The sequence below is a fragment of the Perca flavescens genome, chromosome 1, assembly GCF_004354835.1.
Source record: "Perca flavescens isolate YP-PL-M2 chromosome 1, PFLA_1.0, whole genome shotgun sequence".
Taxonomy (NCBI): Eukaryota; Metazoa; Chordata; class Actinopteri; order Perciformes; family Percidae; genus Perca; species Perca flavescens.
The window spans coordinates 19894983-20118539 of record NC_041331.1 but is presented as its reverse complement, the minus strand read 5'-3'; the positions used below and the strand labels follow the sequence as shown (position 1 = coordinate 20118539).

The window sequence follows — 223557 nt, the reverse complement described above, 5'->3', positions numbered from 1 at the left end:
AGCTGTAGGTACGGTGACACAGACAATGATAGACTATGTCTAGGAAGATACATCTCCAATGTTGCCATGACAGAAACCATTCTTTCTTTTAGATTATGTGGATCCAATCCCCACTGCCACTAAATTGTGTACCTCAACTCCATTTTTGTTGCTGTCATCTTTGTTTTTTGTTAGTTACTGTAGGAGAGGTGTCTTCTTCAACACCAGAGACCCAGTACTGCAGCAACTACCCTAAATGTGCTGCGTAGGCTACATAAGAAAAAAAAACTATGCCATACGTCTGTACTATGCTTTGTTAGTGAAACATCCTTCTTTAAAAACTTACATTTTGCACACTGCTATTCATAACTGCTGTTTTTGGCCCATTTTCAATCATGCAAAAGCTATTTTTGCGCTCTGTCACCTGTAAAGGCTCGGTCGCACCAGCACTTATGACGAGGAGAAATTTTGCAGTAAAGTTTATTATGTTTAATAAAATCTCCCGAAACACTCACTCCATCATAATTGTCACTGAACATATGCAGCCTCAGTGGGCCCCCTCTCCTTTAAATACATTCATTGTCACACCTGTAGAAATAACTGAATCAGCAAGTAAACACATGCATGTGCTATATTTCCCCTGGCTCCTACACTGAGAAAATGTTACTGTATTACTTTATTTCAACCAAATAAGGCTTAACAGTAATAAAAGAATACCAAAACACAGAAGTAGATGAATGAAATTCATTTATTATTACTTTCATGACTTTACTTCCTTTTTAAAAGAGTATTAAAAGAACAAAAAAAGCCAAAGAAACAACTCTGTTGAAAATAGTTTGGTGTTGAGCTATTAACCTTACAAATAGTGCTTTTGTACTAAAAAACAGGTTGAACGAGCAACAGACTAAACCTACTATTCAATTCAATTCAATTTTATTTATAGTGTCAAATCGTAACAACAGTTATCTCAGGACACTTTACAGATAGAGTAGGTCTAGACCACCCTTTATAATTTACAAACCCAAAAATTCCAGTGATTCCCCCAAGAGCATGCGTAAATGCGTAAGTGCGACAGTGGCAAGGAAAAACTCCCTTTTAGGAAGAAACCTCGGACAGACCCAAGCTCTTGGTAGGCGGTGTCTGACGGTGCCGGTTGGGGGTGTGATGAACAATGGCAATAATAGTCACAATAAAGATAATGACTAGAAGTAGTAGTTGTAACAGTTCATGGTGTCGCAGGGCACAGCAGGGCACAGCAGGGCATAACAGGGCGTGGCAGGACGTTGGCTGGACGTAGCAAGTCGTAGTTGGGCATTGCAGAGCACAGCAGGGCGTAGAGCAGGACCATGGCAACAGCTGCCACCATGATTTAGGTGCCATGCTGATCCAAGGAAACATGCTGGGCGAAAAAAAACATAAGGACTCTGGGGAATAAGCTCCCCGGAGCTAGGTTAGTAACAAGCATTTCTGGGACATGGATACACACAGATGGAAAAAAAGAGGAGAGAGAAGCTCAGTGTGTCAAAGGAGGTACCCCGGTAGTCTAGAACTATAACCACATAACTAAGAGCTGCAGACTCCTTACTCCCTAAGTATACGTAAGCTTTCTATTGGGAGAAACTGAGATAGGGTGGGGGTGCGCCATGACTGTGGCTACACACCCACCCCCGCCGGTCTAGGCGAACACTGCAACTCCTCGTACCCTAAATATGTGTACGTTTTATATGAAGAGAAGCTTTCTATGGGGAGAAGCAGAGATAGGGAGAAGGTGCGCCATGACGGTGGTTACACACGCTCCCTGCCGGTATAGTTGAACGCTGCAACTCCTCACTCCCTAACTATAGGCTTTATCGAAGAGGAGAGTTTTAAGTTTACTCTTAAAAGTGGTGATGGTGTCTGCCCCCCCAAACCACGCCGGGAGACGGCCGCAAAACAATGGGGAAAGGATGCCTCACACGCCAGGAAACTGCCGCAGGGGAGGACACCTCACACGCCGGGACACGGCCGCGGGGAAAGGACACCTCACAGGCAGGGAGACGGCCTCAGGGAACACGCAACAATAACGGGGCAATTAACGGGGAAACAAAACGCCACACGTGGGACGCGGTAAGGAAAAAAACAACGGGGAAAGGACGCCTCACACACCGGGAGACGGCCGCAGGGAACACACGACAATAACTGGACGGTTAACAGGGAAACAAAACGCCACACGCGGGACACGATCCCCAGCCTCCTGGGTGAAAGTCCGGAATTGTTTGACCCATCCACCACCCCAACCATTCTCCTTACACGGATTTTCGGCATTTAATACTACTCGCTACCGTAGACCTGCTGTGACCACAACATATGCTTCCCATTTAAATACATTAATTTACATTTTTGTCCTGGCCACCACGAAACAAACGACAAAAACTTCCCCGTGAACACATATCAATAGATTAAAATAACGTGACCATTACACGTACTGCCATGAGACTGGGTTACAACCACAAGTTACTCTGCATTCTGGGAGCACAGTGCTCTAGTGGGACAATAAGGTACTATGAGCTCTTCAAGATATGATGGTGCTTGACCATTTAGAGCTTTGTAGGTCAGAAGAAGGATTTTAAATTCAATCCTGGATTTTACAGGAAGCCAATGCAGAGAAGCTAATACAGGATAAATATGATCTCTTTTCTTAGTTCTTGTCAGAACACGCGCTGCAGCATTCTGTATCAGCTGAATTGTCTTAAGGGTTTTATTTGAGCATCCTGATAATAAGGAATTACAGTAGTCCAGCCTGGAAGTAACAAATGCATGGACTAGTTTTTCAGCATCGTTTTGAGACAGGATGTTCCTAATTTTGGCAATGTTACAAAGGTGAAAAAAGGCTGTTCTAGAGGTTTGTTTTAAGTGTGCGTTAAAGGATATATCCTGATCAAAAATAACTCCTACATTTCTGACAGTAGTGCTGGAGGTCATTGCAATGCCATCCAGAGTAATTATATCTTTGGATAATGAGGTTAGGAGGTGTTTAGGGCCCAGCACAAGAACTTCAGTTTTGTTTGAGTTTAACATCAGAAAATTGTAGTTCATCCATGATTTTATATCTTTAATGCATACTTGAAGTTCAGCTAACTGACTGGTTTTGTCTGGCTTGATTGATAAATATAATTGGGTGTCATCCGTATAACAGTGAAAGTTAATTGAGTGTTTCCTAATAATATTGCCTAGAGGAAGCATATATAAGGAGAATAGAATTGGTCCAAGCACTGAGCCTTGTGGAACGTCATAGCTAACTTTAGCGTACCTGGAGGATTTATTGTTAACATTAACAAATTGAGATCGGTCAGAAAAACTTAAAGGACTTAAACCACCTTAGTGCGATTCCTTTAATGCCCATGCAATGCCGAATGCAGCACTAAGATCTAATAAGACATGTACGGAGGCACTACTGAACTAAAGACTGAATAAGAGCCAAACCTAACTGCCTAATGATTTAAATCAGCATTTGTTACCTAATTCTAGCACCACCTGCATCACCAGGATGTGTGGGTGCCACTTTCTAGTGTGACCTGGGCTTTTTCACTTCTCCTTTGCCATAGACCAAACTAATAGCTCCTTGTAATGATTTTATTTTTATGTACATTTTAATTTGTGTGATTTTGTTGCTGCAGGTGACGAGGGCAGTAGTTCTGGCAGTGGCAGCGGCTGCTCTGACGGCTGCACAACAGAGTTTGTTTTTGTTGGAACAGAGGCTCCTGTGATCGGAGCCGACAGGAGCAATGAACGTGCAGCAGCAGCAGCCGCCGGCAAGTCATTTTCCCGCGGACCCTCCCTACTGCTGGTGGTGACCGCCCTCGCACTCCCACTCTGGGCAATGCAGATTCAATGGAGATAATACACGAGTGTGGCCTGATCACTGACTTTTATACTGTTACGTACAGTACAGTATGTGTAACAGCAAGTTCTACTGCTGTTCCCTCACTGGACACTGGAAACCTGTCGAGAATGGCTTACTGTGTTTTATGGTAGGACTGGAAGTGAGTGCAGTGCTGCATCCTGCTCGTCCCCCAAAGAATGCTCGGTGCCATCACTGAACCAGCTTTCTCTGAAAAAAACATGTGGTGTGTTCTCATTATTCTAAAGTGGGTTTTAAAAAAAACTAGTGAAAACTATCTGATCAGATTTTTCAGATAAAAGGGAATTTATTTTTATTTTCCTTTGTATGATGAAGTTGTGAAAACAAGACAACACCCATTTTGTCTTATTAGTCTTTTCCCCCTCAGATAAAAAGAGAAAGTCTTACTGTGTGCATGCATGGAAATGATGTTAACTAACAAAAACATGTTTTAAGTTTTTTTATGCAGGCTACACAGTTTTGGATTGGTTGGTACAGGATTGTACAGTGCTAGCAGTTCACCTGGTTTCCCGTTTGGTCATATCAGTATGGCTTCAGGAAGCAGCAGTTTTTACAGCCACTTTATAGTTGCACATCTCTAAGAAAGTGCTAATGTACTGCACTACTTTGCACAGATTATTTTTGTCAGCTTCATATCAAGTTTATAAAGCTACAGGAAACATCCACCCCATAGAGACAGAAGATTTATATTTTCAGATCATTTAACTGATTGTATTGTACTTATAAACGGTTGCAGTATGTATTTCACAGGAAGGTACTGTCATGTTATGTTACTGGTTTAGTTAATGGCTAACATATTTAGAAATGTTTTTGTTTTTACAAAATATTTGATCACCTCTAAAAATTTAAAAACAGGAGTTTTTCGCAACAACACTAAGCCATTATACTACAATTGCCTGCTAATTATATTTAGTTACCTGATTTACTTTCTTCTTTTTGGGTACTTAACATGCACTTCAGTGCAGTTCAGATTTCCTTTTTATTTCTCAGAGGACTCAGAGTATAGTGATAGTGATATTAGGTATATGTTAATGACATTTTTATGTATTTTCTTCACTCTCATGCTTTAATTATTTATGATTTATGTTGAATGTTTGTATTACTTGTTTCTATTACATGTATGGAAGGTTACACATTATCCTACACCTGTAAGCTCAGCCCGCTGACAGGCTCTGCAGGTTCACCCTTTCACATCTTATGGAGCACTATGCTGAAATTTGCGTGTTCTTGTTTGGCCAATCATGCCGGACCCACCACCCTTACAGGCTAAAGGTTATACAAATGCTCATGCTTTCCTAAAAGACATGTACAAAGTCAGCAACTAAAAAAAAACAGGGTGCCAAGGTTAGTGGGCTCTGGCTGTACTCTTAGAACTAGGGTTACTATTCATAACCTTAATTCTTTCTCCCAACAGTCTTTGACCTCTAACAGGCTCTGTAGGGAGCAAAGCCAATAGTTTGCACTCCACCAAAACAACTCAATGCCCGTGACCTCTGCTCACACAAAAAGGCGATTCCAGAAATGTTGCAGGCGTATATATAAACAAACAAACAAAGGGATAAATGTTCAATGATCCACAAAAGAGGGCACTTGCGGCAGCCACCCTCGTCCTGGATTGTCCCTGGAGGATCTAATCCCATCAACTCAGAAGCACCTGAAATGCTTTTACATAGCCAATAAGTAAGTCTCTTGACTCAACAGAGGCATTCCCTAAACCCATCGCTGTGACATATTAACAGCTACTGTGAGCATCATGGGACACAAGAGTGCAAATAGCATCAAGCTGCAACTGTCAAGACCTGCAAAAATATATGATGTCCTAGGCACAAATTACAGGTGTGGATGAAATGCAGTGTTTCTGTGGTCCCCTCAAAGGAGCAAATGACAAAAGTAGACTGATATCCACATTCGCCAAAGTTTGCAGCATCATGGTTGTCTTCACAGACAGCAACTTAAGCAAGATCTCCCCTCAGTGCGCTCATATGACTCACACAAGAGACCCCAATTACAACTGGAAGCTTCCACTGCAGAACAGATGGGAAAACATTTGACCTTTGACGCCTCACTCCCTGCAAAAACTGCTTCAGGAGAAGGTGACTAAACAGCAGCCTCCCACTAAAACCAGCATGACACAGTTAAATCGTTGGTGCGTAAACCTTAATTGTGAAAGGCGACATGCCTCTATCCAACCAAAGCCTGAGGAAAGACAACACTAAACTGATCAACATAAGGTCTTCTATAATGTTTGTATTGTGCATTAAATAACCTGAGTGGAAATACAGAAAAGACAAAAATTAAAAACGTGAAATATTGCACAAAAAAAAGTATTTACTCTGGGCTGACTGAGAGAGCCTGTTAAGCCCTTAAAAGGTCAAAGTCTGTATGAGACAGAAGCAGGGGTGCAATGGAAACTAAACACACATACAGTAAACACAGTTTACCAACCTCTCAAAATCTGAAATAGTGTTTACGCAAAAGTGACATTGGTTACACTCTACCACACTTCTGTGTTGGATAGTTTGGATATCTCATGTCTCCTCTGCCGGATCATATTTACATGAGCACAAAAATCCCACCACCCATCTTTGTTAGGCAGAGGTGAAAGCAGACTCATCCCCATCTCAACTTAGTGGGACTGACAGATGAGAGGTAGTTAGACAGGATGGACATCCAGCAGTAACTATTTATAATGTGCTGAATATTGAATGAAGGAACTCGCTGCCAGACCTGATGTGCAGCAACAGGATTTACCCACCCAGGAGTGCAGTCTGGAAAGCAGATAATTTCTATGAAGGAACTTCCATGTAAAAATCATGTTCTGTTAAATTGGGCTGTTGAAGCTCAGACTGATATTTCAATTTCAGCTTCAGGCATCTTTACTTGATTTTTAGAATTGAACACAAATAGATGTTTTGTCAGCACTTTTATTTTGATATAAGTGTCATATTGTTCCCTAAAACTAGATTAAATCAGGCAGTAATAGAGTTGCATTCAGATGATCTTTGTCCTTTGGTGATTTTACAATTGATTAAATAACTATACAGTAAAAGTGCAAGTTAGTGGGTTATAACCCACTAACTTGCACTTTTACTGTATCGCTGCAGTCAAACACAGCCATATAGATACACTTTTCAAGTATTAAATAACATTGTGGAGGCAGATATTTCTGAGTCAGGGTCAGAAGTGAGCCATGAACTTATGAAGACTATGTTTTTGAAAACTCAGCAAGCATCTGCAGCCACACAAAGGCACCTGTATCTGTGATTGCAACAAGAGGTTTTGTATGAGTTAGGATGAGGCAGGTCTTCGGGTTGTGTTCCTGAAATACAGTAAAGAAAGTAAATCAAGGTGAAGGTGTTTCAGAAGTAGGCTGAATTTTTCCAAAGATCTTGCATCGGTACTAACAGTCTTCTCTCATTCTGATGACTTGTTTGTCATTTTCCACTGCCTTGTGTATTCCTCTCTCTCCTGACAAGCTACGTTACCCTGGTCAGACAGTATCACTGTCTGAGATGCTTCAGTGCTTCACTTAATTTGTCTGTGATCCTTTTCTTTTCTTGTCTCATTTATTCTCTTTGGCATTTGAAAAACTGAAAAAATTAGTAAAATCGTGGTCGGCTGAGGTTTTTTACAGAATGTTTAGAAAATGTGTTATGCAAGGTCTTCTCCATTTTGATGTTAATTGTTTGCTGCACTTTTGCTAAAACATATGCTGTGAGTGTGGTACTGTTGTGATTTGCAAAATCAGATAACTAAGGAGCACATTAAGATTTTTGGAGCTGTCAGTGCACGCTGTTTGAAGTGTTTTGGGGGAACTGAAGTTGATGGTTGTACAAGCAGACATGCCTTACCATTTTTAAAAGACTAAAATGGATTGCTTATTCGGCTTTTGTTACACATTCTTGTATACAGAAAATAATACCAAGGTAATAATAAACGTTTTATTAAAAAAAATCTTTGTTTACTGTAGTTTTCTCTGTTGTGTCTCTGTTTATCATTGCTGTCCATGTATCTCGATTTTTCAGGTACTAAGTAAAACGGTAACACTTTATAATAACCATCATTAGTAAATGGTAAATTGATAGTTAATTCATCTTTAGTTAATTGTCATTTAACTGTTAGCAAACAGTCATTTTACTGTTAACAAATAATGCAATTATAATTAATAATGTTTACCAATTATTAGTAGTGCTGTAAATTAACAGTTTATTGTTACACACATTATATCCCTCATATACTATTTTAGGTATCGGGTAATGATTAAAAAATGTTTGTAAACCTTTAAGAAACCATTTTTAAAACATCTATAAACATTACATAGATAGATGGACCAGATATTCCTAACACTTTGTTAAGGGTTACTGGTTGGTAAATAATTATCTATATACATACATATATGTATATACACACCTATGTATATTAGTTTTCATGCAGTAATATATATATATATTACTGCATGAAAACTAATGAACTCTAATGAACCCTTATAAAAACAGCCTCTTTTACGTCTCGTGTTTGAGTTAGTTTGCATAATCTCAATACGAATTCTCCATGCACCCTATTCATTTTTGTTATCACCTACTCCATACAGAGCGATTTTCTTTCTGAAATTACTTTATACTTTAAACAAAAAAGATCTTTGGTAATATATTTTAAGACTTATTGTGGCACTGAGAATTTAACATTCAAACTGAATGAAAAATAATACTGTAATACACTAAATGTGTCATTACTGACAGAAATAATACATTCTGTCATATAGTTACATTAATGTTCAGCTACATGGAGTTTACATTCATTCCCACTATATATTCAAAACTACTGTCTGTTAATAAATATGGTTGTCAATTAGTATGAACTCTATTTTATATAGGCCTAGGTTACATTTATATCCTTTGTTACAAATTATGTGTTACAATATTTGCAGGGGGATAACAGGACCTGGGTTCTAGAAGTGTATTTACATGCAGATGAAGTGGCTTGCAGAAGTATTCATACCCCTTGAACTTTTCCACATATTTTCATGTTACAATCACAAATGTAAATGTATTTTATTAGAATTTCATGTGATAGACCAACACAAAATGGTGCATAATTGTGACGTGGAAGGAAAATGACACATTGTTTTTCAAAAAATCTGAAAAGTTTGGCGTGCAAAAGTATTCAGTGTTACTCTGATACCGCTAAATAAAATAAATAAAATCCAGTGCAACCAATTGCCTTCAGAAGTCACCTAATTGTGTGAATGCGGATTTAGCAGCATTCACAGTGTTGTTATTTGATTCTTCTGTATGACTTTCGCTTCTCCGTGAACCATCACCTTATCGTGGTGGAGAGGTTTGTGTGTCTCTGTGAACCTGAGGGCTGTGTTGTCTGGAGCTTTGTGCTCCTGGTAGGGTCTCCCAAGGCAAAGTGGTCTCAGGTGAGGGGCCAGACAAAGAATGGTTCAAAAACCCCAATGAAGAAGCAAGGTAGAGATGGAGTGACCCTGCCCGGAGGAAGCCCGGGGCCCCCGTCTGGAGCCAGGCCCAGACGGCGGGCTCGTCGGCGAGCGCCTGGTGGCCGGGTTTGCCACGGAGCCCGGCCGGGCACAGCCCGAACAAGCTACGTGGCTCCCATCTCTCCAGCCCATGGGCCCACCACCTGTGGGAGGAACCGTTGGGGTCGGGTGCGATGCCACATGGGTGGCAGTGAAGGTCAGGGGCCTCGACGGACCAGACCCGGGCGGCAGACGCTGGCTCTGGGGACGTGGAACGTCACCTCTCTGTGGGGGAAGGAGCCGGAACTGGTGCGGGAGGTGGGCGCTACCGGTTAGATCTGGTGGGGCTTACCTCACGCACAGTCTCGGTTCTGGAACCATACTCCTGGATAGGGGTTGGACTCTTTTCTTCTCCGGAGTTGCCCAGGGTGTGAGGCGCCCGGGCGGGTGTGGGGATACTCACAAGCCCCCGGCTGAGCGCTGTGTTGGAGTTTACCCGGTGGACGAGAGGGTCGCCTCCCCACGCCTGCGGGTTGTGGGGAAAACTCTGACTGTTGTTTGTGCATATGCACCAAACAGGAGTTCGGAGTATTCGGCCTTCTTGGAGACCTTGACTGGAGTCCTGCATGGGGCTCCAGTGGGGGGACTCCATTGTTCTGCTGGGGGACTTCAACGCACACGTGGGCAATGATGGAGACACCTGAGAGGCGTGATTGGGAGGAACGGCCTCCTGATCTAAACCAGAGTGGTTGTTTGTTGTTGGACTTCTGTGCTAGTCATGGATTGTCTATAATTGAACACCATGTTCGAACATAGGGATGCTCATAAGTGTACCTGGTACCAGAGCACCCTAGGCCAAGGTCAATGATCGATTTCATAATCGTTTCATCTGATCTGAGGCCGTATGTTTTGGACACTCGGGTGAAGAGAGGGGCAGAGCTGTCAACCGATCACCATCTGGTGGTGAGTTGGGTCAGGGGGGGGGGAAGACTCTGGACAGACCTGGTAAGCCCAAACGTGTAGTGCGGGTAAATTGGGAACGTCTGGAGGAGGCCCCTGTCCGACAGACTTTCAACTCACACCTCCGGCGGAGCTTTTCGTGCATCCCTGTGGAGGCTGGGGGCATTGAACCCGAGTGGACAATGTTCAAAGTTTCCATTGCTGAAGCTGCGGCGAGGAGCTGTGGTCTTAGGATCTTAGGTGCCTCAAGGGGCGGTAACCCACGAACACCGTGGTGGACACCAGTGGTCAGGGAAGCCGTCCGACTGAAGAAGGAGTCCTTCCGGGATATGTTATCTCGGAGGACTCGGAGGCAGTTGCAGGGTACCGAAGGGCCCGAAGGGCTGCAGCCTCTGCCGTGAAAGAGGCAAAGCAGCGGGTGTGGGAGAAGTTTGGAGAAGACATGGAGAAGGACTTTCGGTCGGCACCAAAGTGTTTCTGGAAAACTGTTCGCCACCTCAGGAGGGGGGCGGGGAACCATCCAAGCTGTGTACAGTAAGGATGGGACACTGTTGACCTCCACTGAGGAGGTAATAGGGCGGTGGAGGGAGCACTTTGAGGAACTCCTGAATCCGACTAATACGCCCTCTATGTTAGAGGCAGAGCTGGAGGATAACGGGGGATTGTCGTCGATTTCCCAGGCGGAAGTCACTGATGTAGTCAAACAACTACACAGTGGCAAAGCCCCGGGGATTGATGAGATCCGTCCAGAAATGCTCAAGGCTCTGGGTGTGGAGGGGTTGTCCTGGTTGACACGCCTCTTCAACATTGCGTGGAAGTCTGGGGACGGTGCCAAAGGAGTGGCAGACTGGGGTGGTGGTTCCTCTTTAAAAAAGGGGGACCAGAGGGTGTGTGCCAATTATAGGGGTATCACACTTCTCAGCCTCCCTGGTAAAGTCTACTCCAAGGTGCTGGAAAGGAGGGTTCGGCCGATAGTCGAACCTCGGGTTGAGGAGGAACAATGCGGATTCCGTCCTGGTCGTGGAACAACGGACCAGCTCTTCACTCGCAAGGATCCTGGAGGGAGCCTGGGAGTATGCCCAACCGGTCTACATGTGTTTTGTGGATTTGGAGAAGGCGTATGACCGGGTCCCCGGGAGATACTGTGGGAGGTGCTGCGGGAGTATGGGGTGGGGGTCTCTACTCAGGGCCATCCAATCTCTGTATGACCAAAGTGAGAGCTGTGTCCGGGTTCTCGGTAGTAAGTCGGACTCGTTTCAGGTGAGGGTTGGCCTCCGCCAGGGCTGCGCTTTGTCACCAATCCTGTTTGTAATATTTATGGACAGGATATCGAGGCGTAGTCGGGTGGGGAGGGGTTGCAGTTTGGTGGGCTGGGGATCTCATCGCTGCTCTTTGCAGATGATGTGGTCCTGATGGCATCATCGGCCTGCGACCTTCAGCACTCACTGGATCGGTTCGCAACCGAGTGTGAAGCGGTTGGGATGAGGATCAGCACCTCTAAATCGGAGGCCATGGTTCTCAGCAGGAAACCGATGGAATGCCTTCTCCAGGTAGGGAATGAGTCCTTACCCCAAGTGAAGGAGTTCAAGTACCTTGGGGTTTTGTTCGCGAGTGAGGGGACAATGGAGCGGGAGATTGGTCGGAGAGTCGGGCGCAGCGGGTGCGGTATTGCATTCAATCTGTCGCACCGTTTGGACGAAAAAGAGAGCTGAGCCAGAAGGCAAAGCTCTCGATCTACCGGTCAGTTTTCGTTCCTACCCTCACCTATGGTCATGAAGGCTGGGTCATGACCGAAAGAACGAGATCCAGGGTACAAGCGGCCGAAATGGGTTTCCTCAGGAGGGTGGCTGGCGTCTCCCTTAGAGATAGGGTGAGAAGCTCAGTCATCCGTGAGGAGCTCGGGAGAGCCGCTGCTCCTTTGCGTCGAAAGGAGCCAGTTGAGGTGGTTCGGGCATCTGGTAAGGATGCCCCTGGGCGCCTCCCTAGGGAGGTGTTCCAGGCACGCCCAGCTGGGAGGAGGCTCGGGAAGACCCAGGACTAGGTGGAGGGATTATATCTCCAACCTGGCCTGGGAACGCCTCGGGATCCCCCAGTCGGAGCTGGTTAATGTTGCTCGGGAAAGGGAAGTTTGGGGTCCCCTGCTGGAGCTGCTCCCCCCGCGACCCGACACCGGATAAGCGGACGAAGATGGATGGATGGATGGATGGATGGATGGATGGATGTATGACTTTCGGTCGCCCACTACTTCTGCATACTTTCAGCTACAAAAAAACATTAAAATATGAAAATGTTCTGGGGTCTCAATCATAAACGTGGCGTATGCACAAAACGGGGCTGGAAATGTGCATACGCCACTTCCCACGCAAAGTTTGTGATTTATAAAAAACAAACGTGATGGGAGAATGTGCGGTCCTCCATACAAACTCTGACCCATACTTACGCACATTTTGGAGACAATGGGAATTGGCGATGCAGATGGTGAGGTGGTGACCTGAAGTCAGACTGCAGAAAGTAAATGTGGGAAGAACAATCACTCATAATATTTTAGTATTGATGCCTCACACACGTTTTTGTCACTCTATATCATATGTTAGATCCACGTTAGAAGAAGATGAAGATTAAAACAGCTGTGTTATTTGTGCTTGTACTGAATGATAATTGTTCCATAAACACCTTGTAAAATCCAAGTCAAATCTTAAATCAGAATTCATTCTAAATATTTAATCAGCGCTCTCTTACCATCCCATTGTCCACTATGGGAGCGCAGGAGATTAGATAGATTACTGCAGAACACAGTGTAAATAACTAAACATATTTCTTAAATACTGTGCATATACAGTATATAATCAAATGTCAAAGTCTGGAAATACAGCCATTAAGCTCTCGCACAATCGTTACTCTATGTTCTCGTTATCGGTCCAAACTTTAATTGTGTTCAGAATAAAACTGGCATGAAGAAACGTGTTTTCCTATCACACATTCGTCTTCAAATTGTATCTCGGGGTGGGGCATACCACTAATTGATGCTGTGATTTTGGCAAGGTGTTGTTAACAATCACAAATTGTTGTAAACATAAATGCGGTGAACCCAGTGCGTAATACTGCATGATGGCACTGCTGGCGCTGCAGGAGGACTACGCCAGGGACCATGACGATATGCCGTAAAGCTGTGCTCTTGGATCTATGTACTGAATTGGGTCCAGTACTAGAGAGGGCAACACACCGGAACAATGCCCGGTCCAAATACAGATCCTCACCACTCTGGGGTTCTTCGCAACCGGCAGCTTCCAGCGGGAAATCGCAGTCACCTAAGGTTTTTAACATAAATATTATATATAACCTTCAATTTCTCTTCGCCAGGATTATTACTGATCAGCATTCATGAGGTGCTTTTCATTGACTATATTTAAACATTCTATACCATACTATGACTTTTTATCACTTTTTTCAACATACTATACTGACTTTTTTGATATACTATACTATGACTTTTTTTTTCTTTTTACATTATTTTTTGGGCATTTTAGGCCTTTTATTCCACAGGACAGATGAAGACATGAAAGGGGAGAGAGAAGGGGAATGACGTGCAGCAATGTTCCGCAGGTCGGAGTCGACCCGCAGCCACTGCTTTGAGGAGTAAACCTCTATAGGTGCGCCTGCTCTACCAACTGAGCTAACCCGGCCACCATACTATGACTTATTCTGACTTTTTTGACATAGGTACCATACTATGACTTTTTTCGACATAATATACTGTGACTTTTTAATGACTTGTTTTCGACATACTATACTATGACTTTTTAATGGCTTTTTTCGACATGCTGTACTATGATTTTTTTATGGCTTGTTTCAACATACTATACTATGACTTTTTAATGGCTTTTTTCGACATACTATACAATGAGTTTTTTCGACATACTATACTATTGGATGACTTTTTATGACTTTCCTGTCTAGGAATTACCAAAATGAGGTACTGGCTCATCTGATAATTCATAACCTGAGGTTAAAGGATCAAACCCTACTTGTGTCTTGAGAGTTTTTCATTTCCTGTTTTCAGTACTGTGAACGATAAATACGACTTTGAACCAGACCATTACATGATTTGCCAATAGCTCAGCAGGATTAGCTTGGAACATAGTGAAGATTTAAGGTTGAGGGTTCAAACTAGTCTGGCTATCACCAGACCAAGCTCAATCTTTTTAAGATTGAACATTATTCTGGGGAGTCTGCTCTGTATGTTCTACTGCTCAAGAGGCGTGATCAACAGGCATAGTTCAAATGACTCTGTACGCAATTGGATAGTCCTTCAACCAATCAGACCAACGATCAGGGTGACGTAGCAGCGACAGTGGCATCAACGGGTTGCTGCGCTTTGGTGGCCGCTATGTTGAATGTAGAATGAACAAGAAGCTACTTTTTAATAACTTTTTTCGACAGGCTATAGTGTGACTTTTTAATGATTTTTTTCAACATACTATACTATGACTTTTTTATGACTTTTTTCGACATGCTTTACTATGACTATTTAATGACTTTTTTCAACATACTATACTATGACTTTTTTGTTTTTTATGACTTTCTTGTCCAGTAATATCACATTATCTCACCAAGATAAGGTACTGACTCAACTGATAATTCATACTCTGACGTTAAAGGATCAAACCCCACTTCTGTCTTGAGAGTTTTTCATTTCTTTCAGTACTGTGAACGATAAATACAACTTTGAACCCGACAATGTCATGCTTCGCAGATAGCTCAGAAAGATTAGCTTGGAACATAGTAAAGATTTAAGGTTGAGTGTTCAAACCCTTTACATTTTCTGCACATTTTAAGGTTCAACATTGAAAGTGAAGAAGTCAAATACACATCAAGAATATATGAAGTGTGTAATATCAGATAGGTGAGAGTGATATAATGCTGCGGTGAAGAAAACTGGTTCAAATGAAGTGACTGACTTTGTTTGACATGCTATGATACGACTTTTTATGACTTTTTCATCATACTATAATATGACTTTTTAATGGTTTTTTTCGACATATTATACTATGACTTTTAACAGCTTTTTTTGATATACTATACTGTGACTTTTTAAAGGCCGTTTTTGATATACTATACTATGACTTTTTAATGGCTTTTTTCAACATACTATACTTTTTTTTCCCTCTGGATGAATAAAGTATCTATCTATCTATCTATCTATCTATCTATTTTTATGACTTTTTTGACATGCTATACTATGACTTTTTAATGCTTTTTTCGACATACTATTCTTTGCCTTTTTTCGACATACTATACTGTGACTTTTTAAAGGCCGTTTTTGATATACTATACTGTGACTTTATAATGGCTTTTTTTCAACATACTATACTATGACTTTATAATGACTTTTTCGACTTAATATACTATGAGTTTTTAATGTCTTTTTTCGATAGACTATACTTTGACTTTTTTCAACAAACTATACTGTGACTTTTTAAAGGCCATTATTGATACACTATACTATGACTTTTTAATGGCTTTTTTCGACATATTATACTATGACATTTTAATGGCTTTTTTCGACATACTATTCTATGACATTTTTATGACTTTTTTACAACATGCTATACTATGTCTTTTTAATGGCTTTTTTCGACTTTCTATACTATGACTTTTTAATGACTTTTTTCAACATACTATACTATGCCTTTTTCGACATACTATACTATGACTATTTAATGGCTTTTTTTCGAAATACTATAATTTGACTTTTTTTGACATACTATACTATGACTTTTTTCGACATACTATACTATGACTTTTTGATACACTATACTGTGACTTTATAATGGCTTTTTTCAACATACTATACTATGACTTTTTTCGACATACGATACTATGACTTTTCGACATACTATACTTTGACATACTGTACTATGACTTCATCACTTTTTTACATACTACACTACCTTATATTTTTGACACACTATACTATGATTTTTAAGACTTTTTTTCAACAAACTAGACTAGACTTTTTAATAACTTTTTTCTACATGCTATACTATTACTTTTTTATCACTTTGTTTGACATACTATACTATGACTATTTTCGACATTATATACTATGACTTTTTTATAACTTTTTTTTTCAGACTTTCTTTGACATACTCTTCTATTACTTTTTTTGACATACTATACTATGACTATTTTTAACATACTATACTATGACGGTTTTTCAACATCTATACTATGACTTTTTTAAATAATTTTTTTGACATACTATGCTATCACTTTTTAATGGCTTTTTATTTACATACTGTGCTATGACTGTCAACATACTTTATTTGGTGGTATGGTGACTCAGTGGTTAGCACTGCGCTAACTAGCACCAGCAAATAGGCACTGCAGAATCTGACCCTTGTTTCGATCCCCAGTGTGGGCTAGGCCTTTTTGTGTGGACATGCTATACTATGACTTTTTAATCTCTTTTTCAACATACTACACTAAGACTTTTTCATGTTTATTTTGGACATACTATGCTATGACTGTTTTCAACATACTCTATTTGGTTACATGGTGGCTCAGATGTTATCAGTGCTCCAAGTACGTACTGGAGACTGTTGCCTCCGGTCTGATACCCAGTCCAGGCTTGGCTTTTTTTGTGTGGAGTTTACTATTTATACAAAAATATGAAGCTTTTTTTCTTTTAAATTGAAAGTCAATGAAGCAATCTGCAAATCTTCTTCATGCTTCTTCCACTTTGAAATGCTCCTCCCATAGACTTTCACCTACAGACGTCATTCAAACTTTAAACTATTCACAAAACATCAGCTATTAGAAAATTATTCAGCTTTTTGATATCTTTCACAGTTTATGTGTTATCACTGTTAAAGTCAAGTGCTTCTTCATGCTTTTTCTGTGTTTTTAACGGCTGCTCAGTGTGGGTGATGTCACAGCTACAGTGCAGTGAAGAGAGAACATCGTTTAAAAAACGTTCTCTTTAACTTGCTCTCACAGCCACAATTCTTACTTCTCATAAACCATTTATATGTCAAAACGTAGATATACTTTTCTACTTTCAGCCAATTTAAGCAATATGACTTATACATTTGGCTCTGCAAGCCTCCAAATGACAAGAACCACAAGCATTCCTTCATTGAGTACCAGTTTTACAAATCACTGATATGCCCATATTTTTTAACTTTATCCATGCAAATGATATTTCAATACTTTCACAAATGCTTTCAGGTGCTGACGGAGAGGTCATTATAATCATACCACATATTGTTTAGGCGTTTTTTAGGCTTCTTCAATGGGAAGTTTACCAGGGCTCTCTCTTAGTTAATTTCAGTGGCAAGCAGTTTATCATGTTATATTATGTCAATATGTCTGTCTGCTGTAAAGAAATAGTGGTGCCAAGAAATGCCCTTCCACATAAACTTACAGGCAAGGAGAGCATTGAGAAGCAGCTAAGATGCCCATGGTCACTCTGGAGGAGCTGCAAAGATCCACAGCTCAGGAGGGAGAATCTGTCCACAGGACAACTATTAGTCGTGCACTCCACAAATCTGGCCTTTATGGCATGTCCCGTTTGCGGTTTGCCAAAAGCCATGTGGTGGACACAGCAAACATGTGGAAGAACTCTGGTCAGATGACACCAAAATTGAAGTTTTTGGCCTCAAAGCAAGACGCTATGTGTGGCGGAAAACTAACATCACCCTGATCACACCATTCCCACCATGAAACATGAGGATGGCAGCATCATGCTGTGGGGATGCTTCTTCTCTTCTGATTTTTATTTGTAAAAAGAAAGCGACACAAAGCAGGGTTCAGTTCACAATGTTCTCAAAGTTTTATTCATGGCACCACTATTTCTTCAAAGGCAGACAGACATTGACATAATATAACATGATAAACTGCTTGCCACTGAGATTAACTAAGAGAGAGCCCTGGTTAACGTCCCAAGGAAGAAGCCTAAAAAACACCACAATATGTGGTATCATTATAATGACCTCCCCGTCAGCACCTGAAAGCATTTGTGAAAGTATTGATATATCATTTGCATGGATAAAGTAAAAAAATGTGGGCATATCAGCGATTTGAAAAACTGGTACTCTGTCGATGAAGGAATGCTTGTGGTTCTTGTCATTTGGAGGCTTGCAGAGCCAAATGTATAAGTCATATTGCTTAAATTGGCTGAGAGTAGCAAAGTATATCTACGTTTTGACATAAATGGTTTATGAGAAGTAAGAATTGTGGCCGTGAGAGCAAGTTAAAGAGAACGTTTTTTAAACGATGTTCTCTCTTCACTGCACTGTAGCTGTGACATCACCCACACAAGGATATATTTTCTAAAAAAATGTTACATTCATTTAGATAACATGTAGTAAGATAAAAGAGTCAGAATGGGAAGAAGGATTGTCCCAATGTTTGTTCACACAGATAGGAATACAGTGTTGCAATTTAGGATACAAATAAAACGTATGAGAACAACTTTCTTCAGAGTTCTCACAGAATGGAATGTGGAATGTAACATTATTCACAACAGGTAGTGTCAAGCATATTGAGAATAACAAATAACTGCTATGTATAATCTATCTGTCATTACACTTGGCAGTGTGTCACATTTGTCGGGGAAGGCAGAAAAAATCTGGCTGACAGAAGAAACAGACAAAAAAAGCTTACTGCATTGCCACATTCAATTCATCTTAGTAGCTCCCCCGAACATCAATGTATTCATTTTCACATGACAACAGCAATGGGGACAACACGAAACGGCTTCACATCTGAACCAGAATTATTCATCATAATCTCTCTTTCTGTCTGTAAAATTATTTATGTGCTTCAATTATGGAAACGCAGTGTGAATGGGCCAAACTCCCGTCGAAATATAAAAGTTCATGGATTTCAAAGACCGAGCTGAGATCTTTCTGTGGGATCCACTTGATTATTTTGGATTGCTCTTGGCAAAACCCTGTATAGAAATAACTAAGTCTGCTTCAATGTACAGTACAGTATTGGAGAAATGCAGCATGAGTGCTGTAACTGCAGCTGCACCATCTGATCTGCTGGCATAGTTAAAATAAATAATTAAATAATTAATACCATTTGTTCTGCGCTTTATCTTTGCATTCAGAATATTTGAATAACTTTCATACAGCTGGACAATTTTAGAATTCTATTAATTTTAGTGATTAGTATTCACTGTCAGCAAATGGCTGCTTACATGTAAGTATGCAGGCCACAATTTCACATACAGTCAGAGTGTTGGTAAATATTTTAACATATTTTTACCGTCTCACTGATGTCTTATGCAGCAATCCACATTATTATTATTATTATTATTATTATCATTATTATTATTATTATTATCTTTAATTAAAATATACAAATTAGCAGTTGAGCATCTGACATCAAAGAAGAGATCTGTGCAGAGCTGTAGCTACCATTTTGGAACTCTCCCATGGTGTCGCCAGATAAATCTGAGGGGTCACCAGATGGCTAAAAAGTAAGGAAAGCAAGAAATTAGCTTCTTTTTTTTCCTAAAAAAATACTTCATAATTTTATCTTTTCAGGCATCTAAAATGTAATGCAATAAAACAATTGGAGAAGGGATACGGAGAAATTAGTCAGAACTGGTCACAACCTGTAGAAATGAGTGTGACGACAAAGTGCCAGAGGACAGAGGATAGCTTTGTTTTAAGGGTCACAATTACTGGAAACGGTATTCGAGACTTGTGCTCATGGATATTATGGTAGGCTACTAAAAAAAACATAGTGCCTGATTGCTGCAATTTGTGTCAAAAATGTAAACTTCCTTTCTAAATCATAACTAACATAAATATCAACACACAGACATGATACGCATATTTTTTGATTTTGTGTTACTTACAGTTTCAGGTTTATTTGTCACATGCATAGTCATACACTTACAACAAGCAGTGAAATGAATTCCTGACTCCACTCCAACTGTGCTATCACATAACTAATAGCATAATTAAGTTATAGAATAAAACTTAAGTTAGAAACATGAATAAATAAGCTAAAAAATAAAAATATACCACCCAGACTACCCCTACTCATAAATATAATAAAACCTTCTACTACTTAAGTGCTCACTAAAGTAGATCCAGGGCTTAAAGTGCAAGGTGCATTGTGCAGTTTGTCATGTTCTGATTCAGGAGCCTAACAGCTTGTGGATAAAAACTCCTCCTGAGTCTTTCTGTATTATCCATGATGCTCCTGAATCGCTTGCCTGATTTCAGCAGCTGAAATAGGCAGCTGCCAGGGTGGGAGGTGTCTTTTAAAATCTTGACAGCCCTCCTCCAACATCTCTTCTGATGGAGTTCATCCAGCGATGGGAGAGCTGAACCGCAGCAATGCTCAGCTGCACGGATCACTCTTTGGAGGGCCTTCCTGTCCTTCTCACAGCTGTTGCCATTCCACGCTGCTATACTCTGCATCAGGATACTCTCCACAGTGGCAGAGTAAAAAGACAATGGCTGGGGAGGTTCTAAACTTCCTCAGCTGCCTTAGATGGTACACTTTCCGGGGATATCATTATCTCTGATGTCCGTTGCAAAAAGAAAAGGTTTCTGCAGTATTAAAGTAATCCAGCGATAATTGTCTGAACATGCGTGGGTCTATAGCAAACAGGAACTGCTAATAGCTAATTCAGCATACTTTTAATGGTGCCAATTTGCCAAAATGTAAACAAATAGGCTAAAGAAAACAGGGCTCAAGTTGTTGCCTACAGTTAACTCACTGACTTCAAACATTATACTTCCTGTTTACATCCCCCAAAGCATCATGTGCAATGTAGTTCCATGGAAGGTGATGACTGGTAGGTGTTGGGGAGGCACTCTTGCCTCACTTTTGTGTGAGGGGCGCCACAGTGTCAGATTTTGGAAACCTGTTTTAGTGTAAACTGTAAGCAGGTTTAGGTCTGATTTAGACCTATATTCCTGCTAGAAACAATTTAGACAGTTGTGTGGGGAAATACAATTTGCCAAAAATACATATTAGGTTACATTGATATAGAAAATGTGAGTTGACAATTTTATTTGTGACCAGGTGGTGATTAGCTTAGCTTGGCATAAATACTGGAAGTAGGGGGAAACAGGGGGACATTTTCCAATAGACAGTTAATTAGTGAGTGTTTAAGGTGCTGATCGCAGATTAATATTTGGACACAGCCAGGCTAGCTGTTTCTGGTATTTATGTTAAGCTAAGCTGACTGGCTGCTGGCTGTACAAACATAAGTGTGGTAGCATATCAATCTTCTCATCCAACGCCCAGCGAGAACGTGAATAAGTGTAGGCCTATCTTCCAGAATGACAAACTATTCCTTTAGGACAGCTTACTCTAAGAGACTGGGGACATTACATTTTATTTGGAGTTTATTGGTTATCGTCTCCTTAAAGAGAGAAAACTGTCAATTACAATCTAATGTAATAAAGACCTTTTTTTATTGCAATTATAGTAGTAGCACTAGTTAATTAATAATGTGGGAGCAAAAGAGTTTTTTTAGCATCAGATACAAGGCTTGGACACAACAGGAACACTTGTATAATTTAATCTAATACAGTAAAATAGTAATAGTAAAATCAATACCTTTGTGAAATCATAACTGCCTCAAATAGACTTCCTAATACTACAGACACCAATGCCTTTTAATTGTCCTTCACAACTCATAAAACTCTGTTTCCTCTGAAAGTAGGGTGGTGACTGTAAATATTAAGGTCTGAGGACATTGTTAATGGATTCTCTGATGACACATTTCATCCACGCACTGATTGTAATTGCTTTTTACATGACAAGTAATAGTGCAAGGGCTTTAGAGACACTGAAGAATCCCTTGAAAATACAGACCTATGAAATTAAACCTTGGTTTTCAATTTACACTCCCACAAGAGATGAGCAATTAAATGGATTTAACCCAGACCGTATAATAAGAAATAAATAAGTTTCAAAGTGAATCTCAAGTATCATATATTTTCTTTTGGACAGGCTTCGTCATTGGCCTTTGTTTTAAATGCTCTTTATGTTTTAACAAAACACCAGATGCGGATGTTTTCTCCACCCACTCTGTGTGTTTACGCTTCATCTCAAAACCAACACTGCAGATTCAACACACTAACACACTCACCTGGTTCCTCTGATATTGAAATGACCTGGGTCTGCACTGTTTATTGTCTTAGAAGGGCTCATACGATGCCTGCAATTCAGAATATTGCTTTGTATGAGGATGAAGAGATTTTGTGAATCTTGCTGCATCTGAAAAATGGGTCCCCCTGTCAATGCCCTAACTACTTTGCAAACATGTTACTTTTGCAAATGTGCTTCTATTATTTTCTTGAATCATACGTTAGAGGTTTTTAAATAATTCTCCCTCTATCTCTCTCTCTCTCTCTGCTGTCTTGCTCTCCCCGGATTTAGGATAAAGACTGAATTACACAGCAGCACAGTCCTGGATAGCAGAGACAGAGATTACCCTCCCTCATCTTTCTACAGACAAGAAATAGTTCAGTGCAAAACCCTCCCCGAGGGCCTTGCCACCTCGGTACTGACAGACTGCGTATTAGCACGTATCAGAGAAGAGAAAGGAAACGGTTTTATCCCTTTTGACCCACCACTTGACTGGAGAAAGAGAGGAATCTGCAGTGGATATTAGGCCTGTCACTACACTGATCTCAAAAAATAAAAAAGGTTTTCATACTGCCATGTTGGAGGCAAACGGCTCCAGAGCCAACAGGTACAGCACACTGCCTCTTTTTTTTCAAACTGATAAGAGAAAACTAAAAAGTTTGTTGTGTTTGCTGCTGTTTCCTCCTCCAGATTTGTCTCTTTATGCAGTGCTCCATTAAAAGCAATTCTACTTACTGCATGTACAACCATACCTCTTCTTCTACACATTTTCTGTTTTTTTTTTCTGTCTTTGCTCCATGAAGAGCAAATGTTCAGTCAGTTAATATAACCTATAACCCATTATATTCATGATCCTCCATGCCAGTTTCACTCTGTGAAACTGCACTGATAGTATATGAGAACCCTGTGTTCATTGGCACCTTTCTTAAAATGTTCACTCACAATAGTATAATCGCTTGTAGTTAAAAATACCGCATCCTCTCCAACCTCTGTCACAGTGCCATTTCTTATCGAGTTTGCTTTTGTATGCAGTGGCAAATTCATGTTGATTGTGTCACCCAAGAACCTGATCTACTAAATGTCTCACCAGTATAAGCAGCTGCTTCACTAGCTAATTAAGAAGCATGAATAATGTATCGGCTTGTGTCATAAATGGAACTGGCAGTACGTCCGCCGTGGATGCACCGAGAGGATGTGTCAGACCTCAGTCACGAACTGATGTTAAGCGGGACACCCACCTTGCACCAGAGAACTATGGGAAAAGAAAGTGGATGGGAATTGGACGAAGGGGGTATTAGGTGGTGGTGTGCAGCAGAGGAGAAATATTAGGGAAGAGATTTAAGCATGACTTATGTGACCTGAAAATTTAATATTTCAAAGTTTGGCTTTTCTGGCAAATGGGTCAGTGGCCATGGGGATGGTCTTAGTAGTTGTGCCATGCTTATGTGAGCTGTGATAAGTAGGTCAGTAAATAAAATGAAGCTCGTCTCCCAGAACATCATTGAAAGTGATGATGGTAAAGCTAAAGCTGTTGCATGGATAACAAATGTGGAGAGTTTGATGCAGGACAAAGCAATGAATTATGTCAGGAGTTTTTTCTTAGCAGGGAGGTGTAAACAAGGGGAAGATTAATTAAATCGTTTTCCTCCCTCCTTAAACAGAAAGCATTTACTACACATTTGATTTTTCTAATTTCAAGAATTAGCGACAGCATGTCTTATCGCCTCATCGTGTGTGCCAAATTAGCCCTCTGTTGTGCCCGGCACACTCAGCAATATTGCATTGTGTGGCCAAATGACCTTTCAACAGCAGACATACATAGGGATAAAGACGACAAAGATAAAGAAAAAAATGTTCTCTCCAGGCGTCAAGCACATCAGAAAGGAATCAATTGTTTTTTTGTCACACTTTGTGACAAATAACAACAAAGTTATTTGTGTGACCAAAAAACAATTGATTTTCACAACCTTCCTGCTGTTTTTTTTTTTTTCTTTTACTTTTGCACTGAATGGAATTGTAAAGAAATCTTATTTACTGTAGTTCTTTGAAGCTGATATTTGTACTATTTACTCCTGTGTGTTTCCAGCCTCATCACAATTTAAAACGTGATACTAATTCAATTTTGTTCTCAATTTTGTCCTTCCCTATTATTTGCTGGCGCTTCTCAGCTCCTACCAGACGGCAGGTTCACTTGACACAACAGCAGCACATCAAATTACATTTTCATAACTCTTAGACTCTTGCACACATATTTTGAGCTTATTTCTGGTCACTTATCCTCACACCTGATCCCAGTTCTCAGCTCATGGAGAATAAACCTGGCACTCGTGGCACACGTCCCAGCAAGACTGCCAAATTTAGATTTCAGGTCGAATTGGCAGACACCTATGACTGATACTGTGGCAGCTGATATAAATCAAACTGATATACTATATGAGGCATATAAATTTATATAATTTATATGCACTTTTAATGCACCCGTCATTTATGGGCTGTAGATGCATGTTTGCGAAAAGGAAAGATTGAAAATGATTACTGAAATGGTGAAGTAGTGAGCATTAGGAAAGTAATAAAAAAAGAAGATGAGTGAAGAGGAAAGCCACGGAGGGAAGGGATGAGAGGATTTACTGTGAAACCTGTGCTGTAGTCCTGTCTGATCAGCAGTGGGTGGGTAGACAGCGGGAAAACACTATATTGATGGGACTGTTTGCCCCATTCTCAGAGAGAAAAAAAGGCTTGAACACAAAAAACAGGAGAGTGAGAAGGCACAGACTGTTATTTCCAGCTGGTAGGAGGTGTGTGTGTGTGTGTGTGTGTGTTTTCCTATTGTGCCACTAATGTCTGAAAACACACATCAAGTAGTGTAAAAAGTACCTATGGGGCATCAGGGTGGCTCGGTTTGGTGCTCGTTGACACCGTTCTCTTTCTGTCCCGAAATGAAAAATGAAATAAATGAATAATGGAGGTTCTTAACCTTACTCTTGGATCCATGCTATGAAAAATCCACCTGTGATTATCCATAACGTCTCTGTATTTTTACACCAAGCGGGTCGACAGCAGCACTTGACCTGAGCTCCACCTGTTGGCATCAGTACTACTGTTCCCACTTCAGTTTGTAACAGTAGTTGTGTTTGTCTAATGCATGGTGTTTGTGTAGGAGGGATTTAACTAAAAGTCACACAATTTACACAATGCTACGCAGTCCTCAGACCTGTGAGTAAGCTAAACACTGGAGTGGACTTTTCTAAAACAGAGCAATGCTTCAGCTTCAAACCTGCACTTTTATGATGCACATTTCCTATAGAAAAATGTGGAAATACAGAAAGCAAAGCTAAACTGAATTCACATAATTTTGTGAATGTGTAATGGGGAAATGTAAGCTGAAGAAAAAACATTAAATACATTTTTTTTAAAAGCTATTAATTGCTATTAATACCATTTTAGACATTCAAAAATACAAAAAGCCTATTGGGCAATCACTCACACAGTATTTCACAACATATTGTATGTTCTTGACTCACTGAACGGCATGCCCTGTGTGCAGAGTTAAGCTTCTGAAAACACTGGCTTTACCATGAACAACTTCGAGAATGATGCAAAGCCCTGTCTGTGTCTGCACTGTGATGATTAAAGCTCCCTTCTAAGTTGAGGCTAAACGTTAGCTGTTGTCAAGGTCACAGTAATAATTTTGACTGAAACAGAAACCTCGATGGGAATATGAAATTAATCTCTGTATACGTTTAAGCAGCGCTCAGCACTATTCTCCTTAGAAGGTCCCAGGAGCCCTTCTTCAGTATGCAGAGATCAAATCCTCCAAAGAAAACTGTTCATACTATCTGAGGCTTTACCACAGAGTAATTTTGAAGACACCAGAGTGTATTGTAATTGGACTCACTCCAGCACTGAGAAACTACATCAATGAGAGCTATTCAAAAAATACTACCCTCCTTTTCTCCCTCTCTGTGTGCAAATTGAACCCTGTCCTATTACTGTCCAGGTTTCTCAACTAATAACCAGTACTGAAAAATGCCATAGGCAGTTTCTACAAAGAATAGTTGCACTTTGATCACATATCCAAAATCAACATAAGTTTTATGTGGTTTGACTTCAATCATTCTTGAAAAACATTTCTACAATTCACACATTATCATCCGACGTTTAGATCAGTCAGTCTTTTGATTGTGTTCTTTAGTGGTTGCGAGCCGTTTCAACACATGTAGGCCAAGCAATGTGTTATAGTTAGTGGCAAAAAGTGACACTCCTGTATCTTAGAAGCTAAGTAAATCTAACACCCAAGATAAATAGTAAAGATAACATACAGCGCCATACCCATAGATATAAAACCGCTTTATATCTATCATGGCCATACCTCTTCCAGTTCCAGCAACTGGAAGTTCAAATATGTGGCAAAAACATGAACAACACCTAAAATCAGTGTTTACTCATAAATATATAACTGAATTACATCTTCATTTACTACGATCACTGTAATTTCTATCAAAGGAAACATTGTGAGAGATTTTGTTGTTCCAAAAAAGGTTCAGATGAGTCCACAAGTTGAAACTATGAACACTAGTGGATGTAGTAAGATGCATTATTTATTGATGGGTACTGAAGTTATATATGAATATATCTATCCGCTTTGAGAGGTAGAGGAAGCACTTTGTGAAAAACCAACATTAAACACGAGAAGAGTAGGAAGCAGCTGGTCCAAGTGAAGACCTCAGTAATCGGGCGGTCCTATTCACCAGTGAGACCGACTGCCAGTTAGGGACACTGGCTTTAATTTGGCATTCTGCGATGTAAATTGGAAAACATTCAATTTACCGCTCAACCCTTATTCTAAATCTCACCTACAGTACGGTCACGACTCATGACCAAAGAGTGAAATCACATTGCGCGTTCATGCCACCTCGGAATAACAGGGACTGCCCCCGTGATTACGTTGTTTTTCCGACTGCCAGCGTTCACATAGTCGGGATGCGTGTTCTTCTTCTGTTATATTGGCGTTTGGCATAACAACTTGTTGCATGACAGCCACCAACGGTTGGTCGTAGCCTAGAGCATCAGGTGTGTGAAAACTTGGGAGGCCACAATAACAAAAGATTTGCTGCTGTTTTCTTATACAAGAATAGAAACAGCACATGGACAGGTGTTTGTGTTATCTGCAGGACAACCAATGGGAAAGGACACGGATAAGGTGTCGTTTTTTTATACATGGGCCTATTTATGAATAATTTGAAACAGGTTATGTCTGTGTATGTTTCTTGGCAGAGGCGTTTGTCCCCAATAAACAGTTTATTGTCATTGAAATATGTTCAGTGAACCAAAGTTGCCTACATCAAACGTCAGTTGTCAACGCGTCACCAACTGGGAAACCTGGTTAGCAAAATCTAGCCCGAGTTTCCCACCTCTGACTCCCACAGGAAGTGATGTGGATGACGTTTTCACACGGAAAATTGTTTTTCCGATGTCAATGAACGCACGGACAGATCCAAGGTGTCGAGATGAGAGCACATCGTGGCAGTGAGAGGTGTTCGGGATCATGTCGCTTTAGCCAACTCAAACAACAGGATGACATTTCTCACAAAAATGACTTCATGTGTAGCACATATAACTACCTTCAGTCAGTGCAGAAAGAAGCTGGCCAAACCTCTTCAAGAAATATTGTATAATATTTATTTTTCATTATTTTATTACAAATTATTAACATGTCAATTATATATATTAAAGAATAGGCAGAACAGAAATATACATAATTCTCTGATTAGTATCCTACGTTTTTACATTTAAATTTTAGTTATAGTGAGAACTCACAGTTTCCAAGGAAAAGCAGTGATTTATACTGGAGAAGAAAATAATTAAGCCACAAGAAAACATGAAACCCTGGATTATATTTGTCAGCAGGCCTGGGAACACTTGGGGATCCCCCAGAGCAGTAAAACAGTTAGGATGGATGACAACCCAAAGCCTCAGGATTTTGCTGGAAAACAGGCTTCAAGTTAAGTTATTTCATACAGATATTATAGGACTACATTAAACAGACATTCAAGTACAAACTAATAGTTGTTAAACTTATAGTAAAGGATTCACATACTATCTAAACAATTACTGAGATCTGCAAACGTTAAAAATGGATCCAACAGGGCCACAAATAGAAGCAGACAAAAAATCTGAAGTTTCACTAACAGGTAAAACTGAAAGCTGCTAATGTCGCTATTAATCGTTGCAAAAGAAAACCGTTAATGTGCACATGGCAAGCAGAGTAGGTTAAAGGTAAACCAGGAAGTCAGTTATACTGTGATTGATGACTACAATGGACAGTCTGGGTAATCATTTTACTGTTCGCCTTCATTCTTTTCTCCAAATAAGTTTTCCTAGCCAGGGGTTTGTTTACAACCCGTCTGATCGTTTGTTGCAATGTCTGACCTATTTTCAGCAATATTGTTGTGATCCAAGATCTCATTTTTCGCTTTGGTGTGTACAATGTTATAACACATTAAACCTACAAGCAAAGCTATGAAAATGAAGCCCAAATTGGAATTAAAAATTGATTTCCTTAAAGTTAAGTTAAAAAATACTGCAGGAAAAAATACAGTCAAAATAGAGCTGCATTGCATTAGAGGAATTTATTTTTGAAATAATGCATTCACTCTCTGAACACAGAATTAGAGAGTATGGTAAACATGTTTTTCGAGACATTCTGACACATTGCAATGCCCGCAGGATGACACCTGTCTGGATGTGGGTGCACGTCATCACAACGTTGGCATTTTCATCATCAGCATCTGGTGCCTTTCCTCCTTTCTCTGGATAACTATCTCAGTATGGAGCTATAATAATCACATAAGACATCAAATTGAACTCTTTCCTTTAAGCAAACGAGAGGCACTATAACCTGACATCTTATATAGTTAGCCTCAAGGTACCTTTGTCTCTGTGCCTTCTCCTGTTATCTAGTTAGAGGCTGAACACTTTTCTTTAATAGTGTCATTAACAGAGCTGTTCCAACGGCAGTAGCACTGACTTTGAGGGTGCCAACTTGTGATATAATTGGTTTGGGGGAGCAGTTGTGACTTGTTAGGGAGTTTAACAAGTGTGTTAAGGTTGTTAAGCAGTGACTATTGTCGCCAGGGAATCACCCACAAAACAAAAGCCTCATACAGTATACAAGACATAAATTCAAATACAAAGTACCAAATACAATTCAGTAATAAATGAGGAGTATAATTAATCTCAAAGTTATTATTCATTAACCTTGAGACTAGTTGGAAAAAGCTCCAAGCTACTCAAGTGGTTCAGATGCTCAAACAGCCTTGACTTTATAGCATGATAAAAGCCTCACCTGGTATATTAAAGGTGAAAATGATGAATGACAACAATTATGCTTAGGCCAACTGCAGCGTGAGGAAGGTCACAGTCTATGATCAGATCCTATCATATATGATCAGAGTACCTGAGGAGAATGTACTTTTGGCTGTTTTGAGCCCCAATTAAATGTTATTTCAAAAGTTATTTTTACATTGTCGTCTATTTACATTTTACATCTATTTAGCAGCTCTTTAAAGTTTTTCCTGTTGATGTCTGTGGTTTGTATGTATGAATGTATGTATGTATGTATGTATTTATGCATACAGTATATGATGTATATGAATAGTGAAATTTGGTTTTAAAGAGTATCATTTTAGCTTCTGCAGCATCTCAATATGATTATTTCTTAAGCTCTCCAAGTAGTTTCCCAGCATATGTGAGCCAAAGAACCAATTGTCGATACCGTTAAGTACTTTATTCTCTCTCAGCCATTGACCAGACATGCATGCATTTTCTTTTTCTCTGCACAGAAACCTGCCAGTAACACACTAGCAGTACGCAGTTAGGTAGTAGGTAGGAGCAATTGGATTCTTCCTCACCAGTGACTCCAGGAGCTATCAGCTCCCGTCCGGAGGAGGAGGATTGGGTTTGAAAGATGATAATAGACTCCTGAAGAAACTAATCTATTCCTAAAGAAGAAAGGAGTATGAACTCTCTCGACTTCCACCTGCCTACCGCTCTCCTTTCACAATTTCCCTCGGCAATAGCATTACAGGTAAATTTTGCAATCGAAATAAGCCAATTAAATGGACTTTGAACAGAATTGCAGCTATTACAAGTGAATAGCAGATGTCTTGAATCATTTTTTGTTCTTATTAGCAAAATGCTTAAGAACATACGGACCATATCTGAGAGCTTCTTGTAAGATTTCTACAATCTGAAGCACTTTAGTATAAAAAGAAATGTCTGTAAAGACACAGGTTGATACTCAGAAGGGATTCATACAATGCTTTAACAATAACAGGCCATTTTAATTTAGCTTGTATAAATATTGCAACTGTAAGAGCTAACTGTAAGAGCTGAGGAGACTGACTTTTTTCAATTCCAAATCCAACTTATCCATATAGATTGACTCATTTCACAGCAGTTTTTAAACTACGCTTAAAAGAAGTGCAACCTGTACTGTGCATTATAATGCTTATGTATATATATATATATATATATATATATATATATATATATACACACACACACACACACACACAGATCATATATATTATGTGTAGCAATACAATTAAATTAATATAAAACCTTTACAACATAAGTTGTAGTTATTCTTCACATCCGCCGTTATAAATAAGTCATTAGTGTTAATGAATGCCAGGTAAAAAAGAATTACTATTCGCAAAGCTGAACCATATGCCGTCTTACATAAGCTGCAGTGTCTTGTCATTTCCACACAATCATTAGGGTTCACAGAGTACCGTATCCTGCACTGTGTGGAAGTGGTGCTCCATTACATAAAGCTTGTTACATCCACTGGACCTTTCGTTTCTAAATAAGCTTGAAAACAAGTCTTGAAAGTTTCATGCTGCAAAAAGGCAGCTGTTAAAAGGCCATGAGCATATGTAAACAAGGCAATATCAAGACCCAGATGGCCCCTGTCAGTCCAAGGCTCCTGGATCTGCCATCCATCTCTGAATCCTCGGCAGGTGGATAATGATGATGATGATGATGTTTGTGATCACCGGTCACATCTGGACTAACTGAGGAGAGAGCAGAAACCAAAAGGCCAGTCAGAAGGATGCTCATTATCAATATAACATCATGGAAGACGTATTACTGTTTGCACTGTTAACTTTAAGTACAAGGATGATCTAATCTACACTAGTCTTCTTGTCAACAAATGAAAGGAAAGACCATGAAAAGACCAAAACCAGACCACTGTTAGTGTCTCAATACTATCTGACTTCCCTCCCCTGTCTGTGGCACTCAGCCCTAAGCCCATTCAATCCTAAAAATGGGTCAGACATATGTAGTTTCATTTATTGAAGTACTGGAGCTTAAGTTCTGTAGTTTAGGCAAACGTTACTTATGTAAATAGTGTATTTGTTGGTTTTGCGCAGTGGATCAATACACATTTGGTGTTCTAACAAGTATTAATGGCAGTAGGAGAGTGTATATGGGATTGACTCAAAATACCATTTTCATGTTAATGATTTTTTTAGGACTGTAGTCAACCAAAGGCAATCTTTTTTTTTTTAAGATTATTTTTGGGGCATTTTTGCCTTTAATTGATAATACAGTTTAGATATGTACGGGGAGAGAGAGGGGCAAGACATGCAGGAAATTGCCACAGGTCGGATTCGAACCCTAGGCCTCTGCGTCGAGAAAAAAATCCTCTACATATGGGCCGAGCTCTACTAGGTGAGCTATCCAGGCGTCCTGTTGACTGAAATTCTACTTATACAACCAATCGATTGGTCGATGGGGGGGAAAAAAAGATTAACATTATCTCTAGATTAACTAAATCGGCTCCAGTGCACTGAGCACACTCTACCTGGTAGCGTTGTGTATCCACCAAAGCTTTTTAACTTGAGGCTAGCGTATGTTTGTAATTCTTTGAAATGGGCGCCGCATATTTACACTATGCTACAAACGCCAGCTGCATGACAAGGAACTGAGCCCCTATTCTGCGATGAACGCTTTTTTTTCTGGTCGCCGAGAATTGAAAAATTCTTTGTGCATGTAAGTATACTTGGCCAATAAATCTGATTCAGATTCTATGAAAGTAACACCAGTAATATTGACCAACCAACTAACCAACCAGAAGGTGTCTATAAGCCCTATAAGTTGTGCGTTTTAATAGTTTTTGGACAACAGTGGAGCTCAGTAGCAGAGTACTAAGCTGTATCAGGCTCTGGTAGTACATGGAATACTTAAAATAGGTTTTGGCCTTTTCATGGAATTTGTTGACAAAAGAAAAGTTTGGAATATCACAAGAAAATTAACCTTGTTTAACAGGGGCAAATCTGTCTTGCTAAAGGCATTTAAAAAAATCATGATTACAAACTGAATGAATCTGATTACAAACTATTCTATGAATTCCAAGTTCTACACCACTCCCTTAACATTTTGAACAGTATTATTATATATGTTATATATATTGTTTTATTTAATCTTATTTTTTCATTTTTTTTCTTATTTATGATTTCTAGTATCTATCTATCTATCTATCTATCTATCTATCTATCCATCTATCTATCTATCTATCTATCTACATTTGGGTTTAGTGTTTTATCCCATAAATAAAACTATAGCCATAATGCTTCACACATATTTCATAGCTGCAGTACATTGTTGCTCCTACTAAACCATTAAGGGAGTTTGTTTATTTTCCACCACCCTATTTATAGTGAGCTGATGCAACTATGGAGCACCTTCAGCCTCCATCTCATCCCCCGAGGTGCAGCAGAGAGCATCTTGGGTGCTCCTTTGTGTCAACACCCATGTTTGTGCCGAGGTGTTTAGGATGAACGCATACACTTCATTACAAATTAGAATAGTTTAAATAAGTATTGATCAACAGATGGATTTCTTTACAGGAAAACGTTTTCTTTTAATTTCTGCACATTCCAGTTTGTAGAGCCTCTGAGATGGCACTGCTCAGTGACTTCTTTTCAAGATCACAATGGCTGTGTAACGTGGACCTATGTTGATGCTTATGCACAACAATTCATACACCATACGAAATAACAATGACAACTGACTAGTCATGTTATGGCAACCGGCCACATGACATAGTTTTGCGGCCGTTACAGGTAAAAAGGGGACTGTGAGCTGGGTATGGGTCACCATGAGGTGACAGTCATGACAGTGTCTGCGGCTGTGTGTGTGTGTGTGTGGTTAATCCTTCTTTCTCTTAAGCTGCTCCCATTGGGTCACACAACACAGACTCCCTCCCTGCAGATTATTTGCTGCTTTATATCACCTTTACACCTAATGACCCTGACTTGTTTTGCTACAAAAGTACCTGATGTACATTCAAATTTACACCACTAGCAATTGAATGGCAGAAAAGTTAGAAAAAGTAAGAAAAGACAAACATCAAACCTTTCAATAACAACTTGATATTTTTATACTTTAAAACTTTCAGGAACAGTTCTGTCAAATTAAACCACTTTTGAAGAATGGAACTTCCATTTCATAACTAATTTAACCACCAGTATAATTCTGATTGTTGCTAAATGAATAATACTGAGCCCTTACAAGTAAGTCGCTTGCTAATCCATCACAGCTGGACTCTTTCTTTGACACTGTAGATAACGTTTGGATACAGGGATATAAGGTAGATAAAGTGAGTTTCTGGGGAGGTAATTTGTTTAATTTTGTTTTGGCTCTCACAGTGAGGAGTGAAAGTGTACAGACAAATTTAACCAACAAGACAGTGCATGTACAGTAATGAGATAATGACTTAAAAGGTTTAAAAATAGCCTTGTTTTACTAACTCTTACCTATAGTTATATACCAGAAATCACCTGGACTTGAACTCAAACACCCCCAATGGTCTACACATTTGAAAATCACACCTTAATAGCAATAGATATCAATTCAGACAAGTGCACCACACCAGGTGTCAACATCCATCTTGCTGTTTACATCTCTTTGGAGGCCTTAAGAATTGAGGGGGGGAGGAATTCAGTGTCGCTTCCTGAGTGACTCCTAAACCCTGCTGATGTCACCTTAGTATACTTCAAATTCCATCCTAGTTCATCCCCACAGGGAAGAAGTAAAGCTGGACCCAGATAGATGACCAGCTGCTCCAAGACTTTCAAGTTTCTCACTTAGGCCCAAGGGTCATAAGTCTGTCATGGGCAGGATTAGTCCAACCCAGACCCTTTCAGAGTCTATAAAGGCTCGGTTATCAAACTTTATCTTACTAGCAGAATAAAATAAGACCAGCTGCAGAGGCAATTTGGACTCTGTGGACTTCAATTCCACTTTTTATGGTGCAGCAGAAATAGCCTGCAATTCCTCTTCCCAGAGCGGGATTCAAGACAATCACTTGTTGGTGTAACGGTAGAATTTCCTTCAGAGGATCATTAAAGTCTAATCTAATTTAAAGTCATTGTTTGCATTCAAATTACAGTTTATCAGTGTTTCTTTTGATTTCTAACTGGTAAATTCACCACATTGAATGTAGAAATAGAAATGTATCTTACTAATGGCCTCTTTCCAATGTAAGGGTCCATAAATGAGCCACCGTTGAAGCATCTGAGAGTGGCTTGAAATTAACTGCCTATTGATTCACTGCAGAGGAGTCCCCAAGACAGCTATTTGAAGGTCTACAGCTCACAGATAGTTCGTCTGAGTTTTCCACCCAAGAGCATTGAACTTCAACACCACATATTTCATTACTTTGTGGTAATGTCTGAAGTTCTACCATGGACTCTAACAGTTTTTGAGGAAAACAATGTCTTGGTTACCTTGTTTCAAGCCATTCTAGCGTGGTATGGAAAGCCTGCAGGAAGACTCAGCTCGATTTGTGCCAGTTCTCATTGATATTCAACGAGCTAAGCGGCTTGACTCTGGCTAACAGCTAGCCAATGAGAGCCTGGTTATCAGAATCCTTTACCCAGCGCAACTGGGCGAGCTCATGAACAGTAATGAGCTCAGGCAACATGATGTCAGACTGACCAGCTTTTGTAATTGGCCTGATATCTCTGCTTATTTCTTTTCAGTGGCTAGAGCTGACAGAGGAGGTAGCAGTTCATTTTCACATTCACCACATAACACAAACACATATGGACCGAACATATTTCAAAAAATACAAGTAAAAACAGTTTTGTGTGGCAGGGCACATTTAACCAATTCCTCTTACTGAAGCTTCAAGGTCTCTAATGCAGCAACAAGCTGTAGATAGAATGAAAGAATGTACCTTACAGATGAATAAATTCTGCACCACTGAGACCACTTTTTTTTTAGTTTAACAGCAAAAGAAACACCAAGCAACTCATGTTGTGACAGTAAAACCTCAAACAAAGTCATGCACATGAGGTCTGCCTTCAAAAATGGAAAACTACACCATTTGTTTTTGAGTTACACAGAGTGCTTTAATAAAAAAAAGATTGATTAATTAATGTGCATGAATGTATTGAATATAACCTGCATATTTAATGTGTATATACTGTAGAGTGAGTGTATTTAATATACAAATGATATTACTATAGAAGGAAATAAAAGTATTAAAGTAGAGAGACATTAAATAATACTTCAGAAAAATTTAAGAAAAAAGATTTAAAAGACAGCACTGACATTTACAGTAAGCTATTTCTTGGTTCATCCCAAACTGGGGTCCTACATGTGAAAGATTACATTAGGGCTTCGACCTCATCCTTTCCCTTAACCCCACATCTTGTTCAGAAGAAGAAGGAATTTTGTAACCGGACACTATTAGGTTTCTGAGGATTGAAGGACAAAAAAATAGGATGCAGAATTAGATTGTGTTTCATTTCGTTGGGATTAACGATTCTGCAATGCAACACCAAGCTGTGCATTAAAAATAATCTTTAAAATGTTGAAATAAATTCTCGAACTAACATGTAAGTAATGGAGGTCTCTTCATTTGGCACATCAGGCATGTACATGTTACTTAATATCTAACATATACACACACAGTATTGACTGTGAATGCACTGCGGCTATTAACAACCATCATCATGGCTGAATCTTTTGGCTATAAGTGGGGTTGTTTTTATGAATGATAATGAAAGCCCAGGAGAAGGAGCATATTACCCCTCTAAAGCACAACTACATCCTCAATATAAAAACCCAACAGAGCATACATGTTTCTTGTGCTACCATTGCAAATGTAGTCTCTAACAGCTAATGGCTGAAAATAGCTATAATGGTCTGTCCAAGTGAAATGATTTGCTTGGGAAGTTTTTGCAGTAATGACAAGTTTTATTAAACCCTCAGCAGAGAGGTTAGGATGTCTGAAAAGGTGCTTGGTCTGAAAAGAGACATAGGTCAGAAAGAGAGGCTTCCAACTGAAGTGAAATCAATAGAAGTTGATTCCTGAGGACTTGGACCAACAATGATCAATACCACACTAAGTGCACCAGGAAAAAAACACCTAACAACTGCAATGATGGAAAGTGCCTTTTGTGTGATTACTGTATATGAGGGTAACCATTCAGAGCTTTATGTCCACATCTTCAGCTGGTCTGTTTGAGTAACAGGATTATTATAAACAGCTCAAGTTTGTCAAACTTCATTACAGCTTCCATTCTTTTGGTTCAGCAGATTTATTACTATAGAGAGGATTTTTACATGGAAACAAACAGCATGTCCTCTATCACTTCCTGATGATTCCAGCTTGGTACTGAAAACAGTATATTAGGTTGTAAAATGCATTACTGTTGAAATCAAACTGCTCAGACAGTGACATTAATAGTGTTCTCTGGTTGTTCTCTGTTGTTTTAGATTAGGATATACGGTTTCAGTTTCATCTAAGTATTCAAATTAAAACTACTCAGATAAAGAATGAGTTCAGATTATTTCAATTAGAACTGGTCAACAAGCTAACACAATGCAGTTTACATTTTGGCAATACAAGATTTAAAAAAAAGAAAGCCATTTTTGCCTTTGTTTGACAGGACACCAGTATAGAGGGAGACAAGAACACACACAGAGAGAAGGGATAATGACATGCGACAAAAGTTTCACTGGGATCGAGGTGCTGGTATGCGTCTTATCCAATCAACCCCAATTCAAGATCTTTAGCTGACACTCTTTTATCTATATTAGCTTGTCATATGTTGCATAACTCTAATATATCAAAGTAGTAGGGGAAAAACACAATATGTATCTCTGAAAAATGGAAGAGTAAAGGTATGGAATCTTACAAAATGGAAATACTTAAGTAACACTACTGTACCAGAACCACGAAATTGTACATGCACACAGGGTGCGATTTGCAAGGGGGATGCGTGGGATTTCCCCTCTTCTGGTCTATAGCCGCTTTCCAACCGGAGGGATTTTTGTCAGTTCCTAGAACATAACGTTCCTAGAACCCTTTTTTTCTCCTGTTCCGACTGGACCAATTTGGGGATTATTAAGTGCCTCTGGCCACAGTTCCTGTAACTCTTTCAGCTCCTACTTCAGGGCAGGGTCTTTTCCCTTTTCCGCATAGTGGTGGTTAGATGGCTGTGATTATAATAACAAAAGGTCAGTTCCTATGGACACTTGGCCAGTGTGAATGCAAATGGAAAAAAACGGTTTTGGGAGAGAGTAGTTAGTAGAACTGTTTAGAAGTGGACTGTTCCTATAACTACGTTCTTGTAACTACTTGGTTGGAAAGAGGCTTATATATCCCTGCCTCTGCTGAATTACTTTAATCCCCAGTGGGAACTGGGGACAGTTACGTTTAGGCACCAAAACGACTAGTTAAGTTTAGGAAAAAGATCGTGGTTTAGATGAAAACACTCCCGGGGAACGAACAAGCGTTTCCTGGGTAAAAGTATTTCGTTTTCGCTGCAAAGAGAACTCCCCTATCTGGCTTGAAAGCGTTGTTTTATGTGGAAACATAAATTGTGCTATATCATTTTGAGATTATTTTCCATTGAATATGGAAGTTCATAAATAAGTGTTTGGGCATGCCTGGCCAAGTGGCACTATATCCATGGTATTGAAAGGGGTATTTAATTATTGCATGTTTTGTTTTATTGTGAATGATCAAAACACTTCTCACGCTCTGCTTTTTTCACAATTCGCACCCTGCTTGCACGAATGTACTTCAATTACTCCCAGCTCTAGTTACTGTATTTGAGAGAGATAGTTGTATCTTTTGACAGTATTGTTCCTATTTGTCATCATGTCTTTGCATCTGAATAAAAATGGGTTCACAGCCATTTGTGATAAACACAAATATCATAAAATGTAAATATGTGTAAATAGGCTTCCATTGGGCTTATTTGTGTTTTCAGAAACAAAGAATCACTTTCTGAAAGAGCCAGGGCCCTTCTACTAGCTTTTCTACCAGGCCTGGGGCAGGAGCTTCACCACATTTAACGACATTGATTTCTGTGTTATTTGACAGTGTTATTAGACTTCCTGCTGCCAGAAATACACCCGAGAACTGAACCTAAGAGAAGTCTTATAACCTTCTTTTCAGTCTGCTGTGAACAAGTAGCATTACAGTAGAGGGATTAAACCATCATTATATTAGGAAGCAAGAGCAAAAAGCAGTGATTCAATTTTCTAATCCTTCTTTTCCTGAATGTTTCATTATAGTTTTGTGGCAAGAGGGTGAGTAAATAATACCCCAGTATCCAGACTCAAAGAGATTTTTGAGCACATTTTAATCCTATAAATACGAATCCAACAATAATCCTACAATGAATGACAGGTGTTGTTTGTTTGTATCTTTCAGGTAGGCCTTATTATTGTTGTCAGTGATCAAGCCGCCAAAGCTGTGTTGTAAAATGGTGTTTGAGTCGTAAGTGGATACATAGTTTTGTGTGTACAGGGAGTACAGCAGGGGACTCAAAACACAGCCCTGGGGTACTCCGGTGTTAGGGATGAGGGTGGAAGAGGTGTGTCCGCCCACCCTCACCAACTAAGGATCTGCCTGTCAGGAAGTCAAGGAGCCACATGCACAGTGAGGCGTTTAATCCCAGGTCCTTGAGCTTTATGACAAGCCTGGAGGTAACTATGGTGTTAAACATTGAACTGCAGTCAATAAACAAAACAAAATATTCACATTATACTGTATAGATGAAGTCCTCTCACAGTATTGCAAAGAAAAACAAACCTTTCATAAAGCAATGTGTTTTGACGTTTACTATTTATCTAAAATATGCTTATAATTGCTGTTCTTTATTCTTCATTTGTCCATTTTAGTGGCTAGATGTATATGGTAAAATTGTAAAAATGACCACACCATATTTCTATCAACTGTCATATTTTTTGAATATAATTTTTTATCCGTCCTGTAAGTGCTCACAAACTTGAATACAAGTCTATAAGGGTGTCATGTGTGACAACAGATGTGTTGTTGGCATTTGTTGCATTTTCTTTGCATTGAAACTGGTCCTTATTGTGGATAATCTGATAAATGCAGCATTTAGGAGTTTAGCCTGACACAAACTCCACAATATTTTCGTCCTCTCCGGTATCTCCATTAATCTTGTCGGGCTCCTAAAAAAAAGGAGCATATTTCTGGAACCTGTCTTTTATCATTTTTCACAAATAGAAAAATGTCTGTGTCAAAACGGATGCTTCTGTCCCCTATCCTGTCCATCAAATCAGACAGCATAAGACGGGTCTATGCTGTCACCACGTCTCCGATGAAGATGTTTGTCTTGTTTTAGCTGCCTATGTGGTTGCAGATCTTCCCTGAACAAGTGCTACATCATCCGTCGTACTGTTCATGAACCAATATCTTCGTCCTGCACCATCGCTTCAAAAAGCCATAACAGCAAGAGGACCCAACAGCTCTGCTCGAAAGCCCTTACTTTATGGCCCTGCAGGTGATGATATAGAAGGCCTTGAGAAAAGGATGAGCTAAATTATCCCTGTCACACTTTGAAAACCACATTCAAGGAGACACACACTAACTGTACACTTATGTTTTTGCGTGCAGCTATAAGCCTCTATAGATGAATTTGAATGATCAGTGTACAGCCCAATATGTATGGCATATAGAGCATGGAAAGCAGGATAAGTGTAAATAAAAAGACACATGCATATTTCTGAGCCAGTTGTTTTCCCCCAGAATTGTTTTGTTTACACAAGAATGAGATCAACTGAGGGGAGAAGCTAAATGAAGAGAAACCACCTGAGACCTCTTGGAGAGAAGGCTGAGTGCTCCCATTCTCAAACTGAACAACTGAATATAGCTCTGTGCTGGAGATGGCATCCCCTTTCAATTAGATTCAAACGCCCAGAGAAAACGGAATAAATTAACTCTTTATCCATAAAAATCACATCATTTTGCACAATTTCACTCATTTAAGTCGCTTGTTCAATTACAGCGTTTAATAAATAGCCAGTTTATGATGATTGATCCACCGTGAACGCTCTAATCGTTTTTTTTTTCTCTTTCTCTTTCTTAGTGTTGACATAATCAAATGGTATCACATCTAAATTTTTCAGCTGCTATGTGTGTTTACTGTATAGCAGTGCTAGAAGAGACACCTGATTTGGTGCAAATGGATTCATCCGACATCAAGTCTCATTTTATGAAATATTTTGAAATTTTATGGCCAAACACTCCATCAGTCTCAGCTATTCTTTGCATTTAGTGCTAATTAGCTAATTATGTCAACATTCTAACAAGCTGAACTAAGCTAAAATGGTTAACATAATACCTGGCAAACATCAGCATGTTAGCATTGTCACTGCAACTATGTTAGCATTTAGCTGAAAGCACTGCTGTGCAGTATGCAACCATTGTTTTTCCCAAACAACAAATGAGAAATCAAAAAGCATTAACATATTTTGAGCTGTCTCAGAGTTTGACAGCTCTGTCCAGAGACAGCTGGACTCTCTAAAGGTAAAAGCATTGCATTTCTATCTTGTACACTTACTGAAAAGCAATCATAGACTGGCCAGGTTGGTAAACACTGTGTTTACTGACGGCAAACATGCCAACGCTGACTGTTTGGGTTGAAAATATATAAAACAAACAGATGCCTTTTGTAGGTGCCATCATGTAAAGTCACTTGGCACAGTTCCAGTAAGTAACTACATTGTATTAAACAGATACAACATTAGAGTAATCACATTAAGCACACATCAGTAAAATGATTTGTTAAGCATACATCAGTAAAAAGGTTGTGTACAGGGCTGGACTGGGACAAAAAAATCGGCCCTGGCATTTTTGGCCCAGGCGGCCCACACCCACCGTGATTGACACATTCCCTGCAGACAGTCCTCTTAAAATATGCGTGCATTCTATGATATGAGTTGCCTAGTGTTCAGCCGCGTTCATGTGATAGTTTTGGATCCTTCAAGAGGGGTGTCAAGATTTATCTGTTGATATTACACTTAAATAATTAATTCATTCTTAGAATTATGATTTGTATATTTATGGTATTTTTATATATATTTTTATTATTGATATTTGATATTGTATTGTCATTATTGTTATTATTACTATTTTGCTTAATATTGGCTTAGCAACTTTAAATTTAATTTTAACTATTGTAAGATTCATATTTTGTTGCTTTGGACAAAAGTGTCTGCTAAATACAATAACCATAACCCTTCTCAAAAGCTACAATAAAGCTGAGAGTAGTATATGCCCTGGAAAAGAGCACCAATACAAGAGAAGCTAATTAAGCCATTCAAGGAACACTAATGCTTGTATCACCACTGATTTTATAGATCACACAGACTTTTCAGCTACCCAACAGGCTAACCGCCAGCATTTTCAATGTAAGCTTAAACAGTTAGGTTACCTGACAGCCACTAACTTTAACTAACGTTACAGACAAACTGCTTGTTGTCGTTATGACTTGACACACACACACACACACACACACACACACACACACACACACACACACACACACACACACACACACACACACACACACACACACAGCCTCCCTCCCTGAGAGTCCCTGTTAATTTGCCTACTCCTTACCACATCGTCCTCTAGCCTACTATCTTTTCCTCACTCGCTCCCGTGGCCCTGTCGCCTCCTCCTCGCGGCTCTGTCATGAAGCTGTTTCTCTCTTCTCTCTCCTCGGCTTCAGGTTATGCTGATGTTGAAGCAGCTACTACAGCCCCAAACATGTCCGAAATTTTTGAGGAATCCGCCTGTAGATTGTTTATCTTTTTCTCCTGTAATTTCTCTGCACCTCCCTTGCACTTTAGTGATCGTTTGTCCATTTTAACGGTGGATGCTGAACTTCCAGCATAACTATTACTGCTTGTGTCGCAGGGCCGGGAGGCGTGGCCATGGTGGGATTCGTAAATTTGCGGCCCGGAGTGCAGAAGGGGGTTCCTGGATTTGATTGGGTCAGGCCAGTGCCATTAAAGAAAATTAAACAATGGGCCGCTGTGAATTCTTTATGGGCCTGCCCGGCCAAAAAATTAAAAAAGGCTTATTTATATCGGCGATTTGGCCCAAAAGTGCGTCGGCCCACCGGGAAAATGCCCGGTATGTCAGATGGCCAGTCCAGCCCTGGTTGTGTAGCAAGGTTTAGAATAACTGAAACAGAGATACAATCTTTGCTCTCCTTAGATAAAGATAGTCTGACAATACCTCAAGAGTCCAATCACCTTGAATCAGGGCAACCGGCATTTAGTCTGATTTAATTTACCTTTACTTAAAGCTAAAGTATTTCAAATGTCTGGTCTGACCCCCAATACAACCAGCATCCATCCTGTTTGTGCAATTAGAGAAAAACAGGATCAATGGAATCTAATTTAAGACAGAAGCATTATTCTAAAACACAGAGCCTGATGCATCTCTGCATGGAGCCAGCAGAATGATTAAGTGCCTTGGTTATATCCTGTATAGCTCTGCTGCACATGCCACAGTGAGAGTGTTCATGTCCTGGATCCCATCACCCCAGCCTCTATTACATCCTCAGAGCAGTCAATACTGGGCTCTGACCGCCAGTCAGTCACTCTCAGGTTGCACACACAGGCAGAATACAAATTAACTTGGAAAACTCAAAGCTCTGCATCCACTCTGTGTCCACACTTTTTCTTAACAGGCTGCTGTTTGGACAAACCTGTTCCCTTAAATTTGGTTTGTCACAGAGAAAACTACATCTACACAAGGCACATAATCACTGAACACACAAGCTGTAAATATTAGAAAGGATTCAATTCCTAGGTAGCAAAACTTGTAAAGAAACTGCTATAAGAATAAGAATAAGAAACATGGCTCCATATTGTACATGAGGCTACTCTGCCAAGGAGGTTATGTTTTCGGTTTGGTTTGTCCATGTGTTTGTCTGTCAGCAGGATTACGTAAAAACTAGTGAGCCCGATTTGCTTGAGACTTAGTCAAAGGGTGTACCATGGGCCAAGGAAGAACCCATTACATTTTGGAGCGGGTCCGAATCACAGGGTTGATACATTAATTATTTTTCACTTACGTTAACATTGCGAGATAGGGCATATCTGCTGCATTTCATGTACTTCTGGAAAAATCGGGAAAAAGAGTTCCCGACTTGGAAAATTCACAATGCATCTTGTGAAATACGCCGCCTTGGCGAAGGTCTGCTCTCTGCAAGTGCCCTTCTAGTTAGCTTATGATATATTTTGCTGTGATGATGATGATGATGATGATGATGATGATGATGATGATGTGTAGTAAACAAAAATAATAAGTTGAATTAAATCAGTGAAGTCTATGAAGCTTGTAGAGCAGGAAAATGAATAATTGTCAAAAAGTCAATTGTCGGACAATTAATCGCAACTATTGTTAACGATTAATTGTCATTATGCAAGCAAAAATGAAAAGCATTCACTGGTTCCAGTTTTTCAAATGTGATGATTTACTGCTTATCTTTGTCATATATGAGATTTATGGTGTCTATACTGTATCTTTAGATTTTGGAGGAGAAAGTTGAATACATCACCTGTAAGCTTTGGGGAATTATTACAACCACTTTTCACTTTTTTTCTGACCCATTGTAAACTAAATGACTAATCATGCAATGCACTACTACAGTAGCTAAGTAAAATCTTTGGCAAAATAATCTTTTACATTTCCTAAACCTAATGAGAACAATTTGACTGGCAGAAGTAAAACAAATCCTTCATTCCTGGCGAATGATAAAAGAAAAGCTCAAAACAACCTTGTTAATATTGTATCAGATGGAGTCAGAGAATGTTAACAAAAGGAGGGAATGTTTTCAATGTTTCATGCACAGTTCCTTTTTTCCACTGAGGAAAACAAACATTGGGGCCTGATGAAATTGGCATGCGCTGGTAAAGGTCTCTGCAAACCTGCCCTACTCAGTCTCCTTTCTTTTCCCTCACCATATCTTTGGAGTTAACCCTCATTGAAGTCAACTTCATGCAACAGCAAACTAGCAACTTTTTGTGCCATATAAACAGGACAAGGTCAGATATTTTATCTCTGTGTTCAAAAATACAGTATGAATGAATGGTGACATTAAAGTCCCTGAAAACCTTTTTTCTGAGTCACCCTCTCAGTGATGAACACAAAATGTTCTGTCAAAGTTACAACAATCTTGGTTTATTTTACAAGACAGATTTTCTGTATTGAAGTGGGTGGGGCGCGGTTGGACAAAGGTGGTGTCATGTATTTCAGTGCACGGATTAGGATTTAACAAACATCTGAATCTAAACGTGATGGCATTTGTGTGGTTACTTACTTTAATGTTGCCAGGTAACTGCCAATCAAATCTGATCAAACTAGCGCCCTTTATATAGAGAGTGTGGCCAACTCAAATCATGGGGGCAATATTGGATACCAACGTTGGATGACTCTACAGTGTAACCCTATGGGGCGAATATGCTAATCTTGAAATAAATCGCTTATTTTCACTATAAACAGGCATATAAATGTTATTATCAACGTTTGTCAATATGTAAAAGGACCTTACTGTTGTGGTGTTGAGCGTTTTGTTTTCCTGTTTTGATTGTGGATGACGATTGTATGTTTCGGTTTCCCTGTTTTTGATGATTATTATGGTTGTGTATATTTCTGTTTCTGTTTCCTGTATTTCCCTGTTGGTTGTGTATGTTTCTGTGAGGATTGTTTATGTTTCTGTGAGGATTGTTTATGTTTCTGTTTAACCTGTTTTGATTGTGTATTATTCTGAGTAGGGTGTGTTTCTGTTTCCTGTTTTATTTTGGTAGTCTGGTTTTCTGTCTTGTCTTATCTAGTTTTACTTCCTGTGTTTCCCCGCCTGTCTGATTGTCCTGCCTGATGTGTTTCACCTGCTGGATCACCTGTCCCTTGTTTGCTCGTTACCTTGTGTTTCCTTTGTCTTGTGTCAGATCGTTTTGTGTTTTTGCCTGGTCAGTTTGTTCCTGTCAGTGTGTTGCCCTCTCATACCTGCATTTAGAATCTTCCCTGCGGTTTTTTGTTCCTGTAAGTTTTCGCTGTAAGTTTGTTCCAGTCTCTGTTTTTGTTAACACCCTTTTCGTCGTGTTTTTCATCATTTTGGACATTAGTTTTTTTGCCTGCTCCCTTTGGACTCCCTGTTTTGTTTCTGCTTCCTTCATTTTTGGATTGCCTTTGGTTTGCTCCCTGTTTTTGTATTTAATAAATCCTCGAGCTCAAACCTTCTCCTGCCTGCCTGCCTTATCTCTGCATTTGGGTCCACTATTCCCTGCTCATAACACTTACAGAAATATTCCAGTGTATATTTACCTTCTATATCGTAAATGGGCCTAAAAAAAATGGCCATTGTAGTGAGTTACCACGTCGCCTATTAAGTCTCTGAGCAGTGTTTACCTTTCTAATGTCCGCTAGCATACATACAGGCTAACTATAGCTAGCTTTGTGTGCAACGTAACAAAAACCCACCCATCTCAGAGGAGCGAAGCTCAATATTTCATTCAATAAAATTATGGTACAAAAAGAGCACTAATGCACAAACAGGTCTTATGTTGACAACGTGGACGCAGATATAGGAAACTCCGAAGGCGGTCGTAATGTTTACCTAGCAGGCTAGGCTAACATCCCCGTCCAAGCTGTATGTTCACTATTATGAACATAATAAAAGACACCTGGACTCGGTTGAGACCAAAAGCCATATGAGTATGGCAAGATCACAAGCATCTAGGTACATTTGTGCTGGCGAAAAAGCTAACACTAGCATAAGGCTAACTTCAAACTTTATTCATTTCTAAAGCAGTGTTAGAACTTTTTTGACAGCATGGTACACATTAACGATGGTATTACTATATTTGTCCTATGTAATTTGATATATCGAAGAGAGAAATTGACTTTACCTCACAATAATGAACAGCTCCCATACTTTTCGCCTTTTTGCTTCACGTGGGGGACTTGTGAAATCGTTTGCCGCTTCCCTGTCTTTCATTGCAGCTAAACGCACAACAGCTGGGCATTTTTTCAGTGATTTATGTCATTTTTAAAAATAATTGATTACATTTTTCCACTATTCCCTGCACTATGTCAATGGGAATCAGATGAATGTTGGTATCAAATGGAGTCCACGAAACACGTGACCACCTCGGAACCAATCGCATAACGGGATGGCTCAGAACATTTGATTCCCTAGTTGGCCACACTCTCTATATAAAGGGCACTAGATCAAACCACACCACACCCACACAGTCTTGAATGAAGCAGATTAGCAGAGATTTTAATTGTTAACCTTAAATAAAAACTAAGGATATTTATTTCTGAATTTTAATTCTGATTGTTGCTTAGTTGGTCATCAAGATTTTATGATGCAGAGAAATTTTTATTTGAAAGATCTGAAATCCAAGTTTTCATGGACTAACTGTAGGGCGTTTTCTAGTCTCACATTGCCAGACCTTTATCCATACAACATTCCTGGATAGGAGAAAAACATGCTTCTTTTTTTATAGGCATTTCTTTAAACCAATCACAATCGTCTTGGGCGGCGAAAAGGGTCGGACGCAGCAACAGTGCCTCTGCAAAATAGCCTCGGGAAGGAACTTGTTGGGACTATCCAACGAAACGCTCCATGGTTCGGTTAAAGCAGACCAAACAGCTCAGGTGTCAAAGCACCCTTAAAGGCATGATTGTTCTTTAGGTGCTCGAATAAAAGCAGGATTAGTAAAATATTTCCTGTGTGATTAAAATGGATTTTGCACCTATTAATTAAATGTAATAAAACAGTTGCATTTGATGATGTGGGAATACTTTTTGTCAATACCCATCTGGCTCTATTTGTGGGGATCTGTTGAGAATCAGAGGGACGTATTGCACTCTGTTTCAGCCTTGAAGCATTATGTACGAATTAGATGCTGACCTCAGCTAACCGCCTCAGCAACCAATTGGAATGCACTGGTCCCACTTTAGATTGCATATACGATAAAACATGCACACACAGTCAAAAAATACAGAAGTTGATTTAAAGAGGGAGAACATTGCTAAACCAAGCGGCTCACCATCATCACTTTCACAGTTATAATAAAACACCTTGATCAAAAATTATTTTACAATTTGAGTAACCAGCTCATTTCAGGTTCTTAAATAATAAGATATTTTATTATATATAGTATAATATTATATATATACCGACTATATATATACTATATATATATACTATATATATATATATATATATAAAACCATATAATTTTTTTTTGAATTTGCACTGTTCCCCCTCTTATTAACCTTCCATTAACCTTTAGGTAAACATAGACAGCTCTGAGCATTATACCCTTGGATCACACAGCAAAAGGCTTGGCCCAATTCATCAGACCAGCTGTGGAATTGCGTATGGGTGATTAGGCCACTAATAGCTGCTCGCCTCACTGAAGATGAAGATCTTGCAGAAGCTGCTCGAGAGCGAGGAGGTTACAAAACAGCTAAAGCTCCGTTTGAGTCTGCACGTCCTCTCTGACACAGGTAATTTGAGGGATTCATTCATTAGTGATTGGTAAATCAATACGAGAGGAAACACGGATGGTGACGATTTTGATCGTGTTTGCCAAGTGAAGCCTCAATTTTATTTTGTCCAAAATGTATTCAGTGGAATTCAATTTCAGTTCGTAGACGACAAAATACATCACTCGTCATGGCCTTCTAGCATGACACATAAGCATTGCCGATCTGTCAGGGATAACAATCTATCTACCACAACCTCTTAACCATAGCCCCATTTGGGACTGTCCCATCCACTGTGTAAGTTTTTATAGTGCACCGTCCTCTTCACGCACCAAACCGTAACAGGCTCATTACTGCCCACTGAATCAATGGTACTTGATTGTTGGTGAGAATTACAGTTGTTGTTGGTGTTTTTTTCTCAACAATCACAAGGGGCAACAAGGAGTCCATTCCACACTCAAAAACAAACGTCGACAAGCAACACAAAGGAGATTTATGCTAAAGAAGTTTAAATTAGTATTTTTCAGTTTACAAGATAAAAGACTCTAAGGGTGAAGACTGTTGTTGTGGGATAAATGTAATGTTTTTTTTAGGTATTTGAACAAACAACAAATGCTATCATTTTTTGTTCTGTGTGAACGAACGTGTCTCGATGAGGAAGTCACATGTATGACCTAACTGTTGATCAAGGAATAAAAAGACAGCCAAGCGGTTTGATACTAAAGCATGCAAAAATAAGTAAGTAAAATAGAAGAGGGTATGTTGGTCACATGTGTTTCTTTTTCATAGAGTAACAAATTTCATGCTTGAAAGAACAGATGTACGCGTCTTTTTAAGCTACTATTACTGCAATTATATGCAAATCCTACAGCTTTGAATATATAAATAAGTATTTACTTGAATTGCATTTCTTGTCTTAGCACATAAAAATGACTACTCTTGCAACATCATTAGCCTGCAGACACTTCATCATCACTACAGTGGATATATATACGACTGGTGTGGAGTGCTTACAGGATCGTGTCTGTCAGTATAAGACCCTGTGAAACTTCAGGGAATGAAATAAGATCGAAGGGTCTTTTTGTTTTTAAGGGTCTTTGATAAAACTAAACATTGATAAAACAGATTTATATGTATGGCTTCTTCAATAGCACTTCATTTTCATAAAGTGTAGGAACACAGGATATAGATAATTCCTATGTATGAACTCTACTGATCTTGCAGGCTTAATGTATAAAAAACGAGTTTACAATTGTCACGACGCCTCTTATGGGTATTTAATTCTCTATCTTATTATATTTCACAAATGTCAAGCTTTTCTTTTCATTTTAAATTTCTGTGTTGCACAGTTCCATATGTTACAGTATTTTCTGTATTACTCTTCTGTACACAGGTACTGATAAATAAACATGTATTTATTCTAAGCTCTCATTTACATTTAGTTGTTTTTTATTTGGTACACCTAGCTAAATGTAATGGAGTCTAATACAATAAAGCCTACCTTCATAAAATGTATAATGTTCAGTTTCTGTTGTAACTGTTTGAGAGGTGTTGATTCAACTGTACAGTCATTTAGAGGATGTCGTGTGTGGTGCTGTTGAATTGTATTGCTCGATACCTAGTCTGCCTTCACTGAAATAAATGGGGTAAAGAAAACTTTTTAAAATATTACATTAGTTTCAGCTACTGTGTACCTAATAAACTGGCAACTAATTGTTTGTTATTTACTGGGTTTAAGGAGAGTGATGTGTGTGTGTGTGTGTGTGTGTGTGTGTGTGTGTGTGTGTGTGTGTGTGTGTGTGTGTGTGTGTGTGTGTGTGTGTGTGTGTGTGTGTGTGTTCCAGAGGAATCTAGTCTAACGGTCCAGCCTATTCCTCCAGTTCAGTCAGGCTCTCCCTGCGGTTGATTAACTTTGTGATCCATTAAGTGGCTTCATCCCCTCAGTGAGGAGAGGTGCCCTCCACCCTACCCTCCACGGATTAGGGGAATCCCTTAGACATCATCAAAGGGACTCCAAGGTGAACAGTGCTGCTGACTTTCTATTAAGTGTCAGTGAAGAGATCAGCAACTGCTGAATATGCTCAAATTGAAGGCTGGTCAGATATACATGTATACAGTATGTATTGTTTGAGCACTGAGGTTAAAGGTCCCATGACATGGTGCTCTTTGGATGCTTTTATATAGGCCTTAATGGTCCCCTAATACTGTATCTGAAGTCTCTTTCCCGAAATTCAGCCTTGGTGCAGAATTACAGCCATTAGAGCCAAGTTCCTCAACATTGCACACTTCCTCAAATGAGCTAATTTGGTGCAATATGATCTTTCAGAAGTCAACACCATCCCCATGAATGTGATCTTTTTTAAGTTTCCCACATTTTCTTTCAAAATACGCTGCATACAATAATACCAATATCTGATGAGGAAAGAAAAAAGAATATGCTTTTGGAAAAGCCACAGAAATGTTTTGTTTTTAAGAAACATGATTTGGTTCTCTGTCATACATTCTTTTAAATCCTCATTTATAAAGAAAAATTATGTCTGCTATGATGAAGATAACGATACCAAACAAACTGTGGAGGTCTGATAAATATAAGTGTAAGATCAGTACAGAGGCCCAGATGATGTCCGATTAGCGTTAGGAAAATATCGTGGGTGGGGTTAAAATAAGGTCAGTTGTAACAAAGTGATGCCCCGAACATTAATGGGACATAAATGGCTCTAATGGGTGAAAGTCCTGTGTTGTTTAATTAACAGATAAAGTTTAGAATCCAGGCATTACAAGTGTGGAGTTTTCACAGGTGACACTTGCCCAAAATTGTTAAATGTTACTCCTGTATTTAGAGTATTCAGTCATCATGTACAGCACCTGTCAGCATTGTATAAAATATAGGAAGCCTCAGGGGAAACACAGATGCAGTTGTTGACAGGAGCATTACATTTCTCATCACTGAGCATCTATGCAGAATTCCTTACAATGACAACAATTTAAATTGAATTATGTTGCTTACCATCAAGCTATTTTTTATTTTATCAACAGAATGAGGCTTTTAATTCGCAATGAGCTGCAATCATTTCTCATATTAGTTAGTAGAACATTTTACTGTATTAATGTTTCATTCCAACTTTGAGGATTTTCTTGTGCACTCCCTGTAGAAATCAAGTCAGAATTCATAGTGGTTAAGACCATGATGCTTGAGCGGAGCAGTGCTATAAATTATATGAAGCTGCAAAGTCACAATTTTCATTTGAACTTTTCCTCAACCAGCCCAGACAAGGTGTGAATGTGGCATGAAATGAGGTACGGAAGCAGGGCCAATAGATATTTAATTAATGCTAGGCCTGACTGGAGGGCCCAGGCTCATCTGCTGCATGTCTCATCCAATATGCATGATTTACAAGCGGGCTTCTTGCCACAGCAAACTTTCCACGCAATACGGAGCATCAATGTGAAGCGGTGTACACAGCCAGCACACAGAGGAAACAGTAGTATTTTGCAGCAACACTGTAAATCTTGACAAATGCTATGTGGACTATGCCAAGATCAAACTGTATCTGGGAGCTGCCTAAACTTTGTATTTCAGGATGAAGATTTGTATTAAATGCCTTTGTAATTTCATTTGAAATATTTATGAGCAAAGCAAAGTATAAGCACCTTTGCTGTTTTGGGAAGCACTGAGTTGCAGAGGACACCTTTTCTTTTTTAAACCCTCCTGTTTAATTAATGAATATGCTTTTTAAAGAATCTGGTGCTGCCTGAACTAAAATAAGATTTTACATCCTGTTTGCAGGATGGCATGTTTAAACTGTTTGACATAGTAACTTAACTACTGTTAATATTATAGACTGAGCACACAACACTGACCGTCTCTTCTCCCTGAATATTTGGAGAATGTTACTTCACTGTAAGTGCTGGAGAAGTAATGCTCACACAATGCAATGCAATACTCAGAATACAGCACTGAGATTGCTCCCAATATTAATGTCAAACAGGATCGCAAACTAAACACAACTAAAAGTTGGGTGTTTTATGAATTGAGGAAATGGTTATGTTTAACAATATTCATAAACTGATGATGTGTTGCCAGGTCAGATGCTCTTGATGTTTTTGCTTTTTTTTTACTGTGTGTAGGAATTAGAAATTGGAGGGCTTTTTTCTGTGCCATTATTGTCAAATTATGTACTCCGTATGTGAAGGCATTATTTTGTTCATATAAAGCTATTGAGCGTTAATTGGGGACACTATAATATCAAATTGAATTTCAACTCAAGGAAAATGATCATGGGTCTTCCATATAATATTGGTGGGTGATGATGGTGTTCTTATTTTAATCATTGATAACTGGGTGGGATGATTCAAGTCTGTTTTCTGTGTTTTAGCTGGCTCTAAGACCAAGTTAAGTTAAAGTTGAAATAAAAAAGAGAAGGTGTCAGTGTTACTGGACGCAACAAATACAATTGATAACAAAGAATGCGGTTAAGGTCTAATTCATTCATTATATATATATATATATATATATATATATATATATATATATATATATATATATATATATATATATATATATATATATATATATATATATATATATATACACATCCGGCCCAAATGAATGCAGGCTTCATTGAATAGGTGTGGAATTTTTTAACTAATGGGATTTTATAATCCCATTAGTATTTATCATATTTCCAAAAATGTACACAAAGAAATTAAGAGACAATGTCTTCAGTCTACATTAACACTCCCATTCCTATAGCGAGTTCCCTCCCAGGCTGCTGTCCTATATGAATTCAGCAGTTAGATGTAAGAGGACATCATTTTTCCTGCCTGGGCCATCTGTCAGCCCCAGCTCACCCCCCCAACCACCACCACATTGCCCACGTTACAATAAATAAATGCCTGGCTTTCTCAGGAGTCTGCAGCGTTATTAAACTGCCTACCTGTGTTACGAAGACAGATCTCCCCCAAACCTTGGACCCCCAGCAAGCCCAGGTTACCCATAAATGCAGAACATAAAGAGATTGCTTGTGCGGACAACCGGTATAAGCAATGAAATCAGGCTGCACACAGCTGACTGGGTCTGTATTTGGACAGAAAGCAACTGAGGGAAAAGAATAATAACCAGCTGTGCAAGCTGACTGTATTTGACTTTGAAAAGACATGACAAGGACAAAGAATCAAATAATATATGTTAAAAATATGTTAGTGAAAGTGTCTAGAAGTTTGAAGAGATTATGCTGTAGATATCATCATTTAAATGCCATCATATGAATCACTGCATGTCAAATTAGGTTGTTTTTAAATGTATAATCCTTAAGATTTTCCTACAAAACAAAACCCATTTCATACAATTTATGGTCTGCATTTGTTCAGCAATAACCAGTGCACTTACATTTAGTTACCTCTTTATATAATAGTTTTCATTGTCAGTGCAGGGTTCAGATTGCCTTCAGACGCATGAGGGATTCACAGGAAAGGATGGCGCATGTAATCCAGCATTATTGTTTTTAATTGTATCTAATTGATATCAGTATCACTGTTTACTCTTCTACAGCCATATCAGAGCTGTATTACTGCTAAATGCAAATCGAACATTCCTTACTGATGCTGTTTCACTTTAAAAGCATTCCACCGGCAAAACATGGGTTGCTGTTATTTTAAAGCAGTCACATGAAATACATTGTATTTGCCCAGGACTGAAATCTTATGGATTATAACTTTAATCAAATGTCCACGGAGAAAGACCTGGGGCCAGCTAGTATTATCCAGCACAAGCATACTGGTCTCTTGGCAGATAATGAAGCTGTCATGTATAGTCTGCTATGTGCATGAAGGGCAGAAAGTGAGTGGGTGGGCCAATAGGGGCCAACAGCACATTTTTGCCCCAAGGGCCCCCTGATGGGTTTATCCGGCCATGACCACTGCAAATATACATGACGTCCCACCATGAGACAAATAAATGTTTTATACATGCTAAAGATCAATGGTTAATTTCTAAGTGATAACCTACTGTAAGAAAAATAGAATGTACAGTATGTGAGAAACACATTACACATACCAATAGATTCAACACTTTAAAGGCAAGGCTTAATCCACAAGCTTCATGCATATTGTAAAAAGCACATATTGTGGCTTACACAAAACAAAACAGGCAAACTCACACACATAAAACACTCATACATATTCAAAGCTGCAACAAACCCATACAGTATGGGATATAATCGATTAATTATGCAATAGCTTGACAGCAACTAGAGATCCCATATTTGCTTCTGCCTCACAGTCACAATCATGTCTGCTTGCCAATTTCCCACCAGGCTGTAGTGACAAGCCTGTTGATGGCGAGCGTGATAATGGATGGTTCTAATGGTCAAGCCTGGACCACACATTAAGATTCCGGTCGATTCACAGTATTGCACACAGGAAGTGCTGCCAGCAATCAATGCTAGGCTAATGTGCGAAAAGGAGTAAGTTGAATGTCAGTGTTGTTAATCAATAACTTTTCATTTTCAGCAACCACATTTCCACAAATAGGACACTTAATATTGTGCGATTGGATAATTACCATGTGTGACACTAAGCAATGGATGGTGGATAGAAAACATCTGCCACAAGGTGCTAATGGAGACACGCGCCAGATTCTGATCGACAGCTGAGAGATGGATCTTGATGTCTGCAAAGTGTTGGACGCCAGCTGAACCTGCTGGAGTCAGATAATCCTCTCTACCTCCATGGCACTGCAGATAATGGATGTCCATCCTCTCAGATTCTGCTCTAACAGGAATACGATGCTTCTCAGGGAAAATGACATAACCACCACTATTGTTGGTAATCATGCCCATTTTTTCATTTTTTAAAAACATCTTTCAATTGCTGCCTTTTTTCAAGATAAATAATAGATGTGGTAATCTGACGTAAATTAGTCATATTCTTTATTTTCACTGACAGAAAAAATTATACAATTCCTCCAATTCCTCTTTTGGCTACAGAGTCTGAGCTGACTCAAACACATTTTGAGACCAAAGCGGCAGAAGGTCAGGACAGATTATCTTGTAGTGGGACAAAGTGACATCTCAATCTCATTCCCTCCAATCCAACTGAATCTAGCCCAGTCCCTGCTGATAATGTCAACATTTTTGTTCATGCTGGCCAGCACGACATTCAAACATGTGAAACTATATACAGTATGTAGCCCACTCTCGCTCCAAGGTAGACCTGACTTTCTTACATTACATACAGTGAATGAAGCCTTTGCACATCATGTCTTGCCAATAATGCAGAAAAAGAAAAGAAAAAAAGATTCTTATGTAGTAAAAGTCATCTCCACATGCCATCTTTAAAGCTTCTTCTCAAACTTCATAACCAACTTGATTCAACAGCCCCTCTGTAACTCTACTGCAACAATAATGTAGGCTAATACTATTATTTAATGCACAAAATGTATACAGTACAGTCATCTCACACTAGAATACTGGCACCTGTTGTACTTTTTTGCCTTATTCTGTCTACATCTTTGACTGAACAGTGTACACCGACAACTTAAACAACAGCAACGTTGGCACAGAGAATTGAGCCTGAATAGGCCCATTAAAATTATGATAAAGGCTCTAATCATCATTTCAATGATTTCATCATGGTAATCCAACTCCTGCTTGTTTACTTTCAAGTGCAATGTAATAATTGTATTAGTTGCATGATGTGATGAGGATTTCTGTGACTGTGAGACAGGAAGCACTTTGATAACTTATACAGCAATATGTCAGTATCTGAGGCATAGGTTTGGGTTACCTAGTATATAAATTCATTAGATATTTTGTGAATAAATAAATTGTGAAAAGATTTCAAGCACAGATCTAACAAATTACAATAAGGATTGCTCTGTTGCATTCAAGGGTCCCAGTTGGCCTGTGTCATGTCCTCCAATGACATGTCATAATGTCTGCTGTCAAAAAGGGCTATAAAGTGTGTTTTAGAATGAGGGAAGTTCTGATTGTAGCGGATTAGTATTTCTAAAACATTATTCACCAGGAACATCTTATAGCTGCTAAAATTATGTAATTTAAATAAATGCGTGAGAGTACTAACATCGTTGCTTTTTCAGAATATCTTTCCAATAATGGAGAAGGCATGAAGGTAACATCAATCCTCCAACAAATTATAAAAGGGCCAGTAAGGAGGATTGCCTCTGAGTGTTTCGTTCTTTGAGGATTTGAATTCAAAGATTCAGAACTGACCAACTAAAAATATAGTTCAGCATAACAATAATAATAAACCTTTTTTAAATATAGCACTTTCTTAACAAGGTTACAAAGTGCTTTTCAGAAAAAACAGCAGATAAAACAACAATAGAAATATCATAAAAACACAGATATATATATATATATATATATATATATATATATATATATATATATATATATATATATATATATACATAAAATGGCCAGGAAGTGATGATAAATCCCAACAACACATTCAACATTCATAAACGTGTTTCTGTAAAATTTTTAAGATTTTTAAGAAGGAATTTGATCTTTTGGACCAAATAGGATAAGGAAAAGTTATAAAAGACAATATTAAAATACATTCAATATAGTGATTTTAAGTTTTTCTTCAATTATTTAAAAAAAGAAGAGAAAACAAAAAATCTTAATACAGATGTCTTTGGTCACATGGCGAGGGAGATGATAAGAAGTCACCTTTTAGACCCTTGTTAGCCATGAGGGAATTGCTGTCATAAATCTCCATGGGGCCAAATAAAGGCTTTGATTTAGTCAAATCAGCTATTTTAAATCAGAGCCAAACTCAATCACATCCACTAAATTGGAGCAAAACATATTGTAGCTTGTCTTTGCAATAGCTTATCTAACCCACCTGCATAGTACCCAAAAGATCCTCATTCATAGTAGAGCATTTCCTCTGAGAAACAGATAGAACCCGCTAGAACATGGAAAAAGTGCTGCTGATGGTGCACCAAACCTTAATGGGGAACTTAAACTATCAACTCATTTCCATCTTCCTTTTATTTATGTAAACACAAAATCTTTCCCATTCAATTTGGATGTTACTTTCTAAACTTTCTGAAGCATTACTCATAAGGATCCACAGAAATTCTTTCATTCATTTACTGGTATAATTGTGAAATATAATGAGACTTCCGCTGCAGTGTGCTTTAGGATGCTTAATAAAGCCAATGTCAAGTCTGCTTTCTACGGTATAGTTCGGAAAAAAACAGTTGAAGAGATAATAGACAAATTCAACATGAGTCTTAATGGAAAATGTATTTGCTCAAAACCCACCCACAACATTATCTGTGACTTCATGTCAGTTTGACTTTGCAAGGAAGTCTTTCTGAAGAGCAATTAAATCAATTTCAGACAAAATGTTGAGGTCAGTGAGGCATTACTTTGATTACTCTATAGGCATTTTAGACTTGAATGATGAAGAAAATGTGTTTATACAGTTCCACTGCATTGCATTTGCCTAAGGAAGCACATTTCAACGAGAATAAACATACAGTTCTGACAGCCAGTTCTGATGGTATATTTCTTTTTTAATGCCACCTAAATGTGTTTAAGAACATTAGCCTCTCATGTTTGATGGCATAAATACTGGTGAGTAAATATTCATCATTCTTTGGCAGCAACAAAGCTGAAACCATTAAACAGCTTGCAGAAGCTGACCCTATTAACAAGTTTTCACCGCACATAAAAGCACCCAGAGAATTTGTTTTATTACTGTGCTTTCTCCTCGCATGGCTTTGTCAGAGGTGCACACATGTAGACTAATACTGCATTCTGTAATTCAAGTCTAGGACAATAAGGATATGCTATTCCCAACATGTTTTTATGTCTCTCTGATTGTTAGGCACAGACTCAACCCCTCAAAGTTAATTGAAAAGGAATAAAGAAAGCCTTTTGCAGAAACCAAAAAAGAATTCTCCTGTGTATGCCAACTGCTCCACTTTTGGCATGTGTGCCTTTTACTACACAATCATTCATTCATTGGAGGCATTCAAATGAAAATATGAATTTTGGCCTGAGATGGAAAACATTTTCACCTGCTTCAAGAAGCACAAAAGCCAGTTAAACTGTTTGCTTTAATAAGGCTCTTACTCCCTTACTCTGCTGGGCTGCAAAGCCACGGGGTCTACGGTCTAGTCAACGTGTTGTTTGTGTAGTGCAGGTGACAATATGGTGCGCTATTAGGGCTGAAACCTACAATTATTTTTCATCATAACAAACTGCTAAAGTATATACACAACACTTTCTTACTTCACAGTGCTATTGCTTCTTGTCAGGACAACATGCATGTGACTATTCTGTGAACTGAATGTATCCCAATAAGAATCCGGGAATTACATCTTACATAATGCATTAACATCTTTTACAAGTCTTTACGAGTCACATTTCATACAACAAGCACCCAATCCATTAGGAGGCTCTAATTTAAACTTTAAAAGTAAATAAATATCTTCTTTCCTGAGTAGTTTGTGCTGCTAGCTACTGTACCACTCTCTGTTGTATATTTAGGCAGGAGAAGAGTGTAAACCAAACTGGACTGGATGTGTGACACACTTAGACAAGTTTTGATTGGTTTTACGTTTAAAGTAACCTTTTACAGTGTTATAAATGTGATTTACTTTGTATTGTTATTACAGCAAACTGGATTCTAACAAAGCTTAAATTGTACAAGGTATTCTGATTGAGCATGACTTCTACTACGGCTACGGCCACCGAACAGGCTACATGTTGTAAACAGCCGCTGCCCACTTTCTTGGTCCTCCGGTAACGTTAGCAGTTAACAAGGTTAGCAGTTAACAAGGTTAGCATGGCGGCGTTAGCCAGGACCAGTCAGGATCACTTTACTGGCTGTGTCTCAATTGTTTTTGTGAGTAACCAACTCGGGTACTCTAGCTATATAATTCAATGTGAGTACACAAATGTTGAAATGACATAAAATGTCTGTCCGTTTTAGCTGTGATTAATTAGCCTGTAGATAATGCTTAGCTACCTATTCAGGAGGAAATTAGCCAACTCTGCGTCTTTTTGGGCTCTAAGCTGTCTCCATCTTTCAAATACATCTCCAATATTTACCCAGGGTTTGTAACATCTCTGGTCACGCAACTGTTAGAAACATGGCGTTTTTTCAGGTCGGGTAGAATTTATCTTTGTTGATCCGGTTTGTTTGCTGCTTTTTTTTAGAACTGTGGCACAGTGGGTTTACGTTTTTACAGGTATATCTGGCCTCCTGGCCTGGCTGTCAAACTGGGCGGTTGATAACAACACACAGGCCAAAACACAAACAGAAATTCCGTCACGGAATGTAATTTCAAAATGAGAAAATACTGGCATTAGCATTGTTGTCAAAAAAGATAGTATTTCAACTTAGCATGTTTCCTTAATATCTGATGACGCATTGGTAATTAGTAAATATATTACATATTGGCGCTTTAAGTGTACGCTATGTTAAGAATATTTTCACTGCTTTATCTTATCAAACAGCTCTTTACAACAGGGAACTCCAGCCATAATATTGCTACTCCGGTCTGCTTCTCCAAACTAGGGGCATGCCGAGTGCCGACCGCCATCTACTGTAGGTAACGCCATCTACTGTAGGTAATACACTAACTATGGATAAGTAGTTCATACAACCCCACTTCACAACATCCAAACTATCCCTTCTAGTTTGGCAGACACTGTACGTTTTCATTAATCTTTTACTCTATGTTGTATTAACCAATACTACGTTTTGATTGGCCTTCTTACACGGCCAAGACATATATGTTCACATTGTGCAAATCAATCGACGGGTCACGACATCGACATGGCTGCTTGCATTGTCCGTGACGATGCGGACAATGTGGCCTGTTTCCACAGCAAAGTTCTGCTCTATTTCCATCAGTTTCAGCAGTCTCAGTCAACACTGCAGTAGACACAACATGTAAAGCACTACTCTAGTAATGTCAAAACAAGCCTTGTTGGAAACCAACCAAAGTGTGGTGAAATGCTTTGTGTTCACGACAGCTGACCAAAATGCTTAATGTCACAAATTCTTCTAATTGTGAGATAGCCATTTGAAATGACAACCAATTTTGCAGAAATTAGGCCCAATACTATATTTAATCTAGGGGCGATAGGGGCGCTGAATTCACTCAGCCTTGTGTACATAACAGGTGAAGATATTTTACTAACTCTTGCTCCAATTAGGCAATACATTTTCACACTTCCTGTACAATTTGCATAGTGTTCTGTCATTTTTTTCACTCTTGCTACAGGCTATTCTTCTGTACTATGTGATTTTGAAAGCATCTCACGACAAGATATGACTATATTCCAGCTTTGCAAATTGTGGCAAGAGTGAGAGTGAAGCCTTATGTTTATAATGGATGGCAGTCATAAATCATCAATTAGTTCAATATATTAGTGACAATATCTAATATATAATGCTTAATTTCTATTTATTGCTGTTGTTTATCATAGTTGATGTGGAAGCAGATGCTAGTTTTGGATCATATAGTCCAAATAAAACTAAAAGTGAAGAAAGATAGATTTTTTTTATTTAGCAACTTACAGTCAAAACTCAATTTAATAAATATATAAAATTAATCAAATATAAATGCATAATTAAAAATATTGTACAATATGTATCTAAATACATACATTCATTTTCTGATAGAAATAGATAAATACATACATTTACTTTTGATAATTTTAATAATTTTGTTTTCAAACACTAGACTCAACCTAATGTTGCCCAGAGAGAAGGTTTTGGGTGAACCTATTTATACTTTTTGCTGGGACTGTGTGTGTGTGTGTGTGTGTGTGTGTGTGTGTGTGTGTGTGTGTGTGTGTGTGTGTGTGTGTTGCTCACAGTGTTGTGACATTCAATCACTCTGAGGAGGAAAATGAGTCATTGTGGGTCTTGAGGAGGCAAACCCGGGGAAAAAATGTGACTCCCACAGGGGGATCACAGATCATTGACACATATCAGCTCTCTGATATCTGACTGATATGATCGTGTGGTTGCGATACTGTTGACACTGGTACATTTTCTGTTCCAGATGGTTATCACTGTCTAACGCTCAGTCTTGTTTTCAGCCTCTGCAGCTCAAGAAGATGTATTTTGTTAATTCAGTTAATATTATTTGTCTTGTTTTTGAGGTTTATAGTTCTGAGAGGGAGAGTTTTTGCCCAGATATTGATCGAGTTGTGCTTGTCCAAAGGAGAAACATTCACTTCAAATCATTATTAACACTTGCTTGCTTACTGCACATAAATAGTCTAAATGTCAAATTATGTGGTTGAAACTCAACATATAACAGCATATAGTCAGAGTCAAGAGGTCAGTACTGTTTGATTAATCAAATGAATAAGAAGGACATCATAGTGCTAAATCTAGTAGATGCATCCCTCCTGAGATGTTCGTTGACACTGTCTAGACTAGAGTTTAAAACGATTGAAATAATAAATAACATAATGCAGTTAGTAGCGATTTTGTGGAGGTAAACATTTCATCAGGTCGAGAGATAGAAGGAAATAGGCAAGTGTTGTTCAGGCTAACACAAAAGGCCATAAGAATGAAAGTGCGGCTAGGTTCAGGAGGACGTTTTAGTGCCACATCTTGTTGAACCTTGAAAATGTGTGAGTTGCAGCAACAAAAGGACCCTACAAGGTCCCACTGCTGTCAGCCAATAAGAAGGACATGAGGCTACAGAGGGCACAAGTTCACCAAACCTAGATGTTTGAATAGTGGAATGCCTCTGCCATGTTCAAAACCCTGAATTTCTGTTGCAACCTGATGATGTTGGCTGTAAATAGTATCCTGGATCTCATCTGTGCCAAAGAACCAAACTAGTGGTAGTGGTGTAATTCTGTGAGTAGTGTTTCTTGGCACACATTATGGCCACTAATGCCAACCAAGCATCATTTAAATGCTACACCATTCTCAGCTGCTGACCAGGAGCATCCCTCTGTGGCCACAGTCTACCCTTTTTTGAAAGGAAACCTCCAGCAGCATAATGGACCGTGTTACAAAGCACTCTTTATCTTTATAAGCTTCCAAGAAAATGGCAATGACTTAAGTCTACTTGACTGGCTTTCATTGTCACCAGAGTTCAACCCAACCGAACTGCAACTGGAGGTTTGCAACAAGACTGGATTGCCAAAACCAAAGTTCCTTAGAAACAACTTGTGAATTCATGCCTGGAAAGTGCATTTTTCTCTAAAATACCAATAAAAATAAGAAGGTAGAATAAATATTAATGTGATGCTCTGACAGACAGTATGCTTAATGCTGCAATTATTTATGCGATTCTCACTGCAACTGCAATCATGCAAATCACATTGTCATCTACAGTATATAGTAGTATTAATGCAGGAGTACTTTGTGTGACAGATATTGTCACAGGACCTGTTTCAGATGAGAAATGGGAAGATATAGGGCTGCAGCTAACAATTATTTTCAATTACAGGTTAATACTAATTATTTTTTGATTAATTGTTTAGCCTATGAAATATGAGAAAATAGTGGGAAAATGCCTATTACAATACACCAGAGCCTAAGGCGAAGTCATATTAAGTCCAAACTCCAAATATATATTCAATTTACAATTTTACATGACAAAGAAAAGCAGCATGACCTTCACATTTGAAAAGTTTGAAACCGTGAATGTTTGGAATTTCTGTGTAAAAAAAGGAAAAAGAAAAAGCTAATCTATTATCAAAATAGTTGCCAATTATTTTTCTTTGGATCGATTAATCAATTAATCATTTCAGCACTGGAAAGATAAACTGCTAAAAAAAAGTTAATGGCAAGGCTTTTTCTCATCAGTGTCCACAGTGCAGTGGGACACAGTATTTCTCAAAGAAAACACTGATTGCTGATTTATTATTATCAGTATATATGTTGTAGCATATATATATATATATATATATATATATATATATATTTAGTTAGTTTAAAAGGCAAAATAAAAGTAACAAGTAATACTTGGAACATTTGACCAATACAGTATGTTGTCTATGGTCACTATTACACAAAGAACGGATCAGGTTTGAAACAATGTAGAATGAAGCATAATAAATAAAGCATCCTGTACGGCACAAAAATCTGCTTCTTATTCCAGTGCACTGATGCAACCTGGGACATGGCAGTCAAAAGCTATATTTTTTTAACAAGATGAAGAAATCTAATTGTATTTATTTGAAGCCAGACCAGGGTCCGTTGAAAAAACATTTGTGACCATGACAAACACCAGGCTGCTGCAGCAATGTTTCCTGACTGGATATCAGCCTTTTCCATGATTTCTCATCCATTATCACTGAAGGTCAACACAGAACATCAGCCTGAGTAGATTCAGACACCTTGTTCCTGTTGGGCGACTCAGATTTTCACCGGTTCACCTGACGTGTTTCTGTCAGCGGGTGTGTGTGTGTTTGTGTGCATACTATTGAGAAAGAGGGTGAGCTAAGGGCTTTTGCAGCAGACATACAGTAGATAGGTTTTTTCTGCCTGGCAGGGCAGGCAGACATAGAGGAGGGATGATGGGAGAGCAGCGCGTGGGTCTGCCAGGGCTGCTGATGCACATCTAAGGATGACCTTGGAGGTCTGAGAATGAAGGCTGAGTGAAATTTTCAAAGGACATGAAGAGGAAAGAGACCAAACCTGCCTGTCATATGTCACCATGCTGACAAGTGGTGTGGGTCATGCAAAGTCTACTTTCATTTCACCACAAGCTGCAATATACAACTCTCAGAAGAAATGGCCGATTACAATGGAAACCAATTGCAAATGTTTTTTTTTTTTTTTTTTTTTTTTTAGAACAACCATTTTCTAACTGCACTTTCAAATCATAAAATCGCTACATCACAAATGTTTTGAGCAATGCTAACTGTGTGGCTCAGTGGGTGGCAATACCAGTTGACAGGTCAGTCCACCACATTGGTTTGAACTGAAATATCTATCTATAACTATTGTATGGTTATGAAATTTTGTACTGACATCCATGGTCCCCAGAGGATGAATTGTACTGATATTGGTGATCCCCTGATCTTTCCTCAATAGCACCACATTGAGGTTGACATTTTTAGTGAAATGTCTCTGCAACTATTGGCATGGTTGTGATACACACATTCGCCCAGGGATGATTTGTAATTCTTGGTGATTCCCTGACATTTAATCTAGCGCCACCATAGGCCACCACAAACATAGCAGAGATTAAACCTGCTAAACATGGCATGTTAGGGGCGCCCAGATAGCTCAGTTGGTAGAGCGGGCGCCCATAGAGGTTTACTCCTAGACCTGCGGCCTTTTACTGCATGTCATTCCACCCTCTCTCCCCTTTCATGTCTTCAGCTGTCCTGTCAAAAATAAAGGCCGAAAATGCCCAAAATAATAATTTAAAAAAACACCAACAAAAAAAACAGCATGTTACCATTAGCACTCATCTCAAAGCAACTGTGCACAAGTGCAAGTACAGCATCACACATGGCTGTTCACTCAATATAGTAGTCTTGAAAGCATCAACTTGGTAGCACAGAAAGATCAAGTAAGAGCTGGAGAGACAAGTAGACAGCAGAAGTAGCAGGCAGTAGGAAGAGGGTCAGTGTTGATTGGTTGCTGGGAGAATAAGTTGTCTTAATGAAACGTCCAGCATCTGTGCTTATGGATATAGCAGACTTTTGGTAGATGGGCTGTGTGTCCGACACCAAGCTGATTATTAAACAGTTCACACAATGATGTGTGCTTGCCCTTTTCATGGTTCATTAACAGGGTGAAATGTCCTTTCACATGCAAGCCGCAGCTCATTACGCCAGCCATTAAATCATGCACGGTATGAGAAAACGATTGAAAAACAGTAATGTGTCGTTAAAGATAATGACAACTTACTGTGGTAAAAGTGTTGCGTAACAAAACACAAACACCTGGAAGGTAAATGATAAAGAAAATGCAAGGTTTCTTTTAGCTTACAATAAAAATGTCATTATCTATATATTATTAATGTCAAATCAGAAAGCATATGCATTACATTTTCATCCAAGCATGGTTTGATATAGAGCAGGCAATGAGGTTCAAACCACAAACACTATGTGTGTATTTCATCTGGAAAAAAAAAATCTAATCTGAGCTGTGACCATATGTTAATACACAGAGATATTAATTTGAATGCTTCCATCTGTCCTGTTTTGCAGCTTACTTATGTGAAATGGAACACATTTTCTTATTGGTTAACAGGCAGCGACAGAATATCGCTTTTTCTGTGTACTTGAACGAGGACATAAAACAAAGAAAAAAGTATTTGGAAAGTATAAAGTTGTCTGGTCATACAGTAGGCTATGTCTGTGATCTCCACTATCTATTTTGCAAAGGTACTATCCCTGCATCCGGGGCTTAGTCAGTTAATCTCAAAACAAAGTCTCAGATGTTTTAAATGTTTAACCATGTCAGAGTGCACAGCTTCACAGACAGTATTGCTTACATTACCTACCTAATTTTAGGTTTATAAAATATACTATTTTGATGAGTCACTTACATCTATCATTTCCAATTGTTGAAAGCAGGCTGAGTTGGAGATAGGTGCACGATTATCCATATGAGTAAGATAAGCCCACAGCAAACGGAGGAGGCATTTATGATGAGTCACAGAGACTGATTACATAAACTAATCCTACAGTGAAGCTAAAACCTCAAACAGTCTGTGGATGAGTGGGATGCAGTGGGGTTAATATGTTGTTTAAGGTAGTTTAGTAATCTGGGGCATGTCAAGGTAATTTAGATTTAACTGAGAAAGCATTAGAAAAAGTCGTAGAGAGTGAGACATTCCCCTTCTACTATAGACATCCATCCTGGCAAACCGTTTATATGACATTTTTTCACACGCCGCCACCCTAGCCATGTTACAAGCCCACTCCTGGAATGACGGCACCCTTTCATTCAACCCATCTCCCAGAACAAATAATGGGTCTTGGAATGGAATCTGGGTCCCTGTAATTTGACATAGGTTATAATGTATCCCGGTCCAAAATTCCTGGTGCCCCATTTATTAACAGTGCGTAGAAAATGTTCTAAATTCTGTCTTATGAATGAAATTAAGTATGTGCTTAAGTACAAAAAAAACGTCATTTATGAAACGTGCGCAAGCCAATCGTACGCACATCAGTAAGACATCAATCTTAATAAACACATATTCTGAACGACCATGCTTGTTCACTATTAGGCCATTTGCATTCAGAAATGCCTCCAGTTAACCATATATGGTAACAACACATCCCTTTATCAACCACGTGAATGTGAATGTGTTTTTTTCCCTCACCGCAATTATGGCAAGAGAGCAAAGAAGAGGAACTTCTCAAACACAGAAATGGAGGTACTGGTAGATGAGGTTGAATCCAACCAACAAATATTGTTTGGTTCACTCAGTGCAGGAGGAATTAATAACAAAAGAAAAAATGCTGCATGGGAGAAGGTCACATATATCACGACACAAATCCAGCAGTACATTTTTGGGGAAGCGGTACCTACTTAGAAGCCACTCTGTGCCCTCGCCAAGCAGATCAGCACAATCTTTGAGCGCATTGTCTTCTCATAACGCAAGATAAGCCACTGCACTATATTTCAAACATTTCTGACAACTGTCTTTTATAGGGTTTGACACCAATTAGACAAATGACTAATTGAGTGTTTTCTAATAAAAAGGAAACACAGGACATATGTGGATGTTGATTGCGTTATGCATACTGTGAATCTTAAATGCTTTTTATTTGTAGTATCGCTATTTTACCACTAGATTCTGTTCGTAAGCATGGCCAGACCTGTGCTTATATTTACACACATTCCTAAGTTTAAGTACAAGTTGGTAAATTCCACACTTTGCTTGGCAATGTTTTCATGCATTACATATGCACACATCTGTACGGTTGATGATTACGGTTAAATGATGCCCCTGGCTCTTATCACAGGACCATAGGACAGGAAGTAATTGGCCGTCCACATTTGCTTGTATGAAAAGTGCTATACAAATTAAGTCTGATTGATTGATTGATTGATTGATTGATTGATTAAAATAGAGCACATAACATGTAATACACAAAAAACAGGTCTAAAGTTACCAAGGAAACACACCAGGCTCATACTCAATCCCATGCATGGCTTTGAAGAACAGATTAAGCCTAAAATTAATGGGAGATGCCTTGAGTATATTAGCTGACTTTCATTACTTTGTATCTCCATATAGTTGTTGAAGCCTTTAGGGCTGAAATCAAACGGTTAGTGTTAAGATTTTTACTTCTGTTCTGACTGCAGGTCTTAGAGCAACCAATCTTGGATTGGTTTCCGAACTCTCCACCACTAGTTAAGCAGAAAAAGTTACAAAGAACAGCCAGCGGTGTTTTGAGAAATAGTGTGCATGTTTGGCCAATAACTCCTGAACTGTGAGGTCTAGAATTAACTATCTTCCCTCAGGTTTTTCAGCTCAAGATAAAGCTATAGAATATAGGAGGTTTTATTTCTGCTGTCAGAGCTTTTGAGAATCCAAACTGTTTGGCTGTGGTATAAAAATGAAATTGAGTTTTGAAACATAATTCCTAAATACTGAATGATCCAGGAATGTCTGTCTGACTTTAAGGCACCTAACCCAAACCTTAACCCTAACCATTGCCTAATCCTAGTGCCTGCCTGGAAGAGGACACTGGGGGCTTAAAACACCAAACACTGTGCTCATCTTCAGCCCAATGTGGACATTGCAAAGGTTTCTTCTTTTTTTCTTCCATTTTATAAATAATAGACGACCCATTAGGCCAACCATTTTGCATTGAGCCTAAAATGGTGTTTCCATTGCAGAAAGATTCCCAGGTGACCATGAACTTTTAGATGGATTACTCAGTAACTAAATCTGTATTTCAACAAGAGGAACCAGGTACTAAATTAAGTTTCTGTAGGATAGAGCCCCGTGTGAAAAAACCTGCTCAGAGGTAGTACTTTCTGATGGTCCAGGACAGAGTTTGCAGGGCTGACTATAGCTGATTGGTCAAAGACAGACACTGTGGTTGGTTAATTCATAAAACAAAGAAATACTCTAGTATTGATATTAGGACGAGGGGTAGACATTCTGGTTGTTTATTAACTTTAAAAACAGTCAGCCACTGTCAGCCACAAAAAGGAAAAGAACACAAAAAGTAGCCTAGTTAAGGTCACAGTGATAAATGCCATCACCAACATGATAAATTAGAAATTTTGAAATGGACAAATGTTACCTTTTTACCTGCAGAAGTAAAAATTTGATTTTTCACAAAGGCTGAATTGAGACTTTATTCGTGTAATCAAATAATTTTCTCCATAAGCTCTGGGAACCCCTAATGGCAGATGGTGTATTTTTCTGGCAATCTCTGATAGCTACCTCATCCGTCTCCTGATGACAGGAGCCATTTTTACTAATGTACTCACGAATGCTTCCTGATTCATACAGTGTCCTTCACGCTCACCTCCACTGTCTCCAGCTGCAGAAGAATGGTGATGGACTTTGGATGGAATCCTCCGCACAGTGTGACAATTTTTTTTATCTTGATATCAACAGCTTGAGTTTGAGCATTTTCAGATGAATATCTGACCAGAAGGGCACACTGTGTGCATTGAGGTGTTACTTATGTACCTTGGATGCTGCTGCCTTTCTTGGTTCTTGGAGTTGGCCTGTCTCCAGTCTATTACTGTATGTGGCCTTTTGATAGTTCACCCAGCTATATTTTCCACTCCAAATGGCTTCCCAGCATCACTGCTATCAGCTTGATGGCTTGCATGTAGACGAGGTGACTGATGGTAGCCCTCTTCATGATCCTTAATCTGCTCTTCGTGGTGATCTGACTAAAAGGTTAAAGCCTATGCAGAACAGCAGCAGGGACGACACATTACGTCGGTATGGAGCAGCAAACGATGGGCACTTGTGTGATCGAGCAGCTTTTAGTGGTTTCTCCACAAGTCCATCAAGTTTCTGATGAAAGCTCTTAGTGTGTTGTTGACCTTGTATGCTACAAGACGCTCCAGGGATTCATGAGTGCAGCACTGAGTTTGTGGCTTTATGGTTGTTCATCCAGTCTACAGCTGAGCAGTATGGCTAAAATCAACATCATGACAATAAGAATATCTTTGGAGGATGTAGTTTGTGGTGCTGCTGAACTGTATTGCATGATACAGAGAGGGGTTTCTGTTACTAAGCCTACCCTCATATATATCAAATCCAAATAATAGAAACACCTCAACAAATGAACCTCTCTAAAATGGTTTCAACAGAAATTTTATAATGGTAGAATTTATTGCAGGGCTGTTAGATTAGCTAGGTGCATCTAATAAACTGGCAACTGAGTATATTTATGCCGCAATATGTCAAATGTATTTAAAATCACATAAACTAAGGACACATAAAGGTCACATAAACTAATCAAATAAACTGAGGATTACCACAATGAACTGTGTATCACTGTCACAAAGTACATCAGAAAACTCTTCACACCAGTAAACAAAAAAGGATTTTGTTTTTACAATTTGCTTAAAAACATAATTTTGGCAACAGTTTGGTATTAATATAAACTAATAAATCATCCAGCTCTAATCCCAGTGAAAGTCATGCTACTTTAAGTCACTAGTTACTTTGCAGAATAAGATTTTGCATACAAAACATATGATTATCTTATAAAATGATGCATTTTTAAACTACCCTACAGTATGTACAGTACTTAAAATTAGCTCCACCTCAACCAACCCTTTATTAAGTACTTTTTACATTTTTATTAATACTACTTTTACATAATTCATATTTTAAATGCAGTTCTTTTACATGTTATGGTGTAATTTCCCAGTGCAGTACTGTTACTTTAACTTAAGTAAAAGGATCTGAACTGCCTCCTCCACCGTCTAATCCAGACTGTGCTTGGTTCATCTGTTTCAACTTGCAGTCGTAGAGCGACAGCTCTGCCTTCAGTAGCTGGTGCTTTGGGCCTCTGCTGTAGTTTCCAATCCCCCTCTGAGCGTTGCTTGTGTATTGACACACATGTCCTTTCAGCTTCAACACTGTGATGTCTGACAGGATTTTCCATGCTGGACAGTGGTTGGATGGTGCTATTCCCTTGTGTGTGGTATGTTTCATGATCAGTATTGTCCTGCCTTGTGCTAGACAGTCACAGAGGGAGTCTGCTGTTAGTAACTGGTTCATTTGTGCTGCTTGGCGGCAAATGCAGCACTATTAAGTTCTGCAACCAGTAGGTGTGGCTCATTTCAAGAACGATTTGCTTTTTTCAATGATGACTGGTTTCTGCTCTGAAAGATTGCAATGGTCTAGTTTTGGGGTCACTGAGCATTTGAGTTACTTGAATATCCTTTCACCCAAACATGTATTTACGCAGGTTTACAGTTCCAGTCCCAAATCATAAGTCATATTTCAACAATCAACATCAACTGCTTAAAATTTCACTGCAGATAGATAGATAGATAGCTAGATAGATAGTTAGATAGATCAGCTACAGCAGCAGTTTAAATGTCCCATGGCATGAAAATTTCACTTTATGAGGTTTTTGTAACATTAATATGCATTCCCCCAGCCTGTCTATGGTCCCCCAGTGGCTAGAAATGGCAGTAGATGTAAACCAAGCTCTGGGTATCCTGCTCTGCCTTTGAGAAAATGAAAGATGGGCCAATCTGGAATCTCCCCCTTATGAAGTCATAAGGAGCAAGGTTACCTCCCCTTTCTCTGCTTTGCCCGCCCAGAGAATTTGGCCCACCCATGAGAGAGAGACATCATGGCTTTCAAACGAGCAAAGTGGCAGCTGGTCAAGGCCACACCCCCACCCTCCACCTTGCCCCTCCCCTCTCTCCTCCTCAATAGCTACAGACACAGAAATGACACATACTAAGGAAAGCTCATTGTGGGACTGGCTCTAGTGGCTGTAATTCTGCACCAAGGCTGAATTCTGGGAAGGAGACTTCAGATACAGTATTAGGGGACCACTAAGGCCTATAAAAGCATCCAAAGAGCACCATGTCATGGGACCTTTAAGCTACAGTGGCTCCTCAATGGCACTGAGACTAACATTCAACACAACCAGCCACCCAGCCAGAGCAAAAACAAACAGTATAAACATTCTCCCATGTAACAGCACTACTACTACTACTACTACTACGGCTCTTCATTGTTGATTTTTTTTAAACCTATTTTCACTGAAAATATGTTTATATTTATTTTTATATTTAGCTGTAACTTTTTACCAATTTATCAAAATTGACCTATGTAGTTAGAGCCGCTTACTTTACTATTTGTACAATGTATTTCATTGTTAAATACTCATAATTTACTTAGCAACTGGCATACAGTATTTGACCATGAAAGTGCACTATTTGGAAAGGTATAATGGTACAATCTTCTAGACATATGAAAGTCTTTGATAAATCACTTAGTTATTAATTAGGTCAGTTGGTTCATTTAATCGAGTGATAATCAGACAAAATAGGAGTCCATCCAGTAAGGCACACTGGTCAAAAGCTTATGAGACACACTGCTGTAAATGATTTTGATCCCATTATCACCAGCATAGAGGAGGGCAGGAGTCACAGCAGGTGACCTAATTTGATCTCACACTGTAATGAGGATCAAGATCTATCTAACAGGCACAGCAAAGTACTACAAGGCTCCCAGCAATAGGTCTATTACTGTATATGCCCAACCAAGTGGCCTTCATGCAATTCCCTATCTCTCAGACCCCCCGTTGGATGCTGTCATAGAAATAATCACTTGACATTAAATAGCAGAGGATTTCTACATGCAACAGCTGCATTCAGTCATTTACCACCAGCCTGTGGGGTAGAAGCTCGAATAACATCAAATACTCTCCTGCTGAGACACTATTAATTAATAAGAGTCATAGTAAAGCAGCCTCTCCCCTTCCCCTCATTGTGCTTACTTGCTAGAAATCGATTGGTGTCTCCACTGCTGCCACTGTGTCTGACAGATGTCTTTTTGCAGTGCAACGCTAACGCTGCAAGCAGTCACAGTGTCTGCAGCTAAACCATGCCAGGCCAGATAAGAAGCTGCCTGTTGGGGTTGGAGCATGAAAAAACCTTTTAGTTGTTCTCCACTCCAGGCGTTGTTGACAGGTCACAGAAATCCAAGACTCAGTGGTGGATTAAGGGAACGTAAGGAAAACCTGTATTTTTCTTCTAGTATGTAGCCAGTAACTGAAGATGTATGTGTGTTCTTCTTTTGGCCATGCTAGCAGCACAGCTCTAAGGATGGCAATGTCAGTCGGTCGGTCGGTTCACTACTTTAATCCAGACTGAATCTATCTATCTATCTATCTATCTATCTCAACAACTGTTGGATACATTGCCATAGAATTTTGTACAGACATTAGTGATCCCCAGATGAATAATCTAATGACTCCGATGATCCCCTGATTTATAGCTGAACCAGCAGATCAAGATTTTCAATTATCCAGTAAAATATCTCAACATCAATTGGATTGATGGGTACAAAAGTTTGTGGTTCTCAGACGACAAACCCGGACATCTTTCGTGAATACTCTGACTTCTCTCCTGCCACTAGCAGGTTTATAACTGTGGATTTGAGAGAATGTCTCAACAACTATTCGATATATTGACATTCATGTTCCCTTCGGGATGAAGTGTAATAACTTTGGTGATCCTCTGACTTTTCCTCTAGCTCCATCATCAGATCAAAATTCCAGTCCAATACTTTTTTTAGAGCAAATACCTGCAAAAACTAATGATATTCCCATCAGCCTCAGCTGTACTTTGCATTTAGTGATAAACAGCAAGTGTTGGCATACTAACACATAACGGTGAACATTGCAAACAGTATACCTGCTTAACATCTACATGGTAGCATTGTCTTTGTGAGCATGTTAGCATGCTGAAATTAGCATTTAGCTCAAAGCATCAGTACAGCATCACAGAGCCACTAGCATGGCTAAGAGTTTGTTATTATCTTAAAACTGTGTAGTGATTAATAAGGCACCATGGCTAAAATGGCGAACCTGGATTTATTATATTCATATCTGAGCAGGGCAAGCTTTTTATGTGATTAAACCAGGTGTATAATTATCTCATCAGGCTCAATCATAAAGTAGGGCTGCAGCAGAGAATTGTCTCATCCCAAATACTTGAGACCCTTGGGCTTCACCTTTTTTACCAAAATTAAGTTTTCGACATCAAAGCAAAAATGTATCTTCTGTTATTTGGGAGTGTAAAGATGTCTAATTACACCGAGATCTGAATTTGTGCAATAAGTAGATAAGAGGAGTTTAACCCTTTTACACAATGCACACAGCCGCAGTCTGAGCCAATACAGCTCCACAGACATCAGATACATTATAGCTTTTCTTAATGAGTATTTCAATTATGTCTATTATAATTGGTAATTATGATCCTGGTTATGATGCTTTACATGCATTGTAATAGGCTGCAATACACAGCACTGTCATATTACAATAGTTCTGACATTAAGGTGCTAGTTCTCATTAGTGTTAAATGTGTATTTCATTTTATTTAGGAGAAATGTGTGTGTGTGCTGAAGTAATTGGCAGGTATGTAATAACTGCAAAAACAGGGCTTGATGTGGAAGGAAAATGCATGAAAGACTCTGGATACATGCTCTCTCTTTGGTATGTCTTGGATCCCTGAGTTTTCTGCTTTCACCGTGTGCTTTTAAAAATTCTCTGGTGATGAGCTCAGCGATCTGGAGTACAATGCAGTAAATAGTGGCCTGCTGCAGTCACTAAACATTCTAAACATTCATTCATTATAAAGGGTGAACTGCTCACATTGTTGCTTCTTGTCACATACATCGCATTCTCAAAAATCAGTAATTCTACTTAATTAGGATAATCCCTTAAATCAGGCCTGTATTGTATTGAGTTTATCCCATTTTATTTCCTTATCTTTCTGATCTATCGTCAGCATGTTCTGCTGATAAACGTCAAAGATACAAAGGAGAGGGATTATGGATAATTGCCAAGAAAGAAATCCAATTAAATTATACATGGTGTTTAATTTTCTGGAACAAGATGGCAATATCACTGTACTCAATTTACGTAGATAGACTGACAGGCTTGTCATAAAATGGCAGCTGAAAATATATCACGCAATCTTGTAATTTCTATATAGTCTTAGATTTGAAACTCAGAATTGTCGACTCTTAAAACTGTAAAAAAAAAAAAGATCAGAACACAAACCGCCACATTACATGTTATCACTGTCACTGTGATTCCATTCACTTGTGACTTGTGAATGACAGTTATGCTATTTAAAGTTCTGTACATTGGTTTTTATCTCACCTTCATGGATTGTTTTTCCTGTTTCTATGGTTGCAAGTTTCTGGTTTTGTAGTTGTATTTGATATGTATTTCTGTCTCTACAGCTTTCCATTTTGAACACAGACTGAAATAAAAACTATGTTTATTAATTGTGTATCATCACCTCTGTGATTTAGCCTCATGGTAGCCAATTTATCAACTCCTGGTGCTGCAGTAAGATGTAGCAACTTTTCAGAATTGGGTTTCTCGCAACATATAAAACTAAATGAATTACATTTTCCATGGATGGAGAACAATGGCAATGTGTTTGGTGACAACTCTGCACAGCTGATTCAGATTTGCACTGTGATGATCACAAAACATCCCAGACACAGTAGCCAGCCAGTCTCCATGCACTATGAGCTCTGTGATGTAGAAAATCTATGTATGTGCTATTTAGCTTACGATGTAATCGGGCAACTTTTACTGACTTAAATTTTCAATTTCAATTGCAATTTTGCAAAATGACTGCCAAGTTAACGGAGCACTTATGATGTTGATTATTGTACTTTCCTGTATGAAGTGACCGAAATACAAACCAGGTTCTATTTCTTACCAGAAGTTTGCCATCAGTATTATGCTCACAGGTTATCATTTGTCATTCTTGACTGGTTACCATTCTAAAGAGGGCGGGTCTACCTAGCATGACCTTGTCAGAGGGCAGAGTAGAGAGACAGTGACGCAGCCAACAAGTCCTCCAAATTCCGTCAACATACGTTGTTTGCATGACCTCTGGAATGACACACAGAAGCTTTTTCGGATTTTACGCTCCTATCGACTAGACTACATGGTTTGTCTGTGCCTTCCAAAACTGTGATCAATCACTAAAAATAATAATAACGTTACGGTTAAGGGTGGTTAGGTTTGGCCACAAAAACGACTTAGGTTTAGGGAAAAATGGCTACTTGGTAACTTTTATAAAAATAAGTTTTGTCATATTTGCAGAAATATTCAATATATCCTGACAGTCCGAGAGACAGCTGCTCTTAAGCTTTGTCACCTCACTTCCTCGTTAACTTCTGCGATAATTACTACTGCCCGTAGAGGTCACCGCCTAACAACTAATGTAAATATGGGTCGTTATAAGCTGCTTGCACAATCGACCTATACAGTCGTTTAATGGGTGAGGACGGCAAAACATGTTTTAGTGTACTGTTCAGCTGTAAAAAAAGAACATTTGCTCCGGCCAGTGGGCGGTACTTTTTTGGCTGGACTGTTTACAGCTAAACAGTACACTAATATATGTTAATGAAAACATTTGAGGCGAAAAATAGGCAATGTTGTTGCACTCGGTTGTTGAAACACGAACTAGAGGGAAAAGTTCAAACCCAGTTTGAATGTTGGATTGTTCTTTTCTGGAATTGATCAAACACAGCCCCCCCCAATCCAACGTCAACAAGCATGAAGCATACTGGCAGCTCATGTTCCTCATATGAGGACGTTATCATTACTCCTTACTTCCAGCTGTGTTGAGCTTAGTGCTTCCTTGTGGGGCATGACGAGGTCAGAAGCCAAATATCAATGCTGTATACCTCTAACATTCACATAATAATCCATTCCACACCATGTTGGCTGACTGAACAAGTGGACTACTATTCGGCTATTATACCTCCGTAACAGATATTTGTGCTAACTTCCATGCCACAGATGACTCATACAATTCCGTCTGCTACCTACATTAGTAGACCAGGTATTGTGTGAATGCAAGTGTGTATTTGTGACTAATAGTATCACAGATTTGTTAAAAATGAGGGTTTAACACGTGACTATTAACCTGTGTCATACACCGGTTGGTGCCTGAAAGTGTTACATGTCTATGTTGGTTACAAACAATGATGATGGAGAATGATTCAGTGGACAGTGGGTTGATTGTTTATCTGTGACCTTTATTCACTCCTACAGGTTGAAGAGGTGTTTTGGATTAAACCACATGGAATATATTTTCTATTTGAATTGTGCTTGCATATAAACACAAAAAAAACACATTAGTTGGACTGATTTTATTTGTTTTCTAAAGGGAAGATACAATTAAGATTTTTATTTCTGTTCATAAAATATAATGGATAGTACTTACATTAAGTATTTGCCGTGCTTTCAAGCTGCTTTATATTGTGTAAGACTATTTTTCAGTAAGCGAGAGCAATAATACATCATGTTTTAATGTTGCTGTATCCTTGGTTTGCATATTTTACTAATTCATTTAATTCTACTACAACAATAAAACCCAAAGAAAAATACCTACACCAAATGGCAACTAAAAAGAGATAAATCCATTTTGTAGCAATAAACGCAAAAAACTGTAGAAACCTGCAGGGACTGACCAGAGGTCTGGTTCAGGTTGGGAATCCTCTGTATTTGTGTTAGGGTCAGGCAGCAGGGGACAGATGCTCGACAGAGGTCACGACAGACAGTGGGTCATAAATATGGGAGACAGGCTGATCTAGCCCATGACAAGGAAAGGGTGGCTCTACTGTAATGGGTGATAAATGTCAAAGCCTCCCCACAGCCTCAGATGAGCGATTGTTAAGCAGCTTCCCTGAGCCTGTGCTGCTAAAGCCTCGAGACAGACTGACAAGCAGTAAAGGAAACATTTACACAGATAGAACGGCTTGTTTGGATGACCCCCTCCCCCCCCTCGCTGTCGCCATAGGCAAAATGAGAGAGGTGATTAATCAGGTTGTTAGCATGTTTGATGTAGAGGAGAGAGGAGAGGGGAAATCCATGTGCTGAGAGGAGACTGTGACAGGTAACAAAATGAAGAGGAGAGCTCCGCTGCTGTGATTCATCAGGGGTTACTGATACTCTGAGGAGCAATAATTTTTAAAGTAATGGGCCTTGATTGCAATAACGTCCCCCATAGCAACTATTATCTTTAATGACTATTATTATAGCTGTCATAAAATGGAGACTGAAGCAAGTCTTATTAAACTATAGTAAAATGCCACTGCACCTTCGAATGTCTAGTTTTATTTTTTTTAGTTCTGCAATTTTAAAAAGTACATCTACCCTATTAGCCTTTTACTCTACCTCTATGATGTAGAGTAAAATGCATTTGAATGAAAATTAAGAAGCATAAGAACATACATATGTATTCCTTGTTATATTTATTTGTGCTTTGTGAAACTTGATTTTTCTCCTCATATTTTATCTAATTCATTGTGAGTCTGTGTTATATGTTTTGATTATATGTTTTATATTTAGTAAAGTTTATTTGTCAGGGACCATGTCCAAAAACTCTTGACCTCATACAAAGAGAAGAGATATAAAATAAACACAAAAAGCAATCGGAGATCCAAACATGCATTGAAATTTTAATCATTACACCCAATCCTAAAAGTACAAATTAGAATATATTACCACTCAAATACTATATTCTTGATATATAACTCTACCTCCTTAGGGCAAAATATAACAACTGGGTAATAATGTCTTCACATGGTTAACAGGTTAATTGTTCAATACAATTAAGAAAAGATGAGACTTACATTTGGAGACTCTGGAGACTTTCCTCCTCACCTCTCCACCACCTGAACCACCACAGCCATCTTCATCATCACATTCGCCGCTGTAACGTCCCTCTGCGTCTCCACTTCCTGTTTCAATCTGGTCCAGTGACCCCAGTTTAGGAATGGACTTTCCTTGTAACAGCTAGTTGTAAAGAAAGACAGAAAAATGCACTTTTTTAGTTAATATGTTTAGATTTCTTAATAAAATGAAATCAGTTTAAAAGTAGTAACTGAGTTTATGTGCCCACGCTTTAAAAGTTGCTGTGTTTCCTGCTGCAAGACGCATTATATCTACATTTTATGTACAGTATATCATATTCACTATCAAAATTCACAGCAGAAAAAGTGAAAAAGGTCCTCTCATGGCAAAGACAGTACAGAATATGCATTCAGAAAATTAAGAGAAAAACGGGGAGAAAATGCTAAATAGCTACTGATTATGCTGCTAGTCACCCACAGTCCTCTAAGTAATACAAAACTATGCATCTACTGAATGACTGCAAATGGCATATTTGTAAAAATAATTCCCATGCTTTTAATATTAAAAGTAAATATTTAAATTCCCTTTTTGTCTGTTCATTTTTGTTGTTTTTTTAAACACCAACAGTTTACTGATGGCCAGCACCTACAAACTACAATGAAACCATAGTATGTGTTACATGACGCTCACCCTTCCGGTCGCAGCAGAGCAGCTAAACTTTCTGCTGTATTGCTGTGCAGCCGAATCTCAATCAAAGACTTTGTGAACGTGATACCAGGGGAAATGCATACACTAATTGGCTCATTTAAATTCATGGTGCATCAGTGGAAACAAGAGAAAACACTTTATGTTGATCAAAAAGGTATTGTCTATGCTAATTAGTTACTGTTGTGGTTCAGTGCAGGGGAGCAAAAGTGTTAGGGTTGCTGCTATGGCTGAGCTGGGACATATCTGTGCTGGTAATTAGCCTGTCTGGAGTCTCAGCTCCGTAATGGTGACAGGTTAGACGATGGAGAATATTGAGAGTTTGGGCAGTCTAAGCGTTCCTTCCACCGTTCCTTCTTTCCCTTTATATCTGACCTTTATTACATGATGCTGAATAATGAGTTTCTGTGGTGACTAAGATTAACCTGATGTGGTCACAGTCCAGGAGGTAGAGCATTGCTCGAGGGCTCAATATGTGGAGTTCAAAGTCTGTCGACTCTGAGACCCGTTAGCTAAGGAAACAGCATATTGCAATAATTAGTCTGCACATGTGAGACAATATGCTACCTAAGCTTTAAAATTCACTTATTTATAGTTTACAAGAAGGTGAATGTATATGTGTGTAAGAGGAAAACGTGCTGTTTTTTTCACACATACGATCTCAATCAAGACCTTAGGTGAAGTCTCAAGTCAAAACTTATTCTCTAGAAACTTTAATATATGAGGAGAATTTTTCTTATCGTCAAAAACACCCATAGAAAGATCAACAATAAATCGATGCCATTAACAACCATTGCCTATGTAGCCAAAACATTATTAATGTAGACACACAACATATAAATACATCATTGAATGGTGTTCTACTGAGTGACATGTTCCTTCATTACAATAAACGTGGGCACTGTATTTTATTTTGAGTTAATCCCACACACCGTCATGCTTCCGTAAATACTCACTAGCACAACAAATCTGCAACTGAAAATAGTGCCCAACACAATGCACTTATTTACTTACTGTTAAAAACTGCATTGCTATTTATCCATTTTTAAAGAAAGTATATATTCATGACCTGTTTTTAAAGACTTACATCTTCAATGAGAACCACTGGACTCGGGGCTGATAGCCACACACAGGGTAGGACAGTAGAAAAGTACTGAGAAACGGATTGTTGGTTTTGGTCTTTTCATTGGATTTGTTGTCAGCCTTAACCTTTAACATTGTTAGATGAATATTATTAATTAGAGAAGTGACTTAAATAACAGCAGGGTAAAAAAAACTTAACACAAAAAAGGAGACAAGAGAGCGATAATGTAATTTAATCTCTATAAATAAGTAGAATTTGCTTTCACATTCATAACACACACGTTTTAAAAGAAAACCTAAGCATGTGCTTTTGGTTTGGTTTGCATCAAACAGTAGTAATTCATTAATAAAGCTTTGTAAGCTGATAATATGATATTTCACAGCAAAATGATTAATTCTGAAGCCGTGGAAACATTCGTCATGATTGACCAAGTCTGTCAATCAGCAGGCCACTCGATTCTTCTACTCTTCAGGGCCAGGGGAGTTACAGCTCTGTGTTTGATTGTATTGAACAGCTGTACTGCTCTTTCTGACACACAATGAAGTGAGCCTGAATGACTTAACTGTGTTATTAGCCTCACTTCTGTGAATGACATGGGGCTTTGTCTAACACTGGCTGTGAGACAGGTGCTCTGATTTCGTTCAATGCATCTCCAGATGAGAAACTGCTCTGAGTAGGCACCCTTGGGCAGGCTCCTGGCTGTTATTGTAGTGTGTGGTAAGTTAATGATCACCATATTCCAATTGTTCTTTTCAACAAAACTGCCCACACACTTAAAATTGCTGCGCCAATTATGAGCTAACACTACATGAGCTAATGATGAACAACACCTTTTCTGCAGTAAACAGATAATGGTCAACTAGATGTTAACATTGAATGGAAATTTGTTCTGTTCAGCATTTAAGGGGCAAGAGAGAACACAAAATATTTTGAGATTATTTACCCTTCTTTATTAGTAGATATTTTTTAGTTCCTATTTGCTGTAGCTGCTCTTTAGCATTGACGTAATCTCGCATTGCCAGACCTTCCTCCACAGCGTTGCACAGGAGGGTCTGGCTAGTCCACACAGCAGTCCAGGATGGGAGAGAAACGTGCTCTGGTTTATTGGCATGTCTATTAACCAATCACAATCGTCATGGTTGCTAAGCACCGCACAGGGCCACAGTGCCCTCAGGAAGGAACTTGTTTTGGTGGAACGTGTGTACGTTCAAAAGTTGTTTTAGTCGTGCAACAGAAAACTCAGATTGGACTGTTAGTCTAGCTAGCTGTCTGGATTTACCCTGCAGAGATCTGAGGAGCAGTTAAGCATAGTCCTCATAAATGAAAATGAGTTTAAAATTCCAACACAAAGCGGAATGTAACGGACATCTGGCTGAAAAGAAGGACATACGGCGTAATTTCCGGCAGCAACGGAGCAATCCCAGAAGTGGAAGGTCATGGATATAGACTAGTTTTGATGCAAATTTAAGTTACTGTGGATTAAGCATTAGAAAGACTGAAATAGGAACTTATTGTAGCAATCAATATACAGCAACAACAACCAGGATAGCCACATGATAAATCATATTATACAGTTCCCGCAAATTTAAAAAAAATAGAAAATTTCAAAACATTCAATTTCCATGAAAGACACACCCTATTATGATGGATATAGTGTTCTCTGTCTTAGTTGCCATGCATTTTATATTAATTTTGGTAAGACAATGATCTCCTCATTAGAGAGCTAACTCAACATATTACCTTCAGACAACAAAAAAAAACAATTTTTAACAAACAGATGCTTGCTCAATGTCACACTACTGGGCGACTGGATAGCTCACCTGGTCGAGTGTGCGCCCCATGTACTAAGCTCAGTCCTGGACACAGCGGCTGCGGGTCTTTGCTGCATGTCATTCCCCTTCTCTCTCTCTCTCTCTCTCTCTCTCTCTCTCTCTCTCTCTCTCTCTCTCTCTCTCTCTCCCTCTCTCTCCTTTCACAAATCTTCAGCCGTCCGGTATAATAAAGGCCTAAAATGTCTCCCAAAAATTCTTAAAGTCACTGCACATGGGCCAATGGAACACAAAATGAAAGAAATCCTCAACAACCCAGAGATCACAAACCACACATAAACACTGCTCTTCAGAAATACCTTTGTATCTGACTTCCTCAATTTCCAACAGTAAGGTAGATGTTCTGAACTGAGCACATAGGGACCTTTGCCCTCACTTCATGATACTGTAATCTTCTTTTATTTTAACATACTGTAGTTTCTGAGCTTTAGCTTTGTCATCCTGGTTTGACTGCATTTAATATTACACTGCAACTTAGTCCTGAAAATAAAATGTAAGTCAGAAAGGGACAAAAGCTCATCAGAAATATTCTTGGCGTTATCCACCTCTCCACTTTGTAAAATTGTTAAAGAATGGACAGTGCCTGTGCTGGTTTACGCTCATGCTGTCACACAATAGATGAAATCCATTCAGACATTGCACGCACTGTTGGTAACTGTGTTGTAAAATCCATCATTCTGAAGTGTGCAGTCTTTACTCTGTTAGTGGAAAATAAAGTGATGTGGAAAGCTTTTGTGACACATACTCTGCGTCAATCAACAGGTATTGTGAACTAACATGCTGGGTGCTCTGTAATTACTTCAGGACTTCTTCATACAGTTTGAAATATGGGCCATATAGTGTCCATATAGACACTGGCTTCATATAATTAAAAACCAATATGTACATCAACAAAACATATTGGTGAAAACTGACTTATATACCTATTCAGCTAGTTTTCTGTGTAATGTTTTGCCATGCAAGCGCTGAATGCACCAGCAAGCATTAGGAAAGTGGTAGAAAAGCAAACAATATAAAAAAAAAAATAATTTTCACTCTTTACCATGCAGAGCAAGCTCCAGGCTCAAACTGTAGGAGGCAAGGTACAAAATAAATGCAAGTGGAGTTTTATATTGTGGAAAGTCTGTCGGTCTCTATCTTGTTATATTTACATGCATTCTCGTCTTCCCTGTCTTTGGTAACCTCCGATCTCCAACTCGAAAACAAGCCCTGGCCTCCTGAGATATTTTATAAATGTCTAATTCACCACTGTACACATCACAAACTTCCTCCTCAAGAAATCACAACAAAGACTGTAAGTTGTCTGAAAAGATTCCGCATGGTAACCAAGGCTTGGCTTAACTTTCATTGCTGCACTATAGAGAGGATATTTTGACAGGTTGCATCACAGTATCTGCTTTGGCAGTTTTGACTGCACAGGACTGGGAACTGCAGCAAAACACTAAAAAAGCCAGCATAAAAATGTACTGGCACAGACCTACTACAGCTCTATGATATCTTCATTACCCACTGCATAAGGAAAGCCCAAAGCATCATCAAGGACACCAGTCATCCAGCTCACACACTATTTTCACTCCTGCCATCTGGAAAACGCTGCCGGAGCATTAAATCACGCACCACCCATTTCAGAGACAGTTTCTTCCCACAGGTAGTCAGAATAATGAATAGTACGCCCCCCCAAGCCCTTTTTTATTCAACTATCACTTGCTTATACTATCCATTATTTTTCTTATTTCTTTTCCAAGGTTTAGAACGCCACAGTGCAACAATTGTATTTATTTATTAACATAAATTAATTTAATATTGGCATCTGCCTCTGCAATAAACAAACTGAAGCAGGTAAAAGTAAAATATAAGTGTAATTCAACTCTATATCATGTACACTACTCACAAAAAGTTAGGGATATCTGGCTTTCGGGTGAAATGTATGTAAAATGTAAAATGTTTAAGCTACAGTGGTATTATATCATGAAAGTAGGGCATTTAAGTAGAAGCATGCAATGGTGATTTCCTCATCTCAAAAAATGTATTGAAACAAAAACCAACAACAGTGGTGGGTATACCGCAACAAAAAATGTCAATTTCTCAAAAACTTGTCATGTGTGACATCTCATGCTGTCCACAAGTCAAGTTATTGTCTGCTGAGGCATGGCATCCCACTCGTCTTGAAGGGCAGCCCTCAGGTCATTGAGGTTCTGCGGTACAGTTACGGGCCTCAACACGGCGACTCAGTTGATCCCATAGGTTTTCTATAGGATTCAGGTCTGGAGATAGTGCAGGCCACTCCATTTGAGGTACCCCAGTGTCCAGCAGCCGTTCCCTAATGATGCGACCTCGATGAGCTGGAGCATCGTCGTCCACGAAGATGAAATTAGGCCTGTGTTGTTGGTGCAGGGGCACAATGACTGGATTAATGATGTTATTCAGGTAGTATGGGCTTGTCACTGTACCATTCAGAAAGTGTAGGGCAGCTCTGTATTGACTAGACACACCTGCCCACATTGTAACACCACCACCACCAAAGGGTCGTCTGGTGACAACAATGGCTGATGCATAGAGCTCCCCTTGACGTCGCCGACATTGTTGGCGGCCATCATTTCTGCTCAACGTGAATCGACTTTCATCAGAGAATAGCACTGAGGCCCACTGGTCTCTCGTCCAGCAAGACGATGACTCCTGTGCCTGGTGGTGTGGTCAGGTACCCTTGCACACTTGACACTTGGGTGCCTCTCACCTCCCTTAAATGTGCCTGGAGTTGAGTGGCATTCATCATTCGGTTCTGCACTGTTCACAATGAAGTGGTCATAATGCAATGTGGGATGTGGCCAATAGGTGTCCACTTCTATGCCTTTCTGTGACTCTTCCAGTCTCTCTGTTGCAACCTGCTGATGACACTGTGACACTCTAAGCTCAGTGGCCACTTCCGTCTGAGAACATCTTGTTTGAAGCCTCGCAATGGCAAGGTACTGTTGATCAATTGTTAGGTGTCGTCTTGGTCTCATGAGGTCAAAATGTGAACCGCATGATGAGGAGGACTGTTTAAATACCAATTCTAATTGAACCAGGTAATGTATTGGTCGATTCATGGATCAAACACCTGTTGTGAATTTTGCCGTTAAGCTCCTTGTTAGAGAACCGCAAGTTGTGCAGAAAGTACTGAAACATTGAACTGTTGGACATACGCATTCAAAAGTTTAGAGAAGGTCACATTAAGTTCACCTGTAAAGGTTATAGTGGATTTTAGGTTCATCCTGAAATTTCACCCGAAAGCCGAATATCCCTGACTTTTTGTGAGTAGTGTAGTTTTGGCTGCAAATGTACTTGTTTCACCTCTATATATCGGCATTAAAAATAATGAACCACACAATTGTTTCAGCATTTCTATCACACATAGAAAATCTCATTGTACTCTTTTGTAAAATCTCATTTAATGCTTAAAATTTTCACTCAGCTGTCAACTCCAATTTGTGACCTTAAGCCATTAAGGTATGTAGCTGCATCTACAGTAATGGAACAAGCTGATCTTGTATGCTGCGTCTTAATGTAAATGTTAGTGCATTATCACCATATTTATCTTGCCTACACAACTATTTCCCACCATAGACGAAGGTTAGTCTAGTCGAGACTAGCCAAGAATATAAAATGTGTCTGTTACTAGTAATAGCATACATTTCTAGTCAATTAAAATGTACAGCGCAGATAATGTCTTGGGTACATTTCCTAAAGAGGTGCAGGGTGTCATGTGGCAAAATGAATCACACTTTCAGAGATCCAAGAGATGAATAAAGCAGTGTGTGGATTTTTAAGCTCATCAATATTCTCTTTGAACACAATCCACTATCTGTAAATAAAGGGTGGAGGAGAGCTATTACAATGATCATATTTGCCAGTCAGAGGAGAAAAGTGTCAGGATGTGAGTCGGCTCCCAGGACACACACTGTCAGTTTACATCTCCCTCACTGCAGTAGCAGCCCTGACAAGGTGTTGATTCACACCAAGTACAGCGGCAGTAAAGCAGGTCAGTGAGTGAGAGTGATATTATAATTCAAGTAATTATCAAATTAACCCTCTGTCCTACTACTCAAAAAAAAAAAAAAAAAAAAGAAAAAGCGTATTCCTCTATGTAACAGACCTCCACTACAAAAAAAACCACATCAATAAGCCACAACTTTGCACTTGTTGACATGTTTCTTCATTACAATCAACATGGGCATTGTAGTTTATTTTGAGACAATCCCACATAGACCGTCCTGCTGCCTTTAATATTCGCTCAAGCACCAGATGTATATTATTCCACAGTAGGGTTGGGCGGTAATACGGTAATACGTTATACCGCGGGGTCTTAAAAATAACAACGGTATCAGTTTCAATACCATCATTAAAAAAAATGCAATGTATTTATATAGGAGAGAAGGATTAAATATTAAATATAATTTATGTAATTATGTGTGGTTGTCATCGCGTGACAGTGTGGAGGAGAAAGTAGTTTTTTTGTAAGTTGTTGTTATGTTATTATTGTTTCAGTATTAGTGTTTGGTATTCAGTTTTTGAACGGTGCACAAGCCAACAGTTTGGTGACGCATTACGTCATCATTTTTAATTAGTCACGGTAATACCGTATACCGCGGTAAAATAGGGAGGTTTGACGGTATCAAAATTTGCAAACCGCCCAACCCTATTCCACAGTTAAAAATAGCCCCCTACAAATACATGATTTACTACTGTTTTTAAAAAAACTATAGTGCCCAGCTGTTAAAGGATATTACGGAAGCATACACTGTACAATTCAAGCCTGTTTCTGACCCAATTTTTGATCAAGGGTGAAGTCAGAAAGTATTAAGATGTGATGTAAAGTAATTCCAGCCTTATCGATTAACCATGATCACCACGTTCCTGAACCATTACCAAGTATTTTCAATAACCCCAACAGTAGGCTAGCCATACTTTAGTTGTTACGAGTGGACACGATACAAAAGAAAACAGGACAGTGAACATTTAAATACACCGAAATAAGTAACAGTGAACGTAGTGGGTACGTTCACTGTCAGCACTTTTCACCAAAAAATATTACTGTGAACATTATGTCATCATCATCATCATCATGTGAATTGTATTGGCAACTACAAGGCAAAGTACATATGAATGTAATTATTTGTAGAAAAATTTAATTAATGTATGCATTATTCAAATGGAATTTTGCAATATTGCAGAACTTGAATGCTGCAACTTATGACCAATTACACAAAGAGGATTATGCTGCTGCTGCTTAAACTGGGTTTTAATCATGGATAAGCACATGGAATAATTCAAGATAAAGTTGTTATCGACAGGTATGCAGCTTAGCTGGATTTGTATTTGAATGTTTTTTTTTCTGTGCTAACCTCATGGGTATAATGAATGACACAATGAGTGTGGGTTAAAAAAACAACTAATTATTATATTGCGGGTTTTGTGATTTACCTCTAATTAAGACTTGCTTGCACAGCCCTGACATATCTGACTTTACAGATTTCTTGCTGGATGCCAACATTATTTAGTCAAACAATCTGAATTTGTAGGTCATGTTCAGCGTGCGTGGTGTGTTAAATATTAAATATTCTTTAAGAGAACAGAGTGATAATTATAACCAACACTGTCTTTCCTCGTTAACTGGACTTCTATAACAGTCAAACGCTATGATGTGGTATGCCCACTTAGGAGCACAACAAATAAAATGTGAATATATTCTCAGTGCTAACCCTTTGGACTAAGAGGATAGGGGACATGAATAATTCAGAAGCAAAACTGCTGGTCAACCACCACATCAATGACTGGTAAATAATTCAGCCCGCAGACGGGGTGAGAAGCTGCTTGCTCCTGATTTTGATTGAGAGACACAGGGACAGGGCCTACTTATAGATTCTTGATGGGTTTAACCACATCAAGAGAAGAGGACAGGCAAGGAGGAGAGGAGCCAACAAATAATTCATAGGAAGGAGCTGCTGATGAGCAAGATGATGAAATCTAGAGTTTGTACACTCAGATTGCATGATGAATTTGTCAATAGCTGCACTGCTGTTTTGTGTTTTCCTGCGGCCTCGGCTGTGGAATAGTAATGATACATTTCCATTTGGTTCTGGGAACCTGGGAGTGGTTTCTGCACTTCAAGGTCAGGAGCAAATAAATGGAAATAGTGAAAACATTTCTGATATGTAGATGAAAAACATGGAAATCAACATTTGCATGAACACATCATTCTTATCCCCATAAAAATGCCCAACAGCAGCGTCTTCAAAGGTAATAGAATTTCACCTTTTGCCGTCATCATGATTTTCAGTGTACACTTTCTCTTCGGCCATTCAAACAGGCAACCTGCTGTTCATGCACACATGCACATGTACTTTAAGGTAAGTTGCATCATATTAATGAGGTGCACCAATACCATAGTGATTTATAGAAGTAATGTGGTGTACACCCAACAGTGCACACAGTCACTCATGTGTACAATTGAAAGAGTGTGTGCACTGACATATGTAATTGATGTGTTTGCCTGCAATAAACTGAGCTGCCATTAACCCCAACACAGACACACATACACACTCTATAACACACCCTATACTTCATCCCCTTGCATTGGGTATTCATCTAAATTCAATTAATTTAAATTTCAAAGAATCACCATTTTACACTGGCTGCATTTTAAATCTGAACATGACGCACATATCCTACTTAAGCCCCAGTTTCAGCCACATTGTCAGTGAATTACATGATTACTACTTCCTGCTGTGTACTCTGTTCAGCTTGCCGTGTGCCTCATAACATGTCTGATGAACACCTTGAAGATGAATTGATGTTAAAAAAACAATTCAGGTCATACACGCGCTGACACTTGTGCCATACTTCACCAGCTAATGAGATGCCAATCAGAACTATTTGCAAATCAAGTCCCAATGAGATGATAATGCAAACTAGACTCAAGGACTGCGAACACACAAGCTGTTGAATGAAGAGTACCAGATGTAGAACAGAAAGGTCTGAGATTTTTAGACACAACATCACTTTCACCTTGCTTCACTTTGTCTTCTATGAGAAAATGTCATTTCTATACTTTCTGACTCTTAAAAGACTATACAGTACACTTCAAAGTTTACATGAACTATGTTAGATGCCATGCTGATTAATTAGCTATCTTAAAAGAATTTCCTGCTTCAGAAGGCCTGTACTCATTAGCATGAGTATAACAATAATACTTATGACAGCAAGGTTTCTATGTCTGAGGCACCCTGTCTGATAAGATGATTTCATTGAAAAAAAAATAACAGTCCATATTAATAGGTCCACATATTAAAGTGAAAATGAGAGTGCTTGACATTGCATTTGAAATGTTGCTAAGGACAGTTTCTAAATTGTTTATGCACATAAAACTTTTGTTTTAGTATTTTATGTAGCTTTTCATATAGTATACAAATCACACAGCCACACATTGACAGTACATGACTGTACATGACAGACATCTAAAAACTACATTAAACACACAATAACAGAAATGAAGATGTAACAATTAAATTAAAATAACTACTGAGAATAATAAAGATAATAATGTGGTTAGAGTTAGAGAAAATACAATGTTTTTTTTCAACACAGTCAGTCAATCATGTGAGATGGGAGATTCTCCATGTAGTTAATAAAAGGTTGCCATAATTTATAGAGAACAAGGTATCTTATTCCTTAGTGAGTAAGTAATCTTTTCCAGTGGTATGCAACTGAGAGCAACATTCCAACTGGCAATAGGACATCAAACTTCCATTTCGTTAAAATATTTTTTTAGCAATGGCCATTAGGATTCCTGTGAGCTAGATGGAATAACTATGTGTTAGAATTTGAGAGGTTGCCCAAAAGGCATTTCTCAGGATCCGATGGGAAGTAACTCCATGTATTGTGGAAAACATGTCACAGATCCCCTGCCAAAAGCCTTGTAGTTTACTATCTTGTCGAGTATCATGAAGAAAAGTGCCCAAACTAGGCCACATCTAAAACAAAGGGATGAGAGACTGGGTTTAAACTTACAGTATGTAGCTTGGAAGGGGTGATATAAGTCTGATGCAAAAGAAAATTCAAACTGAATCAACATATATCTTGAATTTAGTGTACACATTTGTATTGTGAATAACTTGATGACTTTTGATGAGTTCCTGAACTTGTCCAGAACTGAACTATGGTAAGACTCCAGGGTGAAAGTAATGGAAAAAACCCAGACCAGAAAGTCTACTTTATGAGCCCTTTAACCCCCAATTCCATGAGACCTGCTAATGATCTTAAATTCCAGAAGAGTAACAATTGCATCAGAGGACACAACTGGAGATCTTAATCTAGAACCAAAGAAACTGACTTTTTGCATTTAAAGGAAAATGTATATGTTGATTATACACATGCCTGATGATTTTAACATTCATTTATTTAATAGTCTGTATTCCTTGTAGTTAAATACATTCTTCATTTATAAATAACTTGATTTTAGTTTGAAGTATATTATGATACTGTGCACCAAGTTATGGACTTGTAGCACACCTTCAGATTAAGAGATCGATCAACTTGGGGCCTTTCTCATTTCCCAAATTTGTACTGCCTCAACTCCTCGATCCTCCGATATGTGAGCCGGAAATCATTCTCAGCGCCCCATGTTGAAGGACGTCCCAATTAAAATGCACATCGAGGAGAGAGGCTCGAGCATCGAGGAGGCTCCTTGGAGGAGTTATAATCGAGGATACACCCGTGGCATGTAAACAAAGAGGTGTGACAGAGCAAGAGGAGGAGAGAGCGGAAAAAAGGGAGAGAGAGACAATATCCGCGGGCCTGTGGTTAATCTAACGTTACGGATTGGGCTGGTCGGATCATACAAATTAACATTCTGATTAATAGCCGGTGGTTGAAATAATACACAAGGAAAATATTATTAACATTCTCTAAAATGTGAACATAGCAGAGGTGCTGTCAGACAGACAGCTTCATTTGAAAGTGACATTACTGTGCGCATTGGAAACGTTTACAATGAGCCTCTCTAGTCATTAAAGTACATCGTTATAGAAATCACACTCATACATTAATACATCATTTAAAAAGCAACAGAGCCTGCAGGGACTCCCGAGGGCCAGTTAACTCTCCATGCGGGTCTCTGAATCGGAGAAAATAATTCATTCAGGCAGGTAGAGGGTGGATGATTTCAGTTTACAGGCAGATTCGGGTGAAGAGCTGATCCACACATTAATAATAGTTAATAGCATTTGTGTGTGTTCGTGTGTATATAATATACTGTAGCTTATATATTTGTATTGTTCTTTTTATACAAACATTTGTAGTGTTTACACTAAAATAGCCTATAAAGACTATATGTGTGTGTGTGTGTGTGTGTGTGTGTGTGTGTGTGTGTGTGTGTGTGTATATATATATATATATGTGTGTGTGTGTGTGTGTGTGTGTGTGTGTGTGTGTGTGTGTGTGTGTGTGTGTGTGTTAAATACAACCAATAAAAATGTATGACCCTTCTACATTCTTATCACATTTTGCCACGTTGTGAATTGAATTCAAAGTAAATATAGAAGTTGTCATGAACACTTCTGCTCTTCTGACAGAGAACATGGGAATGCACAAACTGGGAATAGGGAAAGGGGCTTTGCTCTATTAGTTTTTCTCTCTTAGGAGAGTGGTGCCCCGAACTTGTTCTTTTTAATAATGGACAACTGTTGCTGATAGCCAAAGCAGAGTGCAGGCATTCTACGATAAATTATATATAAATTGATTAACTGACCATTTACACTACACGTAACACCATTAAATACAAGTACTTGTTAGGAAAAGTTCTGCTCAATAGTAGAAAAACTGTTTGTAATAGTCACAGACAGGATTTTACAACTGTGAAAAATTACAGTAGTCACAGGGGCTACTATTTAATCTTTTTACCTAAAAAGTATAAACATGGCATCCCCATACCAGGAATATGTGCTTACTTGGTCGGCCAACTCAGCTTTATGGTGTTGCATTGCATTAAAAGTTCAACCACTTTTTAAAATAAATGCAGTCTAAATGCGGCCTTTGTCTTCTTCTTTTTTGTCCACAGCCAGCTATTAAAATCATACCAATCTGTTATTGTCAATAGGGAGTTGGGTTGGGAACCGGAGGGTTACTGGTTCAAGTCCCCATACGGAACAAAGTATGGTGGTGGACTGGTAGCTGGAGAGGTGCTAGTTCACCTCCTGGGCACTGCCAAGGTGCTCTTGGCACCGAGCCCCCAACTGCTCGGGGTGCCTTTCCATGGGCAGCCCCCTCATTCTGACATCTCTCCATTAGTGCATGTATACTATTATAGGTACTGAGCATGTGTGTGTAATTCCGGCCTGTGTGTAATGTGTATAATAATAATAACAACAGATGAGCATTACATTTGCACCATGGGCATCAGTGCTTCGCTAGACGAACTGACTGACAGCTGGTTTAGAGGACAGTAACGGCCGATCACCGGTCAGTGTGCATCGGATCAGGGGACACCTTAGTCTCGCTTACGTGCTTCCATCTGGTGTGAATTTGCAGCACTACAGCAACATCACCCACGGTCATTATCTGCACGAACACATTAGCTTGTACTAACTACAAATACTGTTTGTAGATTTTGGGCGTTCGGCCGAATACCGAATCCACCGGTTAAGATTCTGCCGAATCCGAATACCAAATCCTACTACCATCCTCAGTCCATTAACACAGTAAACACATTAATGAAGTAATCAATGTCCACAGCCTCTAAAATTTTAAACGTAACAACTTAATGTTGAATTCACACACTCTTTTCACATCGTAGGAAAGCACATTGATGAGTGACAATTTTGTTTGGCAAATTTTCGCTAACCAGTGTATGATGAAGGCATGTTGGGTGGGTGGAATTAGAATGCTAACCTTAGCTAATAAGCAGCAGCTGGTCGTTTGGTTGCTCCGCTCCCACTGTAGGGAGACGGCTGACAGCCCGGGAGAGGCACTGTCTGGTTAAGTTTTTAGCTGTGACTGTCCTTCGTTTGCCGCTGGGGTTGCTGCATTTTGGCTGCCGTCTGTGGATTCCTTTATGCGTGGCTCGTATTCTTTTGGATGTTTCATGCGCAGGCGTTTTGGCAGCGGAAATGTTGTGTATGTTGCCGTCGCGGGACAGGTTGGCATTGCGGGTTGGGTGTGTGGCTCGGCTTGGGTCGCCTTCTTTTGGCTGGGAGTGCTGCGGGGCGGTGCTTTTTCTGCTCGCAAGTTCCATTTTCACTTTCTCACAGCCTACTGCATTGAACGGTCCACCTACATTATGTTGACCAGCGTAACGCAGTGCAAGCGTAGGGTTCAGTGACGAACCCCGTCAAAAAGCCCAATATTTGTCCGAATCCGAACCCAAATTCGGTGCATCCCTAGTTCAGTTATCATGGGAAATATTATGCATCACTCCCTGTAGTGTCCTACCTGGACTCTGATCTCCTCAGTCGACGACGTTGGCGCCATGCCCAAATATTGTCTTATTATTTCTGGAAACATTAGGCCTACATCAAATCCCTCCTACCATCACTTCGAACACGGCACAAATGGCAACAGGACAAACCGGATCTGCAATTAAACTCCCTTGTGATGGTTGCTGCCTCCCAGCTACCAAGAGCCCAAGCAAAGATGGCCACATCAGGACAGCTGAAGTTGCTCTGACAGAAAAGCCCTATGTCAGACCAGTAGCTCATCTGATCTCACTTTACTGGCTTACGTGTAGACAGTTCATTTTTGTTTGGTCTGTTATCACATTTCTCACTAGAAATCTGGAAAATTTTACTTTTAACTTTTAATTAACTATTTTATAATTTTATTTGTAAAGCTCAGTGATGTTGGAACAAATTCTGAAATGCTTTTGAATACTGTCTGTTTCAAATACGCAAGAGCGATTGGGAGAAAACAAACTGATACAATATTTAGCAAATCAGTGCATTATGTAACTGATACAAGGCTTACAAGTAGCACAACAAAGCCCTTCCCTTTGAGAATCAGTTAGACCCAGTGATGGAGTGTAATCAGGCTTGAGTGTACTCAAGATGTTGCTACAATTAATTTTTGGTTAATTGCATCTTTGCAACCCAAACAAAACCGTGAAATAGCTTACAGCAAGGAACAACTCATTGAACACAAGATCTGGATGGTTACTGTCATGACTACATACAAAACAGACTAGGTTCACTATTTACCCTGCTGAACAGGCACACTATCTTTTTTATTTTGTCTGCATGTGCTGGAGGCAGTGCTGACACAGACCATGAGGATTTGGCAAACAAAATTTGTGTAAAAGGGCAAATGTTGAATTTCTACGCAAGTTTTGAGGGCTCTTCTTTTCACAGCAACTGCTTTTTGAGCACTACTGAAGGCAGCCATCACACCTCAACCCATCACTTCTGGACAAGGTTTTTTAAATTGGCTGCATTCAGACTCAACAAGCAAAATAAATTGAAAAGAATAGCATCAAAACCTTGAAGTTGGATTACAATTGTGTTCTGGTTACCAGTGTCTGCAAATTTTGTCTTAAATCAATGAAGATGGATTTGGTCCCCTTAAAGAGCTCCCTTGACCAAGAGATTTAAAATTGTTCATTTAGATACTACTACAATGATTACATACAAGTTACAAACACTAATCTCTCAGAGTTTCAAGTGATGTGGGAAATTATTTTAAACAAGTTTTGAGAGATTCTTGTTCATTGTAATTATAATGAACAAGAATCTCTCAAAACTGTATTTTCACACCTAACACGTGCACTTATTGAAAGACCATCTGTTTGACAGCTAAAAACCAGACTCCTGTGTTGCATTTTAGTGTGTTTAATTAACAGAAACACTGTCATACCTCAGATATTTTATCTGGGGATTTTATCTGTGGGACTAATTAGCATATTTTGTTTGTTATTATTTAGGTGGGGGACTTTTGTATTACTAACTGTGGTTGATGAAGAGTGTCAGATGTGGGTAAAACAGTTAGCTTTGTTTGCGTTGTTGAGCTCTGTAGGAAGCAACAGGCTGGTCGAAAATTTCAGTGATTTTGTACAGCTGCATTGAAAATGATGATGCCAACAATGTTATCATACTCATGCTAAAATTTGTGTTTCATAGCTGGATAACTGTCAGGACTCTAGTATTTTTTAGAGGGTAGCTGAATATGTGAGGGTGTGAACTGATTTTACTCTTGGTGAAATTTCTTTAGCACCCCAGGTCTAAAAAACACAAAAAGTCAACTACCATGTTCACCACCATAGTTTAGTGTTCTAGCATGCTATTTGCTAATGAGCATTAAACACAAAGTTCAGCTGAGGGTGACGAGAATGTCATTCGTTTTGCAGGTATTCGTTCATATACTAAAGTATTGGACCATGGACGTGAATGTGTACTTTTCATGGCAATCCAAAAATCGCAAAATGTAAATAGATAAGTGAAAACGTTGACCTGGTAGAACAGGTCAACAGCTCAACAGCTATGGATTGCCATGACATTTTACGGAGACATCAGACTTTGGTGAACTGACTTTACATCTGGCGCCACCAAAGTCTAATGTCTCTGTAAAATGTAATGACAATCCATAGCTCTTGAGATATTTCAGTCTGGATCAAAGTGGTGGATACCCTTACCAACCGGCATTGCCATGAGCAGGCCCGTGAGCCACTGATCACTCCGTAAATCTTTGCACCCCAATAATGGCTCTTGCAACATATGGCAATCTGACAATGGCTTTGTAGACATTAGTTTGTTTTCAGACCAACTTACTGAGAGGTGGAATCATGAAAGGCTTAATAAACAATCTCTATTTTATTTCCCAGTAAACTTTGAAGAAATATTCCTGAAAGGAACCAGTCACAACTTTTTGACAGAAATTTTGTATCTGTTCTGTCATTGTCTTTGAATTGATCCAGGGACTTAGAACTTCAAAATTTGGTTGCCGATAAAAGGATCCAGCAAGCTGTTGTGTAGAAGAGGATGTTGCAGCAGTTTACAACGATCAGCTAAGAATCACGCCTTCGCCAAGGTGGTACTGTCTGCAGTGGAAGGAAAAGTGTTCACACGAAGACTAAGTGGAATCAAGTCGAGCCAAACAATACAGTGGAAATGAGCACCCCAGAGAAGTGAACTGATAATGAGCCACATATCAAGTGTTGTGCCTAATTGTCACTCTTCATCACTGCTAGTGACGGCACTAACAAGTTTATACAACACCTCAGTTTTAAAACACAGCAAAGCAAGTATAAGGAATAGTTTCTGCCTCAGCTAAAAATGTAACTTCGGAAGGAAAAAGGAAAAATAAGAATCAAAGATGAGAAAACAGAAAGAAAAGACATTAAATCAGTATAAAAAATGAATAACTGACTATGTTTACTTGTTGCATTTACAATTATTACTGATGTAAACAAGTATTTCACAGTGTCAGAAAACATTAAGAAACTTTAATTTACTTGTCATCTAATAGTAGTCCATGTCTCAAAATACCAGTAGGTCAAACTGGGAGGGGCAGCAGGACCAATCCTCAAGTAGTGTATTGTGTAATATTGTATATAAAGTGTCTAAAATCAATGTTTTTTTTTGTGAAGGTGCTTGCTCCTTGTGATGACCAATAGAGAATTGTCACACAGCTCTACCTCACCGCTCTATGAAGTGTTTTAGCACCTTTCAGCTGTTTTCCGGCTGTAACTTGACCGTTTAGGTTTACTCACCACTCTCATCAACCTCCTTCCAGACAAAGCAGGCCAGACCTGGAATTGTGTCAAACTCCAAATGAATGATAATGTTGCTCTGTAACTGCTGGATGTGTAAACAAGCAACGGTTTGCTGAGTTGACCATATCAACCTAAAAGGGGATGCTAAGTTAATGTGTTCATAGCTTGTTTTTGCTGCCCTCAGTTATTGGAGGTTTAAGGAACCAATTTGTGCCAAGTTAAATATACAATTGTGCAACATAGATGTTCATCCACATATACTGATAAGCTAATGATAATAATGAAGTAAAATCTCAAAGTCCTTGATTGATGAGGACATATACATGATTCTACAAAGGATCAATCAGTGAATCACTGACTATTGATTGGTTATTAAATCTGAGAAAACCAGACACTGAGTACGTAAGGACAGGAGGAACAGGTTGCAAGCTAATGATGCTGATGACAATTATTAAAATATACAGTTAGCAGATGTGGGGAAAAAAAAAAAAAAAAAAAAGATCTGCGAAAGATATTGGGTGAAATGTGTAAAACAGAGGGTAAATTACACTCACTGAAGTACTTGCTTTCAAAAGATTATTAATGATTACATAATCTCTGCTGATCTGTTGGTCGATCGGTTTCATAGTTACAGTAAATCATGTGCAGCAGATAAACAATTTCATAGTGTTCAACCTCAGCATTCTTATGGAGTTATATTACTGCCATTAGTCAAGAGCGCATTATTTCAATTTGAGAGCATTTCTCACTGATATTACGTTCAGATTTCTTGCTCTCACACTCAAATAGTCACTGCTCGTGCTTAGATTTGCTCTGCTTGTGCTCAAACTTTCTGCTTAAACTCAGATATGTTGTTGTTTGGACATATTTCCAGCTCTCAGTTTTGAACCTTCTCCTCGCACTCAGGCTGATTCTGCTTGCTTGCAAATTTTCTGCTCTCAGATCTCTCCTGCGCGCTTGGATTTTTTTGTGTTATAACCCTGCCAAAAGTCAACAACCAATAGAATGCCAGCTGTAGTGTTGACCAATGAAATGATCCCTGCCACATTGAGGGTGCGTTCACTTTACGTTAGAACGTCTGTTGAGGGCGGCTGCACTGTAACCGATAACTGTAACCAAGTTAAATACCCCCGCGCCGTTCATTGCTTTATTTAAAGTATATGTCAACAATGTGCACAGAATGGTCGACACACTTTCACCTGCACCCATCAGGAAACGGGAGAAAGCTTTGAAGTGGGACATATGAAGTTATGTCCACAACTACGAGGGTGAGTACCATAACTTAAGCACCTAGCTAGCTAGCTAACATATGGTGCAAGCATATAGCCTAGCTTGATGTCCATAAACAAATAGATTTTCTTTATTGTATAGCTAGATTGAACGACATATGACGGACTGTATGTGTATATGCGATGACCTCACTTTGTATTTTTTCCTCGTTTGGTTAACCATGTTCCTGAGATTTGGCTGATTTCATGTTAGAGCCAGTAGTAGAACCTAAACTGTAATATAACTGAAAGAACACCAGAAACTGGATTGTTTGTGTCAGTTTTTGCATCACTGTTGTGTTGTTCATCAGAATTTAGTCTTCATTCCTTCATATAGCATTAGTCTGAAAATGATGAATTCATATCAGTCTGTTTAAAAAGTTGTAACATTAAGTACAATTTCACCACTATAATAAAAACAAATCTAGAAATGATATGCGTTCTTATTTGCTCCTTAAATAGCAGTTATCGACCCCTGTTGATCTGTGTGTGTCATATCACCAACCCATGATAGCTAGAATTCCCCCTGCTGCTCCAGATCTACCTACTGTATGGCTGACTACAGACTACAACCATCTGCTCCAGATCTACTACTGTATGGCTGACTACAGACTACAACCATCTGCTCCAGATCTACCTACTGTATGGCTGACTACAGACTACAACCATCTGCTCCAGATCTACCTACTGTATGGCTGACTACAGACTACAACCATCTGCTCCAGATCTACTACTGTATGGCTGACTACAGACTACAACCATCTGCTCCAGATCTACCTACTGTATGGCTGACTACAGACTACAACCATCTGCTCCAGATCTACCTACTGTATGGCTGACTACAGACTACAACCATCTGCTCCAGATCTACCTACTGTATGGCTGACTACAGACTACAACCATCTGCTCCAGATCTACCTACTGTTGGCTGACTACAGACTACAACCATCTGCTCCAGATCTACCTACTGTATGGCTGACTACAGACTACAACCATCTGCAAGTTTTGTTTGTAGTGAACATCAACAGCTGCACTAAAAGTCTCTTGGGTTCATAACTTAACCTTAATTGCTCTTGTATAGTTCATTCATTTTCTACTAGTTGTATATACCTCCTATTTAATTGAATTATTCTTAATTTGTGTTGCAATACCTGAATCATCCCTCTTGTGAACACTAGGTTTATCTTATCTTTATTCATAACCCTGCTCACAAACTCACCTTAACCTGGGTCATCTGTTTGCCAATATCAATGTTCCTGCTACAGTAAATCCTATAGGCAAATTGTTCTGCTTTCACCGTAGTATGAACAATACACTTTTAAGGTTTTGTGTCAAATATTGTGCAATTTGTTATGAATTACTCATTGTTTTGACAAGGTAAATTAAAGCTATTTACCAAGTGTCAGCTCTGGTCAATTTAATTGTACTGTTTTTTTTTTTATAAATGTTATGGAAAATGAAAAAAACAATTTGCCTTGATCAGGGTTTTAATTTGTTGCAAATATGAATATGGTTTTAATAATCTGTATCTTATTGCTCTGAAAAACTACAATGATTTAAGAAATATCAGTGATACTTATCAACATTTATTGAATTGATTGAATATATTGGCAGACATTACAGGCACCTATTCATGTCAACAGAGAAAACAATAGTTTGTTCTCTCTTTTATCACTTTGATTATGCAGGTTATGGTGCAGAAAGAGGGGTGAAGTCCTTGTAGATCTCTGGCACTTTGAGGACAGAAAGATCCAGCAACTCTCCACTGTTGTCTTTGTATAGTATGCTCCTATTAAAGTCATAGACATCAACACATAAGATATTAGGTGTACATAGCTTTCTTTAACATCATTACTATATATATATATATATATATATATATATATATATATATATATATATATATATATACCTTACCTGATTTGGTTTTGTGGATATCAGTAATTTTCTCTCCCAGGCCTGGTTGTGCACCCTGTGAATTTAAGCAAGAAACATAAATGATAAGTGTATGTAACATGATTTTACTATTATATTACAATAGGGGTACTTCAGTCACACCTAGAAGAAGAGAAACAAACAAACAAAACACTTGTTCTTTTCTGCTCAGTTTGCTTTGTATTAATTAAAAAAATAACATATTTAAGTTGCAAATAAAGCATATCATTTCTAGATCTGTTTTATTATAGTGGTGAAATTGTACTTAACAGACTGGGTCCGTGTACTTTTTCGTTCATTCGATTTTCATTTCATAAACAGGTATTATAAAACAAAAAACAAATGGTTATTTGATTTTCGTTTTAAAATACGAAATTTGAAATTGAAATACAAGGCGTTTACAAGGGGGTGGGAGAAATTTAAAATATGCTGTGATTTTCATTTTCTATTTCATATGACAAAAAAAAAAAAAAAAAACACTCGAGAATAGAAATGAAAAAAGGCCTGTTTTTTCATATTCAGAGACCGGATGTTGTCATTTCCAAGGCAACAGCGCCAGCCTAGCCTACCAGTGTTGCTTTCAGCCCAGGCTAAAATGACTTTGGAAACCTATACTCTTGATAATGCTTGGGGGGGATTTTATTTCATAATGTCACATGTATTTATTACCCTCTCTCCCTGCCTCCCTCTGACTCTCTGTCTCTTCCCGCCGCAGACAACTTCGCCCAAAGAGAGTCGAACCAGCTGACTGAGGAAACAGAATTTCAGTTCACAGCTGTAACAGTACCGTTACGCCACCGTTAACAATCCCAGCAAACTTTCTGTTGCTGCCGTTAAACTTGCTGATCTGGCAGAGAGTCACCGGCGGTTCAGGATCAGATCATGTGGATCAGACCTCCGGTGCTGGGTCTAATATTGTAATATTAGCTGCTGCTGCAGCTAGCTAGCAGCTAGCCACCAGCCCTGTGACCTCGGTTCCTGCGGTTCGCTGGCGTTACCCGCTCTAGCTGAGCTGGGAATCTGCCGCGCTTGTGATTTATTCATATTTTCTTTTCTTTGCAGTGATATGCTATGATGCACTGATGCCAGGCAGGCTTGCTGCTGCTTTTAGTCAGAGTCTGTGAGATAACAAAACTTAATAAAATATAACGTGCATATAAATAGACGGAATAAATAAAAGTCCCCAGAAAAAAATATAAGTTAAACATATGTATTTAGGCTATTGAACTATAATGACTAGCTAATGCCTATATATGTATTGCCTCATTTATGTATTTCATGTTCTATTTCATAGCCATATTTATAATGTAAAGGGTGGCAAAAAACGGATGATCAGTCGCTTAGGAAGTTACGGACTACAGTTTTCCTCAACGGAAGCTGGGACATTCTAACGCTTAATGTGAAAAAACGTGGTTTAATGTAATTAAACAGTCAATTATCAGTCACATAATAATTGGACTTTGGTTTAGATTTTTTGACAGTTTTCAGTGGTTGTGAGGAACAATATGAGAGAGAAATTTGGTAAACATTGATCATTGCTTAGGTACATTAAACCACATTAGGCTTTTTCACGTTAAGAGTTAGAATTTCCCGGCTGCAGTTGTTTTTTAATACCTGTTTATGAAATGAAAATCAAATGAACGAAAAAGTACACAGACCAGACTGATATGAATTCATCATTTTCAGACTAATGCTATATGAAGGAATGAAGACTAAATTCTACTACTAATACTAAAAACACAACAGTGATGCAAAAACTGACATAAACAATCCAGTTTCTGGTGTTCTTTCAGTTATATTACAGTTTAGGTTTTACTACTGGCTCTAACATGAAATCAGCCAAATCCCAGGAACATGGTTAACCAAACGAGGAAAAAATACAAAGTGAGGTCATCACATATACACATACAGTCCGTCATATGTCGTTCAATCTAGCTATACAATAAAGAAAATCTATTTGTTTATGAACATCAAGCTAGGCTATATGCTAGCGCCATATGTTAGCTAGCTAGCTAGGTGCTTAAGTTATGGTACTCACCCTCGTAGTTGTGCACAAAACTTCATATGTACCACTTCAAAGCTTTCTCCCGTTTCCTGATGGGTGCAGGTGAAAGTGTGTCGACCATTCTGTGCACATTGTTGACATATACTTATAATAAAGCAATGAACGGCGCGGGGGTATTTAACTTGGTTACAGTTATCGGTTACAGTGCAGCCGCCCTCAACAGACGTTCTAATGTAAAGTGAACGCACCCTCAACGGGGCAGGGATAATTTCATTGGTCAACACTACAGCTGGCATTCTATTGGTTGTTGACTTTTGGCAGGGTTATAACACAAAAAAATCCAAGCGCGCAGGAGAGATCCAAGAGCAGAAAATTTGCAAGCGAGCAGAATCAGCTTGAGTGCGAGGAGAAGGTTCAAAGCTGAGAGCAGGAAATCTGTCCAAACAACAACATATCTGAGTCTAAGCAGAAAGTATGAGCACAAGCAGAGCAAATCTAAGCACGAGCAGTGACTATTGTGAGAGCAAGAAATCTGAACGTAATATCAGTGAGATATGCTCTCAAATTGAAATAATGCGCTCTTGACTAATGGCAGTAATATAACTCCATACATTCTCGCGTAGGTAAAAATTCACAGAACCACAAGGACGTACAAAGAAGCACATTTAAGACGCAGATGGCAAAAACACACAGAGAGAAAGACATATACACAATAAATGTCAACGAGGCAGATCAGGCGCTCTCAAATGGTTATGATATAGATTTATGTGTTCTGACATCCCACAGATGGTGTGAATTAGTGAGGGAGAGGGTGCCAGCACGAGGTCAAGAGAGATGACCTGGCCTTCAGCCTGCCACTTGGGAAACCAAAGCAACAGACATGTGAAGCTGCTGCTGCTGCAGTGCAACAACCCAGAGGCTGCTGCAGCAGCTGTTATTGAGGCTACAGAAGAGAAAGTGCTCCCGTAAACTGCCCTAATCTCATCATCCTGAGAGATAAACAGCACTGAAAGGAGCCACAGCAGCACTAACGTGCAAAAAAGCAGGCTGGGTGATAGAAAAGCTACATTGATTTTGACAAAGAGTAGAGAAAAACTGTTTTAAATATAAAGACACGCAAACCAGACCAAATGGGTTTCTAAATGTGTAATGATTGATTTTTGTGCATTGCCTGTAGATGATTTTGCATTTGAGACTAGTTTTCTATTAGCTGATACTTACTGGTAGTATGGTAATATTATTCAAAGGTAAAGAGTGAGGGGCTTCAGCTTTGCGAGCAGTCATTTCTCTTCGAGGCAGCAGTTTCTGTGTACCTTGAAGAACACGCTAAAAGCTAACGAGAGATACTTAATGTTCTGTGAACTAACAAGACGCATAGAGAATTAGCAGATTGCCTGAGGAGACATTTGCCACGTTTGACAGAATGAGGGATGGAAATATACATGTAGACTTAAAGTGGAGCGAGAGCTGCAAAAAAAGAGAAAAAAATTGTATAATGCACATACAGTAAATATATAGACAACTAGAAGGGCTCACCTGATTGATGTGTTTCAGTTTGTCAATGATCTGATTTATTACAGGGTCTGCTCCCTTCACTTTCACTTCAGGGTTGGCACTCTGAGCCTTGATCCCGTTGCCGACCACACGGAGAGTGTAGCTGTGAACGAGGTACAAAAGACACAGGGGTCTGTAAGTATTTTCATATATTCATCAGTCATGTTAAAGCATAACATGATAAATACTAGTGGTGGACAGTAACTAAGTACATTTACTAAAGAGTATTTTGCTTCATACTACTACTCTTCAAATATTATACTTAATATTAATATTTAATATTGTGTGTACTTTTACTTTAGTAGTATTTTAGTACTTTTTATTTTAGAATGCTTTTAAAAAAAGAGGATTTCTCCTTGTAGAAGAGTATTTTTACATTGTATTATTGGTACTTCTTCCACCACTGCGAAATACACCGGCGATATGTTGGAAAAAGCTAATTTGACACATCTATTATCTCTTCTTCTCTTGCGGAGCAATACTAAAAGATGATCACTATGGCATAATTCATCTGTAGGCATCACCTGCGGTTAAAGTGGGATTTGTGATGTGGGCGAAACATGATGTACCACATGAGCAGCCATGTGTCTCTGCTGCGGTGGTGCAAGGCAAAACCTTACATGTATTGCATACAGTACATGTATGGTTTTATTAAAAACTATCTAACAATAATAAACCACACTGAGTACAGGATACTAAACTGTTCATTTATGATTTGTGCGTTCTAAGGCAGCCCATTATTGTTATAGCTTGGTAATAGGCTTCAGTTCTCCTCAAGGACTCCTCACTCTTTTGTTTGAATACAGTCTGTCAGCTGTAATGATTTTGACCATGGGGCCGGTAAGTGAGCACAATTCATTCACATCTCAATCTCCAGCATATCATTTAATCAAACTAGTAGATCAAGGTAAAGTCACTCATTGCTGAAAGACCTGCTGAGCTCTGTGTGTGTGTGTGCGTGTGTGCGTGTGTGCGTGTGTGTGTGTTAAATACAACAAATAAAAATGTATGACCCTTCTACATTCTTATCACATTTTGCCACGTTGTGAACTGAATTCAAAGTAAATATAGAAGTTGTCATGAACACTTCTGCTCTTCTGACCGAGAACATGGGAATGCACAAACTGGGAATAGGGAAAGGGGCTTTGCTCTATTAGTTTTTCTCTCTTAGGAGAGTGGTGCCCCGAAATTGTTCTTTTTAATAATGGACAACTGTTGCTGATAGCCAAAGCAGAGTGCAGGCATTCTACGATAAATTATATATGACTGTGAAAAATTACAGTAGTCACAGGGGCTACTATTTAATCTTTTTACCTAAAAAGTATAAATATGGCGTACCCGTACTAGGAATATGTGCTTACTTGGTCGGCCAACTCAGCTTTATGGTGTTGCATTGCATTAAAAGTTCAACCACTTTTAAAAAAAAATGCAGTCTAAATGCAGCCTTTGTCTTCTTCTTTTTTGTCCACAGCCAGCTATTAAAATCATACCAATCTGTTATTGTCAATAGGGAGTTGGGTTGGGAACCGGAGGGTTACTGGTTCAAGTCCCCATACGGAACAAAGTATGGTGGTGGACTGGTAGCTGGAGAGGTGCTAGTTCACCTCCTGGGCATTGCCAAGGTGCTCTTGGTACCGAGCCCCCAACTGCTCGGGGTGTGTGTGTGGACCTACGAGGTGCCAGCCCGATGTCTCTTTGAGTTTTAATAACTTGATAAGAGAATTAAAAATCAGTGGATTAAATAACTGGTGGGCGATTTTGTAGCAGCTAACACAAATTGGTGGCTTCAAGCAATACAAGGTCAGAAAGAAATATAAATTATGAATAAATGAAGTGCAGCAAGCTTGGGTGTCTAATTTATTTAAAAGAAAAGGTAGGTGGCAGGTCAAATGTAGTCAGGATGTCTGAGATGTAATTTTGATGTTCATTTCCTGCAAATCAGAACTCCTAAATGTGATGAGTCTTAGAAAAATACAGCAGCCATTCACTATCCTGTTTTACTTTTTATCAGCAGTTAATGTGTTATCGCTACTATTTTTCTCATTAAGCTCTTTCTTCTCATTTATGTGTGGCCTCTGTCCTCTACGTTTTTGCTGTGGCTTCTGTCTTTCTTTTGGCAGACGCGTCAAAAGAAATATTAAAGTGAACATTTAAAATCTGTCTACAGTAACTAGTGAACTAGTGAACTAAATGCTTTGGTTATTTAGAGAGCAGATGCATTTGGTATGGTATGGCAGTTGTATTTTTAAAAATGCATTTTTTGGCACATTTATACAAAGGTCTCTATACTATAAAAAAGAAAATAATAATCTTTTAAGACATTCAAGTTTGCTCCGGCAGTCCAGGATCAGACATTGGTGCTGGGATTTGCTGCTGGCTGAATTTGAGTTGCTACAGGCACTATGTTTGTGGTGTGTAAGAGAAAATGCTTTTCTAAGCCAAAGAGCAACACAGTTTTGACTGCGACCACTACACCAATACTGCCACATAGAGTCTGGGGATGTTCCTGGGAGTTTGGAGAGGACAATGAATCATCACACTTTAAAGTTACATTAAGTAACTAGCTTTGCTCTGTTTCAAAGTTTTTGGTCTGTTGGTTTGAATGGTTTTTAGCTTTGCTTGGTTGGATTTTATAAATCTGTTTTATTGTATCACATTTGTAATGTTTAATGTAAATGCAATGTGTGCAAGCAAAATTAATATTGAGACTCTTGCACTCGCTTTTGCAGGTTGGGTCATTTTAACATTCTGGCAAAGCAACTGCATTAAAACGTTGCCACTTTTATATTCTAATATTGATTAATGAGTGTTGTCCCTGATATATAAATAAATAAAATACTAGGACTAAAACCTTTTAAACTGAAGCATCATACTGTATATGACGTATACATAAACATGAGACCTGCCTTTGATCAAAAAAACATGCTGGTGGGTTGACCTTTCTTCAACCAAAATTGAGCAATAATATCCCTCATAAATTAGAGAAAAAGTTTTGTTCATATAAAAAGCATTGTGGATATATGAGATTTTAGGAGTAACCAGGTTACCGCTGTGCATGTCAACAACTTCTTAGATTTTCTGCCATAACATGATTTCTCTGAATAATTTGGCTTTTTATGCGCATCAACCATAATGTAAGTGTGAAAGCGAAGGCCCTGTTTGCTTGCTGCAGCAGGCACCTGCGGCTTGAGTCTGATGTGTTGGGCAAGGCAAGGCAAGGCAGCTTTATTTGTATAGCACATTTCAGCAACAGGGCAATTCAAAGTGCTTTACATAAAACATTAAAGAGCAGTTAGAAGACAATTAAAAACAATTTAAAAACATTAATAAACAAATTAAAAACATTAAAAGACAAGAATAAAATTGATAGTGCAGTATAAGAATAAAAGTTACAGTGCAGTATAAGAAATTAAAGTTAATAAAATAGATTATTTAAAGAAAAGCAACATCAAAAAGATAGGTCTTTAGCTTAGATTTAAAAGAACTGAGAGTTGCAGCTTGTTCCAAAGATGTGGAGCATAAAAACTGAACGCTGCTTCCCCTGTTTAGTTCTGACTCTGGGGACAACAAGTAGACCTGTCCCAGACGACCTGAGAGGTCTGGGTGGGTCATAATGTAGTAGCAGATCAGAAATGTATTTTTGCCCTAAACCGTTTAGTGATATATAAACCAGTAAAAGTATTTTGAAATCAATTCTTTGAGGCACTGGAAGCCAGTGTAGAGACTTCAGAACTGGAGTGATGTGATCCACTTTCTTGGTTTTAGTGAGGACTCGAGCAGCAGCGTTCTGAATCAGCTGCAGTTGTCTGATTGATTTTTTAGGGAGATTTGTAAAGACACCGTTACAGTAGTCAAGTCTACTGAAGATAAAAGCATGGACAAGTTTTTCCAGATCCTGTTGAGAAATAAGTCCTTTCACCCTTGATATATTTTTAAGGTGATAATAGGCTGATTTTTTAATTATGTTAATGTGGCTTTTAAAATTCAGGTCTGAGTCCATGACTACACCAAGATTTCTGGCTTTGTCTGTTGTTTTTAACATTGTCGTTTGAAGCTGAGCGCTGACTTTCAATCGTTCCACTTTTGCTCCAAAAACAACTACCTCCGTTTTTTCTTCATTTAATTTAAGAAAGTTCTGGCACATCCAATCATTAATCTGTTGAATGCACATATTTAATTGTTGTATTGGGCTATAGTTCCCTGGCAATAAGGTTATTTAAATTTGTGTGTCATCCGCATAACTATGGTAACTTATTTTGTTGTTTTCCATAATCTGAGCCAGTGGAAGCATGTAGATGTTGAACAGAAGAGGCCCCAGAACTGAGCCTTGGGGAACTCCGCACGTCATATTTGTATGCTCAGATGTATAATTACCTATAGACACAAAGTAGTCCCTATTCTTTAAATAGGATTCAAACCACTTTAGTACTGAAACTTTAGCCAGAAAGGGACTAAACTGCACCTGAACCGTGTATACTAGAGCTATGATCCTACTGCCTACAGCTCTGGTTAATCCCTGGACACACCTGCTGAGATGGAAATTGTATGTGCAAGAACTGGAAAGATGATAGTCCTGGTTGGGTCTGACGCTACTATAAATTGCTTTGGGAATACCTGTTAAAAAAAAAAAAAAAGTTAAAAAATCAATGGTAAAGGGAGGTTACTCTGTCACTTGTAGCCTTTAATAATCTCATAGGTTGCTTATAGTTATCATGAGACGCCATCCTATGTAACAAATAGCAAAAAATCTACCTCTCCATGACCTTTACTGCAGTTTTTCCTCCTTTCTGTACAGTGTGATTAATGGCAGATTGAGGAGATTACAACAAAGCCATCTGTGCCCAGTTACACCCAAATCACACATCTGTATTAAAAAAACTGTCAGTTATTACCAAAAGCTGTTGTATATTGTGAGAACCACACACATGCATGAATTTGGTGCCGGTAAATGTGGAAGAACATATACAACATCCAAGCAATCTATTTCATTAGGCCACTGGGATCCATAACCTGAAACACATAACATCTCTTATAACATGCTGAAGGGCTGGCAATGCAACACAAAGACTCACTGGGAATTTCAACCCCAGAAAAATAAAAGGTGTGCTCCTTAAAAGGTGTAAAAAAAAACATGAATCATAGTAATCACATATTCTTCAACGTGAGTAAAAAGCACACAGTAGCATCAAGCACAACCTACAAGAGGATATCAAACAGCTGAGTGATTGCCTGTGTCTCTGTGGACCAGCAGCAGGATCCTATAATCCATATCCTTCCCCCCGAAAGGAATGCTTGGTTTGCATCTCATCTCTGCTCATACCGCTGTTCAGCTCTAGATTGAATATTTCAATCATTTTGTTCTTGGCTCTTATCCCTATCTCATCCAACTATTTTGTCTGTAAGTGCAAAACCTTCACGTCTGGAACAAAGAAATTTGAGGCCTCTTTTGCCTTATTCCTTGACTTCAGGACAGAGTTAGATTGGTAAGTCAAAGTAATTTACTGTGATTCATAGCACAGGAGGAGCGGGGCTCTTCCTCAATCCTGTGTACTGTAACACTGTAGTGAATTTGATGCTTTCCATTTCTAATGTTTGTCTCGGTGTATTATCATATCTGTTGAAAACCGCTGACTGTTTCAGCCAAAAACGACACTATCAGAGCGGTGAGAGTGAAACACAACAGTAGAGTTATGGATCGGACAGCTAAACATTGAGCTGAAACTCACTATGAAGCTCCGTAAAGCAGAGGGGCACTGCAGATTCTCTTTTGGTTTATCACTACAATTGCATATTCCTTTTTTCTTTTCTTTTTTTGCTTAATCTAAAAGCAACACTTACTAAGATGCAGTGTTGTTGGAGTTTCCTGAAGCAGTTTACAGATGGCTGCTGTACGTTCACAACATCATTTAACATCCAGGTCACAGACTGCTCACGCTGCTTTAGATCTGTGAGTATGCTTCAGCTGCATTTGAGGTATCAATCATAAGCTGCCGCTGAACATGCTTGTTAATTTTTGTCAGTCTGTCTTTCAATTGTGAGTTCACAAGTATAATTACTATGGTGATGAATAAACAGTCAGTCAGTTTTTTCAACGGTTTTCTGCCTCACATGTGAAGCTGACCATTTAAAAACGTAAACAAACAATAAGGCAAGAGCCAACTTGTGTTCATTCAAATTTTTTTTATCTAAAATCAAAGAAACGACTTGGCTGTCTAACTGCAGAAAAGTATTTTTCCAAAGAGCACCTTCATCAAAATGTTATGGAGAGGAGTTCAGCGGCTCGGATGATGAAGGAGGTAGACCATGCACACTGTTCATGGTTGGTTGAGAGAGAAACAAAGCAGGCCTGCAGTTAGTAGGCTAGAAGGCAATACCTCCCTTCCAGTTGTCACTGAGGAAACAAAAGTCCCTGGCTCATTGCCGAGCGAAGAGAGGATCTGGGAGAGTCCGCCACTTCAAAGCAGCCTGTTCACTTAAGCTCAAAAGAATAGAAAATACTTCAGGCAAGACAATGGAACATATGCAGTTTAATGTGTAAAATCAACAAGAGGGCCATCCTTCAAACAAACATCTGTTTGGTACAATAACCCAGAGTTAATATGGTTATGAAGATGTTAACTCTGCAACACTGTAATTAAATAATACATCATGATTCCCATACCTCCTGCAGTAAATAACTATGTTTATTTTCCGCAATATGCGCATTAAGTCAAGAGTCTGAGGAATGTCATTTTTATTTGTGCACAAATTCATGAATCAGATAAATTAATTGACTGACAAACTTTCACAGACAGGTTGTAATAAGGTATTTTCATAAAGGATTATTTTAATCAAGATTACAAGGTTTGCCAGTATGTGTATGTACAGTAGAACTGTGTACCTTTACTGAGAGCTGTGACAAAGAGGATAATACAACAGAAGTCAACAGTGCCTCTGGCAAAGATTTAGCTCCAAACATCACTACTGCCATGTTTGTTCCAATTACTAGGAAGCCCTGAGCCTTAAAGTTGTATTGACTTGTGCCAGGAGGACACTATGAAATTAGCCAGACAGAGCTGTTTGAGCAAGGTGGCAGCAGTAATTAATATAGTCTGGTAGTTGGTCGGTGGGTAATGGGCATTTTGTGTCAAGAATCTGTACTTCCACTGTTGTACTGAGATGTTGGGACTTGCTCTCATGAGGAGACAGATTAATTACAGATTCGTAAACACAAAGTTCTGCAGGACTGAGAAAAATGAAAGACAGAATGTGTAAGTGCACCCTTAAAGGCAGGGTTGTTAACATTTTCCAAGATACAATTTTGAATAATTTCGCACTCTGTCATCTGTAGCTGCTGTAATCATGTAAAAACGCCCACCAATCACTGCCTCGCGGTCCGTAGGAAAGAACCAATGAAATGCCTCCTTGCCCCGCTGCGCGTACTCTACTGCTCCTGTTTACGACCCTGAGCTCAAAGCACGTCATTGCCAGTGGAGTTAATGACAGTCTACTGGAGAATGGAGGAGAAAACACCGCTAAAGTTGCCATTGCTGCGGTTCCTTGGAATCGCCCGCCCTGCTAAAAAGGCAACTAAAAGAAAGACTGAAGCTTAAAGGAGTAACTTAAAAGGCCGCGAATACAGAGCAACTATTCAGCGATGACGACAGGTGATTGCAGTCAAGCCAGCCATCGCTTGTGGACAAATCAGCCAAACCCTAAGGGGCAGGGTTAGACAAAGCACCGAGGAGATGCTACTTTCAAATCTTGCTAGCTTTTCAACCTTACCAACTCTGCCTTTAACGGCGGTGAAGCACACACCATTTTTGGGAAATTATGGAGGAAAGATTGGAAACGGCAAAACAAAGTAGATTGCATATCGGAAGCTTATGATAATGGCAATCCCCTCGTTAAAAACACTACATGTCCCCAGCATGTGTTGGTGTTAACAGGTGGTGATATGAAAGTCAATGACATTTAAAACGGAACATTTTTGGTTCTGGTTGACAACACTGTTGTTGTTGCTGCTATAACCTCCAGGTGCAGCAGCCTCACCTTGATAGCCACATCTAATCTAAAACGTACACATCCCGAGCAAACTGTATATAAACAGCATTTTGAACACATTTACATAAACAAGTGCCAGCATACGCCGCTGCACCTCTTAACATTGATGCCCAAAATGACAGCTACTTCACATTCACAGAAATCCATTATTAGAGTTGTAAAGAGCGTGTTATATTATACCGATAATTCCCCTCCGAAGCTAAGTGGCTCTGTGTGCATATGAGCTACTGCATCATGCACGCTGTTAGTGCCAAATAGATATTAGAAGTCCTCAAATGGCAAAGGAACTTTTAAAACACCTCTTAAATATTTAAGTTTTATGGAAGGTAATAAGGACAAATGGAAAAGTTGGCTATCCAAGAGGTACAATGGCCTCATAAAAGCAGATGGTCACCAAAAGACGAGATTTTTTAAAGGTGTTAATGCCCCATAAGGACAATAATGTTCAGAATTAAACAGATGTGATAAGAGCAGGGCAGACAATAAAAGACACATCCGAGCTTTTATGATATCAATGATCAACATGCACACATTCAAAATAATGATCTGCTGTATTTTTCTTCACAATGCATAAATGCTGTATCTTTTCCATCTGTATGAATGTTTTTTTTTTTTTTCCACTGCAGAACACAAACAAATATTCTGCAGAATTACATGTACTGACTTCTTGGTCGCAATCCAATGCAGATTATCAAATTCATCACTCTGATGAAAAAAAAAATTCCTCTCTGGCACAAAACTTAAGAGGCTTAGTTGTCTTTGCCATCTTTATCCAATGACCGTGCGTGCAACACGGCATCATGACTTTGCGTAAACATACACGCCACTTTCCTAAAGTCAAATGGTGTGTTATCTGTACGCATTTTGAGCTATCCACGTGTATGTCTAAGCTGTATGCAGCGGATGTAAACATACACGTGGCGTCTTATTGCGAGAACGTGCCGTACTATCGCGAGAACAACGTCACACGCGTATAAAAAAAAACGGTTGGGTTTAGGAAATAAACATTTTTTTTACAAAAAACGGTTAACAAACGCCACATGCGGGACGCAATCCCAACTATCCTGGGTGAAAGTCCTGTGTTTTACCGATCTGCCACCCCAACCAACCTCCATCCGCGGACTTACGTCCTTTCATACTACTCGCTACGGCGAAAATTCACAATGGCGGCCAAACGTCGTTGATAAACACGCTAAAAAGGGATAATGCGTCTTGATAACACGCAAAAACGTCATAAGAATTGCCCTGTCATACATACGCCACTTAATGAGATCAGTCTGGTGCGTGTCCACATTTCAACACCTGCTTCATGGAGATGAAGGAGAGAGATTTAGTAGAAGTTCTTTAAACATGCATAAACACATCAACAAGCCTAAAGCAACACCCTTATTCCCAGGCTTTCAAATAGCGGAGGCAGGATGTCAGCTTTAAAGTAAACACTTGAGTAATGATTGGACTTCCTCTCACAGTGGTACAGAGATGTCTATCCAGCCCAGCAGTGGAGCCAAAAGAGCACAAATAGATTGTAATAAGGCTTAAAGAAGCATGCTGCACCACTCTTGTGTTGGGATATCTAAGCAGGATATTAACATGTAATTTGTCAGTGTTATGCTCAGCAGCGCTGCACCTCTCACTGTGTATAAATTAGTACTTTAGTAAGTACTTTACTTTCAAAGATATGATCAGGAGGAAGAATACAATTCCCGTGGCAATTTTAAAATACATAAAGGTGATCACTAATAGATCTTTGCTCCTGGTTCATTGGCAAGAAAAACATAACGTGGCTGATTGTTATTATTTTTAACAGTCTTTTAAAACAATTACCGAAGGGTTATTTGTAGCTGTGTGTTAAGGACATTGGTGGAAGAAATATTTAGTACTCACTATAGAGAATAGTCCCTGCCAGTGGGAAGTTATATTTCAGATTACTTTGGATACATTAACATGTAAGCAGTACTTTAATTTTAAATGATTCATATAATGAGTATTCTATAACAATAAATCGTACTTCATAAGTTGATCATATATTTTTTATGTAAAATCTTACTCTGCAAAGTAACTAGTAACCATAGATGTTAAATAAAAGTACAATAGTGGAGTAAAAAGTACAATAAAACAGGTAGCTCAAATCAAGTCTGATTGGTTCAAAGCCACGATATAATAACCACGTACCAGGGCAATCACGTCAAATTCATTCATCAGTAGATCATTGACATAAATTAAACTTTAAATATATGAGTAATCATAATAAGAGAAAAAACGTTGCTCAGCACACAGCAATGCCATACCCTAATTCAAGGTCACACACAGACACCACTGATTCCCAGTTTTAAGCCCCAGATTGTATTATTGTCACTATAGATTGTCAATGCTTTTGTCCTCACATAATTTTTACCATACAGGGCTCAACACTAACTTTTGCCGGCTTGTCAACCAGGCATCCGCTTTTGGTTGTCGAAATTGACAATACGGTTGCCATTTTTTAAACTGCCTATATTTGGAGCAATTCATTTCTTATGTAACTATACCACACATTTTAATAATGTTGCAATATAATTTCCCATCCCTCTCATATAAGGGTGCAATGGATCACAAAACTAACAATTCGGATAATAATTTTGAGTCACGGACCAGATAAATTTTCGGATCAGCACAGAAAAGGGGGGATTTAAATGATTATTACAAATGTGATAATAACTTTTAACAATAATTACTTCTTTTACCAGTAAATTGCTGTTAAAAAACAAAACAGATGAGAAAAGGGTATTTTACAATAACTATGAATGCACCATGAGGTTGACCAGTTTACCAGTAAACGCAACCTTTCCGACAACAGCAGTGACCAGTGCTGGTTTGTGTCTGTTAGCTCATAGCTTTAGCGGCAGACGGTTGTACATCCCGGTATTGGAATCCTCTACAATGAAATACAGTCACACTTTTACACCGTTTAACTGTCAACATTAAAACCGTTTTTAATCCAGCTACTACTGTAGTTAATGGTAGGCTAACGTTACCTCCTGCCAAGTGTACGTGTTATTAGTGTTAACTAGCGTGACATGCAGCGATGCTTCTGTAGCCTCTAGAGCAGCGCAGACATTTAGGTGGCACCGTAATGAGGCATCAAAATCCACGTTGCCATTTCATTCGTTAGATACCGGGCACCGGTGCCATATTAGCACCAGATTTTAACATGCGCCGTTAACGTGAACAGAAAATTGCGTTGCATGTATGTTTTCACAGCAATCACGCGTGTGGAAAGCGGTCACACAGCAGCTGAAATGTTGTGTTGCGCACAAACGTAGTGTTTAAACTTAAACGGAGACAAACACATAAAATATTAACTTCTTTTGAAATAAGATTTTCCAGTTTTGATTTGTTTTTATAAATATATAAAAAAAATATTGAACAGGTGGTTGCCAAAGGGGGCTACCAGAGTCCACAAAACAGTTGCCAATTGACTCAATCAGGTTGTCAAGGGCAACCGGGCAACCGTTACTGTTGAGCCCTGCCACAGCTGGCAGAAACAAGTAGCCACATCTGCTATTTCTCCTGCGCAGACTCTGAGATCCAACACGCTGTCACTACACCTCTGAGAGGATACTGTGGATCCACAGCAGTAAACAACACATTGGCAAAAGGGACCTAAATACCAACAGTCTAATCACCCCTGTGAAACGGTTATTTACATTTGCTCTCAGCCCCATTCTTCTTTTCACTCAGCTTACCAGCGGTTGAATGGGCCAGAGGGAAAAAAAACTGCTGCTAATGGTGAAGAATCTCGTAAACCTCCTGCAGGCACTCGAAAGCTTCAAGGTGAGTGACAGCTGCAAAACACCAGTGAGAGTGATCTGAGTTTTATTCAGGGCTACTTCAAATGAAGCAGTCTGTGCATCACCAAATTTAAAAGAATGACGGTCACTATTGGATGACAAACAAGTGCAGAGATGCAAACTCAACGAAAGTAGTGGGTATGATACATCAAAGGTATCAGTGCTGTATGAATAGTATCAAGTTCTCCAAACTATGCGATGATATTTAGCATAGTTATGTATTCATACCCTCTAATACAACCCACTGGAGCGTTTTCCGTGGACATATCTAAACCAGAGAACGTAACAGTCATGGTTTTAAACAGTGTTGGGAAAGTTCACTTTCTACATGAACTAGTTCAAAGTTCAGTTCACAAATTTTAAAATGAACTAGTTCAGTTCAGGGTTCATACTAAAAAATGTTGAACTAATGCTGCGTTCCAGATCAAATTTTCAGCCTGTAAGTTACAACTTCAAGTCGCGACTCACCACAAACTCTTCTAGCTAGCGTTAGCTAGCGGCTACCTAAAGCGTGTTTTACAGTAACCGCAGCCCAGCTGGCGCGTGCATATGTGATGTCATGAAATAGCCGTAACTATTTATACCCGCGCTTGTGCTCGCGACACTGGTTGCAGTCTTCTCCTGAACAGAGGTGGCGCTAATGAGCAAAGGCTACCAACGCTGCTCTTTCTATGGACTAGAAGAAGAAGAAAAAGGCAGAACTGGCAGCAGCATTACCGTCAATGCTTTGATTTGATTGGATGACCTACTTCGTCAGATCAAGCCTTTCATTCACTGTAAGTTTACAAGAGAGACTTGCAGTCACTCAGAGTCCTGGCATCCGGTTGTCGGCGAACTCGTTCAGGCCACCTGTTTTCGCTTTGTCGCGCGCCGCTGAAAAAAAAGAGCAATGCGTGACCTCTGCTCGCGCGCCATAAATCAGGCGCACCGGTAGGATATTACGTCATTTTGACGTCACGATGGCGCGCACCACCTTGGATGCGGCTAGTATAATTCACCTTTAACATTGACGTTAGCTAGTGCTAGCTAGTGCTAGCTGATGCTAGCAATTTCTAGTCTGCGACATATTTTGGGCTTCATTTAATAAACATAACCTGTAGCAGTACACAATCATATGTGTATTGTTTTGACTATAATGTGCGGAATTACTTTACCTTGCCTATTTATGTATATTTATTTCTATTTTTGTTAATCACCGGCATCTGTACAGCATCAACTGGGGTCGCCATTGTTGTTTAGTGTGTGTGACGTCAAAAACTGTAACTGGGAGTACAACGATCTGGTACGAGTTCACGAATAGTAAGTTACAGTTTGACTGCCGTTCCAGGGCACTTTCACGGGTAGAAGGTTGTGAAAACACGAGTTACGGGTTGCCTGGAACGCAGCATTAGTTCACAGTTCCAAAAATGAACTAGTTCATAGTTCTTTTTTCCCATATGTTGCCGCGAGCTATTATTTTTCAAAATTATTGTCACAGCCCATATAGAACCATAGACACCAATTATTTTATCAGTTTTAACACTGACACTATGCGTCAGATTTAATCTTCATATCTAATGAGTTCAATGTGCCGTTTCAGGTTTGCTGTGGATGGAACTGAAAATGCGGATTTTCTTTTTGAAAGCCGGCGGGCAAAGTTTGCACAGAAATGTAAGATTTTTCGCATCCTCACCAACCTTTTTTTCTGTTTAAATGATCATACGAAGCCTCCTTGCTGCTTCGTCGCCTCCATGCTGCTTTTTGTTTTGATGATGCATGCGGCGGTGCGACATTGGTGGCTGGTGTTGCCAGATTGGGTGTTTTTTCCACTACATATTAAGTTTTTTAGCCGGGTTTTCGCCTGGAAGGCTCTACAGAAATCTGGCACCCTATTGAACAAAGTTAAACTGAGAGAGCGTGCCGTTCACAGACACCAGAATGAACGGGTTCACAGTAACGTTCATCAGGTAAGTAATAGGCTACAATACGTTCAGTTCACGTTCGCCCAACATATGAACAAGTTCATGAACTATTGTTCAATGAATGCATTCAGGCACAACACTGGTTTTAAACACGTTGTTTTGGTTATGTTTAGGCAAAAAAAATACTTGATTAGGTTTAGAAAAAGGTCGTGGTTTGGGTTAAAATCAGTACATTTGGGCGCCTGGGTAGCTCCCCTGGTAGAGCAGGTGCCCATATACAGAGGCTCAGTCCTCGACACAGCAAGGACTGAGATTAGTTTTAGTTAGTTGTACCTGTAAATAAATAAACTGGAAACTGATGGTGGTTATCTGGCTACACTTAACACAAAGTGAATAGTGGTGCTGAGAGTGAAAGAGATAAAATATAGCAGGATTGTTTAACATTTTCCCTCGATGTCACATCACCAATCTTTCTTGAGAGACAGTAAAACTGCTCGGGTCTAAGTCAATTTTATAGTCGACTGATCACACACTGTAGCGTCTCTTCCTTGATCCTCCGATAGGCTTATCTGTGTTTATGTTTTCCACACAGTCTCTCCCCACACTCATCTCTGTATGGCCAATCACAGGAAAATAATACAACTGCAAAACTGCACCCCTTACCGCTGGTACGGCTTTTAAGATGACTGCTGCACTCCCACCTCCCCCCCAAAGGTCCATCACAATTAAGCCTATCTCTCAATCTCTCTCTGTTTGATGCTAATCAGTCAATATGTTTTCCCCTCAGGTACAGCTCGCTTTTTAAAATGCTTTTGTAATTAAGGAAATACTCAACCAACACCCACTTTATGATGATGTGCTCACAACTGCAGTGCATTCTACAAGAAAAAAAGCTTTAAACAACACATTTATTCACTTGGGATAGATGAGATAAAGGGAGCAGTAAACAAACAAGTGTACTGTAGTTGCAAAAGAATAAAAAAAATTTTTTAAAGTTGGCTTTTGTAACTAATTTAGTAGAAATAACAAAACATTCAACGAACCAAACCGTGCTGTTTTGGATGACACGTTCACATGCATTTTACAAATCAAGATTAAAGTTAGATGTTTATTCATTTTAGGAGCACAAATTGAGCTGATCCTTATTATCACAAACTATGATAATTATGGACTATATTTATATAGCGCTTTTCTAGTCTTAATGACTACTCAAAGTGCTTTTACATAGTAGAGGAACCGTTCACCATTCACACACATTCATACACTGTGGCCGAGGCGGCTATACAAGGTGCCATCTGCTCATGAAATAAACATTCACACACACATTCACACACTGATCAGGACACTTCGACGTGGGACTGCAGGGATCAAACCACCAACCTTCCGATTGGTAGGCGACCACTCTACCACCTGAGCCCATTTTGCTTCCTTGTTAACTACAGCGCTGCGGAGGAGGGTCTGGCTAGTCCACAGAGCATTATGGGATGGGAGAAATACGTGCTCTGGTTTATTGGCATTTCTTTAAACCAATGACAATCGTCTTGGGTAGCACTGGGCGCTGGATGGAGCCTTGGTGCTGCTGCAAAATAGAAGGTAACGGACATCCGGGCGAAAAAGCGTGATCCGGCGGAATTTCCAGCAGCATTGGAGCAATCCCGTAAGTGAAGCATCGTGGATAGACTATGAGGCACTTAACAATAGCTGCTGTTTATGAGCTTGAAACCACCTACACGTTCATTAATACCACAAACCAATTCCATATCGTTGGGGTGGGTTGTGTGTGGTGTGGTTAATTTATTTGATTTTTTATTTTTATTTTTTATCATCAACAAGCCCAAGGGTCATCCATGAAGTTTTGTGATTATCATCTGTCCTGTTACTATGCTTTAACAACATGCCCTCATCGCTAAGCACAGTGATTCAAATGCAGTCCTTCTCCAAAGAGATTAATTCACCGATGCCACAGGATTCTTTTACAACAGTGTCTCGCCAGTGTAATTTAAATGTCAAAAAAATGCTTTGACTGTTATTTCACTTTAGAGGGCAAAATCATTTGCTTAAGAGTCACAGTTAATGCTCATTCTACAAGCCTGACCTGAAGCATACACTGAATTATAACAGTATTTTTTTTTACGATAGGCAATTACTTGTCTTAGATTAAGTAACCAGGAGAGAGAGACCCATCTGACACTTCTATGCTGCTGCTAGTGTCAACACAAGTGTGGATCCCAAATTATTTCATGATTAAGTGTTGTTATTAATCAATCTGTTTCACGGTGTTGTTTACTTCAACCTGCCTCATCTACATGTACTTGTCTAATTAGCAGTTTCCTCCCTTCGATACCTTCCAGTCCAGGCATTAATAATCAAAACATGTCAAGCCCATTTTTGGTTTATATAGCCTAAAGTGAGAACTTGTTACCACCTTTTAATAAATGGTAAAATGATAGTTAATAAAACTTTAGTTCAGTTATGTTACTGTTAAACAATGAAATAATGATATATAATTTTATAATTTATGTTTTTTCATCATTAGTTTAGTGTTATGTAAAATAATTAGTCTATAATGTAGATAGGTTTTACTTTGTCAATGGTTAACAATTGTTTTGTAAACCATCTATAAACATTATGTGACCGTTATTATAGAGACTACAGTTTGGAGACAAAAGGGTTTTAAAGGGGATAACAGACAGCTAGCTAGACTATCTGTCTAATCTGAGTTTTCTCTCGCACGACTATTTTGCAACTCTGTGTGGAGTTTAGCGCCGCCCATGACGATTCTGATTGTTTTCAAGAAATGCCATTAAACCAGAGCATGTTTTCCTCCCATCTCCAAATAATATGTGGAGTAGCCAGACCCTCCTTGAGCGCACTTTGGAGGAAGGTCTGGCAAAGCGAGAAAATGTGCTCTGGTTTATTGGCATTTTTTAAACCAATCACAATCATCTTGGGCGGCGCTAATCGTCGTACAGAGCAGCGGTGCCGCTGCAAAATAGCCTCAGGAAGGAACTTGTTTTGGTGGAACATGTATACGTTCAAAAGATGTTTTAGTCGAGCAACAGAAGACTCAGATTCAACAGATAGTCTAGCTAGCCGTCTGGATTTACCCTGCAGAGATCTCAAGAGCAGTAGTCCTCATAAATCCACTCGAGTTTAGAATGCCAACACAAAGAAAGCGAAAGATGACGGACATCCGGCCTAAAAAGAGGGACATCCGGCAGAATTTCCGGCGGCACCTGAACAATCCCGGAAGTGGAACGTTGTGTATAAAGACTTTAGCAGTACTAATAATTAGTAAGCATTATAATTGTATTGTTTGTTAACACTTAAATAAGGCTTAATTAACTATTAATTTACCATTTATTAGTGATGGTTGTTTTAAATTGTATCCTGGAAATTCACCTCAGGGCTTTACAATCAACAACATACAATGTTGTTGATTGTAAAGCCCTGAGGTAAATTTCCTTAAGCTTTAGACCCTCAATTCGGATAAGTATACATTACATATTAGGTAGCTTTATTAATCCCCCGTGCATTAACACCAATAACAAAGGAGACAAGTCGGAGAGGACAAGAGGACAATTAATGAAGCCCAGAAGCCCGTCTAGCAGTGCATTTAATACAATCAATCAATCAACAAATAAAAGTCTGAAAAAGCCTTTAACAGAGTAAAATACAGAGAAACTTCAGAAAGGAGTTAGCAAGCAATTCATGCAGCTTGGACTTCGGTATAGATGTGTTGTAATGAAAATTCATCTTATTTTAGAAGACAAAAAAAAAAAATACATCCCCCCCGTGCAATTCTGTAAAACGTCAGAGTGACGAATGGAGCATGCAGCAATATTTGGGTTTGCTCGTTTTTGACTGAAGCAGGTTTCCAGGCTATGCGGCGAGCAGCAGCGCTAATCTTCACAACCTCTTCACATTTCTTCAGCTTGTGTCAACAGCACTGTGAGTCAGTTAGCCATTCATATGCTGCTACAGATGGTCTCATCCCTCTTCTTCAGCTCGGCTGCTGACATGATTCATGGGGCTCTGTGTCTTGATTTAGGGTCTCTTTCATATTTCTTCTTGCCCACAGCAGAGAAGCATTTCTCTAAGATACACCTGAGGCAATGACCCTGCTCTGCCTGGCTGAGAGAAAAAAAAGAGCTCTGCTGGGCAAAACTAGACACGACACCCACACCCACACACCCACCCACACCCCCACACACACACACATACACACACACACTTTATATAATATGTGCATATTAGCTGATGGGAGCTTGTATGGTCAAAGGCAAACAAGTCAAAGTCTCTTTCTCACAAACACAAAATGTGCTATATAGTCAACAACATTTTAAATCAGGATTAAGTGGACAACCAAGATTGTGCAAATAAGTACTCATTTCTTGCTACAGTAAGGTCTCAGCCAACTCATTAACAGACCACTTTATCCTACACATTCCACTGCCGTTATCACTCGGCTGTTATTTCCACTCACAAAGTCAATGGAATAAGCACATCACTAAAAATGAAACCAGCAGTCACCGGTGATTGTTTCCGCAATCAATCTCAGTTTGTTGAATTTGTATAATAATAACCATGTGCGTTTCCCTTCTATCTGGAGTCAAGATTTCCCTCCAATTTAGTGTCCCTGGGCTTCAGATTGCCCTGTCAGAAAGGACTATAGCGAGAGACTGTGCACACCACTTCCTTATCGCTACCAGTAAATTACTTCAGGATCAGATACAGGCTGCCAACTCGCAGAAACTCTACTCACCAGACACAGAGAGGGAAAGAGAGAAGGAGATAAAAAAAAACAGGAAGAAAGAAGGAAAAAAAGGTGTCAAGACATGACAAGAGGAGGAGAGCATCCCCATGGAGACTGATAGTTTCAGCTGCTCTCAAAAGGTCATCTGATGTTATCTAAAGATCATCTTCAGTCACCAACACTCGCCTTTTTACACTCTGCTCAACAGCTGGGGTCAAGCGCCTGTCAATCAAAACTTTCATAACCCGCAGTGACAACAGTTGGCCCAATGTGATCAATTTAAAAAGACAACACAGGAAGTATTAACACAAGGAATAAATAAAAGAATAATGAACAAACATCACCTGCAGGGGTTTGTAAAATAGAATTTTGTTATTTCTGTTTGATGGACTATTTAACAAGATAATATGACAGGAATGTACTGATGTTTATCGTATACACTCAATTTGATTTAAAAAAAAAAAAAAAGTAAAAAGGGGAAATAAAACCATTCAATCAATTAATCAATCAGCATTTGTCAGTCTTCATAATTAAACTGCCAGAACAAGTGGTACTCCATCATTACTTGTTACTAGCTTTGTCTGAAAAATTAATGCCTTTATCTATTTTAAACACATTTCAAGATCTGCAAATGTGTTATCAGTCACAATATTAGAGCTTTAACTAACAATAACTTTTATTATCAATAATCTACCAATTATTTATATCCTTCAATATCAGAGAAGACTTAGAAAAGCAAAAGATATTCACATTTAAGAAGGATTTGTTTTGCTGTTTTTTATTTAAAAATTACTTAAATGATTATCAAAACTGTTGCAGAATAATTGTTTTTATCAATCAGCGTTTCAATTTATTGGCTAATTGTTTCAGGTCCAACATTATGTGTAACTATGGAGATGGACTTTAAGCACATGACAAATTAAAATAAACATATCTACAGGGTCTAACATGAAAAACCTTCTGAAAACCAATTGTAATTTAAAAAAAATAATGTTTTTAAGCAGATATTTAATAAAATCAATTGTTAGAATCTTATTTGGTAGACATTGTACAAGTGGGTTGACCTACTGAATATTAGTTTGAAATGTTTTCTTGGTTTGTGATAATTATCTAAATCTATGTTACACAGATTTTTTTATTTACATTTCGCAATAAAGCTAAAACGATTAGTCGAGTATAATGGATTAGTCAATCCACAGAAAAAAACAATTGCATTAATGTAATGAACAAACAATTCTCTGGTTCCAGTTTTTAAAATGTGAAAATGTGCTGCTTTCATATCATTATGAACTAAATATACTGTATTTTGGGTTTCGGACTGTGCGTTGGATTAAACGAGCAGTTTGAATATTTCAACCTGGACTCTGGAATCTTGTGATGGCCACTTTCCACTAATCATTTCTGACATTTAACAAGAGCAGATTAACCGATAATGAAAATAATGATTGGTGGCAGCCCGATTTTCACATCCAGCTTCACTCTGGTCAGTATGTTTGAAATAAACTTGTTGGCTTACTAACAGGTCATGTTGTTCCTATGATTTTTCTTCTTTCTGGTGACCACTGTCATATCAGGTCCTGGTTGCTCAGGTCATATAAAAAAAGTGGCCCTTAGAGACTGGTCACTTTAGCAGCTTGTGATGTGAAAGGTATGATTAAACTCGCGGCGAGTCATCAGGATGCAGGCGGCGGTTTTTCACACGCGTCGGGGGACACTCGTCCTTTGGTACAGACGTGCCTCGACTCCTCTCTGCAGCATTGTGGGGAGCAGCTCCAGCACGGTGGAACGGAGCAGATGGTGAACGTATGCGGCGCTCATGCATGTCATCATCACCTTCATTAGCTGAAGGTGACATATGACATCATCTGGCCCACGTGCGTTATGGAGGCCAGAAAGAGTTGTTTGCATCTTTTGCTTCTTTTTTATTGCCGCATGGTTCAAGGTTGTTGATGGGAGGTATTGTGAGTAATCACAATACCTGTGTGTGTGTGTGAGCGCACACACACACGCACGCACACACACACACACACACACACTCTCCAAGGGCTACTCCTCCTCCTCAAGCCTCCCCATACCCACTACCTCCCAGCATTAAGGTAAATAAGGGCTTCCAGCAGAGAGCCAATGAGCACGGGCCACTGAGCAGAGATGCATGTTTGTGTTGCCTTCCTCCCAGGACCCTGCTCGTTTATCTTGGCTGTCAGGTAAAGGGCAGACTCAGAGAAGGTGAAACTTTTTTTTTTAATAAGGCCGGCAAGGTTTCCATAGAAACTGCAGGACAACATTACAGGGACAATGATAAGAGAGCAAAGTCTGGTCTCAGGGCATCCTGTAGCGTGCCACATTGTTGTTGGAGACATTTGTGTTTACGTCAGAGAAATGAAAGAGCTATTTAGATTTATTCTCAGGGAGCCTCCAGACTCAGACCTTTTTACTGTGGGAGGTGAGATTAATGAGACCATATTCACACCTAGCTTTCAGCTTAGGTCAGGAGCTAAAAGGTGGTTTCCACTTATAAAGAGGTGCTGAGTCTTCTGTGGATACAAACTCCCTGATAAAGAAAGAAAAGATGAATGCCATGCCTTTTTTTCTTTTATAAGGAACATATATTCCAGAATGTAATGTTATAGAATATATGGAGGTTAACAGGCAGATTCACTGGTTGTAAGCTTTTTGTGAAGTAATAAATAATAAAAACATTGAACAGCATAAAGGTTGTCTTCTAAAACTATCAGTATTACAAATGCAAGTTACCTACGCATTCAGAAGATTCTCCAGGCTAAAAGTGCATAAAGAAGAAACAAATTGCACAGGTAATGAATACTTAACGACTACCACATTTTTCACTTTGTGGCAGTACATGGGAAGCATGTTTAGTTAACAAATGAGTGGAAAATCAAAGAAACAGAAGGTACCACACGCATTATCAAAAGCCTGCAGCCCTGAGATAAACCAAGACAATGATACAAAGATATTAGGGGTGCGAATCTTCACTGGTACAATTATCCTGTCAATGATTCTAATCCTTATTATTACACATCACTATACATGGTTTTCATCAACAAATTCAAGCATATATATATTCAACATATATCTGGTGAGTCATATATGTATGAACTCCCCTTTCTATTGGATCTGCTCTTAAAAAAGACACTTCCTAAATGTAGGGGTGTCTGAACACAAGAGATAACAGACAAAAGGCAATAACAAAAAAAGCAGCGACCAGAAAATCAACAAGTAACATCATTAGGCAATAATCGATTATGGTCGGTCACTGCATCGATGCAGAATCGTCCAGGTCCGCAATGCATCGATATATAGACCTTAGTGGTCCCCTAATACTCTATCTGAAGTCTATTTCTCGAAATTCAGCAATGGTGCAGAATTACAGCAACTAGAGCCAGTCCCACAATGAGCTTTCCTTAGTATGTGCCATTTCTGTGTCTGTAATGGAGGAGGAGAGAGGGGGGCATGGGGGGGTAAGGTGGAGGGGGTGGCCTTGAACAACTTTGCTCGTTTGAAAGCCATGAGGTCTCTCTCTCATGGGTGGGCCAAATTCTCTGGGAGGGCAAAGCAGGGAAAGGGGAGGTAACCTTGCTCCTTATGACCTCATAAGGAGGAGATTCTAGATCGGCTCATCTGAGCTTTCATTTTCTCAAAGACAGAGCAGGATACCCAGGGCTCGGTTTACACCTATCGCCATTTCTAGCCACTGGGGGACCACAGGCAGGCTGGGGGAATGCATATTAATGTTAAAAAACATCAAAGTGAAATTTTCATGCCATGGGACCTTTAAGTCTCTTCTGGAGCAGAAATCGACATGGATATGTTACACACGTAGCCATAAAGTTGATATGAAATAAGCGGACCTTGATAAGATGGCACAATTCATGTGCAGACGTGCAGGAAAGTGTTAAATTCAACCATAGGCATTTTGTGCCTTCACCCCGATATGATTGTCTCAGTAAAAGAGAGAATACTTGTCTACCAAATCTCCATGCACAAAACAAAACAAAAGAAGTATCAGGAGCTTTATTGTAGACGTCCATTACTAAAATCGCTCTATTAGTCTATTGTTTACTGATCTGTAGTGCAGAACTATTCCTGCTAAGAACTGTGGGAAACAGCTTTTGTTATAAAAACAATATTGCAGTGTACTTGTGATTAAATCACATTTTTGTCAGCACCTCCAATTCCAGTCTAACAGTCTTTTATCACAAAACATGAGGGTTTTCTCACCAAAGACGTGCTAACTCTGCTCCCTCTTTATGAGCATTGTCACATTTTTTCCAACTCTTTGTTGCCTTTTTTCAACAGCCTCTGATTTATATCTGAGGTAAAGAGGAAGAGTGCTCCGCGGGGACCGAGTGTGTGTGCTCGACGGAGGCAGGACGATATCACACACGCGGGTGAGGGGGTGCGCTCTGACAGCTCATCAGTGGACAATAAGGCCTTGGCTGTTAATGTCCTGCTACCTGGCATGCTGCAGGGTCACAATCTGCTCCAGATGCTAGAGGCAGGCATCCAACTCATGGTGGGTGGGGGGGGGGGTTAGTGGGGATTCATGCTCAATAGGTAAAAGGGAAAGGATACACTGAAAAATGTATGGGAATAGACATACACACCCATACATGCACCACCTGCAACCAACCAATTCAGAATCTACTGTCTCTTCTGCACAGTGGTCTCGCTGGCAGTTACTGTAGCAACATCAGGGATAATATCGGAGCACAAACAAATTAAATCTTGCTTTTCCAGAGAGCTAGATTGAAAATGTATCCGTGCAGAGCAATTCGAGAATGGGGGGAGGGGGGTGTGGCTAAAGCACACACACACACACACACACACACACACACACACACACACACACACACACACACATAAAAGAGGGACTTATGAACTCAATTTAGTCAGCCAGACAGAGTTCTTGATTCTGTCACTTGGGATAATCGTCAGGATGTGGTACTCTGACCGAGCCCCTGCGTCTAAATCCAGGCAGGATATAAGGTCATGTTGGAGTGGAACTCTAGCCATGCAGCACCCAGACCTCAAGTGCTCCAGTGGTTTTGTGGTTATCTGCAGTAGCCAGCTGTCGCAATACAGAGCAGCTCTTCAAGAACGTCCTCTCTCCTCTGCATCTCATCTTTCCCTCCTCTCGCTGTCTCTCAATCAAAACTTTCCAATCAGCCCAGCCATCTCTGTCCTCCTTTCTTTTGTCACATTTGAAGATGTGTAATTTTGTGAATTATGATTTGTTGCAAGTTTTTAGGGTTTGCCCCAAAAAGATTAAAATCTAAATTTTGTTAAAAACAAAACAAATCTATGATGGTTAGTGTTAGGGAGTCCAAGTACTATGCCAAGAGACTACATTACCCAGTTTGTTCCCAAGGAAAGAGAGGAAAACCGCTGCAATATGTGTAACTTTATGAAGTGTTAATAGCCTTTGAGGTACTGGGGATTCTATACCACATTAATTTGAAGTTGTTTTTTCATGGGATGGAGGGAAACAACTCTAGTACTCGCATGAGAATGACTAAGAGGACAGCTATGCATAATATATTTGACAGCGCATGTTTAAAAGGTTATTCCTTTCCGTTCAAAATTAGGTCAGTTCACTGCAAACGAATGCAGGAGGAGACTCGATGTTCTGCAGTGTGTTGGTTTATCATGTAAATTTAGTTTCATGTCTGTCACTGTCAGGGACAACATGGACAAGAACACCAACTCCACCGCATACATCATCAAAACAGATGCAGCAAGAAGCAGTGGAGTGATCAGCAGTCTGGCGTGTCACTAGCGTGTGTGTAACCCAAAGTGCAGAGCTCCACCTTCTGGTCAAAGAGAGCTACGACCGCACTAAAGCAGGCCTGTCGCACAAGTGTTTGGATTTATGACTGCAATGACCACAGCCATTTTACTGAATAGGACGCCACAGCTTTGCCAGCAGGATTATTAATGGACGAAGAGTGGGTAATAAAATGTGCACTGAACAAAGATAACCAGCTGTGAATTTATGTTTATTTGAGGCAGTATATAGAGAGTTCTCTACTACTGTATATGCACATGTAGTACTGTATAAGTTTGACATAAAGTAATTATTCTTAACTCTTGTGTTTTGTTGAAAGTGGCTTTACTTCATTGTGTACATATCCCACTGCTGTATGTGTACAAATAATAATGTTATTCAGATATTATTATAACCTAATATATAGAAAAGGTACTGAAGTAGTAACTCTTCCCTCTGCCACTAATGGGGCTTGCACATTCAACAAAGGTGACAACTTACAAAAATACCATAAAGGCATTGTCATATTACTGAATAAGGTAATATTAAATGTTTTCAAAGTTATATGGGCTATGTTTAGACAATCATATTGTTGATTAGAGCAGCAAAACGCTGAGGAGTGAAGATATTTTTTTTATTATTCAACACATGGAAACACCGTGTGGGTTTTGCAAAGAAGCTCAGACAACCCTCAAATGAGGAAGTATGTTCCCTGTGCAGCCTGGGATAACCTAAGCTCTTGATGCTTCTTCAGTGGATTCCTATTAGCAGAGCTTAAAAGCTGTCATTTCAGTTAAGCCAAGGCAAATCACCTGAGCTTCACGTCTAGCAGAAGGATGGAAGCGAAAATGAGACAAATTACTATATAGACAAATGACAAAATAGTTGTATTAGGGAAAAGAAAAGAATGAAATAGATATGAACAGAGTAGCATAGACCTACATTTATAGAATCAACCTTTTCCTCTGCCAACTGGCCACACATTGAAGAAAGTCCTGCACTATGACTCCAGGGCTCTTATTACCATGTGATTAACCTCCTCAGGATTAACCGGGCAGCAAAGAGACACAGGAAAGGTCAAAGGCCATTGCTCAGACAGCCGCTCCAGCATGAAGGGTTGCTGATTAAACAAAAGGCCACGCTCAAACCTGCACGCCTCACTTCAAGCATCTTTCCAATACATACTGTAGCATTCATCCCGCAGTACTGATGCCTCCCATGTTAAATTCCGCAAAAACAGCATCCAAGGTTAGTTGCCTTTTTATCGTAAAAACAAAAGAAATCATTGTTCTCAATTAGAAAAAGGCTCTTCGAAAATATAAACACACCACCAAACACCTGGTGTGTGTTGGCAGCCGTGAGACAGACTGCAGGTTGGGATGAATTAAAGAGTGATTCTACCTCGGAGGAGGTAATCATGAATAACACATCACACTCTTGTGCACGTTCAAGCTGTAGCTTTTTAACACTGCTATAACTCCTGGTTGTTTTCTCTCATTGTCAGGGAGAAAAGGCTATAATAAAATTCAATCCAAAATAAATGTGCTGCCTTGCACATGTTCACATATAAGTTTTAAGATCACGTGTGAAACTAAATTAGAAAGTAAATGTGTGGCCACAGAGAAGGAATCAGGATCCCTGTAATACCTCGACTAACGCAATTCTGTCTTTGTCAGTCTGTTACTCCAACAGGGAAACAAAGAAAAAACGGTAGCGTGCGTGCGTGAGTGCGTGCGTGCGTGCGTGCGTGCGTGCGTGCGTAACCATGACAATGGAGAACGCTTGTGGGAATGTGTTAACCTTTCTGCCTAGATGGGTACAGCTTCTCCAACCAAAGATCACCTCCAGAGTTTGAGGGATGTTTCACCATTTTATTTATTTTTTAATCTCTCACGCTATCAAGTGACATGAATCACAACAACTTTTTAGTAAGTCATGCAGTGTGACAAACACAAGGGCATAACAATCCCCCCAACCTTCAAACCAATTCTTTTTTGTACTTTTTCGATACTAGTGATGATACAATATGTTTTTTATTCAATATTTTTATATTAACAAGGGATCACATGGGTACTTGTATGTCGCTTGTAGTGATGAATCCACAGTGAAATATCACCCATCCCTGCAGCTTCCCTTGGCTTTCCAGAGCTTTTTAGCATCTTTAAGTTAATTAGTTTTGTGGCCGCCAACTTTACTGATTCGGTTCACTCTCTCATTAGTGTTGATTTCAGTCGCAGCATGCAGCTGCTTTTAGCAGAAAGAGTTCTAAAAACAAATGACACATCCAGCTCAGCACCAAATGGCAGACAGACACAGTTGGTGACTAGCTGATGAACATAGTGGAGCATTTAGCAGCTTAAGAGCCAGATATTTTCCTCAGGAGCTGGTAGAGACCAAAAACGGAGCTTAAAGAGATTTATTATTATTATTTATTATTCATCAGGTGGAAACAAGCTCAACTCTAAATAAACCCTAATGTTCCTCAATATCTGCTTATTATCTGCTGGATGTTTGAATAGGTAACTCTTTAGCTTAAAAAGATGATAATTGTCATTTTTGAGTTTACGGCTTGTTTCCGCTGCCCCCTAAGTTGCCCCAAAAATAAATTATTGTAGGTTTCATAAAAGACGCCAAAGTTCTCCAATCTATATTTTTGTCTCAATAAAAGCTGCCATACAACAACTCTGCTAAGCTTTAAACTTTCGTTACTCAACAGACACATTTCTGATGGTCCCAACTTTATGTCAACAGTAATGAGGTGTGATATCCAGCCGTTTGCTCTGCAGGTATTTCAAAATAAAAATCTATTTTTCATCATTCACATTCTTGCTGTGAGCATAATAACACCCCTCCAGCTTCAGTTCAATGCAGAGACTTTAGTGTGGGATTATTTCAGGTAAAATTAGCTGTCACAAAAGAAGACAAAACTGTTAATAAGCCATAACAGTAATCAGAAAATGTAATGTCCAATCTTTTTTTCCTAGTACGAGTGTGTAAGCGAGGGACAAACCAGAGAGAGACAAACAGAGAGAAAGAATGTCTTTACCAAATCTCCCTTGGAGCAAGACCCCATCATGTACATTCACACAGACATTGAGATGAAAGCAGCTTGTGTTCTTCCTCTATGATCTTATCTGATTGTTCTTTATCTTTTTGTTTACAAGGGACCCAGATGAGGACATGCATTAAATCTCCCTTCAATCTCAGCCGCGCGTGATGTTTTTTTTGTGCTCGCTGTTTTTTTTTATTAAATAGGATAAAGCTCTGGTGCAACTCACTACTTTTTTAAAGTCAATAAAACAATCTGCGCCTGCACACACAAAAACAAAAACATGTTTTAAAAGGCCTTCGCACATATTCAAATGCAGTTTCACACACACACACACACACACACACACACACACACACACACACACACACACACACACACACACACACACACACACACACACACACACACAGCAACTGAACGTTTAAGGTCTCTGAGGCCTCGATAAGCTTCTGTAAATCAGCTACCATGCGGCAGTGAGTTTTATTCCCCTCTCTCTCAGTGGATGTTGGGTTATGACCCGTAGGCAGGAGGTTATTTATTGCTTTTTCTCAGTTTGGGTTGACTTCCAGCTACTCGTCTATGGTTCTAGGCTAATAGAAAGCAGCACAGGGTTGTAGATCTGCTAAGTTGCAGGGACTCGGCTCACTCGTCTCCTCAGAGCCTCGTCTCCCCAGATTCTTAAAGTCTCTTTCAATTTCTCAGCTTTCTTCCTCTACTTTCTTTTTTGGTAATGACCTAATCAAAATAAGAATCTGTGAGGGAACCTGAGGTGAACGATTCCCTATAAATAAGTGTTAGTGTGAATGAGGAAAAGAGAAAGGAGGGTTAAAGAGCTGAGAGAAGCCCACATGCCATAAACATTTCCCAGAGGCTGCTGGCAGAGATGATAGACAGCCTGCAGCCTGATGGTCTGCCTCTTTCTCCAGCACGTAAGAAATCTGTCTATTCTCAGACAAGGCTGCCTCCTTTGTAATGGAAACTTGAGGTGTTATGTTGGAAAATAACAAAGGGAGAAAAGCGTAAATTGTCACTGCCAGAATGAAACTTAACCTTGACACCATAGTAATGCAATTTTTGATGAGAAACCCCCATCCACAGATTCTCCAAAATGTGTGTGAATCTCTCTGGTTGCTAAAAAGGCCATGAAAGACCTTCCTCCCCTGTTCCACCTTTCTTCTTTCTCACCTTCACACATTAGCTGTGAAACGGTCTCAACAAGGCTGTCATCCTTTACATTGGGCCCTCTAACCCAAACTGGCAACTCCAACCTCACCGTAGTTTGAAATATGGGTCCACTTGCCATTGTCTGACAGTTCACAGACTGAGAACCATTCTGTGATGTAATGGAGACAAGGCCGCTGACTGATACTATGAAAGAGGCCAGTTTGTCTGCTCCAGTTCAGAACCATTCATATCCAAGATGTGTGTGTGTGTGTGTGTGTGTGTGTGTGTGTGTGTGTGTGTGTGTGTGTCAGATCACGGTCAAACAGTGTACAAACGGTCTCATTGCAGGATCATACAGTGAGATGTCGCTGGAGCTGAAAACCTGTAACATCATGGAAAGTAAAGCCCTTGTCAGACACGGAATACGTATCATTGCTGGTTATCCATCTATTAGAGTGATGTTTTTTTAAAGATTATTTTTAGGGCTTTTAATTCCCTTTATCATAGCTTGAGAATAACAGGAAAGGTGGATAAAGTGGGGATGACACGCAGCAAAGGGCTACAGGTCCCAGAAATTCTTAAAATTACATCCCCTCCCTATACCTCATTAAAAAAACAAAAATCTATGAATATTCAAACATTACTTATTTGAAAAGTTTAACTTCTGGAGACTAATGGAACAGGATTGGCCTCCAGACTAGTTGTGATTTTATAAAATCATGCTCGCACACCTCGTCTTAAACTCAGATGAGCACAAAGACAATTACCCCTTCAGTATAGGAATGTAAAAACAGCCTTATACTGTCAAACTCATACTTGGACTGATTTCTGGTGCGCTCTGCAAGTAATTTCATGAACTGCACACACAAAACAAAAGCTGGATCCTCTCTACTCTCCAACTTAGGTAATAATTTGTAGTAAAAAAAAAAAAGAAAAATATGCATTAATGCTATTAATGTATCAGTGCTTTATAAATAAACTTGCCTTGCTTAATGTCTGTAGTCTGAAATTGATGTTTATGATATACTGTCTCAGTACTGCATTGCTTTGCAGTTATATAATTGAGTGTTTGAGTGTGTGTGCATCTGCATGTTGTCACAGAGATAGAACACCAGTGGCATACTAATTTATAAAATTACTAGTGAAGAATACTGACACCATGTTGAAACAGATGGTGAAAAAAAGATAACAAAAGTAAATGCTTCCACACAAAGCATGAAGGGTCACTGAATGGTTTGAAGAAAATTATGTGAATCATTTTTTAACTCAACCTAGCTGACCTGTGGGGGATATTGAACCAATGTGCTTTAAAAAGAAGTTGTTCTGCAGGCTTGTGGTGGCTCCTAATTATACAAAGACACATGATGTTCTTGTTGTTTCATTTGTCACCCATCTGTATTACTGACTTCTTTAAAAACAAACCTTTTTACGATGTAGGTTCCATTCCAGCAGGACAGCCCGTCACCAGAGGCCAGCTCACTCACACACAGCTGATCCGCCAGGCCGCCGTAGAGCGTACGGTAGAGACGTAGACTGTTCAGAAAGTCCCTGGAAAAGCAGCCACATGCGCGCACACAGATAATTAACTTGTTTAACTAAGTGTATTACATATTCATTTTACATATTCATTTTAGACTAAATGAACAAAAATCTGAAAATGACTTCTTTCAATGCACACATCTGGCACCTTTCACCCACTTACCTCCTCCTGACAGCGAGCGAGTCCCCTGACACTCTGACAAGAGCATTAAGAGGGATGGATTCTCTGCTGTTGCTGCTGTGCTGGATGCGGACTGACTGCGCAGGCTTCCTGCTTGGTGGGCCACACAGTTTGTGCACCTATTTCCCAATGAGACAGATACAGATTTAAGTCTAAACACTAAGGGAGAAACATGCATTTTAAGGCTCGGCAAATTGTACCGGTGCATGACAAATTCCGGCAATAATAATAATATTTTAGATGCTTGGGTGACGGCCGTTTATACTAAGGCCATTAGTGCAGCCAAGCCTATCATCTCCAGTTTCTGTATGTGCTGCATGTGCAGTCTATCAAGCAGCAGACACACTGGACGACCACTAGATGGAGCTGTGGCGTCTCCATCAGAACAGGAAAAAAAGTGTAGTTCAGGAACAAACATCCTGTGGCATTTATTTGACAAATAACACAAATGTAGACAGAATGTTAATACTTTATGGTTGGACTTTTATAGATGACATGTTTTATGGATAAAGGCTTCTTAGTTTTGGGTAAATGAATGTAAGGCCTGCATCAAGGTGTCTGATTGCCTTGGAGATGCCCACATGGATGTGTTTCTGGATAGTTCTCATGAAGTGGCGTATGTATGACACACCAATTCGTATGCCATTATTGTCATGTTATCAAGACGCATACTCGTTTTTTAGCGTGTTTATCAATGCCGTTTGGCCTGCATTGATTTACATTACCTTGCAATTGCATGTGAATTGACGCCGTAGCGAGTTGTATGAAAGGGCGAAAATCCACATAGGGAGGTTGGTCAGGATGGACGATGGGTAAAACACAGGACGCGGGGGATTGCGTTCCGCATGTGACGTTTCCTTTCCACATTTGTTCTTTTCCTAAACCCAACCGTTTCTTATTTTCCTAAACCCATCCGCAGCGTCGCGATAACAAGTAGCCTCGCGATAACACGTAGCCTCGCGATAACACATAGCCTCGCAATAACACGCCACGTGGCTATGCGGTGACGCTGCAGACTGTCGTCCACTGTTTACAGTGTAGACGTACACGCGGATAGCTCAAAATGCGTACAGATAACACGCCGGAAAGTGGCATGTATGTTTACGTGAAGTCATGATGTCATGTTGGTTTTGGCCTGCTTTGATCCGACTAACCTGTTGTGTGCGATGTGCGCAATTTCAAGCAATTTATTGTTGGTCAGAATCAGAATCTGGTTTACTGCCAAGTAGGTTTTCACATACAAGGAATTTGCTCCACACTACATACCTGGCAGCTAGAATAGCAGTGTGATTCAAAATCTCTCCATGACTGATTTAAATGCTTCATCCTTTATCTATTCTTCTCCCATTTGGTGATGGTACTGGTTTTCATCTTCCACAGAGCCCCAGTACAGTTTCAAGTCTACTAACCTAAACAATACTAAATCCCTCCTCAAAGATGATCTGACCTGTGCTGAGAGGCGGGGGCCATTTTTCTGAGCGTGTCCGACAGCATCGTGAAGCAGTGTGTGAACTCCCAGAAGCACTTGCTCCAAATCCTGAGTTCCGTGCATCCGTGCTGACAGGCCCTCCAGCGAGCGAACAAACTCCCTCCAGTGGGTGTCGATCTCCGCCATGCTTGCCAAGCAGCCTCGCATCACGTTGAGGCAGTAACCCATGCAGGGTTTGGACTGGGTTAAGCCCTGTAGAGCAAATTATTTCGGGATCAGTGATGCTGTAAAAGACTTTCATTAATTCCGATCGATAAAATTCACTTCAGAGACATGCATCCATACCTGGCAGTGAGGACAGTAGTGCATCTTAAGCAGGGCCCGTCTGCACTCGCGGCTCAGCTGTAAGTGGTCTGTGGTATTGATGACCTCGATGCCGAGGTGCAGTGCCTGAAGGAGAAGCTTCCCGGAGAACCCAGAGCGAGCAATCTGATCAGCCAGGAGGCTGGGCGCCCCACCAAACGGTCTTACATCCCGGCTGGACGACCTTACACACTCAGCGTAGCCTGGTGATAGGTTGCTGAGGCCTGGGTTGATGAGGTGATTGTAGACCAGCGGGAAGAGAGCGTCAAAGAATCGTTGCACTAAGTCATCAATGTTGAACTCAGACCCCAGCAGGAAGAGACTAATATCTGTAAAGAGTTCCCGCACAGGGCCCATGGCCTGATCAGCCATGTTGCGGTAAGACTCCTGGAAGACTGCATTCGTGCGATTCTCCGCCTGCCTCATCAGGACCTCAAAGGTCTCTGTGGGAAGACAGCAGGCGGGAGAGAGAGAGAGAAAGAAAAAGGATTACAGAGGGACTGCAAATCATTTCAACACCTTATCATCTTTATCTTTATGAGCTTTATATATTGAAAGGTGCAAAGAGAAATGAAAGCCTAAATATCCTCTAACTGGTAACACTAAAGGCTGAGACAACTGTGCTGTAATATGAACAGGGCTGAATACAATACAGCGCCCCTTATACAGTATAGCTTCTACTTCCATTAACCCAGAATGAAGAAAAGAGGAGAGTCTTCAGGGGTCCCAGCAGGAGCTGAAGCTCCCTGCGTCTTCCCACAGAGGGGGTAGAGTACGTGTAGGGAAGCGATTTGTTCTCTAATCAAAAGACGAGCTGACAAAGAAAAAAGGAAAAGAGGAAAAGAAAGTGGCTACAACACATCAGTGTGGAAGCTGCCGCTATATAATATGCACAGAGCTATAAGTATAGTGTTTCAATAAACCAACTACTTCTACCAAACCAGTATGAGGAGAGAAAGGGCTCCTTGTGTCATGTAATGAGAACAAGTGGACAAAAGAGAGAGGGAGGGATGGAGAAAATTAATTTTACAAATGAATTCCTCAGAGAATAAGAAATTATAATAATGTCCATATCATTTGCATACAGCACACATGTACAAGGCATCACGCCGGTCATCATACATGCGCACACGCACACACGCACACACACACACACACACACACACACACACACACACACACACACACACACACACACACACACACACACACACACACACACACACACACACACACACCCACCCCATGCTTTACAAGGCTATGATGCTTGAACCTAAAAACATGTATTCGCTATCCTCAGCACATGCTTTTCCAGCCACACATTTTATTATCACCATGAAATTAAATGTCAAGCAAATTCTTCTAAGCTGCATGTGACACAAAAGTCTGTCCACTCCTGATAAAACTTGTGTCTGAAGGATACAAATATTCAGGCCGCTGCTTCAGGAGGCAAAAGCATTTCATGCTGTGGCTCTTTTGCCTGCCACAGCAGTGTAACCCAGCGCTGTAAGCAGTATCTGCACTGTTTCTGTGTGTGTGTGTCTGTGTGTGTGTGTGTGTGTGTGTGTGTGTAAGAGTTGTTTGGGGAAGTGTACGGATTGCAGCATTTTGGCATCCAGCATCTACCTCACTGTGTGGAACTTGCGATCATTTAAGTAGTAGAATTGACAGTAAGTAACCTCAGCGAAACAGAAAATGTTTTACCAGAGAAACAACTCGCCTTTAATCCTTTTGTCTCTCTTTTTCCAGTTTTTGTCTCAGCTAATACCTGAGCCATGGTCATTCTCACATCATGTGCTTGTCATGAGTTGTGAGGCAATGGTCAGGGTGAAGGCCTGGAGCTGCCTAGGGGGCTAAGAGACTGGGGGGTATCAGTGCGATGAGGGCTTAGACGGTCGAGTGAGGTACGATATGCAACGGCGTGGAAAGATTGACCGAAAGCCCCCTGGGGAGGGCCACTGCGAGGGGGATCAGAGCATGGTCTGGCATGCCTACAGGCGCACCGTCTTAAGCAGGCAGCATTAAACACAGAGGCACCAGGAAGTCCAATCTGATCGCAGGTCTAAATAGATTTTTCTAGATTTTAGATTTACAGATATACACATAGCAACACACAGATATAGACTGTACACAAAATCTCCATGTCTGCCTGTACAGAACGCACGGCTTTACGGGCAGCGCCATCTCGGCTCGTACACCATGAATACATTCATCATCTTAGCTCACAGCCTATGCTGAGTCTGAGATATTTGAAGCTGTTAACCTGTTTCACGGTCGTGCTGCGGCTGGAGGTGGGGTTCAGTCCAGTGTGGTGTTTGATGTGCTAATGATCAGCTCTCTTGTCTTGTCCACGTTTAGCTATTACTGTAGGTAGCTGTCAGGGCACCATTGTGTGAAATGAGAGGTCTTCTGTGATCTCGCATGGACGCGATAGGTCTAACAAGATCAGAGACTCAAGATGAGAAAAGAAGCCGCACCTCCTACACAGCCAGCACTCCGGTCAGAGAGCAGCAGGAAAAACAGAGCTAGAATGTGTAAAGAATGAATAAAGACAAGAGTGGCAGCTGTAAACGTGCAGTGTAGATGCTGCGACTGTGTGAATTAAATAGATAGAAGACAGGCGAGCAGATGAGCAGAGAAACCGAGAGAAAGAAATGTGTGCTTGCGGAATACAGTTAAAGATTATTACAGCCCTCGGGTGTATGAAGCAGACCAGGCAGAGTTATGAAGGGTCCCACAGGGATTACAGCGCGTGCTTCAGGAGGGGTTTACCACATAAGATTGTGGAGTTAATGAATGCCACCTGTCAAACCACATAACGAAAATCTGCGTAGTAAACAAATGTCACCGTTTTATCGTTTTCTTCTCGTGCTTCCTAGAATTTAAATCAAGTTACCGATTTCCCTTTTAAATAACTTAAAAAGGCATGGATAATAAGCTGATCAGTAATTCTGCTGTCTAAACAAGTCTGCTGTGTTAAAGGAACACCCACGCAGAAGTTGCTTGCTGTCCAGGCAATGTTAAGGACATTCTTTTTCACCAAAGGGAGACTGTGAAGCAGCGTTTCTTACTTGGAGGCCTAGACCAGCGGCCAGGCTTCTGGGCAAGCCTGAGGACAGAGATAACAGGAGGAGAGGAAAAGATGAAAAAGAGAAAGGATCAAGTAGCAGAGTGAGACGAATATTTTAACTTTTTGAGACAGAAGTGTTCCAACCTATCTCCTATCTCTGTTCACATTTGGAAATATGCCAAATATGTTTCTTTAAAGCATGTGTAGTTAATAATTTTTATATTAACAATAAATCAAATGACTGTGTAATGTCAATGTAATGTTGCTCATAGTGATAAACCCACAGCGAATTATCACCTGACGGTTTTCAAAGCGTGTGTTTTTGAGCTCATTGTTTTGGTTTTAAAGCCTGAAACTTTAATATCTTGGTTCACCGCTCTCATAAACCTCGTTTTCTGGAGCGACAGGCAGCGGTTTTAATCTAAGCAGCTAAACTAAAGCAGCTAAAGAGCCAGATATTTCTCTTACGAGTTAGTAGAGACCAAAACACACACAACACAAACACGACTCAAAATAAATGCTAAAAGTTCCCCATATCAACTTTATTCTCTCAACTTTTTTCTCCCGTCACTAAACAACTGCAATGCTGTGTGGCTGTGTGGCTGTGTGTGTGTGTGTGTGTGTGTGTGTGTGTGTGTGTGTGTGTGTGTGTGTTATAAGCAGACCTAATGAGGATGTCCATTGTGTTCTGTGTGTGTTCTGAGTGCCAATGACCCGGCTGATAAGAGAAGGGCAGACATGTTTGTGTTACTGGCAGCGGGAGGAACACAGAGAAAGAGGCTGAGCCAGCATGATAGAAAACACTCTCATACTGTGGAGTGACTTCTTACACTGTTATTGAGGGTCTGTTCTGCTTCAGTTAACTAGCAGCTGGACACATGGTGGGCATGCTTAATGTGAGGTGAAGAGTTGAAGGAGTGTGTGCGTGTGTGTGTGTTTTAATTTAACATAAAGACAGGACAGATAGAGAACAAGTAACATTAGACATAATTTTTTATTTTTCGAATAGAAAACATAATAAAAAAGTATATGCGATTTGACACAAAACAGCGGGGGGGGTTAGGTTACACAGCGTTTCCAGGGATGAGATAAGATACTGGTTGTTGAAAGATTCTGTTAATGGTGACAATATTGATTCAGAAGATTTAAATACCTGTGTGAATGTTTTAATTGTTAAAAACTAATATGATATGGGCCTTTAGCATATGAACAGAGAAACAAGAACCTTAAACAATTAACATGCATGTAGGTTTCAGTTTCAGCATATGTCATTTTGATCTTATGAACATTTAACTGGTTTGAATGGTATAAATTTCGATGCATGTTGAAGATATTAAAAAGGAAAGAATGTGCAACTTTCCATCCATCATTTAGACTCACTGTAAGAAGCCATTACAACATCGCCACTCATCAACCTACGTGGGTTTCTCCCTCGCCTGCTGGCATGGCAAACAAATTCTGATATATGAACAATTGATGTTTGAAAGCTCGGGTATCACTGGCTATCATCCAGATATATTTGCTATTATATCAATCACAAAGCCCCTTCAGTTAAATTCCTCCGTAGCGGAGCTTTTCTCCATGTCTAAAAAGCTTTTAAATTTGATCCCATTTTCTTCCTTTCTCCCATAATTCATTTCCTTTAATGTAGGATGATCTGGTTAACTGTGACAGGGGTAGCTAACCGAGTGATGAGTTACACATAGGGTCAGGGCTTCTGGCAGTTGGCACTAATTGGCACTTATTCTCTCTCTCTCTCTCTCTCTCTCTCTCTCTCTCTCTCTCTCTCTCTCTCTCTCTCTCTCTCTCTCGACAAAGAGTACATCTATGGAGCTAGAACAGTCTCAATAAAGATAAATGCACACACAACATTCACATATGCACACACAGGATTCATACATGCACACACATGATTCATAAATACACACACAGGATACACAAATGCGCACAAAATGTACAAATTCACACAGAAAATTTTAAAAGCACAGAAGATTCACAAATGCATACAAAATTCATAAATGCACACAAAATTCATAAATGCACCCACAATTCAGAAATGCAAACAAAATTTACAAATGCACACAAGATTCAGAAATGCACAGGACAAGATTCAGAAATGTATTTCTGATGCACACACAAATATATCTTGATTTATAAACTGCTTGCGGTCTGTGAGCTGTGAAGTATTTGTGTGTGAATTTTGAGACTCCCCTGACGTGGCTCAACTCACAAATGCATTTTTTTAAACAGGGAATGATCTGCAACCAATCAGATATCTCCCTTGTTTTAGCCAATCACAAGAACGCACCCCACGTGGAGGATTGTTTACTTTTGACAATTTTACAATTGAGAATGAGTAGGTGTCGTCAGGGCACAACGCCCCGCCCCTTCCTCCATTTTGAACTGCTCGTGTTCATTGTTTATGTTGGTAGCTGAGACGTCGGATTTATCGGGTGGCTGCAATTAGAAGAAAGGACTTTACTTTCGACCTAATCTCCTAGTCGATGAGAGTGTGTTCTCTGCATATTAATTTGGGTAAGTTCTCTTAAAATGTGTTTATGTTGTCGGCTCTTAAAGCCACAAAGTGCACCTAGCTAACGTTGTTCCCTATCCTGCTAGCTAACTACAGTGATAGCTAAGCATAAGTGAACACACCCATGCTAATCATTTAAGATAAGACTGTTAGCTGGGTCGCTGTCTTTTGTGCCATTTGCGTTTGTAAAGTTTAATGTCCGGTGGCATTTTCATCTCTTTTTATAAGCCGTTACTGTATATGGGTAACGTTAGCAGTGATTTAGAAATGTGTGTTTATCAGTTGTAGCTGCAGGATGGGAGGTAAAGCTGCACCTTGTTTACTTCACTAGCAACGTTAAATGAAAGCTAAAATGTATAAGTAGTTTCCCATGTGAAGAGCATTCATAATGGTAAACATTTGTCTTGTGTTTGCTGCTGTCTTTTAACGGGGCCTAAGGAACAAACGGAGGCTGCACTAGCATCACCAGAAGGGAGAGATGAGGAGGAGAGGGAAAGCAAAAGATGTTGAATAGATTTGCTATATTAGAAAATGCCATTCAAAAAATAAATGCATCAAATTAACTGATTTGTCCTTGTCTTTAAGTTTTTGGGCATATATATATATATATATATATATATATATATATATATATATATATATATATATACACACATTGTAAACAGTTTTTCAATGACATGACTATATACTGTACACAAGTATATTTAACATGAAGCAACAATCAGACTCAGCTGCTGATGAAGGGGTTGCTTCCAGACTGCAGACAAAAGGAGAAAGCTTTAGGTTAGTCCAGTAGTTATCCAACCTGTCCTGGTAAGATTAGAATTGTATCACAAGTATATTTAAGCATACTTTAACATTAAGGTACTTCATGTAACTGTGTAGTGGTGTAGTTTATTCATCATGGTCTTAACTGGCAACTGTTGACCATTTAACACACTTAACATGTTTGTTATGTTGGTAGTAGCATTGTAGCTTGTGCGTTTACAGTACTATTTAACCTTTCTCACTTTTAGTTTACTGCATATCATACTGCCTGTGGCAACCTGCATTAGCTGGTAGCGTTTACCTTGTTGTAGTTGCTGATCATATTTTGCACTGCTTTTGTTTGAAAGCTAGAAGCTACTGGGCAATGAGCTAATGTTACATACATGCAGTAAACTACAAGCTAGCTAATGTAAACTGTTAGCTACTGTAAGCTTAATGTAATTTAGATTAATTAATGCAATTCTCCTTACCGGTAAGTGTTATGACAACTACAAAGTACAAACATCAACGTTTGAAAAGTTTATAATTCACTGACATGGGATAAATAAGAGAAAACGATAGTCTATCAGTGTCGGTAACATTACCTACCTTCGCACATTGCGGCCAAAGTTGCCGACAGAATATTCTCTTCCTGCAAGCAGACTGACGCTGATTCACTTTCTCCATCTCAACAAAACAAATTAAACAGCCCAGTTCACAGTTCCACATCCATTTCTTCAAGTGTTTTGAAATGCAGCATTCACACTGTTGCCCCCTATACAGTTTATAAATCAAGATATATTTGTGTGTGCATCAGAAATACATTTCTGAATCTTGTCCTGTGCATTTCTGAATCTTGTGTGCATTTGTAAATTTTGTTTGCATTTCTGAATTGTGTGTGCAGTTATGAATTTTGTGTGCATTTATGAATTTTGTATGCATTTGTGAATCTTCTGTACTTTTAAAATTTGTGTGAATTTGTAAATTGTGTGCGCATTTGTGTATCCTGTGTGTGTATTTATGAATTATGTGTGTGCATGTATGAATCCTGTGTGTGCATATGTGAATGTAGTGTGTGCATTTATCTTTATTGAGACTGTTCTAGCTCCATAGGTAACAGTGATATTTTGACGAAGAGTATCAGATGCAGATATAAGAATTATTTATAGTATCATGGACACTTATTTATAGTATCTCTCTCTCTCTCTCTCTCTCTCTCTCTCTCTCTCTCTCTCTCTCTCTCTCTCTCTCTCTCTCTCTCTCTCTCTCTCTCTCTCTCTCTCTCTCACAGAGTGTTGCTCCCACCACCAGAGGGAGACATTTTTTCATTTTAATGTGCATATGTAAGACATTAGATCAGTGTGATGTTAAAGTGATGGTTCGGAGTAATTTCACCCTAGGGTCCTTTGCACCATGACCTCGAGCCAAACACCCCACCCCCAGAAGCTTTTTTCAGCTGGGTCTAACATTGGGAGAGTTAGCGTAGCAGCGTTATCAACCAGAAGTTTATGAACACTTGCCTGCTGGCTTCTGCTCTCTGCTGTTGTTAATTTAACTTTTTTTTTAACTAAGTACTGTAGTATAACTAGCAGGAGACAAGTAATACCTGAGGTAAGTTTGGAGACATTACCTTATTTAATCATTAAATTAATAAATATTTTTGTTGTATCTCTTTTCTGTGTAATAATTTGTAGACGGCCCTAAGCACTCGTCTAACTGCAGGTAGCAGCAGCAGCAGAAGCAACAGAGAGCAGAAGAGAGCAGGCAAGTGTTTATAAACTTCTGGTGTACTTACAAACTTTCCAATCCATCCTTTTATGAGTATATAACCTATTTGTACTAGTGTAGAAGTTTGGTATCATTTCGGGCATTATTAGTGGGGTCATTTACGAGATACAAACGTGGGTCCATTAACCCCTGCGCTAAGCTATTCACCGGCTAACGCTACTCTACGCTAACTCGCCCAATGTTAGACCCAGGTGAAAAAAGCTTCTGGGGGGGGTGTTTGGCTCGAGGTCATGGTGCAAAGTAACCTGACTCCGCCAGATTGATTGCTTCGCATTTGCTCGGCATATCCATCTGGGAACTTTCCGTTGGAGAACTTTTGGGAAGGGGCGGACATACTGGTTAGCTGATTGGATAAACCATCTGTCTATCACCACTTAACCCACCTCAAAACCAACGCTGATTGGCCCGGTCGTTTGGCTAACGGCTCAAAATTTTCTCTGCCTCAAGATGCCAGACTGATCTGCGAGTGGAAAACTGGAGCTCGCGAGATCAGGGCGGTCTCACGAGGCTAGGTGCAAAGGACCCTAGGGTAAATTACTCCGAACCATCACTTTAAGAAAACAGTGCAGCAACTGACTAAACATGTGTTTCATGCTCCCTCCAACTACTGCCCACCGTCTCCAAACACAACCACAGACCGATATAACAGATTTTTATTTTATACTTTGGTGAAACCTTGAGGTACAGTCAAAGAATATTAAAAAAAATATATATATAAAATGTTAAAAACTGCCCCAAAATGTCAGATGTGTACACATTCCCATGTAACCACATCACTTGATTAGATTTAAATAGTACAAAGGATATTTATCATTGACGGAAATTATTAAATGAAGAAACTGTTAGTCCCCCTGATTTGTTTGTCAACAACAAAACGCCAACAAATAAAAAAAAATGTCACTGTAACTGTGATGCATTCAAACAGTGTTATTTGATATCAAGGTCAAGATATAGATATTCGGATATCATGGCTTAGTATGTGTGTGTGTGTGTGTGTGTGTGTGTGTGTGTGTGTGTGTGTGTGTGTGTGTGTGTGTGTGTGTGTGTGTGTGTGTGTGTGTGTGCGTGCGTGCATGCATAGACACGTCATCGAGAAAAGGATCAGTCAGCTAGATGAGAAATAATATGAGCCTTAATAGTTAATAATTCTTTTAATACAGACAAAAGACCAAAAGCTTGTGCTCGCTCTCTCACAACCACACCCACACAGCATAGCAGTTGTTTAGTGGCAGAAGAAACAAGTTGAGAGAATAAAGTTGGTATGGGGAACTTTTAGCAGAAGCATTGTTGATACATGAAATGCCCTACAACACATTGCATCCCTACATGTACGCCGCAATGTGTGTAAATCGATCACATCAATATCACCTTCTTTGTTTGAAGCTTTCCGTGTTTCCAGGTTTCGAGCACTCAAATGCCACCAGCCGACCTCAGCTGAGCTGTTGAGCAACGCAAAGCAAAGATGGCTTTTATTAATGTGATTCATCCTCTGTGAATGGATGCGACCACAACAGAGAAGCCCAGTGACATCTGATAGGCTGCAGAAAAGGCCATTCTCCATCTAGAGAGGATGAGTCAGTGGCTCTGTGGGTTCAGCTCATCCCAGAGCACAAGACACACAATGAAAGTCAATGACTTACTGGGCGGCACAGTCAGTACAGTCAACAGAAAACAATGTCTTCATTGTGGCATATTGGAGGATGAAAGAAGCACCCGCACACTTTGTTGTTCCAGGATGGAAATTGATGACAACATTTGCTGCACAAATGTTTTTGGTGGCTAAAAAAATAGACACCGATAGAAAAGAACTGACTATCCAATTGTCTTCCTATACAGTGCATAGCAACTCACTTTATTTCACGAGTCCTACATTTTCCTTAAGATAATGATGAGAAAGAAAGATGCTACTTTCCGAAGATGTTTCACAGAAATAATTAATTGTAATGTGGTACTAATTATAAAGTTAAACAGCAATTTCATTTAAATAAAAGAATAGCTCCCTTTTAACCCAAGAACATTTTTTATTTCAATCATAATTTATTATACACTTATTATTAGATTTTTTTTTCCCCCTTCATATTCATGTTGTTGAATTGTGTGTTTTTCTGTGGACATATTTTCACGTTTGCATGTTCAGCAGAGCGGCTGTGCACTGACAAAAAGACTGTCTAGATTCTGCTTGCAATTAATTAATTATAAGTGTACGAATTGAACACGGTCTTGTATTTCCCTAAAATGTCTACCAAATTACATTGTTCTAGTTTCTAGGAAACTTCTTGAAATCAACTAGGTGTAAATCAGAAATTACAGACATGACAGACACATGCAATTCTACCTGATTATGTCCATGAGGCTTCTTTGACTGCAATTTTGTTTGGCCTCACTTCAAAGAATTTACTTTCGTTTTGCTCTATATAAATCATCATTCCTGAAAATGTGTGCAAAGTTGCTTTAGATTTGCCTGGTAATAAATTAAGTATATTTTATTACAAGACATGCCTTCCTCTCAGGCTGTAAACTGGAAGCTGGTCTGGTCTGACTGAGTTATTCCAACAAACTAACAGACTATTAAGCTGCTGGATATAGAATGTAAAAATAAACCTGACTGTAATATTTGCAAGAAGCAGAAGTACATATTTACAAGGTTAAAGCACGTATTCTAAACCTACTAAAATACACTGAATGCAGCACTGTCTGGGTGTTGATAAGAGTTTTAAATAATCTTATTTTGGTTTTTCCTGGCATGACAAATTTTCAGTCAAGCAAGTATGTTAAGTTTGTGATGAAGAGGAAGCAGCTCCCTTATCACGCAACGCAAGACAGCTTTCCAGGTAGGAGCTGAGAAAGTGCCCGACAACAACACCTGGCTACATCTAGCTGCTCCGAAAGCAAATGACTGTATGAAAAGTCAGAAGAGTGACTGGAAAACAGATACGGCAAATGAATCAGACTTTGCATCTTCGTACACAGAAAACAAACACCCACTGTCTCGATTCAGCAGGAGATTGAGGTGAAGCACAAAGTGTTATTCATTGTGCGTCAGTGAGCTCCGTGTACCTGCTATGATCTACAAACAAACCACCAAGTAAAAGTGGGCCTTTTATGCATGCCTGTGTTTGTGTTGGGACATGTGCAAGCATGCTTGCAGGAGGCAGGGGAGAAATACATAAAGAGGGAAAGACCGTACCAAACTGTCCCAAAATGCTTCTGTTTTGACCCTCTGCCTCCTTTTAAACTGGGCAACAACAGCACCACAAATACTAACAGACTGACCACTCTGACCTGCAGATGGCAGAGAAAAAGGTTCCGGAGAAAAGTTAAAAAGCCCCGGGATGTTTTCTTTTTCCTTCCGTCCTCAGTTTCAATAAAGGGGGCATTGTTTTAGAACTGAAAACAGTCGCCTGCTCAGAGGTGTTACAGAAGTGTGCTCTGGCTCAGGGTCTCTCAGAGAAGGACGGGGGGTCTCCCCTGTGCTCTACTTCTATTGGATAGTCGTTTCGCATTCAATGGATTCATTTGCATAAAGATGGGCATCGGGCAGCTTTTTGACGCACAGCATTTTTTCAAATGCAGCGGCGCCTTCCCGGGATGCTTTGCGGTCGCGTTAAAGTTGCATGACGTCACCCATAGGAATGAAGTGGAGCGCGGCGCGATCCATTTTTGCGACACGACTGAAGCGTGGTGACACGACTGAAGCGTGGTGTCGCGACGTCATACATCCATGGTTGATGCTCCACGCCCTTGACCAGCAGCTGATTGGACAAACGCGTCACGTGGGTCTGGCTACTCCTGAATTTGAATGACCATCATGGCGGCTCGTTCAGAATACGAGCTCGTATTTTATGAAAATAGTTCACCGAAACGTGTTTCTGAAAACATTTTAAGCGAGGAATAGGCCATGCAGTTGCTGAATCGGTCTTCATTTCAGATTGACAAAGGTCAGTTTGAAAGATTTTCGTCTACTTCTATTGGATAGTCGCTTTGTGTTCAAGGCTTCATTTTCATAAAGATGGGCGCCGGCCAGCTTTTTTGACGCACGGCATTTTTTCAAATGCAGCGCCGCCTTCCCGGGATGCTTTTGCATCCCATAAAGTCGCTTGACGTCACCCATAGGAATAAAGTGGAGCGCGGCGCGAAAGGAGCGTTGCATGGCCATGTGGATCCGCACCGTCAGAAGCAGAGCGTCTTGCTGCCCGACTCGCAGATTTTATTGTCTCTACAAGTACAGAACAATCACGTGTTTATTAAGCTAGTAACTACCTTCAACGCCAAGCACTCCTGTAATTAAACTCCATGCCTTCCATGGGGGAGGTTTGGTAAATTGACTGGATAGTCTCGCTGTTTCCCTTCCTGCCCGGCGTGAAAATAGACCTGGCGCATATGTTTAGCGGAGCGCCGCTTCACGCACGCTTTACGCACGCTTTACACACGCTTTACGCACGCTTTACACACGCTTTACGCACGCTTTACGCACGCTTTACACACGCTTTACGCACGCTTTACACACGCTTTACGCACGCTTTACACACGCTTTACACACGCTTTACGCACGCTTTACACACGCTTTACGCACGCTTTACGCACGCTTTACGCACGCTTCTGGGACGCGGCTGGTGGATTATCAAGCATTGACTTGAATAGCCGCTATTGCTCAAGAGGGCTGCGATGCGCCCAGAACGCAGCGCCGAGGTGCCAAGTGGAAAATTCGGGTAATTAGAAGAAAGAAAAGTAAGAAGATAGACAAATAGGGGAATGAAGGGAGGAAAGGACAGGAGAGGAAAGAAGGAGGGAAGGGAAGAAGGGAAGAAAAGTAGAGGAAAGAAGGAATTAATGGAAGGAGGAAAGAAAAGGGTAGGAGAGGAAAGGAAAGGAGATAAAAGTGAAGGAAAAGAGAAGAAAGGAAAGAAGGAATGAAGGAAAACAGCGGAGGAAAGGATGGGGGGTTAGAGAAGATGAGAAGAGAGGAAGGGAAAGGATAGAAGAAATGACGGCTAGAGAAGGGGAGGAGGCACATTAAGACTAAAAGTCATTTTAATCTATTTTGCCTGGAGTCAGGCTCAGCTTACCATCAGCCCTTATCTCAGTGTACTTCCTCCTCCACATCAATAAACACGCTCCACCCTACATACGTTAACAGTTGACAAACACATATTTAGCCAAAGCAAATTGAGCCGTCCTGTAATAAATCTGACAACACCCACCTGAACTACAACAAAAGCCACTTCCCTCCATCTGTCTATGCATGTACCTTTTCCCTCTCCATCTCTCCCTCTGCTGCTCTCTTTTTTTCTCTCCAGAAGGCTTAAAAGTCAATATTTGAGGATCTGCTGCAGCTCTTGAACACTTCAAAGAGTACAGAGCTCCACTGTGAACATGGCCTTTAATATGCCGTTCAGGAAAAGAAGCAGAGGGTCAATAAAGTGGAGCACAAGTACTTCTTGTAGGGAAGTGTGTGTGCACATGTATGTGTGTGCCATATATAGGTCAAATACCCTTTCATACATGCTGCTGCATACATGTAGAAACACAGGTCAGGTTTAACACACAAACAGACATAGAAATCCAGACAGACAGAGAGTGAGCGGTCTCAATTTTAAGAGCCAGAGTGAAAATAATAATATCATAATAAAGCTTTCATTAGCTTTCAAAGGTGGCTCTGTGTGAAGCTGTGGAGGGTTTCCTGTGGCTACCCTTTGGGAGCTGTCATAAGCTTGACTATAGGGCCTAATGTACACAGCAGGCCACTGATTACTCTATTGAACTGGATAATTACATAGGATTTATAAAAAGATGATATGGAACTAGGTTCAAGGGTCTGAAAGTGGTGAGCTGTGTAGTTTCACCTTGTTGACTGGTCTACAAAAGAGGAGCCATTATGTTATTGATTAACTTCCAATTATAATAGCTTTTAACAATGCATGTAACTTGTACAAAAGCATACTGGCATGCTGGTATTCCTGCAAAACTAACTTGTCAAAAAGGTAGGAGACATTTCCAGAGACAGAAGTCAGAGACCAAGTCTAACAACAGTTATTATACAGGCTTCGTTGAATACGTGCTTCTGATTGGTCAATTACGGCATTCTACGGCGCTGCTATGAACCCAGTTCAGATCATAGACTCTGGAGGACCGTTTTCTAAATCATTATTTTGTGTCAAATTATTGATTTCTTTGGTAAGTAGCCGTAAAATAACCGGGGTAATGAGATTAACGAGCGGGTCATAATTGTGAAATTAACCCCAATAGGGTGATGCTGGAGCCCGACGTCAAACAGATAATGACCCGCTCGCTCTACATTATCCCTTACTTAAGTGACATCCATTAAAGCTTACGTTGTTCTTTCACATTTAGCATTTAACATTCATTCATTTGGATTGTTTTCAGTGTGTCAAATGATGAGCTATTAGCTACATCTGCGTTGTTCACTGTACACTTCTAGTGGGTCATAAGTGATGCTTGAGAGGAATTACTTTTGTATTAGTCTATACATCTTTTATTTTAATGGAAAATCCGTTACATATTATACCTTTAATCAATTAATCCACTAATCTTGTCAGCCCTCCTTGATTTTATTGTACTTTGTCTGCATATGTTTTTACTCCTATGTCCCATTTATGTCCTTATGTATTGTGTGTATACTGATACGAACTGGTCTATGATAGAATAAAACCAAATAAAATCACTTTAGTGCAGTTTCTGGAGTTTACATGCATATTTGATTAGATTGTGCGTAAATGAGCCCCAGAACAGTGGCTAAGCTTATTAAAAAGTTTCTTGTATTGTGACACATGCATGTAAAAACAACCACGTAATGATGAATCTAAATATATGAGCAAAAAACTCAAGTGATGCTAAAATTGTCACGTTAAGTCTATCTGAACTAAGTAGAGAAAACAGATTTCCTAATTTATGTCAAACGGTCTTATCAGCTGTACTGAACAGGCCATCAGACACTGGACTCCCAGTAGTAAAAATAACATTCATTTGTCCCTCATGCCAGGATACCAGTGATAAGCAGGACAATTATGCCATTATATCTGCTATGTAGGGGAGAAGGGCAGGATGAGGGTAATAGAAGAAGAGGGAAGAGTGGGAGCAGACAGTAGGCTTGGTGTGTTGCTGTGTGTTGCTGTGTTTAGGATTTCATCGCCCAGACGACTACAGACTAATCCCTGGAGGCTCCTTCCTTACTTAGGAAATACTTCCTTCCGTCAGACTGGCAGAGAATGTGATTTCTCCTCTCCAAACAACTACAGTGAAATAGAGAAGCACAATCCAAAGAAACCTGCCAAGAGTCCCAGAGAGCAAAAAAAGAAGAAAAAAAAAGAAAAGAACTCACACTGACGTTTTCATAGAAACCGCTCTGTGTTTGTGGTGAAATCTGAGCAGTTTCCTCTTAGTGTCAGGTTTGGAAAATCATATTTCTTAGTCAAATGCTCTGATGTACAAGAGCCCAGGCCTAAATTGTGTCTGGTTTAAGTTGGACATCTAAGTTATTTAAAGAATGTTGGTATAACTTGAGGGCTACTTCCAGAAAAAGAGTCCATTATGGCCTGAACCATTCATTTACCATACCACCAAATCAAAGTAAAATGGTTTGTGTGGAAAGCTGAGTGTCAGCTCAGTATTTGCTGTACACTGCTAACAGTTGTAAATCTTCCTAGCTGCACTGTCAGCCCTCCTGCACAAACATCACACTGGAACATTACTTTGCCAGTCTTCAACACTTTGTAAATCTCTAAAAAAAGAAAATGAAAATGTGTAAATCTGTCAGAAAGATACTGTTCCTGTTAAGCAATGTGCCTGCTGTACCATCTAATCTAGAAAATGGCCTTAAGACAACAGCCAGCAGCCATAAATCTCCATTTCAAACGAGCACACAGGAGACAAACAATGTAAAGTGCTGACTGGTGTGTGTATTTTTAGGGCTCATCTCTATGCAGTGAGTGGCAACAGTGCAAAGAGTGTGTGTTGGCAGGGTTTCTACAGGGTTTTAAAAAGTCTAAAAAGTCCAACATTTCAAAATCAAAATTTTAGGGTTTAAAGTCTTTAATTCGCTGAAGGTCTGTTATAGGTCAAATAATTGAACATGTCTTAATTTTCCTACGTCGATATAACGCTACCTCTAATGGTCGTTGAAATGCTCCTGCAGCACATTAGAATGTTTGGTGTTGTAGCTCTTTCTTTCGCTAGTCCAAATATAATTTGCGGTATTACGACTACAAATCAGACCAACAAGCAGCTTATATTGCAGCCAATCAGCTTTGGGGTTATTGGCGCAAGTCTCTTTCCAATTGTACCACAGATTTTATTCTTCAGCTATGGGGAAGTGCAGATTTAGCGATACTTGGCTTGAAAAAACTGAACTTAGAGCTTGGTTGCTAACAACGTATTAGAAGCCTACTGCTTCTTATGCAAGAAAGCAATTAAACTTGGGAACGTTGTGTGTACGGGCCCCGGAGTCTCATGCAACAAGTGAGAAACCTCTAACTGCTGTGAAGGGTCTCCAGCAAACGGCAGCCATCAGCCAGTTCTGCCAAGTATCTTGCGGCTCCAGCCCCAGCACTACCTCCACACTGCCTAGGCAAGACCCACACAGCAGCTCCGCAACTCCTGTAAGTTACCGCTGTGTCACTTTTGGATCAGAGCCAACACTAAGAGCAGAGGTGCTCTGGGACCTCCACACGGTGACTAGACACCAGTCCTATAATGTGAATGAGGATAACAGGGAATCGTTTCAGACGATGTGTCTGGTCTCTGACGTTGTTGGTTGAGTTCTGGGTTTTTTTGATGTCGTGATATAGTTTTTTTTTTTTTTTTTTTTTTTTTTTTAAATTCATAATGGTCTTAAAAAGGTCTTAAAAAAATCTTAAATTTGACTTTGTGAAACCTGCAGAAAACCTGGTTTGAAAGAGACAGACACTAAATGTAAGACGGAGAGATTCATGTTGGCAAGTGTGTGTTACTGCTGATGTCTACCTCTGGGACACAGCGAGATTTAAAGAAGTGTGTCAACTGAACTGGATCTCCTGAGCAGCATTAAACATTATTCACAAACAAACACACTTGCAAAAGATTGGAGAGTCAGCAATTAGCTTCACATCTGACACTGTAAAAACACTCAAGGGTTTCTCTTGGAATGTCAGATGAGGATGCTGGGTATTAAAAAGTTATTTATAGAAAAAGACAATATAAAACTGCAGTTTGGACGCCTTGGGTTTCTGTGGTTCAAAACTCACACTAAAACGCACACTAAAATCTGAAGGAGAAGAATGAGAGCTATATCCTTTAACATTTGTAAATGAAAACCTGTTCATTAAGGAAATAGATAAACATTTGGGGAAATACAGTTATTTGCTTTCAGGTTAGAGAGTTAGAGGAGATTACCACTCTCATGTTTGTCTGTTGAATACAAAGCTACAGCCAGCCAACGATAAGCTTAGCTTAGTATAAAGACTGGAAACGGGAAAACAGCTAGCCTGGCTCTGTGTAAGGTAACAAATATTCACCTATAAACCAATCTAAAGCTCACTAATTAACATGTTATATCTTAAGTGTTTAATCCATACAAAAGACAAAGTGAAAAGAACAGGAGGATATGCTATGCTAACAGTTGCCGGACAACCAGCAGAGACTCCAGGAAGTCACTGCTTCCAGACAGGAAACAGCCTGGCACCCCCTAGAAAATGTCAAGTTGTCATTTTTATAGTTTGTTTGTTGTATAAATTAAACAAACAAGATATAACGTGTTAATTAGTGAGCTTCAGAGGGGTAGGCAGACAAAGTCAGACTAGCCATTTCCAGTCATGCTCAGCTAAGCTAACTGGTGGTAGCTTTATATACTGTATATATACACACACTGTATAACAGATATATACACGAGTGGTATCAATCTTCTCATCTAACTCTCCAGAAAACTAAAAGGCAGATTCCCCAAAATGTTAGCTATCCCTGTAAGTACAAAGAATGGTAACACGATTAGTAAAGTGCTACGCTAACCAGCATGTCTGACACAGGAGCTGCAATAGGAGACGGCGGGAAAAACAGCCATGGTTAGTCTGACTACGTTGTTTCTTTGCAGCAGCCCAAATGCCTGGATTGTTGAAGGGTATTGACTCTGAATAATCCTGCTTCCCTCTAAATCCTCATCCTCTGACTTCAAACACTGTGCAAAGACTTTCAATAGAATCTGGCATCCTCCCAACTTTCTCTCCGTCAGTCGCTCATTCTTCTTCTTCGCATTCTTTTTCACTCTCTGTCCTCCCCTGGATCAACTGTCCAGCCCTGAATCACAAAGCAAATCCCAAATTCTGTGGAAATCTCAAGGAGAGGCCCCTGCGTTGTCTGGCATACACACACACACACTCACTCCTCTTGTACGAGTGACGACAAAGAAGGTACGGCTGTAGCCCCGGTGGACAAAGAGTCCGCTAAATGAACGGTCCCACACAAAGGAGCAGAGAGCAGGTTAGAAATTTCAAGACCAGCTGTGAGAATCAACATATGAATTCTTCAAACAAATCCAACCACCACTCAATAGATTCACTTTATGCACATTCATCACACATTGGTTACTATTGGAATCAGTGTTTTTACTGAAATGTAAGCCTTAATTCATTCTCCCAACAAACAAGATACACTCATAGCTTTTTTAATGCTTGAGAAAAAGCACTAAAGAGTATTCTTTGTGAAGGCACGAATGGTTTTCTAGTGTTCTGGAAAAACAAGAGTCCCTGTGAGGCACAAGGATGCTTTGAGGTAAATGCAACATCATGTCCACAATAAAAAAATACTAGCATGCTGATGTTTAGCAGCTATGTTTATCATGGTCATCCTAACTTAGCATGTTACCATGCTAACATTTGCTAATTAGCACTAAACAAAACGTGCAGTTCAGGCTGATGGGAATGTCATTACTTTTGCACATATTTGGTCATAAACCAAAGTTTTGACAAATTAATTTAAACCACTAACCCACACGCAGAGATATTTCACTCAAAAACATAAATGTCAACCTTATATGGTGCTAGCTAGGGGACTAAATCAAGAGATATTTCCTTCTGGACCAGAACAAGCAACTGACAGACAGATATTGGCATCCCTACAGCCAGGCTGTTAGAGTAGCTATAAAAGCTTTATAGAACTACAGATATGTCACCTCTGGTTATTTTACAGAAAGAAACAGTAACTGTTTTACAGCAAACTTTTTGCTATGCTGCTTTAAAAGGAAATTAATTACCTAACAGTTTTAGTCTCATCTTTTCCTAATATTCTCTTTCCTTTTCACTGATTAAGTTTCTAAACTTTTAGTGTCTGCTGATTTAAGTCTGTCTGCATTTCCTCTAGCTTAGTGTGACGCAAGCCTTCAGTGATTGCGCACCACCAAGGAGGACACGGAGGACATGATGGACTCTTCAGAAGAGGTAATTATCTTAACTCGAGCCTCTGCATGCGAAAGTCGCCGGACTACAACATTTTCTAAACATGGCCATACTGAGAAAAACAGAGTTTTGTTGAGCGGATGGGTTTTAATTAGCTTTGTATCAACTCATTTGGCAATGTCTTGAATGTAAAGGACGTTCAGTAATAATTAAATACTTGCGCAGTATAGCTTTAGCTAATCAAAGCACTTTTGATTAGTTGAAGCAGACAGTATTGGGTCTATGCAAATCTACTCAGACAAATTTGTGAGTTAAAGGTCTTCTCAATATTTATTTATTCGGTTGTTTTCTGTAAACTTGTATAAAAACCCCTGGCCAGATCTTTTTTGTGTCAGAGAGAATTCTACAGCTTCTTGTGAACTTCTGTCTCCACTGCGCAGTGAATAAAACTCATCTGAACCAGCCACTAAATTGGACCTGAGAGAACTTTTTATTCCACACTGCTTACGCCCAATCAAAATGTCAAACTGATTTGATCTCACACCTCTTATATTGTAGTTTCAGGTGTTTTTTCATAACCAGTAATATCATTTCTGACATGTTAAAACAAAAAGCAGTTTATATGTGAGTTAGCCGGGTGTTTCTTGAAGCAAATGTAACACTAGGAATGTTCATTTTCAAGACAAAAGATCCTAAAAAAAGTCCTATAAAAAGCAGCATATTTTCCCTGACTGAGGCGAGCAGCCAATTTGTGACCAACATAGAAACTTTACTGGAAGAGAACACTAGGTTACTGTAGTCAGTGATGCAGTGCTGCTCAGGGCTGGTCACAGCACAATATCGGTCCTCTGTAAGAAATTACTGTTTTGAACTTGAAATTCTTGGAGAAATGTGGATTGCAAAGGAGCAGTTAGGTAAGTGTGGTGGCTGCTGCAGCTCTACTTTTAGAACAACTTGCAGGATATCCCTTGTAGAGCGGCCTGGTAATCATGATGGAATATTAAAGTTAATACAGAAGAAGTGTGTTTAGACTTCTGAAGCAACTCAACAGAGGAAATTTGTCAATTGAGACAATCCAAAATATATTTTTTGTCATTTCTTAATAGACCAAAGCTGCTCAATACACAATGAACCATTTAGCATACAAATATTTCATTTATTTTAGTGATACAGTCAGGTTTTATTGCCATTGTAAACCAGACATGGTTAACCTAGTCTCACATTGCTAGACCTTCCTCCACAGCGCTGCGAAAGAGGGTCCGGCTAGTCCACACAGCATTGCGGGATAGGAGAAAAACGTACTTTGGTTTATTGGCATTTCTTTAAACCAATCACAATCGTCTTGGGCAGAAAGTCTAGATATCTGTCTGGATTTACCCTGCAGAGATCTGAGAAGCAGTTAACCATTAGTCCTCGTAAATCGACCAGAGTTTAAAATTACAACACAAAGAAAGTGGAAGGTAACGAACATCCGGCCTAAATAGAGGGACATCAGGCGAAATTTCCGGTGGCATCTGAGCAATCCCGTAAGTGGAACGTCGTCGATATAGACTAAGTGCAACCTGACAAACTTCTAAATAGCAGATTATGAAGAGCATCTCCAACCTTAACAGCTGTGCTGATTTTAGTGTCTCACCCATTATTTTCACTTAGGCTAATCGACAAAATGGTTAAAATAAGAATATTTTACGATTATGGATTTCAGCTTTAACTGGCCCTTTGATAACTAATATAAGTTCTGTTTTGATTGTTTTGTTTTTTTTACTACTAGCCCAAGCTTAGGGCTATAAAGATGACAATGCCAATTGTTTAGTTCAAACAAGAATGTATTTAAGAATACACATCATGAAAATAGTGGCACAGGCTTCTCTACAAGACAGGTAATAATGCCGGAACTGCCTAAAGGCCGAAACAAATTGGCAATTAATGAATAATGGGTCCCCGGGGCAGTTGCCCGCTTTGCCCAAGCAGTAATCTTGCCTCTAGCCTCTAACTAGTATTTAAGTTGAAATTTAGTTTAACTTGCTGTCTGTTGCATGATTTGTTTCAATTATATTAAAAATATTCTTTTATAGGATTCAAACCCAGGATGTTGTGGTCATATGGTATGGGCGTTAACCAACACAGTGCTGACTTTACTGGACGTAACACAACCAGAATTTAAGCACTGAAATAGATACTCTGCTAAAAAACATCATCTGTCTAATCAGCAGCAATCAAAACAACTTTACTTCACCCCCTACTGAGACCTCCTCGTTTGGCACAGTGTTTTGCTGTAATTTTGTAGCTGATTGTGGTCTCCTCCCAGTCCTTTTCAATTAAAAGAGTAAAAAGATGGGCAGTGTGGATCCTTTAAAAGCTGGTAAACAGAAACACAATTAGCATTTATGAGTGCAAATAGCAAGTCCTTAGCACAACAGGCTAGCTTTCCACTTATAGAAACCAGCACTCAGCCCTGACTGTTTGATCTTACATTCATCAGCAGCACTTGTGTTCCTGACAAAACAGTAGCTCACAATTAGAAGCAGAGCAAATATAAAAGCAGAGGCTGACTAACTGTGTCTGCTGGATGTCTCATGTTGACCACAACATTTTTTTCTTCCCAGGCTAGAAACCAAAATGACACATTGACTGGGAGGAAGACCACAAGCCACGTAGTGTTAATGGTCACAACAGCTTTATGCCACAGACATTAAATAACTACAGAAGCATTACATTTATAACATCAAGTGGTCATGTAATGTTGGTGGAGGTTTTAAAAGGTCAAATATGTAATATATTTACTGTAATAAATCCAAAAATGACCCCAATGCGTCATCAGATATGAAGGAAACATGCTAAGTTGAAATATTATCTTTTCTGAGAGCAACGCTAAGGCCAGTATTTTCTCCTTTTGAAATTTCTGTTCCGTGACGGAATTTCTGTTTGTGTTTTGGCCTGTGTGTTGTTATCAACTGCCCAGTTTGACAGCCAGGCCGGGTTGCCAGATCTACCTGTAAAAACGTAAACCCACCATGCTACAGCTGTAACGTTAGGACAGCAATGAAAGCAGCAAACAAACAAACGGGATCATTGAAGATAAATTCTACCCAACCTGAAAAAACGGCATGATTCTAACAGTTGCGTGACCAGAGATGTTACAAACCCCAGGTAAATATTGGAGATGTATTTGAAAGATGGAGACCGCTTAGAGCCCAAAAGGACGCAGAGTTGGCTAATTTCCTCCTGAACAGGTAGCTAAGCATTAGCTTCAGGCTAATTTATATGGGCTACAAGGGTCGGGCATTTTATGTCATTTCAACACTTGCGTATTCACATATAGCTAAAGTACCCGAGTTGGTAACTCGCAAAAACAAATTGAGACCCAGCCAGCAAAGTGATCCTGACTGGTCCTGGCTAACGCAACCATGCTAACCCTGCTGATGTTTCCGGAGGACCAGGCAAGCGGGCCACGGCTGTTTACAACATGTAGCCTGTTCAGTGGACGTAGCCAACGATGGTGAGTTATTTCAAGCCAAGAGAGGGGGGCTGTAAATTGGGAACAGAAGACCGGTTCCTACCGTAATTCTAAGCCGAAAAAGTGTGTCTGTCAGTTGGGTACAGAGCTCCGCGTGAGCACGGGCTTCTATGACTATCAATATAGCCAGCATCTAACGTTAGCTACTCCGCTGGACTGTGAAGTAATGTCTGGCTATGTGAGACAAGTCTAGCAAAGAGTTTTTGTGGATGCTCCTTCAGCATGCTTTGGAGGAGGGTCTGGCAAAGCGAGACTATGTTTGCTGCGGCCTCAACCTGGCAACCTCCTCGAACTTTGAGTCTGGGGAGGAAGGGACGGGGGAGACAACTCTCTCCAGTGTTTTGAATTTCTACTGCAGTAACTATTTTAACACTAAACAGTATTACATATTGCACCTTTAAGATTAACAATGGGATGTTAAAAACTGATTTTGTACTACTATCTCCAGTCTATATTTTTATAATTTCCAAATGTTTGCCTGTGAATGGGTTGGACAGCAGGGAGGGGTACAGCGGGGGGGAAAGCTACGCGCTGCAAGCCTCACATGCGCAGCCTGTTGCATGGATGAATGTGCATGCGCGAAAGACATCACATGCAGCACTCTGTTGTACGGATGTAAACAGTCTAAAAAAAAAAAAAAAAAACATAAAAAATGTAAATGGACTGTTCTTATGAAAAAAAAACACAACAGTCTCAAAGGAAAGAATCTTATGAAGTAAATAAGTCCCCTGAGCTAATGCGTGCAAACAACTGTCGGAAAAACACGGAGGCTTACCTAAAGGATTATTAGGAACACCATACCAATACCGTGTTTGACCTCCTTTCGCCTTCAGAACTGCCTTAATTCTTTGTGGCATTTATTCAACAAGGTGCTGGAAGCATTATTTAGAAATGTTGGCCCATATTGATAGGATAGCATCCCCCACACCATTACACCATCACCACCAGCCTGCACAGTGGTAACAAGGCATGAAGGATCCATGTTCTCATTCCGTTTACACCAAATTCTGACTCTACCATCTGAATGTCTCAACAGAAATCGAGACTCATCGGACCAGGCAACATTTTTCCAGTCTTCAACTGTCCAATTTTGGTGAGCTCGTGCAAATTGTAGCCTCATTTTCCTATTTTTAGTGGAGATGAGTGGCACCTGGTGGGGTCTTCTGCTGGTGTAGCCCATCCGCCTCAAGGTTATGCGTGTTGTGGCTTCACAAATGCTTTACAACATTCCTCGGTTGTAACAAGTGGACATTTGTTGATCAAAGTTGATCTTCTATCAGCTGGAATCAGTAAGCCCATTCTCCTCTGACCTCTAGCATCAACAAGGCATTTTTCGCCCACAGGACTGCCGCATACTGGATGTTTTTCCTTTTTCACACTCAAAGTTGCTTAGATCACCTTTATTTCCCACTCTGACATTCAGTTTGGAGTTCAGGAGATTGTCTTGACCAGGACCACACCCCTAAATGCATTGAATCAGCTGCCATGTGATTGGATTGGATTGGTTGATTAGATAACTGCATTAACGATAAATTTAACAGGTGTTCCTAATAATCCTTTAGGTGAGTGTCGGTACCTTTTGACAAAGTCACGCTAGCAGTTTCCCCCCGTTTCCAGTCATTATGCTAAGCTAACTGGCTGCTGGCTGTAGCTTCATATTTAACTCACAGATATGAGAATGGGTTCACTCTTCTATCTAACTCTCCACAACCAAGTGAATGAATGTATTTATCACATCAATAACAAACTATTCCTTTAAGGGGTCACAAGCCAAAATGTTCAAAACTAAATAGTTAATATTTTTATGATGCCCTTTTTAGGCTAACACTTATGTGAGGTAATTGCACATGCAAATGTAAAACCATTAATGCAATGTTTTAGTTCAGTTGGACCATGATCACTGCCACACCAGGGACTAAGTTATAACAAAATCCTTTCCATCTTATTTCACATAAGGAAGGACACTGGCTGTATTATTTACAGAAGCTGGAGTATCCGTCAGTTTTGCAGTTAACACACTGCTTTGATAGTTCCTCAAATCAAAGCTTGTCCCAAAGGAGGGCATTCCTTTGATCTAGTGATCTCAGACCGTTTTGCTACGATTTCCGGGCTTCTCCCCAGACAGTCCCTCACGCACCTCAACAGCTGATTCATAGTAGGTTCCATTTCTGAGTTTTATTGACTCCTGCCCCACGGGGCGCTTGAAATGCACAGGTTGGTTGCCATGGATGTAAGACAAACCTGCACAGGGCGAAGAAAAAAAAAGATCTCCCCTGAAGCCCTGCTCAGCAGGTCGAATATTTGTGCATTGTGTGGGCGACGTGCAGGAACCTCACAACCGGTGAATGAAAACACGCAGTCTTGAGAGACTTACTGACAGACCAGGAGCAAGACGGGAGAAAAAAAAGTGATGTGCTGGAAAGCTCAAAGGCCGTCTGCTTGAAAGTATGCCGTCTTTATTTTTTCCCACCCCAGTTGCCCAGCTATCTTTTGGCTATGAAATGACTTGAAAGGCAGCGGTCAGGTTCATTTCAGGACGAGATATTCAAGTGTTAAGGCACATTTCTCTAAGGCAAACCGAAAAATGTAATGAGCCATTACTGTGCTTTGAAGCTCTACACATAATTAACATCTCGAGCACTTGTTTTCACTTTATTTGTGTTACTCACTATGTCAAACCATTGAGCGCTTTTTCTACATATGGCCTTGGAGAATTTTTTATAACCGTGGCCCATTACAAGCAGAAAAACATCAAGTCCCCCAAGAAAACAAACATTGTAAATAGCATTGTATTGGTCCGTGTTATTTCCCAGTGTCTCCTGAGTGTTTGAGACGGTTATCCATCTACATTCCTTTAATTTTGTCACCCCCCCCTCCAACCCCCCTCTCCCTTCAGCTGCATCATATAAAGATGCCTAATTGAAGGCTTTGCACAAAACAAATGACCACATTAGCCTGCCCCCTTTTAACTCGTCATTCTTCCTGTCTGTGGTTGCGATGCATTATACACTCTGCTTGTTCTCTGTTGTCTCTCAAATTACAGCGCAGGCTGCCAATCATTCGGAGACTAAAACTAAGGGACTTGTTTTTCTGCAGCGCCCCGACCCACCCACCTCCTAAGAGAGATATATTTCTTCCTGTACTCCACAAAAGTGTTTATAATGAAGCAGAACAGTAATAGTTTTGAGGGCAGCCAGTCAACATAAAATTATATTTCAATTTCAAAACCACCTGTAAAGTTGTTGGCCCGCTTTCATTTCCATTATAATCTAAAAAGACCCAAAACAAAAGTCACAGTCACACAAGATAAAATAACAAACAATTCACTCATTTTAATTCAGCATCATTGAACACTCCCTGGACAGGAAAGACGGATTAAATGCTTGACTTGTGTTTCTTTTATTTCTGCACATGAACAGCAAAACAGCTCCTTTTTTCCCCCACTCTGTTAAGATCTAAGAACCTGCCAGACATTTCTGTCCCTCCGTGCTTCCCATACATATGGTGCCACAGTGAGTTTTCTCTATGCTATGTGACAAAGGCTCTTAAAACCTCTACGGCCAAACAGAACAATGCCACGTGGGTGGCTCTCTATCTGTGTGTGTGTGTGTGTGTGTGTGTGTGTGTGTGTGTGTGTGTGTGTGTGTGTGTACAGATATTGTAGAATGTGAGTCAAAGAGTCTGCATCAACATTTGAACAAGCATCGGCTTTCATCAGCACATATTTACCTTAATAGCAAGACAAACAATATTGAAAAGGCGGGAAAGAATTTTTAAAGAAAAGTTAGTTTTTCTCGCATACTTCTCTGGTAAACAAAGAATCCAAAAAAATGGAGAATATAGGGAGTAATGGTTAAAAAGGTAACACGGGGTGAGTAATTGATTTACAAATTATTATTTTGAGGGTGAAGTATTCCTTTAAGACAGAGTCGGTAATGTTGAAAAGCTAGCAAGATTTCAAAGTAGCGTCTCCCCGGGGCTCCGACCAACACACAGACGTGCACGAGCACCGCTGCTTTAGAGCAGAGCGGAGAAAGGACCGCAACTTTCCTTCATGTCTCATTCACCGGTAAGCAAACACCTAAAATGATCGTACCGTATGTTTAAAACAAACACGACTTCTGTTGGCAACGCAGCGACGGCGCGCGGTGAGCCCAGGCTCGTACACAGGAGGGGTAGAGTACGCAAAGCGGGGCAAGGAGGCATTTCATTGGTTCTTTCCAAGCGAACTGTGAGGCAGGGATTGGTGGGCGTTTTTACAGGATTACAGCAGCTACAAATGACAGATCTTTTTCGTTTTGTTTGTTATTTTTTGCTGTCGGGGTGTAAAGACCATTTCAAACAATTAATTAAAAAAGTGTATATTGAAAATGGTTACTGATCCTGCCTTTAAGTTTGTTTTGATTGAAGTTCTGATAAATATGAACCACTTTTTACCAGCTATGTACCAGTTGGTAGTGGTAACGTGCCAACAATTGCTCCTTTTACACAGATTGTTCAAGGCGGAAATGTTATTCTGCCTCGCCATTTTTTATAAAAATGTACGTACACGGAATGGTGGGACAGAGTTGTTCCACCGCTAATCCGTCAGCATAGGTAGTAACAGAGCTGAATTGACGTCTGTGTAAAAAGGACAGCCGGCATGGCGGGACTACACACACACGCACATACTAGACGCCAGCAAGCTGTCTGAAAATCACACACTGGGGCAGCATTATGCCGCCGTCAGTAATCAGTATTACGGAATATCAACAACGCAGGATTTTAAATATTAAAAAACAGCTTTGCAAATGTTTTATGGAGGAAGGAACCCCATTCAACATGTTTAGACCCCCATGGATACACACAATGTGTGTTGGAGAGGAACTGGATATAAACATGACTTGTTTTTTTACAAGAAAACTCCACAGGGTACCTTTAAACAATCAGTCAATCAACATAGCCCTGGTTTCAGTTTCAACTGTTGGCCGGCCTAAACAAGAAATCGGAATATGTAAACACAGTCTAATTATTCAATAAAGCAAGAAAATAATCATCAGATTTATCAATAATGAAAAGTTTGCAGCCCTTGTTTGGACTGCAGTTAAATAAATCACAAAAACGCCTTAGGAAGACTACATAATGACTTAATAAACGTAACACTGCGAGCAGTCACTCTGCTGCAGAGACTCTAACATGAGACCTAAATTGCTAAACGTCTGTTGCCACTTGTATTACGCAGCCTGGATGTAGCAGCCGCCAATGTTTGTTGACTGATGAGAGCCGATGTTGACAGGGATCTCTGTTTGGTTTGGCAGGAGAGCACACTGGCTGCCATTCCACAGATCAAACCATGAGAGTGCTGCTCATTTTGGGAGTATTTTGAAAGGGCTTCCAGCTTCTGCATTTTTGACTTGTCCTGTGCGAACAAACCAGCCAGCTCTTAGACTGTTACGAGAGTAGTATTGTCAGTGTAGCGAAAGCCTGATTTAGTTTACTCTTCTGTGCCATTAGTCCTTCATTGTTGTTCAAAAACCCAACAAATCAAATAAATGGTCCACACTGTTGACATGTTCTTCATTTGAGTCAATCCCACATACACTGTCTTGCTGCTTTAAACACTCACTGGAGCACTAAATGAATAATACTCCCCTGTTGGAAACAATCCCCAACAAATATACTCATTATTCCTGTTTAAAGTCACATTTGCTAAAAACTTCATGTTTTGGATGTGTGACCCATTAATATATAATTAGACACGGTGGCCGGACATTCTCTGACGTTTCTGCTTTGCTTATTTTCTGTGTTGCTTTGCTCGTGTCTTTGATAAAATAAATATACCCAACGGCAACATCAACTGCTGTTGTTGTTGTTGTTGTTGTTGTTGTTGTGTTGGGGAAACTCAAGCTGTCATTTTCTGTGGCCCAACAGGTAAATTAGGTCTCCAACCTAACGCTAGTAAAAGTGATGGAGATATGAAACAAACATAGCATTTTTCCGCTGTGTGTCGCGCGTACCCGCTGGCGGTGTGAAGCACGTGTCCGCGCTATTCTCGCACATGTAGGTGACCTCGTGAATGAACCTGCAACATGTCAGCTGTTTGGAAATTCTTCAGCGTGTGTGCAGAAATAACAAGTTTGTAATATGCAACACCTACAAGGAAAAAGTAGGGCGTGGAGGGACAACACCAAAAACCCAAATCACATTTTTTTTTGTTGGATATTGGATGTAAAAAGAAGGAAATGGTTCTAACATTGCACTTTAGATGTGTGTGAATTTCCCACACCAGGAGTAATTTATATAGTTCTATTTTATAGCGATACATTATCTGTTCAAAAAATGTTCTATGTTCTGTGTAACATGTTCTATTAAAGAAAAGATAGAAAATAAATATTTGTGTGTGCTGTAAAGTGGTTAGAAAAAAATGAAATCGGAATCGCCTAAAATTGATATTGGCTGGCCTAACTCAATGAAAATCGGAAATGGCCTAGAAAGTTGTAATCGGTGGATCTCTAATACACTTTAAACCAACAATTGAAATAACTCGCCCCCATTTGCCCAGCGTTGTTAAAGTGTATGTACATGCATAGGGGTGTTCTACCCGGAAGTTAAGTAAAAACAAGTTAGGTAAACAAACATTGTTTTTATTTGTTCTATTGAGAGATGATCTACGTTTTTGTTAGTTTAATACTTAATAACGCCAGCCTTGTCCAACAACTTTTATAAAGCTGTTTGCAGCTTTGTTTTAAGTTAACAGTATTTTTTAAAAAAGAAAGGTGGCATGCTTCATAAACTTCATAAATGCGGAGTATTTTGGTTCACCTTCAGGGTAGACACGTCAAACATCTGACGACACAAACAGGGCTTTGCCCCTGCAAACCTCAACTAGAACACTGTGATCATGCTGAGACTCTCCTATAAATCATTTGCGTTCAGGAGGAGGATAACAGCACGTCTTTAAAGTGAGAGACATCGTTAAAGAGAATTGGCTTAATGATATGTCTGAGACTGTACATTCAAGTCATAAGCTCTGTATTTGTTGCCCACTCATTTTAGCTTTCATATGAGATCCATCAGCTCGAGTGGGTGAAACATCCTACGCTGGGCAGGGAGAGCACACAGACAGAGGCACGTTGATGCCTGTAAGTTAACTGTCAGTCATTGCTGAATGAAAGGATGGAGACAAATGGAAAACAATGAATGAGAGAAAGAGGTTGAAAACAAATGTGGGGATGGGTGGCAGCCTGTTTACAACGTGTCCATGATGGGATAACTGCGTTCCAGAACTCTAAATTCTCTTTTTAGGACACATGTAAAGCAGGACACCTTGCACAGGAAGAGAAGCGATTAGTAAAAGCCCTGACAGACATTCACCCTTACAGTCTCCTACAGGAACGGCCAACCTATCTAATCTCGAGATCAGAGTGTAGCGGTAGATCTGGAAGGAGGACAGACCCTCCTCTGTTTTCTCTGAAGTGGAGCCTCACTGCACGCACACTGACTCATCCACTGTTTTCACAACACCCACACAAACCCAAACTCCTAAATGTGTACTCCAACTCGGAAACACACACAAACATCTACAATTACCCATGTAAACATTTGCGCTCTCATCTCAACACGTGTTTACGAAGTTCAACCTATACAACGGTGACAACTGAACACACACACTAGTTAACTCTTACCTTGAAAAGCAGCGACGTTGCGCGAGATGAGGAACTTGAGGCTGGAGCTGGATGTCTGGACCAGGTTCTGGATGTCTCTACGGGCCGCCACCTGGTACTTCTCCTCCATCTTTTTGGTGCAGCAGGTCAGGTTCTTGGTCATGCACACCTGAAGGTCTGAACCTAAGAGACATTGAGAATAAATGTTATGATCTTAAAAACATTACAGGCAAGGGGCTAGGATTTAAATAGTTTCTCAATCGGCAACTTTATTTCCTAATCCACTTAGCCATAAATGGCATATGTTTTTGCACACAAGAAAAATATTAACGCACGATAGTCTTGAAAAATACAAAATAATATAAAGTAACATCAACATAGTCGAATATAACTGATAATAAACTTGGTACATGGGTTAAACATATGTTTTAATTGAGCAGCAAACAGAATATTTTTAAGTTTTTTTTTCACAACAAGTACATGGTGTAAAAACAACTTGTATTTATTTTTCAGAGAAAGGAATGTTTACTTCTGTGACTTGAATGTAATGCTGATACAGTACTTGAGAATCATATACTGAGGCAGGGGATTGGCATGCTCTCTATTGGGTGCCCCACTTTCCTTTACACATTCCACAGACACGCAAGTCAGGTGGATTAGACACCTTTAACCGCCCGAAGGTAGTATGAGTAAGTGAGTGCGTCTAACCATCTTCTGTATTATCTGTATGATACAACTGTCAAACGAAGTGGCAAGCAGCTTCGTTTAGCAACATTCAACCGCAAGAGAACAAGAATAAGAGTCGAAAAGCCATGCAATCTATCCAATGGAGATATTTCCCTCAGAAGCACAAAGGTCAACCTGTGGCGCTAGAGGAAAAGTCAGGGGGCTCATGATCATAGTCAGTCTGGGGGCCATGAATGTCTGAACAATCCCCATTGAAATATATTTCAATTAAAGACCAACAAACTGAGATTGCCATCCTAGAGACACACACAGTAAAAACACATAAACTAAGAACAAGTTGTAGAAAGAAAATAGGAAAATCGTATGTGGTCAACAAACTAATCATGTCATTCATATGAAATCATTTAAAAACCATAATGGTGGTACATATTCCTTAAACATGAAGTATGTAAAAGTAGTATAACACAATGGTTATGTATTTCTAGCAAGATAAAATATGCTTTAGTGGAGCAAGAAAACCAAAAGACGTCGATCCTGAGAGGAGATCTGAGTCAAAGCGTTATCGCATAAGCGTTAAGTGATGTCACAGGTTTTCCACTACGGACAAATGTAAGCAATCTGCACACATAGGGGACAATCAAAACATCTTAAAAGAGACCCAAAACTCTGCAAAAGCCTCTCTGACATGTCTGGGCACAGAGTGTGCCGAGCTGTTGCCAGAGTTGAGTTGCTATCAGCTCTCTGCGAGGTTCAAGAAGAGGGAGCAGAGCGGGCGATGGCACACGTGGAGGAATTTAAACTCTCCCAGATAAGACATCTTGAAAGAGCCCCAGGTCTTGCTTTTTTCCCTAAATGCTTCCCGGAACTATTTAAAAAAAAAAAGAGCAGCTTATTTTGGCCTAGTTGATAAGACTTCTGACTTGCTGTGTTCTGACCTTAACTAAAGGCTGTTTGGCACTTTAGAAAACTCTCTCTCAGATTCCTGGAATTTCTGGAAGTTATTTTTCACAAGACCACACGCCCAATTATTGATAACTTCTTAAAAAGAAAAGCATGCTGTAGGATCGACTACACCTCTAGCTATCTCCCATTACACTGATCTGATGTATTTCAGTTCATTTATCGGAATCCATCAAAGGAAACCATTTACATCTTTCCAACGTCAAGATGCATTTGGACTTGGAGGACGTGTGCGAGGCTGCCAGAAAGGTCAACAGAGGTGCAGCTATAAACAGTAGCAAGTGTGTTTACAGGGTTAGGAGAGATCAGGAGCTTATCATCACTACTACAGAGGCCCCCACCGCGCACACAATTTATCTCAGAGAAAGTACTACTCAGTTAAGAAACAGCACAGAAATTTAGATTCACACAGGCTCATTTTAGGGGCAGGAGTGGTGATGGCATTTATAAAGGGTTATTTAGAGGTTTAGGGAGGCATTTGAGGGTTTTCTGTCAGTGTAATCAGTTTCATCACAGCAGCAGAGGAAAGGAGTGGTGAAGTTTGTAGGGAGCAGTTTGTGGCAGGATGGTAGTCAACACCATTAAAAGATTTACTTTTCCGAGAGAGAGAGAGAGAGAGAGAGAGAGAGAGAGAGAGAGAGAGAGAGAGAGAGAGCTCAGCATGCAAGCCGTCCAGTGACAGCCCACGTGAAATATCAACACCCCATAATTCCCCCCTTAAATCTTGTAGAGAAGTATCATGTGGAATTACATTATGGGTGGTGTTCAGAAAAAGTTAAGTGAAGCCCAGTTTACCTAACTTTACACTAAATAATTCCTGTTTATCCAGGCAAGCCACTTATCTGCTTTAGACAGCCGAATGGAGCATAGTGTGGTTTCTTTTTCAGTCAGGACCAACAAGTAATCTCAGCAGCTTTAGTTCCTATAGTTTCATATTTTATATTAGCCCATGTAATACAGTGTAAGTAAACAATAAGTGATACCTTTCCCTTTACAGGCTAAAACTAGGAAAATCTATCTCCAAGCAGGTTCCTGTAACTATTGCTAAGCATTCAGAGTATTTGAAATATGTCAACATTTATTAGGAACCTGACACACTGCTGAACATAAATTAGAGTAAATGTTTGTTATCTCTAAAGAATCTAAAAGAATTTATGCAAGTGTTATTCTTGCAGTAATCGATGACACATACACAGTATTTCTTCTAAATATCTTGATTTAAAAAGTCACACATGAAGATACACTTTAAACCGCCTACGGCTCTCCTGGTCCACGGTCTATATTATCATCATGACTGCACAAACGCCTCTAAATTGTGTTTTAAAGTGTGTGTTTTGTAAAAACAGCACTTCAAGAGTAGAAGACTTCAAGAAGCCAGAAAATATGACGCTACAGTGCAGTAAGTGAGCTCCACGGGAAGGTAATATGGTGTTGAATGACTTCCCAGGGATATTTCTTTCAATCAGTGGTTGGCAATGGCACGTTGACGCTTTAATGGTTGCTATGAAGATAAGGTGCACATTATCAAAATAAATAATTATAACAGTAATTATTTGTATTAGTGGCTGGTTTATGAGAATGTAACTGCAGGGGGAAACAAAAAAAATTATCCAGACAAAACACACACACACACACACACACACACACACACACACACACACACTTCGCTCCAACATACCTGGTCTGGGGCTTAACGGCAATAATTGATTTGGTCCAATCTGTCTGAGTTGGAAAACTTTCCGCACTTCATCGCATCTGTTTGGGCTTCCGAACCCTAATCCAGAGCAACACGCCATGAAGAAAACGTAGTTCGTCCACAGCTCACCCATTTTTATAAAATCCACACACACAAAAAAAAAAGAAGAAGCTTGTTTGTAAGTTAAGGTCTCTTCTAAACCTTTAGTCCGCTCAGGTGAGTCCCGTCCACATCTCAGCTTTCAGGGTTGAGCGTCGACCGTGCGGCGTTTGTGTTTGTGTCGATGAAACGCTCCAGATGATCATTTCAGTCCAGACACGCCAAGAGAAAGTTGCTGCGGTGCGACGAGTCTGTTTGAAAGCGGCATGTTGTCCAAGTTCGCCGGACCGACAGCAGAGGCGGTACTGTAACGTTACCTGCACTCAGCGGCTTGCTGTAGGCCTACAGCTGAGCCGCGGCCTGACAGCGCCATCTAGTGGACCCGCCCCGACTCTGATTTAAGAGATTTTAGGTTTACTTTTAATGACAATTTAATGTGAATTAGCTACTTAAGCTATAGAGATGAAGTCAATCTTAAAAAACAAAAACTCACTTTAATTTGTTTTATCATGTTTCATTTAAATTAGTTTATTCATGGTTAGTATTGTGATTTGTAAGGGATTTATTCACGGTTTGGTTCACAAAAGGCATGAGTAATTTAGCAATTTGATGTCCTTTATTCAAAATTCAGCTAGACAATTAAGAAAATTGAGAACTTTAATGACACCTGACTGACTCATTTTGTTTATATAATTTATTTTTAAAAACTTCTTTGTTAAAGATAGTTAACATCACAACTGTAAGACTCTTAGGACACATCAATGTATCATGTCAATTTTCATTAAATTAGAAAAGAAGTTAAAAGGGTTGTTTTAATTTGCTGGTCCTAAATAATGTGAAATTCATGTTTTCCCCTCAGTAAATCCTGAACAGTTTTAGGAAGAGATGCATTAAAAAGTATCTAAAACTATAAAGGATTTGGTTAGTTTTTATACATTTTATTACAACTTGTGAGGTCCGCATCCAACCACCAAAAAAAATGCATAAAGGCCAAACTTAACCAAATTACAGATTGAGTACTTCATGTGCTTTCATGCTCAATTCATAATTTTTATGAGCATATGCATATCCTTTGTTTCGACTTTTAATATGCTAAATGGATGCCCGACTACTCCAATCATTCTTTCGTAAGTATAACCAGTACTGCTATTAAATGTGGACTACTGGTTTCAAACTGCATTCAATCTTAAATGTCTGTCTGGCGCTCATTGCAGACTGCTGCTCAGCTTTAGGTTACAAGATCAGAACATGCAGCATGTAAATTCAGTTTAGAAAGGATTCGTTTAATGTGGTGACATGGTGGTCAATACACCTCTTAACTAAAAACATACTGGTAAATTGTGTAACCAGGTTTCCAAAAGTGTGGAGAATCAGGTTATTGGCCATTTTATTGACAAAAACACCCTTCGCCATCACAATCCATTTAGTTTAAACCAGTGTTCCATAAGGTGGTATTACAAAGTACCAATACTATGATTTCAAACCTTTTCAAAAGCATCCACTTCATATTTCAACACTATTGTTTAATGCCTGTAACCCATTGTGAGATTTGCATAATAAAACATTCAGAGAAAGTTAAAAAGTGTAAACAATTTAATATTTATGAAGCAACATTACAAATTAACCAATTATCAATTAAATCAATAATAATTTGCATTGCATGCAGCCCAAAACATCACAGGACATGTGGTTGAGTGCAGCAGTTTTCTGATAAACACTAGGTCAGGATCAAGGTCAGCTCCATCTCCTCGTTCCTATACAGGCCGGGACAAGTGCAATACCTCCAGGTACACAGCATTGCTACTAATCCCCACCTGCACAGGAAGGGACATCTCTAAATATCCAAAACATCATACACATCCAAGTATGTGCAAATACCCACCATGCAGCAAAAAGACATCTTGAGGGAAAGTAACCCCACTTGGCAGAGCATAATTCATTAACCTAGTCAGTTTTGCATGGATTTGCACAGCAAATATCAGTTAAAGCTGAATGCAAACCAGCAAAACTGACCAAGTGATGATTAACGGATTTTCCATAATTATAAACATCTGAGCTTCAGAAAGATGCAGTTAGTTAGAAGTACTTCAAGTGCTCACATTGCAGTAGATGAGAAAAACACTACCTGCACTATAAGCACTTTAGTACTGCTGAAACTGAGACACTCAATATGGAATACTCCTGTATTTATTTTTTTTAAACAGTGTTAAGTGTGTATTATGCAAACAGATTGTGTTTGATGTGACACCCCCAAAACCAAAAATCTAAACAGGTGGAGAGCAAGCAGGCCACCATCAGTTTTGCATAGATTTGCACAACTCATCTATTCTTGTAGTGCAACTATGCAAAACTAGCAGAGAACTGCAAGATATTTAAGGCCCAATTAGAAATTAAAAATGGTCTGGTGGCGCATATCACAGCCCCTTATGCCAGAAGGAGCACTTAGGGCAGTAGGTGCTAGTCTATTTCACTATCTGCACTAGATGCACCTTAGCACAAAGACAGTACTTCAAAATGACATGTAACATCAAAGAATGTGAACATCAGTGTCAGGGTATTGCTGTAAGTGCCTCCACTGCAGTAGATATTACATAGAACTACCTGCACTGTAAGCACTTTGACAATACACGGACTGATTACAGCATCGCTGGCCTCCAAGCACCATGGGAATGATGGTCACACTGCTCCAGGTATCAATTTCCTGTGGGGTGCTGCACTTCATGGTGGATCTGAAAATGAGAACGACACATAAGATTAGGTCAATAAATACGACTTTTTGACATTGCAACAAGTTACATACGCAGGTTGATATGTGCGCATGTTTGACCAATTTCTTCTAATGAAAATCTTATCAAAAAAAACGTTCCCCTCCATTATAAAATGTGAATTTCTATCACTGGTTAGTCGATTAAAAACACGAGTTAGTTCGTGTGATACAAGATGTTATGATTTATCGCAGCAGCACGAGGTCACTGAAAACATGAATGAGCAGCACAGCCTGCGGCCCGCGTTCCCTGCGACACAGGAGCGCCTGCGCAGGGAACGGTGTTGTTCACCCCTCCCCCATCGTCTTTAACATGGCGCCTCGAAGTGCGCCAACCTTAGCATAAACGCTTTTAAACCAATCAAGCTAAACGCCAACGTTGTATTGCACGCTGAAATTTGCAATTGCGTGTTTATTTAGAGAAAACATAGTGGCTTGCAGTTACGGACATCCTAGAAAACAGGACTACCGTCCATGTAGGAACAGATGCTAGCAGCAACCAGCAGCTGTGCGCTGGTTGGGCAGGTAGCTTAGCTAGCTGCGAGCTGGTGTTAGCTTGGTGAAAACATGGCAAACCTCGTTAATACTACAGTTACAATATCTAACTTTACTACTTGGAGATGGCACAGGAGCAGTTTGGGCGTTTTCAGTAAACACTTGGCTCATTTTTAGATGTGGTATGCAGACTAATAAAATTTAGACTTTGACGCCACTGATAAATAACGTTAGCCTTTAGCCAACAACAAACGACCACACGTTTGAAAATACACCTATATCTGTCCTGGTGGACTGGCTGTATTCATCTACCATCTTTACCTTAAATGTTATACCAGCCTTAACGTTATGTCTGTGCTTACCCAACAATACAATTATGTTGAGTGTATGCCGCTAGGCTAGGCTAAGCTAAAACGCGCGGCCTAAAAGTGCCCCATGTGCTGCTGCTTTGTTCTGGGGGCACTTTAACTCACACACCACTGCACTCGAGACTGAGCAACAAATTAACCACATTTACAAACTTACTTTTCAAATATCTGACTAGCGCGTTCATAATAACTCGGATGTTGTTATCAGGAGACCGGATTTGTGTCCCACGAGTTGCTAAAGCGCAGCGAAGAAAGCTACGGTCAGCTTTTCAAATCTCCCTCATGATTCCCTCAATGGTGGAGCAGAGGGGGCTGCCATGCGCCTCACGTTACACTGTTTTCATCGCCAGCATATAATTTATGTTTAGATGTTGGGATAGCCCCGCCAGCATGATATTCAGACACATTAAAACACAATGTTAGAGATTTCATTCTCAAAACGGAGATAAAAACAGAACCCAAAACCCGACTTCCTTGCCTATAAACATGCGCTCCGTAGACACTCACCAGCCGAAATCCACCATCTTCGCTCACTTGCTTGGGCTGCCGTGTAGTCTCTCACCGACAAAAGAGAGAAATAAATACGTAACTATTCCGAAAACTTTTCTACCGGCGGACAAAAGCGAAACATAAAGTGAAATCCGAACCGACCGTGAGTCAATCTATAGCGCAGATACGCTGGTTAAAATGATTGCGGGGTTAGGAAAGTGGCGCGAAGGCGACCAGTTGGTAACCATGTGGGTGAATGAAGGGCGGCTCCCACTGAACGTAAATATCTAGCTACAACCCCCAACTCTCCCTATTAGCATACATAAACTACGGTACTTCCGACCACATCTTCAGCCAAACAGCATCCACTTCTCCGAAGGATAGACACTAGGAGAGGGATACAGACAGTGATCACTGCGAGTTTCAACATCCTTTACTATAAAAATAAATATATGCATGCATATCGGAAAGCAGCCTGCTTAGTAATACATTTGTATGTCCATTAAAGTTTTTCATTGTGCAAATATATAATATTAAACCATGGTTTTTATTTTAATCAAAATAAGCGCTAAGTAGTAAAACTAATCTATGACGTTATTGACCACATTTTATCCTTTAGGTGGTATAGGTTTGTTTAATAATAATTAAAACAACTAATAACCTGTTGCTGATCCACGATGCATTAAAATCAGCCCACAGTGTGTTGTTTTCACATGCATCGATCTGTAGCTCATATAAGTTAGTTAATTAATTAATAAATCAGTTTTTGTCGGCCCCCATACAAAGAAGAAGAAAAAAAATTGTTATTCTCATTCTGAAATCAAACAAGTTTAGCATATTGTTGTGAATTGTAATTTAGGCCATTTTTTTTTAAAGATACAATGACAAAACAATTGATCAGTTATAAGCTACTGTATATTTTGAGTTTGCTCTAGAAGACCTGAAGAATGTGTACTTCTTAAACAAATATAATTCAAAATACATGTTAGAAAGTATTATTATTATTATTCATTAAGCACCCATTATAAACTCATAGGGTGTGAGTTGTGATCAGTAATCCTATTGTTCCCAACCTACAAACAAAGGTCTATCAAAAGTATTTTTTTTCCCCAGGGATAATCAACATTTTCTTTTCTATCTAAATGTTCAAATAAACATTATTCAGTTCATCAAATCAAAATAGGCTAACAGTGATGTTAGATTACAGTTGATTCTCTAGCTTTTGAAAAGTTTTCTATCATAGCCTAATTTGAAATTGATTGATACTGAGACAACAATGAGTTTTGGGTTGGAATGATCTGTTTTAGGCTTTACTTTACTTGAGTAACACTTCAAAAGAAATTCCAGAAAAAACTCCAATAGCTGATTCAAAGCAACATTTCTAACTGAAATAATGATGATGATAATAATAATAATAATAATAATAATAATAATAATAATAATAATAATAATAATAATAATAATAATCTAAGCAACTAATTGAAAAATAAAAATGAAACAGATTTTTTGAACAGACAGTTTTTAAAATGTATTTAAACAATTGTTTTGAGTTAGTAAGACAGTTAACAGGTTTGTCTTGTAGTCACATTAGGTTCAGGGGTGCTGTGAGTATTGTGTTTTGTGTTTTACTAAGTATTTAAGTTAGAGAGGAATTTTGTTTAACCTTTTGTTTTCTTATAGTTGTAGTAAAAGTCTTCCTTTTGAGGATCTCTTTTTGTTATATTTTGTTTTTGAGTTCTACAGCACCCATCGGCCCATTTTCCTGTTGTAAGTTCTTTGCCTTATTTCTAAATAAATATCCTTCCAAATACCAATTACATCTGGGTTTATGTTTATGTCCTGATACCCCTAGCTACGGGACGTAACAATTGGTCTGTTAGTGATATTTTCGCATTTTGCCTTCAAAGTCAAGGGATAAAACACCAGTACTTCTCATACAGTAACCCAAACGATTTAAACCACATATACTTGGTTTGTGCAGCATGAAAAATCAGTGATAATTAAAAGTTATTAGGATTATAAAATGTTTACAATTATGGCTGCCTTTTTTGGGATTTTTTTTCCACTGAAATAAACCAAAATATTTGTAACATTTCATGCCCACAGCAAGCTCACAATATGTCCTGTCTTTCTTTCTTCTCAGATTTAAAACAAAACAGCTGGATGTTGTGGAGACATCACAACCAAAAGGCAAAAGCCATCAAACCACAACAGAAGAAGTCGAGTACTACAACAAACTCAGGGCCCTCAGACAGGATGTAGAGCCCAGACTCACTTTTTTTCTGCATCTAGTTCAAAGTGAAACCTCTAACAGCACTTTAACAGTAGATTCATATGAATATTTGAAATTAAAGGGTTGTTAAAACACTTTAAAGTGAGTAAAAAGCATGCATACATATGTATATATGTATATGCTAATATTCTATAATGTAATACGAATATATGTAATAATCCAATATGTTTTTCTGCATTCTGCAAAATTGACTTTTATATTAAATATATAAACTCCCAAAGTTCTGTGTTTTCTAATATGTTTATGATGGGGATGACCAGGATTTTGAATTTACAGTTTGATTAAAAAAAATACAGTTATTCATTACGAGACAAAATGGTAAATATCATTTCACCAGTTGGCATGATTTAAGTTACTATTTTTTAACTTAAAATGAATGAAATGTAGAACTGAGGGGCATAGCTCACTCACCTTTTGTTTGCACCATTCTCAGTTGGATATGGTACCAGTGAGAGTAAGATTTTCTCAAGTAGCCTACTGAACTCATTAACAATGTTGAAGTACTTTAATTGAGTGTTCCCATTTTATGCTACTTTAAAGCTCTACTTCACTACACTTCAGACGGAAGATTTTACATAACAAAAATAAGCTTATAAAATGCATTACAAAATCCTTTACCTTGTCATGTTTCAGATGCCTATGAGTTCTTAGCAGTTTCATAAAAGAGACATTTCCCATCTTAACTTCTCATATGGTTTAATTTAAATAATTGTTTGAAGCCCCAACAGGTCAAATTATCCAATATTTACACTGTGGTATTGGTACTTTTTAGTAAAGTAAAGTAAAGGTTTAGAGTACTTTTTCCACCACTGTAACCTACTGGTATATGTTCCCTGCATATTGGAGGGGCTTTGGGGTGCTGATAGCCATAACACCCCCATAGCATATCCAAGAAATTTTGTTTTGGCCAAACGGTGCAGCACGCATTACCCCTTTGACCTATGCACAATGTTTTGGAAACTTTAGCATTAACGAAGCATGTGGCATCCATATAGGTGGAGACTCTATCTAACTGGGACGTTTAGCTCCCGTTACTGTATTGTGTGAACACTTAACTTCATTCGACCAAAACAAGTTCCTTCCCAAGACCATTTTGCAGATCCACCGTCTCTGCGAGCTCAGCACTGCCCAAGACGATTGTAATTGGTTTAAAGAAATGCAACCCAGAGTGTTTTTTTTCTCCTATCCTGGCAACACGAGGCCAAGGTGTTTGTAACTGGCATCATGAGTGTGGGATTTCAGAATCTGGGGCTGAAATGTGCACAAACTTGTGTCTATTGCTTGCTTGTGTCCAAGCCCTGTCCGTTGCATAATTGTGTGAAATGTTATATTCAGAGGTGTGTTTACGTAAGCCGTAAACAAAAAAGTCGAGTAGCCCCATAGCACCAGCAAATCTCTGACGCTGCCACTGGTCCCCTGCAGCTTTCAGAACAAGTAACACAAATCCTTCCAATGGTATGTAAATACAGTTATATAAATGATAAAAACAACTGGTCCATTTTCATTAGAGTTTGATAACAAAGAAACAGGGGATGATCCCTTCCTAATTCATTACTACCTTTCCCCCCACTAAATGCAACTGTTGTGTTGTTTAGAGCATAACAGAGGTTTGATAAAAATCAGTCAGGGGTTTTTACATTTCAATACAAAGCATTGGAATGACAACAACCCATTGTTATTAGTGATGTGTGGTTTTGAGAAGCTACACAAATGTAAGTTGCTCCAAGGCAGATGTACTGAAATCTACTAATCTTTTAAAGAGCGTACAATCTGCTGCTGACCTGTGTGTTTTTTTTTTGTGTGTATCATGTGTTGAATTCTGTGAATTTATCACAAACATAGTGTTTGATTGTGCCACAGCATGGTAGCTGGCCAGCAGAGGGAACTAGCAAACAAAAAAATACTGTAAAGACATTATTGCTTTTCAACTGTAAGAGGAAGCACTAACCGCAACTTCCCCATCCCTGGAGTTTCTGTAGTTAAAAAAGTCAGCTTTATGCAACCAACTGAGTTTCAGAGAGGAGATGGCAGTGCGTGTTCCCAGCTGCTGATCGATGACATTTTCCATCATTTACACCTGGTTGTCCTCAGACAGGCATGGTGTGGGGCCACTTCAACAACGTTGGATTCGAGCTCCAATGCTCAGACCTCCAAGTGACCAACAAATATAAACCTGATACCAGAATATCTGTTCGTCTTCTCCCACATCTCTGGCCACACAGTGGGAGTGGGAGCGCTCAGTCATGACCCCCACAACCCCCCACACAAAGCCAGTGGTGGGGTTAGTTCCCTAGCATATGGAAGTGAGGTGGGGGGTGGGTGGATGCATGGATGTTGTAGACTTCACATCGTCCCATGGGGTCAGATAAAAGCTTACAGCTCTCCTTATTAGACCTCCCCCCTCGTCTAAAGCTCTATGCTCGCTGCACAAAAGGTAGTTAAAGATTTATGTAGGTATCAGTTGCAAGAGCATTTTTGGACACTTTCCATGTGATTTTTAGTTTGTATTATTTGGGATAAATGAAGATAAAGGAAATACATATGGACAAAACAGCAACAAGGGCATGAAGTCATTTTATTTCTGCACAGTAAAACTGAGCAGAGATAAGACTTCACAGATAACATGGGCAACTTAAAACACCAAGCTGGTAACACATGTGATATTTAAGCCTGAGATCCAAAACATCCCCTCTGATGCAGCAACAGTTTTACCCCTTTTTTTTTCAAAATGGCCATGCATATCCAAGCCCCTCCCACAATAAGGGGCCATGAGCCTGGGGGTCTCTGTTTTGTTCTTCCTATAGAAGCCCGGCCACCATTGTCTCTGTGTGATCCTGAGGTCAACTGAACTCACCTCGCCCGGCCACGGCCCATTCAGCTGAAGCTTCACATAGGACAAAAACATCTCACAAGGGCAAGGATCACTTCAAACAAAGGGGTGGGACACACACACACACACACACACACACACACACACACAAACACATGCACACAGACAACAAATAAGCTCTGCAGTGCTTCAGAGTCAGAATCTTGTTTGTGTTATATATTTTTTTCTTACAATGTAGCAAGACAAGAGCCATGTAGAGGTAGCACAAAGTGATCAAAAATAGAATTTCAGTGTTGTTGATTAGAGTGTAGCTCAATGTATAGTCAGAATGGGATAGTACTTCCCCATTGAAAACATCCAGAATGGTTTAAATTGCAAAGACACGTTGGTCTATTAAGGAAGTCAATTATAGAAATAGTAATGAAGTTATCTTTGACACATTTTCTAATTCTTTCCTCGGATATTTTAAATTCATCACTTGCCTGAGGGGAAATTGCATTTTGCTGCAGGTTAAGAATGAGGCCATCCACGACTGTCTTCTGCAGCTCTTTGTTATAAGTTTATATACCGGGCTACAGGCCAAAAAGAAAAGTAGTGCATTGTGGATAACCATAATTCACAATGTCCTGCAAGTTGTGTAAAAAATAAAAACAAGCCAGTTTACTTATATTTTCTGAATAGAACCAGTTGAATTAAAGCTGAGCAGTTTCCTTGTTTGATGCACAGAGCACATGTCCTCTTCAGGCGTGCAGAGGCAACAGTGTCCCTGATGGAGAGGAAGCTCATGGAAGCTGACAGGTTGAAAATGTGCGGCATGATGTGGCTGAAGGAGCATGAAACATGTTCACCCATTGATGCCGTGAACAGAGCCACAAGAGACACTGTGAAACAATTAAAATATATATATATATATATATATATATATATATATATATATATTTTTATTTTTTATTTTTTATTTTTTCTTGTTTTTTTTTTCATTACGTTTACAGATAGTTTTTGATAGCATACAGGCAGATTGCAAACATTTGTTGACTGCAAAGACGCCACTGCTAATATCTTCATGATTGAAGAAGTTGCAAAAGAAACAATCAGAGGCCTTTTTGTGTCCTACATGATTTCCTAACCTGGTCAGTAAATACTCATATTTGGAGAGGTTACAAAATATAACCCAGAAGCTTCCACTTTCACACAAACTAAATCAAACTGTATTTTTGCATTATTCCATTTTTTTTTGTCCATTCAACCTAATAAGACATGGAGAAAAACTCATCATGGTGCTGTTCACAGCAGAATGACAGTCACTATCCCATGAGCACCATTAAGTAAGGATAAGACGTGCTCCTCTGAGCAGCGTCTACCCACCCGAAATTATTCAGAAAACTGTTTAGAGTTTAAAGTTAGTTTCACATCAACCACGGCTAAAACATGTACCAACAACAATGTCTACAAGTCCTTTAACTATAAGACAGTGGCTGTAATTGCTGAATGGGACCACAAGGGTCTTAACACTAGCTGTATGCAAATTGTGGTGCAGCTACTATTTTACGCATTGTGCTGCCAAGTCATTTTGTAACCACAAGGAAAGCTGTGATTTATCAGCAGTCTATTATTATTCAAACTCTCATTTCTCCATCATATCATAGCCTGTGTGTCCATCACTTTCACTGTTGCTCTTGTTGGTTTTGGAAAGCAGAAAGAGAAGACAGACACGGATGAAGAGACTACTGACAAGTTGTTTTTTAAACTTTCACACCTTTCACAAGTTACAAAACATTTCCCATGTTGAGTAGTCTAATTACATTTTTTTTTAAGCATGGCCCCCTTGCTGTATATTGACCACTGTTTAGTAATAATTCTGTATTTCAGCATTTCAAAAAAGTTTAAACAATTCAGTTGTGAAAAATGTACAGCAGATTTAGTGTGTTGGAGGTTATCATCAATCCTTTTTTTCAGCTGTATCAATAAGTTAAATAAAATACACATTTACTGTACAAATGAAGCTGCCATGTGCAGTGGCAGTGAGAAATAATAGATTCATTTTCTTAAAAAAAAAAATACATAAACAAACCAGTATTTGCCTGTGGTGGAGGAAGTATTTACATCACTTACTCAAGTAAAAGTACCAATTACACACTTTAACAATACTCCATTACAAATCAAAGTTAAAAATGTGTGAATTCAAAATGTTACTTAAGTAAAAAGTTTGTAAGTATTTATCAGCAAAATGTACTTAAAGTATCAAAAGTAAAAGAACTCAATGCAGAGAAAAGTTGCATTAATACACACTTGAGGTGGAGCTACTTTTGAACTATTCTTTAGGGCTGCAACTGATCTAAGATCTGCTGGTTATTTTCTTGCTCAATCCTTTAATTGTTTGGTTTGTAAAACACATGAAAATAGTGAGGAATGCATCACAATTTCCCAGAGCTCTGAGTGACGTCCTCAAACGTCTCGTTTTGTCCGTTCATCCTCAAAATGATTCAGTTTACTGTCATTTAAGACAAAGAAAAGCAGCAAGTCATCACATTGGAGAAGCGAAACCACGTCATGTTTTAATTTTAACTGACTTAAACTAACCAAATAATTGACCTTTCCTTCAATTTCTTTATACTGTTGGGTAGATTAATTTCTTCCAATGACTCATATTTTAAAAGCTCTTCATATGTTGTGTATGTGAGTATTATTAGCTAAATGTACTGCATGTAAAGTAAAAGTACTCCTTTGAGTGTTAGGCTATTTATTCTATTCTATATTATGTTTTTAGATTGATCATTTTGTAGTTGGTCGAGGTGGAGCTTATTTTAAGTACTTACTGTTGCATACTGTTGCAACATCTTTCATAAACTCAAAACTTAATCTGCAAAGTATGGCTGGCATATAAATGTGGTGGAGTAAATAGCACAATATAGTGGAGTGGAAGTAAAATGTCATGAAATGGTAATACTAAGTAAAGTACCTCAAAATTGTACTTAAGTAATAGGCTACTTGAGTAAATGTACTTAGCTACGCACCACTTGTATTTGCTGCCCACTTCCAGAAAAACTGAACACAATTATGACACATAAAGTTCCTCTCACAGTATTAAGACAACAAAATGGTTCAACAGCATTTGTCAGTGCAACAGCTCTCAGGCTATGTATGATCACTTGTGTGACCTTTCTTCACACCCACTGCAAACTAAAGAAATGGAAGTGTTAGTTTAGGATTATCAGCCAAAGACAGGCATTAGAGCAGCAAACATTAGACTTTGTAGTAGATGTTGGTGGGACTCTGGGGCGATATCTCCTGAACTATGTACACAGGGGGCCCGTAGTCGCTGCTCACACGCTCATAATGACGGCAGGCCATGCTGTCAGAAGCTCGCAGAGGAAAGACAATATCACTGCGGTCCGAGCCGTTGTTGTCGCTGCCGATGCTGTCCCGCTTTGCCACGGCCAAAGTGTTGAGGGAAACGGAGGCCGACTGCTGGCTGTCTGGGACACAGCGACGGGGACGGTGCCTCCACAGTACGACCAGCAGAATTATGATGACCAGAAGGAGGATCACACCGCCACAGACAACCCACATGAACAGTCCTGGTTTAGAGCCACCGCTGCCACTGGGGTTTGTTTGTCCTGTTTCTGAGCCGGAGGCTGTCATGAGAAGCAGAGGAGAGACAGAAAAAAGGAAGAAGGACAAAGGAAACTGAAATGAAAGTGTGAACTAGATAGAGGGCACAATATGGAAACAGCCTTTCTAATTCTATACAGTAGTCAACATACTTTACCTTTTCATACAAACAGGAAACAATAGGTGTGATGTTGGTTGTCAGTCAAACTGCAGCATTGGAAAGCTACTGCCAATTCAACTTCACATACAGACATCAACATGTTTTTTTCTTCTCAAGAGCAGCTCCTATTTCCTTTGTGAAGTGCATCGTGAGAGAATAGGGCATTTAGTTTAGTTTAGTTTGCATGCTGTCTGGTTTGCATGTAGGCCTACTTTATTTGGTCACTTTTCCAGTGTGAACACACCTATATACATAAAAATATACTAAAAACTTGCTCAGATCTGAGACACAGTGAATGGTTTTTGATCCCTATATTTATGGATGATTTAAATTCCAATACAACTACTGCTTTTGTTGGATGAAAACTGGGTGTTAGTGGCTTAGATTGTTATTGTTACACATGCTAAGCCTCTGTCCAATACATAAAGATAACAAACGCTCTCAAGCATATGCACACATGTTCTGATAGTGATGTTGATAGGGTTTTAAGTATAGTGAGTCCCCAAGAGCCACAGGTCCTTTGTGTGGGTCCCAGGGAAATGTAGTGGGTCTCCAATAAGGCTGCACAATATGAGGAAAATGTGCGATAACGTTGTTGAATATTGCGAAAATGATATAACTTGTAATGTGACAAATTGTGTTAATGTTGTTAAACTTAATATGGTTTCCCTTTGGGTAATGTTTTTGTTCTTTGTATTTTTAAGGAATTTTGAAAGATCAGTTAATAAAAATAATTTTTTTTAATCACAGATTTGTTTAAAATGTTTTACCAAAATGTATTACCACTATAAGTACACCATTAATTAACAGAAAAGTTAAATTTGTATTGCTGTAAGTAATATTAACAAAAATGCTCTTCCTTATTTACTGTAGTTAAACCTTAAATTAGAAAATCTCAATTTTTTTAATTACGGGACAAAGTCCAGGTAATGAGCTGCCAGTACATTTGCTGTTATTTTACGGATTTATGTAAGATTCACAGAGAATGTTGTGTTTTTTACTGTAGGTACACCGTTAAATAACAAACAAATTTTATGTTTTTTTACTATTGACACGGTTATTTAACTTAAAAAGGTATATTTATTTTACGGATTTATTTCTTAGAGTGTATATTAGCATGGGTACGATTTATATACATTTTTCATTCTTTTCTTTTTTTCAGTATGCAGATTCATACAGAAGCCTTAGCTATGAGAGGGAGGTGAAAATCATTCACTTTCTGGAGCAAAGCAGTAACAATTGTGAGCTGGAATTTAAATAAATCCACTGAAATTATACGACCTTATACTTGTTTCTGCATGTTTGTGCCCATTTACCCCAAATACATCACTTTAAAACTGTGTTTAATGTATTATTCCTGCCCTCCAGTTTAGGAACATTTTAAATACAAAAAACTTTATGTACACCTGTACATATTGCTTTGCCTTTCATACCGGTTTTGTTTTTTATATCCTTTTCTTTCGCAGGGAGGTCTTTGGACTTAGACTTTGGTTGTGTGGGTGGGAATCTGGTGGGGGACTCCTGGAGGGTTGAAGGTGGATCTGAAGAGCCTGGAAAGGAAAACAAGACAAATCACAACATATAACTATTAGCACCATATCTCACATCTCCTAATTCCCCCTGTATGGTGGTGTGTGGGGTTATGTCATGTCAAAATGTTCCTATTATGATGTCTGTTGAATCAGTAGCTTGCAAGAAGAAGGTTTTTTTATGATTATTTTGCACCGACAGTCATTCAGATAAAAACGCATTACAGAAAAAGAGAAAACCCATTTTCTAACCTATTCTAACCTATTAGGACCACAAAAAGTTTAGTTCTGAGTCACAATAGGGACTCTCATGTCTTTCTTGACAGGAAAAACGAAAACTTTCACTTTCCCCACCCACACATTCATAACTGAATGAACTGAAATTCTAATTCTTCTCTGGGGTTTTTATAAAAGGAATCTTGGGAAATGTTGGGAAGGGAAGGGAATCCAAACAATGAATACAAATTTGTGTTCCTCTCCTGCCCTATTAATTATCTTACAACCTTGTATCTCGTAGTACCCCTTTCTAGGGGCATAGGACTAAACAAACTACATAAAGTAGCAACAAAAACAGCTACAACAGTAGAATGCTGCTTACATATTAATGCATCAGCATTAGCAATCTAATGTCACTTTGAGTTTGCATTTTGCTGATAATACTTCTGTACTTTTACTAAAGGTATTTCATGCAGGATTCTAACTTGAAATGGAGTATTTTCACATTGCTTTTTTTCTACTTTTAGGTATCTGAATACTTCTTACACCACTATTTTTAAGTCTCTCACAAGTCCCTCAGCTTTATGGAAGTGCAATACTAAAATTGCTGAGTCCCTTTTTTAAGTGGAGTAAGATGGCAGTTTGAATTAAAATATGCCTGCAAAAAAAGAAGCACAAACAAAATTTTACAAATCACTGAAGAATTCATTTAACACCATTGGTTCACATTTTCTAATGTGTGCAAATGACACCGAGCAGTTTCCCAAACAAATACAACCAAGAAAAGTAGTAGACGCACACACTTTGGCCTTTAAGGGAACTACGGATGAGTTTCTTTCTCTGAAGATTTCATTCAGGATCTTTTTCTTTTTTACTCATTTAATTTAATGTATTGATTTATGAGGACAACACACATTAATCTACATTTCTCTATGTCATTCACCATCGGCGTTAATTACATTTGACTCACTCCACATTTTAACATGAATGTTTAAAATAACTACAGGATTAGATTTTCAGTTTTAAAATGTACAATCCGTAAATCCAAATCTAAACAGAAGGGTTGTGACAACCAAAAATCCAAATACAAGACTGGAAACTGGAGAAATATGAATAGATTTCTTTTTTGAGATTAACACGAGATTACAGCTAAATCTGAGTTATTAATGTTTTCTGTTGCTGTTAAAAGGTTTGTTTACATTAGGAGCAGTTTGTAAACACAGCAGGAAAACAGCCTCATGTTTTCAGTTCAGATCATTTAAGAAACACACAAAATGTTTATTTTCATCTCGGATTCTTGAATAATTTATATGAATAATACTTTGCATTTCTGAGGTCAAAAAAGTACATTTTGGGGCTTTAAATGACTTAGCTTTTAAAGTTTTTAGCAACACACAGCATCTGTTTAATCTATCTGATTCTGTGCCGCCCAATAATGCACCAAAATACAACTTTAAATGCTTGTTTCTTCATATATAGGATTACCTCCCTAATAAAATGACAAATTACACTACAATAATACTGTATGTATAGTATGTCGAAAAAAATGGTAAAATGTCATAAAGAATGTCGAAAAAAGTCCTAGTGAAAGTTAAAGAAATAAAAAAAAACAATATGTTTCTGTGTGGATGTTGTATTACAGAGTGATTTATCTTTAGGACATTTAAAGTAATGGCAGTGAATATGTTCAGAATCTGCTTTATTAAATTTTAATGTATGTAATAAGAGCAAAAACGGACACTTGGCTATTCAGATGTTAATCCAGGGAAAGAAAAGATTATTGACTGCCACAGCCAGTCCGAGTGATCGCATGCTGGATAATACTGATGGCCTTAAGCTGCCAGCGGTTTGAATTAAGGATTTGAGATAATTCGTGATGACAATCTCTCTTTAAGAGAATGACTAGATGATCACGATTATCTGACAACTTAATAATTCCAGAGAGGCGGTGACATTATTGCATTGCACATATAATAACCAGAGTTTGACAATTGTTATTGTTCTTGTCCGTCAGATATTTTTGTCTCTCTTTCATTCACACACTCAGCTTTACACACATGCTGGCACACACATACAGGACTTACTTCGGCCGACTCTCAGCACAAGCTTCATGGCTTTGGTTCTACACACCCCTCCATTAGTATTATCCAGACCCTGCAGAGAGCCTGCAGAAGTGGCTGACATACACAGAGAGATAGAGAGAGAGAGAGTGAGAGGAGGCAAATATTGTTAAGCATTGTTTAACATTTTATATTTAATGCAATCATCATAATACAATATCAGGTAACGCGTAGTTCCATTATGATTTTCTTGCAGACAGTAAAGTCAGTTGCCAAAATAATTTTTCAAAATGTTTGCATCACATTGGCAAGAGAATGCAGACACACTGTGATGTAACATACAGGATATAGCTAATCACACATGTAAAAACACCACTGCACCAATAATTAATTCATTTTTTGGTGTATAGAATGTCAGAAAACCGGAGACCGAAGAGACGTCTTAATATTGCTTGTTTTGTCTGATCAACAATCCGATTCAAAAGATAAGTATTTGTTTGTTATCGCATAAGATTATCAAATGCTGCTAATATTTAAGAAGTTGGCACCAGAAAATGCTAAGCATTTTTTCCATGTCTAATGACTTAAACTGTTTATACATTATCAAAATAGTGGCCGAACTAACTCATTGTTTCAGCTCTAGATGCAAAATATGTGGTGGACAATATTAATAAATACATTTTCACCTGAACTAACACAGCAATAAAGGCTACTAAATATATTCATACACAAACACACACACTAAGAACTCTTGTTCACCCCGACACTCTCACACACGCACGCACACACACACACACACACACACACACACACACACACACACACACACACACACACACACACACACACACACACACACACAGACTTGTTAGCAGCATTTAGGTCAGATAACAACATCTCACAGTCTACAAGGCACGTTGCCATGAAAGCTCCCATCAAATCTGCCTGATGCTGTAAAAGCCTTGTGTGATTTGGGGCATGTAAGCCCTTGGAATCACACTGGCCTGCCAGAGCGAAGTGTGCTGTCAGAGCGTGGCGTGGTGGATGAGGCTACATGGTCAGACTTGCTCTCTCTCTCATGCATCACTTGCCACTAAGATGCTGGTTTAACCGACAGCGGCCGAATAACGAGGCCACGTTTTTTTGATTCTCACACAAACTGACACATTGAGAGGGAGCCAAGAATGATTGCTTGCTCTTCTCCCACGAGAAAAATGAAACAGTTGCTTGCATTGATTCAAATCCACCTGTAGGAACACGCAGCTTGGGTTTCTGTTCTACTGATAATATGAACTGAGACAAACACGGGTGACTCCATTATTGTGTCTGAGCTGAGCGTGAGCTGTTGAGTGGCACACAATGACTCACAGGTGATATAATAGTCCCTCCCCTTGAGGAACTCCAGACCCCACAGGTTGGGGCTGAACTCCTGGAACTTGAACGTGAACTTTACGTCCTGATGAGGCTTGTCACAGTTCAGCAGGGGCGTGTCTGTCTTGTCGATGGTGCAGCTCTCCATCTGACTCCTGGAGACCAGGTACACTCGGTAAAACTCCTCCTTTCCCCCCGTGGAAGCATCTGCCCGGGGACACACAATGTCCATCTTGTCCCCGATCTGAGGATACAGGACCAGACCCAGACCTGGACTAAATCTGCGTGGGAGACAAGAGGTTTTAAAAGATGAAGTGTAACACGATACAGAGTGAAGCATCATTGTCACGTTCTTTGTTTGAAGCGCAATGTTTTATGATCAATCCCCCAAAAAAATTAAAAATAAATGTCTAACCAACAGAAGCGTGTGAGGTTTTCAACAACATTTTGCAGATCTGCTGTAAAACCTCCTGGCATAAAAATATAAAAATAGGGAAAATGCAAAAACAGCCCAAGGTGACGTCTTCAAATGTTTTGTTTTAGGAGCGGGGCAAAACCCCAAAGATATTACATCTTAAAGCTGAAACGATTAGGCGATTAATCGATTACTTGATCGACAGAAAATTAATCTGAAACTCTTTTGATAATTGATTAATCATTTGTGATTTTTTTTTTTTAAGCAAAAATTCAAAGAATCCTCTCATCTTAGCTTCTCAGTTGTGAGGCTTTGTTGCTTTTCTTTGTCCAACATGTGACAGTAAACTGAATATATTTGGGTTAGGGAGTTTTTGTCAAACAAAATAGGTAACTTGAAGACAACATATTGCACTTCAGGAAATACTGACATTGTAACATGAATCGATTAATCGAGAACATAATCAGCACATTAATGGATAATGAAAATAATTGTTAGTTGCAGCCCTATTCAATGTACAACGATATGAACATTTGAGAAACTGGCACCACAAAATGTTTGGCATTTATAAATGAATTAAAACGATGAATCGACTATGGAAATATTCTGTAATTAACATGCCTATATCAAAACGGTTTCTTGCAGTAAAATGGTTCGATCTCATGTGATTAACTTGATCACTTAGGTCACACTAGGAGGCCAAAGCAGCAGCAGAAAGTTACAGCATCTCTCTTACTTTGCATTGGAGCTGCTCCAGTGGACGGACTCCAGAGTGACAGCACGACATGAGCTAATGATGGCCAGCAGGATCACGGCGCCGCAGCTCCATGGGATTCTCCCCATCACAGGAATAAATCGCAGGTCCACCGCGGCTCGGTATCATAAAACAGAGTGGAACCAGGCTAGAATGTGTTGCCTCTGCATGTCTCCAAGTGTGCGCAGAAGACACATTCCTGAGTGAAATCCCATGAAGTTGCGAGTCTTCCTCCTGCATGAGATTTTCCACATTGTGCGTAATTGGCTAGAAAATCATTCGTGTGACGAAATCCATGTATTGAAGACGGAGATTGTGTGGAGTATTTCAGTCATCAGCTGACAGACCGGTCCGCCCATACACTGGCTCATGCGTAGGGGAGACCGGGGCTGGCTGGCACAGTTTTTCTTCACATTAAGATACTGATATAATAATATATCAAGATCAGTACAAACGCCGAATTTCTTTGGTGGAAATGGAGGTTGATTTTAACCTCTCAAACACCTTTTACAAATAAATTATAAAGAAAACAAATCTATTAAAACTTTTTTTTCCTTCTTTTATGACGATTTTGTTTACAGTTACACAGTTTTTGTCTTGATAAAACTTTTTTTTCATCTGAATTAAAGAGGCATATACATGATTTATATAAAATAAAAAATAACTTGACTTGCTTATGATAGCTAATAAGGGAATGTTTAGTAAGGGAAACTGTGATTTGTGTACAGTAGGCTATGAGTTTTTTGTGCATCTGGAAACCTGTTTAATAAATGACTTTTCCCATGATAATGTCATCAGAGTGGCTTTTAATAATATATGTTTTACATATTATTTCAAGCTACATGGCTTGATCTGCAACATGTGTTTGGGTATTGTCTACATCTACAAAGTCAGCTGACATCTAAATAAACACACAGCAGAGACATTTAAGGCCAGGTTTATGGGCTACTACTTTTTTTTTTTTTATTCTTCTCAGTGAAGTAACAAAATGAGGAAGTTAAGGACACAAGAGCACAGATTTGATTGATGTGCACTTTGTGGTCTCCCCTGCTAATGTGGTGAAAAACAGAAAGATCAGCTTTGACTCAGTGATCACCTTAAATGAACCTACTCAACCCAGAATACACAGAGTTGAATGAGATCAGGTTATACAAATATCCATCTACCTCTAAACATTGAATAAATTCCTCAAATAAAAAAAAAAAACATTTGACCACACTGTATCCCAAACTTTATGTTTTATTGTTATGATTTTGTATATCAACATAGTTAAAATCATTAGTGGATGGATGGGTTGGGATGATTGGATTTTCTTTAAAATCCCATATATTCTGCATTTAAGGAGTCATCGCTGTAAATCCCCTCATTTTCAGAGAATCTGAACAAATGACAAAGTGGTTTAAAAGATTGCAGGACTTCTGTCACAAGATGAAAATGACGGCTGAACTGCACAGAAATGTCTTTGTCGGGAACTGACTAGCTGCAGGTGTGTTCAAAGTGCAGGCAACATCTAATATAATGTATTAATTCAGTTAAACCCTTGAGTTTTTGTTGACATGGACGTCACAGAAGAAAGCAGAAGCAGAGATGTTTTCTCACGTAAACACAAACTTATACAGGTCAGACTAAAACAAACTTCAGACGGTAGTCTTTGATTTTAGTGTCTGGTTTCAGCAGAGGACCATTTACAAGGCAGATTCCAAACACAACACAAATTCAGTCAGTGGACCAGTACCACCCATCCACCTTTTGTCTGAAACATTTCTCAACAAATCAAAAGCAAAAGGCATACAGTAAAAAAAAAGAGAATATATCCAATATGAAACAAGGTGAATGTAATCAAAACAAATTTCTAAATGTTCTTGGTGTAACGGTGAAGGATTATGAATTTGTTAAACTGTGATTGAGATTTAGTTTTTTGTTGATTTTGCTTCTTTGTTTTGTAATTGCTGCAGTTGCAGACACAGTTATCTCTGGTGGAGCCAATTTATTCACAATAGGTCAATTAAACCCACAAGAGAGGGACTTTTGATCTATTACACAATCTGAATCAAAAGCCACTTCAACTCAGAATACAACTGATGTAAAATATCATATTGTGAAAGCCATATTTCTTCAAAACATCAAGCTTTTCATGAGTTAATAAAAAAAACAGTTTTCAGCTGTGTGACAATGAATTTATTGTCACATGTTTGCCAATGGTTGAAAGAAACATAACTATTACAGTTTATCTGAAAAATTAAACATCCCCAAATTTGGAGACACATGGTATGGATGTGTGTGTGTGTGTGTGTGTGTGTGTGTGTGTGTGTGTGTGTGTGTGTGTGTGTGTGTGTGTGTGTGTGTGTGTATTTGCATGGACTCTCTCTTTCTCTGTCTCATCATGCTGGCTGCTTTCAATGTCAAAATACTGAAATGTTCCTTTATACCGCAATATAAGTACATGTGATTTTCAGAAGGATGTATTATTTTAAAGCCAGCAGCTATTTGTTTGACTTCTCCCTGACTCCTGCTCAATATAAACCAAACGAAAAAAAAGAGTTCAGATCACCCAGAATAATCTTCACATGCCTAAAAGGAGGTCTGATTAACTAAAGTAACTTGGGTTTACATTTGAAATCATGATGCAACTCTGTGCTGCACAAAATAAAAATCAAAGATATGCTAAGAACTTCAAATGTACCATGACTGCAGCATCTTGACATCTTCACAGGAGGCAGGATAGTCTTGGTGTTCTCTAGTTAGTCCATGCTCCTTTCACTTTGCGTCTTGTTTGTGCATCCTATTCCTCGGTAGAGGGATGACTTCTTCCTCCCAGTATGCCAGCACCAGAGGTGGCAGTGTTGGATGCAGCCGTTTTATGTGAAATCTCCCAAAGTAAAGCTAATGCTAACATGTTAGGTGTATTGTAATGCACAACCCCTATCACGATTAGCATTAACCTCAACCTGGGACTGGATCTGACGGCTGTTTGATCATCCACATTTACCTGGCTGCTGGTGTTCAGGCTGTAGAAGACATCCTGCAGGGGGTGACACATCACTGCTTGGCTTTGAGAAATCCTTTGTGTTTCAATCATAAGTAGTCACTACATTTAGGCGATAACCAGTTGTGGAAAGTAACTAAGTACATTAACTCAAGTACTGAACTTAGGTACAATTTTGAGTTACTTGTGCTTTACTTGAGTATTTCTGCTACTACAACTGCTTTATACTTGTACTCCACTACAACTCAGAGGGAAATATTGCACTTTTTATTTCACTACATTTACTTGATAGCTTCAGTTACTTTGTGGATGTAACCAACAAATAAGTGATGATGTGTTATTATTGATAAAGATATTTATTGATTCCTTGGTGAAACTTACAAGCTACCCAACAGTACAGTATATAAATACAAAAATAAGCCCCTTCTTTACCAGCTGCAACACTACAGATAAATTATTATAATTCAATAATATGATATACATTATTCTGAAATGGGCCATTCTGCATAATGAGAGTACTTATACAGTATATTTGAATGCTAATGCTTTTACTTGAGTACATTTTGAATGCAGGACTTTTACTTGTACGGTAACAGAGAATTTCTACACTGTAGTATTGCTACTTTTACTAAAGTAAAAGATCTGAGTACTTCTTCCACCCCTGACAACTGGACTGAATAATTTTTATTTTTTACTTTTTGCAACAAAATATCCAATTACAATGATTAGCCTATATTTAAAAAAGAGGCATTGAGAGAAAAAAGACTGTTATCTCTATCTAAACTTTTACTTTGTTGATACAATTTGCCCATTAATTAAAAACTATACTAAAATACAGCACTGCATACAATTACATTTAGCATTTGAACCCCTCCCTGTAATTCAGCCTGGCGTGGTTGGTACGAATAGAAATCTAAAATAAGTTTCTGTGGATTTGAAATATGTTTGTGACCCTCTAATGGGGCTTTAAATCAGAGTGTTCACCGAGTTGTGAGGCAGCTGGAACTATCAGTTATTAAGTTTTATCTCTTTCCAGAGACAGCAGATAGCAGGATGTAACAGGTGCTGTTGTATGTCGACTCTGGTTGAGAATCAAGATACTAATCTGATCGGAGCTGTTGTCAGGAAGTAAGTTTGTCTGTGTGTGTATGTTGTAATGAGAGTTAGTAGGTAGTTACTGACCTGTCTCCATTTCCTCTTTCAGCAACTGGCGTCTCTCTCTCTCTGAGAGCCTCTGTCTCTTTCTCTTCTGTTGGCTCTCTGTATGTCTCTCTCTCTCTCCCCAAATGACAAATAAACCAGAATGTGGGTTTACATGTGTCTTTTATACGCTTGCGTGTAACTCATGAGAAATTCCCCGGAATGACTACTAAAAAGAACAAGTTTATCTTTATGTAAATGCTGCCTACAGATGAGAAAATGTATTCCTTTCTTGAATTTAAACAGGTGATCTACTGTTATGCCTCGAGTTTGACATCATGAATTTTAATTTAGTTATATGTTCAAATACGTAACACGTCAAAGAAAATTGATGAAATCCATCACTGTGTTTGAGTAACATGTATAAAAATGGAATTTCTTCAAACTCATATGAAAGGATTTTAATGTGATGTTCAGAGAGATTTAATAAAACAGCTGATGACACAGAGGAAGCATTGCATTAAATGAATCAGATGATAATACAAATATTATATATATATATATATATGATAGTGTGAGCTATTCCTGTGGAACCAAACCTGTACATTTGCTACTGCCTCAATAAAGGGAATGGTTGGACAAATAAAGAGGACTTTCCCTTAAGAAATAATACCAAAGCTATGTCCCTATTCCATACTATACAGTATGTACTTCATACTAACCCTCATAGTAAACGTAAAGGTTTAAGCAGTTTGCAAACTATCAATGTACTTAACCTTTTAAAACTAATAGGAAATGACACATGTGCGACGTCAGACATCCATCAAACAGCCACACTGCAAGTTAAACTTCACAGATAAAAAACTTAATGTCTTTCAGGTGTAATAAGTTTGTGTATGCTCTACGAGATCTTTCTGAAGATAAGTTGTGGGTGTCTCACTACCACCCACAACTTATTTAGATTTTTTTGCCAGCTGTGAATAGCTCCTTCATTTCCTTTGTGTTTGAGTGTACTTCATTTTCCAGTGTGAAGTAAAACTGACAGTAAAACCTACTCAGAATTGGTGTTTAGTGTGGATTTGGGACACATCGTAGAAGTCTACAGCCATACTACTTAAGACGCAGGTGCTTTGAGCTAAATGTTAGCATTAGCGTGCTTCCATGCTGATGTTCCGCAGATATGTTTACTATGTTCATGCATCACGGATGACATCAAGGAGGAGTACAGAGCCCTGGAGAGAGAGATTCAACATCAGAAAGACCAAGGAGCTGGTGGTGGTGGACTACTGGCAAAGCAAAAAGAGGCCCCCCCAACTCCCATCCCCATCCAAGGGGAGGAGGTGCAGGTTGTGTCCTTCTTTGCCGTGTTTTATTTTAATTTTTTGGACGTCAATCTGGACGTGGTTGCGAAAGGGAAGATAAGTAGGAAGCTATGCTGGAGACCCCCCCCCCTCAGGACACCACAAAGCGCCTCGGCCAGTCCTTTGTGCCGGCAGGTGTCAGGCTCCTCCGCTTTAAACCTGCATGGACTCTGGCACACTTGCACATGGACTGATATTTATTCATATTCATATTCATTCACACAAAAAAGTGTGAAATAACTGAAAACATGTCTTATATTTTAGATTCCTCAAAGTAGCCATCCTTTGCTTTTTCGATAGTGCTGCAAACCCTTGGTGTTCTCTCAATGAGCTTCATGAGGTAGTCACCTGAAATGGTTTTAACTTCACAGGTGTGCCTTGTCAGGGTTAATTAGTGGAATTTTTTCCCTTATTAATGGGGTTGGGACCATCAGTTGTGTTGTGCAGAAATCAGGTTGATACACAGCCGACAGCCCTATTGGACAACTGTTAGAATTCATATTATGGCAAGAACCAATCAGCTAAGTAAAGAGAAACAAGTGGCCATCATTACTATAACAAATGAAGGTCAGTCAGTCCGGAAAATTTGAATGTGTCCCAAAGTGCAGTCGCAAAAACCATCAAGCGCTACAACAAAACTGGCTCACATGAGGACCGTCCCAGGAAAGGAAGACCAAGACCAAGCTGCTGAGGATAAACTTGAAGGCATACTGAACCAGCATGGCTACCACAGCATCCTGCAGCGACATGCCATCCCATCTGGTTTGCGTTTAGTTGGACCATCATTTATTTTTCAACAGGACAATGACCCCAAACACACCTCCAAGCTGTGTAAGGGCTATTTGACCAAGAAGGAGAGTGATGGAGTGCTGCGCCAGATGACCTGGCCTCCACAGTCACCGGACCTGAACTCAATCGAGATGGTTTGGGGTGAGCTGGACCGCAGGGTGAAAGCAAAAGGACCAACAAGTGCTAAGCATCTCTGGGAACTCCTTCAAAACCATTTCAGGTGACAACCTCTTGAAGCTTATTAAGATAATGCCAAGAGTTTGCAAAGCAGTAATCAGAGCAAAGGGTGGCTACTTTGAAGAAACTAGAATATAAGACATGTTTTCAGTTATTTCACACTTTTTTGTTAAGTACATAATTCCACATGTGTTCATTCATAGTTTTGATGCCTTCAGTGAGAATCTACAATGTAAATAGTCATGAAAATAAAGGAAACGCATTGAATGAAAAGGTGTGTCCAAACTTTTGGCCTGTACTGTATGTTCACTCATATAGAGATCCAGTGTAGATATCTAGGAGCAGCTGCTTTATTATTATTTGTTCTTAATTAATCAAGGTTTATCATATCTTATTCCATTTTAGTTTAGCTTGTTAGCATGCTAACATTGCTAATTAGCACTAAACACAAAGTAGCCTACAGCAAAGGATGATAGGAATGTTCTTAGTTCTGCAAGTATTTGGTCATAAACCAACGTGCTAGACAAGTTAAAAAATTTGACCTAATGATGGAGCTAGATGAAATGTCAGAGGATTACCAACGTGATTACAAATGGTATGGCAATCCATTCAAAACCAAAAATATCAACCGCCTGATGGAGCTAGAGGAAACGTCAGATACATCATCTGGGAACAGTGAATATCTGCATGAAAGTTTGTGCCAATCAATCCAAAAGATGTTAAGAAATGTCACTGTATAAGTGAAAACCTTGAACTTCGACCTGCTGTTGGCGCCAGATAAAAAAAAAAAGATCAATGGATCCCAAAGTCCTTAGGATTCATGGGTTTGGGAACCATGCATATCTGCACCAAACTTCATGGAAATCTTAATAGTTGTTGAGATATGTTCCTAAAAAACACAAATGACAACCTTGTGTTGGCGCTCCAAGAAATGCCAGTGTTGCGTGTAGTGGAAACCGGTTGTCCTTCAGAATTTTGAACTTGGATAATGGACACTTCTGACAACATTTTAATATACTTTCTATCTGCTATCATTTCACTGAAGTCACAGTGATGCTACAAACTGTCTCATATTACTTTTGCATTTACACCTTTACTCACACAGATATTACAGATCCATTTCTTATCACGCCACCTGTACAATCATTTGAGCCTTATGACTGTGCAGGGTCGTGAAATGAATTGGATTTCTGTTTGACAGTTATGGGAGTGTCAACCCTGGGGATTTTGAAAGAGATATCTAACCACTAAATGACTATGATCCTGCACACTATCCTCGTTAGATGCCGCCTATACTGGCCCCGAATCTCACTGCCGCAGTGTTTGCTTGTGGTAACCCAGTAACCAAGTCATTCTGCTATGTTTCTGAGAAGACAAGGTGCCTCCCCATCCATTCTCGCAATCTATCCCTCCCTAGTCCCCCCTCTTCTTCTCCAGCACTGAGAATAGCATTTACTTTTTGGACTCACTGGCTGCACGCTGTCGCTTGGCATGCAAACCTCTTTTCTTACTCATTCAGTGGACTTGTGTCATGTACATTCCTGTGAGCGCGTTAGAGAGGAAACACATTAGAAAAGACAGACCGGTGGTGTTGTAGTTGAAGGGAAAAGGTTGACGGTACATGAGGAGGCGGGGGAAGAAGTAGACATGCGGCAGGGACCCTCCCCTTAATGTACTGGAAATTCACAATGTGTAATATGCCAGCTGAGTAGGCTTCAAACACAATCCTGTGTGGCTTTCTGTCACCTCCCTCTATCATTTAATAAAAAATTAGTGATAAAGTTTCCCTTTTCACTTTAAAACAAGTTGTGTATTGTCTCTGTGATCAGAAAATGTTATATAATGTGAAAGTATGTTAAGAGACAGAGAGAGTGCTTCGGTTGACTCAAAGAGGAACTGACATCATTTTAGATGTTAAGGGGAAAGTTCAAGTGAAGGGACAAAACATAACATATTTAAATTTCTTTCTAAATTTTTAAAATCTACTTTCGATTCTTTTTTCTTTTTTTTTGGAGCTTCTACTGTGGAAACCAGAAATGAAAGCCAGTGTGAAAGTTTGTTCATTAAAGCATACGTATCTCATGTGTTGTATTTATGTCTAGTCAAAAGGGAGGGAGGGAGTTAATACTTTCTTTTTCTCTCTGTTTCTACAGTGCAGAACTCTGTTTCAGTGTTTCCACGTGGGCAATCTGAGGGCTTGATTTCACTCTGTATTCCTGTCAAATGTGAGAGAGGCCCGACAGACATGCAGCTGATATGATCTGATAACATTTACAGCTCTCTACGCTGTCATCTTCTCGGTCTATGTGATCCAGTCTGGCATGTTTTCTTTTTTTAGACAGACACATAAAGTTTATTTTCACATCATTGCCAACATCTGTTTCAGACCAAAAGCAGCTATCGTTTTTACTCCAAAACAAAATGAAACAACCAACAAACACCATGAGAAACTAAGGACAGAGTTGTCTTTCATTCCTGCTCTTTTACAGCGACATACAAGCGCTCATGGTTTCCCCCGAACAAAACCCCATGCGGCTAAAATTAGCAGGTTTAAAGGAAGTGTGGGTGAGCTTCAGAGGTGGAAAGACCAACGCTGGTTATGATTCAATTCCACAAACTACTTTAAATGTATGCAGACGTCTCAATCTGTTCTGATTATTGGAACTGACATTGACTGAAACTTCAATACTAGGAATACTTGCACACCTAAATGTCACTTTTGTTTTTCAAAACTTAAAGTTACAAAGTGTATGTGTATATAAGTGGTTTGTTTTTAAGAGAATTTGTCTGCCACACAATGTATTATATATTTCATACATAATAGGTTTGTATTGTAAACTGCCTCCAAACAGAAACGAAAGAGGAGTCTTTTGACTCCCCAACATGTGATGTCACACTGATGTAATACACTACAAACTGAAAGTTCTTTTTTTTATTTCCAAAACTCTATAATTATTTCAGAAACTAGAATTAAAAAGCATTACTTGAAATATATTTTATATAATGTAATATAAAATGCAATTTACAATGATCTGTTTCTTCTGTTTATACTTAGATACAGTACATGTCTGTATAGAACATCAGTCTTTTATTTTAAAAAAATGTGGGGGAGGGGCTTTTCCCTTTATTATACTGTGGCAGTGAGGGACACACAGAAAAATGGCAGCAGGTCAGATTCGAACCCTCGCCGCTGCAAAGGACTCAGCCTACATGGAGCGAACGCTCTCACTGGGTGAGCTAGAGGTCTTTAAATGAGATTTCAAGACAGAGAATGTGAAACTGTATTGTAATTGATTAAAAAGACCCAATAAATGAAAGTCAATACGACATGCATATTTGCTCATTTAATAGGCTTTGGAAAATGATGAGGTTTTGTCACTTTTAAATCATGGAAATGAATTGCCATGACAACAGTTCAGCTAATTCAGACTTAATTTGATCAATTTCTATGTGTTTGAAAGATTTCAGTTCAAACAAATAAAGGCTGTTTTGTTTTCTCCCCTCTTAGTGGTCGCCAACAGTGGTGAAAGTACATTTACTCAAGTACTGTACTTAAGTTCACATTTGAGGTACTTGTACTTTACTTTGTACGTGTCTTTTCTTTTCATGCCACTTTCTACTTCTACTCCTACTACATTTCAGTAAGAAATATTGTACTTTTTACTCCACTACACTGACCTGACCTGAAATTTTTTTTGCACACAAAACACGTAGTGTATAAAATGTTTTCTTATAAATTAAACTACCCAACAATATAACGGCCTACAAGTCCAGCTGAAATGATTGGTCGATTAAACACTGAACACTTGATTGGCAGAACTGTTGTTTCCATTTTTTTAAATGTGAGATTTTTTCTGCATTGAGTACTTTTAGTTTTAATACTACCTATTTTTACTTAAGTAACATTTTCAATGCAGGACTACTTTTACAGTGTGGTATTAGTTCTTTTACTTAAGCAAAGGATCTGAATACTTCTTCCACCACTGGTCGCCAACCATCGGAACATTTTTATCAATCAAACCAAACGCTAAGAAATGAAGTGTATATACACTGTTTATATTTTAATGTATTTAAAAACATGAATCATAATAAATGAATAATTTGGAAATGTTGAATGGTAATTTATGGACAGGGTTTTGTAATGGATGTGCAATCACAATTTATTGTTGTTGTTGATTTGTCATTATTTTCAAGTTGTTTGTCTCTTCTAAGTGTTGCAATTGTTTGTTTTTTTCATTAGCCTAGTGTTCTGTAACTCAGCTGATGTGAGAATGATTAAAACAAAAATAAACAGTCAAATTGAATTGATTTTAGCAACACAAAAATGTGTGCATACCCTTAATAATTTAAATAATCTGGCTTCTTCAACACATGTTGGGTGACAAGCAGCAATGTCAGTCAAAAATGTAATTGCTCCTCATTAAACCAACCCTGTTTGAGTTGTAAAAGATTGTCTTTGTTTGCTTCTTGGAAGATATGTTCTGTATGAAATAGTCTAATACGTCACTCCTAGTCATGTATTTTGTAATTGCGGCATTAATAGTTGTGACAATGGATCGAAAGCACTGCAGAATGGATACAAAAAAGGATACAAAAACATGTTTTTCTTTTGCTGTCAATGAATGAACAAAGACAATCTGATTACAGTAACAAAAACAAACCTGTAATGTTTTAAATACTTAATACATTCTAATCATCTAGATTCTGTTGGATTTCATACAGTTTGTAAAAGCTTTAAAGTGACTGATAAACAAAATGTTCTTCAGAAAAGCATCTTAAAAGTTCATTTTCCAGAAAACCGTAGACAGACATTCAAGAAAGATATATTTCCGTACTTTTCAAATGTCACAATGTGTAATATGACAATAAAATCCCTTATAATGACTAAAGAAGTTGTCTAATTCTAAATAAAAACGTGAGTCCTTTAATGCTGTGTGTGTATGTAGACTCATGATTAAAACAAATTCACCCTTTAAAAAACCCTTTAAATCCTAAAAACCTCATCCAAGATGGAACTGACTGATAAGATCCCTCATTGTTTCACAAATGAGCAGCACTCCCATCTACTGGTGAAGGTCGACTATTGCACCATCATTGTGAAAACCGCATACATGTTGTGGCTTCAGATCAAAACAGAGCAGTCAGTTCTCAGCAAAGCAAACACTGACAAAAGTGTCTTATGTCAGCGCAGGGTTGGTATTGTCTTTCCAATATACACTTATTCATATATTGTTTGAAATGGTCTTAACACCCTGACAGCAATAAATAACTTAAAGTGATGGTTCGGAGTAATTTCACCCTAGGGTCCTTTGCACCATGACCTCGAGCCAAAACCCCCCCCAGAAGCTTTTTTCACCTGGGTCGAACATTGGGAGAGTTAGCGTAGAGTAGCGTTATCAGCTGAATAGCTTATTAGCACAGGGGCTAATGGACCCACGTTTGTATCTCATAAATAACCCCACTAATAATACCCGAAATGATACCAAACGTCTACTGTAGTACATATAGGTTATGCACTCATAAAACAATGGATTGGAAAGTTTGTAAGTACACAGTTGTATGAACACTTGCCTGCTCTCTTCTGCTCTCTGTTGCTGCTGCTGCTGCTGCTACCTGCAGTTAGACAGTGCTTAGGGCCGTCTACAAATTACTACACCGAAAAGAGATACAACAAAAATATTTATTAATTTAATGATTAAATAAGGTAATGTCTCCAAACTTACCTCAATTATTACTTGTCTCCTGCTAGTTATACTACAGCACTTAGTTAAAAAAAAAAGTTAAATTAAAAAATATCTTTGTTGCATCTCTTTTCGGTGTTGTAATTTGTAGACGGCCCTAAGCACTCGTCCTACAGCAGCAACAACAACAGCAGAGAGCAGAAGCCAGCAGGCAAGTGTTATTTACATAAACTTCTGGTGTACTTACAAACTTTCCAATCCATCGTTTTATGAGTACATAACCTATTGTAATATAGTAGACGTTTGGTATCATTTCGGGCATTATTAGTGGGGTCATTTATTTAGATACAAACGGGTCCATTAGCCCCGCGCTAAGCTATTCAGCTGATAACGCTACTCTACGCTAACTCTCCCAATGTTAGACCCAGCTGAAAAAAGCTTCTGGGGGGGTGTTTGGCTCGAGGTCATGGTGCAAAGGACCCTAGGGTGAAATTACTCCGAACCATCACTTTAAGGGCTCTGAAAAAGGAGCGAAAAAGATCCGTCATCTGTAGCTGTATCTGTAATCTTGTAAAAACGCCCACCAATCACTGCCTCGCAGTACCCTGGAAATCCAGAGTTGTCACGGGAGCACAATTTGAATTTGCTCAGTGAGTCACTGTGGCATTGAGTAATGATGCTCATTAACTATGCCTTTGTAGCCGAGCTGCACCAATCACATTACTGTATCTGATGGAGGCGTGCCAGAGGCGAGCTTAACCCTTTTATATATGTCAATGGCTAAACCGATGACGACAGTTTAATCTACCAGTTGGGCTCTGGATACGTCACCCCGTGTATTGTTGTGATTGGTCGTAGTGTTATCCAATTGCGTGCAGTGAGATTTTCAAATGCATGCTTGGTGCCGCCCCTCGAGTTGGGCCATTTCATTACTCAATGCCAGACCCTTAATCTTTCCGATTTGGGTCTGGATTTCCAGGCTAGCCTTGCAGTCCGCTTGAAGAAAGAACCAATGAAATGCCTCCTTGCCCCGCTGCGCGTACTCTACCCATCCCGTGTACGAGCCTGGGCTCAACGCGCGTTGTCGCCGCATTGCTAACAGTAGTTTGTTTTAAACATACGGTATGATCATTTTAGGTGTTTGCTTACCGGTGAATGAGACATGAAGTAAAGTTGCGGTCCTTTCTCCGCTCTGCTCTAAAGCAGCTGTGCTCGTGCACGTCTGTGTGTTGGTCGGAGCCCCGGGGAGACCCTACTTTGAAATCTTGCTTGCTTTTCAACATTACCGACTCTGCCTTTAAATGTTTCTTTTTTTTTTCAAGATTATTTTTTGGGCTTTTCCACCTTTAATTGATAGGACAGCTATAGTTGAGAAAGGGGAAGACATGCAGGAAAGCATCACAGGTCAGATTTGAACCCTGGACCTCAGCGTTGAGGCATAAACCCTCTGAGTATATGTGTGCCTGCTCTACCCACTGAGCCAACCCGGCCACAAATGTTTCTTATTTTCTTCAAATTCTATTAAATGACCAAAACCAATGATGAATTGATCCTAACAAGTTTCGTCTGTCCAAAAACTATTGAAAACGCATCAAAGAGCAACACTGTTGCACTGGAGACATGTTCCTTTATTACCACGAACATGGGCACTGTACTTTATTTTGAGTCAATCCCACACTCACCGTCCTGCTACCATGTTGGAAAATAGTCTCCAACAAATGCAATACGTATTCCTTTTTGAGTAACATTTGTTCAAAACTGCAGAAAGTCATCCTTTTTACAAACAAAAGTATATACAGTATTTGTGAGCAGTTTATGTCTTCAGCAGTAGAAATTGGGGCTGAGAGCAAAACAGGCTGGGGAAGTCGAGAAGTATTGAGAGACGGACAATTGTTGCACGGTTTATATTTTATTCCAGTGTTAGAAACTGTTTCTCACTCTGATGATATCAGTCAATTCAAGCCTCCCACACTGACAATGGAGCAACACAGACCGGACACTGTATGTCTTAATAATTAAAGCAGATAAAGGACAGCCTTTGTTTCATGTCATTCTTTCTCTCTCCCCTCATTTCCTGTCACATCTCTCACTCACATTTACTATCTAATTAAGACAAGCAGTGGCCAAAGAATACTTAAAAATCTAAAATAAAAGATTCTTGCTGAAGGTATTTGTGGGACTATTCACAGTAAGTTTTGTCCAGAAGAACAAGCAGAGGAACAAAGACTTAAATTGGAGAACATTAATGTGCACCACTGGAGCAAACACACTCATTATGGTTCCTTAACTGATGAGAAGATTGTATAAAATCATAGAAATCTAAAAGTAAATCTTTTAAATGCTTTCGACCTTTTTAAACTAGTTACGGTTGGACGTTTAATGCGTAACTTTGTTCACTTTTATGCCACTATAAGGTTAAAGTTGACTCACATCGAGCAGTTGATAAACGCTGTTTGGATACAGAGGAAATGACATTCATCAGTTTAAAGATAATATGATCAAATCTTGTGTTTTTGATATCCATAGATATGTTCAAAGGAGGTAGTGTGTGTTGCAATCACACAGGAAAGAAAAGAGAGAGAGAAAGAGAGAGAGAGAGAGAGAGAGAGAGAGCGTGTTCTTATAACAGCTAGTAGACACTCCTTTTTTCATTATCTCTTGCTCCATTTCTCCCACACACACGGCAAATAAAGCAGGTAAGAAGCAATCTCTTAGAATTGACATGCACATGATTTAAAGCAGTTTTTTTTTAACACTGACTTTAGAAACACAGATAGATCATGAATCCTAAACTTCTTGGTTACTGTAGAATCTAGAAATCTGAACTTTATGAGCTTTTATTCAGGGAACCGCAACTACTGCTATCAGTAATTTTGGCACAGGTTAACAGCGCTGCTACTGAATGTGTTCATTAACACAGGCGCGTTTGCATGCACGCTGTTCTCATTCCAGCTGCACGCAAACAGGCCCTGTCTAGATGTACACACAGGCAGGGCCCTGGGGCCACAGGAAAAAATACCAGATTCCTTTCTCTGTAATCATTGCTAATACAACACCTGACACAAGTCCTGTAAGTGTGTGTGTGTGTGTGTGTGTGTGTGTGTGTGTGTGTGTGTGTGTGTGTGTGTGTGTGTGCGCGCTTGTATTAATAAGGTTGTGGGGACAAAAATATGGGTCATTGTGGGGACTCCACTCCTATTTGCAGGCAAAAAGATGGTTCTTGTGTGTTTAACCATTAGAGTTTCTAGGGATAAGGAAGGTAAACATGTGGTGATTAAGGTTATGGTTAGTCTCCAGCAAATTAATTTAAGTCAACGCAATGTCCTCTTAAGTGACAAGTGTGTTTAGAGTAGTCAAAGAGATATGACAGATTGCAGCGCTACACTCACTTTACAAACTACAAATTTATAAACTGCAACATAGAATAGTTATCAGCAATTAAACAAAACTGAGCAAATGTAAGGAAGGAAGTCTGTGGTCAGTGAGGACAACAGCCTGTCTGCGTTTTAGGCAACTGTCATGTGAAATTCATATGCAATCATGCATGCTACACAATTTCCATCTTTGACAATGGTAAGGCTTTCATTTTATATTTGTAGTCCAATTTCAGAAGAGAAAAAAATAGCCACAAAATCTATGTATCTGTATGGAAGAGGATTAGGGCCACGTGAAAAAATGTATTGAGTTCTGAGTTTAAAGTCAGATTCTGAAAATAAAGTCAGAATTCTGAGGAAAAAGTCAGAATTCTGAGAAAATAAGATGTATATGTGACTTAAATCAATGTCTACTGTGTTTCAGCTTATCACCTCAGTGGCCAATATGAATGGGACACAGTTTACTGTCCGACCTCCAACCAGCCCAAACACCTCCACCAGCTCTTGGCAGGACGAGGCAGTCAGAGGAGTCAACATGGCAGCTACTTTGCTCATCTTCCTGGTGAGAAATTCTTTATAAGCCAACCTGTGCCATAAATATTGTACACTATCACTGCACATAGGGCTGGAAACAAATGGGCTGCATTAAGGTATATAATAATAGTTGGGATTGGAGCTGGGCAATATGGACAAAATACCTCAATGTCGATATTGTGGTTATATTGTAGTGTGTAGTGTGACTATTGATGCTTTCAAAAAATATTAACACAATGAGTTTTGATAAACAATCACCAATAATGTGGATACAATGACTGAAGTGACAAAGTGGGTAAAGGCAAATAATAGAAAAGCTAGAACAGTCTAGTAAGTTCAGAAAATCACTTTACTGTAATGCAGCCTCTAAAACCAGGAAATGACGACTTGTGTCATATCACGATATTACGATATCCAAAATTTAAGACGATATCTAGTCTCATATATCGATGTTTATATAATATTGATATATTGCCCAGCCCTAGTTGGGATCATTTGTTGATTATGAGGTTTGAAGGCCACAAACACAACCTTGTTTAGGTCTACTGAATGACTGTCAGCAGATTTAAGTCCTTGTATGTATGCCCATAGCAAAGGAAAATTCAAGATTAGATCTCCTATATCACATCACAAAAATGAGCACTAGTCAAGACCAATGGAGTATGTGTGCATTTGCCTTATTTATCTGAATTCTCACTTCAGAGACATATGCATGGTTCAGTCTCACAGTGTGAGTTCTTTAAATGTTCTTACTGGTGTCTCTTTTTTAGTCTCAGCTAAATGAAAAATCAGAGTAGTGCAAGCTCTCACATGAGTCTCAATACAATACCAAACAATTGGATGCAATACTTCAATTATAGGGATCATTAGGAGAAGTAACTCAGACACAAATGAGCACAGAATGATTAAAAAAAATGAAAAACTTCAGTTAGTCTCACAACATCAGAATGTACAACAGATAAGCAACAGTTTTTTTCCTTTGGGTGCCCTCCTAACAAATTTTAAAGAAAATAGTTCAACATTTTGGGAAATACCCTTTACGCATTTTTTTGTTGAGAGAGGATCAATACCACTCTAAATATGTAGCTGGAGCCAAGAGCCAGTTATCTTAGCTTAGCATAATGACTGGAAGCAGAGGGACGGAGCTAGCCCAGTCTTTTTCCAAAGGTGAAATCCTTGATACGTCACTAATAAGACATACCTTGTTTGTTTAAACTGCACCAAAATGTTTAGTTTAAAAAACAAAAAGTTGTGGTTTTAAAAGTGTTATGTGTAAGACTATTTCTTGGCCAAGAGCAGTGATTTTCTGGAGTCTGGCCAAGAAATACAGACATGCTCAAATTTGTTGGTACCCTTACAGCTCATTGAACTAATGCTTCATTCCTCCTGAAAAGTGATGAAATTGAAAACTATTTTATCATGTATACTTCCATGCCTTTGGTATGTCATAGAATAAAGCAAATAAGCTGTGAAAAGAGATGAATTATTGCTTATTCTACAAAGATATTCTAAAATGGCCTGGACACATTTGTTGGTACCCCTTAGAAAATATAATAAATAACTGGATTATAGTGATATTTCAAACTAATTAGTTTCTTTAATTAGTATCACACATGTCTCCATTTTTTTAATCAGTCATTCAGCCTATTTAAATGGAGAAAAGTAGTCACTGTGCTGTTTGGTATCATTGTGTGCACCACACTGAACATGGACCAGAGAAAGCAAAGGAGAGAGTTGTCTGAGGAGATCAGAAAGAAAATAATAGACAAGCATGGTAAAGGTAAAGGCTACAAGACTAAGAGCAGCTTGATGTTCCTGTGACAACAGTTGCAAATATTATTAAGAATCCTTCTGGGAGAATGTCCTTTGGACAGATGAGTCAAAACTGGAGCTTTTTGGCAAGTCACATCAGCTCTATGTTCACAGACGAAAAAATTAAGCTTTCAAAGAAAAGAACACCATACCTACAGTGAAACATGGAGGAGGCTCGGTTATGATTTGGGGCTGTTTTGCTGCGCCTGGTACAGGGTGCCTTGAATCTGTGCAGGGCACAATGAAATCTCAAGACTATCAAGGCATTCCGGAGCGAAACGTATTGCCCAGTGTCAGAAAGCTCGGTCTCAGTCGCAGGTCATGGGTCCTCCAACAGGATAATGACCTAAACACACAGCTAAAAGCACTCAAGAATAGATAAGAACAAAACATTGGACTATTCTGAAGTGGCCTTCTATGAGTCCTGATCTGAATCCTATCGAACATCTATGGAAAGAGCTGAAATTTGTAGTCTGGAGAAGGCACCCATCAAACCTGAGACAGCTGGAGCAGTTTGCTCAGGAAGAGTGGGCCAAACTACCTGTTAACAGGTGCACAAGTCTCACTGAGAGCTACAGAAAACGTTTGCTTGCAGTGATTGCCTCTAAAGGTTGTGCAACAAAATATTCCCATCATTTTTGTCCATGCCATTTTCATTTGTTTTCTTATTTACAATATTATGTTGAATAAAAAAATCAAAAGCAAAGTCTGATTTCTATTAAATATGTAATAAACAATGGTGGATGCCAATTACTAATCAAGTTATTTCAAAGAAAATTGTGCATTCTTCATTTTTTGTGGAGGGGTACCAACAAATTTGAGCACGTCTGTAGTCTGGCACATACTGTAACTCCCTTATGAAAGCACACTTTGTCATTTTTGTACTTTGGTTTTTGGACTGAGATATAACGTGTTCATTAGTGATCTTTAGAAGAGCTGGTTGATGGATGTTTATGCCTTTGGCAAGAGCCAGGCTAGCAGTTTCTAATTAGCCAATTAGCTTAGTTTCAAAACTGTTTTTACTTGTATTTTTTTTAAATATGTTAGGTCCATATGTACAGAGCCCCTAAGCGGACATGAGCAAAAAAAATCTAAAGTTTAGTTTCATATGCTCACACGAAACTTTCATGTGCTCACGTGAAAGGGTTTCATGTTGTGCGCACGTGAAACTAAACTTAAGGTTTTGCGTGCGCACATGAAACTAAACTTTAGATAATTTTTTTTGCTCATGTCCCCTTAGGGGCTCTGTACATATGTGTTTGTGTTATGCGGTGAATGTGAAAATGAACTGCTACCTCCTCTGTCAGCTCTAGTCAATGAAAAGGTGTTACCTGAGCTCGCCCGGTTGCACTGGGTAAAGGATGCTGATAGCCAGGCTCTCATTGGCTAGCTGTTAGCCAATCAGAGTCAAGCAGCTTAGCTAGTTGAATATTAATGAGAACTGGCACAAATCGAGCTGAGTCTTCCCGCAGGCTTTCTATACCACGCTAGAATGGCTTGAAACAAGGTAACCATGGCAGAACTTCAGACATTAGCACAAAGTAATGAAATACATGTGGCAGGGCACCTTTAACAGACAGCGTGGTATCAATCTTATTTAACTTTCTGCAGTAAAGCAAATGAGTGCATTTCCCTGAATGTGTATTGCTTTAGAAGTCTGGCATCCTGAATGAATGGTTCTCTTGGTGTCTCAAGGTGGGCGTTCCTCTAAATGGGCTGGTGGTCTGGGCACTTGGACTGCGGCATAATCGTCACCTGGCGCGCAGAGGCAGCAGTGAGGAGACACGCGCTGCCAGCAGTTTCCGGATTTATGTCCTGAACCTGGCCCTGGCTGACCTGCTGCTGCTCCTGCGTACCCCCCTCATGTTGGGCTACCTTGCTTACGGCTACAGCTGGCCGTTTGGTCGCGTCTTCTGCCAACTGACCATGTTCCTGCGAGGCCTGGGGTTATACGCCTCCGCTTTCCTCCTCTGTGCGGTGGCCCTGGAGCGATGCCTGTGTCTGCTGAGGCCTTTGTGGGCTCGACTGCGACGCCCCTCCTGGGCTGTTCCTCTGGCCTGTGGCATCTTATGGCTGATTGCCACCATCTTGTCTGCCCCCTACCTCCACACTGCCAGCCTGAAGGAAATTAACGGGACATACCGGTGCCTGGAGAGTGTGACGTTTGACATGGCGCTGTTTGTCACAGAAACAGTAGCAGGTTTCATCTTGCCCTTGCTGGTGTTCTTAGGAAGTAACCTGGCTGTTTTGCTCACCATTCAGCAAGCAGTACTACCCTCAACACCCACCTCCTTCACCCCTTCAACTGCTCGCCGGATGACCAGGATGTACCACGTGCTGTTTGTCACCATGCTTCTCTTCCTCACCTGCTGGGTGCCATATTTTGTTTGTCGGTTCCTGCTGGCCTTGGCTGAGGGGCGATCTGAATGGGCCACGCTGAAAAAAAGAGCATATCTTGGCAAATACATATCTCTGTACCTCGTGTACATTAAATGTGCTCTTAACCCGGTGCTGTACGTGTTCGCTGCCCGAGGCTTAGGCCGTGCTATCAAAGCTTCAGTTGTCTCCACTGTTGAAAGACTTTTCAATGACGACTCCTTAGATTCTATACGACGGAAGTCAATTAAGAATTCGCTGAAAAACTCACAGATGTAGTAGAGAGGTCACCAACAAATCAAATCATTAATTCCTTTTGATTTTTGAAAAATGTCAAGTCTTAAATATGACTTTTGACTGGTTGGTTTCTCCATTAGTGCAATTGTGAGCTGTGTAAAGCAAAGTATGTGCTTTAGGCCAACGTTTTCCAAATGGGTCTAAATACCACAGCAAATGGAGAAATAGGCGATTATTATTAATAGTATATTTCCCATATGTAGAGATGTAATGTTGACAGATTTGACCATAACTTAAGAGTGATCTCCAATGGAGGATCCTTGGCTTGAAACAGTTTGATGCCTGAAATGCTTCTGCTGCAGCACGTTGAAGGCAGGGTCATAATTGGGCGTAAAAATGAATTCATGAATCATCTTGTCTAGTTAGTTCATGGGCAGGGAACACCTTCATGGTAAACAAGCCAAAAGTGAACACAGAATTATTTCAGTGCTAGTTTCCTGGCCCCCGGGGGAACTTTACTGTATTATCGCAGTATGGTCCGAGGAACGGAAAGGAATTCTTGGCATCTTATCCGTATCAACAGTGACTCAGATCAAATAATCTGCTGAACTCACGCTCAAGATGTCCAAAACAAAAGTGGTCCTCGTCTATATATCTGGTACTAGTTGTAGCTATAAAACCAATGAATGTATCTATGTCTATGTATCTATCATAACATGCTGCGCAGAAAGTAAATATGTTGCACCTTCTTTATCTCATTATGAACACAACTATGTCTGACTAGACTGCACGGATGGCTTTATTACTTTTTTTTTTTGTTCATGAATGCATGACCTGTCATTGTTGAGGAAAGGGATGAAACTGTAAGTAGCACTTTACGTTTATTTTCTTTCTACTTCAAAACACGAATAAACAAAAGTCAATTTCTTGAAATGTTTTAATGTCTGTTTAATTACATCTGTTCATTCATAATTTATACTTCTACAGCATGCACTCATGTCTTCAAGGACCCATGGACACATTTTAATCATTGTTTTACAAACCTTTAGTCTTTATTTGCAAGTATAGTATTTCTTTAATGTGGTTTGTGTTCTGGTATTTAGGCTCAAATGACGACAGAGAAGTCAGATATCTGAACTTTCTAACAAAAAAACAACAACAAATTCATCCACACTGTGCAACAGTCAATTTAATTATAATTTACATCTAATATAGAATGCTGTAAAATACTGAGGGCAGCATACTGTTAAAAACGGTTAGGGTGTATATAGTCTGTATCGACAACGGCTCATTTACGAAATCGTTCCCACGCTGCCGGTAGTTCGCCGGATATCCCTCGCTTCCCGCTTTCTTTGGGTTTACTTTAAACTCCGGTTGTATCGAGGAAACCTGTAACCATTAACTGGAACCAGAGCAACGTTACATGCTGAAAATGGCCCATTTTGGGGGGGATAATGGGATCGTGCAACAAGGCAGCCCTGCTTTGTTCTTTCGGGGGAATGATTGTAAAGAGTTACAAAAGAATAGGTTTACGGAATTTACTCTCCATCTGAAGGGATCTGCTATGGCCAAAATGCACATGGCGATGGAGCAAATGACGTTTAACCATGTCTCCAGCTAATTTTAAATCGCTCACGGTTCTGTATTGTGTTAACAGTCAACTTCATTTAATATTGTATGTGGCGTTTTCTTTTGCAGGGTGCAATAATCCACCAAAACAAGTTCAGTTTTGAAGAGCCACGATTGCAGTCTGCCCCAGTGTCTCTTTTTTTTTTTTTTTTTTTGCTACTATTGTTTCCGCCAAATTTGGACATTTTCTAATACTTCACATAGTGGCTGCAATTGTTTTCACTAAATGGGTATCGCAGATTATTGCAGTAATATTGCTCCAAAAGATGTGTGCACACTTGCAAACTTCTTTAAGTGTTCCTTTATAAAAAAAAAAAAAAAAAAAAAATAAAAAATAAAGACTTATGTAAGCAGAGATTTGGTGAGGTACCCATCTGAACAAGGTGCACCACTGATCGGGTTGAAGAGCTGATCGGCGTGTCTGTGTGCCTGTAGCAGCAGCGCCTGGGCATCCTGAATGGCCTCTGGTTGCTGCAGGATTTCTCCCAGTTTCCGGGCAGCGGTCTCAGAGTCACTGTCTGGTATAATTTTTCTCAATCGAGCCTGAGCAACACAAAAAAAAATGTTGAGCACTGCTGTGTGATTTTGTGTAAATGTAAAGTACTGTGACAGTGTTTTGTAAAATGTTCTCAGAGACTTAAAACAACAACAAAGCTTTTTCCTGTAGTTGATAAGATCAACCAACACAATACAGAACCACAATGTGACATTCTCTCTGTGCCTTTCGTAAGACAGTTTTCAACATTCTCACTTTCACAATATATTACAAAAAGGTTGCACAATAGAGAACATGTTCAGACTGTCCTGTAACTTTCTACAGAAAGTGCCCATTCAGATATTTTGACATCTTACTCACAAGAAAAGGGACTGAACAATACGAATGCTTATGAAAACAGCTATTGTGCAATAAGGACATGTCAAGCTAAAACTAGATTTGGTGTAAGTGTGTTTTGTGCACCACCCATGCTCACCTCTAATGTAGTTTCATCTTTTTGTGGAGGTAGCAGGGGGAGGTTGAGATCTGCTTGTTCAGCTATCTGTAAGACCTGTGTGAACACACACAAGACAGGAAGAACAAGATGCACGAGTGCAAATGTATATCTTTATCTAATAAAGGAAGTCAAATAAAAGCAGAATGAGAACGATGAAAAACTCTGCTTCAAATCTGGTTCAAGTATATCATATAAACTGATAACAGACATTTCCCGTAGTTACTGCTCAGACCTATTTTCTTAAGAATAAACCCATTAGGTCAGCTTCCCCATAACAGACACATTTCACCATGCCGTTCAACTGAACCAACAAGAAGTGGGTAGACTCACTAATGCAAACAGACTGGTATTTGTGTGGAGAAATGCAGTCCACCACTTCTCTTTCTGGGTCACCTCAATTCTGATGTCTATGGTAATAAAACGGCCTGTAAAGCGTGGCAACATTTCAAAAGACACTTTTGTCAGACTTAATAAATATTTGGAAATTATGAAAACCTTGCGACAGTAAACACAGTTTGCCACAGTGTTTTGGCAAAAGCAACGTTATGAAAATAATGTGGCAAGGCAGATTTTGCCTTTTGACAATGATTCTCTCGCTTCCAAAACAGATTCAGAAACACATACGTTTACACACGATGCCTGCATGTTTGAGTGTCGAGGGATTTAGAAGATGATCTTTTGGATAGTGTAGCAGACCAATAGAAGGATGGAGAAGGATGAATGAAGAGGCTGCGAGAGCAATACATTTACCAAGTGTTTTATGCTTGATAATGAAAACATTAGGTTGAATAGCCCTTTACAAGCTTGTCTGAAAACAGAAAAAGAAACTCCTACGATCAGTTATGGAGTAAAGGAATAATTATACTAGTGCTGGGACGATTCGTCAATGTAGTCGACGTCATCGATTTCGTAAATGCGTCGACACAAATAATTTGCTAAATTATTCACTAAACTATATTCATTATTCACTAAATAAAATAAATAATTAAAACTTGCGTGCAAATTAATTAATGTAAAGCGGAACTAATGTAATGTGGAACTAGTGTTAGATACGCGGGTTCCAGGGAAGCCTAATCTGTAGCCCCGCCTTAGCTCTGAAGCTAGCCGAGCTCCTCCGCCTACATGCGTTTTTTGCCAGGTAGACGGTCCAGTGAGTGAGTCAGAGATAGCAGCACGAAAGGACGAGTGTGGCGAGTGGTGGCGACCCACAAGAGTTAGAGGACCCGCCGGCCTCTAACATGCTAACGCATATCCGACGCCATCGCCCAGATGTGCCAATCACTGGAACGAGACAAAAAAAAACTCTCCAACTTCTCCTCCCTACAGTGCTTAACCAGCCTTTAGATACAAATAATTAAAGTTAAATTAAAGGGAGAAGAGCTTGGATGTTAAACAAGAGCTTATTCATTATTTTACCTACTGTTAAAAAAAGCAAATACAGGCTACTCTCTTTGCACTTGCTCTGTTTACTTATACTTATTTTTGTATTCCTCCTGAAAGTGACTTTATTTTGTGGTTTGATAGATTGATAGCCTACATCTGGCTTCAGGTTGCACTACAAATTCATTTTACTTGAACAGTGCAGTGTTAAACAATTTTAATAAATAGAGATTTGAACCTTACTGAAATTTGTTTTGTGTAAATTGTTAATAATTGAGCAATGGGAAAATAATCGCTAATTGAAAAATTAATTGTTAGATTAGTCGAGTAATCGAAAAAATTATTGCTAGATTAACCGTTTTAAAAAATAATCGTTTGGGACAGCCCTAAATGATATAAAACAAATAAATCTCAAATATTAAAAGTTTAGGGCACAAAGACATGTTTTAGAGATTTCTGGTTAAATCTGCATGCGGGACCGTGTGAGTGTTTGCACCTCTTTAGCTTTCTCGTCCTCCTCCTCCACCTGGTCTCTCAGCATGCTTGATGCGTGCTGTAAAGAGACCGTGTGCTCGTCGGTTTTCTCCAGAGCGTGGACCACAGCCCTCAAGTCTTCCTGGAAACCCAGACACCACAACGAGACATCACGCAACACAATTACAGACACCATTTGCTTACTTATAAAGCAGATTAGGGGTGGGCGATATATATTATCAGGATATTTCAGGGTATATCTGCGATAATGATATTCTTGATAATATCACAAAATACTAAACAATATTGTATTATTAATTTCAAGAACATACAAATACAAAACATAAGTGTCATAGTATGTAGTAGTACAGTAGTATATGTCAGCATAAACGTTAACAGTTGACATCAAATATTGAGTAAGAACTAAAAACAAATTATCTCTCAGTTCCTAAGTTTGGAAACAACAGTAACTCAGAGTGGGTTTTAAATATATAAATGGTACAACAAATTGCACATTTAAACAGTTGCCAAAATAACAGGCAATTATGTCAACAAGTTGGAATACTGCCATTATCATAATATGAATTATTTCACATCATATCATGATATAAAAAAATTATACCGGTACTCTCTTGAAAGATATAATACGGCACACCACTTCTACAGATAATTAAATACACAGATTTACATACACATTATGCCATTACAAGGTAGTTGCACTCCATGGACTGTAACACAGTCCGGCTGTAGCAGCCTCCTCTGTCTACAGCGTTTCTCACCTCCAGAGTGCTCAGAGTTGTCTTTCCAACCACAGACTTCTTGGCCTCCTCCTGGCGGCGCTGAGATGATCGCTCCAAATCGTTTTGTTTCTGCACGGGAACTTTGAGCTCTGCACATTGAGCAAGAAACCTAAAAAAATAAATAAATCAATGTTTTTTTCTGTTTGATACTTTGAAATAATGATGTTTGACTCAATACTTGAAGATCAGACTGATTAGGGTTGGGTGATAAACTGATGCTCGTTTATCAACTTGTCTTTCACTGGAATCATATCATATCAAGGCATCTTTTCACCTGCTCTTATTCGTTAAATGTGTAACTGGAGGGGTTAGTACAGATATAACCCTTAGAAAGCAGGTTTAAGCCATTAATTTACACTGTTATTTCTGACTTCTTGCTCACCTGGTTTTCATTATGTTCAGATGTTCCTGGCTCTCTTTCTTCTCTTTCGGTCTCAAAGCAAGAGTTGCTCTGGGAAAACAGAACAAAGCATCCTTACAAAGTTGATTTTGACTACTATTCATTGGCAGTATTTGAAGAACCTCCTAGTTTTGAGGGAAAACTGATGACTGCTAAAATGGGTAAAATTACAGTCCAACCCATACTGGCTTTTTGAGGGCGATAGCTATATTAATATTTGGGAGTTTTAAACCTGATAACACATCAACTTGGCAGTGCTCTCTGGTTAACAAACCATGTAAAGGTGACATTTCCCCAATTTTTTTCCCCCCAATCTATTGCATCAGTTGACATAAAGCCTACACCAATACCAACACATTTGCAATAAGCTGGCCGGTTTATCGATTTATCTCTTGGTACAATACATACATGTCAGAACATTTATTCCCTGGGCACTTTATTAGGCAATGGTGGCATAAAGGTTAAAGAAGTGCGCTTGTAACCGGGAGGTCCTCTGTTCAATCCCCAGACGGACAGGATAAAAATCTATGTGGGGAAAGTGAAAGAGCAGTGCTTGTCCCTCCCTCATTACCACCACTGAGGTGCCCTTGAGCAAGGCCCTTAACCCAACCGCTCCAGAAGAGCTGCTCAGTGGAACAGCAGATCAGACTGTGGTTGTACTGGGCAGCCTCCAGGTATGAATGTGTAACTGTGTGAATGTTACAGGTTGTCGTTGCAGATGAGAAATTGTTCTCAATTGGCTTACCTGGATAAATAAAAGGTTAAAATAAAAAAATTAGGTTCACCTTCTACCTAAAGCTTATTACTAAAGTCATAGATAGTAGTGTTGTTGTTTTTTTACTTAACTGTTATACAACTATTACACACACACGTTTGTAAATGGGGTGGGCACAAAATTAGAAACAATTGTAATGCAGTCCAGTTCAACACCACTGCAAACTACAACCTCAATAATCCACTTTGATTAAATTAATACCTCTCTTACAGTGTCAATAAAAAAAATTAATAAATAAAAGTATTCAGCTGTAAATCAACACAGTCAAACTCACAGTATTGACAAGTCCATTATGTTCTCCAGAGCAGTGATTGAGGATCGTGGCATCAGCTTCCACTTGTCCTCACCTTTGACTTTCTTTGGGTCCGAAGATGAGCCTTCAGCTTTTTCAGGACACAAAAAGGAGCAACACAAGAAAACACAAAGTAACAACAGTGCAGTTGGCTTGCTTTGTGGTCCAAGTATGCTGCATCCTTTCCCTGCATGCTGTAACATGTATAGCTACATCTGAAGAGGCAGGACACCGTAATAAAAAGAGCTGTTCTAACCTTTCCTCTTCTGTGCTGGTTTTGGGTGGGAGATCTTGCCGTGTTTTTTTTCAGTGTGCGCTGGGTCCTATTAACACATTATTAAAGCGTGTGAAGCAACGTTAGGTCACAAGTTAACAGCAGACTGACAGAACTCTGCAGACACGAAGTCAACATCAGCTGTGTTTACCTTATCTTAACGTTACCTGATGCTCTGCCGCTTGTTGATCCGTCGTCTCATCTCTTTTTTTCTTGTTTTTCAAGTTAGGTTCTTTCGATGCGGCCCGGTTAGAACCTCTTACTGGCTTCATAACGTCAGCTATATTAGTTAACGATAAAGTAGCTAATATAACCCAATGTTTTTACGTAACGTTGTGGCTCACGTTAAACTAAAGTAGCTAGCTAAACAAGACAACACTAGTGAAGCAACAATAAGAAGCGTTCTTGTTCAACACATTAAGACCTAAAAGAAGTTATATAACGTTGAGACACAAATGTAGTAGCTACGCATCTTTGCAAAAAAAATCGCAAACTACCTAGCTAGCTAGCTGTAAGACAAGTTAACAGTCGAGCTACTTTTTCGCGCTGCTGCCTTCGAACGGTTCAGCGCACAATGCGCATGCGTAACACGAGTTTACCCGGAGGCGATATTACGAATCCCACTATGGCCACGCCAAGACCCGCCCTTCAATAGCGTTCACACACTACTATTGGCCAGGCGTCCATGCTTACATGTACAGGTCCTATCCCCTAACCCTAACCTTAACCACTCGAGGTGAAATGCCTAACCCCAACCAATCGAGCTGCTTCGTAGGGCGGGTCTTGGCGTGGCCATAGTGGGATTCGTAATTTTGCTACCCGGAGTAGCGCCTGACAGGCTGTCAGGCTAAAATTACATTACCAAGGCCAAAAACGCCACATAGGAATGCTTCCATGTTCACAACAATTAAACGTATTAATTCATTAACTAATCGGCAAATATTTTTTACAGTCACTGGAGGTATCGCAGGGCATAGAGGCATGGATGTTTTAGCATAGAGGACTCTACTGTAGTGCAATTTTATTTTATTTTTTTCAGGATGTAGGGTATTTCTCAAAATGTACCTATTCATGATTTACCTAGTCTAAAAACCATCTCTGAATAAAATATAAATGTAAAAATGTTGCAACAAATACTTTCTTAGGGCAACCTGCACTAAGTAGACAGTAGTTTACAGTTGTGCCATATTCTTTCCATTTTTCATTTTTATGGACTTTTGTCTTTCCTATTTTTTTAATCTAATATATTACTTTATATTTACCAGTAAATTAACGAATCAGATTGGAATTCCACATTAAACCTATAATCACTTGATACACCTTGGTCTATTGATAACATTGTTATGTCGGTTTGGTTTCAACTTTCAAAAAGGCGTGTGTGCCAATAGTATAGCATAGGTTAACCGATGAGTAGTTGTCTAGCAACCACTTGTTGTGACGTGAATGCAATGGAGGGGAGGGGAGGGGGCGCGCGCACATCAAGAGTGCCACATCTAGTGGCTGAATGTTATCAGAATCAGGTGTTGGGATGTTATCAATTGCAGCTTTCAATAGAACCAGGACTCTCCATTCAACCCATTATACAATTTACAATAAAGAGGGTAAATAATTATGCAATCAACTATTTTCAGTTTTTTTTATTCGTTTCTAATTTTGTCAATTCTGTAGAGTTGTTTTCACTTCTTTTGTACATCTTTTTGCAGCTAATTATTAGATATTATAACAATTCTTGAGCCGCCACGTGAAACCAATATACATAATCTAGTTTATTCATATTTTAAGCAGAAAAAGGAAAAGATATTCCTTAAGTAAAATGTCAAAATCACTGATATGTTTGCATTAAAAAACAAAAATGAAAAAAAGATTCCGAAATATAACTAAACATTTTGGTTGCTTTTTCCCCCGGTGTGGTCTGGATGGTGTTACAGGATGACACGGTGTCGGTTTCTGTCCCTCAGGTCTGTCACACCCTCCACGGGAGGTGAAATTTGCCTGTGAAGCGTCCGTGGTTTTGCAGGTCAAAGGGGCTGAGCACCTTCCTGATACCCAGCATGTTGCTCTGCGCTATCTCCTTGAACGTCCAGGGATTCTGATTATTCTGCTCCATATCAGCCTGCTTCTTTTGCAGAGCTGCTAGGCTCTCTCTGCTCATCACCTGAAATAAATACATAGGAATAACATATTGTAAGAGGAAAAACGTCGAAATGTCCAAAGTGCAACCATTGCAAATCAATAACAAATTAAAGTGATAAATTGTTGCGCATAACATTTTAATTCCAACAATAACACGTTCAAAGATTTAGCTTTTTATTTTTGTCATTTGCAAAAAAGGTTGTGTGCACAACAATGTGCAATTATGTAGTCATCACTTTTTGACCTCAGTACTCAAATTACATTATTCAAAACTTTCAGAATGTATTAAAATTAAGACAGCAACTGGCAAAGTATATACTGTTACCCACCTTGGCAGGGAAAGGTAGTTTCTTTGCCACTTCAGTCAAGATATGCTCAACCTCCCCCAGCTCCACCTTTCCTCCCACTTCCACGATTAAACGACCGTAGCGGACAGGTGTCACATAGTGGTCGATGGCTCCCTTGCCCCCACCCATGCGCTGACCCAAACCTTTACGTGTGACGGGTTTATATGGGCCATTGATGCGCCAGCGGGCAAATGTAGTCCGGGAATCCATCTTGCGGTTGATGGTTAGACGTATCATCTCTATGTGACCCCAATGAAGGTAGCCCCCTCCCATGGCCTGAGCACCAGAAAGAGAAAGAGAGAAAGAGGAAAGTCACTTTTAAATGCCATTGTTTGACTAACCACTATTTTTCACTTGTGTGAGGAAGAAAGCTAGATGGAAAAATAAAGTTGTTGGTGATTTCCCTAAGTCATAAGTGATATTGTTCTTGACACAAGATTGGATTTTTTATATACAGTGGGGGAAATAAGTATTTGACCCCTTGCTGATTTTGCAGGTTTGCCCACTTACAAAGAATGCAAAAATCTACAATTTTAATCATATGTACATTCTAACAGTGAAAGACAGAATCCCAAAGAAAATTCCAGAAAATCACATCATATGAATTTATTAAAATTGATAACCATCTGATGAGGAAAAACAAGTATTTGACCCCCTGGACAAACAGCAAGTATTCTGGCTCCTACAAGCCAGTTAGTCTTTCTTTAAGACACAGCCCCAATCCGAACCAATTATCTACATCAAATACACCTGCCTCACCTCGTTACCTGTATAAAAGACACCTATCAACACCCAAACAACCAGCATCCAACATCACCACCATGAGCAAGACCAAAGAGCTTTCTACGGACATCAGGGACAAGATTGTTGATCTGCACAAGGCTGGGATGGGCTACAAGAGAATCGGAAAGCAACTTTGAGAGAAAAGATCAACTGTCGGTGCAGTTATCAGGAAATGGAAGAAGCACCACACCACCGCCAACCTCCCTCGGTCTGGGCCTCCACACAAGATCTTGCCTCGTGGGGTGTCCCTGATCATGCGAACGGTGAGGAATCATCCCAAAACCACAAGGGGGGAACTGATGAATCAACTGAAGGCAGCTGGGACCACAGTTACAAAAGAAACGGTTGGTAACACACTACGCCGTCATGGATTGAAATCCTGCAGCGCACGCAAGGTCCCCCTGCTCAAGAAGAAACATGTACAGGCCCGCATGAAGTTCGCCATTCACCACCTGGACGACTCAGAAGAGGCCTGGAAGAAGGTGATGTGGTCAGATGAGACCAAAATAGAACTTTTTGGCCTCAACTCAACTTGTCGTGTTTGGAGGGCAAAGAACACCGAGTACAACCCAAAGAACACCATCCCCACCGTCAAGCATGGTGGTGGCAACATCATGCTTTGGGGATGTTTTTCAGCCAAGGGACGGGACAACTCCATCGTATTGAGGGGGAGGATGGACGGGGCCATGTATCGTGGAATTCTGGACCGACATCTCCTTCCCTCAGTGAGAGAGCTGAAGATGGGTCGAGGATGGGTGTTTCAGCACGACAACGACCCTAAGCACACCGCCAAAGCAACAAAAGAGTGGCTGAAGAAGAAGCACATCAAGGTTCTGGAGTGGCCTAGCCAGTCTCCAGACCTGAATCCGATTGAAAATCTTTGGAGGGAGCTTAAAATTCGAGTTGCCAGGCGACAACCTCAGAACCTGAATGATTTGGAGGCTGTCTGCAGGGAGGAGTGGGCCAACATCCCTGCCGAAATGTGCACAAACCTTGTCACCAACTATAAAAACCGTTTGACATCTGTGCTGGCCAATAATGGCTTTTCTACAAAATATTAACATGCTGTTTGACCAGGGGGTCAAATACTTGTTTTTCCTCATCAGATGTTTATCAATTTTAATAAATTCATATGTGATTTCCTGGAATTTTCTTTGGGATTCTGTCTTTCCCTGTTAGAATGTACATATGATTAAAATTGTAGATTTTTGCATTCTTTGTAAGCTGCAAAACCTGCAAAATCAGCAAGGGGTCAAATACTTATTTCCCCCACTGTGTGTGTGTGTGTGTGTGTGTGTGTGTGTGTGTATATATATATATATATATATATATATATATATATAGAAATGCTGAATCACAGTTCTTATACAGACTAGCTGTCAGATATCACCAAACAGAACTAACCACTACAGCTTTTTTTTGGGTGGCATTTCTGCTTTTATTTGATAGGAAAGCTGAGATATGAAAGGAGAGGGGGGGGTCGGATTCGAACCCTGGACCTTCTGCGTCGAGGCATAAACCTCTGAATATGTGCGCCCGCTCTAACAACTGAGCTATCCTGGCCACAACAATTCCAAATTTTACTGAACAATTAATTGTCTCAGAAATAATTGTGATTACCAATAGAATTGACATATAAATTAAACTTTTGAATGAATCCCAGTATACATCTTTTGGTTATATCACTTAGGTGACCCAGATGTACAATTACAAGTTACAAGTACACAGCCTATGAAGTAAACCACGCCTCTTTATTATCATCATATTATAATTTTTTCTTAAAATTAACAATAAACATCAACAGTCATTCCCCTCAGGATCTTAGCTAATTTTGCAATTAATTGCAAGTGCAACAGAGATTATGCAAAATATTATGATTAGACAATTATGTAATAATTGTTACAGGCCTACTCACCACAATAGCGTACTGTCCTGTAGTGAAGCCATTTGCTGCCCTCGCTGGGCCTTGGATATCTCGTAGCTTCTTCATCTCTTTCTTGGCCTTTTTAAAGTTAGGCACCTTGTTCATAAACTTCAGTTTGGGTTTCTCTGGCAGCACCAAATCTTCAGAGATAAAAACAAGAATGAGCAATCATAAAATGTGTCTACTTTCCTACCACAGGCAATACAACTTAACACTTCATCACTGAGTGAGACAAGACTAATATACATCACAATACTGCACTCTAAGTGCAACTTGCACAAACAAAGGTTTTACTTTACATCTTTATAAATATTATTTAAGTAGTTGTACATTTGTATTCCCAATTTGTATATATGTTTGTACATTCTTTCCTTTGTATTTTTTTATCTTTATTTTTTTAAATATTTGTTCTTGTATTCTATCCCATTTAATTATTTCTTGTATATTCTGTATGTGTGCTGTGTGTCTGATATTTTGTTGCTGTAGCACTGAAATTTCCCAATTTGGGATCAATAAAGTCTATCTAATCTAATCTAAACAACATACAGAATTAGACAAACATTTTAACAATCCAAAGACTGGACCATGGACAGAGGCCTTTGGAACTCTATATGGAGTGTTTTTCCTCACATCTTCCCCTCTACTGTATACATATAATAATGTTATGTGTGTCATAAAATAATATAGAAACAAAAAAAATGGAAATTGCTTAAAAATACACAAGACAAAGACAAGAAGACAAATGATTACCACTGTAGTCTGGAGGGATTTCATGTGTCTTCAGGCCAGCAGCTAGGACTTTCAAGTGGCTGTGTAAAAGACCTGTGGAACAATAGGGCACAATACGGAATTGTCATGTATTACTGCTAATAGACTACTACTAAATTTAAATGTGCGAATTGGAACAAATGTTTCTTCAAGCCGAAGGCAGAGAGAAAGTGACTAAGTGATATATGATATGATATGATATATATATATATATATATATATATATATATATATATATATAATTTTGGCAATCTCAGAAATTTACATCAATGATTATTAATGTGTACGGTCCCTGTAAAACCAACCAGTGAATAAATATATACAAAACACGCAATATGATGAAAAAAATGAGCGAGCTTTTGTTACCTATTGTTAACGTAAATGTCAGTATAACGTTAACTGTTAGCTAGCTAACTTGTGTTAACGTTAACGTTAGCTACCTTGTTGGTGACCGTGGGTTCTACAGATACCGGCCAATCCGCCGACAGCAGCCTTGATGAAGGAAAACATGATGTTAACGTTGCAAAGGACACTATAAACACCAAACTGACACTTCGTGTGGCCGATATACAAACATTCCAAGGCGGTTAACTAATTAAACTGCTATGAACACCCTGAACACCATGCTCTCTACAAGGCATAGGTACAAGGTCGGTGCCATTGCTGTATTGCTTGCTTCTTTAGTTTTGCCAGAAGAAGAGACACTTCCTGTATGTAAGTGTTTTTCACAATAAAAGACTCATCATCTTCTTCTTCTTCTTCTTCTTCTTCTGTTGGCTTTCCGGCAGACTAGATGCCTCGTGGCATATTGCTGCCTCCCATAGGACATTTTATGCACCAGTCAAAAGTATTGTCAGCTTCAGTGGAGTAGTCCTGTCGCAGAGATGTAATCCATGACGGCTTCCACTATCTCACATTTATATGCAGGGGGATTTAATAAGTCTCTCAATGTCATGTGCTGTTTTTTCTTAATGACTCACTCAGATATCCCAACACATACCCTTAACTCAATTTCTCTTTTCAGTGCCATTTTAGCTGCCTTATCTGCTGTCTCATTCCCCTCTACCCCAACATGAGCAGGCACCCACAGAAATCCCACCAATCCTCCAGCCTTCTCGATCTTATACAATAGAGCCATCACTTCCATAACCAGGTCTGGCCTGGGTCCCCATTTGCTTCCTATCAGAGTTTTTAAAACTGAAGCCGAATCTGAACATATGACTGCTCTCCTTGGCACCACTTCCTCCACCCACTGTAGTGCCCAAATTATAGCTATTAGCTCTGTTGTATAAACCGATACCCCGTCAGACAGTCGTTTGAGCTGTACAATTCCTAGTTGAGGAATATA

At 39.4% G+C, this 223557-nt stretch overlaps 6 protein-coding genes and 1 long non-coding RNA gene across 7 annotated transcripts in view; 2 read left to right on the top strand and 5 right to left on the bottom strand.

Annotated features, from left to right (window-relative positions):
• gpc6a (glypican 6a) overlaps positions 1-7849 on the top strand; it is a 159843-nt gene extending 151994 nt beyond the window's left edge. Inside the window, exon 9 of the mRNA XM_028584269.1 lies at positions 3636-7849. Coding sequence (XP_028440070.1) covers positions 3636-3859 — 224 coding nt within the window. The 3' untranslated portion in view covers positions 3860-7849. The remainder of the gene's footprint in view (positions 1-3635) is intronic.
• A 70233-nt stretch (positions 7850-78082) lies between these two features.
• Positions 78083-169762, bottom strand: gpc5a (glypican 5a). The gene is made up of 8 exons (XM_028582040.1): positions 169299-169762; positions 165995-166156; positions 135277-135737; positions 134950-135183; positions 133485-133621; positions 133205-133330; positions 103234-103354; positions 78083-78302 (listed from the first exon to the last, which is right to left on the bottom strand). Exons 1-8 carry the CDS (start codon positions 169447-169449, stop codon positions 78102-78104), a joined length of 1593 nt encoding a protein of 530 aa, XP_028437841.1. The 5' UTR covers positions 169450-169762; the 3' UTR covers positions 78083-78101.
• Positions 169763-170993: 1231 nt separating this feature from the next.
• Positions 170994-173767, bottom strand: LOC114560014 (uncharacterized). Its single transcript, XR_003693151.1, has 2 exons — positions 173550-173767; positions 170994-172144 (listed from the first exon to the last, which is right to left on the bottom strand). It is a non-coding gene; the product is annotated as an uncharacterized LOC114560014 (long non-coding RNA).
• Positions 173768-180750: 6983 nt separating this feature from the next.
• On the bottom strand, positions 180751-189049 carry LOC114557551 (ephrin-B2a). Its single transcript, XM_028581076.1, has 5 exons — positions 188754-189049; positions 187600-187883; positions 186256-186348; positions 183860-183976; positions 180751-182289 (listed from the first exon to the last, which is right to left on the bottom strand). The coding sequence occupies exons 1-5, from the start codon at positions 188858-188860 to the stop codon at positions 181898-181900; spliced, it is 993 nt and encodes a 330-aa protein (XP_028436877.1). The 5' UTR covers positions 188861-189049; the 3' UTR covers positions 180751-181897.
• A 14496-nt stretch (positions 189050-203545) lies between these two features.
• On the top strand, positions 203546-210165 carry LOC114558346 (prostaglandin D2 receptor 2). Its single transcript, XM_028582295.1, has 3 exons — positions 203546-203601; positions 204704-204841; positions 208321-210165. The coding sequence occupies exons 2-3, from the start codon at positions 204725-204727 to the stop codon at positions 209278-209280; spliced, it is 1077 nt and encodes a 358-aa protein (XP_028438096.1). The 5' UTR covers positions 203546-203601; positions 204704-204724; the 3' UTR covers positions 209281-210165.
• Positions 210166-210169: 4 nt separating this feature from the next.
• cenpq (centromere protein Q) lies at positions 210170-216844 on the bottom strand. Its single transcript, XM_028582308.1, has 8 exons — positions 216422-216844; positions 216237-216303; positions 215963-216071; positions 214896-214964; positions 214493-214622; positions 213736-213855; positions 211839-211913; positions 210170-211410 (listed from the first exon to the last, which is right to left on the bottom strand). The coding sequence occupies exons 1-8, from the start codon at positions 216524-216526 to the stop codon at positions 211210-211212; spliced, it is 876 nt and encodes a 291-aa protein (XP_028438109.1). The 5' UTR covers positions 216527-216844; the 3' UTR covers positions 210170-211209.
• A 1156-nt stretch (positions 216845-218000) lies between these two features.
• mrpl16 (mitochondrial ribosomal protein L16) lies at positions 218001-222906 on the bottom strand. Its single transcript, XM_028585725.1, has 5 exons — positions 222650-222906; positions 222192-222263; positions 221433-221581; positions 218717-219010; positions 218001-218409 (listed from the first exon to the last, which is right to left on the bottom strand). The coding sequence occupies exons 1-5, from the start codon at positions 222717-222719 to the stop codon at positions 218218-218220; spliced, it is 777 nt and encodes a 258-aa protein (XP_028441526.1). The 5' UTR covers positions 222720-222906; the 3' UTR covers positions 218001-218217.
• Between the last annotated feature and the right edge of the window lie 651 nt (positions 222907-223557).

Bases quoted from the DNA above. Each gene is read 5' to 3' on its own strand.
- gpc5a (XM_028582040.1), bottom strand. From the start codon at position 169,449: ATGGGTGAGCTGTGGACGAACTACGTTTTCTTCATGGCGTGTTGCTCT. The intron at 135,738-165,994 runs GTAAGAGTTAAC...GTCTTCCCACAG, and splicing joins CAACGTCGCTGCTTTTCAAG to AGACCTTTGAGGTCCTGATG. The intron at 133,331-133,484 runs GTAAGTGGGTGA...CTGCTTTTCCAG, and splicing joins TCGCTCGCTGTCAGGAGGAG to GGACTTTCTGAACAGTCTAC.
- LOC114557551 (XM_028581076.1), bottom strand. From the start codon at position 188,860: ATGGGGAGAATCCCATGGAGCTGCGGCGCCGTGATCCTGCTGGCCATC. The intron at 187,884-188,753 runs GTAAGAGAGATG...TCTCCCACGCAG, and splicing joins TGGAGCAGCTCCAATGCAAA to ATTTAGTCCAGGTCTGGGTC. The intron at 182,290-183,859 runs GTATGAAAGGCA...TTCTCATGACAG, and splicing joins GGATATAAAAAACAAAACCG to CCTCCGGCTCAGAAACAGGA.
- LOC114558346 (XM_028582295.1), top strand. From the start codon at position 204,725: ATGAATGGGACACAGTTTACTGTCCGACCTCCAACCAGCCCAAACACC. The intron at 204,842-208,320 runs GTGAGAAATTCT...TGGTGTCTCAAG, and splicing joins CTACTTTGCTCATCTTCCTG to GTGGGCGTTCCTCTAAATGG.
- cenpq (XM_028582308.1), bottom strand. From the start codon at position 216,526: ATGAAGCCAGTAAGAGGTTCTAACCGGGCCGCATCGAAAGAACCTAAC. The intron at 216,304-216,421 runs GTAACGTTAAGA...ATGTGTTAATAG, and splicing joins AACAAGCGGCAGAGCATCAG to GACCCAGCGCACACTGAAAA. The intron at 213,856-214,492 runs GTGAGAAACGCT...CTGGGTTTCCAG, and splicing joins CAACTCTGAGCACTCTGGAG to GAAGACTTGAGGGCTGTGGT.
- mrpl16 (XM_028585725.1), bottom strand. From the start codon at position 222,719: ATGTTTTCCTTCATCAAGGCTGCTGTCGGCGGATTGGCCGGTATCTGT. The intron at 222,264-222,649 runs GTAGCTAACGTT...ATTGTTCCACAG, and splicing joins AACCCACGGTCACCAACAAG to GTCTTTTACACAGCCACTTG. The intron at 221,582-222,191 runs GTAATCATTTGT...TTATCTCTGAAG, and splicing joins AATCCCTCCAGACTACAGTG to ATTTGGTGCTGCCAGAGAAA.